Source organism: Thamnophis elegans, chromosome 4 (genome assembly GCF_009769535.1).
Source record: "Thamnophis elegans isolate rThaEle1 chromosome 4, rThaEle1.pri, whole genome shotgun sequence".
In the NCBI taxonomy this organism is placed as follows: Eukaryota; Metazoa; Chordata; class Lepidosauria; order Squamata; family Colubridae; genus Thamnophis; species Thamnophis elegans.
The window spans coordinates 18,202,029-18,450,176 of record NC_045544.1 but is presented as its reverse complement, the minus strand read 5'-3'; the positions used below and the strand labels follow the sequence as shown (position 1 = coordinate 18,450,176).

General features: G+C 39.5%; 4 protein-coding genes across 17 annotated transcripts; 1 reads left to right on the top strand and 3 right to left on the bottom strand.

Moving 5' to 3' along the window:
• Positions 1-5,677: 5,677 nt before the first annotated feature.
• Positions 5,678-8,114, bottom strand: MRAP2 (melanocortin 2 receptor accessory protein 2). The gene is made up of 3 exons (XM_032214879.1): positions 7,985-8,114; positions 7,057-7,156; positions 5,678-6,044 (listed from the first exon to the last, which is right to left on the bottom strand). Exons 1-3 carry the CDS (start codon positions 8,112-8,114, stop codon positions 5,678-5,680), a joined length of 597 nt encoding a protein of 198 aa, XP_032070770.1.
• A 21,545-nt stretch (positions 8,115-29,659) lies between these two features.
• On the bottom strand, positions 29,660-69,671 carry LOC116507994 (cytochrome b5 reductase 4). 3 transcript variants are annotated; one of them, XM_032216430.1, is made up of 16 exons: positions 69,355-69,668; positions 67,063-67,216; positions 63,345-63,445; positions 61,506-61,590; positions 56,570-56,611; positions 47,098-47,152; positions 45,307-45,364; positions 44,163-44,256; positions 43,108-43,140; positions 40,865-40,987; positions 38,797-38,937; positions 36,123-36,275; positions 35,691-35,841; positions 33,549-33,635; positions 31,012-31,176; positions 29,660-30,273 (listed from the first exon to the last, which is right to left on the bottom strand). In XM_032216430.1, the coding sequence occupies exons 1-16, from the start codon at positions 69,427-69,429 to the stop codon at positions 30,219-30,221; spliced, it is 1,572 nt and encodes a 523-aa protein (XP_032072321.1). In that variant the 5' UTR covers positions 69,430-69,668; the 3' UTR covers positions 29,660-30,218. The 3 variants fall into 3 exon arrangements, with proteins under 3 accessions (XP_032072321.1, XP_032072322.1, XP_032072323.1); XM_032216431.1 differs by lacking the exon at positions 56,570-56,611 and having other exon boundaries at positions 29,661-30,273; XM_032216432.1 differs by lacking the exon at positions 29,660-30,273 and having other exon boundaries at positions 31,016-31,150; positions 69,355-69,671.
• Positions 69,672-72,013: 2,342 nt separating this feature from the next.
• Positions 72,014-89,606, bottom strand: RIPPLY2 (ripply transcriptional repressor 2). Its single transcript, XM_032215192.1, has 4 exons — positions 89,374-89,606; positions 78,068-78,146; positions 76,930-76,994; positions 72,014-72,179 (listed from the first exon to the last, which is right to left on the bottom strand). The coding sequence occupies exons 1-4, from the start codon at positions 89,604-89,606 to the stop codon at positions 72,014-72,016; spliced, it is 543 nt and encodes a 180-aa protein (XP_032071083.1).
• A 34,050-nt stretch (positions 89,607-123,656) lies between these two features.
• SNAP91 (synaptosome associated protein 91) lies at positions 123,657-230,567 on the top strand. 12 transcript variants are annotated; one of them, XM_032215130.1, is made up of 29 exons: positions 123,921-124,423; positions 125,458-125,617; positions 152,140-152,282; positions 156,139-156,214; positions 157,883-157,985; positions 162,190-162,283; positions 162,778-162,889; positions 164,293-164,399; positions 165,386-165,427; positions 171,450-171,520; positions 173,377-173,382; positions 175,212-175,239; positions 188,016-188,125; positions 189,252-189,358; positions 200,055-200,225; positions 204,063-204,170; positions 204,993-205,256; positions 205,442-205,522; positions 205,680-205,751; positions 207,684-207,767; positions 212,752-212,835; positions 215,993-216,136; positions 219,324-219,473; positions 220,846-220,870; positions 221,185-221,296; positions 225,551-225,631; positions 226,918-227,022; positions 227,580-227,682; positions 229,160-230,567. In XM_032215130.1, the coding sequence occupies exons 2-28, from the start codon at positions 125,488-125,490 to the stop codon at positions 227,670-227,672; spliced, it is 2,703 nt and encodes a 900-aa protein (XP_032071021.1). In that variant the 5' UTR covers positions 123,921-124,423; positions 125,458-125,487; the 3' UTR covers positions 227,673-227,682; positions 229,160-230,567. The 12 variants fall into 12 exon arrangements, with proteins under 12 accessions (XP_032071010.1, XP_032071020.1, XP_032071021.1 ...); XM_032215119.1 differs by lacking the exons at positions 123,921-124,423; positions 204,993-205,256; positions 212,752-212,835 and adding exons at positions 123,657-123,875; positions 222,331-222,354; XM_032215118.1 differs by lacking the exons at positions 204,993-205,256; positions 212,752-212,835 and adding an exon at positions 222,331-222,354 and having other exon boundaries at positions 123,926-124,423.
• Positions 230,568-248,148: the final 17,581 nt, after the last annotated feature.

Genomic DNA, 248,148 nt, shown 5'->3' with positions numbered 1-248,148 from the left:
CACATTTTACAGTATGATTTAAAGAAACGGGCATAGCATTGCTATATGATTTATATATTGCCAACCCAACCGTTAGACTTATATTCCTAACAGACTAAATGTGACATATTTCATTATTGATCAGAGTTCGGGCATGTTATTTAATCAACGTAAGTACCATATTTCCAAGGCAGTGTCATTGTCTTCCACTAGTTTGTAGCCTTAGGGCAATTCTACAGTGTAGCATTTTTCTCCTTGTCTACTGGGTTGATGCCAGATGGATATGAAACCAGACTTACCACTGCCTGATTATGAAGTATGGCAGCAATGCCTGCCAGGTCTTCTGTCTACCCACAGTTGCCTTGGTCCCAATCTTGATTCTTTAGCTCAGTGTCTATGGAGATTCTCAGTCATCCAGGTCATGGTTATCCCAAAGGTGCTTTTTAAAGAGGCAACTGGACTTTCTTGTAAGAAGAAAGTCCAGTTGTCTCTTTAAAAAGGACCTTTGGGATTCTTTTAACTCCAACACTCAGAGATCAAGCACTAAAAACATTTCACAGGTGGATCTTTGAAGATTTATATCTGCATGAGTAAACAGTAACCAGCAGTTATAGAATTATACATTTGGGAGGGACCTTCAAGGTCATCTAGTCCAACTTCCTGCTCAGTTCAGGAGTTCATTGCTTACAATAAGCCATTCACTGTTCTTTAAAGTACTGTTGAAGTGAGGGGACCACCCGTATTTTACCATTATTGTCTCTTAAGCCAGAAGGGGTTTCACTCAGCCTTTCAGCTCCATTCAAAGAGATACTTTCCACCAGCATTTGGTTAGCAAGACCCACTAAGGCAGGAGTGTCAAAGTCACGGCATCACAGTGGTGTTGCATGATATATCACAACTTTTCCCCTTCGCTAAACTAGACATGGGTGTGGCCAGTGCATGACACATCCGGTCCACAGGCTGGGAGTTTGACACCCCGGCACCAAGAGAATGTCAACAAGCCAAAAATAAGATTCTAATCTGGAAGTCCAGTATCCATTTGTGGTGTTGAGAGAAGGGAGGGGATCGGGGAGGGGGGGGAGAATTATTCCTCTTATTTGTTTGTTTCTTCATTTAATATGCTATTCATTTTGGCAGCTTACAATACAATAAAAACATGAAAAATTGACAAAGAACTTCAATGTTCTTTTGTTTTCTTATTTTTTGTTTTCTGTTGTTAGGAAAAGATTTGGGGTTGGTTTGTTCCTTGCTATACTTTTTCCACAGGAGATTGTACCATGGGAGAAGGTCTAGTAGAGCCAGGGGGAGGAGTTAAAAGAGGCCTCAGTTAAAAATCATTACATAGCCACAAGCGTGCTGACCTTTGAGAAGTTTCCTGTTCATAAGATTTATTTGGCAATAAATCTGTTCATTTGAGCCTCCATGTATTGATCTGGTTTTTCACACCTGACACTAAACACCCACAGAGGACCCTGCCCTCCCATTCCCACCATCACCAATCACCCCCTGTCTTCTTTCCCTCCATTTCCTTGCTTTTAGTTCATTGTACGTCTCTACCACTTATTTTAATCAATAGAGCTCTGGAAGGAGCAGTTAATAATTCACAGGTCTGAGACTAAAAAGCTGTTTGATTATTTTCATCTAATTTCCATGCATTTTGGTTTGCTGAAAACAAATATTGAAAAAACTCTTAGACGTCATGATTTGCCACAACATGCAAAATTGTCTTCAAATTTATCAAAAAAAAATAATTTTTGGTATTTTTTATATTATGGATTTTTAACCAAATTTAAAGTCCAAATTTCTATTAATTAATTTACATAAGTGCATTTAAAATATAAAATACCAAAAAAAAACCTTTAAAGGGTTTGTCCGAGTTATGTAAAAAAAATATAGCACTGTAAGTCTGATGATCAGCAATATATACATAAGCTAAGCAAGTTTTAAGTCTGTGCTTCTAATGGTAGAAGGGATTAATCTTTCCTGAAGAATCCAGTGGGAGGGAGACACAGGGCAGATAGCAGCATCTCCGGTCAGTGCAGGGGGCATGGCCAGCACTGTGACGTCTCGCGTACAGACACAGAGCTGCTCTCTCCTGCATGCCACACTTGTGCACGAATCATCATCAGGTTCTTGGTTCTAGGCTGTTCACACTTTTTCATTGCAATTCATGTTAGCTTCATCATTCTTCAACCGTTATGTTATGGCTCCGTGAAAGTGTATTAATTCGCCAGACAGTTTCTGTTTCATCTGTGGTGAATAAACAGTATTGAAGCAACAGCAGAATATTACAGACTTTTTGAAAAAAGGATACTTTGCATACTTTGGACTAAAAATTGGAGATCAAGATAAAGTTTGGGCGCCTCATAAAGTGTGCAAACGGTGTGTTGAGGACCTCCAAAACTTGTTCAAGGGTAAGAAAAAAAATTTCTGTTATGGGATTCCTACGGTATAGCGAGCAAAAGAACCATAGTGATGACTGTTACTTTTGTTCATGCGATGCGAAAGGGTTTAATTCCAAATGGAAGCATTCCATTTCATACCCCAATCTTCACTCAGCAATTTGTCCCATTCCCCATGGCACAGATATACCAGTACCCAAGCCTCTTGCTACCTTGGAAGAGATACCTAGCTTCAATGAAGGTGAAGTCATACCTGAACCAGATGATGAATCAAGTTCTGACTTTGAAGATGATACAAGACCAAAATTGTTTTCTCAGGAGGAGATGAATGATTTGGTAAGAGACTTGAATCTTCCCAAAGATGCCACTGAATTACTCGGATCAAGGCTGAAAAGCAGGAATTTATTGTTGCCATGAGTGTCATCTTCATGGTTCAGACATCGTGAAAAGGAGTTCGTTCCTTACTTCGCCCAGGAAGACAAGTTGGTTTATTGCATCGATGTCGAAGGTCTAATAGGTCAATTTAAAATCCAATATGATTCAGAGTAATGGCGTCTTTATAGATTCTTCAAAAAGAAGTCTCAAAGCAGTTTTACTCCACAATGGTTTTTACGCTTCCATATCTGTAGGTCATTCCGTACACTTGAAGGAAACCTATGAGAACTTGGAATTGGTTCTTCATAAACTTAAATATGAAGACCATGGTTGGCAAGTGTGTGGGGACTTGGAGGTCTTGTGCATGCTGCTCAGGCAACAAGCTGGGTATACCAAATACCCTTGTTTTCAGTGTCTATGGGACAGTCGAGACCAACAAAATCACTGGACTAAGAAGAGTTGGCAGCCAAGGGTGCTAACAGTCGGTGAAAAAAATGTCCTCGGAGAAACTTTGGTACCTTCCCATAAAGTTCTTCTACCACCTCTCCACATAAAATTGGGATTGATGAAGCAATTCGTAAAATCACTTCCAAGAGATGGAGAATGCTTCAAATACTTGGTCACCAAGTTTCCATGCCTGTCGGAGGCAAAATTGAAGGAAGGTGTGTTCATCGGACCAGACATTAGAAGACTTATAGTTGATCAAGAGTTTGTCAATACCATGACGGATCCTCAAAAAGAAGGGTAGATTGTATTTAAAGAAGTCGTACAGAAATTTTTAGGCAATAACAAAGATCCTCACTACAAAAAGATCGTCGGAAGAATGCTGAAAGCATTTCAAGCTTTAGGTTGCCTGATGAGTTTGAAAGTGCATTTCCTCCAGTCCCACTTTGACTACTTTCCTGAAAATTTGGGAGCTGTGAGCGAGGAACAAGGTGAACGATTCCACCAAGACATTAAAGAGATGGAAAGGAGATACCAGGGAAAATGGAGCATTACAATGATGGCAGACTACTTTTGGATGCTTCAGAGACATTCCAGATGCTACTCACAAGCCTAAATACACCAAGAGGAGCCTCACAACGAAGAAGAATCGAGTTTAGTGTGTGTAGGTGAGCTCATTTCAGTTCAAAAAAGGAGTTTCATGAAAATATTGTAATAAAACTTTAATTTTATAAGTCTATTTCCATTTATTTTGAGGTATTGCCTTATTTAACATAGTTATCTAAATTGTCAGGAAACGTGATGTCCTATGACAAAATGGGGGTCATTTTCAGATTCAACGCACCAAAAAACATAAAGATTATGTGGAATAACCAAACAAAATTTGCAGACCTGTGTAATAGACATACCTCAAGGGCTTACTGCAGATGATTTAGGCAATTGAATGCCAGGCCACTTCAACCAACAAGCCACTCCAGCTCCAAACAGATGGGATGAACAAGTAAATATGCAGGGAAATAATCACAATTTCACTTGTCTACCAGTGAATGGTTTAAAAGACAACATATCACCACCCTGCTAGTAGAGTTAAAGAAAGAATCAGTTTTTCATAGTAGTATTTATCAATGTTGTTGAAGAAAACCATGTAATGACTGAGAACTGCCTCACAAAACACAATGGGGCTCAGGCTTATATGGAACTTTCTTTTCCAATGCAGAATCTCCAGAATAGTGGCAAGTGACAAATTGGAAGGAGTTGACTGAAAACCCCATAAAGTGACCAGTCAGAGGAGAAACATTGCCTAAAATGGAACCAGACTGTTGGGGATAAGTGTCTCTGTGTGTGGGGGAGATCTGTTTCACCCAACATAGTAGCTAAAGCATTGCCTTAATATAATTAATAGAAATGAGCAGAAGTGCCTTGGTGTTTTAGGAACTGCTAAATGCAATGCAACTCAAATCCTACTTTAAGCTAAGATACTGTTTGGCTTGAGCAGTCTTACAAGAATAAATAAGAATCAAGTATTTTTGAAGCTATCAGACTTAAGAAAGAGGTTATATATACTATAAGTTATAATTATGCATCTAAGTTTCTTATTCTTTTTTTTAATAAGGCAAAAGCTGTATTCCGGAATAAGTATACAATCATTGTTTTATTGCTCTTAGTTTCACTCTTGTTGGGAATATCTGGTACAGTATAATGCGTGATAAGCACAGTAACAGACACCCATCTATTCCTATAAAGTAGAACATGATTCTTAAGACATTGAAAACCGGATTTCATAAAGACATTTGACCGCATCACATCACAGTACTTTATAAATGCTACTTTGCTGCAACATTACCTGCATTAATGCAGAAGAGTGAATGCAAGCATTTTAACACAGGCTTAAATAGGTAATGGTGAGGTGATTTATTTTGGAATATGACTACACCCAATTTCTTTGACTTTAGATTTTTTTTTTCTACCTTCAGATTAGCCTGTTTAAATTCAGCACATATGTTATGAGAGAATTGTGGAATTTAAAGACACTATAGAAGTTGATAAAACACTTTTCTTTGTATAGAGTTTACAGGATCTCGCTGCAACTTCAAACTTGTTTTTCTAAAGCAGCGATCATCAAACTTTCCAGCTTTGAGGACCAGGGAGGAGAGGGAGAGGGGACGGTTGAGAGCAATAGAGCTGCATGCGTATGCTTGCCCACCACTTCCACAGCCCAATTCTGAACAGGTTAAGGCTCGGTAGCAGAGAACAAAATGTGTAAATGTAGAAATGTGGGACCTTAAGAAGGAAATGCATTCGAAACCAATTCCATGTCATGCACTAAACTAAAGCATGCTTCATTATCCAAAGTTCTGAAACCCATAAAGGTAAATGGGGTGGGAATGCAAGAAAAAAGGGGTATTCTCTTTTAATGGAAATCCAAAGAGAATGATGCTACCAGCTGCAAGCTTAGACATTTTGCTAAAAAAAAAAAATTAGTCAAGAATCTGGCAAGAGACTTGACTCACTGGTTTGTTCTCCAGAATGATAGATGGCTCAGAAATTAATAAATCATCTTCCCCCAGAGAATCATAATTCACAAAGTTAGGAATGTTGAATTTCGTATGGCAGTTCAGCTCCCCTTCCAGTCGTCTACCGTTCTCAATTACTTCTTGGAAGTGGATGTTAGTGTCCATAACCGGCACCTTGTGACACTGCTTGGTTCTATCCGTGTCCTCAAGTTCATTGATGTAGCAATGGAGAAACAGTTGCTGAGAAAAAATTCGCTCAGAATCCAGTGGCTGTCCAAAGTCAGCTACAAAGTTGTTTGTGCAGAGTTTTTTCTCAGAAGAATGTATACGCCTACGAAACAAGGAGAGAGAAACAATGGATAAGAAATTTAGTAAGTGTCATTTATGTACACAATGTGAAACAGGAGATGCCAAAACACATTTATTAATGTTGAATTAATTGGAATTACTGCCATTCTTCCAGGAACTCATGACGGCCATGTCACGTTCCCTTCATTTCCACCCCCAACAATCCTGTGGTAGGATCTGCTAAGATGGAAGGATTGGCCCAAAATGTCACTCACTGAACTTTCACAGTTGAGGATGAACTTAAATATGTCCTGTTTTAAACAGTAGTTCTCACTTAACATATGCTCATTCAGAGACTGTTGAAAGATTTGATGATGCTGAATGGGAAATCCTTATCACAGGTCTTCATAGTCGTGGCTGTTGCAGAGCCCCTGAAATCACACAATCATCGTTTGGGACTTTCCCGTTGGCTTCTGACAAAATCAATGGGGAAGCCAGCAGGAAATTGCAGATGGCGATCAAGTCTGTGGAATGCTGTTGATTGCTCAGGATTTGCCTAATGATGATAACTGAGACTGCTGGAACTACTATTACTCTAAGTCGGCATTGTCAACATGATGTGCCTTACAACCACACTGCTTAGTGACTGGTTTCCTGGTCCCAATTACAGTTGGTAAGTAAGGACTACCTGGACACTGAAAATGGATAATATTTCTAAAATATTATCAATTTGCAGTCCTCAGTGTTCTGAGTAAAAAGTTTCTTTCGTGCTCAGTTGTGACAACATCAGTAACGTGTTTCAATAAATCCTAATAAACGCGGGCCACATTTACATTTTCGTGTAGAACAAAGTACATGCATTTGTTGTGAAATATTTAAATTTAATTGTGAACTCACAGCATTTCTGGCATTAACAGTATACTTTTTGTAACTTTTCTTAAATAGCCGTACAAGTTGGCTGTTTAGTTCATGGCAATGTAAATCCCTGAGTCATTTGTTCAAAAACGCTCAGCTAAAAGAGATGATGATTTTTCAACGCCAGCAGCAGGACTTACTCTTGGTGTGGTACTCCAGTCTTGGTCAACAAGGTCAGCACGAAGAACATAAAAATGACAAAGACAGCAAGGCCGACCCAAAATCCGATCACAATGGAATCTATAGTGGAAAGTGGGAGGGAGGAGAAACTGAATTCAAAATAGACATCTTAAAATTTATAATTGAGAAAGAGTAAAACTTAACTTTAATAAATTTATATGCCGCCCAATCCCGTAGGACTCCGGGTGGCTTACAGAAACAAGATTAAAATAAGGAATTAAAAATAGAAAAGAGAAACAATTTAAAAATAATGCACCATACACTCAATCTGGGTGGGGCTGGACCTCATTCATGAAGTCCACAGCCCCAGGCCTGCCGGAATAGCCAGGTTTTAGTGGCTTTTCGGAAGGCCAAGAGAGTGGAAAGGATCCGGATCTCTATGGGTAGATCGTTCCACAGGGTTGGAGCAGCTACAGAGAAAGCCCTCCCCCGAGGGGTCGCCAGCCGGCATTGTCCAGTCGACGGCACCCGGAGAAGGCCCAGCCTGTGAGTTCTTATCGGCTGTTGGGAGGTATGTGACAGGAGGCGGTCTCTCAGATATCCAGATCCTAGGCCATGTAGGGCTTTAAAGGTGATGACCAGCACCTTGAAGCGTGTACGGAGACCGATCGGAAGCCAGTGCAGCTCGCGGAGGATAGGTGTAACATGGTTGTATCTAGGTACACCCGATATCGCTCGTGCGGCTGCGTTCTGGACCAACTGTAGTCTCCGAACACTTTTCAGGGGAAGCCCCATGTAAAGCGCATTACGGTAATCGAGCCTAGAGGTGACGAGGGCATGAATGACCATTCGAAGTGCCTCCCGCTCCAGGTAGGGCCGCAACTGGTGCACCAGGCGAACCTGAGCAAAAGAGGATTTGGACACAAAAAGCATCCAGGTAAGACTTACATTTGTGAGCCTTGAGGTCTTCAAAGGAAACCGGGTCATATTCATAATATTCATATTCCCAGGTATAATCAGAATGAGATAATAGGGCATGTTGAGATGTTTTGTTGGAAATATAGTGAGGCTCCGTCATCTCCAGCCTGACAATACATAAATGAGGTAAGCTTTTGCAGAATAAAGTAATCTCAATGTCGACCTGCTTTATCCTAGAGCAGTGAGGGCCAACCTTTTGGGCACTGAATGTCAAAAAGGGGGCGTGCGCATGCACGCACAGCACCAAGTGCTGGAAAGGGGGAACTTTGTGAACATGTGCATGCTTTGCGCTTCGCGCACACTCATCTGGGCCGCAACCAGGAAGAGGAGCTGCCCAGGAGACATGCACACACCAGGAAATGAACTTCCGGTTTCTGACACATGCACGAGCACTGACCAGGAAGTCTTCCGGTTACTGCCATGCATGTGCACGTGATGACTAGCTGGCCAATGCATATGCTCACGTCAGAAAATGGAAGACCAGCTCTTCCGGTTTCTGGCACTGCTGCATGCACAAAGGCCAGCTAATCGACACATGCGCATGCACATCAGAAGCCCAGAAGAGGAATGGGCAACACCACATGAAATGCTAGGCGAAATGGCTCCGTGTGCCACTTCAGGCACATGTGCCATAGGTTTGCCATCTCAGTCCTATGGTATCTCATCTTTCTACCTACAACTTTCAATGATTGATAGTAATCCTATCCTATTGCAGAATAGGATTTGCCTACTCTTTCCAGTTAATTGCTAACCTGACTAAAATTAGCAATGTCATAGCTACAGAACAGACGATTCTAAAGGTCAATTTTATATCCAATGTGAGATGCAGACCAGCACTCAACATATAAAACTAAATGCCATACTCGTTCTGAGTTGTGAAGAATTTACATCAGCCCTTCAAACTAGACCAGATCAGAAAAGAGACCATCACAAGAATTGTTGGAACTCTACAATTAGAAGGTAAATAACAGAATCTTGAAAACCTGACAAGTTCTCTCCTCTTCCCTTTTGCTGTTGTTGTTTTTTTCACTTACAGCTGAACGAAGGACTATGCAAAGTCAGATAATTGGGGGGTTTTCCTACTAGAAGATCATCAAATCTTCTAGTTACAAAGTTGAGCTTCTGAAATTGATAAGCGATTTGTCAGAGTTTGTTGCAGCAATTGCATCCAGAAAGCACACACAGGTAACTGATTCAGCAGGATTCCTTAACTTCTCATTATATATAAAATAGCACACAAAGTAAATATACAATACAAAAAGCAGGTTTTCCAATGTAGTAGTAAATACAAGCAAACACAGGCAGAGGAGAGAACAGTATCAGTTTCACTTCAGAGCAGCAGACTAGTTTAGAGCTTAGCACAGACTCAGAGCTACATAACTAAGCCATGCCTAGGCTCCTTGCTGTCTCCTTGTTGCTCACACAGCAAATACTGTTTCAGTTTCCAAAGAGGCCTCATTGGCTGACTTAGTTGCTATGCCTATTCATTGGCTGACCTTGTTACCAGGTCTCTTCCAGGCAGTCCCCATTGGCTGACCTGTTGCCATGTCTATTCCAGTCTCTGAACATACTCTGACATGATTATAATGCTTAGCAGGGCTGGGAGAAAAGAACATAGATGGAAGGAAGAGGAAAGCAGAAAAGAAGCAGATCTCACAAGATCTCAGAACATTCATGCAGCCTCATTATCTATTCCATAGTTTTCATAGACAGGTTCAAGTGGAACCCATTCCAGTGGAAGAGAAGTGCTGGAGAAAAATCTAGAATTGTTTTCCTCTCTGCAGGCATCTTTCCTCTTTAATACAGCATTGTCACTTCTTGTATCTCAGCCTTTCCTTTTCCCTGATTCCTCATCTCACTTCTCCATATACAAGATTATCTTGCCCTCTTTTGCCAACCTTGTTTTATAGCATCTGATATCAACCTGCAGTTTGGGAATAGTTACTAGTTGTCTTCTCCAGTACTATGTATCAACTCAACTACACCTGAGAAAAATACATGAAGAAGGAGAGCAGATTGGATTAAAGACAAGTGTCTTTATATTCTAACAAAATGCATTTTTGCAGAATAAAATTATACCCAAGCGAAGTAGGAATCAATTTATTTTACTTATTTTTCACATTTTTAAACCACCCATCTCACTCAATGCTTCTGATGCAACTTCTTTCATTGTATATGTTGGAAGCATATGCCCCCAAAGAAATGTCAACTAATCATATCCTGCCCTTATACAGAGACACTCATGCTATCTGATGATGGAAATCCAACTTGCTAGCCTTCCTGCTAAATATATCTGTGTCACTATGGCACAACTATTGTGGAAGACATGCTACACATAAATTATCAAAATAAAGGTGTGCCTTCATGTGGCCTTACACTGCTCCTATAGCTACTTCTATTGCCCATTAAAATGCCCATGCATTTTAATAAGATTCCCTCAAGAGCCTTTGCTTAAGGTTGTGGTCTTATTAACTCAACCTGTCCACCGCTTTTTTCTGCTACCTTTAATGGCACCCAGTATTTTTATCCTAGGCTCCTTGTACATATGTGCTTGCCTGCATATACAAAACAGAATCCTCGTTAATTAGCATATGGACCATATAGCATGAGAAGGAAGAAGTAGCTGGTAGGAATGAGCCTGAAATTTACACTCGTGAAGAATCTAATCAGGAGATGAAAAATAGCATTACCCCAAACCAAATAATTAGCAATCATGGCAATTCCTCATCAGTGGTGGGTTTCAAAAATTTTTCGAACCTACTCTGTGGGTGTGGCCTCCTTTGTGGGAGTGGCTTGTCGGCCATGTGACCTGGTGGGAGTGGCTTGCCGGCCATGTGTTCTCCCCCCCCCTCTCTCTCTCTCATTCCTTCCTTTTGTCTCTCTGTCCCTTTTTCCTTTTTTCTTTCATCTCTCTCCCACTTTTTCTTTCTTTTTTTCTTTTTCTCTTTTTTCTTTTTTTCTTTTTTTTTTCTTTCTTCCTTTCTTTCTCTTTCTCTCTCTGTGTGAGTCTGTCTCTGTGTGTGTGTGTGTTTTGTGTGTGTGTCAGTGGTGGGTTTCAAAAATGTTTGGAACCTCTTCTGTAGGTGTGGCCTGCTTTCCGGGTCCACTGGTGGAACCTCTTCTAACCGGTTCGGTAGATTTGATGAACTGGTTCTACCGAACTGGTGCGAACTTGTAGGAACCCACCTCTGTTCCTCATCCACAATCAAAGGCCGTTAGAGAGCTATATATTATCCAGACGGCAAGCAGTAAACTCTTTATTACCAGCAGCTACCATTATAAAAATCGGCACCTGAGCTTAAGCTACACTGCCGTATGGGATGGCAGCTGGGCTAAAATGTCGGGAAAAGGTTAGTCATCACTACTCTAGGCAGGAAGACCAGAAAATGTTCGGCAACAAACACCCCCTTCTACAACTCTTTTCATGAAACACTTCTTAAATCACAGAGCAATTTCCTGCTTTGAAACTTATAGCCACCCTTTCTTATGGATCACGTTTTTCTTTTTAAATTCCAATGTGTGTGTGTGTAAAAGCTGCCTCAAGACAGCAAAAACAGCGGCCTGTTAAAAACAACCTAATTAAAGTCTATTTCAGTGTTCTTAAGCAGTATAAGATTAATGAGAGTAATATTGTTGTTTTCTAATCAATCTAATTGCTGTGTCCACAGTGTACACTTTCTCTGCCTTCCACCTTCTATTGGATTCTCTAAATCAGTGTTTTTCAACCTTGGCAACTTGAAGATGTCCGGACTTCAACTCCCAGAATTCCCCAGCCAGCATTCGCTGGCTGGGGAATTCTGGGAGTTGAAGTCCGGACATCTTCAAGTTGCCAAGGTTGAAAAACACTGCTCTAAATGACCAAAGAACAGGACAACTGGCTCATAGCTTGTGGGAGGAGTGAGGAATTGATTTGGTGATATTAAAGGCTGACTCTGGTTTGCTCATATAATTTAGCCAGCTGGAAGCCGAACATAACAATACCAGGATGAAATCTTTCACAAGTATTGTCATGTTCAAAAGGTCGGATTGCTTTGAAAGGTCAACTCACACAATCAAATAGTTGAAATTTTGTTTATTCACACAATTGGCAATGCAATGCTTCCTGTTTCCACATAGGTGTTTTCATTAAATTTTACGTATAGAGATTATTAAAAGGAAGGAAAAGATTCAAATTATGCATAGACGGTACATCGCCCTCCAATGATGGTGATAACCAAAACAACTTCTCCCCATGCCATTTTATCAACAGAGTTTGTGTGTGTGTGTGTGTGTGTGTGTGTGTGTGTAGATAGAGGGAGGGAGGGAGAGAGAGGGGGAGAGAGAAGACATTGCAATAATAACATCACGGAGAATAGGATAAATAATTCTTCCTAAAATAGCTATCCAAAATGCTAGAGAGGCTTTCCTTTTCGAAAGCACTTTTTTCTTTGCAATGAATCAAAAATTACTAAAGCATTTCTGCTGAATTTGCTAAGTTTCAGTGATCAAGGTATAAAAAAAGATAAGACATATCATAAGGAAACATTTGTAGTAGCTCAGTTATGATGCAGCCCTGTGTATAAAAAAAAGCTTTTAATGAAAAAGTATCTTTCAAAGCTTCATAGCCAAATCTCCGGGCATAAAAAAGAGCCCATTTATTTGGGGAAGGAGATGCAAAAGACAGGTTAAGGCAACTATTAAAGATGCAGATTCAATGAAGCTACTTGGGGGATTCAGCACACATGCAGAGTTCGTTGAGGAAAGGAAGAAATGAAAGAGAATATTGGTGGCAATTACATGCTCCAACAGACAAAGATGGAAAACAAAATCTCATTTATTTATTTAGCTTTTTAATTAATAGCAAATAAAAAACAAGTCAGAAACGTAATAGTGATAAAGAGTCCTAGTGATAATGTCAAAGAGAATAAAAACTACACATAAAAAGTGGTATAACAAGAAATTGAAAAATAGGACCCAAAAAATCAAATGATATGCCATTATGCAAATAAACAGTTAAAAGTCTATATCCACTTATCTAATGTAAATATTTTTTTTCTTAAATATGAGACGCTTGTTGAATAATATATGCATTAGACAAGTCTTACATATTTAAGAAAAATTGAATGTTGAGTAGGTCCTTCAGTAAAGATAATTCTATTTCTGACATTACTCGCCCAGCCTTCCCATCGGAAAATTATTTAGTGCTCCCACCCGGTTTATTCCATCCTCTCTGAATTTACACATCAAGTAGGTTCTTCTATTCTATTCTTCTATTCTAGTTCCTAGAAATGCAACATTGTGAAAACATTTTTAGGTATCTATCTAGAAAGCAAGTTCAGAATAGATGTCTAGACAGTTTTCTCAGGAACAAAAATCTCAGACATCCTAAGTGATATATAATTAAGTTAAATGTATAATTCCATATGTGATTATTGCTTAAAGTTTGAAGATTTAAGGGACTGTCTAGAAATGTAGCTAATTTGCGTGACCCAACAAATGCGCGCACAACAAAAGCACGCCAACAAAACCGCGACGTCATCAATGCGACGACAACAGTGCGGCGACAGAAGCACGATTTAAGTTAAGGTAAGGGTTAGGGTTAGCTTTAGGGTTAGCTTTAGGGTTAGGTTTATGGTTAGGTTTACGGTTAGGGTTAGGTTTAGGGTTAGGGTTTAGATTTACAGCGCGCTTCTGTCGCCGCCCTGTTGTCACCGCGCTTCAGCGCTCATTCGTCGGCGTGCTTTAGAACTCGCGGTTTTGTCACTGCGGTTTAGTCGGGCGCGCTTTTGTTGTTCGCCCTTTTGTCGGTGAACCACTAATTTGGATTAACTATTCAATAATACAGCTAATTGTATAGTACTATAATTCTCTAAAGTAGAAATATAGTGTTTCCACTCATAGTGAACTTGCAGTTGATGAAATAAAATACAATAGCTTATTGAAAGAAGGCAACTGCTTCATCAATTAATGAGTGGCATGGGAGAGCATGGAATTTTATCTCATACTTCAAATTAAAAAAGTAGAAATCTGCAACTAACAGACCATGGATAAATATGTTTATTCAAATGCAGACTTTAGCCACAGATTTCCTTTCTATCATAAAATGAGTTGATCTTGAGGTATTTGTTTTGAATTTACTTTAAAATGTTGGTTTTTTCCCCCCTGGAACTGTATCTTGTTCTCAGTTTTAATATTCTGATTTGTGAGGGTGTGCTACCAGTAGTGTTATAATGGCCTCTTTAATCTGTCCACGTTTTAAAATATTTTTTTATGATTTAGCAAATCGAGCTTCACGTGGAGCTGTCCAAGGTGCTAATCTTGATTTCCCTTTCGGATTGCTTCGCTGAGATCTGAACCTTGCACTGCAGCTCCCACTTGGCAGAGGCTGCTGCCTGTTATTTTTGAAATGTGTGAGTATCAGCTCTTTTCTTTGACACTTAAGGACCTACAAGAGGTTCAGTTTCTTTGCTGGGTGACAGAAAAGCCGCTGAAGCATAGAAGAAGTTTCTTCTCCATTTGCTGATTCAGCATCTACCCACTGAAGTTACAGGGCAGCCTTCCTCAATTTGATTTACTCCAGATATATTTGACTTCAACTCTCAAAGCAATCCAGTTTGGAAATCCTGCAGGGCAACAGCTCAAGGAAGATTGCTTTGCCTGCAAACTGGGACTGTTGGCCACAAACATGTTTGATTTTCTATAGAAAGTTTCACAGACGCAACTAGGTAATAATCTCAGATTTTTAATTTGTTTCAGCCAACAACAGATGCATGAAGCAATACAGAAAGTTGGCTCCTGAACTCATGCTGACCCTTGCTGAATCAATTCAAGAACCAGTGCTTCCTCCCCCAGTGCTTTTCACCCACAGTAGGTTCTGCCAGAGAATATAAAGCTATTACATCCCATCTGATTAGAAATACATTTGTTGAGGTCTTGATGAAAACATGGACATTAATGTATGATTTATTCCCACCCACGCTTGGAACATTCTGACCCGCAACCATTCTTTCGATAAACCTACGGGGAGGGGAAAGGCACCATCCAATTATTGCTTAAGTGCGTGTTGCCTTGGAAACCTGTACAGAAGGACAGGTGGGATATAAATGTTTAAAAACAACTAAATGAAATGAATTAACGTCATGTCACTATTGTCAACACTGCTAAGCTTGCCCTTCAAAGTTCTCTGTAGCCTTGCTTCACCCAATCTTTCTGGTTTTATTTCCTAAATTTATATCTAAAACTGTTATTTTTTTTAATCTAAGGCAGTGTTTCTCAACCTTGGCAACTTTAAGTCCTGTGGACTTCAACTTCCAGAATTCCCCAGCCAGCTATGCTGGCTGGGGGATTCTGGGAGTTGAAGTCCATAGGACTTAAAATCACCAAGGTTGAGAAACACTGATCTAAGGTTTCAATGTTGCCCCTTCCAAAAAGAATCCTTTCCATGTTTGTATTTAGTATTGTTCGGTATCCATAGTGTAAGATCCAAAGCAGCAAACCTTTAAAAATAAAAAAAAACAAGCTGTACAGTAGATAGCTGAAATCTCCTAAGCACAGGTGGTATTCAGCAGGTTCCGACCAGTTCTGAAGAACCGGTAGTGGAAATTCTGAGTAGTTCAGAGAACTGGTAAATACCACCTCTGAATGGCCCTACCCCCATCTATTCTCTGCCTCCGGAGTCCCAGCTGATCAGGAGGAAATGGGGATTTTGCAGTAACCTTCCCCTGGAGTAGGGAGGGAATGGAGATTTTACCGTATCCTTCCCCTGCCATGCCCACAAAGCCACACCCACAGAACCGGTAGTAAAAAAAGTTTAAATTCCACCACTGCTCCTAAGTGAGGAGAAAGCTTCTCCAATCCATTCTGTAAAGATGATGGGATATTTTATTTAGACAGGACCTAGCGGTGGCTGAGTAACTAAAACATGGAGCTTGTTGATCAGAAGGTTGGCAGTTCGGCAGTTCGAATCCCTAACACCACGTAATGGAGTGAGCTCCCATTACTTGTCTCAGCTTCTGCCAACCTAGCAGTTCAAAAGCATGTAAAAATTCAAGTAGAAAAATAGGAACCACCTTTGGTGGGAAGGTAACAGCATTCCGTGCGCCTTTGGCGTTTAGTCATGCTGGCCACATGACCACGGAGATATCTTAGAGCAGTGCTGGCTCTTCGGCTTTGAAATGGAGAGGAGCACCGCCCCCTAGAGTCAGGAATGACTAGCACATATGTGCGAGGGGAACCTTTACCTTTACTTAATATTTTCATCTTCCCCTTTATATCCAGCTAAATTAATTTAAAACCATATTAAAAACTCCTATAGCATCCTGTTCTGTTTTTTACTCCTTTTCACATACAACTCTAAATGCACAATCAGATTCATGTCCTGTGGGATGCTGAGTTGTTGGGACTATAGGATAATGAACAGAACCTGAAGCATCTCCCATACAAAATTAATTCCAGCTTCCTGTTCTCTTATGCAACTCTACAGTTATGTTCTCCTCGTGCTTATTGTACAAGGTGTTCACATGGTACCACTTCTGTTCGCTCTGCTCAGAACCCGTATCTTAAATGAATTGTTTTGCACAAGAAATGAGGTTACCAAATCTCTCAGGGTTCAGACCATTAAAGTATTTATGGATTTGGGTTGAAGTCATGCTATGAGCCCCATCTGGAAATATCTGGAAACTTTGCCATCCACTTAAATTGTAGGTAAAGAGATGTTTCTTGGGGACTTTCGTTGAACTGTTCTTTGCCTTGTCTGTGGTATCTATCTAGCATTTTTTTTCCAATTCTACACACCCAATTCCTACTACGACACTGTCGCAACTATGTCAGAATAAAGCATAAAATAGAGATGCTCTGTATCAAAGGTCAGCATCAAACCACATTGATTTCAGGTTTTCACTTTATTCTGCAAAGAAATAATTTGCCCTCCCGGGGTTGCTAATGTAAGATTTGGCTGACATAAAACACTCAGGTTTAGCTCCTTCTAGAAGACAGGAAGGCACTTTTCAAATTCATTTCCACTATTCTCCTCTAGTTAAATTATTTATGATCCACACATTCCCAAATGATATGGCTGAATTAGGCTTTCCCAACTGTCTGAAGGAGAAATAAAACTAGGAAACCATATTGTATGGCATCATTGAGAATGGCATCACAAATACCAAGCAGGAGGAAAGAAAGTGAAACTAAACTGAAAATACAACACTGTCAAATAATTTACTAAGACTGTATTACTATTATTATTATTCTCTTCCTTCCTAGTATCTATCTCTTCCAACTTATAACCATGTTGCTTGTATCTTTCAATTTGTATTCTTTTATTTGTTTCCTAGTATGGTTTGATAGCTTATTAGTAACCTTGACTATCACTAAGTGTTGTATCTTTTTATTCGTGATGAATGTATTTTATTCTCCTTATGTACACTGAGAGCATATACACCGGAGACAAATTCCTTGTGTGTCCAATCACAGTTGGCCAATAAAGCTATTCTACTCTACTCTACTCTACTCTACTCTACTCTACTCTACTCTACTCTACTCTACTCTACTCTACTCTATATTGGTTACAGGAGCAATAAATTTATAAGTTAACGTGAAGATCTCTGTGTCATCTGAAAGACCACTGTAGGGGGGGGAAAATTCTGGCAATATAAGTTAATTAGGCCCTGAGGAAGAAACTTTCTAAACCTAAAGCATAGCAATAAAATAGTCAAGGAACAAACATTGCAGAATAAACTCATTATACGGAAGTACCCAGGAGAGGGGAAAAAAGAAAATCGAGGTTTTAAAAGCATTGTTCCTCAATTTTCTCCAAATTTAAGAGGCAGAAAAGAACAGGACATAACTTTAACACTGCTTGAGGCAATAAGAAATTTGTTTAGAGCCTAATAACAAATCACACTGCCTAAACTGCATTTTGCAGATGGCGCACTATCTTGTTCATCAGCCTTCCTCAGATTGAGTGATCTCCAGATATGATGTGTTACTCCCTAGGATCATCTGATTTGTAGTCTAGACACATCGGGTAAGCATTTTTCAGGCCTTTTGTTTTCTCCTTCTCTCCAGTTCTTTTCTTTTACATTGTTGTGTCCTCCTAGGAGTGCCTGTTTTGTGGCTTTCTAATTTTTTTTTCTCTAAGAAACCAACATAATCTGACACCAAATTAAGGTGTTATAACTTCTAGGTGGATTATACAATTTCTTGAAATTTCACTGCATCCCAGATTTTGCACTCTGTCCATAAGGATCCGAGGTGGCACAGTGGTTAAATGCAGCACTGTAGGCTACTTCAGCTGACTGCAGTTCTGCAGTTCGGCTGTTCAAATCTCACCGGCTCAGGGTTGACTCAGCCTTCCATCCTTACGAAGGTGGGTAAAATGAGAACCCGGATTGTTGTTGGGGACAATATGCTGACTCTGTAAACCGCTTAGAGAGGGCTGAAAGCCCTATGAAGCGGTATATAAGTCTAACTGCTATTGCTATTGCTATCTGAGTTCAGATAAACCAGAAAAGAGGAGGAAAACTATTTATTTATTAGTCCCATTTATACAGCTGCCCATTTCAATAAGTGACTGCACAGCATACAACTATATTGTTGTATATTTTCAAGAATCATTTTGAAGATATCTTCAATGTTTTCACTTGACCTGTTCTATCTTCTTTTGAAAGGACTAAATACAAATGGAATTATGCCAAGAAAATTGTTTGACATTAACTAGAACTGGTTGAACTTTCTGAAAATGGATCCAAATCATTTCGTCTTTCAACTTCTTTAAAAGTGCTGTGGCTTTTTGAACTCTTGCCAAGTTCCCACATCATGCTGTAACATAGTTTGTCTGGCCATTATTATTTATGCTTTAGCAAAGCCCACTAAGCAAGATATGAAAGGGAACAAGGAAAATGCTATCCAAAAAGAAAGCTGCGAAGGATGGACAAAGAGCTGTGAAACACAAAATACATTACAGCAATTACCACATCAGCTTATCTTTTACCAGATCTTGAATATTTCCCTCTACCTTTATGCATCTACTATTTCCAACTTTTTAGGAATCCATACGTTGTTTCTACTTGGAAACCACGTCTGGACTTTGTGCTTGAGGTGGAAAGAAATGAAACTTTGATTTTGGGTTTTACTGATTAAGATAGGCTTGTTGTTATAGAAATGGTTAGTTTATACTATTTTGTAAAAGTAAAAAGTTGAGGTTTGATCTTACTGCCTTATTCTACTGCACCAGAGGGAGTTGGAAATCAAGGCCTTTTTTCCCTTCTTTTCTATACTTTTCCCTTCCCTTTTCCATCCCTTATTTTTCCTACTTTTAGCTTTTCTATTTTTGCATTTTATATTATAAACCAATAAATAATAAAATAATAAAACAAGAACCCTGTCTACCAACTTGCTCCTGAATTCAATCCCCTCAACAGTTCAATCCCCTCAACAGCTTCCAATCCTTGAAAGGCTTTTTTTTTTTTTTTTTGGTTCTCCATATAACCAGCCCACCTGTTAAGCTCTTCAAAATTCTTTTCTAAGTCCACTTCACTCTAAAGGGAGGACAAGAAGTGACAGTTCCCAGAAAAGACTCCTGGTGCAAAGTTAAAGACTTTTTCTTAACTGACTGACTCTTTTAAAACTGTGGCCTGTTGCTTTTTATCTCTAACATTTCCTAAGTTTGCTTTTTGCTATTATTCCCATTTTATTTGGTTGTTTAATCGGGGGGCATTATGTACTTTTTAAATCTGCATGCCATAGTTTTAATACCCTTTTTGGGGGGTGGGGGTATGCATCTATGAGAATCTGCTTGAAGAATCAGAAGAACGGGGAAAATATTCTAAATAAATGTCGGTCATAATTCAATCTGCGGCAATGTCAGCTTATAAACCAGTGTTTCTCAATCTTAGCAACTTGAAGATGTCCAGACTTCAACTCCCAGAATTCCCCAGCCAGCGAATGCTGACTGGGGAATTCTGGGAATTGAAGTCCGGACATCTTCAAGTTGCCAAGAAGATGTCCGGACTTCAACTCCCAGAATCCCCCAGCCAGCATTCGCTGGCTGGGGAATTCTGAGAGTTGAAGTCCGGACATCTTCAAGTTGCCAAGGTTGAGAAACACTGTTATAAACCAAGTGGCGCGGAGAAGTCACCCCTTCCCTAACACCGCCCGAGTGGGTAAGATCAACCTCAGGAGAGATGGGGAGATATTTCTTCCTTCCTCGTTTACGTCTCAGAATTCCCAAACTGAGTATCTATTCTAACGCCGGAATGCTTTGCATAAAGCCAAGCCGTATTAAAGTCCACACACAAAACCTCCCCCTTCGAACCCAGGGCGGCATCTGTGCGACCTCTCGGGAGCCTTTTTGCAAAACAGAAGCCGCCTCCCCCTAATAAAGGTATAAACAAAATTATCAGCCAGCGACCAGATGAAGGGGAGGGGGTGGAAGTGTCCGAATCGCGCTGCCAGCCCTTCAAAGCTCGCATCTGGCGACGCTTAAAGCGATCCCAAGTTCGCTGAGATGACACGAGCTGAGGAGCCCTCTCGCCCTTCTTCTCATGCCTCCCACCCAACGACTATTGCAAATCTCACACCGCCTCGCTTGCGTTTTGCACGAAGGCAACCAGGCTGCGCGTTCCCCGGCTCCTTTCCGCGTAAGAGAAGATTGCACTTACCCTCCCCACGTTTTCCCTCCTTTTCCCTCCACTCGCCAGGCGCGCACCCGCGATCTTCTCCACCGTCCGCCGCCCCCTCGCCAGACGGCTTTCATTCATAAGACGCGGCGCGCTGCAGAGAAGCAATACCGGGCTCCCTCGCGGCGCCGAGCTGCTGAAGGGAGGCGGCTGCAGACCTGAGCGCCTTCCGCCGCGCAGCAACGCCGGCGCCTTTTTAGCCGGTTGGTTTCCTGTGGTGTTTCTCAGCTGCCCTCTAGTGGTAGTCCGGATATTGCAGGCGGGATTGGGTGGGCAAGCAACAGAAGGATCAGTCAAAGTTGTAACATAACAAAAGACAAGAGGTCCAGCAATCTGCCTTAGACTTGGCAATGAAGATAATGAAACGGTGGGTTAGAGAGAGTCCATCCACTTTGCTGTTGCCCGTCCTTTTCTTTTCCTTTCCACCTTTCCCAGGGTGATGGGCTTCTCAAAGCAGCCTTGTCTTCTGATAATGTGCCCCAAAGATGATACTTGGAGCCTTGTATTTTCTTTCCACCTTTCCCGGGGTGATGGACTTCTCAAAACAGTCTTGTCTTCCGATAATGTGCCCCAAAGATGATACTTTGAACCTTGTCGTCGTCGTCTTCTTCCTCTTCCTCTTCCTCCTCCTCCTCCTCCTCCTCCTCCTCCTCCTCTTCTTCTTCTTCTTCTTCTTCTTCTTCTTCTTCTTCTTCTCCTTCTCCTTCTCCTTCTCCTTCTTTTGCCTCAAGGGAGAATTCTGGATGACTTTATTTTGTCATCCATTTATTTTCTTGTCAGTTTCTGGAGACTTTTCCAACACCAGTAAGAAAGCCTCATACCCCATCATTTTTTCAAAGTCCAATTTTTGCTACCACGGTGTCACAGAAATAAACATTATCCACACATTGTCCACTGCGCCACGAGGTGGCGCAGTGGTTAAATGCAGCACTGCAGGCTACTGCTAGATCAGCAGTTCAGCGGTTCAAATCTCAGGGTTGACTCAGCCTTCCATCCTTCCGAGGTGGGTAAAATGAGGACCCAGATTGTTGGGGGCAATATGCTGACTCTCTGTAAACCGCTTAGAGAGGGCTGAAAGCCCTGTGAAGCGGTATATAAGTCTACTGCTATTGCTATTGCTATTAATCTTTGTAGGTATAGAGACAACACAACATCTGTGTGTTTTCCAAGAACTTCATTGCCATCCCGACAAGTACCAGTCTAGGATTTATTTCTTGACTGCCAATTCTAACAGGCAGAGGCTATCTGTCACTTCAGTAACCACATTCTCATTTCAAAGGCTGGCCACCATATTTATTGCCATTATTTTGGGATTGTTTATATTTAATCTTAAAACTTTTTTCCAATGCTTCTTGATTTTCATTACTAGAGCTTGGAGGTCATTTGCATTCTCAGCAGCCAAAAATGCCATCAACATAGCGGTTACTGATCTTTCTTCTGCCAATTTTAAAACTGCACCCAGCTTATTCCAACCACGTTTCCCTCAATATATATCCAGCATATAAACTGACCAAATAAGGAGAGAGTTACAGAAACATTATTAAGTGATAGTATAATATATTGTTGCCTTTGGCTAACATGGTTAGTATACAATGAGATACCCAGAACGGATCCAAATCCCATTTTCTAGTATTTTGAATCTGTCTCATGGAATTTTGCAGATTTCAGTAGCCTTCTGCAGTTGCAAGATGTCACTTCAAAATACTTCCTCAACTATTTAAGATGGAGGAAAAAGGAAATGCAATCTAGGAAATTACATGATTTTTTTAAAAAAAATATATACATACAAGCTTGTTCCCCCTTTACTGCACAACACCGTGGAGAGCTGTACATCTTTTTTTCTAAGTAATGATCTCACATTGTCTTTTCTATTTCACTGAAGGAGAAATTATATCCGTATCCTTCCTCAATTCTGGAAGAGGCAGGTAATTTTCCAGTGGTTTGCTTCTTTTGTCTATGTTACTATGACAACAGGAAACTCCAGAGCAAGTTTGTGCTTACACTCTTCAAAGGGAAAAAAAACAGTCTATGTTGGGAATAGTGATAATATAAGTTGATGTTTGGGGGGGGCGGGATGCAAGATCCCAGCTATTTGGAAATCCTAATAGCAAGGCACAAGCACAAAGCTATTGTTCTCATCTTGTTCCTAATTCTCAGCATCAGGTATCCATGATAAGGTGTTCCTGAATGTAAAGGGTTATTTTTGGTTATTATTTCAAGCAACCATAATCATGTACATGAACTTATTTAATGTCCTTTTACAGCTTCTGCGTTATCACAATACTGTGGTATGGTATGGTATGGTAGTTTTATTTATATGCCGCCCTTTTCCCTGGGGGGACTGTGCACCAGTTAAACGCCAGTTAAGTTGTATAAAACCTGTAACTTCATTAAATACCTTCTCTATTAAATTCACCTGGATTCTCTAAACTGTTTATATTACATTCAAAAATGTCCTGTTCATTGGTGCCCGTGGTACTGCTATTTTAAACTCTCAAGTAATAACACAAACTTTTTTTCCGCATTTGCTTTAATGTAAATATTACTGTGAATGAATACAATTCTACAACCATCCCTGGATGTCCTATTCTTTGTATCCGAAAACCTTTGTATCCAATTAGTGTTTTCTCAAAAATAAGCTCAAAGAAAGAATTCCCCTTTTAGATAAGCAGGGCTCCGTTTTAAGTTAATGGGGCTACACGTTTTAAAGATATGGCTAATCTTTTTTGCACTCAACCTCTCCTAACTTGAAAACACACAGCAACTTTTCCCCCCTTAATTTTCTATTGCATTTTTGTGTGGACATCCAGTTTGACTGTAATTTTTTTTCCATCTGAAGCAAACTGTTAGGTTTCTTAAAACATGTCTTTCTCTCAAGTCAGAGTATTAATGTGTTTAACTATTACCATTTTCTATAAGGCACAGATTGTGGGGGCCATTTTTGTCCACTTATCTTTCTTTTTCTCTTCCCCCTTGTATCTCACACCTCCTTTCTCCTGTTCCTTTCCCCTCCCTTAATTTCCTATTTTCTTTTCTTCTTTGAATTTTATATATTTTTTAAAAAATGATATTGGGGAAATCATTTTGTTACACTCATTGCTATTTGAGGGGAGAGATTCCTAAACTTTTTGCCATCAAACCAGTGGTGGGTTTCAAAAATTGTTCGAACCTACTCTGTGGGTGTGGCCTCCTTTGTGGGAGTGGCTTGCTGCCCATGTGACCAGAGTGGCTTGCCGCCCATGTGACCTGATATGAAGATACCGACGACACTTGTCAGAACCACCTTAAATTACCTCACACACAGCACTGGCATGCATAAGAATATGATGTAAACTTGTTTTTTAAAAGGCATCTTTGGTTTGCGTTAAAACAACTTCAACACACGCAATGTTCTGATTGCACCACAAGCGCAGTAGTCATCCTTACCTTTCACAGAGGCACTGAGTTTTATAAATATGAGCATGATAGTGTAGAATAATCATATCCAAGGACCAGTGGTGGGTTTCAAAAAATTTTGGAACCTCTTCTGTAGGTGTGTCCTGCTTTCCGGGTCCACTGGTGGAACCTCTTCTAACCGGGTCGGTAGATTTGACGAACCGGTTCTACCGAATAGGTGCGAACTGGTAGGAACCCACCTCTGCATCACACCACCCTTGAGTGCAGGAGTGGGCAATTAATTTTCCCAAGGAGACACCTGAGAAATTGGGACAGTTGTGTGGAACCGAACAAATAGCCTGAAATTAATTCTGCTTTCGGCACCCATGTACTGAGGGACGAGGGATCGTGGCCTCACTTTAACTCAGCTGCTGCTCTTCTGCCGCAGATGCAGGAAAAAAATTATCTCACCAGCTGACTGAACAGCGCACTCAGCTTCTTCTCCTGCCCCCTGCGGCATGCTTATTTACATTTTATCTTACTTCTAATTGACCTCATGCGGGCCAGACAGAGATATCCAAAAGGCCATATGTGGCCCAAGGGCCATAAAATTCCCAGGTCTGCTTTAGTGTAAACTTGATGGCCGCAACTCCTCTAGAAATCCAAAACTCCAAAATGAATACAAATGAAAAATGAAAACAATACACTGAAGCTTTGAGAAAGCTGGATTTATAATAACAATGCAGCTAAAAGGTGCTTCACACTTCCTCTGGATTCAAAGTTGGTGAAACCCCAGTGTATGACGTTATAGCTGGGGTTAACCTCACACTGAACTGCAACAACGGTTAGAAAATACAATTGGACTTTGATAACCTATGAGGCCAATTCTTTGTTTTGTAATTTGTTTAACACCCTTAATCTTGTAAGAGCCTTTTCGTATTAATAGACTTCCTCTGAAAATAGAAAAGAGACCAAATATTTTAGTATAATCTGGAAAAAAAAAAAAAACCACTTTTGAATTTTCTTCCTGTTTTCAGTCAAGGAAGAGAAAGCAACTTGAAACATATCTCAGGTTTCCCCAATAATTGAGCCTCTCACTTCTCCCCCAAAGGACAAGGGGTTACATGAATACAAGATCATGGAACATAGAAGCCAAGACCCAAAGGGGGTATTAGAGATCCCAGTAGAGATGGAGATGTTTTCATCCCTGTGTGAATATCCCATGACACCTTCAGCACCAAACCAAGAAACTGAGAGTCCACCCATGTCAGAGTCACCATCTCAAAGAATGAAAGACGACCTAATAACGCCTTGTCCTACACCCAGTGAAGAGGCATCGGAATGGTAAGCTCTGTTAGCTGGTGCTAAAACCTCTTACCCTGAACAAGTTCCTCAAGAGTCTACACATGACCTAGACGGGTCCTCCCTATTTTTAAAGAAGGCCAATTCGGTGTGCAATGACACCTCAATCCATGGTAACAACCAGACAACTTCCCTTTGCATAAATCAAGTTTCCTGATGAACTGCAAAAGTTGACCCACTTTCCCTTATAACCTGGAATATAGCAGGTTGGTCTGTTCCATCAAAAGACCAACTCTTTTTTGACTATATATCACAATTTGACATCCTCTTCTTGCAGGAAACCTGGGCCTCCACAGAGATTCAGTTAGATGGCTATTGGGTTAATTCAATCCCGGCTGTCCCAAGCAAGGTGTTCTTATAGAAGATGGAGGTAGACTCGCAACTGGAAAGCGATCATAATACAATACTCCTTACTCTCACATTGCACCAGAAATCTCTATGGGCAGGCACAGCCTACCTACCCAGGTTAGAGACTCAAAATTCCCAGGTAAAAATTAAATGGAATGAGAAAAACGCTAAGGAAGTTACCAAATTGATGTTAGCCCCTGAAACCATAGAGCTATGTACATCTCTACTAAGAAATAAGTGTGGAGGATCTTACCTAGAGGGGTTTGAATCCTTAATTTTAAATTTGAATTCGGTTCTCAGTAACAGATCACTAGCTCACTCCAAAAGGCCGGTTTCAAAGAACAAAAAATGGTTCGATAGAGATTGCGTGCAACTAAAAAGGATATATAATATGGAATACAAGAAAAGTAAAAGTGCCCCCTTTGAGGATCACACTTACTACTTAAAGCAGCTGAAAGCACAATATAAGAACCTTCTAAAAGAAAAGAAAAGTGCAGCTCTGAAGGAGTCTTGGCATAGACTAATTATGGCAGTCAGGACAAAAAATACATCTCTTTTTTGGTACATCACCAGGGGACTGGGAAAACCTCCCCTATCCCCAACAAATCAGGTTCCAATTCATGCCTGGGAAGAGTATTTTAGGGAGCTTTATACAGATCCTGACTATGTAACCAAGGAGAGCCAAGCTAGTTTGGACCAAACTCCTTACTGGCCCCCTGTTACACCAGAAGAGATATCCCGGTTGATTGGAGCCCTAAAGGCTAATAAGGCACTCGGGGCTGATAATGTCCTGCCAGAAATAATCAAAAAGAACGCCAGTTGGTGGGCTCCACTTTTAGCATCACTGTTTACATTTACAGATAAAACAGGCCATATGCCTAGAGATTGAGGAATAACAATTATCATACCAATTTATAAAAAAGGTAATAGAAATGACCCAGGCAATTATAGACCCATTAGTCTTCTAAGCGTTATTAGCAAACCGTATGCTAAATTATAAACTTCAAGATTGGCTAATTTCAGGGGGGATAATCAAAGACGAACAAGATGGTTTTAGAGAAGGAAGATCTAGTGGATCATATCTTGGTACTCCACCATTTAGTACAAAAATACTCATATAAAAAAAATCCCCTCTTTTTGTGGCCTTCCATGATTTTAAGCAGGCCTTTGATTCAATATCCAGGATCACCCTCTGGGAGAAATTAAAATGTACCACTATCGATAAATGCCTCCTCTTCCTCATACTAAAATTGTATGCCAATTCCACCTTGAAAGTGAGATGTAATCCCCAAGGGAGATTAACTGGCTCAGTAAGGGTACAAAAAGGGGTATGGCAGGGTTGCATCCTGTCCCCCTCCCTCTTTAACTTCTACATTAATCCCCCAATTGATCTCTTACAGAACCCTGATTTCCATCCTCCTAACCTAGCACAATGCAAAGTGCCAATTCTCTTATATGCTGATGATGCCGCTATCATTTCACAAACCCCTGTAGGACTGAAGAGAGCAATTAAGGCAACACTCAGCTATTGCAGGCAAAACAAGCTGGTCCTTTGATAAATCAAAAGTTTTAGTCTTTGCTAAAAGACCAAGCCAATACTCCTGGAAAATAGAAGGACATAGTTTGGAACAGGTTAGAACATTTAGATACCTTGGAGTGGTTTTCCACTCGCAAGGGACATGGAAGACACACCTGGAACACACATTGCAAGTAGCCAATAGGTCCTCAAATGCAATTAAACATTTCTTTTATACAGGTGGAGGTCAGTTAGTACCTGCTGCCTTAAAACTTTTTGAGGCCAAAACATTGGCACAAATTCTATATGGGGCACAAACAGGAATCCTTGCAAAGAGAGACTTGCTAGAAACCATACAAACCAAATTCCTGCGAGCCGTCTTAGCTGCACTCAATGGAACTCCAAATGCCCAGTTAAGAATTGAGACAGCCATGCCTCAAGTAAGAGCCTGGAAGATGATGATCATTCATTAGAATAGCTTTCTTCAGAGTCAGATTTAACATTCTTCCTTCAGCACTCCTCCAGGGCAGAACACCTATTGCAGAACGGGTTTGTATATGTGGTAAAGGAGAAGTGGAAGATAATTCACATGTTCTATTACACTGCAAGCTCTACAGAGCTTGTAGGTCTGCACATATTCTCCCTTTATTAGAGAGATTGCCAGGGAGGGGCAGACCATTTTTATCTAGGCTTTCTCCTCCAGGACACTAACCCGGTTACCACGTATGCAGTGGCAAAGTTCTGTGCTGCTGCAATGTCTGTAAGAAAAAAATTGGCTACCGAAGTATAGTGTCATCTTGTACCAATTATCTGGACATATCTCTAACAATCTTTGGACCATTGTATTTACTCCTATACTTAACAGCGTTGCACCCAGGTAAACCAGGGAGTGACCCGAACAATCTGAGAACATGCATGTTATTTTCCACTTTTAACATCAATACCTTTTAATTATATCTTAATGTCGGTACTTTTTAACATAGTGTAAAAACGAATGTGTATTGCTGGTCTTTAGCAATAGCAATAGCAGTTAGACTTATATACCGCTTCATAGGGCTTTCAGCCCTCTCTAAGTGGTTTACAGTCAGCATATCGCCTCCACAATCTGGGTCATTTCACCCACCTCGGAAGGATGGAAGGCTGAGTCAACCTTGAGCCGGTGAGATTTGAACCGCCGAACTGCAGAACTGCAGTCAGCTGAAGTAGCCTGCAGTGCTGCATTTAACCACTGCGCCACCTTGGCTCTTTGACTGTAATAAAGATTTACTTACTTACTTACCTTCCAGAGAGGAGGGGAACAATTTACATGAAGTGGGATCTCAAGGGGAAGGAAGAACCTTGATATGGAATTCAGTAAAAACTGATTCCCTGTGAGAAATACAGCTATAGATTCATTGTGGTACAGGCATACATTTGCCCATCCTACTGTTGCTAAGTTTTATTACGAGACATTTCCATTTTTAAATTATAGCAGTAAAATTGATATTTTATTGACCCTGTTATACATTTTTCCATACTTTGATACAAAACAATTTTAAATATATTTCAGAAAAGAAGGCCAATGTCATCAAGATGTTAAATTAGAAGCAAGATATTGTAGGTTTGTGTCCAATTTCAGTGGTTGTTGAAAAGTAGAAGAGGGAAACATTGTACACATTGCCTTAAACTCCTAGAGGAAAGGAGGATATAAATCTAACAAACAAACAATAATAAGAGTTTCCTGATCAAGATTTCCAGAGCGAACTATTTTAAAATAAGTTCTTCAGTTTTTCTCTAGAAAACTGTCTTTGAAGACTACTTATCTTCAGAAAGCCATCCTTCCAGAATATGTCTAGTATAGTATGTGCTATAGTATGTGCTAGATTTTAAAGCAACGTGACGGCACTTGTATACTGTTGCTCTTTAATTCCACTGTAAAAATAGGACAAGCTGAATATATTAATAGATTGTAGGAATACACCGAAGGGAGGAATAGAGGGATAGAAGAAAGAGGGGTAGAGAGAGTGGGAGAGAGGACTGGAGGGAGGGGGAGAAGGAAGGGAGGGAGTGTATCGGGAGAGAGGAGTGGTAGAGGGGGAGGGGAAGTAGGGTAGAGGGGAATGATGGAGGGAAGAAGGAAAGTTGGAGGGGGGCGAAAGAAAGGGTGTATGGAGGGTCGAAGAGGTACATTGGGTTTCTATTTTGGGGGGTATTGTCGACAAGAGGAATGGCTGTGTTTATTGTTTAATGTTATAGGCCCCGGTTATGCACAGTATATATGTGACTGTACGAAAATGAAATGGAAAATAAAAACACATTTACAACGGGGGGGAAAAAAAACACATTTACAACAGAATATGGGATGTCAAACAGTTCTTAATCTCCTAAAGTCAATACAGAAGACTGAAATAATACAAATATTTCTTTTTAATGTAACACTTCCTTGCTTTATTAGTCTTATACAAAAAGTAATTCATTATATAAAATGTATATATCGTGAGTAAGAACACAAAGCTAACATTTCTAACACTAGAGCTTCATATTAATAGGATTATATTGTAACCAATCTTTTTCCTGAGTTAACCACTTTATATGTACTCTTCTGATATATTGCCAGTAAGGTGTTTTACAGTAACAAAATTATAACTTAAGAGAAAAGGTATCTGGTGCTTATCAGTGCAAAGGAATGCTACTAAACCTTATTCAATGGAGGTTAGAATCCATTTTGCTCAATGCATATAAAATGAGCTAATTTATCTAAAATATTTCAGTTCACATTGTAGCAAAGATAAATATCATTACAAATAAGCAGAATATAAAATTATTTCTTGACCGAAAATACAGAATTCAAGTACTTATATTAAAATGAACATTATTCATGCATAATATTTTCTTGCCGAACTTCGAATGAAAGTAATAAATATGATGATGAAAATATATGTACAGGAGTTCCAATGTTCTCTTTTTGTTATTTGGTAAAACAATGTACTTCATTACCCGAGTGTCCAAGAGTTTGCAAAAACCTGAAACAAAATGTATTAAAGGAAAATTAGCCCCAATATAGTTTGTGTGGAGAAAGTAATGTAGAAGTCTGTTTTAATTTCCTCATAAGCTGTAAGTTTATTAAAAGTCTACTCTGGCAGGCATGCCAATTCTTAAGGTATGGAATGAAGAAGAGAAAGTTCATTTGTCAAATTTACTATATTAATTTTGTTTAAAGTTTTTATTTGACCTGTTTCACAATTGAAAACTAAATCAAAGTTCAATAGGAACTATAAATGTAGTTCTTTTTAAAACACAGTCATATATTCATTTAGTGGTGCAAAGGTTATTGAAAATTGCTTCCAAATAGATCCTTTGAATATTAGCCTTAATTACTGATTCATACTGATAAGTGTAAATATAGATCAATCTGGCCAAACTAAAGGCTTTATGTGGCAAAAGATGGCTTGTCCAATGAGCCATGGCTTAAGCAACAGCAATTAACAAAAATCATATGTTCATATATACTCTGTTATGGAGGTTACATACTTACATAACCTGAGTTAAAATATCCACAAAATGCAATTGAATCCACAATGATTCAAACAGCAGTAAAGCAAACTGTGATATACATTTGTCCATGTATTTAATGTACTCTTCCCTACTTATGAAAAACATTTCACATAAAGTGTGAGGGTGAATGTTTCAGTTTTTTAAAATATGCAATGTACAAAAGATTCAGTTGAACAGTATTTATCTCCTGTTCGCATTTCACTTACTGTATTCCTTGTTCCATAAATGGAAATGGACCACAAATGCATATAAGTATTTTAGACTCAGGTTTACTTCTTTTCACAAATTCATAAAGCAGAGAGAGGGAGATTTTTCCTTGTTTGCCTGGCCAGTTTTTCTTTGGCTCTGAGAGAACAAACTGAATGTCAAACCTGAGAAACAATAATTAAAGACACCAATGTTTAAAATGCACATTTCAAATGCTTAGAAATCCGCATGCATTCCATCATCCTCATGTAAATACCAATTCATGCAGACCAAAAAGGTAAGTTCTCCGCTAGCAACTGCCTTGCACAGTGACTGTCAGCAATTAAGATGGTGATGAAAAAGTAACTTTACTACCAATCTTCACATTTAGGACCTTCACAGATCCACAAAGCCAAATAAATGCTAAAGTAAGACCTTAAGTCAGTGTTTCTCAACCTTGGCAACTTGAAGATGTCTGGACTTCAACTCCCAGAATTCCCCAGCCAGCATTCGCTGGCTGGGGAATTCTGGGAATTGAAGTCCAGTCATCTTCAAGTTGCCAAGGTTGAGAAACACTGCCTTAAGTGCTTAAAGCAACTTTGTTTAATGATCAAGTTGCCAGTCCCAATTGTGGTTGCTACATGAGGACTATCTGTACTTCCAGTAAGAAAGTGAATTGGCATACATATCCTGGATAGTTCTCCTTTATACTCTACACTACTGGCACAATAATGCAACAAGCTGGATCCAGTGGGGCCTTTCCATCGGCTAAATGGGTTGAGATCACTACTAAAAGTCAAATTGTTTTTCTCCGCACACTGTTACATTGTCCTGGAGTGTCTTTAATCTGAAGTAGATTTTTAGGGACTTCAAAAAGACCACTGAACAGGAGGAAATTGCATCCTATTCTCTTCCTTGTCCCAAAGGTGCTTTTTCAAGTGGCAACCGGACTTTGTTTTTCTTTGAAGATGTTTCGCTTCTCATCTGAGGAAGCGAAATGTCTCCCCCCCCCCAAAAAAAAGTCCTGTTGCCTCTTGAAAAAGCAACATTTATTCCTTGAGCCAATCAGAGTGAATGACTGCTCACAAAAGGTCTGGACGCCCTTTGAAAAGTTGATTATTAAGATAAGGTGCTAGGACAGCCATTTATTTGACGTATGAATCATTTTCAAATATTCTGGCTGTCTATTTTTAGAACATATTACAGAGCTAATGAATTTTGCTCTCAAGTAACGGTTCCACCACAAAACCGCGGTGGACTAAAGCGCGCTCGACGAAAGCGCGTACGTGACGTCATCACAGCGCGACGAAAACAGCACGCTGTGAGCGGTAAAGTTAAAATTAACGCGTTAATCTAAACCTAACCTCCCCAAACCTAACCCTAAACCTAACCCTAAACCTAACCCTTAACCTAACCCTAAACCTAACCCTAAACCTAACCCTTAACCTAACGCTAAACCTAACGCTAACCCTTAACCTAACCCTTAATCTAACCCTAACGTTTAACGTAACCCTAAACCTAACCCTAACCCTTACCTTTACGTGAATCGGCTTGCTTTAAAAGCGCTTTTTAAAGCGCCCTTTTTTCCCGCGGTCGTATTTGTCGCGCTGCTGATGACGTCACGTACGCGCTTTCGTTGGGCGCGCTTTAGTGGACCACGGTTTTGTCATGCCACGCAAGTAACAGGTTCTACTTGAACCTGTTTTATATAGACATTCAGTTCTTAGGAGTATAAAAATAGAACCTGTTACTTTTGCATACAGGAGAGGGTATTATCTGCTCTTATTATTAGCCTTACCTTCACCCAACACTGGCAATTCATTTATTTAACTCAGTGTATATATAGACAATCCCGGAATGCCATAACTATTAGCATACATATTGTATTGTATGAATGCTTATATAGATATCAGCATATATACAATACACCTTGTGGTGAGATGGGCAGCAAACAAATTTAATAAATAAAAATATTGTATGTTAGAGATATCAAAGAGACATAGAATGCAGCCACAAAGTTCAGAAACAATTAAAATAATTATGATTATGTCTCCATTATTCTAGAGGGTAGGGCATGGAACAATGGATTTTGATAGCAGAACAAAATACTAAGAGAGGCAGAGTCCTTCCTTCACTGTCCAAGTGGCTGGTCATTTAACATGGATACTTTAATTGGATTTCTGAGTGAGACAGGGGCTCAGATTTGGCAGCCAAATAGTGCCCTTCCAACTCCACTGATTCTTCCGTAAAAGAGAGAGGGGGGTTCCCCTCGCACATATGTGCTAGTCGTTCCCGACTGTTGGTGGCAGAGCTCATCTATGTTTCAAAGCCGAAGTGCCAGCACTGTCCAAAGATGTCTCCATGGTCATATGGCCGGCATGACTAAACGTCAAAGGTGCATGAAATGCTGTTACCGTCCCCCAAAAAGTCCCCACTTAAATTTTGAGCTTTTGCATCACATTCTTATATTGTGAACAGCAGATAGAACTTCAATATATCAGGATAAAAAAAAATACAAAGTTATTGTATACATCAGTTTCTGGAAACTATTAATTACCTTGCGTCCTTAAGGGCTAACTGCTCCAGCTGACTTTTCCAAAGTATATCATCTTCTGTTTTGTTGAAGAACATCATTTTTACTGCCCTTAAGAGGATATTTCAATATTTAATGTTCAGCTTTTAAAAACAAACAGTATTCTTTGAAAATCACAACCCTGAACACCTCAGTAAGAATTCCCAGAATGCTTTTAGCTAATCCACTTATTCAATTCTAGAAGCAGATCTCCGAAACACACAAAAATAGTAAGATGTCATGGTTCCAGCTTTCTATTTGCCCTTTCTTTGCTCATATCCCTTCATTTGAACAATACAGAATCCTGTATAAATGGTATTTTGGGAGAACAACTGAGTCCCTTATGAAAGGGTGCTCCCCTTTATCCACTGGGACAATCCATCCCATCCCACTTCGTTCTCTTTCTTGAACGGAGAAAGACAAATTAATCCTTCTCAACTGTCTTATCATTTCATGGGGGTTATAAGTACATATTCTAGCCTTTTAAAAATAGAAATAGAATATCATTTTTCATTATTCCACCAATTATTAAATATGGAAAGCCCATATTTAAGAAAGTGGGGGGCAGGTTTAGTTCAGAGTTATAAGGAGTCAGTAAAGGCAATGAAATTAGGCGAAACTCATTTCGTATTTTATTTTGTATTTATTTGTATTTACCTTTATTTGTATGCCGCCCTTTTCCCTGAAGGGACTCAGGGCGGCTCACAATTCAAAAGGGAGGGGGAAAACGACAAACAGTAAACAATACAGCATATTAAAAGAGAAAAAAACGCAACAATCACACCATTCGAGTGGGGCTATAATCTTAGCCCCAGGCCAGCCGGGACAGCCAGATCTTTACAGCAGCGCGGAAGGATTGGAGGGTGTTGAGGGTCCGAATCTCCACGGGGAGTTCGTTCCAAAGGGACGGAGCAGCCACCGAGAAGGCCCTCCTCCGGGTAGTTGCCAGTTTGCACTGGCTGGAAGATGGGATTCGGAGGAGGCCTAATCGATGCGATCGAATCGGTCTGGTGGAGGTGATTGGCAGTAGGCGGTCTCTCAAGTACCCAGGCCCACTATTTCAGCAATTTGATTGCCATAGAGAACAGGAATCTCACGGCATCTCAGCCAAAGGATAACATGCATTTATGAAGTTGATCGTGTGATTTTCGGCTATGCCAGGAAAGTTTCTATTCTAGCCAAACATTAGAGATGGTGTAGATACAAAAATAATGGCTCTAGACTACAATCAATGTGTCATGAGGTAGATAGGTAGGTAGATAGGTAGGTAGGTAGGTAGGTAGGTAGGTAGGTAGGAAGGGAGGGAGGGAGGAAGGGAGGAAGGGAGGAAGGAAGGAAGGAAGGAAGGAAGGAAGGAAGGAAGGAAGGAAGGGCATTTTCCCCATATGCCCTCAAAGGATCACTGCTGGATAAAGCAGAATTGTTGTACTTATTAGATTCCCCCCAAAAGTGGTTGAAAGCCAGTGTGATCATCACAAAATTTATTAAAGGGAAATATTTACAGGCAATCTCCCTTTGACAGACAACAGGAAGGTGTGCTGAGTTCTGCCATGGCACATCCATGCCAAGGGACTGGTTTGTTGAGTTTTATAACCATAAAACAAGTTGCATGAGAAACTGATGCTTTATTAGTAAAATGCCTTGCCTATGGATTTTTCAGTGGCTCTGCGTCTGGCATTACCTCTATGTCCATTCCCAGATGCAGTCTGTGGCGTGCTGTACATCTCACTATTTATTGCATGTGGTGGTTAAACATGGTGCTAACTTGGTTCGGGCATACAAATAGGAAAATACAAACAGAATAGGTTGTAAGAGGTTGAAGTTACACTTCGTTTTCCTCATAAAGAATTTTGTCTTTAAAGGAATTTACTAGGATCTTGTTGATGGAATGGGGGAGGCAGCTAATGCTGTTGTAGTGATATTGTAACGGTATGTGGCAGTGACCTTGGGAAACAGGAGGAAGAGCTACAGATCAAACAACTGGCGTGTGAAAGTATATGCTGGCAATCATTATTATGAAGTTGGTCACTCATCAATTATCGGAATAGCATAGTTTAGTTGAAGCAATAAAAAGAAAAGGCTTTGAATGACCCAAATGAAAAGGAAACTTTTATGATAGAAAAATACCTGAGGGTAGCGCTATTACTGAAAGCATAATCGAGCAGTTTAACCATTGGTGTGAATCCGGTGCCTCCTGCCAATAAAAACAAATCTTCTACATCTTCCAGTTGTGATGTTTTAAAAATGCCTTGAGGATTACTCAAGGAAATATAGTCTCCTGTTAAAAAATGCAATCGGAGAAATATAGCACAATAAATGTTAAAGGATTACAAAATCATGATAATTCAGTTCCCTGCGATAGATACAAGTTAGCATCCTCACAGGTGTTCTAGAGAAAATAATGGAACAAATGAATGAAATTAGGCAATTTGCAGTCTACACAATAATATTCTTTTTTTTTAATGCAGAATATATTTTGAAAATATTTTTAAAATGAAAAAGAACAAAATAATAGATTTTCAAGATGCTCTGAGAAAGGAAGAAAAATGTGTGCCTTACCTATTTGTAAAGTGTCAAGCACCGGTGTAAAAAGTCCTCCAGGATAAATTTTAATCATAAAAAATATTTGTGCTTTATCATTGGAAGAGGGGACTTTGAATGGTGATACCAAGCAAGACAATACTGGTGTGTAAGGCTTGACTATCTCTGTACCTAAAGAAAGACCGTGCAAAAGAACAACCCATAATAATAAGCATTAAATATTACAAACAGCTTTGGGGCAAGGTATAAATATTAAGAACAAACATATTAATATCTGGGGAATAAAAAAAACCATATACTAAGTATGGCACTTGTGAACAATTTATTTCTAAATAAGCCAAACATCCTGCATGATCCTGCTATAAACTATCTTTTAAATGTTATATTATTTTGCTTCATTAGAATATTTCTTCTATTATTTTTACTGTCAACCTGTTTTGTATATCATTGGCCTCTACTCTTCCTATCCAATCCATGTTATTACTTTTGGCCAAGGAGTGTCAGTGTGGGACCCCATAGGAGACCCTTTTCACGGGTATAAGGATGAAAGTCTTGGCGTATTCGAGTCAATATAAATATAGGTGGGGTGTGTGTGGAATGTTGGCTTTGTTGCTTTAAACGGATTGGTTGGCTGTGTTGTCACATCTTGATTGGTTGATGGAATTGATGTTTGGTGAAGGTAATTGGTGATGGTGTCCTGTGTTGTTCTGGGTCCTGTGTTGGTTTTTGTGGCTGGGACTTGTTTATTGACTAGAGTTAGTTTCCAGATGTCTGGAACCACAGATAAAATCAGCAAAATTCTCACAAACACAATATCAAGACAGCCTTCGGCACTGACCCAAAAATAGCCAACATCTTAAGAAACCCCAAAGACAAGATCCAGATAGAAAACCAAGGAGTCTATGAAATACCATGCAAAATCTGCCCAGGCACATACATTGGACAAACTAATAGGGGAATAAATGCACACATTGCAGAACACAAGAACGCAGTCAGAAAAGAAGAAAAAAAACCTCCTCCCTTTTCCAGCACTTTAAAGCAACAGGACATGAAATTGATTTTGAAGGAACCAAATTACTCTCCAAAACTGAACACTTCAACAAGAGAATAATTATGGAAGCTATCAAAATAGAGAAACACCCCCACAATATGAATAAACGTGATGATACCTCCTGTCTACCAGACATCTGGAAACTAGCCCTAGTCAATAAACAAGTCCCAGCCACAAAAACTGACACAGGACCCAGAACAACATCACCAATCACCCTCACCAAACATCAATTCCATCAACCAATCAAGATGTGACAACACAGCTAACCAATCCGTTTAAAGCAACAAAGCCAACATTGAACACCCACCCACCTATATTTATAAAAAAACAGCAGCTCTGATCACGCTTTGCTCGCACAAGCACGAAGCCAAAGGCACCAGCCTGTTGACAAGTGTGACCTCATCGAAACATCACCAAGATACTGTCAATCTTACACAGGAAAAGACATGAATACGCCAAGACCTGCATATATACATACGGTTTACGGTTTACTAGGATTTGTATGCCGCGCACTCTCGAGAGACTCAGGGCGGCTTACAGAAAAACAGGGAGGGGGAAGATATAAAAGTTAAAAAGAACAGACATTAAAATTGCACAACATTCATATAACTTAGGATGGGGCTGGATAAATCAACAGCCCCAGGCCTGCCGGAACAGCCAGGTCTTAATCGCTTTGCGGAAGGCCAGAAGAGTAGTAAGGGTTCGAATCTCCACGGGGAGATCGTTCCATAGGGCCGGAGCAGCTACAGAGAAGGCCTTCCCCTGGGAAGTCGCCAGCCGACATTGACCGGCAGATGGAATCCGGAGGAGGCCTAATCTGTGTGATCTTATAGGTCTCTGGAAGGTAAATGGCAGGAGGCGGTCTCTCAGGTAGCCAGGTCCTAAACCATGTAGGGCTTTAAAAGTAACAACTAGTACCTTGAAACGTGTCCGGAGACCAATGGGAAGCCAGTGCAGCTCGTGGAGGATAGGTGTAATGTGGGTGTACCTAGGTACCCCCACTATCGCTCGCGCGGCTGCATTCTGCACTAACTGAAGTCTTCGAACACTCTTCAAGGGCAACACACACACACACACACACACACACACACACACAGAGTCAGGCCTGTAGTTATGTTCCTTTTAGGATCTTTGGCCTGCCACACTTTTTATTATTTCACTATGCTGTTCAATTGGTATAGTAGTTGGGAGGGGGGAATAGAAAGGAGTAGAATTGTGGAATGTGTTGTTGTCATTCTTTTCTAGAAGCCCAAGGTCATCTTTTGTCTCCGCACGTCTGCACCTGACCGGAACCAGCTGGGTGGAGATGCCAGCGTGGCCGAAGAAGATTGGACCATGTGATTTATTTATGGGTGTGGGGATAAGATCATGAATTTTCAACTGGGTGGAATCCCAGGAAGCTTTCAGAATTGGGAGATATATATATATATATATATTAATGTGTCAAAATCACTCAATTGCAGAAAATATCTTATAATACTGCATTATTATCAAATAGATGAGCAAAAAACCCTGCTGTATGATATAATGTATAAGATGTATGATTTTTCCCTTGGTAAAAGAATGAACTACTTGTGCATTCCTTGAAAATCAGAATTAGGACCAATAAATTGTAGAGGAGTGGATTTTCACCCCCATTACCTGTAATTGTTTGTTTGAGGTAAAGATGGTGTCCCACTGACACTTGGAGATGAGTTCCTGTTGGTAACTCTACACAGAACAGTCTAGTATCATGAGTCACATTTGTCTTTGACAACAGCTTACATTTCCTGTAATACAAACCTTAGAAACACAGAAACCGAGGAATTACCTGAATTCACTTTGCTCAAGTATTAACACTGTTAAATGTTTATGTTTCAAATACATTTAAAATCCTTGTTCTGTTCAGGAATTTCAGTAAGAAATTTCTCAGTCCCCTGAACTCTCTTTACAGAAACAGAACGAAAATTCTAAATCTAAGTCACTGAAATTCTCTGCCTTTTACAAAGCATATCAAACAAATATTCTGCTGACCACTATTTTTCATATATTACATTAATATTTTTATCTCAAAATATTAACATTTATATTTACTGGCATATTAATAATGCCAATGTGTTGTGGCCCGGCAGGAGCCGTTGAAGCTGCCGCCAGACTCCGACAGCGTGGGGTCTTATGAGTCCGCCCTGGAGGAGGTGGAGGACCCTGGACAGGGTGCCGACTCTGAGCAGGGCAAGAAGAGGCTGGTTGGCCACCAGGTGGCGGCGGAGCCTTGGATCAGAGGGAGTGTTCAGTAAAACACTTGTGAGTTGTTTCAGGATGCACGCCACCGAAGGAACAACTGCGTAATTGTAGGAGATGATTGCGCTTAGCTGATGCTGATTAAGATCCTCTCCTGATTATAAAAGAGACTGTTTGTGCCACGCCCTGTTTGCAGGAGTCAACGTTCATGATTCAGAGAAACCAACTTGGAGAAGTGGTTTGCTATGAGAGTTTGTTTGCATTGCCTAGGTTTGTGAGACTTACTGCCAGAGTACTTATCTCTTTCTTTATTTTGGGCTTGCAGCCAACAAGAGTCTGGCCTGATTAAAAGTATTCTTATTTACGTTTGCTTGTGGCTTTCGTTTCTGGACAGAGAAGGGGGGGGTGTCAGAACACCAATGTATTCAAATTCTTGAGATATAGAGTCAAAGAACATTTCTAGCCAACACATTCAAGTCTTACAGTGCAAAACAAATCAATTACAGACACGATGATGCAAAGGTACATCATTACAAATTGATGCTGTGCCATTATAGCAGATAAGAGCCACTTTTTCTCCAAGTGGCAAACAAAACCTCATTAAGGTTGCTTTTTCATCCAGACTCTCCTGAACATTTATTCGGAAATAAGTATATCAAGCTACTGATAAGCAATCAATGCTTCAACAAAAGGTAGACAGAAACTCAAGCACAATCAGGGGACTATCCCTATTCATCTTGTTTTAGAGGCACTTCCTTATATCCTCATAGTTTAAAGCAGGGTTGTCAAACTTGCGGCCCCCGCAGGCCAGATGCATCACGCGCTGGCCACGCCCACCCCTGGTCGAGCAAAGGGGGAAAAGTTGCGATACGTCATGTGACAACAACATGACATCACGAGTTTGGCACCCCTGGTTTAGAGCATTCATCAATGTCAAAGACACTCTCTCTTCTGTATCATTCTGCTTCCAGCCAAAGCAAGACCACAAGTTTGACAGACATCCTGCTTTATTAATGGGACCTGTAGGACTGCCTACAATTGGAGGTACTGACGTTCTGAGCTACACAGTGTACACAGTTATGTACAATTCCACCAAAGAGCATCTCCTAAAATTGGCATATCCTTGTAGATATTGGTTCAGATCCTGTAGAGAGAGGCTAAGTCAAAACCAAGTATGGAAGGAGTTCAGGGGATGATCTTAATTATAGTTAAGATGCAGTAATAGAATCTGAAAAGCCTGCCCAAGTTTTATTCTGTCCCATCTAATACTAAACACACTTAAGGTGGGGTTATCTTGAGTTTCTTTCTCATGGCCTCCTCTGTGTAAACTTTTCTGTGAGTCCCACCTCAATGGCTTGCCCCGGCTTTCCTGAAAGTCAGCTCTATATTCCTTCACAGATGTATAGAATGGGAGTAGGAATTTCTGTTATACCCTAAAATTAAGAGGTGTGCAGAAATGAACTTTGAGCAGAACAATAAAATGTATTACCTCTATCTGTACATTTGACAAAAGAATTATGGCGCTTTAGAGGCTGCCCGAGTTTTTTCCAGGACAAATTTTCTTTCTTCTTCAAGACAAATTCCACTTTTCCCACTTTTTCAGAAATCTGTACTAAAAATATACATAGTATTTGTTCTATAGCAATACACGTACAACATTTTGCACAGGTAATGTAATTTTACAAATTATTACCCATCAGATGCTGGTAGAGGGCAATTTCATTCAGTTTTTTAAAACAGAATGTGTAGTACAGGTAGTCCTTGACTTACGACCACAATTGAGTCCAACACTTTTGTTGCTAAGTGAGATATTTGTTAAGTGAGTTTCACCCCATTTTTGTTGCCACAGTTGCTAAGTAAATCACTGCCATTGTTAAGTTAGTAGCACAGTTGTTAAGTGAATCTGGATTTCCCCATTGACTTTGCTTGTCAGAAGGTCATAAAAGGTGATCGATCACAGGATCCCAGGACACTGAAAAGGTCATAAATGCGAGTCAGTTGCCAACTCTCTGATTTTTTTTCACCTGACCTCCCCATGACTGTCTGTAACAGTCATTAAGTGAGAAAAATGTCCATAAGTTTTTTTTCAGTGATGTTGTAACTTTGAACAGTCACTAAATGAATTGTTTTAAGTCGAGGACTACCTGTATTACTGAATGAAACTTTTTTTATACATACATACATACTTTTTTATACATAAATAAATTTTCTGAAAGCACAGTTTTACAGTTAAGCGGTATTTGGAATAGATATCTTTGCAACGGTAACAGAATACAAATGTATACTATATATCTAAAATATATATGTATGTGTGTGTGTGTGTGTGTGTGTGTTGTATTTGTGCTGATAAATAAATAAAGGGAGATAATAGTATAAATCTATTTCAAGCTATTTAGCTTTCATCAGCTAGCCATACCCTTATGACGAGCCGATGGACAGAGAATGGAAGCAGTGAACTTCCTCCCATATTTGGGCATACCAGGGCTTGTGACTTTAAATATATACCTTTCTCCCTGGCTCAGTTGATAAGGAGAAGAACTCTGTGGCTTAATGGTTAACATATCTGCCTAAAATGCAATACAGCACAGGTTCTAATCCCAGTAAGGATATGGCTAGCTGATGAGAGCTAAATAGCTTGAAATAGATCTATACTAGTCTCCCTTTATTTATTTATCAGCACAAATACAACACAAATGTAACAAAGGCAACAGTAAAAATATTGGGTTTCTGTCTGGATGGTCTCTTCCGACGAGCCGATGGACAGAGAATGGAAGCAGTGAACTTCCTCCCATATTTGGGCATACCAGGGGTTGTGACTTTATATATATATATATATATATATATATATATATATACACACACACACACACACACACATATATATATATATATATATATATATAAATATAAAAATATAAAGATAATATAAAAATAATAATATAAAGATAATATAAAAATAATAATATAAAGATAATATAAAATAATAATATAAAAATAATATAAAAATAATAATATAAAAATAATATAAAAATAATATAAAAATAATATAAAAATATAAAAATATAAATAAAATCAAGCAAAATTCTTGGGGCAGGGAGATGTATACACCTTTGAGTCAGTGTTGCCTCATGGCGATTACCTGGACTAATCCTTGCAAAGTTTTTCAGAAGTGGTTTGCCTTTGTCTCCTTCTTACAACCAAGAGAGAATGATTGACCGAGGGTCATCCGGTTGGTTTAGCTTAGGTTAACTTTTTTTATTGTGGGGTCCTTGGTGCTCTCTGAGCTTGACGGTTTTCTTGCAGACCTTTCATTACCAAACTAGGTAACATCATCAATGCCTAAAGATATTGCTGGCACTATTTTTTGTGATCTTTTAAACTAAAGAAGAAAGATTGAAAAACAACGCCTCTAACCTGATTCTAGAAATAATTTTGGAATGTGGAACTATTGAACAATTATATTTACTCCAATATAACTTGTAAGAATAGTGAAATTTCTTTTTGCTTTTTGCAAATTCCTTATTAGTTTTATACTTTGAAAATTTTCAATAAATTCTTTGTTCCTGCTTTCTTTCTATTGTTTTCTTCTCTTTCCACTCTCTAATTATTTTTTAAAAATTAAAAATACCAGAAAAAAATCAAAATGGGATATTCATATTACATCAGCTCCTAACTATGTTAATAAGATAAAGAAAAAAAAATCAAGTTTGAACCACAAAATAATGGACTTACCTATTATATCTTCATAAACTGCGTAACTCAGTTCTGAAACAGATCCATATAATTTGGTTAAATAAAGTCTTTTTATATAAAATTATTAGTTATAAAGTCTGTTAAGCACTAAGGTAAAAAGAAAATGTGAAACTGTTTAAACATGGATCATGGTGTAATTTTATGAAAGTATGTACAATGAAAATTTACACAACAAGCTATTTGTCACAATTGCATTACTACATGAATAAGCCTTAGATTTGTGGAATTTTCCTCTCTTTCCATGGTATCTAATAGTTCCAAAACTGTTTTTGCATGTGAAACAGGCTTGCACTAATTTGGAAAATACAAATTTGATGCAACCACTCGTGTGTAATAAAGAGCTTTGATAAAATATATGCAAACCAGAGGTGTAGCATCAAATCACTGAACCTGAGCAAGAAGTGAACATATTTGGAAATATATGCTCACTTCTTATAATTTTACTGGGAAAAGGAATGAATAACCTGGTGGTAGATCAGATATGCTGTATTCTTATTTAAATCCATGGTTTCTCAAAGATGGACCTGGAAACACTTGAACATAAAATTCAGAGAATTGTTGCTTCTTATAGAAAATGTTTCTGACCTACTTCAAACAATACATCTTAGTGTTTTGATGCTTCTTAGATTTCTTAGATTTCTATTCATTAGATGTGCCTAACGCAGAAAATACGACATGCATTTTCCATTAGCTCCCAGTTATTGAAATTCAGTATTGAGGATTTTGAAATTTTGTTATAATCTCACTTTTCACTTGGTTTAAGTGCTTTTTAAATATCTTGCTCAAGAGCAAGAACAAGTGCAAAGAAAAAAAAAAGCTCCCAGAATAAACACTTTTTCTTCTATCACACAATGTAGCACATTTTACATCATTGTATCTTAGTCTTATAATATGAATGCAGCCTTACCATATACAAAAGCTGGCAAATGCACATAATATTGGCATTAGCCGAACGTGTGTTATGCTAATGCAGTCTAATCCATTTATTGATTGATAAAGTGTGAACTAAATTAATATGCCAATCATGAGCTTACCAACATGTATAAGGTAAGAGAACTCTTTCACAATTATTTCTCCTCTTAATGTACGTTCCTGAACATCTGCTATCACCGATTCAGAATCCACATCCTTTCAGAGGGAAGGAAAATGGGGAGAGGGTACAGACAGCTGTTACAACATTATTCTACATTATTATCACTAGGCACAATCAATGGCATTTTACAAAGGAAAAAGAAGCAACAAGAAGAAAGTGAAGATGAGGGAAATAGGTGAAAAATGCACATCTGGTTCATTTAACTATTTAGATTGAGATTCAGAAGGTGTTTAAAAATCACAAAAAGATGATTTTGACAGTAGTAGAAGGGTTATACCTAAGGTGACCAGATGTCCCGCTTTTGGTGGGACAGTCACAATTTTTCAAAATTTGTCCCGTGTCCCGCGGCGTGTTCAAAAAGTCCCGATTTTCCAAAAGAAAGAAAAGACGCCAAATCATCAATTTTGAAAAGGACGTTGTTAAAAAAAAAGTCTTCATTTCTCTGAAGTGTCGTTCCCGATGTGGCCTTTAGAGGGCAGTGGTTTCCCTCCCTCCGCTTGGGTCACTCGGAGCGCCCGACGAGGGGCGAGGCTCCCTCCCCTCCTGCACACGCCGACGCACGATGTTTTTGCGACAGCCATCCGGCGGCCTCGGGCCTCCCCGCCCAAGGCTTGGCGGTGGCGGCAGCACAGCGAGGAGGCTCGGTCCCGGGCCAAGCGGCTCAGCCGTCGGAAGCTCCTCAAAAGCACGGCGGAGGAGGAGGCGGCGGCAGGGGTAACACTTCACGGTTTTTACAGCCCTCTTTTTTTTTTTACAGCTCAGGTGCTCCGAGCCCCCCCTCCCCCCATCAATGGTGTCCCGCTTTACCCATCTTAAAATCTGGTCACTTTAGTTATACCAATAGTCTAGAAGTAACTTTAAACATGTGCAACAGCAAACAAAAAGATGTCTGAGGGAGATGACAGCAAAAAAGATGTTTGAGGGAGATGGATGATTAATAAATATGAAAGAAAGAGTTCTCAAGAAATGAAGTGAGATACATTTAAATATTTTAAAATAACAGCTAGGAACGAAGGCGAAGCCTATACCGAAAAAAGACAAGATTACAATATCGGAAATCTTTTCTAGCAAATGAATTTATTTACCTTTTGTTTAGTGTATATTACCACAGTGACTGAATCTTCTGTCTGGAACCAGTCATAACTGAAATAAATTGAGAAAACTTTATTTTTTAAAAAACAAAAAGATGTACCTCCATAGGGATTTTTCTTCATGTATGAAACATTATTTAATAATGTGGCTGTCATAAGAATCATATTAGGCTTCCTTAAACTGAAGGAAAACATCACAAGAATTTTGATAAATGGGATATTGACACTGCTATTACGTTTTACTATCCATTTAGGGCACTAAATGTAAATAAAGTTCAATAGATAGAGTGGAAAATTAATTCTGTCCCAAATCAACCTTATGTGACTTTGTAATAGTGGCGAATATCTTTAGCTCGGGTGGATGAGGGTGAAGGTTCGTTCTCCGAGCTTGTGGGCTGGTTTCCGAATGTTTCATTACCAGGCTAGGTAACATCGAGCACCAGCTGGCAGTCAAATACCATGATCCCAAATCCTTAACGTCTACCCACACTGACACCAAACACCAGTTCAATTGGAGCCACACAAAAATCATTGGCCACGTTACCACCTGCCATACTCATGAGTTCATCAAAGTTTAGCATTCCCCAAGCAATTTCATCAACAAACACATTGACCTACAACCCCTTCAGAATCCAAATCAATCACACAGCCAACCAGAGACGGCATCGACCCTCAACCAACTCACACAACTCCCCCACCAGTTTACCTCCCAATGATCTTGACCTGATGTAATCTCCTTATCACCAGACCCATCACAAGTTTCGCTGATGACTCACAGCTGATCCATCACAAGACCCCCACTTGACACCTACACCTGAAGTTCTTATAAAAAGAAGAACACTGGTACCCCCTAAACTCCGCTGAAGATGTTAATTAGCCTGGTAATGAAAATTCAGAAGCCAACCCACAAGCTCAGAGAATGAATCTTCACCCTTATTATGTGACTTATCCTGACTGGTAGACCTATCTTGATAACTCTGAGCCAGTAGAACTCATTGACACTTTGAACCAAACTCAAAAATGTTACTTGCATCAGAGCCAATCTATAAATTGTGAGACTTAACCCCAGACCTGGACAATGGCTTGAAACTATCAATATTGGACAATGGCTTGAAACTATCCATATTCAGTTTGATTGTCTGAAACAGCTACGTGCTAAAAGCAATACTTTTCATTAAAACTGTATGATCAGCAAACCCTGAACATGCTATCATAATTATTCAGCAGCATCTGAAACAATGGCCTACCATTGCTCAGTACTAATCCTTAGACTGATTTATCTGACAAATTGGCTTTGACAAGAACTCTTCCAAACAGCCCTAGTCAGAAGGACCAAATATTTATCTATTCATTTTTCTGAGGCATAACCACAAGGCAGTAGAATGCTTGTGTTCTAGAAAATAATAATAGATGTTTTGATTCCTGAGCTACCTACAACAACATGAACATTCACAACTATATATATATTTCCAGTTGAAATCAACTCCAAGAGACTTCATGGAAATACTCATGCAGCTTTCTTGACAAAATGCAAAATGGTTTATTGATGCCTTGTTTTCTTCTGATCTCTTAATCTATTCTATAGCTCTGGGCAATCTCCCACGCAAGCACTAGCAAACCAGATATTCAGAACAAAATTATGTTAATATGGGGAAAAATTAGTCTCTACAGTATGGCTGATTTATTCCAATTATTCCATAAATTATATAACATACTGTACTTCTAATATATTTTCATTCAGTCCTTCCTTAAATAGAATCCCACAATGCTGAAATATGACAATACCTGGGAATTATTTCTTTGGAACAGGGATCCAAAACTTTTTTCCCCGGAAGTGTACCTACAAAATATAAGAAGTTCATTAATGCACAATGGTTAACATTATTCTAGCACAGTGTTTCTCAATCTTGGCAACTTGAAGATGTCTGGACTTCAACTCCCAGAATTCCCCAGCCAGCCAGACATCTTCAAGTTACCAAGGTTGAGAAACACTGTTCTAGCATTAAGGATTTATCAGCCTAATCTACTCCCCAGGACAGCAGGAAAAATAATGGGGGGAATATGTCCTGATTTTCATGAACAAAGGGTTAGGTGAAAAATACTATTAATTTTTGTTACTTATCATTTCATTCAAATAATCACAAAAGCTGATGGAGATGGCTATTAGAAGGAATTCAGAACCTCCAGTCTCAAATTTGTCTGCTTAAGATAAATATTTGGTTATACGATCCTAGCATAAGTAGCAGGAGGGACATCACAGACCATTTTACACTCAACTATTATTATTTAAATTTATTATGACCCTCCATTCAAATGTCTTGTCCTTTTCAGATACAGAAATATCCAGAACTATAGAAATGAGGAAAATGTTGGCTTGGAGGACACTTTTATTTTTAAAAAAAGCCACATGAAATGGAAAAACCTTGGCATGTAATTTATTTTTGTATCAGATGAATCATGAGTATTTGCATATCAATTATGTTTACAGATGTTTACAGATTTACAGAGTTGAAAGGGACCTTGTAGGTCATCTAGTCCAAACCTCCCCCCCCACTAGCCAAAGCAGGAGTCCCTACACCATTTCTGACAAATGGCAGTCCAATCTCTTCTTGAACACCTCCAGTCATAAAGCTCCCACAACTTCTGAAGGCAACTTCTGTTCCATTGGTTGATTGTTGTCACTGTCAGAAAATTTCTCCTTATTTCTAGGTTGAATCTCTCCTTAATCAATTTCCATCCATTATTCCTTGTCTCCCTTTGGGTGCTTTGGAAAATAGCTGGACCCCTTCCTCTCTGGGCAGCCCCTCAGATATTGGAACATTGCTATCATGTCTCCACTGGTCCTTCTCTTCACTTGACTAGCCATGTCAATTCTTGTAACGGTTCTTCATGTTTTAGCCTCCAATCCTCTAATCATCATAGTTGCTCTTCTTTGCACTTTTTCTAGAATCTCAACATCTTTTTTATAGTGTGGTGACCAAAACTGGATGCATATTCTAGGTGTGGTTTTACTAAGGCTTTATAGAGCGGTATTAGTACCTTACTTGATCTTGATTATATCCCTTTGTTAATGCAATGTAGGATTGCATTGGCTTTTTTGACTGCCACTGCTGGCTCATATTTAGCTGGTTGTCCACTGAGACATCATGATCCCTTTCACAGTTACTGCTATTAAGCCTGGCTTCACGCAGTCTATGTCGTATGCTATCAATAAAACTTTTCAATAAGAACAGCAGGTGCATATTCAGAAACATCAGAAGAAATCACTTACAAGGTTGCCAAGTAATTCACACTAACCCATAAAAGAACCTTCACATCCTTAAAAAGCAGTGTCTATATAACAGCACTTTTTTGTGCTTGCACAAACTCTCCTGAGTGTATGGGTAAAAAGAGCACTAGCTCCAATACACACAAAGGGACATAGTATAAACCTCAATACTTGGTAATGAATCTATGATAATTTTCAAAATTTATTTCAACATCTTGGATTTCCTTACATAAACCTATTTAGTCTGGCTTGACTTTAATACAGGTGAGGGGGGGAAGCCGACATTATTATGGTCTATTGGGGTTGTGTGTGTGTGTGTCAAATAAAGATTCACTCTTAGGCTTCTCTGAATCTTAAAAATTATGTTTGCATATTTTTCTTTGAATAAGACTTATCAGATCTAGATTATAAAAATCCAAACCACCATAAATTGGCAGCAAAGAGAATTTATCAAGCTCTAATAAACAAAAATAGGCTGTTGAAACTGCTGGTTTAAAGCAACAACCCTGGATAAGAAATAACAAAGCAGAAAAACTATTACAAAAAAATAAAACGATTATCAATCGGATTGGTAACAGGTTCCTCATTGACACATAGGAATCTGTCAGGGGAGCACTGGAAATAACAACCATGTGACTGTGGCTGACCTCAGCAGCACAGCTCATTGAAAGAGCCACAACCTTTCCAAATTTCAATCTAAAAAATAGGAGAATGGGATTTTGAATATATTCTGTAAGACCATTTGAGGTACTTTTGTTCAAAAACCAATCCCTATGACGCACCATTTTATCTAATAGAAGATTACCAACAGAGAAACAAATCTAAGTTTTAATTATTATGCAGATGAAAGATAATAAAGGTAATCCTTTACCTTGGGTTTGACATGTTATTAATATTAGTATTGTTATTATTAATGAATTTTAATAAATTATTTTTACTGTAATCAAATATCGTACATCATAAAAATGAAACAACTTCTTTATAACACCTCTGATACTAACAAAAGCCATTTCTCCACTTCTTACAATGTCTTCAAAGCATCACACAGCTGTTGTTCTTGTCCTTGTTATTTTGGCATAATGAAGTCTAAATGGATCAGGAACAGGGGTGGGTTTCAACCGGTTCGCGGCGGTCCCTGCAAACCGGTTGGTCGGCGAACCTGGAAGTAAGTAACTTCCGGGAACGGCGAAGGGCCCACCTGCGCTCCTTACCCGGTTTTGACGAGTTCTGCGCTTCCACGCATGCGCAGGACGCATACAGCGCCTGCGCGATCCTCCAGGAGCAGCTGGAGCATCGCACAGACGCTAGTACGCATGCGTGCACCGCACGCGTGCACAAGGACGCTGCCGGCCCTCGCGTGCACGAGGACGCTGCCGGTTGGAACGGGGTGAGAAACCCACCCCTAATCAGGAAGATAGTATGAATTGTTAGTAGAAAATAACTGTAGAACACCTAGTTTTGGGTATTGATCCTTGACACCATTTCTTCTCCTTTTGTTTCTAGAAGGAAGCTAAAAGGGAAACTTTTTCCTTCATCTTCCTCTCCAGAAAATGTGCAGTTCATAATCGAAGTCTGTGATTTAGCCCAAAATAAATCCGAACATAAGTACAAATCCAAATAAATGCATTTAGGAAACAGCCAAGCAGACCACATAAAGGAATACAATTGCCATGCTAGTTGCAGAAAAAAGTACCAGCAACATAAAAATTATTGTTCCTTCTTAGTGAAGAAAAGAAAACAAAGTCTCCACCAAAGTAAAATAACAAAATATACCACAATACTGTACATCTTCATTCCCGGTAAAAGATACTCCTATTTATGAACTAGTGTATTTTTTTCCATATAGCAAGACCTGCTATAAACCCGTGGGCTTGTCTCAAGGCCACCTGGTAAGCTTACCAAGTCCTCAAGGGACCTGAGGCCTGAAGCCTCTGCAAGATGCAGGAGAGCCCCCCTAGCAGTTATCGAAACACCGATTAATTTAGAATAAAGACCAATTATCCAAATTAGAAGTCAATTTTGGTAGGAAAAATAGCCAATTTATCAAAATTGAAGGTAGGAGAGATCAAAAGGCAGTTAGTCCAAGAATAGACTGAGTCTAAAGCTGGGAGGAGCTACCACAGAGGGTGTGTCCTCACAACTTGTAGACTCAGTCCTATTGGATACTGGACAGAGTAAACCCATGTCTGGATGATGTCTCCACCTACTAGGAGAAACCCCTTTTCCCTACTTCTAATGGAACTCTAGTCCAGCAGAATCTTGTCAAACCATGTCCCTTCAGAAAGTATGATGCTAAGCTTACTGAAAAGATTAATTTCCTACTGCAATGTAGACAAAATATTAAATTATTAGAACTTTGGAAAAATCTGTATCATATTTTATCTCTTGCAGTATTATTTTAGATGATCATCTTTGATACCTTAATAATCTTAGCTCAGCTGAATATAAATAATACTTTCACACCAGTGACGTGCGGTGAGGTTTATGGTTGGTGAGGCAGTCCTCTCCCCCGACACCCCACTGACTAAAGCACTTTCTTTTGCCCGCCTGTGCTCGCGGCAGCCCACTGGGCTGCCGCGAGCTCAGGAGGACAAAAGAAAGTGCTTTAGTCAGTGGGGAGTCGCGGGAGAGAAGAGAATGCCTGAGCATTGCATTTATTAAAGAAAAAAGAAAAAAAGGAAATTTGAAGGAAAAGAGAGAGCATGGGCTGGGGGTGGAGGGCATCAGAAACGAAGAAAGAGAGGAGGAAGAGTGAGCGCAACGCTGCAACTTGAAACAGAATGACAGAGTTGAAGCCTCTAAAAAATGCGCCCTCTACTATGAGGCAGGAGAACTGCATGCCTCAACTACTTCGGGATTTTTTAGGCTTTTAACCCTCACTTAACTCTGCTCGAGTGCCTAAAAAGTCAGACTAGATGAGGCATGTAGTTCTCCTGCCTCATAGTAGAGGGCGCTTTTTAGAGGCTTTTTTTAAACAGGCAGTCATTCACCGTGTGGCAGCAGCTAGCTAGCCTAACCTCAGCACTCGACTTTTCCTGTTTATATTTTTTTCCTTTTCATGATTGACAGTGGTGAGACTGTGCCTGCGTCCCCTGACTGCACATCACTGTTTCACACCATGATAGTTCTCACTTGTGGGTCAAAATGTAATTATACATCTCTAACTACTATCTAATTTCACCAAAATCAAGTTCACAAACTTTGGGATACATCAGAATTCTAAAATAAATCTGAAGTTGATTTCTGTAGCTATTAAATAATTTCTACTATCCAGTTCAGCTGAAAACAGAAACCTATACTCAGGGGTGGGTTTCAACCGGTTCGCGGCGGTCCCCGCGAACCGGTTGGTTGGCGAACCCGGAAGTAAGTAACTTCCGGGAACGGCGAAGGGCCCACCCGCCCGCCCGCGCTCCTTACCGGTCTTTGAAGGCTTCTGCGCTTCCACACAGGCGCATAGCACATACAGTGCCTGCGCGATTCTCCGCGAGCAGCTGGATGGCACATACAGCGCGTGCGCGAGTCTCCGCGAGCAGCTGGAGCATCGCGCAGGCGCTAAGACGCATGCGTGAACTGCACGCGTGCACGAGGACGCCGCCGGCCCCGTTCCAACTGAACCGGTTGGAACGGGATTAGCAACCCACCCCTGTCTATACTGCTGCATTGTATTGCATTGTACTTTTGTACTTTTTGTACTGTATTGTAAAAAAGGAGAAAAAGCTCTATTAGGAACAAACGTTTCTACAAAATTCTGTATCAGATTTGATTAATTCTGGGATTCTACTTTATTGTGTTTTTTGAGGTTTTGCAAAAGAATAGGAAAATGGTCGTAGAAAAATAGAAGCGACCAAAAGGTCAATTGGTGATTTTGGCCACACTAAAATAGGTTTAGAAATAAATTCAGTTACCTGGATATCTCTGGAAAGTAATTGGATATTTACAATATTATTGTATCAGATTAAAAATTAGTATTTCTGCCTTTCTCTGTATGAACTACTGTAATACTAAAAATATAGGATACTTCAAGCTGGCAGTTATGCTGAATTATCAATTCACTGCTACACTAAACAAACCAATGTATCAGCCCCTTTGTCTATTCATGGCCTTCCTTTTCATTACACATAATCCTTGACTTACAACCAGGCGCTTAACTAACCATTCAAAATTATGACAAACACGGGAAAAGTTACTTCCAATCAATCTTCAAAGGTAAGACTGCAGCACTACCCCTCATCTGATGGCATTTTGGACCACTGGCACCTGTTCATACTTACAACCAGTTGCCAAGTATCCTTGTGATCACCATTTTCAATTTCTCTGCTGGCTTCCCCAGAAAGTCAATGGGGAAGCTGGCAGGGAAGTTTTCAAACTGTTGTTGCCTCTCTACTCTGTGCATAGGGGGAGGGGATTCTTGCAATGGATTCGAGAAACAAAGCCTGGATCATGAAGATCCAAGAATTTTTTTCACCAGTCCAGCATGGGAGTTTCTACCTACCCTCCATACACAGAAGAAAACGATAGCCCTAGGCTAAGAAAAAGCCACCTGGATTGTCAGGATGCAAGCTTTTTGCTTTAGCCCAACACTGGTGTTTCTCCCCTCCATGCACAAAAGAGAACTCCAACATTGGTCTGGAAAAAAGAAGCTTGCATCCCATAGATCCAAGTTTCTTTCCAGCCTTCCTTCAGTTCAGAAACATCGTGTTTTCTAGGCTTCTAGCCAGAAATGTTTCTGAATGGTAGAAAGACTAGCACACAAAGGGAAGGGAACTCCTGGCGGAGGGGTGGGGGGGAGATCCAAAATTTCCTTTCTCTGGTTCAGTGCTGTTCTCATCTGCACATGAAAGAAAGATCAGTAGACCAGAGAAACGAAACTTGGGATCTGAGCTTCGTTTCTCTGATTCAGTGCAGTTCTTTTCTGCGCACAGAATTATCAAATTAAACATTGATATGCATGTCTGCAGTTCTTTCCATGCTCAGGAATATAATTTAGCTAGAACAGAGGTATGGTTTGGCAAAGGATCTAAGACATGCTTTGAATTTCCAGCCACTAATAAACTAATCCCCTAGTTAATGTAAAATATATTTAAAATACTTCTGTAAAACAATTGGATGGTCTATGATAGACAATATAAACAAATGAAGTCATAACCTACTTAATAAACATTTTTTTAAATCACTTATTCCTTGTATCTTTAGAAATGCTTATGCCTTAACCAAATTTTGAATTTCTATCAATATGAATATATATCTTAGATAAAAGATTTTTCTCTTGGGAAAAAATGAGTTTCTGGTAAAAAAAGAATTAATGTTAGGTATTAAATTGCCTAATTTAGAAAACATCTGTTTCCTCTTAGAAGGACATCTAAGACCTTTTACATTCCAGAAAATGATTTAAATATGTCAAAAATGCACATTAAGCAGTTATTATAATCATAGGTCCAGGGCAAAAACAATTACTGATTACTTGTGATAAATGTTTAAAATAACTGAAAATGAAGCATAAACAATCACAAAGGGAAAAAACAAAAAAGCCTAGAAACTAAAAGAAGATTTTTTAAAACCAAAGGAAAATACAATGAAAAAAGGAAACTGAAAAAAGCAAAAAATAAAAAATAAAAAAATCCAAAAATTGTACTGCAGGGATTTCTTTACTCCTCACCTACCCCAAGCCAAGGTGGTCCATCTCCCTCTAGAAAAATACTAAATATTTCAACACTGCCACTTATTTTCTTCAGATGATTTTAAAACAATAAGCTTCTGTCCAAAATTAATAAGCCACAGGAATCACTGGAAAAAGAAAATAAATTACTCCATTGTTTTGTTGCTAAATGAATTTTACTGAATAACTTCTGCTTCTAAACCATCTGTGTAGGCAGCTATGAAAAAAAAAATCATCTTTTTAAAATATTTCTTACCAAATTTCCACTTGCTAAGACCCCACTTAGATAAATATATATAAACCCATAATTATAGATCTCAAAAATCTCACAAAATAGGATTGGGAGTTTATACTGAATAGAAGCAAATGTCTATACCAGTGTTTCTCAACCTTGGCATCTTGAAGATGTCTGGACTTCAACTCCCAGAATTCCCCAGCCAGCATTCGCTGGCTGGGGAATTCTGGGAGTTGAAGTCCAGACATCTTCAAGTTGCCAAGGTTGAGAAACACTGGTCTATACAACAACTTTTTATTTTATTGATTTAGTTATCAAATTTAGATACTGCCCATCTCACTCTCTCTTTCAATTTCTGGCTTATATTTATTTATTCCTGCTTCAGTTTTAAAAAAAACGACTTCTATTTCTACATAAGTGCATTTACAAACTAATTTGCTCAGCTTTATAAGGCATGTTTAAAAATCATAAATTTCCATAAACTGGGCCCTGTAACATCCTCCTGAATGTCTATCTTTTGAAAAACTGTTTCTCGTTCCGTTACATATTTCAAGCTCAGTCATCCTTGTTTTGTGTGAATCAATAATTAAGGGATTTGGTGCTGCCATTTTCTGACCTAAAATACCTACTTTATCTCTGAAAAGCACTTTTTCACATAATGCAGTGAATTTTTTACAAATTCAGTTTTTTTCTAGCAGGCTGTAATTGATGGGAAAGTGCTTCGGGAGTGAAGCAGTCCCATCAAGTTTTCTCAGGTGCTTTTTCTAGTCAGGAATACTTTCAAAGCTAAAGCTTTTTGCTGTTCTTCAGTTTGCTCAAGAAATGGTTTTTCCCTCAGGAGGGAAGTGAAGTGATCCTTGTTTTATCTTCTCAACTTCAGAGCCACAATTTATCACCACAAAGCAGCATTATAAATAGAGAGAAAAAAAGGTTTCTGCTTACCAGATAAACTCTTGCCCGGGAAAGATCTAGTACCAATTTATCACGAAGCCAAACAGAATTCCAAAGAAAGCTCAAGCTAGAAGGTTTTTCTACAGGTAGTCCTCAACTTAAAACAGTTCATTTAGTGACTGTTCAAAGTTACAACAGCACTGACAAATGTGACTTATGACTGCTTTTCAGTTATGACCTTTGCAGCATCCCTGTGATCATGTGATCAAAATTCCGATGCTTGGTAACTGGCCCATATTTATGACTATTGCTGTGTCCCGGGGTTATATGATCCCCTTTTGCGACTTTCTGACAAGCCACATTCACTTAACAACTGGGTTACTAATTTATCAATTGCAGTGATTCACTTAACAACTGTGGCAAGAACAGCCATAAAATGGACCAAAACTCACTTAAGAAATGTCTCACTTAACAACTGCAGTTGTAAGTCAAAAACTACCTGTACAATGATGCAAAACAGAATGAACCACACTGTCACATTCATACATAAGCATGTTTCTATGTATTAGTTTCCCTCCATTTTTAAGAGAGGTGGAGAAGAAAGCTGAGCTTTAAATAAACTCTGCTATATGATATTGAAGCAAGGTAATATAAGAATTGGAAGTAAATACAAGGGAGAAAATCAAGAGCAGAGCCTTCGTGTAAAAAGGCCAAAAAAGAATTCAGAACAGTACGTTCTCATTCTCTCTCTTTTTAATAATGCTATTATTTTTAGACATGGTATAAACAAGAAACAGGGGGTAAAACATAATAAAAACCTGACTACCAATCCAAAGCATTTGCTTCCTATGTAGCATGAAGTTTTTCTTTCTTTCTTTCTTTCTTTCTTTCTTTCTTTTTTCTTTCTTTCTTTTTCTTTCTTTTTCTTCCTTCCTTCCTTCCTCCTTCCTTCCTTCCTTCCTTTCTTTCTTTCAAGTTGTCTGATGCTTTTAAATGTAGTTCGAGTCCCTTTTTGTTATTCATTGCCACATGTATGGAACATTGCGGCCCAGTTGGTAAAAAGGATTACAATAGTGAATTGGGGACAGAGGGTATGATATTTCAGTAGAAAATCCAGTACAATACAAGATTTTGCTGCTCCATGGATGAATACGTATTTTCCTTTTCTATATTGTATAAAAGAAATGGTGGATGTTATCATACTTACCATTCAAAGTTCTGTTTTCTTCAGTTACAGGGAGACAAATTTCTGTAAAGTATGCAAAAAATACTATAGTGATCACAATAGAGAAAACCGCTCCCATTATGATACTAGGTGCAAACATTTTGGGCAAAAAAAAAAGTGTCTAAAGCTTTATTCAAGAAGAAAATAACCAAGCGTTGAATATTAACCAAGCAAAATATCAGCTCTGGAAATGTGAGCGCTAAACTGAAAAGAAAGCTACTTCCAACTACATGGAGATACTTCCTTAACAACTGCAATCATTTTAAAGGCATGAAATGTGAGCAGTGTTTGTGTCCGTAAAAAGTATACTAGCATTATGCTCTAATGTGTAGGGTGTCATTTAGCGAACGACAAGCACACTTGACATCTACTGGAGGTTACAAAATCATGATAGTCAAACTGCATGAACATTTTATGTTTCACTAATGGAAAATGATTTACTCTATGCCCTTAGATGGCACCCATGAAGGTGCAGAGACAATGTCTAGTGTCTTAAGATAATAGCACACAGTTTGTTGCACGGTGGCAATATCACAAGAAGCATCAATAGGAGAGAGGTACAAAAATGAGCCATGGAAAGGGGCTCACCCCTTTCAAAGGAGATGAAGTCAAAATACATGGGCTTTTCAACAAATGGGGGATGGGTGGCTCTGAGGAGGAGTGCAGCCTTACAAACCCTTGTGCTACTTGAATTATCCTGAAACAAATCAAAACTCCCCAAGGCTAATGACACCAATGTAACTCTTTAATATCTCCTAAATATGCAAAACTAAACTCAAAATATTCAACCATATCTACTCTGATGATGTCATGTTTCAGAGTTTCCCCATCTCTTGAATAAAATGGAATGCAGTCTTTTATATCAAGAGAGGGTGCTGTAACATGAAAAAAGTGTCTTGTGTCACCAGAACACTCTAATTATTGTTTTTAAACGGCAGCTTTTTATACTTTCTATTAGCACGTTTCCCCAAAAATAAGACAGGGTCTTATTTTCTTTTGACCCCCTCCCAAAAAAGTACTTGACCTTATTTTCGGGGAGGTCTTATTACTTTTGAGGTGCAGGAGGCAGTAAGCGTGGTCACCTCATGGCTGCTGCTGTGTTGCAATATTTTTGAGGAGGGCTTATTTTCAGGGGAGAGCTTATTTTAGCTCATGCGCTCAAAAGCCTGATTGGGTTTATTATCAGGGGAGGTCTTATTTTGCAGGAAACGGGGTACAAATAGGAAAATAAAGAAAAATATTATTAAAATACTAAGAAAAACTAAAAAGCAGCCTGTTAAATTGGGTTGAATACATACTCTACAAACCCCAGTAAAACCAGTGAGTGTCAGAAGCTATGAACCCTCAACATAAAACACACTTTTTTTAAAACACTGGTAAATTTTGACAACACTAGTGTGCAGCTGACTAGTGCGGAATGCACTATAATTCCTCCTATTGATATTACCAGCATCCAAAGACACAGATTATGTAATTTATTTATTTATTCTTAAAGCTACTGCACCATTCCAAACACAGCAAGAAGGCACAAGGGCAGAGCTGCACAGAACTGCTTTGGAAAAAGGACCAGATGCAGAGCAAAAAGGGAAAAGCAGCCAACAGCTGGGGGGAAAACAAACTATAATCACTCACAACTCTAGGAGTTGTCTAGCAAACCTAGTCCCCAAATCTTATTTTAATCATGTAAAGGTTGGGCAAAATTGGCTTCTTTTATAAGCTGTTTGTGCTGTTGTTAATGTTTACCAACACAGTGTCATGATTCTAATGCAATTAAGTCATTATTCTGCTAAGCCAAATATTGATTCAACATTGTCCAGAGAGCGTAAGCTACACAGCAACAGCAAAATTCAGTGTTCGAGAGATTTCTCTAAATCGATTAGATAATTAGTTTTAAAGAAGAGGACAAAGATGTCAACAGTATGATCACAGTATCTATTTGAAACACATGTTTTTCTGATTACTGAGTCAGAGGCGGGGGAACGTTCATAATTTCACATCATGAAAGTTTAAGATGCTATGTAATTATGAGACATTAAATAGCTCTAAGCCAGCAAAACCCTGTTTCGTGATGTTCAAATGCTGCAGGTTGAACAGGCGTTCATACACATCTGCAGGAAGGAGTATTTCAGAACCATCCTCTTTTGAACAAAATCAGGGGTTAAGGAATTAATTTGAAGTCAACTGTTAGTAAAAACATGGAAGTGGTCGCAACACACATGAATCTAGGCTTCAGCTCTACGGAACTATATGGGGTTGCTCGGAGAGTTGATTTTGATGCACAAAGCACCTTGGAAGCAACTGCCCATATGTGTGTGCATTGCTAACCTATAGCAACCGAGGTAATGTAGCCATAATTCAACTCTTTATCAGCATAATGTATATCATAATGTAGTAGTAGGATGTACTTCTGCAAAGGTCATTTCACAGCTACTGTACACAAAAATCAGAGACATGGAGATTTGTTGGCTTTCCTTATTCTCCCCAGGAATAATCAAGTCATAGCTTCCTATGTATATAATGAACCCATGTATAATACATTGTATAAAAATAAATTATGGCTGAAGAAACAGATACTTTTCTAAAAGTTATGGTCATACGGCAGTATTTTATCCCTAACAATATCCACCACCCTTCTCCATTCTAAACAGAAAAAAAAAGCTTTTAAAATCTCTTGACATGTTTAATTGCACTTTTATTATTGTTTTTCTGTTTGAAAATACACGTTAGATTGTTATTTAGTGTTTTCTCATTAAAAAAGTAAATCTCCTAGTGGAATGCAAAATTAGCGTACACTAATTGATTATCAGAAACAAATCAGTTTACCAACATGAAATTTTCTGAAAAGCTTTCTTAGGAATATTAAAATACAAAATATAGCAAAAAGGTAATACATTGTGGAAATGGAGGTTGATGTACACATAGTTATTTAGTAGCAGTATTTTTCGCAATGAAGCACTGGCAAATTTCTGCCAATTACTTGATTACCGTATTTTTTGGAATATAAGATGCTCTGACGCACCTAGCTTTTGGGGAGGAAAATAAGGGAGGGGGGGAATCTGCCTCTGCCTCCCAGCAATTTGCCTCCTTGCAGCAAACAGCAAACAGCACAGACGATATACACTGTTTGTGGTGTTACATTTCAGACTATACTTGTACAGATGCTGTTAAAGTTGATGTGACTTTCTGGCAGTACACGTTATTCTCTGCTATTTAAAAGAAGATACAATAGCACTGGGCCTCTTCAGATCAACATTTATTTTAAAAAGCTTCTTCATTTTGTTAAGTTGTCTAGAACATGATAAAGCACTCTTTTAAAAATAAGTCTAATAATTTGAACATTCTATAGGTATTTATAGTTATTGACTTACCTCCTTGCAGCAAACAGCAAACAGCCTGTTTCACTTTCAATGTCACTATAGGCCTCCTGATGATCAGCTGTTTCAGGCTGTAGGGATTGCCATAGCCCAGCGATGGAGAACGTTTTTTGGCTCACATGCCATAAACGGAGGTTGTGCGCAGGCGTGCCACACCCACAATGCAAGGCGCACCCCCTCAGTACGCATGCATGCATGATAGGTGCGAACCCCCCCCCCCATTTTGTGCATGCTTTTTTCACCCTCCCCAGGCTCCAGAAGCTTTATAGGAACCCGGGGGAGGGTGAAAACAGCTTCCCTGAAGCCTCCGGAGCGCAAAAAATTGGCCCTACAGGCAAACCAGTTCATTTTCAGTCCTCCGGAGCCTTCAGTGACCTTTGGGCTTATCTGAAGGCTCCGGAGAACTAAAAACAGCCCTACGAACAAACCAGAAGTTACTTCCGGTTTGTCCGTTGGGTCATTTTTCATCCTCCGGAGCCTTCAGGGAAGCTTCTGGAAGGCCCCTGAAGGCTCTGGAGGGCTTAAACCGGTCCTATGAGCAAACTGGAAGTCCGTTCCTGAACTTCCATGTTTTTGCACTCCAGAGCCTTCAGCAAAGCTCCTGAAGCCTCCGGAGGGGCTCCAGGGGAGGCAGGGGGGGCTGTTTTCACCCTCCCCAGGCTCCTATAAAGCTCTGGAGCCTGAGGAGAGCAAAAAAATGGCTTTAAAAAAGGCTGAACTCAGCTGGCCAGCGCGCGCATGCACGCTGGCCAACTGACAGGGCAACACCTTGCGGGTCCTGACAAATGGCTCCGCATGCTACCTGTGGCACGCATGCCATAGGTTCGCCATTCCAGCCATAGCCTATTGCCGCCTCCGCAAGCCCCATTTTCCCATTTGCTGCAAGGAGGTAAATTGCTGGGAGGCAGAGGCCAATGGGTAGGGGCTGGTGGGTGGACAGGGCTAAATTCAGTGTATAAGACGCACCCAAAATTTCACCCTGTTTTAGGGGGGGAAAGGTGCATCTTATACTCCAAAAATTTTGGTACCTTGTGGGTAATAGCAGTAATACCTTGAACACAAATCGCCATATATTCCTAGCCAGCAGTTTTTTTTAAAAAAATCCACTGTAAAGCAGTAAACCACATGCTTTCTAAATAACGTATTGGAGAGTTTATTGACAATGAGTCTTGTAGTTCAAGTTAACATGTTTAATCTTTGTCATAGAGATAGGCATCCCGATATCCTCCCGATATCCTATATATTTTTATCTAAGGATAAAAACACACTCAAGTTCACCTCCTAATAACTACATAAACAAATCTATACTATTTTCCTGGCAGCAGCACAGAAGAAGGCTTACCATTGTCTATTTTCTGAATATTGTTTCCACTTATCATCTATTCTATATATCTGAAACTCCCTAATAGCAAACTTAGTTTCTAAGCCCAGGTAAAGTCAGCCAGCTGCTACTGCTGTTGAGACATGTTATACAAGACCCCTCCAATAATTCTTGACTCAGGTCACGGAAATTGAGCACATTTTATGGAATAAGGAGAATATACCTTTTAGAGAAGTTGCAGGTTTCAGGGATATTCTTCCAACCAAGCATTCTTTCAGCATCGATTCGTAATTGACCCAGCGATGAACCTGCAAGGAAAAATGTAAGTTTATATTTGACATCTGTTCATCTAACATACTTAATCACATACTTCTAAATAACCATGAAAATGTTCTAAATCACATAAATTAAACAACGCTAATAACCAAGTTGCTAAGTGAACAAAAACAAACATATAGACAGTCTTCAACTTACCGTATATACTCAAGTATAAGCCGAGTTTTTCAGCCCACTTTTTGAGCTGAAAAAAGCCGCCTCGGCTTATACTCGAGTCAGTGAAAAATTTGCCCGAAATGGAGGAGAAAAAGGGGCGGGGCCATGCCGCTGGGTGACGCTTGTGAATGGCCCGGCGCCCCTGTGAGTTTCCCCTCCCTCTGTGTCAGTTTGCCGCGCAGCGCGCACCGCACCATCCCCCCTCCTCACGTTCTAATGTAATGCAGGGCTGTCTTACGATTCCCCTTCCTCCCCCTCCTGCTGCTCTGCAACGATGTCCCACCTCCTCCTTGTTATGGCAAGCAGCCACATAGCGATGTACCACCTCCTCTGGTACAGTGATCCAATGATAGGAATCACTGTGCCGTGTGTCATAGGAGGCGGGACATCGCTCCCGCGGCTGCACGGGACATCATCATCACAGCGGGACATCAGCATCATGAGGTGAGTGAAGTATTTCATTGAATACACCGCTAGTTTACTGTTTTTCTTTGAAATAAATATTCAAAAACATTATTGGTATCTATTTTTATTTTTGAAATTTACCGGTAGCTGCTGCATTTCCCACCCTAGGCTTATACTCGAGTCAATAACTTTTCCAGTTTTTTTGTGGTAAAATTGGGTGCCTCGGCTTATATTCGGGTCGGCCTATACTCGAGTATATACGGTAAATTGTAATTGAGCCCAGAATCATGGCCGTAATTCATTGTAGTCATTAAGCAGGTCACCATATGACCAGACCTCAGTTTACAACTTTTTTTTGCAGAGTTGTTAAATGACACCATGGTTGTTAAGCAAATCCATTCTACCTATTTGTTCTGTTTTGCCAGAAACTGGCAAAAAAAACCCATTAAAAATTGCAGATACGTGAATGCAGGATGCTACAAATGGATGTAAAAGTGAGCTAACTGCCAAGTACCCAAAATGTGATCAGGAGACTGATGTGAATGGGCAGGCTGTGAATGGGCAGGATGGCTTATGGCTGTCATAACTTTGAAATTGGATCATAGCTTCTGAAGGGTCCGCTGTAATTTTGAACAATGGCTAAGCAATCAATCCTAAATTGAGAACTACCTGTAATTACTGAGCTATATGTAATATTTCCTCTTGTACACATTAATCCATAGCAAGAATAGATGAGGAAAGGAATTATGCCTTTCCTCCACAGGTGAACTCTAAATATATAATCCATTTTTTTTCACAACTAATTGTAACTATGTTCTGCATTTTATTTTATTTTTTAAAGAGAACTTCAGTTCACAACATTCACTTTAATCTGAGATGAATTTCTAGGTAAGGCAAGTTTATTTATGTATCTGTATATCTGGAAAAAGAGGGCTGGGAGGAAGGAAGGAAGGGAGAGAGAGAGAGAAAAAGAAAGAAAGAAAGAAAGAAAGTTCATTAGTTCATCTCCTTTGTAATGCTTTGAGTTTATATAATAAACTAACTATTATCCCTTAAAATGTAATGTTTTAATGAGATACTTTACAAAGCAGCAGCTTTTTCTTCTGGGAAAATGTGCAGCACAATATTTTTTATAAATAGGACACCAACTACACTCTGTTGCTACCTGATCAAATAAATCTGTGCCATCAGTTCCTGCAGCTTTCATTAACTCATCTTCTCCCCCAGGGTGATATTCCATATACGGTGTTACGTTATATACAAGCCCTAGAAAGCAAAGAACAATGATTAAAAATACCAGTTAAAGGAGGAGGTTTAAAGTAAAGGTGGTATAAAATGTCATGTTGGACTGAAACAATGAATCTGGTTATGCTTTGCTGGTTGTGTTAGCTGAATTGAATGGCATAAAAAACATTTATTCTAAAAATAATTGTCAAAACATTTCATCCATGACAATGGACCTCAAGTTAAGTACAGAACAATAATCTTGTATAAATTAGCTATTTTTTTAAAAAAAACCTGTTAAGACATGCTTCATTTCCAAGTGATCTCTGGGTTCTGGGTAAAGCACACAGTAAAATGGAACGATGTAATACAACACAGGAAAGAAAACCAAATTAGAATGACCTCCTAATGAACTGAGTCAGAAACTAACAGTGAAAGATAAATTGGAAAATATTCCCGCTTCCAAGGCTGACATAAATATTATAGATTATATAGTATTTGCATTTTTTGTTATTTGTACTAGGAATGCCATCTAGTGCAAAATATTTATATTACATATAAAACGGCTTACATTAACATTATATATTATCTCTAAGGTCAGCTTCATTTACTTTTCTGTGCTGACAAATGAATTTTATCACCTCCTTCATCATAAAGCATCAAAATGTATTAATGTGCCTCATGTACCTGCCTGTTCAAGGAAATAAAAAACCATAAATGAGCATAGGCAAAGCATCTTCACTTGATAACCCTATGGAGACATTCCTCTATCAAAGAGGAATAAAACAATAATTCCTAACAGAGAGGACTGCCTGTTTTATGATAAATACACTTGATACAGGTTTAATTTGAACTTCATAATTTTAATCTTGTGAAGCTTTATATTTTTATAGTGAAATCTATACTGAAATGTTCAATAGTAATTTCATAATGACAGAGAATATAAAAACTATTTCACAACCTCATAGCTGGTGTGTGTGTGTATACACATACACACACATATGTACATGTATATATGTATGTGTGTATGTAGATGTGTGTGTGTGTGTGTGTGTGTGTATGTATGTATGTGTATGTATGTATGTATGTATGTACATACATACATACGTATGTGTGTGTGTATATATATATATATTCAGCTGATAAGGAGGAGACCTGTGGCTTGATGGCTAAGACGTTTGCCTAAGATGCAATACAGCACAGGTTTGAATCCCAGTAAGGGTATGGCTAGCTGATGAGAGCTAAACAGCTTGAAATAGATCTATACTAGTCTCCCTTTATTTATTTATCAGCACAAATAAAAATAAAAAACACAAATATAACAAAGGCAACAGTAAAAATATTGGGTTTCTGTTGTGATGGACTCTTGTGACGAGCCGATTGACAGATGTTGGAAGCAGTTAGCTTCCTCCCATAATTGGGGCTTACCAGGGGTTGTGACACTAATATATACCTTCTTCCCTGGCTTCAGCTGATAAGGAGGAGACCTGTGGCTTGATAGCAATAGCAATAGCAGTAGACTTATATACCGCTTCATAGGCCTTTCAGGCCTCTCTAAGCGGTTTACAGAGAGTCAGCATATTGCCCCCAACAATCTGGGTCCTTGATGGCTAAGACATTTGCCTAAGATGCAATACAGCACAGGTTCGAATCCCAGTAAGGGTATGGCTAGCTGATGAGAGCTAAACAGCTTGAAATAGATCTATACTAGTCTCCCTTTATTTATTTATCAGCACAAATAAAAATAAAAAATACACACACATATATATATATATACACACACACACACACACACGCACACACAAATAGAGATCATTTTTAAATTATAGTCATTAATATTATAGCTAATACTGTAGATTCGCTTTTGGAGAGATGGGCAGGTACAAAATGGATGGATGGATGGATGGACGGACGGACGGGTGGGTGGGTGGGTGGGTGGATGGATGATGGATGGATGGATGAGTGGAGAGAGAGAGGGAGATACCGATAGATAGATAGATAGATATAGAAAGAAAGAAAGAAAGAAAGAAAGAAAGAAAGAAAGAAAACAATAGTTTTAATACATTTTTATTTTATGTTGGTTAAAGATCAAAAACTAGTTTACTGATAGATAGTAAAAGAAACTAATGGTGAATAGTATTGGCTGCATATTTGTGCCAATAATATCCTAAGTCCTTTCTTCTTTGGTTTGGCTTCTTTTCTGGCAAACAGAAGTCAAGGAATTTCCATACTTAAAAGTTGAAACTTCAGCTGACCTCATCCAAGCAAGCCTTTTCATGTTTTTACCTGAAGGCTGCAAACTGTATATACAATATAATGTAATGTAATTGGAGGGCTGAAAAGATTTTGTGACAACTTGATCACCAACACAATTCTTCACACGATCCATAAGCAGTAAAGGCAGCTGACAACTATGTTCAGTCCTGTTCTCTTCCTATTTTGAACACTCCACACATTCTGGCATATGTCACTAGCAGTGATGATGTTACCTATTCAGGAAATGAAATGCCTGCCCACCAAGCAACCAAACTCAGAAATCACCAAGGATTTCATAGGGAATATTCTAACTATCATACTTAAATAAATGGTTGAAGAATTCAAGAAAAGCCAATAAATGTACAATGCATGTTAATATTTATGTATGATACAGTATTTCATCATCATAGTTTCATCAACAGCTTTTTCATCATGGCAATATACTACGTGTAGCCTTGTCTGTGTATCCTAATTATAACTGTTATCAGTGCTGTAACTGATCCTGTAATACAGAGATCATTTTGATTGTATATTCTGCACAGAAGCTCCCTGAGTGACTCTGAACCCATCCTATCTCACAGTTATTATGCGGAAAATACAAAAAGGAAACATCATGTATATCATCTATTGTTTCCAAATGAAAGATAGGGTCTCAAACCAATAATAAAAAAAAGATCTGCTCTTCCTTCATTCAAAAAAAAATCTAAATTACATGACCATCTCTCCCATTACACTTATGATTTATATTTTATAGGGCATTAAATGATATATGATTCAAGCCAGTCAGCCAAACGTGTAAGAACTGAAGCACCAAAACCAACAATACATATACTAAATTCAGTTTCTCAGACAGGGAATTCCAAAGGAACAGAAAAAAAAACTATGCTTAGTTAAAAAAAAGGATGTCCGTGAATTGAGCAGACCACATCTCCTTTTTCATTAAAGCGGTTCCCTTTTTTCAAGCTTCTGCAAGAGCTTGGGAAAAAAAGTTTCTTCAAAGAGTCAATTTACTAAAAATACAGTTCTTAAAGCAACATTATCTGTGTTGACACGCTAGTGCAGATCTGTCCCAAATTGAGGCTGTTTGGGGCTCCACATTCACAAAGGTCTGAATCATTTCGGAAATCATTTGAAAAGTATGCACAATCCTACAAAGTAGATATTGTGAATACTTCTAAACACAGAAATAAGTCTTACAAAGAATATCTAAGAGGATTGGCAGCAAATGCTAGGATATTTTATTAGCTATGCATAAAACATAAGATATTGTACCGGCTTAAAAAGCTTCTATTCCTTGTATTTTTTTTTTCAAGTTACCTGGCCCTAAGATTTATTATCCTATATCAGTTACCAAGATACGGTGAAAAACAAACTGTATAAGAATTAGCAACAGAACAACCCACCTCTAATACATATCCAACAGTCATCCCTTTTATTATGTTTCATAAGCTCTTCTTCAGTAACTTCTAATAATCTTCCTTTTAGACCAGTTAGATCTTGTCCACTTTTGGTTAACCGTATCCAGTCCATAAGACTTCGACCTGATTTCAAAGGTACCTAAAAAGAGAAAAGATGAAAATGAAGAACATTAACAGAATAAATGAAATAGACATAGCATACTTGGAGAGCATATGGCAGATCAGGCAGCCTTGAACAGCTTGCTTTAAAAAAAAATCTACTGCCACTAAATGTCACTTCTGCTGCCAGATTTTCACAGCTACTTCCATCCTAAATAACATGTTGCCATGCCCTTTATTGCCTCACCAATGTCGCCACTCCACCACTGATTTGCACATCAGGTATTCTTTTGTGTTTCAATATTATTTTTTAAATATCAATACAACCCTTTCCACTCTACATTTATACAGTAAATACAATTTCTCCTTACTTCTAATTTATCTCAAGTTGTACATAATGAATCCAAAGCTATACACAACAGCACAGAGTAGACTTCAGAAGAACATCTAGTTTATTATGGTGAAAAGATGAAGTAGTTATTTATAAAGTATATATTCCGTATCATTTATTTACATATGATAATCTAGGTTTTTTTCTAACAAAATTGGAAATGATTGAATCTAAGCAGGAGAGGCACTACAATCACTGCCTCTAGTTCCTTTAGAAAGGCTGCAATAAAATTCTAATCCATCAACACATCAATAAACACACTTTTCATAAAGTTGAACGACAGCATCCAACACAACTAACCATGATAGAGCTACTGCTCTGCTACATATGGAAACTCAATAGCTCTCCAACACTGGGAAAGACAGTGAAATAAGTGAGGTAAAATTTAGGTAAACTGAGGGATCGTCAAAAAGTGCTGTTTCAGAATATACAAGGGTCATTACGTAATTGTCTTAAAAGATAATTTTGCTTTGCTTTTTCTTAGCATATAAACTCCAGTTCTTATATGAAGCAACTGTGAATTTACTGCAGTGTTCCAAAGCTCATATTACAGATATTCATTTAGTAACTGATTCAGATTAACAGAGTTGGAAGGGATCTTGTAGGTCATCTAGTCCAACCCCCAACACACACACCCATCCAAGCTGGAGACCCTACACCATTTCTGACAGATGGCAGTCCAGTCTCTGACACGCAAAGCAAATTGCTACATCAATTCAATTTTTCAAAGTAAGTATATTACGCAACGAGCAGAACTTGAGTAAGAAAGAGTAGGCACCATATTAAAGGCACAATGTTAAAAAAAGGAAATGGTTATTTGATTCTATTTTCCCTGAAGAGGCTTCAAACATTTCATAATCTTTCTGCAATGTGGGCTACTCTATCACAACGGCATCCTGACCAGGTGTGCCATGAGCTCCTCCATTGGTTTCTGGGGAACAGAAGCAGCTGACAAATTGGTACAGTTATTAAACTGTATATAAAGAAACTTTATGTTCTCTACTATTCCACTTGCCAGACTTTTATAGGCAAATCAGATCAACGACTTGGCTTCCACTTGCCAGACTTTTATAGGCAAATCAGATCAACGACTTGGCTTCCCAGTTTCACAATCACAAAATCCACAGTCCATATTAATAAAGAGCATCTTTAAAGCTCGTCTTCTCACATACCCCCAAAAAATGATGGCACATAATCATATTGTTTCTCCACCACTTCCAAAATCTGCTTTTCCTCTTCCCCCATCTCCCTTTTAATTTGATCCACGAAGATCAAATCTAGACATGTTTGGGGGGGAGGGGAGGATTAATTACAAGCATCTAAGAAAGAGAACAGATATTGTTCTTGTAAATCAGGACTGGCAGAACAGTAAACTGTGTTGCAAAACAAGCGTAAATACGGGAACTTCCTTCTGTTCTGCAAATGACTGATTAGGCAAGGAGTAAATATTTTAGATCTCTGTGACCCACAAAAAGGACGCACCATTAAGCAGCCAATACGACTATATAAAACTTTTCTGTTTATAACTGGCCAAGGCGATTTTTCCATTGGACCATTTCTCCACGACAGGCAGAAATTAAACAGGTGCGACGTCTCCCGCTACAAATCGCACCACCTGGTGATTTTACAACGCAAACAGCCCTCCTGCCCCCAAGTCACTTCTAACAAGCGCTGCTCCGCAAATCCACCCGACACCCACCAACCCACCCTCGAGTCTCCCGTGGGACGTGAGACAGAGCAGGCCCACCAGGTAGGGGGACCCCCAAAGCCGCTACCCAGCCCCGCACCTTGCTGCGCCCCGCGAGGGCCACCCGCTGCTGTGAGTCGGGGGCAGGGAAAGATTGAGAAGGCACGTTCAGCATCTTCTTCTCCCGCGGCAATCAGACGGGAGGCCGGCACAATCCTCCGCTTCCCTGAATAAGGGGAAGGGGGGAGAAAAACCAGATTGCCGGAGAGAGTTTAAACCGCTTCCGGGTTCGGCCTGCTGTGAAAGCAGCCCCGGGTGGAGAGGGAGAGTGCGCAGGCGCGTGCCGGGAGAGCAGCACCCGCGAGCTGATTCTAGTAACTGCCGCTCGCGCTTTGAGTTTCGTCGATTTGATTGACGCGGGGAAGAAGTGTCGGCGGCGTTCGCTGTTACGCCCCCCGCCCCCCGCTCCTCCGTTTAGTTCACCTCCCCCCACCCTGTTGCGTGTTGCGCCTGCGCGCCCTACGCGCCCTACGCGCTTCTGCTCCCCCCCCCGCCCCCGTTAACCCCACTTTGTGAAATCCTTCATATCTTGACATAAATTGTTTCAACTTCTGCCCTGAAAACGACGCTATAGGGCACTGCACACTAGAACAACTAGACACAAGGACAGTTTTTCCCGAATGCCATCACTCTGCTTAACAACTAATTGTTAAACAACTAACAACACACTCAAATAATTTACTAAGACTGTATTACTATTATTCTTCTCTTCCTTCCTAGTATCTATCTCTCCCCACTTAGGACTATAACCATGTTGCTTGTATCTTTCAATTTATATTGTTTTTGTTTGATAGTGTGGGAAGTTATCATCCAGCCCTCTCCCAGAAAAATGAAATATCCTAGGAAATATTGAAAAGGCAGAATATTTCTCTGGATGTGAAAAGAAACATGTTTTAAAAGACAGAATAGTTGCCTATAGCTTTCTGCCCATCCCCAGCTAATGGGCCATTAAGATGGCCAGGCTAGCCCACATTCTCTATAGCATTTGCCTGCAAGTCTATAAACCGAATCCAGTATATCTCTTTTAGGGTCATATTTCACCTGTGGAGGGCAGCCACATGATCGTGGGAAAAGCTGCATCTGCTCTAAGGGACTGCAGGCAGGTGCTAAGTTCATGACCTCACACGCTCCACAAACACTATTTTCTCTTCCTATCAGAAACACTGCCCAGCTTTTATACTGGATAAGTTTAAAAACGGGCCCATTTTTTTGCAAAAAACAGGGCATGCCTAGGTCTTTGGGAGGCTTCTAGAGTGCTTCTAGAGGCTTGCCCTCCCCAAAAAAACGAGCAAAAACTGGCCCATTTTTCGCTTCTTTTTGCCCTTCCTAATCCCTAGAAGCACTTTGCAGGCCTCCCAAACCCTCTGCACCTTCATTTTTGCAAAGGCGGCGGGGTTTCAGGAGGCAAAAAATGCTGTATTCAGTGTATAAGATGCACCCAGCTCTTCACCCTCTTTTTGGGGGGGAAAAGGTGCGTCTTACACTCCAAAAATATGGTAGGCATCATTTAATTTAAAAGTTACTAATTTGGTCTAAAGTCCTATGCTCATGTTTGAGTTGAAGTGGATTTAGGAGCTTTCAGGATTCCAACATTAAATTTAATAGATTAAAAAACAGACTACTTAAAGAGCAGTTTGTAGAGTGAGTATACAGGTAGTCCTCAACTTACAACCATTCATTTGGTGACTATTCAGTTACAACGGCAGTGAAAAATAGTGATTTATGATAGCTTTTCAAACTTAAAAGACTGTGGTAGCATCCCTATGGCCATGTGATCAAAATCCGGATACTTGGCAACTGGCATGTACTTTTGATGGTTCCCAGGGTCACGATTCCCTTTTGCAACTTTCTGACAAGCAAAGTCAACCGGGAAGCCAGATTCACTGAACAGCCATGTTAATAATTTAACAACTGCAGTGATTCACTTAACAACTATGGCAAGAAATCTTGCAAAATGGGACAAAACTCATTTCACAATGAGTTAACCTTCTAACTCAAAATCTGTTATAAATCTTTCATAAAATATACCGTGATATGATAGAAGAAATGTATTTTCTAAATGTATCTTTAAATGCATATCTGCTATTCTTTTTTACAAATTACTTTTCTAATGCTAAGATTTTACATCTATTGCTAAGTATTTTCTTGCTTAGCAACAAAAATTTTGGGCTCAATTATGATCGTAAAGTTGAGAACTACCAGTATTTGTATTGGTGTAAAACATGGAAAGTTGTATTTCTTCTTTTCTCATGCTACTATTATAACTCCAAAAACCACAAGGCTGAGGGTTCTGAGACGATTTGCATAATAATAAAGTAATAAATAAAAAATAAATTTAAAAAAAATCACTGTTCTGTCTAAAATAAAAACCCTATTGAATCCCAATATAGAACCTTCCAACCCATGTTTTCTACCATCTCACTCATTTAATCTGGTCACTCCTATAGTTTTATATCTTTTCATTTTATGAATTAATATATTAGTATGGTTTAATTCTTGGCATAACTAAATTATTGATTTCAGAAGGACAAGGGAAGAAAGATTATGCAGAAGACATAAAACCCATACATGCCAGTATTATAAAAATAATTTTAATTTCACAATAACTTACATATAAATTAGCTTAAAATATTATGATTGCATTTTGATATTAATATTAAATAAAGGAATATAAACAGGGTCATTTGGAAACAGTGCACTTAATTATCCATTTCTGCTCCAGACTCATGGTCTGTGCCATCGCTATCTTCCTCGTTCTCTGATTCATCATAAAAGAAAATTGTTGCTTGGACAGGAAAGTTCCTCAGAAGTGCTTCAGCTTCATGATACATGTAGTCAAAACACTTGGATTTGGGCCAGAATAGCCTAAAACAAATAGACAAATTTGTAATTTAATATGTAAGGAATAATTAAAATCACTTTGTCTCATTCTACTTAACCTACCATTAGCTTAAAACAGCTTAGTAGCTTAAAATAAATAATCACTTTAATATTAGCAGTATTTGACAACAAAATGGAATTATACATAATTAGAGATATTCGTTTCTTTTTAGGCCAAGTACGTGCTACTGAATTAATTAATGCATAAAGATTGCCTTTATGCTCTCAGGGGATCTAAATGTTGTTTAATTTGTAAAAGCATGGAAGTCAAATTTGCATTAGCATTCCACCTCAAAATCTGTCATAAATCTTTCATAAAATATATTGTGATAAGATAGAAGTTTATTTTCTAGATTTATCTTTAAACATGTATCTGCTATTCTTCTGTGCAGATGAATTTGCTAATGCTGAGATGTTTACATCTATACCTTTCCAACAAATGATAAAGTCATTATCTAGGCAGAATAATTAACACTGAATACTCAAAAGCACCTTCTGAGATTTAAACTATTCATTTTTGACTGCCACTTTATTGAGCATATTCAAGAACATTCAACAGGGCTATTCTAACATTTCTCAAGAGGAGCTTAAGAACAGAAAGTGCTTTTTAAACTAGAAGGATTTAAAATAACCATAAGAAGTGCACATAGGGAAAAAGACATGGTAAGTTCATTTAAGGTCACACTACATTTAATTACAACAAGTATGATCTCTTCAACACAAATCTGCAGAAGTGATACAAATAACCAGGAATACTTATGGGAAAAATCAAAGACTGAAAGGGAATCTTTAATTTTCCCAATCAATATCCCAGTTTCTATTCTTACATTAAAAGGCAATAATTTTAAGACTTTGAAATTTTGCTTGATCACACCAATAATATTAAAGCACACAATAAATGTTTAATGAGAACTTCAGATTTTATTCAACACATAAGTCATTTCACATTTATAATCACCCTGCATAATCAAATAAGCAAATATTGAAAAAAATGGTAGAAGTTATTAGTTATATCCAGTGAAGAAAGTTTAGCACTGCACACAAAAAAAACAAAGCATCTTTGTTGCTTATTACAAGTGGCATACAGGTGAATGTTCCATTATCTGTGAGGAAAAAAACACATTTTTAAAGTAAATGTACCATGGCAGCTTTCTAATTCATCCTATGCTGTTCTCACAGAGCATGACTAAGTCTGCAAAGGAGGAGAGAAACCATACAGAAATTGTATAAGTGGCCATGGATCCTGAGGCCCTCAGCTTATATCTGATAGTGATCCAGTGTAACCAATATGCAGCTGTAGCTATCATAAAAATATTGACTGCTTTTGGACACATCTGCTGCAGGGATTCATGCCATGACTTCCTTATCAACTGCTTTGAAAATCATGTCCCATGATTTGGAAAGTACAGTAGTCAGTTCCAAAGAAAACTTTGTTGAAATATGTGGCCTTGGATCATTCAGCAAAATTCAACCAAATAACAGCTCTAGGGATTTTACTCTTGACTGTGGTACATAAACATGAGAAGATCAGAATATAGATCTCATATAAATAAATAAATAAATAAATAAATAAATTGATATAGATGCTACAACATGGCCAGAGGAAGAGCAGGAAAACAATAAAGTTGTAAGCCTTCCAGAGTCATGATGAATGGCATGTAAATTTAATAATTAAATAAGATAGTACAGTATGGGTGACTACGTTAGAGTCAGTCTTAAGGTCTTTCCCCATTATTGAGTTGAAATGCTTAAGATTCAACAATTTTGAGTTCACAAAAACGGCTTGCAAATTCTACATGATCAGTTGCTTGCCAGTCACTCACGTCCCTTCATTTTCCTCCAAGGTCATAGTGATAAAACCACTTAGGGCAGAAGCCTTTGTAGGAGCCAACATTTCTACTGAAATAGTGAAAGCTGTATGACCTTGTCACATCGCCAGCTCTCCCCTATCGGATGTGCACAAAAAGAGGCAGAGTCTATGGCATGATGGAGTGGCATTGAAAATGAAACTAAATGTTATCTTAATACAAGCCAAGCTAGCTATGGAAGAGGTTGGGCTGTCTCACTTAAGAGTGAAGATGAAGGAATATGGCAAGGAACATCCAAGGAACATGGCAGAAAAAGATATTACCAACCAGACCAGTTTTGGTAGAACAATGACCTAAGACATTTAGGTGTGCAGAAAACAACAACAACTCTCCCAATCAATATTCAAAATCCCAATAGCAGGTTAAAATTTTCATTTGGAACTTGACACAAATCCTTAACGTCTGTTCTGAAATAAGAAAAGTGTTTGGGATAGCAAGATGGGAGGCACATAATTTTAATAATTAATTAATACTAAAGTAAAAACATTTCTTCAAAAATAAATATATTTGAATTGGCTCTTTTCACAGGAAATAAACATATAAAAATAACAAGAAAATAGTATTTTGCTATCTTCTAATTAGTTCAAAAGATACTCTGCTAATTGACATGGTCAGCTCCAGATCATATAAAAAGTCATCTATGGTAACTACTATTGCACATGCTAAAAAGAATAAAGACATAAGAGAACATCACTAAAACCACAAAATTAAAACAACATATACTGTAAACGTTGAAGACACTGGGAGAAAATCTTCTTAAGGCTTCGGAATACAGATAGTCCTTGACTAATGACTACAACTGAACCCAATATTTATTTGTAAACAAGATAATTTTTAAGTGAGTTTTGCTCTCTTTTATGACTTTTCTTGCCACAATTGCTAAGTGAATCATTATAATTGTTAAATTAGTAAAGGCTATTAAGCAAGTCTGACTTCCACATTGACTTTGCTTGTCAGAAGGTCACAAAAGAGAATCCATGACCCAGGGACCCTGGAACCGTCATAAGTACATGTCAATTGCCAAGCATCCATATTCTGATCACGACCATAGGGATGCTGCAATGGTGTGAAAGTGGTCATAAATCATTTTTTTGTTTTCAAAAGTTTTATTTCTTTTAAGGCAAACATTTCATCATTCCTCAATCAGTAAGACATCGAAGTACAATTTCTTGTATATCAAAATAATTCTAGTTTGCCACCAAATTCTTGCCTAGCCTAATATATACCCCTCCCTCCCTCCCCCCTCTCCCCCAACCCCCCTCCACCTCCCCCCCGACTTCCCAGAACCCGTACAATCATTTTTTTCAGTACAGTTGTAACTTCAAATGGTCACTAAACAAATGATTGTAAGTCAATTGTAGTTTTTAAAAAAAGTTAAAATTTTCTCGGACCAATTGTGTCCAACTTTAGGGGCGGTACTTCTAGCTGAGGGAGCCAGCATTGTCCAAAGACATTTTTGTGGTTATGTGGCCAGCACAATTGTAGTTTGAGGCAAGTATCTATTTATCAGAGGTGGGTTCCTACCAGTTCACACCTATTTGGTAGAACTGGTTTGTCAAATCTACCTAACTGGTTAGAAGAGGTTCCACCAGTGGACCCGGAAAGCAGGCCACACCTACAGAAGAGGTTCCAAAAAATTTTGAAACCCACCACTGCTATTTATGTACTTGCATTTGCATGCTTTTGACCTGCTAAGTTGACAGGACAAGAATGGGGGCTCACTCTGTGGTGCGGTGCTTAGGTCTTGACCTGCCAACCTTCTGATGAACAAGCCCAGTGTCTTAACCGCTAGCCAGTGGTAGTCAACCTGGTCCCTACCGCCCACTAGTGGGTGTTCCATCTTTCATGGTGGGCGGTAGGGGTTTTGTCCAATACTGAAGTACTTTCCTTTTTTAAAATTCAATTGACTTTTTTAAAAAAAATTCATAGCATTATTTAAAAACATTTTCATTAGGTTTTCATAAAATCACCATTACTATGAAACCGGTGGGTGGTTAGAAAATTTTACTACTAAGAGATACAAAAGTGGGCGGTAGGTATAAAAGGTTGACTACCCCTGCGCTAGGGTAATAATTGGAGAAGCCAGAAATATTGAGAAATCATATTGAAAAAGCTACATTAATTATTTACTGGTGTTATGTTTTGTTCTATTTATATTCTGCCTTCCATACAGAAGAAGCACTCCTATTTTTTCGCAAGCAATGCTGTAAAATAAATTGGACTGAGAGAGAGAGAGAGAATGAGAGAGAAAGGGAACAAAAGATAGAGAGATAACAAGAGAAAAATAAGAAAAAGAGAATGAGAGGAAATGAGAGCAAAGCAAGGAACAAGAAAGAATGACAGAAAATGAAAGAGAGAATGCGAAAGAGAAAAAAGAGAGAGAATGAAAGAAAATGAAAGGGAGAATGAGAGAAAGAAAACAAACGAGAATGAGAAAATTAGAGAGAAAACAAGAGAGAAAGAAGAAAGAGAAAAAAAGATAAAGCAAGAGAGAGAACAGGAGAGAAAGAGGGAGAGAACTAGAGAGAGAGCAAGAGGGGGGGAGAGAGAGGGAACAAGGGAGAGGCAACTTCTACAGGTAGCTACTAGTTTAAGTCCTGATATGTTTTGTGTGATTTCAGATGCTATTCGAAATAAATCTCTTACATACAATCCTATCACTTTCCTTGACACCTTTCTGTATGATTAACTACTACCTGAAAATATATCCAATTGAGGGCTTTACCTATTGGATCCCCCACTCCCCCCCCCCCCCAGTAGGTAGCTTTTCAGGGCTCAGGAGCCCTGCTGGGAAAAATGGAAAAGATTAATCCTGAGAGTCTAAGTAATACTATGTTTTAGGAAAAAATGAAATTGTTTTATCTTACCTCACTGGATGGGTATATTGTGCGAGTTTTACAGAGTCTTCTGTAGCCTCAGAAGGGCTGTGCAACTGGAGCAGGAAATAAAGGTCGACAGAATGGTTGAAATTTATAATACTTTCAGAAAGAAAAAACCTGAAATTGATTATTTGATATTCATATATACATACATACATACATACATACATACATACATACATATATATACATATATATATCTACATATATATATATATATATGTATATATATATATGTATACATATATATATATACACACATATATACATATATATACACACACACACACATATATATATATATATATACATATACATATACATATACATATATATATATATATATATATATATATATATATACACACATACATACATACATACATACATACATACATATATATACATATATACACATATACACACACACACACACGCATATATATAAATCAAAGCCATCCATTTCAGGAAAATAACTGGGTGGCATATAATAAAATAATATATAATGTTATTATTAAATATTATATTTGTGTCCTGCCTTTTGTTCAGGAAGTATATTAGGCACTCCCTTTTCAATTTTTTTTTCAACAGCAACCCTGTGAGGTCGGCTGGGCTGAAAGAGAATGACTGACCAAAAGCCATCCAGTGATTATCAAAGTATATATTGGATTTTACTTTAGTTAGTGCACCCGAACGCAAATACTGTATAATATTGCAAAAAAAAAATGCAAATATTTTCCCCTCTCCTGATTGTGCAATCATCATAAATCTTAAAATTCGACTTAATAAATTTCTGCCTTTCATAGTGCCTAGCACAAACTGATATATTACATTGCAAAAGGCATAACCAATTTAGGAATTACATTTCAGTCACATGAGCCCCACATGCAAACTTAATTTAGTAATGAAAACCATCCTTTTACTGTTGTTGTTTTTTTAAAGGCCCTTCGTGGAATGCTCCGTATTATTGTCAATGCGCCAATAACTCTAGTCGAAAAGTAGCAGCAATCGTTAACACCAATACATTTCCTTCCTTTCACCGAAGTGAAGGAACACTGAATTTAGTCAGTGTTCCTGCAGTACAATCCCACGTGGAAGGGCTGTCGTAATTGTGACTACTGGAGACACTCACCTCTACGTTTTGCCCAAGCTGTCTTTCGGCATCTTTTGGGGTGGGGATCCAAGGTCTCCAGAATCCTTCCGACCTGCAAATATATTAGACAACGCTGCGTTAGCCGCGATGTGGCAATAAGACACAGTAAAGGGTGGGAGGGGATATCAGTTTCTGGAAGCTCCCGGGACCACGGACCAGGCTGGCTCCATTTTTCCCGCGCGATCGAGCAGCAGCTGGAAAAGATGGGGACCTCCCTCCGCCCCGAGGCTTGTTCAAGGTTGCCCATTACGGGCTCTCGTGGTGATTGAGCTCGGCTACCCTGAAGAGTCTTTGGAGCAGATCCGGGAGTTTGCGGTTCCAAGCGGCGGAGAATTGCGGAGACAGAGCGGCGAAGTCTCCATGCTCTGACTGCTGGCCGCTCTTTCAACCCAGCCAACCCACCGGTAAAAAAGTGGGCAGCCCTCTCGTTTCCTCTCCTCCCCCGCGCTGGGCTGTGTGGATCGGCTGCCGCCCGAGGGGTTTTTATAAGGACCGCTTAGCAGCCTCCCAGCCACCTTATCTCATTTGCCGGAGAGGTAAACAAAAAGGCTGCGCGTGAAAGCCGCAGCGGGGTAAACAAGGAGCGTGGACGCGTGCAAGCTCCAAATGGCCCAGGGAGAGATTTGGCAAGTGAGTGTGAATCACACTTGAGCAGACACATGGCTGTTGTGCTGAAGAGGGGATGCTCACGCTTGGGCTCTCGTCCGCAGGGTCCTGGGTGAGAAAGCCATGAGAATACCCAGAGTTTGCGATGGGAAAAAAAAATGGCACTAGCACCCTTTCTGTTCCACGATATTTGCTATCCGTCGTTCATTTATGGATATATTTTGCTCTTCCAGATGTGGAAATCCAAATAGTCCGAGCAATCACATAATAGAATTAAGCAACAGAAATGGAACTTAATAATTTAAGTTGTGCCAGTCGGAAGAGAAAGGAGGCAAGGCAGAACAGCTAAAAATAAAAGCTATGCCGGCATCCAAAAACAGCAATAAGTAACATGAATTACTTATATAGCTTATATTATGATATCATTATGTAATATATTATTATGCATTATAAATACATAGTCCCTGCCAGATATTTGGCGAAGTAGCTAAGGCGCTGGCCTAGAAACCAGAAGACTTATGAGTTTTCGTTCTGCCTTGGCATAAAAACCAAATTGGGTGACTGAGCCAGTCATTTTTTCTCTGCCCAACCTACCATACAGGGTTGTGGCTGAGAAAAACAGGATGAGGGGAAAAAATTATGTTTGTTCTCGGCCTGGAGTTACCTATAAAGTAATAAAGGTGAGATAAAAATTAATAAATAAAATATTTTGGACAACTACTTCTATAATCCCAACCAATGCCAGTTGGGGTCAAAGTTTTTAAAGATCTATTGGGCATTCACTTGTCTGGCATTTGGGATAGTCCAACAAAAAAAAAGGATTGTCTTAGACCTTTGTAAGAATAAGTAATATTTGATGATAGGAATCTGATTTTTGAAACTTCCTGGGCCCAAGATGCTTACTTTTTTAAAAGATTGATGTCATCATGAATAACATTTCAGAATACTGTGTATCTGTACCAATAAAAATACAGAAATATAGAATCTTTTACTTTGGAGTTGGCTTGATCAACAAATTTGTAACTTCTTTGAAAGGATGGGAATTTTCAGAATGTCTTCAAGCAGAGGCCATTCCATTCCATATATCAGACTTCCATTTTGTAATTCTTTTGATAAGCGCTCAGTAAAAAAATAATACCTTACTTATTAGATTCTGAAATGTTTCTAATGAACAAACATGACTTTTTCTCTGTTGTAGTAATTTAATTTTTGTGTAACTAGAACTTGTGCATTCCGTAAGGTCATTCCTATTGAAGAAAAATTGCAGTCCACTTATCAAATTTGATAAAAAGTACATTAAGTCATAGAATCCACATGGAGCTGGTTTTAAAATTACTTTTGAAACTTCAAAACCTGTCTTTTCAGAGAACACTATAATAAAATTATTCATGTCAAACTTAAGGCTGTGGAGATCCCTGAAAAAAGAGTTCTGACTTTACAGAAATAATCCTGCAAAAGGAAGAGAATCTTGAAACAGAGTGAAATACCACTTCTGTTTGATGTAGATTAATTAAGATAAAGATGTAGATAATTAAGTTTCATTAATTACTAGGCAATAACCCGGCGTTGCCTGGGTATTTATTTATAGGGGGAAAATGTCCTGACCAAACTTAATTTCTAATTTTGGATTTTCCCCTTTACCAGAGGGAGCCCCCTTGTGGAGTACTGTGAAACCATTACTATGGCAACTCCACTGCGCTGTACAGTAGAATCAATTTTACGGAAGTACAGTAGAATCCATTTTAAGGCACAACAGGCTGTATCTTAACAGAACACACCCCCCCAGGAGTTTTATACCCAACGGTATTTGTTTCCAGAGAGTAAGTCTTCTGTGTACCAAGTTTGGTTGAAATTGCTTGAGGCGTTCCAGAGTGATGCTGGAATACACACACACACACACACACACACACACACACACAGAGCCGTTTTTATATATATAGATTATTGAGGAGGGGTCCCCAACCTCCAGTCCATGGACCCGTACTGTTCCATTGCCTGTTGGAAAGTAGGCTGTGCAAGCAGTAGAGTGCACAAATTTTCATTTGCACATGTGCAGGATTAGATTATGTACGCAAAACCATCACCTCTCTCCCCACCGCCGCCACCAGTCCATGCAGCTAGAAAGATTGGGGACCACTGTACTAGAATATTGCAGATCCTAGACACTGATTCAGCATGTACTATCTGGCTAATATAGCAAGCAGGAATAACCGATACTGAATGGGACACTTGCCATGGCCAACTTGCTGCAGCCAACTCACCTTGGGACAACTTGCTGTGGAACAATTGCAGGACAACTCGCCTTGGGACAACTTGCTGTGGAACAATTTAACAACTCTACTTAATTATTTAAAATAAATGAAAAAATATTTTAATTTTGGCCATTCACATTTCGTTCTGTTCCTCCCTTTTCATCCTTTCTTTTAATTATTCTATTCCACGATTTCATTGATATTAGTATAACTCTTGTCCTGAAGTGAGTTGGCCATGGCAAATTGTGGCAACCCACTCTGATAATATTTAAACCCATTTCCCTGAATTACTTTAATTAGTGGTTTCCTGTAGATTTGAAAAAATGATGCATAAATGCCAAGGATGAAAGCTAAATATTACTCTACAATGTTTGTTTCTTTGTTTGTTTAAATTCATATGCTACCCATCTCACTCTGTGAAGTGACTTTGAGCTTATGAATCACCAAAGCTTTGTCCTGCCAACCCAGAAAAGTGTCCCACATAGATACCATTTGGGATTGAAAGTAGGAATGGGAAAAACAGTCCATGCACAAACAAGTTCCATGCATGGAACAGCTGGTTTCAGATGGTCTGTTTCCAAACACAAACACACCTGTTTTGGGTACTTTGGTTCATGCATGAAACAAAACAGATCTATTTTGATCTGGAATTAAAAGAATTGTTTAGTTATGGGGAAAGTCGTTGGCAGGAGCTAAGGAAAAGCTAATGACGCTGGTGGCTGAGGAGAGGGAAGAAGGAAAGCAAGGGGGAAAACGTCCTAGGAAGATATGAGTATGGAGAAGCTGGATCATCAGCATTGGTGGCAACAAGGGGGGAAAGGGGGAAAATGCTAGGAATATCAGGGCAGGCAATAGAATAAAGAAAGGTGTGTTAGAAAGTATCAGGAAGATTGGAGGACAGGCATACCAGCTAGCTGTGCTATTCTAGAAGCCAGGAGAGCTATAGGGCATAGCACACACCAATATTACACTATTTGCCCAGTAAGATTTTGTTTTGTATGAGCAGCCAAAGCTTTTCAATTACTGGTTCTACTGAAACAGAGTTGACCCCCCCGCCCCCCCCCCCACACCCAAAATCAGTAGAACTTCCATAATATGATGGGTCATTATGGGATTCACACCAACATTTCCCCTTTTGTGCAAACCCCTAACTAACAGGGTCTCCTGCCCCTGTTCCATGCAGACTATTGTTCAGTCTCACCAAGGCTGTTTCTGTATCGGATTTATCATGCATGGCTTCTGGAACATATTTGTTGGATTAAAACACACGGCTTCAGTCAAAAGCTGACATACCTGCAGAGGAATAAGCACAAGGGAATAAATAATTGCAGAGGAATCCCTAAAAATATGCTATGCTTCAGGAAGGTTGTTCCTGCTGGTTTTTGATGTGAAATGCGGATTTACTTTGAAGATCTTACGATTTAAGGACACCTTAAGACAACAATACTCTACGCAAGGAGGAGGGTCCACATCAGAGGTGGGTTCCTACCAGTTCGCACCTATTCGGTAGAACCAGTTCGTCAAATCTACCGAACTGGTTAGAAGAGGTTCCACCAGTGGACCCGGAAGGCAGGCCACACCTACAGAAGAGGTTCCAAAAATTTTTGAAACCTACCACTGGCAAGGATCTTGTAACTTGACAGCTTTAAGACTTGCATGCTTCAATGCCAGAGTTTCTGAATAGCTACTTGGACCGACCTAAGTACTAATTCATAATTTCACATACGGTCACATGGACGGCAAGCAACTCCCATCTGGTCACATGGGTGGTAAGCCACTCCCACAAAGGAGGCCACACCCTCAGAGTAGGTTCCAACAATTTTTGAAACCCACCACTGGTCCACATGAATAAAGTACTAAGGATTTTTAAACCTATTTACCTATTTACAACTAAGTAAATATTTTGTAGAAATAATGTACAAAAACCACAATTTTAATAGGAATACTCCATTAAAAAGTAATGATATTGGAATGATAGTCATCAAAGTAGTTGGAATCGAGGAGTGACCAAGTAAAAGAATTTCATGAGAAAGTAAGAGTCCTTCACTTAAGTAAGTAAGAAAGTAAGGACAAGGAGTCCTTCACTTAACACCGCAAATGAGTCCAAAATTTATGTTGTTAAGTGTTAATATGTCCATGATATCTAGTTCAATTATGCCAAGTTGAAATAAAGTTGCATTATTAAAAAGGTTTTTTTCCCAATAATCCATTGGAATTTACTTTCACTCAAATGTATCCATGCTATTACTTCTCATTAATTAAAAACAGTAGCTATAAGAGCAAAATGAATAATATTGGTAAATTTAAAATAATAGAACAATGTAATCCTTACTAGACATTTTAACATGGTAATTTCTGTATGACAGTGCTGGGAGGATACTGATAGTACTATTATAAAACTACAATATTTTTTTTAAAAAAATAACAGATTTGTCACATAGTACATGTTGTCTTCCACTTATGACCACAATTAAGCCTAAAATTTCTGTTTTTAAGTGAGACATTTGTTAAGTAGCTTTACCCCATTTTACAACCTTTCTTGTCACTGTTGTTAATTCAACTGAATCACTGAAGTTGTTAAGTTAGTAACATGGTGCTTAAGTGAATCTGACTTCCCCATTGACTTTGCATATCAGAAGGTGAGAGAAGGCAATCACGTAACCCCAGGATACTGCAACGGTATGAGTCAGTTGCCAAGCATCCGAATTTTGATCATGTGACCATGAGGATGCCGTAATGGTCATAGGTGAAAAACTGTCATTCCCTTTTCTCAATCCCGTTATAACTTCGAATGGTCATTAAATGAATTGCTGTAAGTGTAGGACTGCCTGTATGCAATGAAAAGTTGTGTATCTTAGCATTACCATAATCTAAGTAAAGAGCACCTTCCCCATTTTTTACATAGGAGTCATCATTGGAGCAATGAATCTTGTTAGTATGTCCACCAGCTAAGCTTTCACCAGCAGAAGCTTCATGGTAATAAATATCAGTGACATTCTGTAAACAGTTAAGCCTGGAAGACTTGGTTGTTCTCCCAGGCCTTGGGCTGAGATGGATGGGACCCCTTACTGAGTGGGTGTTTGTTGTTTTTGTCTGTATGTAATGACCAGATCCCATCTTGGTTTGGTTTGTATTAGTTTTATTTTTAATGGCATTACATTGTGTGTTAGTCAGAACTGGGCAATGCCTAAATTGATTTAAATAAATAAAAGTACTGTAAATGAAAGGCAAAATATCCTTATTAACACTCATGCAGCACTAGGAAGGTGATTTGTCATATGTATGTATGTATGTATGTATGTATGTATGTATGTATGTATGTATGTATGTATATATATATATATATATATATATATATATATATATATATATATATATATATATATATATATAAGATTTTTACAACCCCTGGTAAGCCCCAATCATGGGAGGAAGCTAACTGCTTCCATCATCTGTCAATCGGCTCGTCACAAGAGTCCATCACGACAGAAACCCAAAATTTTACTGTTGCCTTTTTTATATTTGTGGGTTTTTTTTAATTTGTGCTGATAAATAAATAAAGGGAGACTAGTATAGATCTATTTCAAGCTATTTAGCTCTCATCAGCTAGCCATACCCTTACTGGGATTTGAACCTGGGCTATATTACATACTAGGCAGAAATCTTAGCCATTAGGCCACAGGCTCTTATCTGTTATCAGCGATTATGTTGTTTAAAAAAAAACCACACACACACACACACACACATATATTTATATTTATATTTGAGGGGGGATGTTTATCCCAATTGAGCCTACAGCCCTGGTAATTTCCCGTTCAAAGTAGTAATCAGTTCCAGCTTTTCTTAACATCTTGGCCCACACTGATGCCAAAACTTTACAAATAGACAAGTGTACAAATGTCCATAACGTGTAAGGACACTACCCTAATGAGATGCTTATTGATGAAACCTAGGCTGGTGATTTTTCGGGCATAGTAAATGAGAGGGTCTGTGTAAATGCAATTTCTTGAAAGACATGATTTCTTGATTTCTTCCTTTTATATAATAGACTATTTCTTTGGTGTGATGCAAGAAGTCTTTTCAAGGGATTCCTGATCCCAACTGGTGTTAGGCAGATCTGTGTAATCTCTTCCCTGCTGTTCAGTGTCATAGCTGATGTTATAAGAAGGAAGGAAAGGAAAAGGGGCACATGATGAGACCTTACTTAACTGATTTCATATTTACCAGTGGCAGCGCCATAATTGCAGGCAGTGACCCAGGAGCCACAGATATCTTGAATATTGCCCACGCATATCAGTGGTGGGATTATTATTTTTTACTACTGGTTCTATGGGTGTGACTTGGTGGGCGTAGCAGGGGAAGGATACTGTAAAATCTCCATTCCCACCCCACTCCAGGGGAAGGTTACTGCAAAATCCCCATTCCCTCCTGATCAGCTGGGACTTGGGAGGCAGAGAATAGATGGGAGCGGGACCAGTCAGAGGTGGTATTTACCCGTTCTCAGAACTACTCAAAATTTCCGCTACCGGTTCTCCAGAATTGGTCAGCACCTGCTGAATACCACCTCTGACGCATATATCCTATGACACAATAAAAGTGAATGTCAACCCAATAACAGTTTTACAGTCTGCTGTCGTCCACAAGATAATCTAGTCAAGATAGAGCAGGTTAACTAGTTTAAATATCTCAAATTACTGGTAGAAGAAAACATGATCAAAAGCAGAAATATAATCCAGAATTTGCCAGCCCTGCTATCTTGGATAGTTAAACTGGTGCACAGGGAGAAAAAATGTTTCAGTGAAAAGAAAGATTTAAATCTTCTGCTCTGCCACTCTTGCTATATGAGTCTGAGATGTGGAAACTGTTAAAAGCAAACCTAATTAAACTTTTGATGCTTTTTAAAAATATAGGACCTATCTGGAGAATATCCCTGCATGTCCATTTCAATGATACTATCAGATTGAAAGGCAGCGTCCACCTATAGTTCAGGATTAAATACAAAAGTGCAAACTAAGAAGGTTTGGATATGGATGCAGAAGAGAGGTGGGTTCCTACCAGTTCGCACCTATTTGGTAGAACCGGTTCGTCAAATCTACCGAACCAGTTAGAAGAGGTTCCACCAGTGGACCCGGAAAGCAGGCCACACCTACAGAAGAGGTTCCAAGTTTTTTGAAACCCACCACTGGTCCTTGGATATGATTATTCTACACTATCATGCTCATATTTATAAAACTCAGTGCCTCTGTGAAAAGTAAGGATGACTACTGCAAACCAAAGATGCCTTTTAAAAAACAAGTTTACATCATATTCTTATGCATGCCAGTGCTGTGTATGAGGTAATTTAAGGTGGTTCTGACAAGTGTCGTCGGCATCTTCATATCCAGTCACATGGGCAGCAAGCCCACAAAGGAGGCCACACCCACTGAGTAGGTTTGAACAATTTTTGAAACCCACCACTGATGCAGAACTAATAGAACATCGACTTTTCTTATGAACTGCTGTGGAGAACATGACCTGCAGAATGGAAATTGAATTATAAATCCGTAGCCCAGCAACAAAAAAGCTAATACAATCCTTGGTTGCATAAACAGGCATAGAATCAAAATCATGTGAAGTATAAGTACCACTTTAAAAAACCTTAGTAAGACTACACCTATAATATTGCATCCACTTTTGGTCACCGCATCACAAAAAAGATGTTGAGGTTTGGAAAAAGTACAGAGAAGACCAACTAAGATAATTAAAAGCCTGGAGACAAAAACATAGGAAGAACGGTTGCAGGATTTGGGTTTGGCTAGTCTAGAGAAAAGAAGGATTAGGGGGGGTCACATGATAGCTGTATTCCAGTATTTGAGGGGCTGCCACAAAGAATAGTTAGACAACTTATTTTCCAAAGGCACCAGAGGGCAGGACAAGAAGCAATGGATGGAAATTAATCAAGGACAGAAGCAACCTGGAATTAAGGAGAAACTTCCTAATGATGAAGTTGAACTTGCCTTCCGAAGTTGTGGGTGCTTCCTGACTGGAGGCTTTTAAGAAGAGACTTGTCTGAAATGGTCTCCTGCTTGAGCAGGGGGATGGACTAGAAGCGTGACCCGTCAAAACCACGCTCGACTAAACCGTGTCGCTGACGTCATCAACAGGGCGACAACAGCCAGCGCGGAGAAAGAAGGGCGCTTTAAATAGCGCTTTGAAAGCAAGCCGATTCAACTTAAGGTAAGGGTTAGGTTTAGGGTTAGGTTTAGGGTTAGGTTTAGGGTTAGGTTTAGGGTTAGGTTAAGGGTTAGGTTTAGGGTTAGGTTAAGGGTTAGGGTTAGGGTTAGGGTTAGGGTTAGGTTAAGGGTTAGGTTTAGGGTTAGGTTTAGGGTTAGGTTTAGGGTTAGGTTTAGGGTTAGGTTAAGGGTTAGGTTTAGGGTTAGGTTAAGGGTTAGGGTTAGGGTTAGGTTAAGGGTTAGGTTTAGGGTTAGGTTTAGGGTTAGGTTTAGGAAGGTTAGGTTTAGGGGTTAATTTTAGGTTTAGGGTTTACAGCGTGCTTCTGTCTCCGCGCTGTTGTCGCCCTGTTGATGACGTCAGCGACGCGGTTTAGTCGGGTGCGGTTTAGTTGAGCACGGTTTTGTGGGTGAACCGACTAGAAGACCTTTAAGGTCCCTTCCAGCTCTATTCTATTCTTATTCTCAACACCCACAGCAACTTTCTTGTTCCCGAGGTCAGCCCCCTCCAGATGATAATAGACTGCAATCTGGATCTAATTACTTTGCTGCTAGAGGGGACCAAGAAGAGGAGGGGTTAGATTATCACATAATAGCACCCCTGTGTGCTTGCTTTGCCAAAAGCAAAGCAGCTATCCACGTTATAATTTCCAAGCCAAAGGTACCTTTACTTCCATTTCTGCTAATTTCCCACCTCCCAATAAATGTCTTTGGTTATCATCATCAGTATTTGCAAGACCAAACTGGGAAATAAGAGACAAATTATATGGATGGAAAAACCATCAGAGAAGAAAAAAAATGTATTTTTTCCAATGATATTCACTGGTTGAAGCTTGCTTTATGGTTTTTTTTTAAAAGATGCAGTTGAGTCAAAATATGAATAGCCATAGTTATCTAGGTACTATCCATTAGCCTGTAGAAGTTATCACCCAGCCCTCTCCCAGAAAAATGAAATATCCTAGAAAATATTGAAAAGGCAGAATATTTCTCTGGATGTGAAAAGAAAAAACATGTTTTAAAAGACAGAATAGCTGCCTGCAGCTTCCTGCCCATCCCTGCTTTGTCAATGGGCCATTAAGAAGGCCAAGCTAGTCCCTTTACATAATAAAGAGTTCTCCACTTCAGCTCCAGGGGGGATGGGATTAAGGCATGATAATATTGGCACTTTACCCAACTCACTACATGGCATCTGAGAGCTCAACCAAACCTGGATTCAAAGCACAGCCTAGAGAGTTGCCCCTGCATGGCCCCACGGGAGTCTGACAACCAATCAGAATACAAGATCAAGATCAAAGGCCAGAGAGGGCATAAAACCAGGGACTCAGCATCTCAGCCCTTCCTTCTCTTTTCTCCACCAACATTGAAGCATGTGATCACCTTTTCTGTTCAGGACTCAAGCCATGTGGTCCTGTTCACCAATAAACCATCTTTCCAAGCAGCCTCCATGTCTCCAGTGTCTTTTTCCCCATATGGAGACGAACCCAGAAGGACATTTCTTTCAACAAGCCAAAGGGCCAAAATGATAGCTATAAGGCAGCCCTATGAGCCTTGTCCGCATACAGCATGCGAAATGTGTGTGAGCATCTCATATTAGACTGGTTAGAAGTTCTAAGCTCCCTGTTGTAGCATTCTCTAATATAAAGTTTTCCCTCCCAACACCATTTCACCAAAGCGGAGACACAACAGGATAACTTATTTATAGGTAGTAGGTGATAACCAGTGGTGGGTTTCAAAAATTGTTCCAACCTACTCTGTGGGTGTGGCCTCCTTTGTGGGAGTGGCTTGCCGCGCATGTGACTGGATGGGAGTGGCTTGCCACCTATGTGACTGGATATGAAGATGCCGACGACACTTGTCAGAACCACCTTAAATTACCTCACACACAGCACTGGCATGCATAAGAATATGATGTAAACTTGTTTTTTAAATCTTTGGTTTGCGTTAAAACAACTTCAACACACGCAATGTTCTGATTGCACCAGAAACGCAATAGTCATCCTTACCTTTCACACAGGCACTGAGGTTTATAAATATGAGCATGATAGTGTAGAATAATCATATCCAAGGACCAGTGTTGGGTTTCAAAAATTTTTGGAACCTCTTCTGTAGGTGTGGCCTGCTTTCCGGGTCCACTGGTGGAACCTCTTCTAACCAGTTCGGTAGATTTGACGAACAGGTTCTACCGAATAGGTGCGAACTGGTAGGAACTCACCTCTGGTGATAACTATGGGTTTTTGACCCTCCTGGATCCAAAGGTGTGTTATATTTGGCTCTCCCCAGAGTAGCACTCCACCAGAAAGAAATGATGAGCAGTTTGATGGGCCTGCTGGAGTCACAGGTGCTGCTTGAGGAGCAGGTGGCAGCTGTGGCTAAAGGGGAACTTTGCACAAATTCATCTTGTGAGCTAATCTGACACGTAGCTGGATCCAGAGGAGAATCACTCATGCCTTGGTCATTTTCTCGGTTTAAAACAGTGATGGCTAACCTTTTTGCCATCGCATGCCAAAAGCATGGGGAGCGTCGGGGGGGGGGGTCATGCGCGCATGTGCCCACACCCATAATTCTATGCGCCCTCCCCGGTGCATGCACCTGTGACCCCACTGCTCTCCACGTGCTTTTGGCACGCGATAGCACGATGGACCTGTTTTTCGCCCTCCCCAGACCCTTTGTAGGAGCCTGGGGAGGGTGAAAAAGGCCTGCCCCCCACTCAGAGGCCCTCAGGAGGCTGGAAATGGCCCACTTGCTGATTTCATATATGTATCATCTAACCTATATGCCTCCCATCTCATCTAAATGTTATCTTTAAAGACTTGTATCATACAAAGCTAAGCTTTTGTGGAGTTGACTCTCTCTCAGAGTACCTGCCCAATTTACCAGGTCAGATAGGATGGGCCAAATTCCAGGTTCCTTCCCTGAAATGTTGCCATCTAGCAGGACAATAGGAAACATACTTTGGTAATAGTGGATTCTGTTCTGTGGAATACCCTCCCCCTGATATTCAGCAACCTCTCAGTCTGACATGGGTAGCAATACAAATTGATTAAATAGCAATAGGATTTAGATTTATATACCACTTTACAGCGCTTTAGAGCCCTCTCTAAGAGATTTACAGAGTCAGCCTATTGCCCCCAACAATCAGGGTCCTCATTTTACCCACCTCGGAAGGATGGAAGGCTGAGTCAACCTTGAGCCTGATGAAATTCGAATTGCCAAATTGCAGTCAGCCGGCAGTCGGCAAAAGTAGCTTGCAGTACTGCATTCTAACCGCTGCACCACCGCGGCTCATCAAATAAATAAATATCGGATTATTGCTATGCGGTGCTGGGAGTTGGAATGTTAGTTTTTATTGTTCCTTTTATCTACTTATTGTTGGTGTGAACTGCCCAGAGTTATGCCACATATGGTAAGTGGATAGCTAAGTCTCTTAAATAAATAAATTACATAAATCGAATGGGGGGTGGGGGAATCAGCTAATGGAGAAAAGTTTCTTTTTGCTTTGCTAACCCTAGCTTTATCTGTCTAATTCTGAATCTTAGTGGTATCACAGGTAGTCCTCAATTTACAGCAGTTCGTTTAATGACCATTCAAAGTTACAACAGAACTGAAAAAATGTGACTTATGACCGTTTTTCATAGTTACAACCTTTGCAGCATCCCCACAATCATGTGATCAAAATTCAGATGCTTGACAACTGATTCATATTTATGACCGTTGCTGGTCATGCGATCCCATTTTGCGATTTTCTGACAAACAAAGTCAATGGGGAAGCCGGATTTACTTACCAGCTGGGTTACTAACTTATCAGCTGAAGTGATTCACTTAACAACTGTAGCAACAAAGGTTGTAAATTGGGACAAAACTCGCTTAAAAATGTCTCATTTAAAAACAGAAATTTTTAACAGAGAAATAGATATAGACTGGTGGCTGTTGTGACTCAGCAGAAGTTTGCTGTGAGTTGAGTCGGGATGCAGGAATAACAATGCAACTGGGGCTCATTAGTGTGGTCTTCTGAAGATAAAAGGATTGATGGTGCCACGCCCTGGTTGCAGAAGTCAACGTTCGTCGTTCGTTCATGGTTCATTTGTTCATCAGTTGTGGTTTGTTTGTGAGAGACACTTGGATAAGTGATTTGCTTTCTGTAACCCTGATTCAAAGAGACACTTGGAGAAGTGCTTTGCTTTGTAAGAGATCTTTGTTTTTGCATTCTGTTATCTTCTTGCCAGAGACTTTATTTATGTTAATTTTGGGCTCGCAGCCAGCAGGAGCCGAGGCTGATAAAGTTATTTCCTTTTAAGTCTGTCTGCCTGTCGTCTTTGAACGAGCGGAGAACGGGGGTCAGAACAGGTGGCCATACATACAAATATAGGTAAGGTACAAAAAAGATAAAGAAAGAGATGGATTTTATAAGGAGCCACAAGAATTGAATACAGTTCTACAGGGAACCAAAGAGAAATTGATAAAAAAAAATATCATTACCTATTAAGATTCAAAATGGAAGAAGTAGTCATGAAAGAAACTGATAACATGGGCAACAAATTTCAGATATACTATAGAATTGGCAGATTGGGAAAAAAAATTGGGAAACAAATTATAAATTAACGATGGCAACGGCATACATAGAGATCACATATAAGATATTTTACAGATGGCATCTCCTACTGGCGAGAATTGCGAGAATGTTCCCAGAATGCTCTTCTACATGTTGGAAGTGCAAGCAACAACACAGAACTTACTATCATATGTAGTGGACGTGCGCATCTGCAAAAAAATATTGGATAAAAATAAAGCTGGAAAAGATCACTACACACCAAATAGAACTAAAATCGGAATTATTTTTACTAGGAATTATAACGGGAAATTACAAGAAAAGTATCAAATATTTAATTCTACACATAATCACGGCAGCGGGAATTTCATTTGTACAGAATTGGAAAAATAAATACACACCAACGGAAGAAAATGTCATTAAAAGGGGAAAGAGGAAAAAAAGTAGGAAAGCAATAAAGAAAAGAAGACTAAGAAATTAAAAACAATTACAAAACCGGAAAATGAAATAAAAGGTGGAAATACAAAATAGACTGTAGACAATAAATAGTAGGAAATAAAATGATTTAAGATGATTTAAATGTATATAAAGATTGTTAAATATAGAAACTGATAGAAAAGATATATGTAATACAATATGTATATACATACATAGTATAGTTACATAAGATTTACATGTACAGATAAAAGAAACACAATGAATATGTAAAAGAAGTATGATGTATTGCAAAGATGTTGTGTTTGTATAAACAAAATAAAAACAGCAATTTTAGACTCAATTATGGTTGTTAGTAGAGGACTACTGTACTATGTGACAAATCTGTTTTTTATTTAAACATTGTAGTTTTATAATAGTACAATCAATATTCTCCCAGCATTGTCATACAGAAATTACCATACTAAAATGTTTAGTAACATTAATTTGTTATATTATTTTAAATTTAAAATAATATTATTCATTTTGAATTGAATTGAATTGAATTGAATTGAATTTATTTCATTTATATGCCGCCCTTTTCCCCGAAGGGGACTCAGGGCGGCTCACAATCCAAGTCAAGGGAAGGGGTACAAATAAAGAATAAAAAGACGAACAAAACAATACACAATTTAAAAAGCACACAACAACCATACCATTCGAGGGAGGGGGCAAAGGCTCTTTAGCCCCAGGCCTGTCGGAATAGCCAGGTTTTAAGGGCTTTGCGGAAGGCCTGGAGGGTGGTGAGGGTTCGAATCTCCACGGGGAATTCGTTCCAGAGGGTCGGAGCAGCCACAGAGAAGGCTCTCCTCCGGGTGGTCGCCAGTCGGCATTGGCCGGCGGATGGAATTTGGAGGAGGCCTAATCTGTGTGATCTAATCGGTCTATTTTGCTTTAATAACTACTGTTTTTAATTAGTTAGAAGTAATAGCATGGATACATTTGAGTGAAACTAAATTGTGTAGTAAATGGATTATTGTGAAAGTAAATGGATTATTGTGGGGAAAAAAACTTTTTAATACCGTAATACATTTTTATTTCAACTTTGTATAATTTAACTAGATATGATGGAGAACTGGTTATTTTTATGGAGAGAGACAAGGAGCAGCATTTTTAGTTATGGATGGTTTTCCGCTGAAATAACTGGTAACTTGCCAGTCTAATAGAGACATCGGTATTCTATGTCTATATTGTACAGATGGAAAGATAAAACCCAGATAGAAAAAGAGATTTTGGGAAGACCTCCCAAGAATACCATGAGGTTCTAATTAACAACTTAAACTCTTAATTAGATTCAGAATCAGATTCAGACTGCCGTCGACTATCATCTGGGAATAAGTCCAATGAACAGTGAAGGATTTATCTCTCCAGTAAGCATGCAGGAGATTGCAATGCACAAACCAATTTCTTACCAATAAAACATATGTTCTTTTTTTTTCTGATTCAGGCATTACAGTGGAAGAATTATGTAAAACGTAGCATATGATTCCTGCAGAAGCACTACCTTCCCATATTAGTATCACACATGCTGATTGTCAAGCAGTTTTTAAACAGATTAGAAGACTAAATATAATATTTTATATGCCACAACAGTGGTGGGATTCAGCCGGTTCGCACCTATTCGGGAGAACCGGTTATTAGCTTTCTAAGCAGATAGGAGAACCAGTTGTTGCAAGAAATCTCCTGTTGTGTTTTTCCCACTTTACAGAGCTAATCCTGAAGGAAGGCAGGAAGAAAACATCCTGGCATTGTTTCTAGCCTCTGCTTACAGAAACTGCCTCTCCAGTTAACCCTTATCACATTGTCACAGCTAAGGTGAAGCGCCCATCAACGTGAGTGACGTTGAGTTGGCCACACCCACATGGTCACATGACCACTCTGCCCCACCTACCCAGCTGGTCATTAGGGCAGAGAACCGCTTGTTAAATTATTTGAATCCCACCACTGTGCCACAAGATAACCTGTGCCCCATTATCATTCCAGAAACATTCTTTATCTAACAGAGAAACAGAATGACCCCAAAAATAATAGGAGTAAGAGACACTTCAGACTTCCTGCTGGCTTCCTGATTGAGTTTTCTCTTGTGGGAATTGGGCAGAGAGCATCAGAAATCTCCCTCACTCCCTTACTTCTTTCAACAGCCTAGCTTCCTGCTGTGCCAGGCAGGGATGGCGTGTTGGGATGGTGGTGGCATGGTTTGGGAAGGGTGCCTGGGGGTGCTTAAAAATGTGCAAAAGGTGTTGTGCAAGGAGTTCCTTACTTCCTCCTTGTTCGTCTCTTCCTCCCACCCTTCCCCCTTCCCTTTCCTTCCCATCTGACTGGTAAATGGCGACTGCTGGAGGGAGGAAGTGAGGGATTGGGAGACTGATTGGGAAACTGTCATGGAACTTCAAAATGAAGATCATATGCCCACAGCAGCAGATAAGTAGTCCAACAGTAGCCAGTAGCGCTGAAGCAGGCACTAATTCCCCAAATTTTATTCCCTTGGGAGTCATCGGTCCAAGATTTTGGATATATTCTATAAGTTAGTCCATTTTCATGCAGTTAAAGGTCATGATGAGAGTTTTAATAAATAAGAGACTACAGATAAATAAGAGAACTATTGAGGCACGCATTGTAAAAAATGAAAAATTTGATCAGTAGTGGGAAAGCTAATATTTTCATATTTTATGTATATGCGTGCCCAAACTTCAGTGAGTTCCGAAGTTCTATTATATCAATGCTATTAATTTGAAATACATTGTGTAAATATCAAGATATATCCTAATTCTCAAATATAAATTAATTATGTTTGCTTTGTTATTGTTGTTGTTATTGTTTATTGGATTTACATCCGCCTTTCCTTCAAAAACGTACTTTTATCTACTAAATAACCAGTTCTCTGAGTAGATGACCAAGTTATTTAAAAACATAAAAATAATACAATCAATATGAATAGTTTTTAAAAGTGTTTTAATAAATGCCAAAAGAAAAAAGTAAATTATAATAAAATAATTGTTTACTTTAATATGAACTGGCTTTAAAAACAACAACTCAGAAATTATAAAAATTGCTAGAAGGCAGAGGATGAAAGAAATAACCAGCACGTCTTGACTTTTTGAATGTTTGCTTTTAGGGCTCATTAGTATAGCTGTAATATTTCAAACATTCAGAAGCGGGATTTATCTTCTTGGAGTTATGTACTCTAGGAAATGGAGAAGGCGTAAACATTATAATTCAAGCCATTATGAATTGCAACCGAGTTTGTTTAGATAAATGTTTTACCTGTCAACATTTAATATGCCATGCTATTTAATAAAAACACACGAGAGTATACAGTGAGATCCTGGTAGATTGGAGTGTGTTATTCTAAACAAGTAGTGTGCTCACAGATGGCTCAGGGTGAGATTTAACATGATGGTGCTAATGGCACTTTTACATGGGAATATCTAGATGGAAAACATTCCATACTCTTCATATCTACTTCTGTGTGAAGGTGATTTAAACATTATTCTTGCTGGAAAGCATTGTATGCTTTCAGTTGTGTATAACAAATAGAATTCTCTACCCGTTATATATATATATAATGTAAGGTTGGATGTGTGAACACTTCTCCTTGTTCAGCCAGACCTCTGCTTTGCTTCACCAGGGATGGGAGAAAAACATTCAAAGTAATTAGTTTGCCTCTTTATCACTGCTGACACTGCGCGGTTGAGAACCTTTTATTACCAAAGATTCCACGGTCTGAATGGCTGGTGATTTTTAACTCAGAACGGTCTTCTCTCACTCTTCTCTGTTCAGATAGAAATCAGTTTGACTCTACACTATATGCATTGATAGTGTATTGATGAGTTAAGATCAGGATATTTATTCAGACTACTTACAAGGGTGGCAAAAAAAAAACTAGTATAAAAACCTTTTCTCTGTTAAAAAAATAACATCAGTGTGTGACTTTAACATGTAAGTGTGATTGTATAAAGCAAATTCATTGGAAGCAAAAATGCTGCTAAAATTATGGGGATTGCTGCAGGAGTAACTATGATCAGAGATCCATTTTGCCACAGCATTAGGAAATTATAGGTCTCTAATTATATGCTGATCATTTAAAACCAGTTGCATCTGTAAAATGACTTATCACAAGTGGCCTGGAAAACACAGATGCAGTTACTGTCTGCCTGTTCTCTACATATGGAATTCTGGCCCTGTCATTGAGATCTTGCTGCAAATAATAAAACTAATAACATTACAGCTTATATGTTCCTTACCTCTAAGATATTTTTTTTAAAAAAGTTCAGAAATCCTCAATTTAGTAATGATCTCAAAATAATTTAATGCAATTATTTTCCATGCACCATTCAACTGCTAATATATCAGGTCTACACTTCAATTATCGTGCATCCAATTTCTAGAAGGAAATGCTAAATTGAAAATGAGTTTCATTGCATTTTTGGTCCACTGAAAATAGCCTTAAAATTTAGATAGTGAATTTCATGCAACTGAATTAAACTTGGTGGAATACAGGGCAAACATTTCCTATGTTAATGCCCAGATTTTGGAACCTACTAATTGTGGAGTAACCTTTGCCATGTCTTTCATTCTTTCTTGGACAGCACTTAGTCCCTAAATATTTATATATCTCAGCAGACATTTGATCTTCATTATAATCTTGTTTGAAGTGTTTTATATGCTACTTTTTCTCTAATATTATTTCATCATTAAAAAAAAATACTTGGTAAGATGTTAAGCTATCTTGGGCTGTATTTTAATGAATAAGTGCAGTATATTTATAATGATTGGCTGGCTGGCTAGATTAACCAATGAGTTCAGTGGGCACAATTCTGGTAAATGCACTTGCTTAGAACTGCAGACTCAGTATGAGGTGGTGTGAGCAAAAAGGATTATGCCTGAGGAAGCAGTACTACCCAATTCACCAAACATAAACATTTCTCCTTTAATGCTGAATAAATACAGTTTTAACTTCATTCCAGATAAAAGCTTAATAATGTTAATAAAAACAACCTTACCATTGCAAAAGTAAAATTTCTTTCCTCACTCACATACAAATGGCCAGAAAAGCTGCAAATATCACAGTAAAAGAAATTGTTTGGGTATTAAATGAGTTAGGCCCAAGAATATTACTTGTCAACCTGAACAGCTCAGGTTCCAGGTTAGTTTTGACTCCTGGCAATTGCCCTGGGTACTTGGCAATCCTTTTTTGGAAGTGGTTTTCTCTTACCTGCTTCCTAGGACGGAGATAGACTGAATGGTCCAAAGTCACCCCAATGGCTCAGTTTCCTAGTTTCTGGCCTGGTGCTTTACTAAATGTTAAATGAACTTCTAACTTGGAAAAAAATGATGCAATTTATTAATACAGTATGATTAAAAGTCATGTACTTTTTAATTGAGTACAGGAATTTTAGATTTTCAGTTTTCCTATTCTAGGCTAACTTTAATTTTTTTTAAAAAAAAAAATTGTGGCAATAATACTTAATTACAGGTAGCCCTCCCTTAACGACCAGAAATGAGCTCAGAATTTTGGTCAAAGTCATTGCTGTTGTTAAATGTATATGCGATCCTGTTTGATTTTACAACTGTTTTTACAATGGTCATTAGAGCCGAGGTGGCGCAGTGGTTAGGGTGCAGTACTGCAGGCCACTTCAGCTGACTGTTATCTGCAGTTCAGTGGTTCTAATCTCACCGGCTCAAGTTGACTCAGCCTTCCATCCTTCCGAGGTGGGTGAAATGAGGACCCAGACTGTGGGGGCGATATGCTGACTCTGTAAACCGCTTAGAGAGGGTTGAAAGCCCTATGAAGCTGTATATAAGTCTAACTGCTATTGCTATTGCTATTAAGAAAGTTATGTGAATCATGAGGTCATTGAGTAAATTCATTCTTCTGAATGGGCAACCAGTAAAATATGCCAGAAACTAGCAAAAAATAAGCAGAAATCATGATTATGTGAACTTTGGACGTTACAAGCTGTTGTAAATGCAGGTTGGTTGCCAAGCATACAAAATGCAAACACATGACGGGGGGGGGGGGGAAATACAGCAGTCGTAATTTCAAGGACAGGTCATAAGTAACTTTTTTGGGGTAGATCATAATTGTCAACATTTGTTCAGTGACCTCCATTAAGTACGGACTATCTGTATGCTAGTATTTCATTTGAATGCCAAGATGACTGTTCAAGATGACTTAATACAATATAAATGTAACATTTTTAAAGTCCAATATATAATATACCCATTCTATACCGGTAATCATAATGAGGAAAAAGAGGAGAAAGGAATGCAAACATGAAAACCAGCTTCATGATATTCTGCCACTACGACTCAGAGGTGGGTTGCTCCCGGTTCAGCCCAGATTGGGCGAACTGGTAGCAGTGGCGGCGGGAGGCCCCGCCCACCTGCCCGGATGCTTCTGCACATGCACAGAAGAGTCGCACGTGTGGGACTGTGCCCAAACCGGTAGTAAAGAAATTGGCAACCCACCACTCTTCCGACTCTCAGAGCTTTGTCTGGCAATGTGATTACATGCTCTCTGCCAAATGACAATCTGAGATACTCGAAGAAGGTTGATTGGTTGATTAGTTTGGTTTAGATTAGATGGTTGGATGGTTAATTTATAATTGTCCATACCTATGTGACATTCTATCACTCAGTAAATTCTCAGTTACTGTGGTACAAGACTCCATAAAATGTTTATAAATTTCTAAAATTTAAAGTATAGGTAATCTTTGATTTATAAACACAATTGAACCCTAAATTTACATTGCTAGATGTTGTGACTCAGCAGGTGTCTGCTGTGAGTCTTTTCGGGATACAAGATTCATTATGCAGCTGGGGCTTGTTAGAGACAGGTTTGGAGATAAAAGGACGGATGCTGCCACGCCCTAGTCGCAGGAGTCAACGTTCCTTCGTGTGTTCCTTGTTTGGTACAACATTACTTGATCATCAATCGTGATTTATGGAAGTTACACTTGGATAAGTGCTTTGGTGTTTCCTGTAACCCTGATTCAAGGCTACACTTGGAGAAGTGCATTGCTTGTAAGAGTTGTTTTGTTTTTCATTCCGTTATCTAGTCAGAGACTGTTTTTATATTATTTTTGGGCTCGAAGCCAGTCTGAGCCGAGAACTGATAAAAAGACTTCCTTTTAAGTTTATTCGTCTTGCCGTTTGTTAAGAGCCATGAAGGGGGGACAGAACAGCTAGGTAAGACAATGATTGTGAGTTTTGCGTCATTTTATGACCTTTCTTGCCACAGTTATTAAGTGAATCACCACAGTTGTTAAGTTAGTAACTCCCTTGTTAAGTGAATCTGGCTTCTCCAATGGCTTTGCTTGTCAGAAAAATCACAAAAGATGATCACATGATCCCAGGACATTGCAACTGCCCCAAATACAGGCCAGTTGTCAAAGAGTCTGAGTTTTGAACATGTAATCATGGGGATGCTACAACATTCCTAAGTGTGAAAAATACAATAGCAATAGCATTTATACTTACACACCCCTTCACAGTGCTTTACAGCGCTCTCTAAGCAATCAGCCTATTGTGCCCACCAATCGAGGTCCTCATTTTACCAAACTCAGAAGGATGGAAGGCTGAGTCAACCTTGAGCCTGGTGAGATTCGAGCTGCCAAATTGCAGACTGCACTCTAACCACTGTGCCACGGTACGGTCATAAGTCACTTTTTTCAGCATTGTTGTAATTCTGAACAGTCACTAAAATAATGGTTCTAAATTGAGAAGAACCTGCCTATATTGCCTGTTTCTAGTTTATCGCAATCCAAACAGTAACAAATCTTATGGTGCCATAAAACTAGCACTTTTATTATAGATAACTCCATGGCATTGTAACATGTTATCTTGGGAATTCTGGAAGCCATAGTACCAACACATCTAGAGCAGCGGTGGGTTCTGGCAGGCACTACTGCCAGTTCATTCGTGTGCACGCTCTAGGTACATGCTCTATGTGCATGCGCTATTTATTTATTTATTTATTTATTAGACTTATATACCGCTTCATAGGGCTTTCAGCCCCCTCTAAGTGGTTTACAGATTTTTTAGCAAATTGAGTCAGCAACTTGCCCCCACAGTCTGGGTCCTCATTTCACCCACCTCGGAAGGATGGAAGGCTGAGTCGACCTTGAGCTGGTGAGATTTGAACCGCTGAACTGCAGATCACAGTCAGCTGAAGTGGCCTGCAGTACTGCACCCTAACCACTGCGCCACCTCAGCTCTTTTTATGCAATTTAATGCGATTTAAATTGTTCTGCATGTGAAGAACTGAAAAACAAGATAGCGGTGCCTATGGCACCGCCCGGAGAACCAGTTTGGGGGCGTGGCAGGCCTGGGTTGCTGCCGATTCCAGCGACCCAGGCCGCCAAACCACTACCAGTTCGGCTGAACCAGTAGGAACCCACCACTGATCTAAAGGGTGCTAAATTGTGGAAAGCTGTGTAATCTACATGGAAACATCAAACATCAAAATAATATGTGATGTACAAAAACATATTTATACAGGTAGTCCTTGACTTACAACCACAAATGAGCTCAAAATTTCTGTTGCTAAGTGAAACATGCTTTAAGCGAGTTTGCCCCATTTTACGACTTTTGCCACAGTTTTTAAGTGAATCACTGTGTTTTTTTTAATTTAGTCAAACTGTTGTTAAATGAATCTGGCTTCCCCACTGATTTTCTTGTCAGAAGGTCACAAAAGGGGATCATGTGACACTGCAACTGTCATAAATATGAGTCAGGTTGCCAAGCATCTGAATTTTGATCACAGGACCATGGAGATGCTACAACGGTCGGTCGTAAGTGTGAAAAACTGGTCATAAATCACCTCTCCCAGTGTTGCTGTAATTTTGAACAGTCACTAAATGAACTGTTCTAAGTCAAGGACTACCTGTATATTAATGCAAACTTAGTAATAGTAGTTATGATTGCCATTGTGTAATTATATTCTAACTAAATTAACTGCAGGCATAGGAACCAATTATTATTTTCTGTTTAGTCACACTGCTTATCAGATAGTTGCAGGTAATCTTTCAAAATTCTGAGGGTTTTATCAATATTTTTTACTGTTAATTTTGCATTCATCAGATTTTACCAATCTAAATGCATACAACGTTACAAAGTCTTGAAAAGGAATACCACTGCTACTAATTTCTGGAGAAATATATTTAGGATCCAAGCATTTAACCAGTCTTATTTTTTACTTTTTACTTTCAAAAGGTTTCACCCCACTCCCTGCCATATGATGTAATCGTATTGCTGTAATTTTTTCTTCTTTTCTTCTTAATCTGGCTATAGATGCAGTACACTATTCTAATCTGATTCTAATCTGATTTTTCTACACATCGAAGTTCCTTATTTAATGGTCTCTATATTGAGCCCAGAAAATCATGACCAACTTCTGTGTCACAAGGGAGCTAGTTGCAATGATATTTTAATGGTTAGTGCTTAAAGACAGAGTCCGGCAACTCTAATTTCCAGTTGTAACTGAGAACAATGTTTAATGTGCAGTGTGATGAAAAATATGATCATATGGAAAGTGATCGCTATTTCCTCTAATTGTTCTCCTACCATGCCCCAGGAAGTTAAACTGAAAGCCAAACAATGCTACAGAATCAATCAGCTATGATTCTAATCTGATTTTTCTACACATCGAAGTTCCTTATTTAATGCTCTATCCATCTATCTATCTATCTATCTATCTATCTATCTATCTATCTATCTATCTATCTATCTATCTACCTACCTACCTACCTACCTACCTACCTACCTACCTACCTACCTACCTATCTATCGGTTATTGAGCCCAGAAATTCACAATATTTTGCAACGATAATATAGATATTTTCAGCATATTTGTCTACATTGGGTATATTTTTAAAAAAAACTAAGGCTTGATACATCTAGTTTCAGTCAGAAACAATGATAATTCATATTCCTTCACACTTACAACACCTACCTTACAAATCTTGCTTGATTTCTTATCAATGAAATATAAATGAAATAAACATTCAACATTCAAACATGTGATGGCTTAACTTTTGATGACTCACAACTACAAAGCAAGACATTATTACTAAGTGCTAGTCACCTAAATGGAGAATCTGATCTACATTCTCTAAAGTTGGATTATGTGGATTCAGTTTGATCCACAAGTGTCAACACATTAGATTATTACAAAGCTTAGTTTCAGATGAGTTTAGTAATCACAGCCTTAATTCTGTGTTAAGACTGAGTTTTGTGTTACTTTCAGATAAAATATCCGGGCTTTACCAGTTCGTTAATTAGTCTGGCATTGATTTGTCTCTCGCTGCATATATTGACCTTAAATACTTGTTCTTGGTCAGGAAACCTGCTAGCTAGAATAAGCCGAGGGAGATATTTCTTAGGATGCCTGAATTTTAAAATAACTGCAAAATTATCTTTTTTGAGCAAAACTTAACAGTAACTAGTGACATTGGCAAAATATCCTAGAGATGTTAGTTTGATAATTCTTGTAGTCAAAATAAGTCTGACATTAGTAGATTTTTTAATATATAATTGGTACAAATTAAGTATTATTTTTAAGATCAGTTGACAGGTGAGGTTAATTTCAAGAATGACAATGCTTTTGCTAAATGATATTATTCATAAGTAAAATGATAGATAAATAAGTAGAATCAAAATATGATGAGCTATTTTATTTCGTGACCCGACAAATGCGCGCCCGACAAATGTGCGCCGACAAAACCGCCGTGGCAAAATGGCGCCGACAAAACCACGCCCACTAAAGCGCGCCAACAAAAGCACGCCAACAAAAGCGTGATTAGGGTTTTTAGGTTAGGGTTAGGGTTAGGGTTGTTAATGTTGTTACCATTGTTTTCGCGTTGTTTTCGATGGTGCCGTTTTGTCGGCGCCGTTTTGTCGCGGCGGTTTTGTCGGCGCGCATTTGTCAGGCACGCATTTGTGGGTGAACCATTTTATTTATCAAATATATATACCTAAATGACACTACCTATTAACATTCATATTAAACAGTGCTCTCTTCTGTTTAAATCCTTGGATACCTGGTTAAACAGATGGCATTGGCATTACTTTAGAAAGCATAATTGCAGGAAAATGGGCAAAGGGGTTCTATGCAGCAACATCTAACTGTCCATAACTGATGTAGTTAACAAAGGATAAGCCTACTTTATATTTAGATGGGCTTATATAAGACTATAGATAGATTCGGAAGTCAGCAAGACATATTGAAGGAAGGCTGTGATTGCCAACCAGTTCTGTTTCATGCTAAGTAATGCAGATTAATAAAGTGTTAATCTGGGGGGGAAAAACAAGCATATTCCTGATGCTCAGCAACAAGACATAAATATAGCTACAGTACCTTACCATTGCTGCATAATTAGCAAAGTGGCAACTGGATTTTGTGAATTAGACACCTCTGAATAACCAAACGAGAATGAACATCTCCACAAAATAAAACCTTTTCACACCCACTTCTCCAAATGAACAAGGAACAGAAATTTCTGTCTCACTTGAAATTTCTCGCCTGCAAAAAAAAAAAAGGGGGGGGGGGAGAGAAAGTATTTGCAAGCACTACCCATGTTCTTATTTTACATTGTGTGCATTTGTTTGGTTTTGTGTAAACTAGAGGAAGAAGGGGTGGAATTTAACTGAACCTGGGACTGGGGTACCAAAATGCATCTGGCCACTTTTCTTTTTGACAACCTAAAACCTAGGAGATTGACATTGTGAGGAGGTATGAATTTCTGCAAATGGACAGGATCAATGCTTCTGGAACTACATAGTCGTATGTAATCTCAATGTCCTTAGTCCCCCACTAATCTTGACCCTTGTATCATGATATAGAAGAAATATCCGAATTGGTTCAATAAATCTGGTGAATTCTGTGCTATTTATGACATTCATAAATAGAGAAAATTGGCTAAACTTTAATTGCTTGTTGGAAGGATATATTATGACACAAACTGGCAAATATGCAGAATCAATCACTATGATCCCTTCTTCCAAAAACTTGCTTTCTTGGGTTAATATTTCTTTTTTCTATTTTGGGTATTGTTCTCAGCTACTTTTTATAAATGCAGGCATTAAACTCTTTAAATATCTACTTCCTGCATATGGCAGGAAATGCTTCCCTAACTTTTAATTTTTGCAGCCACATTTGATGTCTATACCACTGTATGCAGCTTTCTCCCCCATATGCAATGCTAACCCCACACAAAATTTTCTGGCGCATGTCTCCAATCCTTTTAGACTATAAATGGAAACGTTAAGTACAGTATTTAAGCATCTCACATGTGGGATTAATAGAAGTTCTAAAAAACATACACAACCAAGTAAATAACATATGCTGTTTCTGTTTCTTGTCATTCTTTTCAATAATTAGAGAATCTGAGCTTTAAAATTCTCTCTTTGGAAAGCACAGTATAGTTTTGTCAAACATGAAGGATTTTCAGAATGTCCCTCATCTTCCGTTTAGCCTTCAAGGGTTAAAGAGGAAGCTGTGCCTTTGTGTGTGGGAAAACAAATGGGGAAAAGGTAGAAAATGCTGGAAGACAGAGAATCAAATTAGCTCTTATGACTAATATGTAGATATAAGCATTCAAGGAGCTATTCCTTCCAGAAAAATAAATTAGTGACATTGCCTGATGGTAGTTGACTATGCCATTTAGATCTTCAGAGAGTTAAACAGTCCACCCCAATAAATCTAGTTTAGGACTTGTAAATAAAAAGGGAGAAAGGCTGGTAATTAATGGCTACTGTCTATTGTCTACGGAACTTCCATGGCCAATAGCAATAATGATGAGATAAATGCTTCTCTTTTCATCTCCAGGGGGAGAAAATGACTTGTATTTTGTAACTGTGCTAAGTGATAGCTAAGCTTCTACAGAGAAATTAGCATACAAAGTAGTTCTGTGTTGCTTAATTATTACGTGACCATAATCCAGGAAAGATAAGGTCGGAGATTCCTCTTCCTAAATGTTCTCCACTGTAAGTTCATGCCACATGAAGGAAGATTGGTGCTGCAGAGAAGAAGAAAGATAATTTTGCATAATGGGATACTAAAGGATGTGTCTGTGTTTGCAGTATATAAGTGGTGTGGATGTATCTAATTGCATGCATACATATTTTTGACCAACTTCTGAATTTGAACCATGGTGAAAAGCTGTGCAATCTGTACTATAATTATGTTGATGAATGTGGCTTAATTGAGGTATATTAATGCAACAGTGTGTGTGTGTGTGTGTGTGTGTGTGTGTGTGACAAAGATAGAAAAGCAGCTGTCTGCTACTGAGATCTTTGACTTCAAAACAGACCGAAGAAAAGCTCAGAAAAACGAGGGCAAGTCCAGGGAGAAGAAATGAAGGTGGAGAAAAAGAATCCCAAAGAGGAAAGGTATGAATTACTCACTGGTGGAGGATGAGAAAGTGAAGATGAAGCATCTCGGGTTCTGATGGGATTATTTTGAGCACATCTTGACAAGGTTATGTTGCAAATTCCACATGGACCACATTTCACACTTCTGAAAATGCATCAAAAATACAACGATAAAACGTGCAGCCACCATGGTTGCATCTGGATTCCAATATTTTTCCGTCTTCATTGATTTGTGAAATAAATTGGTTGGGCTTTAAGGTTCACGAGATTCTAGTGTGTTTGCTACAAAAAAATTAACACAATTACCTGTATTTGGGACTGTGTAACTCAATATTGACCCATAGATTATTGGGAAAACATGAATACGCTTATCTCCCTTCCCCCTCCTTCAAAAAATAATCTCTTTATAAAATGATTAGAGCAATTACAACCAGCTAGCTTTTTAATAATCTAAGAAGGCCATCAAGTTGAGCATTGGGCATTAAACAATTTCATTTTAAAAAAAATCTGATAAAGAATTTAAACAAAGACTGTTGTGTCCCTTTAAAAAATAAGCAAAAATATTCTCCCATAAGCTATTTTTTCCATACATACAGAGTGTGATTCAAAGAATTGGTCTTTTTTTTTTTCTGTACAAGCCTCACAATTGTTGGGGAGAAAGAGAAGGAAGGAAAGAGGAAAAAGATAAGGGCAAGGATACCGAATTATTTTTTGATACTATAATAATCACATATTATGAGCCGAGGTGGCGCAGTGGTTAGGGTGCAGTACTGCAGGTCACTTCAGCTGACTGTTATCTGCAGTTCAGCGGTTTCACCGGCTCAAGGTTGACTCAGCCTTCCATCCTTCCGAGGTGGGTGAAATGAGGACCCAGACTGTGGGGGCGATATGCTGACTCTGTAAACCGCTTAGAGAGGGCTGAAAGCCCTATGAAGCGGTATATAAGTCTAACTGCTATTGCTATTGCTATATTAGGTGAGAATAAGAATTTCCAGGAGGAGAGTTCAGCAACTGGCAGGACCTCACTGTTATCAAAAATCACATCCTCAGAACTGGCTAATAAAATGGATAAAAGATTATTAGGGAAATGGGAAAGACGGGGGGGGGGGTAAACAAAATCCTCCCAGAAGAATAGAGTGGCAATTCACTTCCATCACTGTTTTTTAATGAAGCCTACAGGAGTTGACCTTGAGCTGAAGTCACCTTTACATTGATCCTTATCATGTCGCTGAACAAAAAGTTACAGATAACCCCCCCCCCCCTTGTTGTCTCGAAGGGAAATAAATCCATCAAAGTTTGCATTTTATTGTCCTGAGAAAGGCTAGGTTTAGGCAAACAGTTGTTTTAGACACGGAAGGTGTTATAAAATAGGATTGTTTGAAACCCCTCCTTCCAAAAGCTTCCCAGGCTTCAGCCTTTCTGCCAGAACTTCATCCCTTCAGCCCAACTCTAGGAGAATTAGAACGGAAGGTGCTTTGAATCGATCTGCCCAAAGAACTCCAAACATAAGCATTAACAAACCTTGTTTAATCTTGAAATATAAAAGATAGTATTGTACTCGTGCAGGAAAAGGGTTTTTTTTTCCTGTTACAATTTGTTTTATTTTAATTTTAATACATAATTTTTATTAAGCTTTTTACAAAACAAAACATAAAAAAATCAAACTCAACATCCATTCTTCCCATTCCTAAGACATCAGCATATCCCCTTTTGTTTAGCATCTTACATACTTTCCATTCATTTTTCATTTGCAATTTCCTCTTTACATTTATAATTCCTATAACCTAATATTTACATATATTCTACTTTCATTTGTTATTCCTATTCTCTAACCTCTGATACCATTTGTCCCATAGTGTATAGTATTCTTTTTCTTCTTTATCTTGCAGTTTGAGAGTTAATTTAACCATTTCTGCGCAGTCCATTATTTTTTTAATTATCATGCTTTTGGAAGGTTTTAATAAGAAACTTCCTTCTAAAACCAGTGAAGCCAAATCTCTAGATTAAAAATGGACTATTTCGGGAAAGGGAAGTAACAATTAAACACTCAAGTTTCCAAATAAAATTAGTACAGTCACCTAGCTACACATGTTACTTATTACTACTCACTCTTGAAATCTTTGCATCTTTCTTCATCACCATTTCCCTTCTTTTTACAGAACGTGCAAGTGATATGATATGATAGTTTTATTGAATAGCCTATAGGCCATATCAAAGCACAAGGTTCAAACACTTATTGCCAATAAAATCTTATGCAAACAATTTAAAACAATAATTTAAAAATGTAAAACGTGCAAAGGAAAACCAGCCTTTTTCAGAATACTGACTGCTGCTTTGCTGAATCAAGGATAATGTTCCATTTCTGGATTTTGGGGTCCAGCCAGCAAATCAGATATTATCTCAGAGTCAGCCCACTTTTCCTTGGAATAATTAAGGCATAGTCTGGTTTCTCATGTTTTGCCTTTTATAAATGGGATTATACCAGGGGGCACATAAAAACTTCAGATTCATTAGTTATTGCTCCTTACTAAAACTAGGAATTTGTAACACACGGAAGTGGTAAAGAAGAGATAGAATTAGGTTTCATTTGAAAGTGTCTAAATATGAAACAGCCATTACATAAACATTATTGCCCTAGCAATAGCAATAGCAGTTAGACTTATATACCGCTTCATAGGGCTTTCAGCCCTCTCTAAGTGGTTTACAGAGTCAGCACATTGCCCCCAACAACAATCCGGATCCTCATTTTACCCACCTCGTAAGGATGGAAGGCTGAGTCAACCCTGAGCCGGTGAGATTTGAACAGCCGAACTGCAGAACTGCAGTCAGCTGAAGTAGCCTGCAGTGCTGCATTTAACCACTGCGCCACCTCGGCTCTAATAATGCAGTGTGAAAAAGTAGCCCTGCTCTATAATTAATCCATGGGATAAAGTGTAAAATCTTCTCATTAATGGGCCTTGTAGTGGAGAAAATGAATTTAGGAAACAAAATGGAAACTGTACCCCCTCCCTTCCTTCTCACCACCTGCGTTCTTTTGCATTTGGCCAAGGCCAAACTAATTCTTCTCTTCGCCTAATCCCATCAGACTCAAATTGAACTATCCTGCTCCACACAATGCACCCTGGAATCCCATCAAACGAAAAAAGGTCTCCTCACCCTGTCACACTACAGCCCAAGGGCAACTCAACCCTTACAATAGAATTGCAACATAGAGATACTCCAAATTTGCATTCTCCCTTTATCCACTGATGACCTCAACATTCCATCTCCTTTAATCATGAACTTCCTCAACTCTGCTGTCCTTCTGGAAGGCCCATCTTGCCTAGCAAGAAGCCCACCTCAGGTAAGTTGACAAAGACCTTGCCAGTTTCCCCGAACTAGCTCTAGCTCGTAAATTAGATTCCCTAGGACTTCTGACCGTATAGCCTTCAGATTTCTATAAAACTATTTACATGTCCATTGTTCAAGGTCCTTTCTTGTAAAGCAAGCACCCAATAATGCAATAAACATGGTGTTTTTTTTTTGTCCTCAGTGTTGTGTTCCTTACTTGGCAAATGCCAGGACAAGCTTTTTGTGGAAGGGTTAAAACAATGAATGACCTGATATTTTGCAATATATTTTGATGCGTTGAACAGAAATAGTCCCAATGACATATACCTGATACATGTTTGATATATCCCAGTTTGTAGAGTAATCAAAATACCAAACTTTGCATTATTAGAGAAATAGTGTAAGAAATAGAGTTTTCTGCTATAACTACAAAAATAAGATTGTATGTGTAGAGAGAAACATCTTGGATGTCTCTTACTACAACATAACATCATTGATTTTTTTTCAGAATTTCAAATATCTCTCAATGAAGAAGTTTCAAAGTGAAATTAAAAATAAAAACAGGAGCATACTTTATATGTATCATAACACATAATTTAAACGGTTAACAAAACATTAGTAATCATAATTGAAGCCCATATAAAAGTTCAAATTTCCATAATGTCTCTTACTGGTCTCCATGCATTATACTGAAAAGGACACTTAATAGTTAGAAACTACAAATGCATAATATAGTCTAATCAATATGAAGACACTAAAATAAGAACATAAAATAAATAACTTATTCCAGACTGGAATATTCCAACTCTATCAGGAGAATGCTATTGTGCTATATTTCTAAATGATGGTAACATTTGATCAAAAACACATATTTCTATTTTAAACTATTCAGTTCTACTGAGGAGGATATGGTTTCCTATATGGATATTTAGCGCCATCTATTGACTAAATAAAACTATCTTCTATATCTACAAGATTAGAGTTTTTCAAGTACAGAGAGGAGGAGGAGGATCAAGGGGGAAATGAGTTACAGAAAAAGGTAGGAGTGAAATTTACGAAGGAAGGGCACCTTGATGTTAAATATATTTGGAACTGGTCAGTGTCTCCATAATAGACCACTTAAAAATCCCATAAACACTATATAAATGGAAGCAAGGTACAATACTAGTAAATCAGTGAATAGTTATTTTAGGGCAGAGTATCCGTATAGGCTAAGGAACACAGTGGTTCAGTGGCTAAGACTCTGAGCTTGTAGATCAGAAATGTTGGCAGTTTGGTGGTTCGAATCACTAGTGCCGCGTAACAGAGTGAGCTCCCGTTACTTGTCCCAGCTTCTGCCAACATAGAAGTTTGAAAGCATGTAAAAATGCAAGTAGAAAAATAGGAACCACCTTTGGTAACAGCATTCCCTGCACCTTTGGTATTTAGTCCTGCCGGCCACATGACCACAGGGACTTCTTCAGAGGGTGCTAGCTCTTCGACTTTGAAATGGAGATGAGCACCACCCCCTAGAGTCAGGAATGACTAGCACGTATGTGTGAGAGGAACCCTTTAACTTTACCTTATCCATATATGAATTTCTGCAATTCTCCAGTGAATAAAAATTATGAATAAAACTGATGGAAACACTGAAAAAACTCACTCACATTTTGCCTACAAAAGTTGATTATCTTAAAAAATACTGTGACTTCCTTTCTAAATTGCTTGAGTCCATCCAGATGGTCACAACCACTTAAAATCACTTTAAAGGCAACATTGGCAGAAGGAAACTGACTTCTCAGTGGGAACATTTAATAAAATCAAATTGCAAGAGGTTCACAAAATGTACTCTCGGATGAACTGGGCAGCCAAATGGGAATTGGTATGGTGAGAAAGGAGGTAGCTAAGCCAATGAGTGAAGTCAGTTATTGATCTGCAAACTATAATCAATATCCATTGAAGACATCTAGGCTGCTGTGTATGTGGCTACAGTAATAATAGCAATAGATGCAGAATAATAAAAGGATACTTTTATTAGGACTAATCGTGTTAGCATAAAATTATGAGCACTCCTCTGATTGAAAAATAATTATGGTATGAAGAAATTGAAATCTTGGGAACACTTTGGTATTCTAAACTTAATAAGACACCCAGAATTTGTGGGATCAAACAGGATATAAACTATGTAATAAATAAATATCTTTTCAATAACTGCTTTGTATGGATTGTGATCCAGTGTGTGTACATTTTATAAGTATGTGTTGTGACTTTCATTGACAAAATGCTCAAGCCTCTAGAAGTTACTTTAAAAGCTTTTGTGAAATCTAAATTTTTTAGTCTCCCCCCCCCCCAACTCCAGACATATATTTACAATTCTATACTATAGTATTTGAACTTGAAACTCTTCCACAGCAGCAACTTCTCTGTTGGGAAAGCATCCAAATGCAGCTGCATAAGTATGCCAATATTTGAATTTAAAGCGATAGGCAACTTTGCTGAAACAGGAGAATCTGCCCTTTCCCCTGGCAAAGATGCATCACCCTCAAATTACTTAGCATATTAGTCTTCTTTGCCTTCACTGTTAATGATATTCTCCTTTAGCATTGCGACACTGGCTGTCAAGCATGTTCTAAATCAAATAATAAACGTTGCAATTCTTTATGTTAGTTTCCCCTCTTTTTCTGTAACGTAAGGGTACAGTGTTAGATTTATTTTTCATCAGCAGATTTATACAGGTGGCAGTGACTGGCAGTATATTGGATGCAAAGTTACTTATTACAAATGCATTATCATCAGAAAGGCTACAAAAATGTGTTCCAATATGGTGGAATGGCAGAATGATTCTGACTTCAGAAATAATAATCATGATAAATATCTTCTTTTGCATGATAATTATGTAACTATGCTACATTAATGGATAAGCCCCAGACACAGCACTAGAAGCTAAAATCATGTTTGGATTACTTTGCTAAAATTATGTCTGATTTACTTTGGCCATGTCATGCAGGCAAATTCATTGGAGAAGGCAATGATGCCAGGAATGGTTAATGGAACAAGAAGAAGGAGCAAGCAAAGAACACACTGGCTTGTTAACTTCAAATCTGGTATAAAGTTGAACATCCAACAATTGAAAGACGCCGTGCTTGACAGGGTGGCATGGAGAACATAAAGTTGCCAAGAGTTGGACGTACAACTAAATGGTTCAAACAACAACAACATTAATGGATATTATTGAGAAACAATATGTTTCCCTTGGCATTTTCTCACACCATCACTGTATTTTTCACAACCAGAAAGAGAAATGTGAATCTAATTGTATTTGTAGTAGGCTTACACATTAGGCAAATATTCAGTTCTGGGGCGAAGCTGCTGGATTTGAATTCCATGGAGTCTCACAATGTTTAGAAGTCTGAGCAATGGCAATAACCTGAATTCATCCAATGGCCATCAATAATAGCAATAGCAACAGCACTTAGACTTATACACTGCTTTACAGTGCTTTACAGCCCTCTCTAAGCGGTTTACAGTCAGCATATTGCCCTCCAACAATCTGGATCCTCATTTTACCCACCTCGGAAGGATGGAAGGTTGAGTCAACCTTGAGCTTGGTGAGATTTGAACTGCCAAATTGCAGACAGTCGGCAGAAGTAGCCTGCAGTACTGCACTCTAACCACTGCACCACCGTGGCTCACAATAGCAGTTTCAATAGAGAAGCCACTCCCTGAGAGTGATTAGCACAACCTGCTCCTATAATTGGATTTATTGTTTTTTTTAATAAAACAAATGAAGGAAGAATATGGATGTGGGCGGGGAAACTATGTCTTTCTTTTCTGAATGGAGTGAACAAAGAGGTTTGGGTTTGGAGCCAGTACGGCTGACAGGGAGGCAGGCTTAGCAAGAACAGAGCTGAGGTGGCGCAGTGGTTAAATGCAGCACTGCAGGCTACTTCAGCTGACTGCAGTTCTGCAGTTCGGCTGTTCAAATCTCACCGGCTCAGGGTTGACTCAGCCTTCCATCCTTCGAAGGTGGGTAAAATGAGAACCCGGATTGTTGTTGGGGGCAATATGCTGACTCTGTAAACCTGTTAGAGAGGGCTGAAAGCCCTATGAAGCGGTATATAAGTCTAACTGCTATTGCTATTGCTAACAGAATGGGAGGGCTGGCAAGGCAGCAGGATGAGAGTAGTGCAGGGCAACCAAAAGGGCAAAGAGGACGGGGAAGATAGGTTTGTGGCAGGAGTTGATTTGATGCCCCTGTGGTCAAAGTTGACCACAGGAGTGTTGCAACAACCATAATTTCTGGGACTATAAATTCAAATGGTTACTAAATGGTCGGAACAACAATGCAAACGTTGTAAATATATTCATTAGAAAGACCTGCTTTCTCATGAATATAGCACAGGGGCAATGGTGGGTTTCAAAAATTTTTGGAACCTCTTCTGTAGGTGTGGCCTGCTTTCCAGGTCCACTGGTGGAACCTCTTCTAACCGGTTCGGTAGATTTGACGAACCGGTTCTACCAAATAGGTGCGAACTGGTAGGAACCCACCTCTGCACAGGGGTGTCAACTCATGGCATCATATTGTTGTCATGTGATGTATCACTACTTTTCCCCCTTTGCTAAACTGGGGGTAGGTGTGGCTAGTGCGTGACGCATCCAGCCCGCAGGTCGCAGGTTTGACACCTCTGCTGTAGCAAAAGGTTGAACCAGTGTTACTCAGGAAAAGCATAGAAAATGCAAAACGTAATTTTCATTTCAAAAGTAGTTGTTCATTTGATTTTTGCTTATTTGTTTTTATTTATTTATTTAATTGATTGATCAGCATGGACTGTGAAAGCTGCACAAAACCAACAGAATGCCTTAAAAAAGACACAATAGCATGACATAAAGCTAAATATAATAGAGGAAACTATAGACCGCAAACAAAAACACACCACACACCAAATGGTTAAGTCCTCAGACTATCTGAGAGCTTCTGGATGCCAGGCTTTATGCTTTGAAGGGATTTATAGGTGGCAGCCAGCACCATGAATTGTACCCGGAAGCTCACTAGTAACCACTGTAGCTTGCATAGCACAAGTGCTAAGTGTAGGCATAATGAGTTCAAATCTGAATTGCTCATGCCATTAAGACCAGCTATCGCTTCTGAAATCAGGCCCATGTAGAGTGCATTGTGGTAATCCACATGTAAGGCTATATACATACATACAGATATACATGTACTTTATATGTATGTATATGTATACATCCTTGGCAGAGGTGGGTTCCTACCAGTTCGCACCTATTCGGTAGAACCGGTTCATCAAATCTACCGAACTGGTTAGAAGAGGTTTCACCAGTGGGCCCGGAAAGCAGGCCACACCTACAGAAGAGGTTCCAACCACGACTGGTCCTTGGATATGATTATTCTACACTATCATGCTCATATTTATAAAACTCAGTGCCTCTGTGAAAGGTAAGGATGACTACTGCGTTTGTGGTGCAATCAGAACATTGCGTGTGTTGAAGTTGTTTTAACGCAAACCAAAGATTTAAAAAACAAGTTTACATCATATTCTTATACATGCCAGTGTTGTGTGTGAGGTAATTTAAGGTGGTTCTGACAAGTGTCGTCGGCATCTTCATATCCGGTCACATGGGTGGCAAGCCACTCCCATCCGGTCACATGGGCAGCAAGCCACTCCCACAAAGCAGGCCACACCCACAGAGTAGGTTTGAACAATTTTTGAAACCCACCACTGATCCTTGGGCACAAAACCAGCAGCTGGATAGGCTTGGACCAGTCACTTTCTCTCAGCCCTAGGAAGAATAAAGTGGCAAACCACTTCTGAAAAACATTGCCAAGCAAACTTGAGTTGTCCAGGCAGCCTCTGGGAACTGAATACGACTGAAAAAAGAAACACACAACAATATAAGTCTACCCATCGAAAGCAATTGATAGGGAGACTACAACAGCAGGGGAATTGAGCAATGTGAGGATGTAGTAGCCTACAGTCCTAAATGAATACTTTTCAAGCTGTGGTCAGAGTATCTGACTCCAGACGGGCCCTCTTAAAGTTTGCTTGAGGTCCAGCTGGCATGAGCACAGGACAAGCAGAGCTGAGAGGGATAGTGCAGATAATCCCTTAGACTCCCTTCCCCAGACTTACATTTTTCCCTGACAAAACCAAATCCTCAGCTGAGCAATTTAACAATTTTTACAAGCTTTAGCAAAAATGGTTCCCACTTACATTGGAAATTGGGCAATATTTCTTCCCTTACATATAAGCTACATCCCAATTTGAGAAACCATGAAAACTCGATTATTTTAAGAAAATATGAGCTTTGAACTACTACTTAAGCAATGTTTGATTTGTAGCAATGTGCAAGTTAATTATTATACCACATTTATTAAAGGTCTGGTGTACAGGAAACACACCAGAACTTTTCCTCCCCCCCCCGCTTTTTTTTTTAAGGAACATGCTGCTCTGTTCTCAGTCTGCAACTTCATTCATTTTCAAAATCCAATCTCTACGTAAGCTTTTTTTTGCGTACATGTTTAGGTTTACATTTCTAATTCTAATATCTAATCTCAGATGGGATATAATCAACATCAACATAAACTTAAATAAACATAACATCTTTCCACAAACAAGCATTATAAAGTCTGCAAGGAATATATTTCACTTAGAAGAGAAAAGGCCCTTCCCACAACTAAAGTATAAAATAGCATTTGTCATTCAATATGTATAACAAGACTGAAATGTATTGTCTTGCTGTTTAGTGGCTTAATAATTGTATGTTCTAGCATGAAAGCTGGTAGTTTAAAGAAATGACAGATGAGTGAGACAGCATTTTGAGCTGACAGGTGGGTCTCTTACTAGAACATTGCAGTGATGTTACTGCTTGTCTTTCCACTCAACTGGGAAAGTAAATAATTCAAGCTGTCTTTGCATCACTTGTAACTCAAAATGGTTGAATACACTGAACTTTAACATATTTATCTGTAATTTAACATTGAAGCATGAGCCAAATTTTATCAAAGAGACGTTGCAGTTGAAATCAGGATTTTAATATACCTTCCATTCCTTCTCTATGCAATACACACACAGAGATACACACAAACACACACACACACCCTGGATACACATAGATAAAATATACACGATTAATGTTAATTACTACTTATATTAATAATGAACTATATCTATTTAACATTATTCCACCAAAAGAATGATGGCCTGGACCTGTAAGTTCCTTTTATATGGCAGAAAATGTCTATCCATTCTGGGTTAAAAAAAAATTCAGTTAATTTTTTTTCCAGATAATATCTTCACTATCAATTACAAGTACACTAAGCATGCAGATTGACAGTATCTTTGTGTTTCTAATATTTAACATTAACCCAGTGTCATGAGGCCCTCACTGGTTCATGGAATCCATCCAACCGACAGTACACAATATGTTCCTGTAATTTTTTCCCCCTTTTCTTTTTAGCAAAAATAAAGGAAGTTGTTGGTTTCTCTTCTCACTTGCTTGTTTCATTTTTCAAAAAATAAAGCAGCATTTCCTTACAACAGCTAAAGAAGCCATACTGTATTCCTTTCTTGTACTCTTTCATCTTCCTCTAATGTAATAAGTATTAGTGAAGGGGCAAGACAATTATAAAACAAAAGCTTTATTTATATGCATCCCTCCAAGCTTTCTAAACGTATGTATCACTCTTTAGGATTTACACAGATCCCTAATGTTAATGAAATATGTGGACTGCTATTCCGTTATATTTAGGGCTAAGTGAATATGTTTGGCTGGTAGTTTCTCACAAGCTTGTTGGTCTTTAACGTCCCATGAAACCCATCTGCATTAGAAAGAAATATTTGTGGAAGGAATCTTGAGACCCTTCTAAACCACTTCAGTAGTCTTTTTCTGGACCCAGCCCCAGATCATACAAATCTGTAGCACTGAAAAACTGCCTCCCCATCTCAAGACTTCCACCCTTATTTTTGCCTTCCTCTCATGTAAGTCCTTTAAGTGTCAGCAGCTTTTCTTCTTCCTTGCCTACACTGTAGCAGCTCCTCTTTCTTATGAGAAAAGTAATGGCTGTGAAAAAAAATGTTTTAGCTCTACATTTACTAACTAAAACAACAGCACGAATTTCTGGGCGAGTATGTAATAGGATGACAGACAGCCCTGACATTTGTCACATACGTTTCATTTTACTTTCATTAATGACTTCAATTTCATAATGGACTTTTCTAAGTATTCTTCACATTTAGCAAACAAAGTATTATTGTCTGCACATCTAATTTTTTTTTTTTAATATTTTGATCTCTAGTATGGATTCCAGCTGTCACCCTTTCAAGATTGTCTTTTTAAATATTTATTTTATAAATTAGAAATGATATGTGTCCTTATCTTACTCCCATTTATATTCTGAACCACTCCATTTCTTCAAATTAAATTCTTACGATGTTGTTTTGTTTATAATAACAGCAGTAGCAATAGCAAGACTTATATATCGCTCATAGTGCTTTTCATAGCCCTCTCTAAGCAGTTTACAGAGTTAGCATATTGCCCCCAACAATCTGGGTCCTGGAAGGCTGAGTTAACCTTGAATTGGTCAGGATCAAATTCCAGATTATGGGCAGAGTCAACCAGCAATACTACACTGCGGCACCATGGCTCCCTTCCTAATAAAGATTTCTTGTTAGAATAATCAGACATGTACCCATTAATCCTAATGTGGAACACATTTAGGCATGATCTACACAAGCAAAGGTCTCAATAAAGTTAACTAAATGTCCTTTCAATTTTCTTGCTTTTTTATTAGTCTGTTTTTGTTGTCATAACTGTCTGATCTCAAGCTCTATCTTTTATGAAATCTGCCTGGCATTTGGCATTTCTTTTTCCATATGGCTCTATTCTTATTTGTAAGAGTTTAAAACTGTTTGCATGTGGAAAAAATACTAAGCTAATTTACATGTTTTGTTTGCACTTCTCATCATACTGATCTTTTCCAATTTCTAGGACACTCTTGTTCTCTATTTGTTGACATAGAACTGTTAAAACTTTCTCTCTTGCAGCTATCAACAATTCACTGACCATCTGAATCTGGTACTTTCTAATTCGCAGATCTATTGTCTAACATACACAACTTTATTTGTCATATATTCTCTCTTTGCAAATGTTGTCATTTTATAAATCTGTTTAGGGTTTTGATATAGTTTTACAATCTTCTTTCCCCTCACTGGTTTCCATTACTTTAGGGTTATAGTTGTGTAATCTTTCACCTTAGTGATATTTTTTTTTGTAACTTCTCTAGTCTTTTCCACTATTTGTTAACATACTTGAGATCCTTTTCTTGTTTGGCATTTAAAATCTTCATTGTGCAGTCTTTTTATTGTCTAAAGCATTCCCTAGCTGGCAATAGCAGTTTGTTTTAAAAGCCATAGGAGATTTTCTTCTTTGAAGTTGTAAGATTTTTCTTGACGTTTTCACACTCTGACCTATTCTTCTCCTTACATTTTTCTCATACAAATTATGTACATTAAATCTATTCCATAGATTGAATTCTATGTCTTCCTAGTCAAATCTTGCGGCTATACTTATCTATGCTCTTTAATTTTCTAACCTTAAAATGCTTATTTGATACAAATAATTCATATTTTGTTCACTAATCTGCAGTTTGAAGAGACCTGGAGGATCAAATAATATTTTTGATATTGTGCATGTTATGTTTCTCATTCTGCAATGTATTTACTTCCAATAATATCCAGTTGTACAGTTATTGTATTTGTTATATAAATATATTTATTACTTTTGTATGCTTCCAAAAGATTCATGAGGGCTTACTACAACATAATTCACAGTTAAAATATCCATGGTAAAAGAACAAGATACAGTTTATTTACAGTAAGTAAGTAAGATCTTTATTACGGTCAAAGACCAGCAATATACATTTGTCTTTACACTATATTAAAAATACTAACATTAAAATATAATTAAAAGTATTTACATTAAAAGTGGGTAATGACATTATGGTCCAAAGATTGTTAAAGGTATGTCCAGATAATTGGTACAAGATGGTACTATACTGTAGCCAATTTTTTTTCTTATGGACATTGCAGCAGCACAGAACTTTGCCACTGCATACGTGGTATGTATTTACATAAATCAATTCAAAGCCACAAAGTTATATCCAATCCCAAAAAGTACTTACAATCCTGTTTGATGGTGCATGGTCACTTGCCAAAGGCCCTCATGAAAATCAAAGTCCACATTAATGTTTAGAAGCTTAGCTTCTAGAACAGTGCTTCTCAGCCTCAGCCCCTTTAAGATGGGTGGATTTTAACTCCGAAGGGAATTCTGGGAAATGAAGTCCATGCATCTTTCTTTGACTTAATCTCGTCTCCATCTCATGCTCCCCCACTCTGCCCCCACCTCCCGAACGAACATGAGCATCACAAATAGCTTCTCGGACCAGTTGGTTCTGGTTTATCCAGACAAATCCTGAAATGCTAGGTCTCCCAATTTCTTTGTCTGATTTCCCTTCTAGCAATCTATGGCAGATATTTCTCAAGGTCTGATTAATAATATTAGTAATAAGTTTGCACTTTTCTTTGTGGCAACCCCTTAGATATTGGAATACTGCTCTCATGTCATACCTAGTCCTTCTTTTCATTAAACTAGACATAATTCTTCTTTATAAAAGAAATCTACTTTGTTCTCAGCTTTAATTATATTCAAAATTATTTGTACAGAACTTCAAAACATTCCTAGAAAGCATAAAATAAATCACTATTATTTTTATTTGTATTACAGACCTGATGGAGGATTGGGGAGAATAGCTTGTCTAAAATCACTGTAGGTATACATGACAAAGATGAAATAATATATATATATATATATATATATATATATATATATATATATATATATATATATATATATATATATAGCCCAATCTCAACTACATTATACAAATGCTTACATACCATAACGTTTAATTCTGCCGAAATAATTTCTACCAATTTTTGTCAATCTATTAGCTACACTTTAATAGGTATTGCATATTTGAAACAGAGGTCAAGCAATGCCTCTAATGATATAGTTCAACTTGGGCCTGCTGTAGATGATGTCCTTATCGTTCCCATACCTCAAAAGCCCACTGAACAATATTTGTTAGGTTTTTATCTATTTCAGTAATTAATGCTATTAACTCAGTAATTAATAACTTCAGTAATTAATGCTGTGGTGAGAATCCTATATAAATGCAACAGTCAAGCATAGAGCAGAGGATCAGGCTATTGCCGGTAGCAACAATTACATGAATGGATACTTTCTTAGCAGAAATAGAACAGGAATCTAATTAATACTAAACCCATTAATTATAAATCCATATACTACCATAAATGTCAAGGAAAAAGGGAATAACTATCTTGTCCTTTATAGTGCAAATAACTGCTTGTCTAATGTTCTGGTCACATACATTTGTAAACCCAAAATAAAACAAATACAACTTCAGTTTCTAGCCAAGTAGAGTGGAACATTGTGTCAGCATTCTTTTTAGGTTGAATACTTGTGCCTTTCAAGGCAATGAACCCTTTGAAGATTGAAATGTCAGAATGAAATCTAGTAATAGATTCAGGATACAAATCTACATTTTGGAATCAATGAGTTTGACCTCTCCAAATCCATTCCATTTTCATAGTAGGAAAAAACAGCTTGAAAGACATTTGACGTGAGATCTGTTGAACTTTCATGTATAGTTGCTAATAAAATTACGTTGTTCAATGTGTGCTCTCATAACATTTCTCCAGTAAGAAAGAAATCTTTTCTTTACTATCTTCCCAAAAGTCAGGGTATATATTCAAGCTATACCCAAGGCCTTGTTTCCCCTGTCCAGTCGTATCCAACACTAGAGAGGTTGATGCTCATGTTCATTTCTTACCTTAGGGAGCCAGCAAAGACATTTCTGTGATCATGTGGCCAACATATGAGATATACCCAGGAGCACAGAACACAGTTACCTTCCCACCTGTGGTATCTATTTATCTACTTGCATTTGCACACTTTCAAACTGCTAGGTGGGCAAGAGCTGAGGCACATAATGGGAGCTAATCCCACTGCATGCCATTTGAGCCTTGAACCCAGGGCTGTCGGCTTTCAGCTGACAAACTCAGAGACTTTAATCGCAATACATATTATAAAAGCAGTGGTCAGTTTAAAATATTTAAGTTACCCAGGCAGAAATGATTACAGTGGCAAATATAGCTATATTTACAGGGGGAAATCAATCATAGAAAATAGATTTTACATGCCAAAGTGTTCCTAAAGATCTGATTTCCTGATTGTGTAAATGCATATTCTCTTCAGCTTTTGGGCAGGATTATATATTTATAGTTGTAGTTGTAGGTTCATACATTTATCTGGCTATACATGCATGGTTCTCACAATGCAGTTTCAGTGACAGAAATTTATGATTGGGAGAGCCATTGGTTCATGCAGTTGACATAAACAGCTAAGGGCTTGATTGGGAGGAAAAGAAAACCCATAAGACAGAGGGCAGTGTAAATATTGGGGAGGTTGTCAAGTACATGAGATCCAGAAAACAAAGTATAATGTATAGTATATCTCACAGGCGTGTAATGTTAGATATTTCTGTATTTCTTTACTGCTATCTTGTGGATGTCTGTATTTTTGTAGCCCAAATATGGTAGCTATAGCTAAAAGGATAAGGTAGAAAGCCATTGGAAAAAGTGTATTTGGTGAGCTTTTCTTCTGAAGATTACATTGCAAGTTTGTTCATAAATAATGTATATATAACATATATTTGAGTTTATTTCTAAAACATTACAATCAAAAATAAAAATAAAAATTGGAAGTAGGAATCCAACTAAAAGGCAAATGGACTACTGGATCCATAAAAAAAAATGCTAAAGGAGAGAGATGCTATGTTAGTTACTTTCACCAGTCCTCACTGTGGAACATTTGAGACACTGCAGAACCTTTAGAATAGTGATGCTCACTTGAACAGACTTTTCAAATAACAATGGCAAGAAATTAAGCTTTAAGCTTTATTAATGAATTAAAAATTGACAGATTGCCAACTTTGAGATACCTACCTCATAGTTTTGAAGAAATTCAAATGTGAAATAAAGATTGACATTTTTATTAGATCAGTGGTTCCCAAACTTGGCAACTTTAAGACTTGTGGACTTCAACTCCCAGAATTCTCCAGCCAGCTCTCTGGGAGTTGAAGTCCACAAGTCTTAAAGTTGCTAAATTTGGGAACCACTGTATTAGATGATTGGGATATGGTCAAGTTAACATTCATTTTTTAAATCCCAGAATATTGCCTAAGTGCCAGTTGACTCAACACTTGCATATTATGTTGAACTGTAACACTGATTTACAAACCACAACAGCTTTTTCACACAATACAATTATCTTTGAGGCTTCATGTGTCATGTGAGCCCAGCTACCTGTTTTGCACTCATCAATAATCTATCACAATGATCCACATTGTGAGCCTCAAAATATAATGCAACTATAAAGTACAGTAGAACCTCTGGTCATGAATGCGTCTGACCATGACCAAATTGGGTTCCGACCCAAAAATGCACAATCCACTCCCCCCCTTGCCTCCACGTGGCCAATTTTCCCATTCGTGCCCTTTTTTTTTTGTTAATTTCCCAAATTAGGTTTGTGTCATGACTAAATCGGGTTGCAATGAATGAATTATGGTTGTGACCAGAGGTTCTACTGTATATGGAAATATATGAAATATGTATATGGAGGCTACACACCCCAAAACTTTAAAATAAGATACAGTATCTGGAGGATTTTATGTTAGGGTTAAATAGGAAGTGTTTATTGCATTTATTTATTATCGAGCATTATTCTACATAAATTATCCTTATGAACCTATCCAATATAAAATGATTTGAAGTTGGCTGTTGTAAACAGTGGCCAAGATAATAAACTCATGGAAGTAGCATCATACTGATTTTAGTCTAAATAACAATATGATTAATAAGAAAAATCAACATTTCCTACATACCACATTCACAGAAAAAAAAATTTAAACTCTAAAAACAAATGGGGTTTTTTTGGTAATTTGCATCCCTTTTAATAAACGAAATAAGGCTTTACAGAAGTTATATATAATTGGCTGGGTTTCCAGAATACACTGGAGCATAAACTCTTTTAGCCATATTTTACTCTTGAGGGCTTATGGAAACCTAGAGTCCTGTGAATTCATTTACAGTTTCAGTGTGACTACAAGTGAAGAAAGGTGAAGGAAAAAAGAGGATGCAAAACAATGATCCAGTTTGATTAACGACTTCAATAGCTGGAATTACAGTGGCACTGAAGAACGGAGATACTTAACATTAGAGACCTGCCTTGAACTACACACCCTAAACTTGGTATTATCTCTCAATTTTCGAGCAATCGCATTCAGAGGTGAGGCTTTATTGGTTATCTACTAAACCGCACCAGTAAATAATATGCAACTGTTATATTAACGATGAGGTCGAAAGAACTTGAAGACAGGACGCATAACAGAAACAGAAACACGGATGAACAAGGTCGGCTTTCACAGTTTGCAACCAAGTAAAAAGGATTATTTTACACGCATCCCCATCTGACGCGTGAAATAGGATCTAAGGTACGCACACTCCCGGTGCAATAAAACAAGCCAAGGGCAGAACTAAGTTAACGGGGAAGGAAGGACCGTCTCTGCTGAGAAACCCAGCCAGACCTGGGTTAAAAAACGTTGTCCCTCACGTGGTTAAGCGCCTCGTTCCTTCCCCGACGAGCAACGGGGGGAAATCCCGGCGGTGACGGGCGTCCCCTTTGGGCATACGAGGGACTTTCTCCGGTTTTACGGCCCCTGGAGGGCTATTCGGTTCGTCCGCTCCGGATCACCTGATTCTGGGGAGGGGGGAGAAAAAAAAAGCGCCCCAAACCCGCGAGGTTGCGCGAAAGAACCAGCCGAAAAGAGTGAAACCGGGGAGGAAAGACAAGAGGTGTGTTATTGGGGTTTGGCGTATCGTACGCCTGCCAGGCATTCGCCCTGTTCTCGCTCTAGGGCCACCCCAGGGAACGCATGCAGCCGCGCGCGCGCCAGAGATTAGGCTGCCAGGCGAGAGCAAGCGGAGATTAAGCTAGAAATAGCGGCGGCTCCTCCTGGGCGTGGAAAAAAGAAGCTGCGCTCCGCCGGAGCTTCCGCAGCAGCCTTAGCGCATCTTCCTCTCGGCCAATCCTCCTCTCCCTCCACCCGCCCTCACCCTCGCCAGCCTCCTTGCACCTGAGGGAGAGGCCAAGTGCGCTCTAGGCGCGCCTTCCCGCGCGCTGGAGCAAAGCGCCCGGTGCGAACTGGGGGGAAGAGGAGGAGGAGGAGGAGGAGGGCTTCTCGTCGCAGCTGCTGCCAGCCGGGCGGGGGCAAAAAAGGTTGCGGCGGTAGGATCGGCGGCGGCGGCAGCGGCGGGGGCCTTCTCGCGACCCGAGAGCTAAGCAAAGGGAGAGGAAGAGAGACACGGCGGCGCGCGCCGGGAGGACGGGAGCGTGTTGACAGGTTCGCCGCGTTGGGTTCTTCTGCGTTCCCGGGAGTGGGGAGGGGGGAAGGTGTTGGAGGGTGGGGGGCGCAAGGAAGGCCTGGCAGGCATTTAACAATCTTCAGCATTGGGTGAGGATTGGGGTGATGGGTGCCGCTGTGTCCGGATAACCAGACGCGGCTGCTAGCTGATATCGTCGTTCCCTGCGCATTGGAAGTGGTGGTGCTGCTGCGGGAGGGGGGGGGGCATTGCATTGCAGAGCAGGAAAAACCAGGGTTTGGGGTAAGGCAAGGGAGTCGAAGGAATAGGGTTTTTTTGGGGGGGTGCGATGTCGGGGTGGGGCTGGCCGAGCTATGGAAGAATGGAGCGGCCTGCGGGTTGTCTCGTCTCCGAGGAGGAAGCCGCTGCTGCTGCTGCTGCCTGTGCACCGAGGGTGGGAAAAGGCTCCGAGAGGGCATAATATGGCGCAATGATATAATCTCTCCTCAGACAGCGGAGTGGAAACGCAGGGAGAGCGGGAGTGGGGCGGAGGGGGGGGGGACGACCCGATGCTGCAGTGGAAATAGGCTGCAAGAGGAAGCCGGGGTGGATAAGTGGCCGAATGGGAGACGAGCTATTAAATTCATCCTGGGAGCCCTCTTGAGGCTCAGTCGGGAAGGCCTGCGCTTTGGAGACACGGGGTGGGGGGGGGAGCCTTTGCTTGTGCCCTCCCTCCAACATAAATAGTGTAGAGGGAGGTGGTAGCTTTCAGTACCAGCCCGTCATATTGGTCAAGGGATGCAGTTCACTGAAGGGAAAGAAATCCCCCCCACACACACACACCTTAACGTCTTTAATCTCCTGAGTCATATTTCCTCTTTATTCCCCCATCTCTAAAACATCATTTCAGTGCAAACAGTTACACAACAGAAAAGATGGGGGGGGGGGTTGGGGGAAGGAGTGAACTGAGAGCCGGGCTTTAGAGGGAATCTACTTTTAATGGACAAATCGTCTTATCTTTTCTTTTTCTCCTCCCCTCAATTGTTTTCCTCCCCCCCCCTTCTTTTTTTTATAGAAGTGGCAGCAGTCCTAGAATTAGTTGAAGATGTCAGGTCAGACGCTGACAGATCGCATCGCAGCTGCTCAGTACAGCGTTACAGGATCAGCTGTAGCCAGAGCAGTCTGCAAAGCAACCACACATGAAGTGATGGGCCCCAAGAAGAAACACCTGGATTGTAAGCATCTTTTTATATATAGCGTGGTCTTGTGCATGCATATTTAAGCATACAGTTCAGTACTTCTCGGACACTAATCTGCTGTCTTGACGAAGCCCTGTGTGAGGCCTCTTGGGAAAATGCATTTGTTGTTGCATAAGTTCTGAAGTTCTGTTTGACCATTTGACCATTTTTGAATAGCAGGAGATGGATTTGAATCTGGAAAACAGTGAAATATTCTTGCTTGCTTTGGTTACCTGAATTCAGTCCAGAATTAGTGTTTGGCTTAACTAGCAATACAAAAACAATTTACAAGTAGAATTCTGAACTTAGTGGTATTGAATAGTTCAGTTCAGTTCAGTTCACTTTATTTGTATGCCGCCCTTTTCCCTGGGGGGACTCAGGGCGGCTCACAGTTCAAAAGGGGTGGGGGAAGGATAAACAATTTACAACATAAAAGCATTACATCATTTAAGAACTCAACAGTCATACAATTCGAGTAGGGGTCGGAATCTTTAACCCCAGGCCAGCCGGGATAGCCAGGTTTTAAGTGCGGCGCGGAAGGTCTGGAGGGTAGTGAGGATCCGGATCTCCACGGGGAGTTCGTTCCAGAGGGTCGGAGCAGCCACCGAGAAGGCTCTTCTCCGAGTAGTTGCCAGTCTACACTGGCTGGCTGATGGAATTCGGAGGAGGCCTAATCTATGCGATCTTATCGGTCTAGTGGAGGTGATTGGCAGTAGGCGGTCTCTCAAGTACATAGTTCTTCATCATTGTAACCTCTGTAATGATTCATTGTGTATTTGGAGTGTTGAACTAGAAAAGGCATAATTCAAGTGGATAACTTCATTATTCAGAATCGAAAACTCAGTCCTTCAACAAGCAAACTGTTGCTTGTATTATATGTTGGTCATGGTTATATTGGCAGTACAGGTAGGCCTTGTTTAGTGACTGTATGTTGTTGGAACGATGAAAAATAACTTTAGGACCAATCCTTGCACCCATGACCTTAGCGGCTTTGTAAAGCAAAGAAAGCTGAAGTAAGATTGTAAGTGCAGTTGTGATTTCACTAAGCAACCACCTCACCTAATGACCAGGTTCCTGGTCCCAATTGTAATCCTTAAATGAGGACTACTGAATGTATGTACCAAATTTTGTAGTGAGTTTTAATTCCTTTTGACATTTTACCTCGGTCTTCTAGGATATATCAAAGTGAATTCTCACTTCATGTTAAGTCTGGAGCATCAATCTATTCTATAGCATTCCAGATACTATTGAGTTACAGCTGTTACCATCTGTGCCCATGAGTCATAGGTTTTATAATAATCTAGTGGGTCACCAGTTCTTTTCTCCTTGATGGGCAGTCAATGCTATATATGATTTTGTGTTTGCAAGTTGTGGAGCTGAACCAGTACTAGTAGGAATGAGAAGATACAGCCACGTGCATAGTTTTTGTAACATTTTTGTCCATTTATGATCAATCTTTCCATAATCTCAAGGTGATCAAGTCTACAGAAATACATGGCAATGGCAGATTTGTTATGAAAATATAGAATCTTTCCTTTTCCTACAAATCTTTGCAAAATAGGGTATCATGTGGAAAGTCACAGCAAACAATATCTACCGCCCAGTATTCTGGGGCTCCTTTTAATTGAAAAAAATTTTTTTTCTGGTCGCACCAAACAAATTAGTGTTAAGAAATGAAATCATGGTGGAGTAAAATAATTTTTCACATCACATTGTCCCTTTGAAGAAGAAACAAAATGGCCACCCTCCACATAGCACTATTCAAGAAGGAGTAGATTTTTGTGTTGAATATGAGTGTTCCAGTTTGCCAATTATACGAAAATGTGATGGCGTTTCTTTTTGGCTTAATGTGATGTGTGAACTCATTCTAAAATTAAAAAAAAATTACATGGTTTGTTGAGTTAGTCAAGCCTGAAATCTGCTTACACTTCCTTGAAATCCTTCTGGCCTTATAGGAGAGAATGTGCTTGAATATTAGGCCAGAGTTACACTCCAGCATGTGTATGTTATCTCAATCGGATTTAACTTCAAATCTTAAATGGATTGGAAATGGAATTGTTATTATAATTATTTCTTTTATATTTTATACTCTTTATTTCGCATGACACATTACAATTGCACAACTGCGTGGTATATTGGGATTTTGCAGGTCATACTCAAGGCAGGAGGTTCTAAAACAGCAAGTTGTGCTGTTTTTTCATATCTTGTTGCAGCTTTTTTTAGGGTCACAGAATTATAAGGTAGTGAACTCACAGCAACCCCTGAAGTTGTTGTTTCTTACTATGTTTCCATAGCAAGGTAATTAATATGTTGTAACTTAATATATTAAGTTAATAATCTATATAATCCTAAGCAGTCATGCAGAGAGGCTCTGATTCTCCACATGTTTCATTTAGTAATCAAAATAATCATTTCATAGAAGGATAATTCAGTAAAGTTTGTTATCAGTCCATTGTTATTTCTACTTTGTGTATTTTATTCAAAAATATACTGAATTAGATTGCTAACGTTTTAGTAATGCACTAATGTCATTGTGAAGCATGTTAAGTTTTTGGAAGTGAGCAAAATACTGCAATAGATACAGTTAGTTTTTGATTTACAACCACTTGAGTCTAAAATTCCTGTTGCTAAGTGAGACATTTGTTAAGTGAGCTTTGCCCCATTTTATGACCTTGGAGAGCTTAATGGAAAAGCTTATTTGCATTATATTTGTCACTAGTGAAGTGTAGGGTGGATTAGAAAAAGGCTTAAGGTGCCCTGAATTCATTTCTCTTTATAACTGAAGTTCAAGGGAAATTAGTTTGGGGGGGGGGGGGTAACATTAATGTCTTCTACTTGTGCAGCCAGAATCACTTGGTGCTCTGCTATTAATGACCAGTTTTACATTTTAGCATCTGAATATCCCATTCTTTCTGATCTTTCTCTAAAAATGATTGAATATGGTATACCCATAAAGCACAGAAGCAAGAGTAAAATGACAGAAATGTATATTGTATACATATAGCGATGGTAAAAAATTGAGGTTGTATCTTTAAAAATAAATAAACAAAAGCAAAGCTCACTTGTATGGTAGTTTGTGGCACTGTATTTCCATTTATGGGTGTCCCTGTTTCTTGATTTTAGAAAACAATACTAAAAAATTTAATTGTAGTGCTCAACTTGCAACCACAATTGAGCCAAAAATTTCTGTTGTTAAGTGAGACATTTGTTAACTGACTTTTGCCCCATTTTACAACAGTTTCTTGCCACAGTTGTTAAGTAAATCATTGCAGTTGTTAAGTTAGTAACACAGCTGTTAAATGAATCTGGCTTCCCCGTTGGCTTTGCTTGTCAGAAGGTTGCAAAAGGTGATCAAATGATGCCGGGATACTGCAACGGTCATTGCCAACATCTTAATTTTGATCACATGATCAGGGGCATTCTTCAAAGTTCGTAACTGAAAAGTTGTCATAAGTAACATTCCAATTGTCGTAAGTCACATCTTTCAGTGCTGTTGTAACTTTGAAAGACACTAAATGAAGTATGGTAAGTCGAGGACCACCTGTAGTAATAAAATGCTGGTACTTGGGAAGGCATAAGTGCAAAATAAATGAACATGTGGTAAAAGCGTCTGGGACTTTTGCAGAAATTTTCCAGGGTGTACTAGTTCCCTTTTCTGAAGTTAAGACTTGCAGACAAAATAATTAAGCCATTGAGGTTAGTGTTTTATGAATGGCTTATTTGGTGCCATAAAATAGGTAACAATACCTAGCTAAAGGGGAAAGTTTGGCTCTAATGTAAAACAAGTCAAAACATCTGCCATTATTATATTTATAGATGTAAATAATGTACATACAGTGACTATACGATTTCAAAAGAACTGGTTGTTTAGACTTATTTGCAAGTGAACTTAATTTGGTTGTCCTCTGCTTTCGATTATTGGTAGAATGATTGCTAGCACTCAAAATGCTAACATTTGTAATTAAATCTGTCACTAGCCAGTAAGGTCAGAATACAGTATGGCAATTATTAAACATAATTAATTATGATAATCATGTTTCTTTGTTTTCTGGAAAGGAGTAGAGCCATTTTGATCATCTGAGATATGAACTGTTAACGTATCGGGAGATGTAATGAAAAGCAGGTTTGATTCAGTATTGAATGAAATTTCAGAAATAGATTCTAATAATATGTTTCTAATAGAATATATTCAGCATAGCAACCCATTCCTCAGTGTGGCTATACATCACACCTGGGACAATATGCATATGCAGTGGGATTTTTCTACAGCATTTGAGCAAATGCCATAAATACTTTCCAAATATTAGCCACAGGTAGTTTTGAACAGCCTACAGAAATGAAGCTGATTTCATGTAATTGAAATAAAATATGGTTAATATGGTGACTCTTCAGCCTTCCATTGAACAACATTGAATCCCTTATGTCGTATTAAAAATATTACTCTGATAACATATTTTAGACATCATTCCAAGATATCAGGTCTGTCTGTGGCACTGAAGCCTCAGATTTTGAACCTCTGCATCTGCTTCATTGAAAGTAATCAACTCTAGTGGTTTTAAATACACTGCTAGAGCCCTGTGGGATTCTCCAGTTGGTATGATTAGTATTTCAATATGACATTTACTCAGGTAATTGAACAGGCATCTTTTTTCCTTGACAGATTAAGGTAGGTTCTTGGCAATAAAGTCAACAGGCATGCAGCTACTGAACCTGAGTGAACATGGGTTAAAGCAATTGGTTTCAAACATTTTCAGGCTGCAGAATCTTTTAGTCAAAAAAAAAAAAAGAATATTTTCCCCAAATCCCTGATCGAACAGCAAAGGAATGAGTTGTCATGAATGCAAATGCCCATCCATACTACCCCAGGACTTACAAACTCTAGGGTTCAATTGATGACACATAAAAGAAAAACACTGAATTAGAGCTCTTTGTGAAGTCTGTTCCGTTATAATGAGCGTGATTCAGTTCCACAGCATTTTGCAGTGTCATCTGGTGAAGCTCTTTTATATACTGAAATATTTATTATGATTTATTCCGGAAAGGGACTTGGCCATATTCTCAATGGTTAACTGTAATAATTTGCAAAATCTTTCAAGCTAAAAATTGCTCCTATTTAACACGCCATTGTTGATGGAATTCCATTAGAACGGAGATATTCATTGTCTGCTCTGCTTGAGTTCGGTTGAGGTTTAAAGTTTTGGAAAATACCCTTGGATATGTTTACCTTACCTCTTGCATGTATGATGCCATCCTTTAGCTTGCTAGAATTTAGTAAGGATGAAATGGCTACAGAGGTGGGTTCCCTACCGGTGTGGCCCAGTTCGGCTGAACCAGTAATGGTATGGTGGCCTGGGTTGCTGGAACTGGCAGCGACCCAGGCCTGCCATGCCCCAAAACCGTTTCCCCAGTCACCGCCGTCGCCGCCACCATCTTGGTTTTTTTTTAGTTTTGTGCATGTGCAGAACAATTTTAATTGAACTGTGCATTCAGTGCGAAGCGCATGCACAGGCAAACCAGTAGTAAAGCCAGCAAGAACCCACCCCTGAATGGCTAATAGGAACCAAGAGAATCTATTCCTTGTTTTGAAATGAGATTGTATTGCCATCCTGAAAAGAGGCAGCATTGGAACATCCTTGAAGAAATCTTTGGATTCAGAAGTGGAGGAGAACATCAGAGTAATTAGTATCATCCTTTTCTTAAGGACGGATTGTTAGATGACTGGTTAGTGACAAATTCTAAATACTCTTGGAAAAAATGATTTAGTCAGACTAGGTGACATTGCTGAAAGAGTAGATACAACCATTAGGTTTCACTTGGGCCTCCCATAAATTTTCAGTAACCTTGAGCATGGTATATGTCTTGATGAACTGTCTGGAATGAGAATAGAGAGTTTTATTTATAGTAATGCAATTTCTACTTCAACATCCATTACCAAAAAGTTTACTGTTTTATATTTCTTAGCAATTTATACTGAGCCCTGATAAGCCCCGTGGTTCACTTTCTCCCGCAGTTGTAGGTAAACTTTATTTGGAAATAGAAGTGAAAATGTTAAATGAGGATGGCCACCCAATTTCATTTCTCCTTCTCATCTAACCCAGGTGGATATCGATATCTGAGCAGAATAATGGACTGGATGCGAATTGATAAATTGAAGGTCAGTCCAGAGAAGGAATTACAAGTGGTGGGTGGTTCATTCTCTAGTTGAGCCTTTTCTGGAAGGAATCTCGTTCTATTTTATGGAAGTGCTCCTGGATCCATTATTACAATGAGAAGAGCAGATAGATTCTGTTGTTTTGAGTTCTGAATGACATGTATGAAATGTTTTCAAACTTTAGTTTGTCCAAAATAACTGCCGTGGTTAGATGTTTCTAGTGCTTCATTAGCTGCTTGGTTCCAAACCCTTTTCTGTATCCAACTCAAAATATTAATGTATGCATTTAAAATCTGAGATAGTTTGAGGCCAGAATCTAATGGAAGATCTTCTCCTCTGTATATCTGACCAGATCCTTAGGCTACCTGCCAAGATTCCTTTGCAAATATCTTCATCAAATTGCACTGCAAATTCAGGTAGAAGAGGAAACACCTCTTCGTTGTAGTGCACCATCTTTGGAAGTACTTCCTAATTTTTTGTTTGTTGGTTTATTTTGCTCAAAGGAAAGACATTTTGCATTTTTAAACAGATGGGAAAGATTCTGTTATATTTTTTTACATTGTATCCTTAGGTTGATCATTGATGTTGCTTTTATTGCTTTTATTATTTTAGTCTAATGCATATCTCTCTCAAAAAAAAAACCTTTGGTTAACTGATCTGACTAATTACATCCAAATAAACATTTGATTATTTTGTCATTTGGTTCATTGAAGCCAACTTCCTAATAAGTATATTCAGGATAGCTGTCTGTTTCCAATGTTTTGATTTTATTAGACAATGATGGCTTGGTTATATACTCTGTTGTCGATAAAAATGTGAATTGGTAAATTTGTATTTGCAACACTTTCCAGCAATAAATTATCTGACAAGATCGCATTTGCAGACCATGGTCATTTAAGTATTCTATAAGATCAGGCTTGCACCACTTGGCAAGGGCAAAGGGCCATTTTAATAAATCAGAATCAGTTGTTCTGTGGCTAGTAAAGCCATTGGACTGCAGGAGAGGGTAGCAAGGGTTGGAAGTGCTCAGCAGCTTGTTTTTTAGGGGTGAGGATGTAAATTTACTACTTAAAAAAATAGACAACACTTTCTTGCTTTGTAGGCTTGCCTAAGAGGTTTACTTTGACATGCCTCAAAGTGTGAATGATGAAACTGCAAGCCAACTCTTAATCCATATAAAATTTGCTTCCAACGTTCTAGGCTCAACCTCTCCCAGAATGGAGACAGTCTAAAACTATGATTTTGCCCATAGCTTATGTTATCTTAAATGTTAATCGTAAGGAAGTTAGTAACTCCATGGTCAATATCCATGGTAACTTTGAAGTAGTTAGCCAGTCATAACTTCCTGTATCTCATTTCTATAAGAGCTGAGGTGGCACAGTGGTTAAAATGCAGCACTGCAGGCTACTTCAGCTGACTGCAGTTCTGCAGTTTGGCTGTTCACATCTCACCAGCTCAGGGTTGACTCAGCCTTCCATCCTTCTGAGGTGGGTAAAATGAGGACCAGGATTGTTGGGGGCAATATGCTGATTCTGTAAACCGCTTAGAGAGGGCTGAAAGTCCTATGAAGCGGTATATAAGTCTAACTGCTATTGCTATTGCTATTTGTGAAAAATACAAATCCATATCTTCACTGGCTAGTCCCAGAGACTCTATTTGGTGGAAGAAAAAGTAGGCTTATTTTTGGGTAACTCTCATTAGATTCATCCCCAGACAGAAATAATACTCAGAACCAAAGCTAAGATAAGGAGAAGGTAGAAGTATTCAGTTTCATGGCCCATAGTTAAATGACATACTAAGGTTAAGCACAGAATAAAGTAGTATTGTCATCCGGGCCAGATTGTTGAGTTCTAAGTGGAACTATACAGTTTTGCTTAATTACCAATAATATCTGTTGTATTGGTTCAGACATCTATGGAGATTATCAGTCATCCAGGTTATGGTTGCCCCAAAGGTGCTTTTTCAAGAGGCAACTGGACTTTCTGGTTTTTCTTTGAAGACAGTTCACTTCTGATCCAAGAAGCTTCTTCAGCTCTGACTGGATGGTGGGAATGGAAGAATTTATACTCCTTGCAGACAGCTGGACATTTGCATTCTTTTAGAGAGTGGTTGAGGCCACCTGGAGATTTATCTGTGTCCTCAGGGTCACCTGTGTAGTGCAAATGGATGTGGGGCCTTCTTGGAATGTTCAGATGTTTATATAATTGTGTTCAGTAAGCAGTGAACTGTATAGCTTTGTGCTTTTGAATTCTGTTCTTATATTGTCCCTTCCATGAGGCTTTAATTTACTATAATTTATCATTACCTAATGTACATGCAATACTCTTATCATGTCATTTATTTGGTTTCCTGTGATGTGCAGTTCTTCCCAATTATTGTAAAAATGGAATAATAGTCCAGGCAGTTGTTAGGACTTCAAGACACAAAGACACCCCCCCCCCAAAAAAAACTAGTTCTTAGATTGCATTCAAATGACATTTAAAGCCATTGCTTAACAGGTAAGCCACAAAATAAGCCTTAGTTACAAATTTGTGCTTTAAATTTTTACATTAACTGCACTACATCCAATACACCTGTGTTTGGACAGGTTGCTAAATATAACTGCAATTATATGGCTTAATGAATTATCAGGCATTCTATATGGTTGCATATAAAGCATGGTTAAAAAAACTTGGTGAGGCATATGAAGCCAGACAAATTGGAAATAATGGACATGAAAATTAGGTCGAGGCAGCATATTGAATCACTGCAGGCCATTGCTTAATATCATGGCTTGTTCTCTTCTTTCTAAGCCCAGTTTATTGGTTTAGCTGTACCAATTTTTTTAATTGTAGAAAACAATGATATAAAGCTATATGTTTCTGTACGTAATGGTTTATAAGACTGAAGTGTGTATTGCTATTGAAATTTAAAAGAAAGTAAAGAGACTGCAGTTGAAATACAGTTTAATATTTAACAGGAGTTTTAACTACTCTGGTCAAAGGAATTGCCTGTAAAAGGAATTATCCAAAGAAGAAATAGGTAATGTTTTTATGATCAAGGAAATACATTTGAAAATTAATTAGGGTCCTTTGAAAGCAAAGTATCAGAGATGTTAGGTAGCATATTAGATATATTATGATTGCTTCCTGATTCTTGTAGACATTTCTCATACCATTAGTATTGTTTCTCAAGGTATCTCTAATATAAGCTCAAAGCAGCATGTAAGTAATAAATTTGTACAAGTTCTGACTAAGTGTATTAGGTTTTCATGTCAGAAGAAACAATAGCATTTAGCAATAGCATTTAGGCTTCTGTACCATCACCACCCATAGCACTTTATAGCATTCACTGGGTGGTTTACAATGAAGAAGTATTATTTGCTTATTGTTGACTTTGCGGGGAGGGGCTATTTAAGTTTATTTGTTGGATATATATTATATAGGACAGAGGTGTCATTGGGGGACGCATCAGGGTTGTGTTTGACCTCGGGGGTGGGGAGTGGACATGGCCAGCTCGAAGTCACTCATTTTGGAAGCGCCTCTGGTGGCCCGGGCGGGGCTGGGGGGGGGGATCCATTGTCTCCAGCAGAGGAAGGCGAGACCAGGGAGATGGCCAAACCCTTGTCCTCCAGAGGAGCCTTGCTGTCCCTCTCAGGCCATGCAGACAGTGGTGCAGGCTGTCCAGAGCCGTAAGCCATAGCAGAGGGCAAGTGCCAGCCAGGCCCTTGAGCTCCCAGGGCACAGGGACTCCACAGCCCAACCCAACCCCACTTCCTTGAGGAGGGGTGCTCTGCTGCACTTATCTGCTCGAGGCTGCTGCTGCTGCTGCTGTTCTCACTCTCCTTGGCCAGGTTGCTCATGATGTGTGTGGGAGAGCAAAATGTATGGGTCAAAGGGAGACCCACTCCTTCTCCATGCAAGTAGATCCAGCTTTGTAACCAAAGCATCCTCGGCAGTAGGATGGGAGACCACCAGGAGAGGTTGGAAGGAGGAGACAAGGGGATGGTGAAAGGGAAGCAGGGCTGTTGGTGGCCAAGTGCCAAGGCAGGAGCCTTCCTTCCTTCCTTCCTTCCTTCCTTCCTTCCTTCCTTCCTTCCTTCCTTCCTTCCTTTTCTTCTTTTTCCTTCCCTCTTCATTCTCCTTTCTTCTTCCCCTCTTTCCTTATTTTCCTTCCTTGCTCTCGTCCCATCTTTCTTTATTTTTCTTTGTCTTTCCTCTTTCCCTTTCTCCTTTCCTGTCCCTTCTTGAATGCTCAAATGCAAAAGGGGAAACATTTCCCCTTTTGTTTTATTTTGCTTTTAGTTTGTTTTGCTAATGAGGACCCGGATTGTTGTTGGGGGCAATATGCTGACTCTGTAAACCGCTTAGAGAGGGCTGAAAGCCCTATGAAGCGGTATATAAGTCTAACTGCTATTGCTATTGCTATTGCTAACTCTCTGCCAGCAAAAATGGAGCTTGGGGGGGTTGTGCACAGTCCCCCTGGGCCCCATTTTTTGCCCAGGATGACCCCCTGCAGCCTTCTGCCAGCAAAATCGAGCATGCGGAGTTCTGTTTTCACTGGCAGAGGGTTGCAGGAGGCCATCCCAGCTGAAAACAGAGCCCAAGAGCTCCGTTTTTGCTGGCAGAGCATGGGTGGGTTTCAGCCAATCCTCCGTTAACCATTCCCATTTGCATGTTGAGCCGTTTTTCTTCATCTGAAGGCTTCAGAAAAGTCTCCTGAAGCCTCTGGAGAGTGACAAACGGCCCTAAGGGCAACCTGGAAGTCTGTCCTCGAACTTCCATGTTGCCCATAGGGCTGTTTTTCGTCCTCCAGAGGCTTCAGGGAAGTCGCCTGACGCCTCTGGGGGAGTGGGGGAGGCCGTTTTCACCCTCCCCAGGCTACTTAAAACCTCTGGAGCCTGGGGAGGGTGAAAAACAGATCCACTATGCCATTGTGTGCCAAAAACAGGGGGTGGTGGCGGGGGTCGCGTGCATATTATGGGGGGCATGTGCACATACGCAGGGGCCAGCACACATGGAATTATAGGAGTGGGCACGCCTGGGCATGACCCCCCCCCCCTTGGCACACAATGGCAAAAAGGTCAGCCATCGCTGATCTAGGACTTAACACTTCCCCAGCTCTCTTTTTCAGCCAATTTGATTGCAGTGAATAATAATACTTAAATGTGGGCTAATATTTTAATATTGATAGGACAAGACTATTAGGAATAGAATGCAGGGGAAAAAAACAGGATAAATACAAAGTTCTATAAAACAAGACAGTAAAAATAATAGTAGCATAAGGGTTTAAAACAGAGCTCAATGGAAAAACAGTCTGATCTTGGGACAATAGCTATTCTGAAAATGCCAGGATATACAAATGCCTTTAACTGTTTTTTAAAACAGTTGGACTAACAATGTTTCTTACTCAGTAAAATAGAATTTGGGATATCAGAAGGACATTCTGAGCCACATCTTAACAGTTGGGGCCACAGGTTGTGGTCTCCCCTGATTTTAGCTCATTACTTGGTTAATACTGGGAGAGGCAGTATTTTGTATTTTTGGATCCTAAGCTTCTTAAGCCTTTATCTAGCCTTGGTAGCTCACAGGTAGCCAGCCCATCAGTTCAGCAACCAGTATTATGTATCCTTTTCAGCCCTCCTCTAAGTAACAAGCTAGTTCTATAAAGCCTGCAAATTTGGGCTTTCAAGTCAATGTTCGTGAGTCTTTTTTCCCAGTAGTGCAGAATGTATTATAGCATCAATTATTGAAGCTAAGCTATCCCTATTCAGATAGGGCTGGAAATGGTTCGTCAGCCATAGGCGTTTCTTCTTATTGAGGCCTGCTGTGCCTCTGCTGACAGTTTGAAATCAAGGAGAACCCCCAAGCTAGTTATTTGTCTGTGCATTTGCTAAAAATGCTTGGTTTTTTCCCCCCATGAACAATTGAAGTTCAGTATTGCAAGCATTCATGTGAAGAGCTAGATGCAGCCGTAGCTCCCCGATTAGTGAAATCCACAAAAGAAAACCATATGTATGATACCGCAAGAGTTTTTAGTAGTGTGTGATTCATTTAAATTGCTAAGGGTGGAGGCAGACCTGATAGGCTGACAGAAGTATAATAGAATCTTAGAAATAATATTACGAAAGTGATTGGGTCTTTAAAAAAAACCATTATAGATCATAATACTTGTAAGATTCTATTATAGCTGGGGCAGCCTATCAAGTCTGCCTCCACTCTTAGCTTTTTAAATGAATCTTGCACTACTAAAAACTCTTGCAGTCACCTTTTCCCTTGCTTATTATTAGAGATCATTTCTACTTGTCACCAATGAGAAGGTAAGTGAACTTGGCTGTTTCTCTTATATAATACCATGCATTTGTGTTCACTTTTCATGTGTGACTGCAGACCTGAACAGAGAAAAATGGGGAAGAGCACATTTAAGATTACTTTGTGATTCAGAGTTCGGATGAAATCATAGCTACGGTACTGACACAAATTTTTAAAATAATTTAAACAGAACAGTATTTCTTTTAATAGGAGAAATAGAACAAAAACCTTTGGTGCAATTCAGATTTGAATAAAGTACCTGCATACCATGAATGATGCGTCTTGTGCTCTATTTCTCATACTTTTTGCAATTGCAGATCAATAAATAAATGTTCAAAAAATATGGGGACCACCTAGATCCGTGATGGCGAACCTATGGCACGCGTGCCATAGGTGGCACGCAAAGCCCTCTCTGTGGGCACGCAAGCCATCCCCCCAGCTCAGCTCCACCTCACATGCGCACATGTCTCCCGCCAGCCAGCTGATTTTTGGGTCTCTGCCGCACATGCACGGGGCGGGGGGCGTGCACGAGATGTGCATGCATGCATGGGGGTTGGGGTTGCATGTGTATGCATAGGGGGCAGCGGGAGGACGTTTTTGGTTCCAGGAGACAGCAGGGCTACTCGGCCCAAAATGGGGCGCAGGGGGGATTGTGTGTGCATGTGTGGGGGTGGGGGGAGCACAGGGGATCGTACATGCATGCACAGGGGTGTGGGGGTGCAGAGGGTGTCAAGCACACATTGCCTTATGAGTGAGGGTGCACATGCACTTTTGGCACTCGACGACAAAAAAGGTTAGCCATCACTAACCTAGATAAACAAAGAGACCAGTGTATGTTTTCTTTAAGAATATGTGAATTCCCATTTAACAGAATAACAGAGTTGGAAGGGACCTTGAAGGTCTTCTAGTCCAACCCCTTGCTCAAGCAGGAAACCCTATACCACTTCAGACAAATGATTGTCCAATCTCTGCTTTAAAACTTTCAATGTTGGAGCATCCACAAGTTCTCGAGGGAAGTCTAGCTGTCAGGAAATTTCTCCTTAGTTCTAGTTTGCTTCTCTCCTTGATTGGTTTCCATCCATTGCTTCTTGTCCTGTTTTTAAGTGCTTTGGAGAATACATAGGTTGACTCCCTTTTCTTTCTGACAGCCCCTTAGATACTGAAACTGCTATCATGTCACCTCTGGTACTTGTTTTCAGTAACTAGACATACCCAATTCCAGCAACCGTTCTTTATATGTTTTAGCCTCCAGTCCCCTATCATCTTTATTGCTCTTCTCTCTCTGTACTCTTTCTGGAGTCTCAACCTCTTTTTAACATCATGGTGACCAAAACTGGATGCAGTATTCCAAGTGTGGTCTTACCAAGGCATTATAAAGTGGTATTAACACTTCATGTGATCTTTATTCTCTCTCTCTCTCAGTGTAGCCTGTGTTGGCTTTTTTAGCAGCTACAGCACACTGCTAGCTCATATTGACGTGATTGTCCACTGAATTTCATTTTGTTGGATAGGGCCCAATGCTGAAGTCGGTCAAGATCCTTCTGGATCTTAAGCATATGTTCTGGAGTTACTCCTGCTAGTTTGGTATCATCTGCAAATTTGTTGAATTCCCCATCTATCCCATCATCTAAATCAGTGATGAAGATATTTAAGAGTACTGGTCCTAAGACAAAGCCTTGGGATACCCCACTGCATAGTTCCCTCCATGTAGATGCAGTTCCATTGAGCACTACACATTGAATGCGGTTGGAAAATAAGATACCGTAGTACTACAATGATTATTGTTGCAATTACGCATGCCTTCCCATTCTTTCCATTTAAAGGCCTTTTAAAACAAAAATGTGAAAGAAAATTTGATTCAAAGTTAAATATAATAATGTTTAGTATAAACTTGCTAGTCAAGGATATTCTTCAATATAAATTTCATTAGTAGTATGGTTCTGGGGAAGATTGGTTCTCCAGTTCAATGATGATTTTTGAAATATTCATAATTGTACTTCATATTCATATTTTTTCTTTTGGGTTGCATGTGTTAGATCACAGTCAGAGGTGGGTTTCAAAAATTGTTCGAACCTACTCTGTGGGTGTGGCCTCCTTTGTGGGAGTGGTTTGCCACCCATGTGACCGGATATGAAGATGCCGACGACACTTGTCAGAACCACATTAAATTACCTCACACACAGCACTGGCATGCATAAGAATATGATGTAAACTTGTTTTTTAAAAGGCATCTTTGGTTTGCGTTAAAACAACTTCAACACACGCAATGTTCTGATTGCATCACAAACGCAGTAATCACCCTTACCTTTCACAGAGGCACTGAGTTTTATAAATATGAGCATGTTAGTCTAGAATAATCATATCCAAGGACCAGTGGTGGGTTTCAAAAAAATTTGGAACCTCTTCTGTAGGTGTGGCCTGCTTTCTGGGTCCCCTGGTGGAACCTCTTCTAACCGGTTCAGTGGATTTGACGAACTGGTTCTACCGAATAGGTGCAAACTGGTAGGAACCCACCTCTGATCACAGTTCACCAAAGCACAGCATAGGGTAGATTTGACAGCTGGTACAGTAACTGCATTTCAGGTCAATGTTCTGAATTTTAGTATTGGTTCTACCGAATAGGTGCAAACTGGTAGGAACCCACCTCTGATCACAGTTCACCAAAGCACAGCATAGGGTAGATTTGACAGCTGGTACAGTAACTGCATTCAGGTCAATGTTCTGAATTTAGTATTGCATTATAATTTCTAGTTTTCAACCATTAATCCATTTTCATGATCTTGCTGATCGGTGGTGAATGTGGGGTGGCTGTATTACATCACATGGTAGCAGACAACATTGTTCTGCAGTGTGATTTTACACTTCAATGCTATACTATGGAAAAATAGAAGCAGTCCATTGGCTTCTGCAATTGTACTACTTGTGTGTGTACAGCCTGTGATTGATATGAGACTCAAACCTTGGTCAAAACTGCTGAGAACAGCTGTAGACCTGCAATGAAATAGGACCAAGACATCAAGGTTATTTAAGGATATTATCAAACAAGCTTTCTACCATAGTAGGAAGAATACCAAACTGGTTGAAATTTCAGAAGAATTCTGCTGTTCATTGAAGTGTGTGCTTTAAAGGTCAGGGAGAAACAAATTGTGCCAGTAGCTGAAGACTCCAGGGGATTCCCTGCTCAAAAAAGTCATAATAGAGGAGCAAGAAATCCAGATTCAGTTTTCTTGCTCCAGATCTACCTCCGAAACTAGGGTACGATGGCAAAATGTTCAGTGAAAGCCCAGAGATATATACTTGATGCTTTGACTCCTACTCATGAGAAGGAATCAGTGTTCAGATTAGGATCTGAATGGAAATGCTAAGGAAAAAGGCTAACCTAGAAGCTTTCTCAGTTGGAACTTAGTCACTACTGCTGAGATCATTTCTTACAGTCTTCCATGCTAATTTTAAACCCTTATTTTTGATCCTACATCCTTTTAATGAGTTTGATCCTCGTACGACTTGCAAGTGAAAGGAAAATTAAGGCATCTGATTATTCCCGTTCCTTCTCTACTTGGCTAATAATCCAAATATTATCTTTTACTATTTTTTTTACGTCTAATGAGAAATCATAAACAAATTCAGGCTTTATATCTATACATGTACAGGATATGAATAAAGGGGTTGGGGTTTACTAATCCAGACAATTTACATTTCCCTGTTGAGACAGAGGTGGGCAGTAGACTTCTGTTTAAGTTTTCTTGAATATAAGTACTGCATTTGCAGGGGTATAAGACCACCTTTTTCCCTAAAAAAAGAGGCTGAAAATCTGGGTGCGCCTTATACACTGAATACAGCCTTTTTTGCCTCCCGAAACTTCGCCCCCTTCACCAAAATGGCATTGCATAGCTTTTAGGAGGCTTTCAGAGTGCTCCTGGAGGCTGGGGAGAACAGAAATGAGCAAAAAACAGGCTGATTTTTGCTCAGTGTTGTCCTCCCAGCCCCCAGGAGCGCTCTATAAGCCTCCTAAAGGCTATCCATGCCCTTTTTTTGACACAAAATGGGCCTGTTTCCCCCCCTCCCCGGAGCACTCTACAAGCCTCCTAAAGGCTATTCATGCCCCTTTTTTGGAAAAAAAACAGGTCGATTTTCATGAAAAATGGGCCATTTTGGGCCGCTTGAGTTAACATGAATTATGTTTGTTGACTGTGGAAGAGATGCACAAAAATCTATTTGTAACCAACTGATACACTTTCTATAGCATGTAAGGAAAGATGTTGTATTTGTTTTAAATTAAAAATTAATTTTTTTTATTAAAAAATGAAAAATGGGCCATTTTTGGGAGGTCTGCAGTGTGTGAAAACTTTTTTAAAAATTTGCCTCTTCAAAACCTTGGTGCATCTTATACTCCGAAAAATACAGTAGCACTTATAAGTTTACATATAAGCTGTGGCGATGCAGGAGTTAGAGTGCAGTGTTGTAGGCTAACTTGCTGCTCAATGCCAGCAGTTTGATTCTGACCGGCTCAAGGTTGACTCAGCCTTTCATCTTTCTGAAATTGCTAAAGTGAGGTCCCAGATTGTTGGGGGCAATATGCTGACTCTATGCTTAGAGAGGGCTGTAAAGCACTATGAAGCTGTATATAAGTCTAAATGCTATTGCTATTGCTACATGAAGTGTAGAACTGCTTTGTCAGATTTCCTGCTTATATGAAGTTCAGTAAATGGCTTTCTATTGAACATAGGGAAATAAGCTTTGAAAATTGGGGTGATATAGAGTGAGCCTAGTGTGTGATCTATATGCTTCTAACATCTGTTTCCATGCCTCCTCTTCAGAAAAATACCTGAGTGGGACTTGGTTCCTCTTTACTCAGTGGTAATCTAGCAATATAAAATTTTCTGGGGGAAAATATTCTCAAAATACTAGGGGTACTTTTTTGTCTGTTTCCTCCTTTTTGTTTCAATATAGAACATAAGGTATTTTTTAACATAGAACCATTAGGGAAACTCTTCCACTTGTTAAATTATTCTAGGGTAGTTTGAGAGAACTAATCCATGTGTTCGATAGACACTTATTTAAACTGCAATAGGCAATCCACCTATTTGAATTACATTTCCCACTGTATCTTGATATTGACTACACTGGCCAAGGATGCTGAGCATCAGATCATCTATCCTTTAGCTGAGCTTCATTAGTATGATGAGCGAGGTTGACTATCATCATTGAGTGATGCTTTTGTTGAGAACTCTGAATTAAGTTACAGAGTCTTATAACACCTTCAAATATTAACAAATAATAATCAAGAGTTACTTTGTGGCAAATAAATTTAATAAAGCAATAGCAATAGCAGTTACACATATACCACTTTACATTGCTTTACAGCCCTCTCTAAGCAGTTTATAGAGTCAGCATATTGCTGGGTCTATAAACTGGGTCCTCATTTTACCCACCTCAGAAGGATGAAAGGCTGAGTCAAACTTGAGCCTGAACTGCCAAAGTGCAGGCAGCAGAAGTAGCCTGCAGTACTGCGCCACCATAGCTCATAAATAAATAAAATCACAATTTTCAATTATAAAAATGCAGTTTCCATAGCTAATTATTTAATTAAAAACGGTGTGGTTCAGTTAACATTCTTTTTAAATTTATTTTTATTTAGTACATTTTGGAGCCACTTATCTCCCTACTATGAAGTACAATATTCTTCCTCTGCAAGTAGACTCACATACTGACGTATGATCGATTTTTACATAGTCTGAACTTGTAGGAAATAAGGCTATCATCACTAAATCAGTAGCAAAATTTAATTCAAAGCGGGTGTCCATTATTGACTGTTCTATTAACGGTTCTACTCTAAAAAAAAGTCTGAAAAGTGTGTATCCAAACAGCTTTTAAAAATAATACACCCTCTGATTTTCCCTAGAATATAACTCTCCTCATTAAAAGATACTTTGATTTTCAAATGGAAGGTAAATCACTGCTTAATAGCTAGTGCTTAATTATTTTGCCAGAAGTTGTTATATCTCTATTTTGATTAAAAATAGAATGATTACAAATACTTCCACTGTAAATGGAAGCACCGTTTATCAAGAAACATTATGTAAATATACCACTTCTGGAGTGTAACCTCAACATGGTTTGAAAGAAATGTTTGTGCAGCATAAATGCCTAAAGCATATATATTCCTAAAGTAGAAAGCTATTAATAGAATATTTATTCCTTCAACATTCAGTTATCCCTTGTTTGCTCGGCAACACTGATTCATAGTATTGCAGTGGATTTCTGTGATCCGTCTGATCTGAACCCCCCCCCCCCAATTGTTGCTGGTTAGTATTTAAATTAGTGCAAATGTAATTGCAAATTGAATTTTAATTAAAAGTGCTATGATATACAAGACCGTGCTTTCTCAAACTCCTCATTTCCCACTAATTTTCTACATGCTAATAGTTCTTGACTTACGGCCACAATTGAGCCCAAAATGTTTGTTGCTAAATGAGACATTTGTTAAGTGAATTTTGCTTCATTTATGACCTTTCTTGTCACCGTTGCTAAGTAAATCTTAAATTAGTAACATGATTGTTAAGTGAATCTGGTTTTCCCATTGACTTTGCTTGTCAGAAGATCGCAAAAAATGATCACATCTCGCTGGGACACTACAACAGTCATAAATGTGAGTCAGTTCCCAAAGCATCTGCTTTTTGGTCACGTGGGAATGCTGCAATGGTCGTGAGTGAGAAAAATGGTCGTAAGTCACTTTTTCAGTGCCGTTGTAAATTCAGACGGTCACTGAAGGAATTTTTGTAAGTCGAGGAGTATCTGTATCTTTATTTAATTTAATTTACATACATTTATTTCTATAACTTCCATCGCTTTTTCCCCCCCCTGCACTTTCTGTTTATTTTTTAATAGCATCAGTAGGTATTCCATTAAAAATATATATATAAATAAATAATGAGTAAAAAAGAAGCAACACAAACAGTAAGCAACAAGAGATAGCAAAATAAATTCCTTTCAAACATTTGCCAGGATGTATGGAGAGTTTAAAATTGAGAAGAAAAGTGTGCACAGCTGTCAGAATTATCCAGAAGCTGCATTTACTGGTTCTGGATCATGTGGAGAATTGTACTGATGGTCAATTCTGTTACAAAAGCTTTTACGCCTCCCATTCATGATTATATTCTATATGTAATTTGCAACCTTCTGGTAAATATATGAAAAGGCTTGTAGTGGATCAGGGGTGGGATTCAGCCAGTTCGCACCTATTCGGGAGAACTGGTTGGTAACTTTCTAAGCAGTTCGGAGAACCGGTTATTGGAAGAAATCTCTTGTTTTTCCCCACTTTACAGGGCTAATCCTGTAAGGAAGGCAGGAAGGAAACATTCTGGTGTTATATCTAGCCTAATCTTTATTGCCCTGCTTACAGAAACTGCCTCTCCAGTTAACCCTTATTACCATTGTAACAACTAAGGTGAAATGCCCATCATCCTGAGGGACATTGATTGGCCACACCCACAGGATCACATGACCACCGAGCCCCACTTATCCAGCTGGACATTAGGGTAGAGAACTGGTTGGTAAATTATTTGAATCCCACCACTGTAGTGGATATACTGTAGCTCTGATGGGGTCAGATGAAGTGAGTTTCAGCATTTAAAGACAGCCGCCGCGGTGGCGCAGTGGTTGGAGTGCAGTACTGCAGGCTACTTCTGCGGACTGCTGGTTGCCTGCAATTTGGCAGTTCACATCTCATCAGGCTTAAGGTTGACTCAGCCTTCCATCTTTACAAGGTAGGTAAAATGAGGACCCAGATTGTTGGGGGCAATATGCCTACTCTAAACCGCTTAGAGAGGGCTGTAAAAGCACTGTGGAATTGTATATAAGTCTAATAGTTATTGCTATTGTTAAAACATTTAGAGTCTGGAAATTTCTGTTTGCTCTGCCAGAAAAGAAGCCAAACTGAAGAAGAAAGGAAATTAGGATATTATCTGTTCAAATATGCAGTCAACAATATCCACCATTATTTTCTTTATTATCTATTAGTAAACTACATTTTGATCTTTAACCAACCAAAAATAAAAACATATTATGACATTTGCTATAGGGTTAACGGCCATAAGAATAACCCATATTTGTAAATTTTATGGACGTCAACTATAAAGTTGTGAAATAGCTTTTTGTTCTCTGTCAGTATGGAGTTACTATGGAACTCAAAACAATAAAATATTGAACTTTATAAGACATAAATTATGAAATACAAATTAAATCTGTACCTGTGAGTTATATTTATCATAATACAGGCAGTCCTCATTTAGTGGCTGTTTGTGGTAAAGATGGTGATGAAAAAAGTAACCAATTCTTGTATTTATAATCTTCTATAAAGCAAAGGAAAGCTGAAATCTATCTATAAGCAAACTTGTGGCTTCACTTAAAGACCGCTTCGTTTAACAACCAAATTGCCAGTTCCAATTGTGGTTGTGGAATGAGGATTTCTTGTAATCATATGTTATTATAAAATTAAAAAGTATAATTAGAGTATAAAAGAATATATGTCATTCATGGGACTGTGGAGTTCTTGATACTCTCTTCACCTTGGTTTGTTTCCTTGCAGATATTTCATTATTCAACTAGGTAATATCAGTGTGACAATCTGACTGAGTAGAGACTGGACTGCCATCTGTCAGAAATGGTGTAGGGTCTCCTGCTTGGATGTAGGGTTGGACTAGATGACCTACAAGATCCCTTCCAACTCTGATATTTTGTTATTTCTGTTAAAAGTATTAAATATTTTATTCTGTTGTTTCTGTTATGTGGAATTGCTTCCTCTTTATGTACAGTAGGTTGCCCTGCCAGTGTTGGTGGGGGAGGGGGGTATGGTTTTCTCATATTCATTAGGATATTGTTTTCTGCTTGATGGTTTGCTTGGTATTAATCCCTGCTTATCTGGGCATTGGTTGTTGGAGAGCATGTGATCTAGTCTTTTTGTTTCTTTCTTACTATTTTGATTGCCATAAAAGTATTAAAGGTGCTAGGTCAATTGATAGAAGGAATTCTATCATCTAGATTTAATCAAAGGTTGACTATGGATAGCTGTATTCTATATTCCACCCAGTATTTGAGACAGAATGGGAAACTGCTCTTAAAAACGCAAAACTGGTTGCGCTCCTGTGGAGTGAATTTACAGAAAGGCTCCATAGAAAATCTTGCCAAAAAATTTGCAAGCACTTGTCCCAGCAAATCTTCCAAAAATCAAACACGATTGAATGGAAGAAAAAAAAAATCAAATGCAGACATTAAATCTGTGAAGCCTGACTCTGAGATACTCGTCAATTAAAGTTACTCTGTTCCTCTGCTAGGAGATTTTCTTGTTCCAGCCAGTCCCTTGGTTTCCAATATAAATGTTAAACTAGTATTAATCTTGCTAATGGTGCTTAATAAGGTGATGGATATGTAATTTGCAGGCTTGTTCCTCCTTTGAAAAATGGAAACAGTGAATATATATCCCTGTGGATATACCCATACTTGCTTTCATACATGAAAAAGAAGGCCAGAATCGGACCCTACCAGGTTGTATTATTTTTAACTAACTCAAGGCAATTTAATCATTCCCACGAACCTTCCTTGTTTTAACTGAAAACCTAAATGATTGACCTCCATGATTTTGATCAGTTACCAAAGTGTTGCAAGTCATATTGAACTCTCTTTAGACCAGTGGTGCCCAACTCCCGGGTTGCAACACAGAGTCAGGCTTTAGTCTGTTTGGAACTGGGCCACGAAAGTGGTGGGCGAGTGCACATGTGTTCATGCACATCCGTGAAGCTATATTTGTGAAAGCAGCGCACACATACATGAAACCATCCCCTCCCCCCACCACCACCACTCCCGGTTCCCTGAGTCAGAAAGGTTGGAGTAAACATGTAGGAAATATACTGCTTGTAAAACAGTATATGTTGGTGTTGGAGTTGGCTGCTTTAAATTTTCAAATTGAGTGGTTCTCAGGGAAAATGAAAAAAACATTGCATTATTCTTATACCATTATTTAATTTGTGATACAACTTTGGAGTTAAGAAAAGATGTCAATTCAAACTGATTACTAATAATTGGAGAAAAAAACAGTGGATTCACTCTAAATCTATTCATAAATGCTATGAAAAAATAAGCTAAAACAAAAAAAAAGCCTTTGTGATGCTCTATCTTGGTTTCCATCAGTTGTATGAAGTTTTAAATAGGCATATAGTTGTTGTTGGGTGAGGGAAGGTTAAGGGTTGATGGGAGAAAGTTATGAGAGATGATCATTAACAAAAGAGTAGTTGGGTATGACGTAGGCATTCTTATATTGAGAAAGCAATATAACCACTGATGTGGTGTTATAACAAAAATTAGGCATCTATTCTATTTGTGAGAATACTATTAAAACTATCTAATGTATTCTATATTAATTGCGTCCTGACAAAATTGTACTGGGTTTGCAACTTTGTTTCCCAAACATAGCCACCTTGAGACAAGTGACAGCTCGACAGGAGCCAAGGTGGCGCAGTGGTTAGGGTGCAGTACTGCAGGCCACTTCAGCTGACTGTTATCTGCAGTTCAGCGGTTCTAATCTCACCGGCTCAAGGTTGACTCAGCCTTCCATCCTTCCGAGGTGGGTGAAATGAGGACCCAGACTGTGGGGGCAATATGCTGACTCTGTAAACCGCTTAGAGAGGGCTGAAAGCCCTATGAAGTGGTATATAAGTCTAACTGCTATTGCTATTGCTATTGCTATTGTGTCTTTCATGGTCCATCTTCAGGAGTGAGATCAAAATGCCAGGGTATAGAGCACAGAGCCAGATGCTATAGTTCCTCCTAGCAACTGAGAAGTTGCAGCATCATTGCTTAAATCCCCTCCCAGCTGAACAAGCCAGATACAGCTTTTTGTTCACAGTTGGAGATTGTGATAAGCCAGCCAGCCAGCCAGCCAGCCAGCCAGCCAGCCAGCCAGGAAGAGGCTGAAGTAAAAATGCCTCATCACATTTGCTTGATCTCTTTGGAGGGGTCTGGCAGTACCATATCTTGGGAGATAGAAGGATTCTTATCACTAACATGCCCCCAATCCAGTGTCTCAGTCTTCTTATTGAATCCCCCCATGATTTTTGGCCATCATTATTTCTTGACATCACATTCATTTTTATTTGTTTAACGTAACGATTGGCTTGTTTGTTTGTCTGACTAAAGTGACGAGAAGCACGATTGAGTTATGTATTTGAGATAGGCAACTATATAAATCACAAATCGCCCGTTAAGTCAAACTAAAATGTCCCTTAAGATTTTGTATTCCTCAGATAAAAGTGATATAAATACATTTACCAAATCAGGAGGTGTTTGTGTTTGCAGATTACTAGTCTGCATGTATTTTTTTCCCCAATCACAGTATACGTGGTTTCCTCAGGAAGTTGAATGGCTGTATTCATGCGGGTACCAGAAGTTGATTGTGCTTAGCAATTGGCACGTACTAAAGACTGTTGGGGTCATGTGGTCACCATTTGTGACCTTCCCAAATAGCTTCTGACAAGGAAAGTCAGTGGTGGAAATTAATTCATTTAATGATTGCAGTGATTCACTTAACAACTAAAGAGAATTGCTTAACAATTCTGGCAGAAAAGGTTGTAAAATTGGGGGTGACCCACTTAACAACAATTTCCTTAGCAACAGAAATTCTGGTATCAGTTGTGGTCCAAAGTTGACAGCTACCTGTATGAAGTAAGAGCATATTTTTCAAGTAGGTTCACCCCCCCCCAAAATATATAAATTGATGTAGAATTCTATGACGTGATAATTACAATTCTCTTGAAGTCATCCTTATGATCGGAATGAAAGTGCCACCTTAGATGACAAATGTTGGGAAATGAAAGCAATTCTCTCTGTTTTTCATTCCTTCTGATTCAACATATCCAGGAATCATTGATCATGTACTATAGTGGTAACTTTACTACTGCTGCCTTACATTTAGAGTTGTGAGTGTGCCCTGATGAAGCATTTAACAGTATATCACATAACCTTCTCTATGTCATGATTATTTGTGTATTTTATATTTAGCAATAACAATGATTATTTAGCAATGATTTTATTGCTGCCTGCTCTCTTACAGTATTATTGAAACAATTTTAACTCCCTGCCTCATGAACCTCTTTGTATAGAGAGATGCGCCATCTTATGTACACAGTACACATACATCTCTTTCTCATTTGATTTTAAACACAGAATTTATTAATAGGTTTTCAAAGAATTAAAAATTACTGCTGGGTATTAGTGCAGTGCATTCTTTGAAAATGATTTAGAAGAAGTATTTTCGACTTTATATTATCTCTTTACTATTTATTAAAATAACTCCTATTTTTTTCAGGTATCCATGCTAGTCTAAAGGTGACTATGATTGTTGGAAGGATGGTTTACATTAAAAAGTTAATATAACCCTTAAAGCAGCCACATCTTTTTTCAGGCTCAAAAACAATCAGGCTGTTTTATTTACTGTAATAGCAGAGGAGTGCTATGCTCACCAAAGAACTTCTCTAGAATAATTTTCCAAGCATATACAGCACTACTGTGGAAGGTCTATGACAACTAACCTTGGCCAACTCGCCAAGGGACAAGAGTTACAGTAATGTTGAAGAAATAGTGAGATAGAATCATTAAAGAAAGGATGCCAAAGGAGAGACAAAATGAAATGTGAATGACAAAAATTAAAATATTTTTAAACTATTGTAAATAATTGTTGTTTGTTTGTTTATTGGATTTATTGGATTTGTTTATTGGAATCCAATAAACAAACAGTAAACAAACAAACAAACAATAAAATAAAATAATTAAATTGAATTGTTGAATTGTCCCGTGGGGAGTGAGCCATGGTGAGTTGGCAGCGTTGACTTTTCCCATTCCTAAGATTAAAAACTATAAATAATAGCAATTCTTACTGAAATGTAACAGGAAGAAATATGATCATCATAGGAATCGATATGAGCATAGTGATAAGAATAAATCTGCAATAATATAAATTGCTTCACATTAATCTGCTCTATTATAGCATGTCATGATTAGGTCACTGAGCTTCTAGACAGGCTTATAAGAAAGAAAAAACGTTTGTCATTAAATCAATAAAATATACCATGACTAGGCAGACATATTTAAATCGAGATAATACCTGCCGTTTTCTGTGTGCTTGTTTTGTGTTTGTAATGTGACATCTGTGTATCTATTACATGTTGCCTAAAAGGACAGTTGATTTGGGCAACGATAATTATTCAGTTCTAAACTTGATTGATAGTATAATATCCAGTCATGTATAAAAACATAGGTTCTCTCTCTCTCTTTCCCTCCCTCCCTCCCTCTCCCCCGTTTCTCTCTCTCGTTCTAAAAGTTTTGCTTTACTAAACTTGAGATACTGAAAAGATAAATGTCTGAGCTGATTCTAAACCAACTCTTCATATATTGGCTGAAAAGTCTCAATTAATGAATTTACTTCTGCTACAGCTATTGTCGCATGAACTGTTGTAGGAGAAATGGATATGAGAGAATAACGTAAAAAAGATGTCCCTTGTACAGGTTACTCATTTAATATTTTCAAAGGCAAGGCTATAAAGTAGCAAAAGAAAAAAAAATGTGGTTTCATTAATTGGTTACAGTTTTCTTCTGATATGGGAATGGTGTGAGTTTGAAAAGATTAAAACAGCAAAACATTTATACATATACACAAATATGGCTATAATTTTAATTGAGCCAAATCCAAAATGGACTTGGGCCACATATTTATCATTTGCTTATTTACTATTTCTTCTCCTGTTGTTATTCATTCACTGCAAAAACAAACTCTCACAAAATAAACTTTGGTAATAGCAATAATGTTTGACCATCCAGTAAGAAACTGTTTTCCATTTTACCTTCTATTGGCTTTTCTAAGCATTATGCACCGAATAATAATTTAACCTTCACCTTTTTTAAAAAGTGAAATTACTACTGTATAGTGTAATGATTTTGGTCAATAATTTGTAACTATACTCTCTTTAACCAGTACATCATCTTCTCTCTATATTTACAGTTACTATTCTCTCCTTCTCCAAATATTGTAGATCTAATCCAGGCCACAAATGAGACAAATGTCAACATTCCACAAATGGCTGATACCCTCTTTGAGAGAGCGACAAACACTAGTTGGGTTGTTGTCTTCAAAGCCTTAGTTACAACACATCATCTAATGGTTCATGGCAATGAGGTAAGCATTTTAGTCCTCAAAGCTAAAGCAAAGGATTGTTAAGAAAGCCTGTGTTTGTCTCATAGACACTAAAAAAGAAAAAGTTGTAGCAAGTAGTCAACTTGTCTGATACACAGTTAAGGCAGTATAAAATATTTAGGTTATGTGGGGTTTTCTGTATGAAAGTTTCAGAGAGTAAATGATCCACTCTGCTTACTGAAGGAGATAATTCTACCTCAGCATTTCATGCATCTAATAGATATGCCTGGAGATTGGGAATCATTTGAAATAGATATTAGAGGGTATAGAAATTCAGGATTTAGGTATGTAACTGTTAGGCCTTTGGTTATGCAATGTTTGAAACCTCTGAAAGAGTTTAGTGTTGTTATGTAAAAATAAGATTATACTTCTCTGATATACAAAGAAAAGTGCTTTGATCAACACATATTTTCATAATTTTTAAAAAGAGGCAACCTTTTAAATTTTCTTACACTACATGTGTGTATTTACGAACTGAGATTTCATTTCATTTTATTTTTTTATTTTGAATGTGTGGCAAAGTATTTGCTTCAAATCTTATTTTTAAAGTTTTTTTTAATTTACGGAGCCTCCCTTATCAGTTTTAATAAATATCTGCTGATATCACATACACCAGTGGTTCCCAAACTTGCCAACTTTAAGACTTGTGGACTTCAACTCCCAGAATTCTCCAGCCAGCAAAGCTGGAGAACCACTGCCATACACAATCAGTGTTTGCCTAGTAAAGAAAACAGTTCGTTTATCTAAAACTGGAGGAGAGTGAGAACTTAGTTTTATGTGAACTGGCATTTCTCTACATTGGTCACGTTACTTGCTCTTTTAGAAACCTAGCATATAGAGTGAGGTCTCTACCCTTTTATTCAGACTATACAGTATTATTTTATTGTTTATCCAGAATAATTTCATGCACTGTAAGAGTAAAACGTGATCTTAAGTTTTCCTGAATTGAAATTCAAATGGAAAACAATACTTTCCTTAATATAATCTATATACCACTAAAACTCTCATAACACAAAGATATTGAAGAGTTCGGGGGCTAAAACGGCAACTTGAGGTACCCCACTGCTTGCTTCCCTCCATAAAGATGTAGTTCCATTAGGGACTAGACGCTGAGTGTGATTCGTCAACCAGTTATGACTCCATCTGGTGGGGAGGCTGTCTATCCCACATTTTTTTTTATTTTACCAAGAAGTATTTATTTATTTATTTAATTTTGGTTTGTCAAGCATGTATGAGAAAACAAGTGTAAGTATGAATATAACATATAAACATATAAGTATAATCAGGTATACATATATACATAAGAAATGAGTACAAATAAATGGGAACAGTAGGATAGGGACGGTAGGGCACGCTGGTGTACTTATGCACCCCCCCTTACAGACCTCTTAGGAATAGAATGAGGTCAGTAGTGGGTTGCTTATCCCGTTCCAATCGGTTCGGTTGGAACGGGGCCGGCGGCGTCCTCGTGCACGCGCGCAGTTCACGCATGCGTCTTAGCACCTGCGTGCTGCTCCAGCTGCTCGTGGAGAATCGCGCAGGCGCTGTATGTACCATGCGCCTGCGTGGAAGCGCAGAAGCCTTCAAAGACCCGCAAGGAGCACGGGCGGATGGGTGGGCCCTCCGCCGTTTACTTCCGGGTTCGCCGACCAACCGGTTTGTGGGGACCGCCGCGAACCGGTTGAAACCCACCCCTGAGTGAGGTCCACGGTAGACAGTTTAAGGTTAAAGTTTTGGGGGTTTGAGGATGTAACAACAGAGTCGGGTAGTGCATTCCAGGCATTAACAACTCTGCTGCTGAAGTCATATTTTCTGCAATCGCGTTTGGAGTGGTTTACTGTGAGTTTGTATCTATTGTTTGCCCATGTATTATTGCGGTTAAAGCTGAAGTAGTCTTTGACAGGTAGGATGTTGTAGCAGACAATTTTGTGTACTAAGCTTAGGTCAGACCGTAGGCGGCGTAGTTCTAGGTTGTCCAGGTCCAAAATTTTAAGCCTAGTGGCATAAGCTATTTTATTGCAAGCAGAGGAGTGGAGTACTCTTCTCATGAAATGCCTGTGGTCTCGCTCAATTGAATTAATGTCCGTTATACAGTGTGGATTCCAGGCAGATGAGTAGGTTGTGCTCTGCTTTGCCAAATGTTGTTGTGAACTTTAACCTGTCATGAACTTTAACTGGGAGAAATGGTGCACATAGGGAAACCATTTTTGAATCAATGCACCTCTGATGAGCTAATTTATAGAATCTGTCCAAAATTTGGGCTCAATGACTCCCAAGGTAATGAAAGTTGGAAAGTTGTGGCTGTTGGCTGCTGCTGCATCCTTCAACCTGATCTTCATTTTCAGTGTTGCTTGACAGTTTCTTAACTAGTCTCACAATCCCTCCTTCCCTGTCCCACCCAGCCTGCTTCCTTTACTGCCTGCTGGAAAGGGAAGGGAAGGAGATTTCTGGTGCTCCCTGCCAAATTTCCACAAGGAAAGTCAATGGGAAAGCCAACAGGAAGTGAGAAATTGCTCTTGCTTCCACTACTTTTTTACCTGCTGTTCACAATTCTGTTTTTCTATTTAGGTAAAGAAATAACTTTGAAACGATGACCCAAGGAGACATGGCTTCTTTAGTATAAGTTAGCAGTAATCTTGTGTCAGTTTTGTTAAAGAAGCAATATGTTAACTGCATTTTACATATGATCAGAGCAGTGGTGGGTTTCAAATTTTTTTAGAACCTCTTCTGTAGGTGTGGCCTGCTTTATGGGAGTGGCTTGCTGGCTATGTGACCAAGTGGGAGTGGCTTGCCAGCCATGTGACCGGGTGGGAGTGGCTTGCCGGCCATGTGACTAGGTGGGTGTGGCCAACTTGTAAAATATGGTGAAACTCACTTAACAACACTCTTGCTTAGCAACTAAAATGTTGGCTCAGAAACTCTGGCATTTGAAGCACACAAGTCTTAAAGCTGTCAAGTTACAAGACCCTTGCATCCCCAACTCTTTAGAAAAAAAACTCCAGGGGTGTTCAAACTTGATAGCTTTAAGACCTGTGGACTTCAACTCCCAGAATTCCTCCTCTCGCTCTTCATCTTGATGATGTGCGGACTGGTGGGGGGAGGGAGCTGGAACTGGCTCTAAACAACACTGTAGATTTGTGGAACCAATTCTATAGAAGAAATTAGAACTGGCAGGAACCCACCCCTGGATCAGAGGTACTTACTGGTTGTATGTAAAATGCAGTTGTCTGTTAATTTTTAGATTAAAGCTTGTCTTATGTGCAAATAATTGATTTCTAACGTTGGTATGTCTAAATACAACATGAATGGTTTAATTTTTTTTTAATATGGAAGGATTCAGTGCATATTCAGATTTGTGAACAGCCATCTGTGTCTAAAGGTAAAGGTGGTGCTACAGAACAGAGTGAGCTCCTGTTACTTGTCCCAGCTTCTGCCAACCTAGCAGTTCGAAAGCATGTAAAAATGCAAGTAGAAAAATAGGGGCCACATTTGGTGGGAAGATAACAGTGTTCCGTGCGTCATTGGCGTTAGTCATGCCGGCCACATGACCACAGAGATGTCTTTGGACAGCGCTGGTTCTTTGAAATGGAGATGAACACCGCCCCCTCGAGTCGGGAACAACAAGCACATATGTGCGAGGGGAACCTTTACCTTTACCTTCTCTGTGTCTAGGTACTTGTATAAAAGCTGACACACATAACTGGAGATATGTACAAATTAGATATAAATTATGTAATGAAATATTGCATTTTTTTTAGCAGAAATGAAACATGTTTTGGGATCTGTTATAAAAAAGGAAGAGTAATATAATTAATTTTATTGTTTTTTTCCCTCTTAGAGATTTATTCAGTATTTGGCATCTAGAAACACACTATTCAATCTCAGCAATTTTTTGGACAAAAGTGGATCACATGGTAAGAAAAATTATTCTCTTTATCAAGTTTAGTATGTTAGCTTACTTACAGAAAATAACATTGGCAGAAATATAACATTTTTTTCATCGTTGTTTAGTCTTACATATTTAGATGAAAGCAAATATCACAAACTTAAACAGTAAAGGTTACATTTATCTTTGCTCTTAATCTACATTTCTGTGTACTTTTCTAAACACACCAAAATAATCTTTCCAAGCACTTTGAGATACTGCCTCATTGTTACTTTAAGTCACAGTTAAAGTGAAACAATGCCACTTTATTTTTTTTTAAATAGCATTTTTCTTAAGAAAATCAACAAGCAGAAAACTAGTCCTTAGTGTGAAGTGTGTGTGAATAAAAACTTACATTCTGGGAAACAGGTTTTAATTTAATAAAGATTATGCAGTTAATATAAGTAAATTTATTTGTATGTGTTTATGTTCCAGATATGGTTCTCTGATATCGAATGAGGGTAAAAATAAAATATAAAGTTGGATGCTTGATAATGAATGGCCATTTTTGTTTAATAAGCAGCAAGAAACTTATACCAGGCTCAATATTCTGCAAAGGATTGTTATACTGATTCTTTGCTATGATGTCAGACCTAGGCAGTTTTAGTGTAAGTTTCCAATTCCTGGTAAACATGTTTTGTTAAAAAAATAACTGTAGGCAGCCTTACATCTGTTAATTCCTCTGAAATATGGTTTGGCAGGCTGTCACTTGACGTTTGTTGATGTGAGTATCTTAGAAGGAATGTAGGTGCCTTGTTCTCTTAATACAGAAAAGTTTAAATATCTCACAGCCAGGTTAATTAGAAAAGAGAGAATGTAAAGAAAAAATGAAAAAGGGGAAACCTTCTAAGACAGAGTGAAACACTCACCCTTGTTTTAGCAAAGGGGGGAAAGTTGGGATATGTCACGTGACAACAATGTGATGATGCAAGTTTGACACCCCTGTTCTAAGATGAAAGTAGTTGTTGATTCCTGAAATTTTAGTAGTGTACTCTTTCCCCAAGGCTATCAACAAAATAACTCCATATAGGATTCTATGAATTAAATCCTGGAATGCAAAGATTGCATAATTCTGCTATACTGTATGTAGCACAATTTCATGAGCACATTGCAGAGCTAAGTAAAATCTTACAGGGATATTGATAGAGGATTTGTCCTCTCACTCTTTCATCATAGCCCTATCAAACATATACTGCAGCTTGTCTTTATTTTATCAGCAACCAATACACAATGGTCCAGCCATGGTTTTCTAGTTTAACAGTTCTTTAGATCAGAATGTGTACCAGTGATTACTGTAACAAGTATTGCCTGTAATTCAAAACTAGTTGTACCTTGAAATTTACAAGAGACTCTCTGATCTCCCTTTGGGGTTTATTAATGTGACCTGTATTTAAAGAAGAGATTTGGATTCATTGATTGAGAAAGAATAAAAAAGCTATATATATTATACTAATACATTAGTAATAACTAATTTTGGTTTGGTGTTAGTAGCTAGGCAATTACTGTAAAAGTGGACCTTCTTTTACTTAGACTTTTAGAGTGGTTGGAATAATGACAGAAATATCCAATAGGTTTGCATCATTAACTATCAGCTTTTCTCACTCACTGTAATAAATTAATAAATCAAAATTTTCCATATTATGGTTTCTTTTTCTAGGATACGATATGTCAACTTTTATCAGGCGCTACAGTAGATATCTGAATGAAAAAGCATTTTCATACAGACAAATGGCATTTGATTTTGCAAGAGTAAAAAAGGGGTAAGCTGTCTTTATTTAGTATCAATATTGATGTTGCGGTGTAATTAATTGAATGTTGCTGTTATTGTTTCTGGTGGTATCCTATCCTATCCTAACCTAACCTAACCTAACTTGAATGTTGATGTAAATACTTCTGACAATGTCCTGTACTATATTATACTACTATTCAACACAACAAATTGATGTATTGTTGATGTAATTATTTCTAATAATCACCTGTTATTACATTTGTGTGAATCATTAAAAAGGAATAAAACTGAAAAAATATTAAAAAGCATTCTGGCATGCAAGTATTGCCATTTGTTAAGTATAACACAGGTTGTTTTGTGTGTTTATCCAATAGAATGTCTAAAGAGTTCAATATTTTGTTAAGATTTTTGCCTTCTCTCACATCATGTTCTGTTTAAAAATTGAATTCCTTCTCTTTCCATCAGTTTTCTTCTGATAGTTTCAGTAGTAACATCTTTTTTTTAATATATAATACATTTATTTATCTTCTCTTTACATACAATATGTGCTTAGTGGACATCATACTGTCTGAGTCAATTTGTTTACGTAATAATACTTTTTAACATCCTAATTTCTACCTCTATTTTCCAACCATTGATAAAAGAAGCCCCAAATTTGAAAGTACTTTGCGTCTTATTTTTCTTTATGTTCAGTGTTAAACTATCCATTAGACTGCACAGTCTAATATTTGTTTAATTATGTCTTCTTCTGTTGGTGTTTCCTAGTTTTTTCCAAAATTGTGCAAATGCAATTCTGACTGCTGTCAAAACCTGTAATATCAAATATACATTCCCTTTGTCATATTTTTCTGGTATTATGCCTAACAGAAATACTTCTGCTTATAATCCATGTGTTGCCTTAACATTTTTTCTAATCACATGTGCACTTTCGTCCAGATGTTTGGTTTTTTTTTTTTGCTTTTGGACATGTCCACCACCTATGGTAGTATGTGCCCGGTACTTGGTGGACATATTTTTAAACATTTTTGCTAGCCCCGCTGGTGGAAAGTGCCCCCTATAAAACATTTTATACAAGTTTTCTTTATACGTAGTTGCCATCGTCAATTTATAGTTTCTTTCCTACAATTATTTAATTCTATATTATGTCCAAAAAATTTTTGCCCAAACTATCATTGGGCACTTTTCACCTGTTCATCTTTCATTTTTAGGCTTAAGAAAAAATAATATAATTTTTTAATTAATTTCTCATTTACTGTTAACAGTATTTGAACAAAGGTTGTTTGCTCTTTATAAAAACCATAAGTCTTGACATCTTATTCATACCTCAATTGCATTTGCATTTGCATTTGTGGCCACTCAGTAGTAACATCTTTGATTTCTTCCTCCTCTAGTACTTGGACTTATTCCTCTCAAGTTTTAGCCTTTTGAACTAAGTTACTGCTTGGGTTTTATGGCCATCGGAACACCCATCAGGAAGTAATAGAACTGTGGCAATAAACATCCATTGTGCCTTTTTTTGCCTTGTGAGGGAGTCATGCATGCATTATCAGATCTTTATGAAATAGGACTGCGTTCTCACTTAAGGGCATGTCTTTGGGGGAAGAGTATCAGTGAAACAGTGTCTGTAGCTAAATTGGCTTTGAAGGAACTTGACTATCAGCCTAGTTTAAGAGATGACCTTTGTCAGGGACTCCTGCAGGCCAGATTTGCACTCAGTTTTTGTAGAGAACATTGCACTATAGTTCCTGATGCAATCAGAAAGTATCTAAGTGTGTATGAAATAGATCACTGAAGAGTTCGTTCCAGTGGTGGGATTCAAATTTTTTTTACTACTGGTTCTGTGGGCGTGGCTTGGGGAAGGATACTGTAAAGTCTCCATTCCCTCCTGATCAGCTGAGACTCGGGAGGCAGAGAATAGATGGGCAGTCAGAGGTGGTATTTATGGTTCTCTGAATTACTCAAAATGTCTGCTCCGGGTAAGCCAGAACTGATCAGAACCTGCTGAATACCACCTCTGGTTCATTCCCTTATGATTTGTGGCTATATTTCATACAGGACTTCTTTTTAACTAAGATTCTACAACCACATTTGCGCATTTCCCAGTGCTAATGGCCTATTAAAAATGGCTAACGGCTTTTGTTTAAAACCATTGTTTATGCCAATATCAAAATCTCAAGAGTTTGTATTAGGTATAATATTACTTCTTCTTTTTTAACCACCTATTCAAATTCAATTATCATTGCAGCTTCCCAGCTTTTAATTTGGTTTGCTGTAGCAAATGCTTAAACTTTTACTTATAAGATAGATTCTCTCTTTCTAACTTCCAGGCTTATGTGGCTACGTACAAGTACTTTCATAGGGGGGAAAAATAGTATTTTCCATCTGACTGCCAGGCAAAACAGAGGGACTCATTAAAGTCTTTCATGTTGGAGAAATTTCTGTTGCCAAGCAGCAGATTATACCTCTAGACACTCCAGAGGTTGCGTATATGTTTTTTTAAAGTATTACTTTAACATATAAAAAAAATAAAGAAATCTTGATGCAAAGAAGAAAGAAAAGGACTAAAATATGGAAGAACCAACTCAGTTTTTTAATAACAAATTAAATCCTGATCAGATAGAATATGTTAGTCAGCCTTTCCCTACAAATAATACAAAGTTAATTCATAAATGGAAAATAAGTCAATATCGGTCCATGATTTTAAATTGGTTTAATGTTGTCTCCATTAAAATAAAACAATATATTGGCTATCCACGGTGCACAATAAATCCAGAAATTTTAGGAAACAAATTCTAGTTTTTCAGCATATAGTTCAAATAGCATTCACATATTAAACTTTATTACTGTTCCCAACATCAAATACGTCAAATGGGACAATCATGAAACAAATTTAAAACATGCATTCTGTCTTATATTACTTCCAATCTATTGAAGTTGGACAGCCATCCCTTGGTAACTATCCCATCTGGTATACAGGATACTCATTCTTTTTATTCAAATTTTCTTGAAAATTACTAATATTAATTGTAGAATAAAATAACCTAGGATAATGGATAATGATATACTTCAATTTTCTATAAAATTGAACTGCAGATTGAGGATTATTTGAAACTAAATTATGCTAAGTTAAAGTATTAAAATTTGATAGACATTTCATAAAATGCTAATGGTCTAAATGGTCTAAATCGGGAGGTTAAAATATATATTTAGATGATTAAGTAGTCATTTTGCTATTTTAAACAATCCAAATTCTTGTTCCAAAACAGCTAATGTTTTGGTAGTAAGAGGACAAACAAAATTAATATGTTTTTTGCCCATGAAAATTTAAAAAGATCTCTACCCTACGTTTCTCAAGCTAGGATTATCCAGAATTCAGTTTCTCATGGGAATAAGGAACAAATTTAAGCTTCATACCCAGATTCTAGTTTTTAATGCTTGAAAAATACATGACTTTTACCTAAAACAAGAGGTGATCCATTACAAAGACATTAAGAGAGGTCAAATATAAGTTGGGGCTAACAATTGAGCTGAAATTGGGAAAGCTAAAAGTCCCATCTTTATAAGTAATAATTTAGATAATGAAAATTGGATTGCCTGCTATTGCACAAACATTTTTTTATCTTATCCATCTGTTTTAAAATGAATTAACACGGGAATCCTTTTGAAGGTACATATTGCCCTGAAGTAATATTTATTATAATGTTTATTCTTGCTATAGACTTATGGGGATATTTAGCCACCAGCTAATGTCGGTAATGATGTTTTCAGTTTTTGGCAGATGCCAAGAGCTTGGCCACAGATTTTGAAGATTTATTAATCAGGTTAATCAGGAGTCCTTCGGGATTGGGCGGCATACAAATCCATTCAAATTCAAATTCACTCCTCTTGTGGCATTTGAGTTGCCATTAATATATTTGACTAATCGTTCCCTTTTTTCCCTTATGTTTTTACAAACCTTAATATGTTATATTGTTTCAGTACAATGATATTTACACAGCATTGATTGAAAATTAACAATTACTAGTTGATGATAATAATAAATATTTAGATACAATATTTTTTTCTTTATTTCCAGGAGTCTATCAATATTAATGATAATTTCAGATGACAGTAGCAGATGATTTGACTACTTCATCCAGAATTGAATATAACATTTTAAAAAAGTGTTGCAGATTGCCTCAAAGTATTTGTTATACAATAAGATGTATAAGTTGGTTTTGCTTTTGTTTCCTCAGGGCTGATGGTGTAATGAGGACGATGCCCCCGGAAAAACTATTGAAGAGCATGCCAATATTACAAGGACAAATAGATGCACTTCTTGAATTTGATGTATGAGCTTATATTTTCCTTAAACTTTTATGGTTACAGAAAAACACTTCTTACTTGGAATATTAAAACAACCATGAAACATTTAATTTGTAAAAGGAAAGTGATTGTATTTTGTCAAGCTGCAGAAAAAAAATAAATGGCTGAAGGCTGAAGATTGAATTACCTTTTTGCGCTTCATTGAAAGTCACAACCAAGTGTCATCATTTCACCATTAGTGTTACACAAACTTCAAAAGGATGTGCATTAATATTCAATTTCTTATTGGGTTTATCTAAATTTCATTAGTTCTAGCAGCCTAACCTGAGCTGTTCATTCTTGTAGTTTAACATAGCTGAATTTACTGCATCTTCAGAAGCATACTTTCTGTTTAGACTTCTGTTTAGACTCCTTAATCTGAACAATAAATATATCTGCTAATGTTTTACATTGTGCAGAAAGAAAAGCTAGTCTGAATGTTGTATGTCTGTAATAAATCATGGGCTTTTCTTATACAGGTTCATCCAAATGAACTGACAAATGGGGTCATAAATGCTGCATTTATGCTTCTGTTCAAAGATCTCATCAAGCTTTTTGCTTGTTACAATGATGGAGTCATTAATTTATTAGGTATGTGATTCTTTTCTGGGCCTATGATTGTAGCCAGATTATTTTTGGTCAGATTCTTTCAAAAGGAGGCTAAACCATTTTTTCCCTTCAGAAATACTGTAATCTGACTAACTGACTAACTAACTAACTAATCACAGGTGTGGAACAAGGGTGAAATGCTACTGGTTCAGACTGATTCACCTGAACCGGTAGTAAAAAAATGCTACCGGTTCAGGCGAACCAGTATTTCCGATGATCAGCTGGGCAACAATCAGCTGTGATGCGTGATTTATATTAACTAGAATTGTCAGATTTCCTGATTTCTAGCTAATCTAAATTGTGTGGCACAGCGGATTTCCCCTCCCCCTCACTGTTCTACTTACCTTTGCAGACTTGGAAGGCTTCAAAATGTTCCTTTTTTAGTGCTGCCCGGGCGCACATCAGGTGCGCATGCGCACACAAAGTGCACATTCGATAGCAGACTCAGCGAAACGGTAGAAGAGGTCAGAGGATTACACCACTGATGTGAAACATTTCTGTGCTCAAGCACTTTAGTTATGCAATTTAAATTAATAAGAACCAGCACCAGTTGCCAGCGTCATTATAACAATAGTACTTATATACTGCTTCATCGTGCTTTACAGCCCTCTCTAAGCGGTTTATAGAGTCAGCATATTGTACCCAACAATTTGGATCGTCATTTTATCCAGCCCGGAAGGACGGCAGGCTGAGTCAACCTTGAGCCTTGTGAGACTTGAACTGCCATATTGCAGGCAGCTGGCAGGCAGCAGAAGTAACCTGCAGTACTGCACTCTAACCACTGCGCCACCACAGCTCTTCTTATTATGGAAGATTAAGCCTCAACAATTCAGGTAGCAAATTCAAGGCCAGAGTCTTGTTTTGCTATTTTAAGGATTGAAGGCTTGCTTTTTATTACAAACATCTGGTTTTGTCCAAATACTGTATTTAGTGATGCTTAGATAAGCACTTCAGCATACGCTTTTGGCAATGTATTAATGAAGCAAACTTCCTATTTGGCACAGATATCTTGTCATGTTTTTGATAGCTCCTATCAGGGGGAGGGGGGGAGTTGTACCAGGCAAATGGTTACAAACACACTCAGTTAGCTAAGGTTTTTTTTTAATTCATTATTCATTTTGTCTTAGAAACAGATTTTCCTGGGATTTCAGTTTAAAGAAATAAAAAGAATTAAGGTTGGGGAATACTATAAAATAAAACTTGAAATTGGGATCGTTTGCAGGGTGGAATACGACAAAAAGACAAATCTGGCCATAATTGCTTTCTGCCATCTTTTTAATAATATCACTTATGAAGATTTTTCTTCATAGTGAAATGTCAAGTCTTCAGATGTTCTGCTTATGAAGAATACTAGAGATTGAGATTGTCAAATATATCTCTTCCAGAGAAGTTTTTTGAAATGAAGAAAGGACAGTGCAAAGATGCCCTTGAAATTTATAAGCGGTTTCTTACTAGGATGACGAGAGTATCGGAATTTCTTAAAGTTGCAGAGGTAAGTGAAACATCCATAGAAAGAACAGTAGGCTGTAAAGATTGCAAATATTCTGCAATGTACTGAATTTTGTGAAAAAGACCGGAAGATGGAAGAGATAACGATTATATTTAATGTCAGTTACACATTTAAAATGATAGTACATTGATTCGTGATTTAACTAGCAGTGAACATTCCTAAAACGGAAATAAATGACAGTCAATTAATGGAAGTAATCACCAGGTGGTTGGTTTTCAACATCCAATGTTTGAATGTTTTTCGGTGGAATGCTCCATGGTATGTACAAAGAAGTCCCAGAGACCTATGCCTCAAATTGTAAAAAGATAAAATAAATAGAGATATACTTGGAGAATGTGTAAAAGAATTAACAATATTACACAATCCATAGATTAAAGCAAGAAAAAAAAATCATCTTGATTTTGTTGTATGTGTTAAAGCTGCCAAACTCCAGGATGATTCTGAGTGACGTAAAATAAGTCTAATAGATGTATTTTAAAAAATAACTAAAAACCTTGCGATTGTTTACTATAAGATGGGACAGAGATAAACTTGAAAATACACTTGTTTATTTGCTTGATTGATTAATTAACATCACTTAAATAAAATTTGATTACTACAGTCTACAATAGGGGTGTCAAACCTGTGGGCCAGATGCGTCACACGCTGGCCATGCCCACCCCTGTTTTAAGGAAGGGGGGAAAGTGTCATGAATTTGACACTCCTAGTGTACAACAATAGAGTTGCATTTGTTAAAGCCCCATCGTGTCTGTTTTTTGCCCTGGCTTATCTCAAAAGGCTGTGTTCAGTCCTGAAAACTTCTAGAAGTTTCTCTCTGTCAGGTGATAATTAACTATGTTACACTTAATAGTTCAGTTCACCTGAACTATTGAACTGTTGTTGCTTGATGATTTATATTGCTCTTTGGTTTGTGATCGCAAATGTGAAACTTGAAACAATTTTATTTTCATTTCTTTCTTGATTTACAGCAAGTTGGAATTGACAAAGGCGATATTCCCGATCTCACGCAAGTAAGTTGCATTCAGCTTGAAAGTAGTTAAAGGTTACAAAAAAAATTCTGTTCATTTAGCAAGCAACCTAAAAGTGTTAACTATTTTAAAGATATGCTTCCTGAAAATGGCAACCATTTTGACCATAGCTTTGTTTCTAGATTAGGATTTCCAATTTTAGGCCATTTATTTAGGAAATTTCCATTTTTAGGGTATTTAGAGATATTGTACGTAATGAAGAAAGCTTCCATTCCCCCCCCCCTTTTTCTAGAGGTACAGTTTGTTCCCAAACTCTGAGAATGCAATGTCCATGGAGATTCTCAGTCATTCATGTCATAGTTGTCCCAAAGATGCTTTCTTTCAAAAGGCAACTGGGTTTTCTTGTTTTACTTGAAGACGTTTTGCTTCTCATTCAAGAAGCTTCTTCAGTTATGAAACCTGTTCTGACCCCCTTCATCCTACACCAAAGCACGCCGAGACAAAGATACTTCAAAGGATTTATTAACACACAGACAGGACCTTGGCAGCAATCCAGCACAGTCTAGACTTTGGCAGCAATCCAGCACAGACAAGACGTTGGCAGCAATCCAGCCTGCCAAGCTAGCCACGAGAGTTATCCAGCTCAAGTGAATATGTTGACTCCTGCAAAGGGCGTGTGCACAATCATTCCTTTTATAGTCTTGAGAGGAGCCTAATTACCACCAGCTGAGTGCAATTATCTCCTGTAACTGCGTAACTGTTCCTTATGCCTATTAGCTCTCCATTGCCGAGCATCCAGGAACAACTCCCTTGTCTCCTCCCCACTGCTCCAATGCATGATGTCTGGATCACACTCCCATGTCTCCTCCCCATTGGTCCAAGGCTCATGCGCGTCCTGGTGGCCAACCAGCCTCTCTGCGCCCTGCTCAGAGTCGGAACCCTGTCCAGGATCCTCCAGAGCCGACTCATAGGGCTCCTCGCTGTCGGAGTCTGGTGGCAGCTCCAATGGCGCCTGCTGGGCCACAACAGAAACCAGAACTGAAGAAGCTTTCAGAACTGAGGAAGGTTCTTGGACGAGATGTGAAACCGTTTCAAGCAAAAGAAGAAATTCCAGTAGCTTTTTGAAAGAAAGCACCTTTGGAAGGTCTGAGAGTGCAAATAGTACACTTGACAGAGGAAGTTCTTAGGATTTGTACCAGTGCTTTGACTTGGTCCATAACATCGCTTAATTTTTTTCTTTCCAAGGAAGAGACAGCTTTAGGGCAGGAATATCAAACTCAAGGCCCGGGGGCCAGATCCGGCCATGGGGTACTTAGATCTGGCCCACTGGGCCACCCTGGAAACAGCAAAGGACTGGCCATGGTGCTTCTGCCAGTGAAAGTGGGCTCCCGGGCTCTGTTTCAGGAGGCCATGACAGCAGAAAATGGAGCTGTGGAGCCTGTTTTTGCTGGCACAGCGCTACAGCAACCACGGATACCCCCGACAGGAGTGACATCAAGCTGGCCACATTCATCCTGGCCATGCCCACCTCGGGCCTCCAAGGTCAAACACAACCCTGATGCGGCCCTCAATCAAATTGAGTTTGACACCCCTGGTTTAGGGCTCCCATAATAAAACCAATTGCTTATAAATTATTAGATGTAAAATACTTTGATACAAATAAATGAAAACTTTTATTCATATTTCTACTTTGTACATGAGTGCAGTCATTATTTATTATTGCATTGGTAATGTTATTTATTGCAAATATATTTCAGCAACATTTAAAAAACTTGTGTTGCTGAACAAAAATAAAAGTAATTTCTGCATAAGGATGATATACTTGCAAGCATTATGATGGCATCCTATCTATAACAATTTAATATTTTTCATATAAATGAAACATTTTTTTCTAATTACACATTACAGGTAGATAGAAATAAAATTACACTGACCTAATATTGCACAGCTATCAAAATAATCATTAGCTTTTTCACAGTAAGGTACTGGAAATTGCTTGAAGTACAATAAATAAATCCAGCTACCATTCTCCTTTTTGCTTACGTTTTTTTTTTTGGCAGAATATATGATTACTGTAGCTTCAAATGAACGTGAAGTGTCTTGTTTTGTCTTGCTTTGGTTATAATTTTTCTTTTGTGCTTTTTCATGATAATGCCCAATCATAGTTAGAAAGTGAGTGTTGGAATTGTAATCTTGTTTAAATTGAAACCAAGAGATTTTGTAAATTCCTTAAATCATGAATAAGGATATTTGTATTTTACAGTTTTATATATTTTATATATCTTCCAGTCTTTTAGTCGACAACGGAATTGTTCAGGAGTTTAAGTCAACACAATGGTCTTTTTAAGACTGCTATTGGTATTATATTCAGTAATGGAGAATTTGCAGACTTTCCCATCATCATCCATTGAGGACACGGTAGAATGTTCCTCACTCATAAAAGCCAATGCCATAACTTAATGCTTGCCTGTTGGCAGGCAGCTAAAGCAGTAGTTTAAAACAACTTGGAGTTTGAAAGCATTTGGTTTTAATTTAAATTACTTTTGTCACGCTTTCTTTTGGATATCTTAACATCCATGCTGTTAAGTAGTGTATGATCCAGAGATGGTATCCTGCCAGTTCGCACCGGTTCGAGTGAACCGGTAGTGGCGGCGGCGTGAGGTCCCGCCCACCCACCCAGATGTGTGCTCCTGCTACCAACCTGGTAGTGAAGAAAATAGGATACTATTAGTGGTATGAGCAATTTTGAAAGTCTTTGTACATGATTTAGAACAGGGGTCTCAAACTCGTGTTGTCACGGTGTCATTACGTGACATATCACAACTTTTTCCCCCTTCGCTAAAGCAAGGGTGGGAGTGGCCAGTGCATGACACATCTGGCCCGCGTGCCATGAGTTTGACAGCCCTGATTTAGAATATAAACCATCCGTGTTTGAAGTTTCTTAAAAGTTTTTCTGAGCTTTCATAACCACAGATATTGAAACATTCAGAGTTAAAAATGGTTTCTGTATAAATGAATGAAACATGAACTGAACGTGACTTTTGAATACAAGTATAATCATATTGCAGAGTTGATGATCTATTGTTATAAATAAATAAATAAATAAATAATAGCGTAATCATTCATTTTCCCTAAAAGTCTGCTCCACCTAGTTAACTGCGCATCTTTCAATTGGAACTGAATAAATTAGTAGCCTTGATGTTCTCTTTTGTTTTTAAGGTAATTTATTAAATTTCAGTAACGTGAGTAAAAAGTAAACAAGCAGGGAGAAAGTAAATTGAAAAGGTGGAAAAAGGCAAAAAGCAAAATAAAAATGCAGAAAGATCCCTTATCTGTTTGCAAGTAATGTTTTGACTTATTGAATACAGAAAGGCGTAGTGTAATCATTTAATTACAAAAGTATTTTCCAAAATGGCCAGCTAGATGGCAGCACTTAGCTGACCTTGGTTGATCTCAAAAATCAAGCTTGGATGGGACAACACCATGGAATCCCAGAGTAACAGATTAAGATGAGATTGGAAAATTAAAAAAAAAAGAAAGCCAGATAAACAGAGGCAGTGGCAAACCAGTTCTATATTGTTGCCAAGAGAAAACATGAATGTATCCATGACATCCTCAAGCATCAATATCCACTTGAGGAAAACTTGGCTTCATCAATTCATATAAATTCCAGACACCAAGCTTCCTATGGATTCACACATGGAGATTTTGATTATGCTTTGAAGTAGTATAAAGGCTACTTTTATTTTTATATTTTATTTATATTCATTTATATATTTATTTTATTGTTAAATAGATATCTTCTAACTATTTATATAAACTAATAAACGTCCGTGTCAAAAAATTGGTGGTTTATCAACACATTATGAATCAAAGTCTTCATTATCTGTTTTGGTAAGATTAGAGGCATATTTCCTAATTCTGATACATTTCATGATTTTGTATTCAGTATCCTTAGATTTTCAGAAATGGTAGTAGACTATAATACTTGACTGCTTTTCTGTCTTATGATGAAGAACAGGATTCTTCAGTGATCCATTATGACAATATATTAAAGAAAGAAAATATGTAATGCATATCATTATAGAGGAGAATGTGAAATATATTTCTTTAACATTTGGAAAAAAGGGATGTGTTGGCCGTTAAACCTTTTGCCAATTCTGAATTTAAAAGCCATTTATATAGCACATGGCAACCATCTCAGATAATGGATAAAAAGTTGACAGAAAAGTTGAACATTTGTTGATTTAATTGGACAATTTTATTTTAATGATGTCTTTATAAGTAATGGTTCTAGAAAGGTCCTGGCACAGTCCTTAAAAACTAGTATTACAGATCATGTGATTTCCACTAGTGACTTACAGCTTGTAAGTCCAGTTCATTCCATATCCCTGGAAAAAATGATTAAAAAAAGTTTTCATAGGGAAAATAGGTCATTACCGGTAAGTATAATCAGTTTGAATCCATTGGTATCTGCAAGGCACTTTACACTTAAATTAAGAAACTTTTCTTGAGACAGGACAACACATCTCTACATATATTTTAGAAGAATTTTATCTATACTCCAGGATTTTGTTGTGAATAGATGATACCCTGGTCTTCTTCCAAGGTATATTTTGCAAGTTGAAGTTTAGATAAGGTTAGAAAAGTTTGCATTAAATCTGTGATGTATGTCCAGCTGTGTTGCAACTTGAAGGTAATTTGTTATAATTAAACAGGTTCAGAAGCAATGTTGCTAATTTAATCCTAGCTGTAATCTTTCTGACAAAACGTGATCCCCTGGAAAAGGAAATAATAATCCACTCCAATATCTTTGCCATGAAAACCCCATGGATAACGTTGTCCTTGGGGTCATGATGGGTCGGACATAACTTCGCAATCAACAACAACATTTCTATATTGTAATGCCCAATTAAGTTTTCAATGGTTTAAATTTAATCTTCTATTTAAAAACTCATAGTATTGTTAACCTAAGTGATGAAAATGAAGAGTCATTTAAGGCCTGTACAATTGATGTACTTGTTGCCTTGATGAAACATAATGTGTAATTTACCTTATACCTAGAAAAAAAAAATCTGATCACTGGAAATCTGTTTATATAAGTATTACTTCATCTGGAAATGCCAAACATACTCTTTGTTCTTACTGCACTGAGTCTTTTCTCATTTTAATAACAGCAGGGGCATGAATAGATTAAAACAGTACTATGAATATTAAGGGAGAGATTACTTAAATTGAATGTAATCATAATTGTAATATTAATGTATGGATTTTTTAAAAATACATTTTTACATTGGCTGACTAGAGGACTTTATGATTCTTTAAAAAAATTAAAACATGCCCTGAGCAGGTCTGAAGAAATAATTCTGAAGAAAGTTATGAGTTGATTTTAAGAAATATTCAGGCTAGTAACATAAACTTTGAAGGACAAACTAGGTTTTATGAGAAACCGAATTCTGACCACTAACCTTCAGCATTCAGAACCTCTAATATGTAATGTGTTTTGTGTCTTATGCCTCTCCTTTATATTATTAGGCATGAGAAAGTGGAAGTGTGGTAGGCATTGGTTAACATTACAGGGAGGAAGGGTCTAGTATGAAGACCTCAAGTTTTGTGTCCTTTTTAGTGTATAGGTCCCTGCTGTGTTACCGATCTAATTCTACAGAGAACAAATTGCCAGATTTTTTTTTATTGAATATGTATTTAAGTATGCAAATAACTTTTGTAGAGATTAACATTTGTGCTATTAATAATGTTTAATATATACCCATTCTGGTTTCAATTTGTTTTCAAACTAATAACGTCTTCTTTCAAAAAATGTACTTTGGCATAATATACAACCTATAGTAGCGTGGAAGTTGTCTTTTGCACAGTTCTTTTATGCATTAAGTGGGATAGATGACAAATAAGTTTAACGAACTAACAAATAAATAAATAGCATATCCATGCAAATAATTGATTCAAAGGAGAAGAAGAAAACTCTGGAAATACCCCTTGAGCTCTTTATCAGTTGCTTTTTCTAATGCTGCTTGGTTTTAAATGTATCTTTTCATTATATTTTTAGGCTCCCAGTAGTCTTATGGAGACTCTTGAACAGCATCTAAATACTTTGGAAGGAAAGAAACCTGGGAACAAGTATGAAGAGATTTTATAGATTGATCTAAAGAGGTAGTGGGGAGAGAATCCGTGTATAAGTTTGAGCATTGCTTGGTGAAGTTTTTGGCTCCTTATTAGAAAAAGCATTGAGCGTTCATTTTGTAAACACAAAACAGCATCTCAACTGGTTGTTGTAATAAGTCACATGTATCTCTCTGTTCCTGAACTTCTCATTGCCTAGTGATAACTTTATTGCTTGCCACTTATTGAAGGAATATTAGCAACATAGGGCTTCTCTATTGTCTATACCCATGATGGCGAATGTATGGCATGCGTGCCACAGATGGCACGCAGCACCGTCTCTGTGGGCACACGAGCTGTCACCCCAGTTCAGCTCCACTGCACATGCGCGCACACCTCCTGTTGGCCAGCTGGGCATCGGGTCTCTGCCGTGTGGCGGGTGGGGCACGTGTGGAGGACCATGTATGCATGTGCAGGGAAGCATGGAGAGTGTTGGGCACATGCATAGGGGGTGGGGGGCATGTGCAGGGGACGTGTGTGCATTGCATTTTGGGGGTTTGGGAGCACCTGCATGCACTTGCGCACACGCACTTTGGGCACTCAGTCCAGAAAAGGTTAGCCATCACTGATCTATACACATACTTCTTCATACGAACACATTGTCCCCAGTCTTCCTTTCAGAATGGGTGGTACATATATGTATTGTGAGACTGTTGCTTACCTATTGGTATGAAATACCGTATATTAATTGGTTTTTCCTGGACAGCAAAAATGGCATAACAGTCATGTTTCCAGGTGATGAAAGAAGCTGTAATGGAGAGAAACAGAGTAGATGTGTGCTAATACATGTAATATATTTGACCATGTAGGATTACTGTTCTGACCCCCCTCTTTGCTTGTTCAGAAACGACAGCCACACACAGCTTGCAAAGGAATGTCTTTATCAGTCCCGGCTGGAGCTGGCTGCAAGCCCAAAATAAACATAGATAAACGGCTCTTACAAAAAGTCTTCACTCAAACTAAATACCAAACAGAGTTACGTGAATCCAGACACTTAGCTAAAGGCTTCTCTCAATGGTTACACACGAACGGAGAACGGTGACGTCTGCAACTAAGGCGTGGCACCATCAGTCTTTTATCCACAGGAGGAGATCCTTAACAAGTCACAGCTGCTTGTTATCTTCTCCTGTGAGCATCCTGAAACCACTCACAGGAGATTTCTGTGTCAATCTGATAGCAGCACCAAAGGCTCCTACCGAGCCACAACAGATTACAACTGTAAATATTTACAATTATTATAAATGAGAGTAAAACAGATAGAAATTTGTAGCTTGTATCACTAGGTTCCTTCAATCACACAGTGCACTATGAACTTTGCTCTCTCACTTGGTACAGTAAAGAAACTAGATGCGTTTATGAGATTATACAAAAATTAATACAGAATGTTGCTTCCTTTTCATCTCTGCATTTTTTGCAAATTCCAAAATCAGTTACATAATGTTAATTCAAAATGGGATATCCAAGATCTGGCCTTTGTGTTGCACAGAAATTGTTGTAAAGTAGAATATGTGTGAATATTATAGGTAGCCTAATACAGCCCAGTTCAGTTTAACCAAGATTGTAATCCTAATTAAGTAAGGCCAAGAGAACTCAACAGAATTTCCTCCTGAATATACATAGTACAAATAACCACTTTTTAAACTAACATATAACATTTCTTGTGTTCTACTCTAAGCAGACTTTTTTTTAATGGTCTACATTTTATCATCCAACGTTAGTAGTGATTGGAAGAAATTAAAATAGACTGGCATTAACTGATCTTGTTTTTCTGTATCCCTCTTTTTTATTTGCATAATGGATCTTTTGCCATTTAGTGATGGGTAAGTAAACTTAACACAGTAATGTGTATGCCTGTGTGTATTTTGGATCAGTCTCTTTAATGAAAGCTTATATTTTATGAATATTAGTTTCTTACCAGTAATTGGCATGCTGTTTTGGATCTCTGGAAAATGAAATGCCTGTGAAGCACAATGGTAATTTTCATGTTTATAGTATTTATGAAAATATAATTTCTGTTCTAAATAGATAATTAACTGTAAACTCATACTGTTAGGTAAATCGTTACATGACTTACCGCCTCACTGATTCTATTTAGCTCCTTGCAGTAAATCATAAAAAGATTAATCTCCTATAATGCTTTCAGGATGTGATAAGAACCCACATTTAATCTTTTTAACCAAACTATTCAAAATCAAAGGGAAGTTAAATATATATAGGAAATATATATATTTTAAAGATTTGGGTAACAAGTATTGATTGATTTTTGTTTGGATGTGATAAGAATCTAATTCATGGGTTGGATTTAGGGTTTGGTTTAGATATACATATAGAAGGGATGGACAGTTTAGAAATATAAGATTAAATTATATAGATATGAATATATATAGTACTACATGTATAATATTATATAAAACTACACAATTCACAGGATTGAAAAATATATATTTTATACAGCTTATAGCTACAAAATTATTAATTTACTTTAAAATATAGCCATATCAAAATAGATAGTGTTAGCTAAGCTAAATTAATATTTGGATGATAGACTAAAGCAGGGGTAGTCAACATTTTTAGACCTACCACCCACTTTTGTATCTCTGTTAGTAGTAAAATTTTCTAACCACCCACTGGTTCCATAGTAATAGTGATTTATAAAGTAGGGAAGTCAATTAAATTAAAAAAAGGAAAGTGCTTCAGTATCAGACAAAACCCCTACCGCCCACCATGAAAGCTGGAACGCCCACAAGTGGGCGGTAGGGACCAGGTTGACTACCACTGGGCTAAAACAACAGGAAGGTAAGAGTAAAAACTAAAAAAGCTGGGGGGGGGGAAACAGCGGCAGCAAACTCATTCTGTACTGTTGCCAAAAATGCTTCTTGTTGATGAAGTTACTAGGAATGAATCTGTACATATAAGGGACTTTAAAAAAAACAAAAAACGTAGCTCTACTTGTAACAAAACGTATAACTAAAAATGAAAACCTCGCTAATAAATTCTGAGAATACGGTATATCTTACCATCACCATTTGCAGTTAAACAAAATAACTTAAACGTGTTGTGATGACCTTGCCTCACTGTTTCAGTTAGGGCAATATTTTTTAACAAAAGAGCAGGGATGAGATTAAGGTTCAAAATACATATTTAACTCACCTTTTTCTGATTTGACGTGCAATAATTATCAACAATTTCTATTTGTCCTATTCCTTTTATCTTTTTATCATTTTCATGGGCACTTTAACTTATACCGTGATTTGCCATGAAATCCAAACAGATCAATTAATTTCACATTTTAACCATGTTATATTTGATTTAAAGTGAAATTATTACAGAATATTTTAAATCTTTTCTTCCATTTAAAAAAAAGAGCAATGAAAAAAGGTTTAGGAAGAAACAAGTTGTCCCTATTGTTAATATGCTTTCACATCTGTTTTTAAAATGAAACATTTGTTTTACAATTGATTTTGATTGATTTTTGATTTTATTATATTTATATGCTGCCCTTTTCCCCCGAAGGGGACTCAGGCAATTGCACAGGCAATTACAATTGTTTAAAATCATATTTATGCAGTCTGCCAGATTTTTCTGTAAGTTTACAACTACCAAATAAAATCCGTTCCTGAATCATATTTTCTTAATTTAATTCTTCTAGATCTGGTGCTGGTTCTCCCTTGGGCAAGGTAATCTAAAAATTGATATTAGTAGTTGAGTCTTCAATTAAGTATGTGAACTGGAAACGTCTTGTGTTTCATAAGAATGTATAAAATTGATATTTGATCTCTTCTATTTTACATCCTACACACCTACATTACTTTTCTATGTGAAAAATGTTACGCAAGTTGACCTCTTTCCACCGTGATTTCTTTCCAGAGGATTACACTACAGAATCAAACATGTATCCATAGGAAATCAGTTGTCCTTTAGCCCCAGTGATATAGATGTGATTTCAGTGGCACCAAAGGGAGAATAGCTTCCCTGAATTCAAACGTTAAGTAATATAGGTAGTCTTTGAGTCATGATCTTTTGGTCAGCATGAGTTCCAGGTTACAACAGCACTGAATGAATGGTGATTACAATTAGTCGGCAAGGTTCTGGGCATCTTGGCCTACCCATAGTCATGAAATTACAAGATGGAACTTACATCAGATTGCTAAGCACCTGAAATCATGGGACCATCATATGCAACCTTCCATGCCAGCTTCTCCAGAAAGTCAATGGGGAAGCCAGTTGGGAAGATTGCAAGTTGCTGGTGTATAGCAATAGCAATAGCAGTTAGATTTATATACCGCTTCATAGGGCTTTCAGCCCTCTCTAAGCGGTTTACAGAGTCAGCATATCGCCCCCAACAACAATCTGGGTCCTCATTTTACCCAGCTCGGAAGGATGGAAGGCTGAGTCAACCCTGAGCCGGTGAGATTTGAACAGCCGAACCTGCAGAACTGCAGTCAGCTGAAGTAGCCTGCAGTGCTGCATTTAACCACTGCGCCACCTCGGCTCTTAGATCTGTAGATCTCACTCCAGCAGTGCTTCATCTACATCCCCTCTGCATTCACACTGTGTTAGGCATGTGTAGAGCAATGTACCCTCCTGATCATATGCAGCACCCTTGCACACCTTCTCCGACACTCTCAAAAGTAAGTTATAAGGACTGCATGACGAGTGAATTTACAACCAGCAATCATGTTTTAAAGGGGAAAATGTATAATGATGGATTTAATCACACTATGCTGTCTTGTCTTTCAACAGCATAACCTAAGAATTTAGCCTGCTGTTTCAGTTTTGAGTTTTATTAGAATTTGTAGGCCGCCCTTTTCCCTGAGGGGACTCAGGGCGGCTCACATAAAACTGGGAAGGGGGGGAACACAAACATCAAGATAGAAGACATATAATAAAATGGTAGGCAACATACATTCATCATTCGGGAGGGGTAACTATCCTTATCCCCAGGCCTGACGGGCGAGCCAGTTCTTCAAGGCTATGCGGAAGGCTTGGACGGTGGAGAGGGTACGAATCTCCACGGGGAGCTCGTTCCAAAGGGCCGGGGCTACTGCTGAGAAGGCCCTCCTCCTTGTGGTTGCCAGCCGACACTGGCTGGCCGATGGAATACGGAGGAGGCCTAGTCTATGGGATCTTATTGGTCGCAGGGAGGTAATTGGCAGAAGGCGGTCTCTCAAGTATCCAGATCCACTGCCATGTAGGGCTTTATGGGTGATTAATAGCACCTTGAAGCGCATCCGGAGATCGACAGGCAGCCAGCGCAGCTCGCGGAGGATGGGTGTTATGCGGGTGAATCGAGGTGCACCCGCAATCACTCGCGCGGCTGCGTTCTGAACTAGCTGAAGCCGCCGGATGCTCTTCAAGGGCAGCCCCATGTAGAGCACATTGCAGTATTCCAGCCTAGAGATCACAAGGGCCCGAGTGACTGTTGTGAGAGCCTCCCGATTCAGGTAGGGTCGCAACTGGCGCACCAGGCGAACCTGGGCGAATGCCCCCCTGGTCACAGCCGTTAGGTGGTGGTCAAATGACAGCTGTGGATCCAGGAGGACTCCCAAGTTGCGAACCCTCTCTGAGGGGTGCAAAATTTCACCCCCCAGCCTGAGTGTTGGAATATTAGTCAAATCTTTGGGAGGAAAACACAACAGCCACTCGGTCTTTTCTGGGTTGAGCACAAGCTTGTTAACCCTCATCCAGTCCATAACGGCCTCAAGACCCCGGCTCATCACATCTGCCGCTTCATTGAGTTGGCACGGGGCGGACAGATACAATTGAGTATCGTCCGCATATTGATGGTATCTAATCCCGTGCCTGCGGATGATCTCTCCCAGCGGTTTCATGTAGATGTTGAATAGCAGGGGGGATAAGACCGAACCCTGAGGCACCCCATAATTTAGGGGCCTAGGGGACGATCTCTGCCCCCCCACTAACACCGACTGCGACCTGTCCGAGAGGTAGGAGGAGAACCACCGTAGCACGGTGCCTCCCACTCCCACCCCCCGCAGTCGTCGCAGAAGGATACCATGGTCGATGGTATCGAAAGCCGCTGAGAGGTCAAGGAGGACCAGGATGGAGGAATGTCCTTCATCTCTGGCTCTCCAGAGATCATCAATCAATGCGACCAAAGCGGTTTCTGTGCTGTAACCGGGTCTGAAGCCTGACTGGAAGGGGTCTAGGTAGTTTGCTTCCTCCAAGGACCGTTGGAGCTGAAAGGCCACCACCTTCTCAACAACCTTCCCCAAAAAGGGAAGGTTGGAGACAGGACGATAGCTATTAAGAACAGCTGGATCCAAAGATGGTTTCTTCAGGAGGGGTCTCACCACCGCCGCTTTCAGTGCGGCGGGGAAGTTCCCCTCCCGAAGGGAGGCGGTCACAACCGCCTGGATCCAGCCTCGTGTCACCTCACTGCAGTTCGTAACCAGCCATGAGGGACACGGATCCAGAACGCAGGTGGAGGTACTTACAGCTCTCATGGCCTTGTCCACATCCCCGGGGGTAACGTCCTGAAACTCAACCCAGAGCTGTTCTACTTGGTCCCCCTGTGCCTCGGCTGGAACTGCGGGGGTGGAGTCCAAGTCCGACCGAAACCGAGCAATTTTGTCCGCTAAGAATTGAGCATACTCTTCAGCCCTGCCCTGCAAGGGTTCCCCCGCCTCCCTTTTGTTCAATAGGGAGCGGGTTATCCTAAACAGGGCGGCTGGACGGGACTCAGCGGATGCAACCAGGGTGGCTATGTGCGATCTTTTTGCTGCCCTAAGTGCTCTGGTGTATTCCCTGGTGCAGGTGGTTACCATTGCTCGGTTCGATTCGGACTTATCGGACCTCCAACGGTGCTCTAGGCATCTCCTCCGGCGCTTCATCTCCCGGAGTTCCTCGGTAAACCAAGGGGGTCTCCGGGATCCGCTGCCTCGGAGGAGCCGCAGTGGCGCAATCCGGTCGAGGGCCTCCGACGCTGCCGAGTGCCACGCAGCAGCCAGAGTCTCCACCGGACTGTGGGCGAGAGTGTCAGGAATAACCCCAAGCTCTGTCTGGAACCTTGACGGCTCCATAAGGCGCCTGGGGCGGAACCACCTGGTCGGTTCCTCCTCCCTACAGTGGGGGTTTGGCCTCCGGAAGTCGAGCCTCAGTAGGCAGTGGTCTGACCACGACAGGGGTATGATGTCGCTCCCCCTCAGACCAAGATCACAAATCCACTGCTCCGAGAGAAATACAAGGTCAAGCATGTGTCCCGCTGAGTGGGTTGGGCCTCGAATTACTTGGGTCAAGCCCATGGCTGTCATGGAGGCCATGAACTCCTGCGCCCCATCAGAGTTTTCACCGAGCGACGGCAAATTGAAGTCCCCCAGGACCATCAACCTAGGGAACTCAATTGCCAGCTCGGCTACCGACTCGAGGAGCGAGGGGAGGGCTGCTGCAACGCTGTTGGGAGGCAGGTACGTTAGCAGCAGACCCACTTGACCCTTGAGGTCCAACTTTAACAGCAAAGACTCACACCCGACAATCTCCGGAGCAGGGACCCTACGAGGAACTAACGACTCCCGGATAACGGCGGCCACACCCCCACCCCTTCCCTGGGCTCTCGGCTGATGCAGCACCTGAAATCCTTCTGGGCACAGCTCTACAAGGGGGACTCCTCCCTCTGGGCCCAGCCAGGTTTCAGTAATACATGCCAGGTCGGCTGTGTTTTAGGAAATTGAAAATAAGTAGCTGGTGAAATGAGTATTACTAACTGCATCAGAAGTGCACATGATACAGCTAAGAAATCTGCCTTGGATGTGTACATATTATTGTGTAGTGAACACATTCTCACAACATGCCAATCCATATTGGGATTTGGTTTAGTGTGAAGCAGGACTTGGACTACAGTGGTCATAGAGTTGTGTTCTGTAGTCAGCACAGAACAGAGTTGTTTCTTTGTCAGGTGAAGGGCGGAAATTAGCTTTTCTTTGCCTTATGCGTGACAATTTCGAACCCAATCCAAAGAAAATCACTGGGCTAGAATAGGTGGATGAAGAGCCAGCAGACTACTACTTTGAGCAATGGATATATTTGTCTGTGGTTTTTGTAATTGTTCTTCCTGACAGCTATTTTGTAATAACGCTCGTGATCTATTTTTTTACATTACAAATGTACTCTTTTTTAAGTAACTTCCATGCTCATAAGTTCTTCTGACATCCTATTGGACACGTTGAAGGTTATATTTTTAAAGGGTTTTTAAAAATTCATTCTACATGAGGTTTCATGCATGATTTAACTTTGAAAATAATTGAATGGAAAATGTTCCTGCTGTGAAGCAAAAATGTGAAACCTAGTGGTTTCTTGGACATTGCCTAGTTACTATAGATTTCGAATTTGACAGCTTTGAGGTTGCTGGCGGAGGCTGCTTTGGCAATAGAATTTTTAAATAAGGTTGGAAATACTTCTCAGGATTAAATCTAAGACTGCCTTCCCACTAATAGATTTTATGATGATTTCATAGCAGAGTCTTTGTATAAAAAACCTGTGCTGTCTTTTATCAACACTGTGCAATTTTCCTAACAGACAAATGTAGATGCAGAAGTATATTTAGTATTGAAATCCCTAGAGTGGTCTCAGTAACAGACAAAACAAAAGCTGAATAATTTTAAAGAGTTGAAATCCAGTATAAAAAAAAATTCAACAAGAATAATCAGCATTTCAAAGGTTTAAATGAAAGTATTTTAATTTCTTTCCTAAAGGCAAAGCAAAAGTTAGTGTTTTATAGCTCTGATATGATGGTTGAAGGTTACTACCATATCCTGAAAAAAGAGACTTCTGAAATTAGATGAAAGATCTATGATACTCACCATAGTTAATATAGGGCACAAAAGCCTGTCTTACTATGTTTTATTCAACATTCCAGAATCAAAGATCCTATTGCTGTCCATCAGCTGCCTGACAAACTATCATAGTAAACAGTCTACATTTCAGAGTTGTCAAGGCCTTCATAATTAACTGCATGCAAATTTCTGTCCAAAATACTTTATATTAATATCACTTTTATAAAATCCATGGGATTATCCAACTTTTAATGTATACACTGAATACATTTTTTTCCAGAAAAGATCTCAGCCGGACTTGAATTTTATAATATCTACTATGATAAAGCCAACTTTTAAAATGGACTTAGTTTTGAAGCCTTTAAATAAGGCATTTATTGTACAGAGATTTATACTCTATGCAAACTCACCCTCCGTCAGGAATGTACTGTTTTTCTTTTAATGGGTAAAATGTATGTGAACTCTTACAGCAAAGGAGCATTCTTGATAGAAAGATATACTGCTAGTATCTTTTCCTACGTGGATCTTGACAAGATGCCAATTTTTGTGCTGGCCAGTAAATTTGAGATCTTACTTTATCATTGCTCCCCAGATAATGCTGAGTTGTGAGCAAAAATTCAAGGATGTGTTCAGAGCAGCCTTTTTGAAATGCTTTTCATGCTGTAATTCCTGTTTTGGCTCTTGATTCTTTAATATTATCCTATGTCCTCTGTTCCTTAAGGGCTATCCAAAATAATGAAATAATTTTAAAATAGGATGGGTTTTTATAAAGCTAATTTACAATACAATAGCAGAGTTGGAAGGGACCTTGGACGTCTTCTAGTCCAATCCCCTGCTTAGGCAGGAAATCCTATACCATTTCAGACAAATGGCTATCCAACATCTTCTTAAAGACTTCCAGTGTTGGGGCATTCACAACTTCTGGAGGCAAGGTGTTCCACTGATTAATTGTTCTAACTGTCAGGAAATTTCTCCTCAGTTCTAAGTTGCTTCTCTCCTTGATTAGTTTCCACCCATTGCTTCTTGTTCTACCCTCAGGTTTAGAAGTTTATGAAGTTTTGAAGTTTAGACATACTGATTAAATAGTATTCATTTAAGTCAAACTTCATTTTGTGATATTACTGGAATTTTTGAGAGAGCCTGTGCAAGCTTGGAACCTTCCTATAAAAATAGGGATACATTAGCTTTTTTGTTCACTGTTAAAATCTGCGTATATATGCAGGCTTTCCTTCCATCTGAGGAAGGAAAGCTAAGTATTAGCTTGCTGGGAAGTAGATCTAAAGAATGTGCCTTCCTTGTATCCTACAGACTTTTAACTCATCTCTTTTACTGGTCTTCATCCTGCTTTCAACCTGCTTCACAAGAAATTACTAAAGATATAATATTAGAAGGAGTATTTAGTGAACTTGTCAGCTTCTGCCTTGCTGTTGCTTCAGCTGCCATGAAACGGGAAGGGGGGGCTTGTATTTGGGAGGGGTTAATTGATGTGCTGGAGGAATGTTCTAGGATGTACCAGTCGTTGGGATTGCGCATGCGTATGTGTTTCCCGCCTGCATCAACGGCCTCGACATTCCATCGTCCGGCCTGTCTTTTTGAAGTTATCTCACACCTGACATTTGAAGGACTTATGATTGGACTGGAGCTTTGATCCTAAGGGGGGGGAACGGGCTATTCTATATATCAATTGCTTTCGCGCCATATTAATCAGACTTTGCTGTGCTACTGCTCACTTACCATTTATAATTAGTAAAAGTACTTTTGATTTCCAACCCATGGAGTCTCTTAGTCTTCTTTCCTAATTATGTAATGGAGTGGGGCTTGACAAGAAGCAAAGTCTGATTAATAAAACCCCTTTCCAGGAGATTTACGTCTACCGAGAAGGGAAAGAATGTCTTCTCCGAGCAGAGAGGAGGAGGGGGCCGTTGGAGGGGCGGATTCCAGTGAACTAGGACCTCCCGACCTTTCTTTACACGAGCCCAGCCCGCCTGACCGATCCTTGCACGAAGATTTATTTCAACTGCAAATTTCCAGCCAGCCTGAACCTTCCCCCCCACCCCGATGGTCAACTTCGGTGGGACAAAGAGAGACAGAGACAAGCTGGAATGCTGGACTCACCCAAAGACCACCCCGACAAACTTCGCTGGAGCCGGGTGCCGTGAGAAAACCCCAGACGAGTGAGTTCCCTGACTATTGGAGCCAAAGGTACTTTGAGGAAAGAAGGGGGGGCGATGAAGGAGAATGGAGAAGCTACCAGCACCAGGGGCCCATGAGAAAACCCCAGCGGAGTGAATTACCTGATTATTGGGGTCAAACATATTTGGGGGAGAGAAGGGGGGAGGAGGAAAGAGACTGGAGAAATTGGCAACGTTACCCACGCCCGACATCTCCCCCTCCCCCTCGGCCTGCTTCGCCCCCTGCGGCTAGAGGTGTTGCTGATCAAGGAGGCCCTCCCCCCCGAAGACATCGGATGGCTAAAATCCCTCCCTTGCCTGTACGTTATAATGGTGGTTCTGCTAGCCTGCCTTCGTTTCTTATGCAGGTGTTTAACTACATGGAGATTTATGGCCGGGACTTTGAAACTGACACCATGAGAGTCAGGATGATTCTTTTGTCCTTAGATGGTGAGGCGGCTACATGGTCAACTGCGTTGCATATGTCTGGCTCTCCCCTCTTGGGGAATTTCAACCGCTTTATGGAGGCTTTCCGCCAACGTTTTGATGACCCGTTAACTGAGAAGCGGAACAAATTGAAGTTTTTAACCTTTGAACAAGACGATAAACCTGTCGCCCAATATATCCAGGAATTTCAGTGTCTTTCCCAGTACATGAGAGGCTGGGGGGAGGACGCCCTTCTGGACAGATTTGCTGAAGGATTAAATGAAGACATTTATCAGCAATGTGTCAATCGTAACCTGCCGAGACGTTTAATCACTTGGTTTGAGCATGCAGCGGACGCTGAACTCGACTTAACCCGTCTCCGTTATGCTAAAGAGGAAAGAAGGAAGCGGAAAGAGAGGGCGGCCAAATCCCTCCCCCCTCCAACCACTCAATCGCTCTTCAAACGACGAGGTGAAGCAAGGGGGCCCCCTTCTGGCTCCTCCAGGCCTGTAACATGCTTTCGCTGTGGCAAACTCGGGCACATCGCCCCCGAATGTCGTGCTAAATTACCCCTCTCTGCCCAGCCCCCTCCCAAACGTGAGGAAAAGTCTGCCAGAGGCCCTGAAAAGAAGAAGAAGGAAACAGCTTTCGCTGGGGAATCCAACCCCCCTCCTGTTGCCCAGCCATTAGAGGGAGACGCGGACGCTAACTCCTCTTCTTCGGAGGACTCCGATGACGACACATCGCCTCACTGGGTGAGTTCAAACAAGGGGCCCCTGCTAATCCCTATTGAATTAAAAGTTCCTCCTGAGGGGATACCTGCCACCCTCTTGGCTTTACTTGATTCAGGCTGTTCCCGGTCCATGATCAATCCAGCCATGGCGGAGAAATTAGGCCTCAAATTGCGCACTTTGAAAACCCCAATTGTATTTTGCCAAATAGACGGCTCCATTGCGGGGGGGGGCGCCCATTTTTTTACGGAGCCTTTGGAAATGAGGATGGGTACCCATACTGAATTAATCTCTTTTGTGGTCGCGCCGGGCATGGACAGGCCACTCATTTTGGGCATCCCATGGCTTCGAAAGTGGAACCCTCACATAAATTGGCGGACAGGCCGCTTACGCGTTCGCTCGAAGGTGCCTCCAGTGGGGGAGGGCTCTCCGGACCAACCTGCCGTCACTGACGTTCCTGAAGTAGCCGCTAGAGGGCAGGAGAGGATTGCAGGAGAGGAGAAAATTCCGAAAGAATATCTGGATCTTAAGGAAGTCTTCAGCGAACAATCTTCGGACATTCTGCCCCCCCACAGGCCTACTGATTGCTCCATAGACATTTTACCCGGGGTTAAGCTCCCTAAACCCCGGATTTACTCCATGTCGCCCAGGGAAATGGAGGAGATGCGTTCTTTCATTGACAAAAATTTGAAACGTGGTTTCATTGAACCAGCCCGACCCAAAGTGGCTGCTCCTGTACTGTTTCGTGAAAAGAAAGATGGTTCTCTTCGCTTATGCTGTGACTTTAGAAACCTTAACGCGGTCTCTACTCAGAACCTCTACCCACTCCCATTGATGAAAGACTTGTTGGCGCAACTAGGAAAGGGCCGCATCTTCACTAAATTGGACCTGCGAGAAGCTTACTATAGGGTACGCATTAAGGAAGGGGACGAATGGAAGACTGCTTTCAACTGCCCTCTTGGTTGTTTCCAGTTTCGGGTTATGCCTTTTGGCCTCCAGGGGGCTCCTGCTGTGTTCATGCAATTTATTAATGAGGTCTTGCACGATCATCTGTACAAGGGCGTTATCGTATACCTGGACGATATCCTCATTTATACCCGCAGTTATGACCACCACGTCAATCTGGTACGCACTGTTTTGAAGAAACTCCGTGCCGCTGACCTTTATGCCAAATTGTCTAAGTGTGAGTTTCACCAAACTAAAATTGACTATCTGGGCTACCGCATCTCCCCTGATGGCATTGAAATGGACCCTGAAAAGGTGAAGGCGGTCACTGAATGGGACGCGCCCAGAACTCGTAAGCAATTGCAAAAATTTTTGGGGTTCGCCAATTTCTACCGTCAATTCATTCCCTCTTTTGCTAACATTGCTCTCCCTATTACTAATTTGCTCAAGACGAAAGGCGACCCCAAGCCTAAACCCAATAAGCCTTTGGACTGGAACATGGAATGTCAGGCGGCATTCGAGAAGCTTAAACGCCTTTTTGCCGCTGAACCAGTTCTTAAGCACCCTGATCTCGACCAGCCTTTCGTCGTCCAGGCTGATGCCAGTGATGTCGCCGTAGGGGCCGTTCTGCTGCAAGCTAACGACCAAGGTAACTTGCAGCCTTGCGCATACACTTCCCGTAAACTCACTGACACAGAGCGGCGTTGGGCAGTTTGGGAGAAGGAGGCTTTTGCGGTCCGTTGGGCCCTCGCTACTTGGCGCCATTTCCTGGAAGGCGCTAAACACCCATTTGAGGTTTGGACTGACCACAAGAACTTGGAAGCGTTGCGAACGCCTCGTCATCTCTCCCCCAAACAAATGCGATGGGCCCAATATTTCAACCGTTTCAATTTCACTCTAAAGTATATCCCGGGCGGAAAGAACTTCATGGCAGATGCTTTGTCCCGATTACCTCAATATAATTGCTCTAAACTGAGTATCGTCCAACCGCTCCTGGCAGCTCCGGTACTCACACGTCAACAGACCCACGCTCAGAAGGAAGTGCCTCAAGATCTACTTTCTGACCTTAAAAAAGCTCTTCCTCAGGACGACTGGTTTCTGAACCATCGGGACGAGTGCACCATGAGGGACGATCTACCGTGGATTGGTGCTAAATTATACATCCCCGCTTCCCTACGACTTGTCGTCCTTCGTCGCGCTCATGACTCCAGATTGGCGGGTCATTTTGGTTTCGTAAAAACTTTGCACCTCGTGAAGAGACAGTTCTGGTGGCCCTCTTTAAAAAAGGACATTGAACTTTATGTGGCCAGTTGCCCTGTTTGCGCTACCGCCAAAAAACCGCCGGGGAAACCGCAGGGGCTTCTCCAGTCCGTCGCTCGCCCGGTTGCCCCTTGGAAGGAGATTTCTATGGACTTTATTGTTGAGCTTCCCGAGAGCCAGGGGCATACCGTAATCTGGGTGGTCACTGATTTGTTTTCCAAGCAAGTTCATTTCGTGCCTTGTCACAAAATTCCTTCCGCCAAGGCATTGGCTAAACTGTTCCTTTCACACATCTACCGTTTGCATGGGGTTCCCGACCGTATTATCTCCGATCGTGGGGTCCAATTCACATCTACTTTTTGGAAGGAGTTTCTCAAACGCATTGGCTCCGCCCAGGGCCTTAGCTCCGCCTACCATCCTCAGACTAATGGCGGCTGTGAACGTACTAATTCCGTCCTTGAACAATATTTACGTTGTTTCATCAATTATCAACAGGACGATTGGGTTGACTTGTTACCACATGCTGAGGTGGCCTATAACAACTCGGTCCACTCCAGCACGGGGTTCACCCCTTTTCGGGTCGTTTACGGCCAGGATTTTGTTCCTATTCCCGAATTGCCTACGGCCCAACCTCAGGTTCCTTCAGTTGCGGACTGGAGTGAGCGTCTCAGTCGCATTTGGCCTCTGACTCTTTCCACTTTGGACGCTGCCCATAAAGCCCATAAAAAGCAAGCCGATAGGAAACGCTCTCAGCCCTATGAATACCACATTGGGGATTTGGTGTATTTGTCCACAAAATTCTTGCACACTACACAGAAATCAAAGAAATTGGGACCCAAGTATGTTGGCCCTTTCCCTATTGTGAAGGTTATCAATCCTGTTTCTGTTCGTTTACAATTGCCCAAACATCTCAACCGAATCCACCCGGTGTTCCACATCAACCTCATCAAGCCGGTTCGGGTGTCCCACTTACGGCCACCGGATGACCCTCCGCCTGCTCCGTTGCTGATTGATGGGGAACATCATTTTGAAGTTCGTGAAATTCTGGATTCCCGCAGGCACCGTAATCGCATCCAATACCTGGTGGCTTGGAAACACTTCCCCCCATCCCACACGGAATGGGTTGATAAATCCCACGTTCGTGCTCCCCGCCTGCTACAGAAATTTTATGCTTCTTATCCCGACAAGCCTTGACTTTTCTCCCCTCCCTCTTCTTTTTGTGTTTTGTCGTTTGTCTGTTTTGTTTGTTTTTCTTCCAGGCCTGACAGCCTTTTTCCGGGGGACGGCCGGATGTCAGCTTCTGCCTTGCTGTTGCTTCAGCTGCCATGAAACGGGAAGGGGGGGGCTTGTATTTGGGAGGGGTTAATTGATGTGCTGGAGGAATGTTCTAGGATGTACCAGTCGTTGGGATTGCGCATGCGTATGTGTTTCCCGCCTGCATCAACGGCCTCGACATTCCATCGTCCGGCCTGTCTTTTTGAAGTTATCTCACACCTGACATTTGAAGGACTTATGATTGGACTGGAGCTTTGATCCTAAGGGGGGGGAACGGGCTATTCTATATATCAATTGCTTTCGCGCCATATTAATCAGACTTTGCTGTGCTACTGCTCACTTACCATTTATAATTAGTAAAAGTACTTTTGATTTCCAACCCATGGAGTCTCTTAGTCTTCTTTCCTAATTATGTAATGGAGTGGGGCTTGACAGAACTACTCCCCCCTCCCAATTCACATTTATTCTTTAAATAAATTTAAAAGGCAGATGTAACTAAGTCAGCTTAATGATATGTAAGTACAGTGTGACATATAAAATTGCATATTTTTTGTTAAACAAGGCTAAACAGATGCAGTATTCCTGGTATCAACCTGGAAAAGGGGAGTAGGGAGTACCAAATACCAGTAATTAACAGAAATGGTTACTATTTTAGAAAGACTTATTTTATGATGATTGCATGATTAATGTTTCTTTAGCTTTCCATTTAACAGGAAATAAAATAGATCTAGTTTATGTTATTTTTTTATTTTTTTGTAAACTTCCCAGAGTCACTGAGAGTGGGTGGATGGCCATATAGATTTTATTAAATGAATAAAATAAATGTGGTATGTCCTAACCAGCTGTTCTTTCCCAGTCTTCTCCAGCCACAACGGTTACATCTCCCAATTCTACCCCAGCAAAAAGTATTGATACATCTCCACCAGTTGATCTTTTTGCAACATCTTCAACGACGGCTCCAATCAGGTTAGTTTGGTTGCAAATGCAATACTTACTTTTAAAATAATTGGTACAGGTATTCCTCGATTTAAAACAGTTTAGTAACCATTCAAAATTACAAGGGCATTGATAAAAGTGACTTATAACCATTTTTCACAGTGATGACCTTTTACATCATCCCCATGATCACGTAATCTAAATTCAGACACTTGGCAACTGGCTCATATTTATGACCATTGCAGTGTCCCGAGGTCATGTGTTACCACTTGTGACTTTCTGACAAACAAAGTCAATGGGGAAAGCAGATTCACATAACAAGTGTTGCTATGTTAACAACTGATTCACTTAGCAACTGTGGCAAGAAAGGTCACAAAATGGGACAAAACTCACTTAACAAATATCTCACTTAACAAATGAAATTTTGGACTCCATTGTGGTCACTACTTACAAGATGTTCTAAAGTGTGTTTATTCTTGTGTTTCTGTTAAATTTCTTCGATGATAGAAGACAAAGTTTTTATAAAGACATCAAAGTATAGCCAGCCGAACAAACAGGTTTAAAGATAGTTTCTATTCTTGGGCAGTGAGACTTTTAAATACAACCACAATCACTCCATGCACACGCTAGTTTTTTTCTTCTTTTTCTTTCTTTTTTTGTTTCTGTTATAATTTTGCACCAGTGAGATTAAAACCAATTTCGTTGTATTTAAGTACAATGACAATAAAGATTATACTTATAAATGCATTGCAGACAAAAGCCAAAACATGTATGTGCAACTTCAATGTACAAATCATAATCATCCTCAAAACTTAAGGTTTCTTTTTCAGAGGGGGGAAAAAAGATCCCAACAGTACCTTATTCCTACAAAATGTCCTACAAATTCTTTTTGCCTGAAAATTTTGTGGCATGTGGATTAATAATGAGTAAATGAGCGTTATCGATCTAGAAATTGTGATTTTTGAAGCCTAACTTATCTGGAAAACACTTGGTTGGGGAATGTTGATATAAGATCACAACAATTTGTACAGTTCTAATTATGTTCTTGAATATGCCATTATTTTTGTTTTAATTCTTGCACATGAATTCATTGGATTTCAAAATTAGTTTTATGACATTTATTCAAATCCTTTTTGATATTTCTCTCTTTCAACAGTGCTTCCAAGCCCTCCAGTGATCTTCTAGATCTTCAACCAGACTTCACATCTGGCACTGCACAAGCAGCTTCAGCAGCCCCCACTGGTGGAACAACTTCATGGGGAGGTAAAACCTTTATGATTTTAGTTCTCTAAAACTTAATTTCAGAATAAAGCTGGAATGTGGACCATGCTTTCTTAATCCATCTTCATATGTCTAAGACTGTGCTGATTAGAGCAATTTTGTAAATTGGACTTTCTTGGTCATTCAGACCTCCAGATGTGTCAGGCTACATTCCTACCTACCACCAGTGGTGAAATCTTTTTTTTTTTTTTTGCCCATTGGTTCTGAGGGCGTGGCTTGGCAGGGTGTATCTCATGTGACTGGGTGGGTGTGGCCAACTTTTTTTCACTTTTTAAAGCATTTTTTTCCTGCCAATTCGGGTGAAAAAAATGCTTTAAAAAGTGTGGGGGGGGCTTCTGACGATCGTGCAGCTCACAGCTGATCCGTGCGATCGTCGGAAGCTCTTTTGTTTCACTTTTTAAAGCATTTTTTTAGAGGTTTTAGAGGTTTATTGGGATTTATATGCCGCCCTTTTCCCTGAGGGGACTCAGGGCGGCTTACAACCACAGGGGAGGGGAAGTGCAAGGTCAAAACAAACAATTAGTGAACAAAAGAAAAATGATAAAACACAACTTTCATTCAGCAATCAAACACTCGGGCGGGTGATTGGAAACCTATTCCCAGGCCTGCTGGGAGAGCCAGATCTTGAGGGCTGCGCGGAAGGTCTGGATCGTGGTGAGGGTGCGGATCTCCATGGGGAGCTCGTTCCATAGGGTCGGGGCAGCAGCAGAGAAGGCTCTCCTCCGTGTGGTCGCCAGTCGGCATTGACCGGCTGATGGAATTCGGAGGAGGCCTAGTCTGTGCGATCTAATTGGTCGGTTTAGGGAGGTAATCGGCAGAAGGCGGTCTCTCAAGTACCCAGATCCACTACCATGGAGTGCTTTAAAGGTGGTCATTAGTATCCTGAAGCGCACCCGGAGACCAACAGGTAGCCAGTGCAGCTCGCGGAGGACAGGTGTAACGTGGGCGAACCGAGGTGCACCCACTATCACTCGCGCGGCTGCATTTTGGACTAGCTGTAGTCGCCGGATGCACTTCAGGGGCAGCCCCATGTAGAGCCCATTGCAGTATTCCAGTCTGGAGATCACAAGGGCTCGAGTGACTGTTGTGAGGGCCCCCCGATCTAGGTAGGGCCGCAACTGGCGGACCAGGCGAACCTGGGCAAATGCCCCCCTGGTCACAGCTGACAGCTGGTGGTCAAAAGTCAGCTGTGGATCCAGGAGGACTCCTAAGTTGCGGACCCTATCTGAGGGGTATAAAATTTGACCCCCCAGCCTAAGCGTTGGTGTATTAGCCAAATTATTGGGGGGGAAACACAACAGCCACTCGGTTTTATCCGGGTTGAGCACCAGTTTGTTAGCACTCATCCAGTCCTTAACGGCCTCCAGACCCTGGTTCATCACGTCCACCGCTTCATTGAGTTGGCACGGGGCGGACAGATACAATTGCGTATCGTCCGCATATTGATGGTATTTTATCCCGTGCCTCCGAATGATCTCGCCCAGCGGTTTCATGTATATGTTAAATAGTAGGGGGGATAAGACCGAACCCTGGGGTACCCCACATGTTAGGGGCCTCAGGGACGATCTCTGCCCCCCGACTAACACCGACTGCGACCTGTCCGAGAGGTAGGAGGAGAACCACCGCAGAACAGTGCCTCCCACTCCCACCTCCCGCAGTCGTCGCAGAAGGATACCATGGTCGATGGTATCGAAAGCCGCTGAGAGGTCAAGGAGAACCAGGATGGACGCATAGCCTCCATCTCTGGCCCTCCAGAGATCATCGGTCAATGCGACCAAAGCGGTTTCTGTGCTGTAACCAGGTCTGAAGCCGGACTGGAAGGGGTCAAGATAGCTAGCTTCCTCCAAGGCCCGTCGAAGCTGAAAGGCCACCACCTTCTCAACCACCTTCCCGATAAAGGGAAGGTTGGAGACAGGACGAAAGTTGTTTAAGATGGCTGGATCTAACGACGGTTTCTTTAGGAGGGGTCTCACCACCGCCGTTTTGAGTACGGCGGGGAAGTGCCCCTCCCGAAGGGAGGCGGTGACAACCGCCTGGATCCAGCCATGTGTCACCTCCCTGCTGTTAGCCACCAGCCAGGAGGGACACGGGTCCAGAATACAAGTGGAGGCACTTACAGCTCGGATGGCCTTGTCCACATCCCCAGAGGCAACTTCCTGGAACTCAACCCAGAGTTGATGTGGCAGATGATCCTCCTGTGTCTCAGCTGGATCTACTGCGGTGGAGTCCAAGTCCGATCGAAACCGAGCTACTTTGTCCGCCAAGAATTGAGCATAATCCTCAGCCCTACCCTGCAAGGGGTCTCCCGCATCCCTCCTATTAAGGAGGGAGCGGGTTATCCTGAACAGGGCGGCTGGGCGTGACTCGGCGGACGCAACCAAGGAAGAAATATATGATCTTTTTGCAGTTCTTAATGCTCGAACATAGTCCTTGGTGCAGGTGGTTAAGAGTGCTCGGTTTGCCTCGGACTTATCCGACCTCCACTGGTGCTCTAGGCATCTCCTCCGGCGTTTCTTCTCCCGGAGTTCCTCGGTGAACCAGGGAACTCTCCGGGATCCACTGACCCGGAGGGGCCGTAGTGGCGCAATCCGGTCGAGAGACTCCGACGCCGCCGAGTACCAGGCGGCAGCCAGAGTCTCCGCCGAACTGTGGGCGAGGGTATCAGGAATAACCCCAAGCTCCGTCTGGAACCTCTGAGGGTCCATAAGTCGCCTGGGGCGGAACCACCTGGTCGGTTCCTCCTCCCTACGGTGGGGGTTTGGCCTCCGGAAGTCGAGCCTCAGTAGGCAATGGTCTGACCACGACAGGGGTATGATCTCATTACCCCTCAGACCAAGATCACACAACCACTGCTCCGAGAGGAATACGAGGTCGAGCATGTGACCCGCTGCATGGGTTGGGCCCCGAATTACCTGGGTTTTTCCTGCCTATTTGCCTGAACCGGAATGCCATTATAAAGAATTTTAAAGTTTCACCTTTACAACATATTTTAATTTCAGAATAATATTTTTGAATACAATTTGTACTGACGTTAATCCATTGTATGTTTCAAACAAATGTATCCTGGAGGTTTTGTTTCATGAATCAGCCTATGGTTGAATCTAAAGAAATTCTGAAATGTGATTCTCATTTTACATTTCATTGGCCTATAATCAAAGCCCTATTATCTTAATTCTGTTGGGTTTAATTTTCTCCTTCTACAGAAGGAATTTGACATTTAAAATTTGAATGTTTTAAATTGCCATTTAAAATACAGGAGATTGGAAACTACAGTGGGTACTGTTGGAAGTCAGAGCATTTTTTAATATCTATTGAGAGTATAAAACCAACAGGACACACAGATTTTAGTAATTTAAAAATAGCAATTTAAGTTATATAATGTTTTTCTTGACGAGTGGCATTAAAACTTTCTAACAATTTGCAAAAGTGCAACCTTGTCTGTTGTAGCAAACTATCACAGGTATTATGGGTTAACTTTTCTAATGCTGTCTTTCACTATACCCAAGAGTGGCACTCCAGGTTATGTGGCACACACTTGCCATTATTCTCTAACAGAAAAAGAGACTTGGACAACTCAACAAGGATTGCTTTTTGGCCTTTAGGTTATAAGGTCACATGTAATCAGGGTGGGCTGCTATGGGTTCACCCGGGTTTGGGAGAACCCGTAGCTAACGTTATGGCTGGTTTGAAGAACCACCAAATCCCATCCCTGACTTGCCCCGCCCTGCCCCTCCCACCCTCACAAGAGTCTCCACACAACCCATTTTGGATGTGGGGTAAGTGCAGAGGCTCAGGAAGTGGGAAAAAATGGGCCTCCTGAAAGTTTCGGAAGGCAAGAAACATCCTCCGGGCACAGGGGAGACAGTTTTCGCCTTCCCAGAGGCTTGAGGAAAGCCTCTGGAGCCTGAGGAAGACAAAAACGTCCCAGCTCTCCCCCCCCTCCACTGTGGTGCCGGAGATCGACTAGGACATGCTCACTATGGCCACATCCACCCAGCAACCAGGCAGAGAACCCATTGCTGAATTTTTTTAAAAAAAGTTTTTTTTAATTTTTTGTTCTCTATATATACATTCACATAATTATTCTTCTTTTTTTACATTCATAATTCTAATACATTTGTCATTCCATTTATAGAATTGTAATATTCCATTTGGGTTGTTTGTTTACCATCCCTTGCCTATTTTGACACCACCTTCTTCTCCTTTCCTTTTCTCCCTTCCTCCCTTCTCTACTTCCTTCCTCTTTTCCCTTCCTTCTTCCCTTACCTCTCCCCTCCTCCTCTCTTCCTCTTCCCCTTCCTACCCTCTCTCCTTCTCTCCTTCTCCCTTCCATTGTCCTGTCCTCATTATCTTCCTTCCCTCTTCCTCTCCTCTCATTTCTTCCATTCTCTCCCTCTCTCCCTTCTCTACTTTCTTCTTTCCTCCTCTCCTTTCCCTTCCTTCTTCCCTTATCTCTCCCCTACTTCTCTCTACCTCTTCCCCTTCTTCCCCTTTCTTCTTCTCTTCTTCCCCTTCCATCTTCCTCTCCTCACCTTCTCTCTTCCTTCCCTCCTTTTCCTCTCTTCCTCTCTTCCTTTCTTTTTCTATTGCTGCAGGTGTCTCTTCCAGCTTTTAATTTCTATTTTCTTGGGGTAGTATTTCTGCAAACCCAAAAATCTTTGTATATCATTTCTTTTTTTTAAAGAATATTTTTCTTTTTTGGTCAGACAAAAACAGACAACAAATAACATATAGAACTTTCTTCAATCACGTACAGCATGTCGTTTGGTTGTAAAGTTTTTGTGCATCACTTCCATGTAAAACCACAAATTATCAACTCATTTCAAACAAATTCTCATATCATCAATCCAGTTTATTATATAAAAATTATTATAATTATTAAACATTCATTTGACTATAAATTGATTTTACATCCTTTTGTATGAAATATCCTAAATTTGAGGTAAAACTATATAATAGCATTCCATTCAATAACATTTCATCTTTCTAACATATTCTAAATAAAAAATTGATTATATTTAATAACAAATACTTTTAAGTCTCGTCTCGTAGTCCTCATTTGCAGTTTGTATAAAATTTCATATCCTCAAACTAGTACCAATATATGTATTATTATCAATATTACTCATTTATATGACTATATATAATACTCTAAATTTAACTAAGTTGGACTTAATTTTTATTATAAACTTTCACTACATCAACCTGTATCTTTCCAGTAGTAGTGCAATTTTATATCTCGTGTCATTTGTGGAATTAATATTCTGGTTGTTTTCTTAGTGAGTCTTTTATAGACTTCTTTTCACAGCTTGTTGCTCATTCTATATCTTATGACCACTCGAAACCCTCCATCTGTTCCTTTCATCAACTTATCTTTGGTTATCACCAATGTTTCAGTCACGATTTTTCTCCTTCCTTCAAATTTTCTCTTTTTTCTTCTTCTGTACTTTGAGGTCTGAGGTAGAGTTCCAGTCCACCTATTTCCCCTTTCCATAATCCACTCTTACTATTTCCAACCACACTCAGTATGCTGTCAGTATCCACAATTTTCCTATCTCTTTTTTCCTTCAATATTTGGAACTCTGTCCTCAACTTTCTTTTTTTGATAAATATTCTCAATTTTTCCATCTCTTTTTGTTGTTCTTTGTTCTGCGTCATCCATTCTCATCTCAATTTTCTCTGTTATTATTAATATATTTTGAATTTTAAACATAATCATTTGCAATATTAATGTTTCTTTTTCACATTGAGCCATCCTTCCAACTTATAAACACTGCCACTATAGCATTTGAGGCTTTTATTGTATTCCAAACAAGTTCATTATAATCTTTCAAGTCAAAACTTTGCCTTCACTGCAAAAAACTCCAAAACAGCAGCTGAATAAACAAACTGTGCTCTTTCCACTATCACTCTCAATAAACAAGCTGAAAGGAACTCCATTGATCAAAGAGCAGAAAGAAAATACAATGATTCAGCCTCCAGTCTTAAAGTGGAAGTGTTACTTTTTTCTCTGCTATTACAACCCTTTTTAAATAGACTTATGGAGAAAAATTCTTAATAAAAAAACAATCCAATCAAACGTTGTAGAAAAGTATATATAGAAAAAGTAAAAAATAAAAAGTAGAAGAAGAAAAACTGAGCCTTCCAATTTAAAAAATAGGAAACATTTGCAGAACTTCCATTCGTAAAAAGAGAATTTTTTTAAAAAAGATAACACATTAAGTTTAATGTAGCTTAATTTCGCCGCTTGTTTTCTTTTGTCTTCAATTTTAATTGTTTTAATTTTCTTTGGGTAGTCTCTTTTCTAATAATAAAATTTCCTCACCAATCTGACACACTATTCTCTTCCATTTTCTTTCCGTTCCGGAGCTGTCCCAACTTCAGCAGCTTCAGGGCTGGGTTTCTGTCATCAGGAAAAAGAGCTTCTCCTAGATCAATCAGAGACTTTGCGGTGTCCCTAAGATCAGCAGGACGTACTCTTCTCTATAACCGTCTCTTCGGGACGGTTTAGGTCCAAAAGGACCGCCCAGCGGTAGAAATAGAGACTGTGATCTTGGAGCTCCAAGATCGCACGTCGTATTGTTGTGATGTCAGCTCTCTCCTTTCCCCATTGCTGAAATTTTTGAAGCCCACCCCTGCATGTAATGTATACATATAAACAATTAGGTTGTTCTCTCTTTTGCTACTTCAATTGGTTCCCAAATCTTCATAGTGGTAAAGCTAGTTCTATCCTAGAGGTAGTCTTAATGTCATTGCATTTGTTTAATATGTGTGTTAGCAGTGCTAGAAAAAGGGAAAGAAAATAAATGTATTGTCAGCTGCATGCTTTCTTCTATGCATCTGCTCTCTCAGGAGGTCAAATATAAAGAGAAATCCCATCTATGTCCCATCCTAGGGAACAAGGCAGATAGATCTTTCCTTTCTGGGACTTAATGAAGTATTGTTTTCGCTATCTTTTTCCTTCCCCAGTTTGCCGTATCAAAGCAAGAATTGTTTAGTACATCCGCATATATCTGAATTGTCTCAAGAGTCTTTCCAGGAAAGATGAGGGGAAATTTATTTTTAATCCTATACCTACATCAACACTGCTCCAACAGTGAAGGAAGGGATTGTATTCCTGCAGAATCTATTTTTTTTATTATTTTGGCAATGATAGAAAATGCAGTATTTTCACTAGAAACAAGTACTGCTCAAACTGGGATAGTTTAACAGAACAATTAACTTTCTGTATTTGTTCTGTAAAGCTATTTTTAGAGAGAACCAGGGCTTTTTGTCAGGATTGATAAAAAATGTGGCTTTTCCATAGTTTCTAAAGGACAGCACTGCATTTAATGTTTAAAAACTGTAATTTAGGGAAATTGCTATTGATGATAGTGATACGTGATGAATTAGCTAATTACTGCCAAAAGATTTTCATGATCATAATGCACAAAATCCATCAACTGATAATAACAAATGGGGGTAATATTGAGGTAAGCAGTAGCACAGAAGCAATAATCTACTCACCCTCACTTAGCAAGATTTTTTTTTCCTTAAAGTGCCTGAGAGGCAGAACTGCAGCAATCAAGCCAACCAACAAGTTCAAATGCAGCTTGGCAGCAAAATGCATTAAAGAACTGTGTATCTTTAGTACGTAAGAGCATGAATGGAGGACATGTGCATGCAATCACACATAGACATCAGAGCCATTAAATCAACCAGCCAACCAAAACCTATGCCGATTTGCTGAGCTTGGGCCTATGTTTGTCCTGTCGATTACAACACGGAATTTTTGGAGGGCCACTAAAGATGAAAATTCACTTACCTTTTAAAGGCATCGTGAATTCAACCTTGAGCCAGACAGAAGAACATGATTATGCAACCAGTTGGCAGGACTAAACTTGTACAACAGATGGATAGAAGGACATTTTTTTCAGAATACACACACAAACAAAATCTGTTTTGTTTCAAAAAATATTTTTGAGAAATAGCCGTAGCTTTCTTCTAGGCCAGTGGGTCTCAACCTTCCTAATGCCGCGACCCTTTAATACAGTTCCTCATGTTGTAGTGACCCCCAACCATAAAATTATTTTATGTTTTCTGTATTTTTTTGAAAACATGTGTTTTCCGATGGTCTTAGGCGACCCCTGTGAAAGGGTCGTTCGACCCCCCAAAGGGGTCCCGGCCCACAGGTTGAGAACCACTGTTCTAGGCCATTAGAATGTGACCTGCAAGAGAGAGTATCCAATGTTTGTCCATGTGAGTTGCTGGCCACAACATTGCTTTTACACAGCCGCATGTGTATATACCATTAGCTTCCCCTTTTGACCCAACTGCATATACAGGTAATCCTCGATTTACAACAGTTCATTTAATGACCGTTTAAAGTTACCACGGCGCTGACAAAAATGACTCATGACCATTTTTCACACTTACAACCATTGCAGCATTCCCCATTGTCACATGATCAAAATTCAGATGCTTGGCAACTGACTCATATTTATGACAGTTTCAGTGTCCCCAGGTCACATGATCTCCTTTTGCGACCTTGTGGCAAGCAAAGTCAATGGGAAATCCAGATTCACTTAACAACCATGTTACTAATTTAATGGCAGTGATTCACTTAACAACTGTGGAGAGAAAGGTTGCAAAAGGAGGCAAATTTCACTTAACAACTGTCTCACTTAGCAACATAAATGTTGGGCTCAATTGCGGTCATAACTCGAGGACTACCTGTATGACTGGGTGTAGAAGGAGCAGCATTGGCTTAGGTTACAGGTGAAGGTATGTGGGCTATGAGAGAGGAGGGCAGGGTTTGAAGAGGATTGCAAATGAATCGTATAGCAATTTCAGGAAATCTCATACACTATGGATATCAGGTGTTCTTCAGATGAAAGTCATATGCTTTCTAGGTGAGTCAATGACTAGCTCCAGGTGAGTTGGCATAAAAAAGACAGGACTTGTTTCCTATTGTCCATATCTGGACAGGCAAAACAAGGGGACTAATCCTCAATTTCTTTCCCATTTTAGCTCAGGAAAATTCCAAAGTAAAAAAGTCAGGTTCTAGGTGCCACTAACAGGGGTGAATCATATCACCTGCAGAGGTGGGTTTCACATAGGCTTATCACCAGTTTGCTGTGAGCATGCACGCCTTCCGTGCATGTGCTTTGCTTGCGCACACGGCTTGGAAATATGGCTAAATAGGATGGCATAGAGCCGGGGTGGAAGGGTGGACCCTTCGCCTGAACCGGTTCGAACCGGCTGAATACCACCTCTGGTTTCCTGCCCAGACAGAACTCTTTTCCTCAAGACTCTGCTTGTGAGTGTGAAGTGTGTATTGCTGAGAAACATGGCCAAGTCTGATCAGAACCTGACATTGTCTACCCAAGAACTGGACTCTATCTTCTTCTTTCCCCTGCTTGCTCAGTTAGCATGATATGGAATATTCTGGGCTGCCTATCAAACCATCAAATAATATCTTTCTCTGGAGATGGGCCATACATATTACCCAGAACAAGATTGGCATATTTGGGCAATGTCATCACAAATCCTATACCAGAATTAAGGCTCTGGCTGCTCTTGCTACAGGTAAGTATCTTCTTCCTAGGCACAGTCTTAGTTAACCTCAATTGGATAATTTCTGGAACAAGGAGAGTTGTCCAGACAACAATTGTTGGAAGCATAGAATGGGCAGTGAGAGGGTTTCTGTAAATCCCAAAGCAGCTGCCTCCCTTGCTTTACTATATTTGCTTGATTGCATTTTGGGTCTCCCTTCCAAATTGACAAATAAGCTTACCATTTTTTCACTCTTGACCTGGAAGGGTTAAGAGTCATAGAACAGCTATTAAGGCAATTTTTGCTCACCTCTGCAGCTTCAAAGGTGGGGAAAGTATTTTTCTATTTATCGGTGGATGGATGACGCGCTTTTATAAAATGCAGGAAACCTGTGTAATAAAAACATACTTTGGTGTCATTGCTCATTACAAGCAAATTATAAATCCACTATTAGAATTGTTAATTTGCATTCATTCAGAGATGTTTAATTCTAAACTTTTTATAACTGCCTTGCTTCTGTGATTTCTAAAATCAATATTTAAAAGCACATATCTCTGCGGATTTTGTTACCAGTTAGATTGTGAAGTGTTGTGCTATTTCTTCAAGCAGTTTCAGGTTCAGGGTGTTCAAAAAACTAATAACTACAGTATTTGCCAAACATATCAAGTTAACTCTTGCCGTCAACAATAGTTTGTAGTTGAATAAGGCTGTGCCAGAGCTGGGTTGAGATAAGCCTTAGTCACTTAAGTCTTTGTTTCTAGGTGCTTTGGAAAAGGAAAAGTGACAGCATCATGTAAAAGGTATTGCATGCCAATACCTGTGACATATCTGGACTTAAGAGGAGAGTCCTGCTGATTCGAAATAGCCCAAAATTGGCAGAGAGTGTCTGCTAGGTAGCATGCATGTTGACTTTCTTAACCCTCTTTATTTCTTTATAATGCTGTCTTTTAATGGACATGTTACAGACCTCCTGGGAGAGGGTGAGTAATGCTTGATTTCTAAGCAGTTTTTCCAGCTGAAATGTTTAAATATTCAATTAGACTAGGCCTGTCTCTCTTCAATTTATTTTACTGTGCAATCTAGTGTTATTTTGGCCTTTTCTGCTTACTGTTCCTGTTTGATCTTCCTGTATGGACGCATGTAGACAGTTTGGCTGGATTTTCCAGTGTTACCTCTGAACCACAGATTTCAGATCCATTTGCACCAGAACCCATCCTAGCTCCTCCTGTTGCAACTGCTGACACAGCCACTACTTCTGCAACTACCACCGGTGCTGCTCCTGCGGCCGCGGCTGCTGAGGTGGATCTCTTTGGAGGTTAGTTAGCTTACTTATTCGCTACCACTTTCTTGACTGAAACACGGGGAGGATGGAGGAAACACTTATCGATTTGGGTAACTTTCTTCACTTCACCTACAGAATTAATAAAAATTCTTGAAAAGAGACCCGTCGTGCATGTTACCTCCTGCAAAACTGATTCTGGGAAGTAATCTTCATAGGAACGTGGGTGGAATGAATTTATCTATCATAAATGTGTTATATTAAGTAGCATAAATCTCTTTCCTTGCACATAGTAATGGGTTTGAGACCTGTAGAAGAGTTTAATCTTTTTTCTGCTCTCTGCTTATGGGTGGTCCCTTGTTCTGAAGCTGTATTCAACCTGACTTGGAAGCGCCAATTAGTACTCCAAATGTAATACCTCGGGGGTGTCAAACTCATGGCATCACAGCAGCATCACATGGCATATTGGGACTTTTCCTCCCTTCGATAAACCGGGCAGAGGCGTACCCAGCACGTGACGCATCTGGGCCACGTGTTTGATACCTCTGTATTAATTATTCCTCTGAAGCAAATTGAACTTTGGATAATTAAGCTAGCTATAAATATTGTATGGTAGGGGTGTCAAACTCACAGCGTCACGTTGTCATGTGACATATGACTATTCCCCCTTCACTAAACGGGGGGTAGGCGTGGCCAGCATGTGACGCGTCTGGCCCGCAGTCTGCAAGTTTGACACCCTTGTTGTACAGGTTTCTTTCTCTGAATGGGGGAAATAGATCTATTGGTATTGTTGCACTTATCATTATTAATCATGTTATGCCAAACTGGGGAGGGGAAGTTGGCCCTTGTCTTGCCTTATTTGATAAATTATAGAATAATATAATTTGACGAGATAAAAGTTTTTCAGGAGTAAAAGTACGTACTGTAAAACAAACATAACAATTGATTTAGCGATTCTTCAGGTAGGCAAAATGTTTCCAATATAACAGCTGTGAAATTTTATCCCATTTTCAGTATCTGCTTTCAGCATTTCAGTGTGACTTTAGGGTAAAGCTTCCTGTTTACCTTAGCTAAGTAGAGTTCTTGAAATTGAAATGTTCTCCGTTATTGGACAACTGCCATACAGTTTTCTGTAACGTGTTAAGCAAAACAAAATTGCTTAAAAGCTTCATTTATTAGAATTCAAGTTCAGCACGAGAATTTGGCAGACTCCATTTCCTGTTGCTTTTTTTTTTCTTATTACTTTGCTCTTTAATAGATTTTAGGCAGCTTTAACTTATTCTGTTGCAGATCAGATGCATGTTTATGTGAGCTTTTTAGAATAGGGCAGGAGGATTTTTATTTTCGAGGGTGAATATTTTTAGCATTAAATTGTCTGTGTCTTAATAAGCATGTGAGTCTTCCTGTTTCTAGAGAAATTGTAAGTTTGATCTTTCTAGTGGGAAATTGCATGGCAGCGAAACCAACAGCGTCCTGTTTTAATTCTGAATTGTCTTTTCAAACTCCCCACCATCGTGGCTACTTCGGTCTTTCCCCGTTTCTTCTGATCATTTTGCTCAATCTTATTTAAAGCTGCTGGAGTCGGCAGGGTTCGTGGTACTCTACACAATTAATAGAGAGCGGGGAAATTGGTATAGCGTAGCTTCTACTTTTTTTAATAGCTTTAACGTTACTTGGAGGCAGGAGATTTTTCTAGATTTGGATTTAGAAAACCAGACCTAGTCTTTTTCTGTTTCCCACGACTCAATGGACATTTCTAGATGTCTCTAATTGCAGCAAGTGCAAATGCATTATTTTCTCAGCCATGTAGCCCAAGTGAATTGCAGTCTATATTTTTCTCTGCTAGTTGATAAAAAAAGGGGCTTGTTGCGATTAACTCTAAAGGATAGTTTAGCACCGCATAAACAGGCTAGTGAATTTTTATCCCTGAGGATATCAGAGAGAAAAAAATCAGAATCAATACCCTTATTCAAAGTGACTAGAACTGGTCATTGATAATGGTCTCATGATGTAGTAAAGCTAAGCTTATCCTTAAAATTGCCTTGATGTGTGAGAACTGTGAGATACCTGAGGAAACAGCAATCAGGTGCCGTGACTTTTTCCTTCTGTGGTTTAAGCTACTTGAACTGCCCTGCTATGCCCACTGTGAGAATTTTGCTCTGATGACAAGAAATACCCTTGAAGGAGGTGAAAAGAAAGCACTAGTGGCAAGAAGGTAGTCCTACCAAAAGAATCAGTTGTATTAACAACACTGGAAAAGTAGTTCCACCCTAATATATTGTAGAAGAGCCGAGGTGGCGCAGTGGTTAAATGCAGCACTGCAGGGTACTTCAGCTGACTGCAGTTCTGCAGTTCGGCTGTTCAAATCTCACCGGCTCAGGGTTGACTCAGCCTTCCATCCTTCCGAGGTGGGTAAAATGAGGACCCGGATTGTTGTTGGGGGCAATATGCTGACTCTGCAAACTGCTTAGAGAGGGCTGAAAGCCCTATGAAGCGGTATATAAGTCTAACTGCTATTGCTATTGCTACTTTCTAACATCCCTGACCCAAAATTAGCCATTATCAAGCCATAAATTCCTGTTTGCTAAGTGGTGAACCAATCATAATTTGCCTCAGTATCTTAACTGGGAATTAGTTTGAACTAGGGTTTATTGACACAAGCAAGAATTAGAAAACATGCCCCGATTTTGGCTATTTTCAGTTATATTGTATCAAGCAAGTTTAAATCCAGAAGCAGAAGGTTTCCATCCCCAACCCACCCTTCCTAGGGTGTTCCTGAAAAGGAGACTGGGTCTTGATCCAGAGTCTTAATCACACTCTCTTGTGAAATGCTAAAAAGGAGATAAAATTATACCTTTGTTGTGTGCAAGAAAAAGTAGGCAATTGGATGACTTCCTACAACCAATACAGTGACATCTTAGGGAGACAAGTTCTTTTTGCACACACCCAAAGCTTGACCAATACCTTGCAAGGGTGTGAATTGCTTTGTGTATCACTTATGCAATTAAATAAGGCCAATAATGTTACCTGAATTATTAGAATGCTATGGATGTAATTACAGTTAGTCCGAGTTAAGAGGAGTTGTAGTGCAAATAACATTTTTTAGTCTACTTCACTTCCCCTGAGGGCAGCACAGTGGCCCTGTGGTTAAGACACTGGGCTTGTTGGCTGGAAAGTTCAAGACCCAAGTGCAATGTGACAGGGTAAGCTCCAATCCTCACCCAAGCTCTTGTCAGTTTAGCAGTCCGAAAGCATGCAAATGCAAGTAGATAAATAGGTACCACTTTGATGGAAAGGTAGCAGCACGCCATGATAGGTCATTCGTGCTAGCTACATGACCACAGAAATGTCTTCAGAAAGTTTTGGCCTTGAAACAGATATGAGCCCCACTCCCTAAAGTGGGCAACCACTAGTGGAGTAAAATCCGTAGGAACTTCTTTTTAACTTACTTCCCCCATCTTAGAGAATATATAAAGCAATTCGACAGGACAGGGAAAGTTACTCTGTTAAGTGTATTGGTTATTGAATGATTTTGATGTTATTCATTAGGGGTCCTCCCCCCCCCCTTGGAGGTTACATATGCATACTGCTCAAGACCCTTATACAAGGAGCATTTCCTGCCATTAGCTTTTCTGCTTACCTTGTGTGTACTTGCAGACTGTCGCAATCATCGTGACCTAATAATAATTACGTGGGTTGAGTTTAGTTTGAAAACTGTTGGTCGTTGCGCAAAACAAACGCAACCTTTACCCTACGAACCCGCATTTTGTTTAAGGGATGTTTTTTTTTTGTGCTATTTAACTTGGTTCTTTTACTATATTTTCTTCTTTTTTTATATTCTTCTTAATTTCTGTTTCTAAACCTGCACTCAAGATGCCTTTGCAGCTTCTCCTGGTGACGCCCCTGCAGCACCTGAAGGGGCAGCAGCACCAGCTACCCCAACCCCCGTAGCAGCAGCTCTTGATGCATGCTCAGGAAATGGTGGGTTCCATCTCATTAGCTCGTCTGTCATCGTTGTGTGTGTCATACTAATTAAAATAAACTTCATGGCAGTATGTTTGTCACTTAAGGATGGGGGAGGAAGGGATTTTTTCCTAAAAAAAACATTAAAAAAAAAACATTTCCCCCAGGTATTTGGACAAAAGTTCTAATTGAACAAAATTGTGTCAAGAAAGCATTCCTACATGATTTCGCCAAAGCCTTTTTTAATTGAAAAATGTTAGCAATGCCGAATCTTGCATGTAGCTGATAGAATGGTTCTCCAGTTAGGAACAGATCTTTTCAAAGCACCTTAGTTTAAGTGAGAGGGAAAATGCATGTGGGCACGTGAGCACCTATTAGTACAGATGTTAGAGAATCAACAGTTAACAATTAACAAAGCTGTGCCTTTGGTCCAGGGGTTGGTTCCAGCAGTCACTACTGCCGGTTTGCTCGTGGCCTTGCGGCCCGTGTGCTTGATGTGTGCTGCATGCGCAGTACAATAAAAATTGTTCTGCACATGTGCAGATGCAAAAAACAAGATGGCCGCGCCTATGGCGCCGCCTGGAAAACCGGTTTGAGGGCGTGGCAGGCCTGGGTCACTGCTGGTTCCAGCGACCCAGGCCGCCAAACCACTACTGGTTTGGCTGAACCAGCCCAAACCAGTGGGAACCCACTACTGCTTTGATCTCTGTTTTGCATGTATGTATAAATGATGATAAGTGTGTGTGTGTGTGATTTAATCCACACAGGGTGTGGCTTTTCCTATCTCCTTCCCGGCTGATCCTTTATATATGTGTGTATTCTACCGTTTCCTTTTACAAGACCCCTTTGCCCCATCAGAAGGCAATGCAGAGGCTGCTCCTGAGCTGGATCTCTTTGCTATGAAGCCAGCTGAGACCGGCGTTCCTGTAGTTACCCCTACAACTAGTGCAGCTACTTCCGCAACCAGTCCTACTCCAGTTGCTGCTGTGGCCCCTCCAGTCCCTGCTACAACTGCCGCTACTACTGCTACTGTCACTACTGCTACTACATCTGCTCCTACCACCACTACCACCACCTCTGCTCCTGCTCTAGATATCTTTGGTGGTAACTTACTTAATTCTTTCTTTCTTGCTGATACATTTTTGGGATGAACTAGGTTTTCAGTCTATGGAAACAGTCATTTAAAAAAAATTTTTTAAACTATGTTATTTTCAATTTTTTTGAAAAGAAACAAAAATTAACAGCATGAGGATACAAAATTAGTAAGACACAATGTATTCTTCGTCTAGATTTGTTTGACTCCACACCTGCTGAGGTTCCTGCGCCACCTAAGTCAGATGCAGCTCCTGGCATAGACCTATTTGGGACAGGTAAATATATATAAAAGTACAGCCCTATAATAATGCAAGCTTGTGTTTTAAAATTTCCATTTTATTTGATTGCTGAGCATTTCTTTTCTCAATCATACACATAGCTATCTCCAATCTTCATGTAATTTATAATTCATTTTTCTTTGGCTTCTGCAAGATACTTTTTCTTCTGCAACTACTGGAGCTTCTCCTGGGCCCGAGAATTCTCTCACTGGTGATCTCTTATCAGGTAGGCGCTTTCTCCTTAGACCTAAGTTTTTCTCGTGCGGCTTGTCACTTGCCTTCCAAAATACCTGTGAAACATGATCAGTTTTAAACTGCTGAAAAGTTAATAAAGACAAAACTGAGCTGATCTCTTGAATATTCCCTGAGTCATTTTAGATTACCTTTGGGCAGGGATAGCCAACCCCTGATTCGCAGACCAACATTGGTCCGCGGCCCACTAGGAACCAGTCTGTACAAGTGAGTGAAGTCCCCATGCATACAGGAGTGGGATTCAGGCAGTGTGCAGAACCACACCTTCCCGGTCCACGGGAAAACCGCCCTGTCCCCCAAAAGGTTGGGGGCCTCTGCCTTTGAAAACATTTACGCCATTAATAGCAGTTAGACTTATATACCGCTTCATAGGGCTTTCAGCCCTCTCTAAGCGGTTTACAGAGTCAGCATATTGCCCCCACAATCTGGGTCCTCATTTTACCCACCTCGGAAGGATGGAAGGCTGAGTCAACCCTGAGCCGGTGAGATTTGAACCGCTGAACTGCTGAACTAGCAGTCAGCTGAAGTGGCCTGCAGTACTGCACTCTACCCACTGCGCCACCTCGGCTCTTGCCATTATATTTAAAGAGAGACAACTCCCACTCCCAAATTTTAGATTGTATAAGCCTTGCCCCAAATTCCCACACCAGCATTTGACTTAGATTCTTAGAACATGAGACTGTTAATCATACTCATACGATCTTGATAATAAAACATGAAAACATAATTATTTTAATTTAGGAAGGCAATGTGTGCAACTTTCTGCTAAATTTGTAGTGCCAATCCTGTTTACAGACTTCTGTGTGCAGTTCACATTCCAACTTCCTGTTCAAATTATTACTGAAAAATGGACAGAGTCAAAAGCCACCTGGAGAGTTTGTTTATAATCATAACCCAGGAAAAGAGCTTTATGAGATACATAGTCTTATAGCACCTTCCCTATTGATAGATTTACCTGGCAATTGAGATGTAGTTCTAAGCGACAATTACCTGCTATAATAATAAGCTTTTTCAGGCTCCAGGGTCTAGGGACATAATACTGTCCTCCACAGCTTATCTATTTAAAGAAGGATCATGAAGCTTCCATGATCAGGATGTTTTTCATGCTGTCCAGAATCCAGGAAATCTAAATAGTTAAACATATCTGGCTATAAAATTTGATCATATTTCGAGTTAACCAGAATTCCTATAGCATGAATGAAATGAGAAAACAGAAAAAAAACAGCTCTTGAGTTTATACATGCAATAATATAAAACTAAGGCTAATATATATTTATATAATAAAATACATACGTATCACCGTGTGCAGCCTCTGCTTGTATCAAAGATAAATAAAAAATGGCCAAAGAACAGTTTTTCTTTTCAATCTAATTTTTAAACATGCTGCTTTTATAGTGGATACTCTGTGAAAAAATGTAAAGGGGATTTAGTTTTTCCAAATATTTCATTCATATATATATATATATTATTTATCAGCACAAATGCAACACAAATGTAACAAAGGCAACAGTAAAAACAATGGCTTTCTGTCGTGATGGTCTCTTGTGATGAGCCGATAGGCAGAGAAAGAAAGCAGTGTGCTTCTTCCCATATTTGGGCATACCATGGGTTGTGACACAACACATACCTATTTCCCTGGCCTAGCTGATAAAGGAAGAAAGCCTGTGGCTTAGTGGCTAATATAACTGCCTGATATGTAATACAGCCCAGGTTCGATTCCCAGTAAGGGTATGGCTAGCTGATGAGAGCTAAATAGCTTGAAATAGATCTATACTAGTCTCCCTTTATTTATTTATCATCACAATTGCAACACACACACACACACACACTGTGTTGTCATGGAATCAAGGTAATGGCCTCATCATTCCTAATTTGCTGATACTAAATATTATCATGCTTACTCCAGTGGATGCATTTGCAGCACCATCGTCCCTGCCCACTGCTTCCCCGGCTAAAGTGGACTCTTCAGGTGTGATTGACCTGTTTTGTGGTGGGTATTGTTGTTCCTCAGCATTCAAATACTTCCCATTTCATTTCAGGGTTCATTTCATTTTTCTTTGCCAGCAATTCAACATTTCACAACAGTTACTTTTATTGCAGTGTGGTGTGCTTCGTTTGCTTTTTAACTGAGTGTTATAAAATGCAGTTGAGGTGTTTTTTTATTGTCGTCTGTCGTTATTTCCACGCATGGAATTCCTTTCTTGTTCAAGTAACTATTGCATTCTTCCTCCTACAGTATACAATTTTCAGTTTTACAATTATGCTTCTCTATAGCATGTATATTTCTCTTGACAGCTACCTGTTATCTATTTGTAGATTGGGGATGGAGTAAAGGGTCTGTCTGTCTGTCTGTCTGTCTCTATCTATCTGTCTATCTATCTATTTATCTTTCTATCTATCTATCTATTTATTATCTATCGGTATCTATCTGTTCAGATAAGTCTGATAAAATTGAGGCTACTCTTGTGATGCTTAGCAATTATTTCTCTATGTCAGGGGTGGGAAATTAATTTTCCCAAGTGGCCATATGAGAAACAGGGGTTCTTATGCGAGGGGAAGGACAAATAGGACTACATGCATGAATTGACACATATATGTAAATGGAAAAAATAGGCACTTTCAAAATAAAAGTAATGCAGTTGTATTGTGTGTGTGGTTTACACTTATTTAGTTTTGATTTCTAATTTCCAATTGACCTCACGTAGGCTTGATAGGGACACCCCAAAAAATGCCAGATGTGACCTGAAAGTTGTAAAATGCTACCTTTGCTTCTGGGATGTACACTGAAATTATTTTAATACATAGTATCTGCTGTCTTTTAATTACAAACCATGAAGGGGACTATATAACTCTGGTCAAGCATAAAACACAAACTGTTACTGCTGTTTATCAAAAGGCAAAAAGTTTTTATCGAAAGGCAAAAGGTTCTTCACAATTTGCAATATTACTCAAGAAAACATTCGATGCTTAAAGGGGAAAAAGCACAGATGACGACAACTTTCATTAGCAGCAGTGATGATATACAACCAGGCAGAATGTTTACCTTACAGAAGATACATTTTTTTAATGATTGGAAACAGTATAAATTGGTTCCACCACAAAACCACGGACGACAAAATCACGGTCGACGAAAGCGCGCATTTGACGTCATCACAGCGCGACGAAAACATCGCGCTGTGATCAAAAAATGTAAAAATAAAGCGAAAACCTTACCCTAACCCCCCCAAACCTAACCCTAACCCTTAACCTAACCCTAAATCTAACCCTAAACCTAACCCTTAACCTAACGCTAAACCTAACGCTAACCCTTAACCTAACGCTAAACGTAACCCTAACGCTCTAAACCTAACCCTAACCCTTAACCTAACCCTAACCCTAAACCTAACCCTTACCTTTATGTGAATCGGCTTGCTTTAATTTTATTTTTATTTCAATTTTTAATTTTTTTCATCGCGCTGTGATGACGTCAAATGCACGCTTTCGTCGATCGCGCTTTTGTGGACCGCGGTTTTGACGGGTCACGATATAAATTAGGAAAGCCCCCAGATTTACAGAATAGCAATAGATATGAAACGTGTTATTAGATAGCACACTCATTAAATTTCACAGATAAATTTGATTCATTTCAGATACCAAAAATAAAAATACTGTGAATTTTTTCTCCTGAAAATACTGTTGATATATTGCCTTTTTTTTTTGATACAGCCTCCATCTCAATCAAATGAATCCGTATCCCATATGCTTCATAGCAGTTAGTCTCTCTTTCTCTCTCTCCTGGCTCTGATGCCTCTTATATGTCTGCCAAAGGCAGATGGGAAGGCAGGCAAACAGGCAGCTAAGTAGGTGATGGAACAATCTGTCTGCAGGTTCTCCTGAAATGTGATCAAGAGAAGGAAAGCTGCAGAATGCAAAAGGAAAGAGAGGCATTAAAGAGTATTCTTGTGGGACTGCATGTTTGTGGGAACAAGCAGAGGTTGTCTTGCTCATGTGTGCACAGAAAACCTTCGATGATGGATGGATAGGTAAGACGTAGAAGAGGAAAAGAAGAAAACAGTGCATTAGAAAAGAGAAAATAAAGGGTGTCTGTTGAATTCCGGAGTCACATCTTTTGTGCCTGCTTCAAAAATCTATTTTATAGCAATAGCAATAGCAGTAGACTTATATACCGCTTCATAGGGCTTTCAGCCCTCTCTAAGCGGTTTACAGAGTCAGCATATTGCCCACAACAATCTGGGTCCTCATTTTACCCACCTCGGAAGGATGGAAGGCTGAGTCAACCCTGAGCCGGTGAGATTTGAACCGCTGAACTGCTGATCTAGCAGTAGCCTGCAGTGCTGCATTTAACCACTGCGCCACCTTGGCTCTTATTTGCAGATGTCTTCACAAACAGAAACTTCCATTGATTTTCTTCCCTGTGAAGTGTGTGCTGTGAACACTTTATTCAAATGCTTTATACAGGGCGGGGCATAACCTTTTCCTAGGGGGTCACAGCAACACTTGTAATAACAACACAAATAATTCATACACCATTCGAAAGCCCATCAAAAACTGAGTTTATTGACACGATTTAATAGTCAGTATGACCACCATTAGCCCTTCGAACAGCATTCAAACGAGGTGGATAAGAACACAACAAATCTTCAAACAGTTCCGTTCGATTTTCCAGATTTTTCAACACAGTTTCCAAATTCATTCTCAAAGTTTCAACCGAATATCGATTTTGACCTTGCTCCTGAATCATCAGAGCTTCCACTTCATCCTTAATTATGGCCCCAATGTTCTCTGCCGGATTGAGATCTGGCGAATTTCCCGGCCAGACGTCATTGCCCCAAAATTCGACATTGTTTTCCTTTAACAATTGCTGAGTCGCATTTGCACGCATGCAAGGAGCTTTGTCATGAAGAAAGACAGCCTCACCAACCACCAAGACATTGTCTGGATCACTGAGAAATGGAATGACATTCTCTAATAAAATTTTCTCACGGAAATAACTGCCATCCCAGGATTCCCCTTTATCCTTCAAAACCCAATGCAGTTTCTTGGCTGTGAAAATGACGAAAATCCCGATGCGAACGATTTGTCGATATCGTTCATGTTTGGCGATGTCGTCGACGTCTTTAGCCCAAATTCGATCGTTCTGGAAATTCGGTTTTCGAATGGCATAAACGAAGAATTCGTCAGATGGCGCCAAATGAAGAAAATCTTCCTCGGTCCATTCAGACAACCAATCGCACAACCAAAGCCGATCTTGAACGTGTGTTTGAGTTTTCAATGGTTTGCAAATGACGTGGAATGGCTTCAAACCTTCTCGTTCTCGATATCGGCCGATTGTCCTTTGATCAACTCGTTTTCCACGAATTTGAAGGATTTCTTGGGCCACTTTTCGGTTTCCTTTTCGTTGTTTGCGACTGCCAGTTGCAATGATGGCTTTGCTTTCTTGGGACAGTTGCAGAGGACGCCCTTCTCCAAATTTTGTGAAACATTCTTGGGCTGTTTTGTTCCAATTATCAGTAACCCAATCCGGATGACGTTTCAATTTGTTTGCAATCCATTTTCGATTGATAAACGTCGCTCCAGCATCACGAGCCTCTCGAAAGGCAATGCATTTTATTCTGTCAATGATCCTTTGTTCTTCCGAATCGAATTTTCCAGCCATTCTTAAAGCAAATTTAACATTTAATAGCTCATTCAATTCAGTTTTTTATGGGCTTTAAAATGAGGTGTCGCGGAAGTTGTAAACTGCTGTCGATCTTGCTGTGACCCCCTAGGAAAAGGTTATGCCCCGCCCTGTACATCCCCACTGTCTGCATTCATTTATTTATTTTTTGGCAATGGCAAAGCACCAGATTGTTCACAGTACTTTTTGTTTTTGATTTCTTAAGTGGCCGCTTTACAAATGACAAGATACCAATATTTTTCCATCCTTTCTTATTTCATTAAGAGTATCTGCTTCCAGCCTACTTCCCATCAACCTTTAGTGTCCTATTTGTGATGCCTCTGTGTAGGACTTGTTTAGACTACAATATATCTTTCCTTCTCACTGCACAACCACACCCTCGTGTAACTATGGTTACAGCTACTGAGAAAATCACCTCTTTGCAAAAGTGCCGGCATGCTATTCCTTTCATCATCAGAGCTAGCAATACACTTTAAAATGCAATAGAAGAAAGTTGGCTTGGAATTTTGCAGCTACCCCTTTTCTGCTCAGACATATTTTACAGATGGCCAGATGAGTGCATACAAGATCTTAAGAAAATGTGAACTGATACTAGGGAAGTGACAACACAATTTATTTATTTTCTGCATGGTTTATGTGGGAAGAAAGATCCAAGGCCTATATTTTGCAGCAACACGGGAATTGAATGATATACTTCTACAAAATTCTATTGGACATTGGTCAAGGGATACTTACAGGCTCATGTATCCCTTGAAGTTTCCATGCATAGATCTACATAGGATTACAAAACTAGTGTTAAAAACGGTTTGGAGAAATGAGGAAGAGAACATGCTCTCAGAAAGCTAGCCGTTTTCTTGGGGTCATCTTCCTGTGGAAAATCTTAACACTACCATCATTTCTCATCAACTGTCATACTTCTAAAATAGTCTGTTTGGGTCCCTTTTTGGTTTCTTCTGGTTTTAGAACAACTTGCAGAGCAATGAGTGGCAGAAACTGGGGACGGAGTCAAAAGAAGAATCAGCCTGGAATCTCTATGTAGCCACAACAGACTTAGTCAAGATAGAAACTCCAGGGTGATTCTTGTTTTGACTCCGCTCCCAGGTTCTGCCACTCCTCCTACTCAGATACAACTATTCCTCAGATTGTTTCATATGTTTTACCAATCATTCCTCTATGGTCTTGGAAATTATGTCATATTCATAGTTGCATTCTCACTCTAAGTATTACATGGTTATATATTTACAATATCTTTAAATCCTATTATCTTTTATTGCTGCCTTATGGAAAAAATCAATAGATCCTTTTGGAAGTGGCCCTTCAGAGCCCCAACCTGCAGTTTCAACTGCTTCTAGTGCTTCTGCTTCTGCTGACCTATTAGCTGGTAATGAAATATAATTGTGGCATTTTTTGATAAAGGGCGTGCATGTTTTTACTGCATCTTTTCTGTACTGTGACAAAAAGAATAGCCAATGAACTATAACTAAGGCTACTATTCTTCCAAACTATAAATATTCTGTAAAACCCATCACTCCAGGAAGCTATATTAATTTGACTTTACATGATCATTTTAAATACTAGTCACTGCTGCTTGCAGAAAATATCCTTAGTCATAATTAAGATATTGAAACGCTCATGTGTTTCCCCTGTTTACCTATGAATTTATATGGTACCATTCAATGTAGACACACATTGGTCTATACTATAATCACTACTAAGTAATGTTATGTAATTCGTAGCAATCTAATTCTTATGGTATACAACTGTGTTCTAGATTTGAAAGAAGGCAAGCCAGGAAAGAAGGCACAAATTGCTGCTAAATGAGACCCTTTCAATCCAGGGTGCATGAACCAATTAAATTATATGACACGATATTTCATATGTTAGTTCAGAGTAGCTTTCTGTTTGTTTTCCTGAATGTCTGGAGCTAGGGCCCTCAACAAGACAAGGAATGGAAATTCACTCAGACTTCAAAAGAAATTCCATTTCTAGCTCCATAAATTTGTCATTGTTGTTACTGCTTTGAATATCCAACAAACACCCAGAAGAGAAGATATAAAAGAGATACAAGTTTATTAGAAAGCATATGTTCTGATAAGCAGCTACAAATTAATTAACCTTTTATTTTATTTGAGATACACAGTTCAGAAAATATGCTTGGTAATTTTTTCCCCTTCAATATGGTCAAAACTTGATACTGCATGCTAATGTGTATAATGTTTTCTGTTCTGTCAGCCCTAGGTACACCAAATTATAAAACTAAAGTCATGCATGCTAATGTTGTTTTCATTACAAGAGTGCAGAGTCTTATAAGTCTGAATTTGCTTCCCTTTTCCCTTTATCTTTCTGAGAAGTAGGAAGAGTCTTGCCTGGAATGTTTACTCAGATTACATTTCTAGCCTGACTCAGATTTCTTTTATCTCTGTGTTGTCTTGGTTGCAGCTCTTCCTCCTGTTCCTTGGGGTTATTCCTTCTGCAATTTATAGCAGGAAGGAAAAGTAGTTCATACAAATTGAAATAGCAGTTGTCAAAATGGGTTGTTGGTCTAATCTATGCCAAATCCGCCAACTGTTTACAACACGTAGGGGAAAAGAATGACATTAATTGCTGATCTATTGTGTCTTCCTGAGATTAATTTTTAAAGAATAAATGTAAACATGCAACCTTTCTCCTACACAGATACAAATCTTACTTTAAAAAAAAGCTAATCTGCTTTTTAAAATGTTGTTAAGGCAACATTTTGTAAACTTCAGAGAAGGGGTAGAGGATGAGTAAAATGTAATAAATTCTTCCATTTATTTTTCTGAAATTCTTATTAACTCCATCACAATATTCTCTGTTTTCCCCTTTTCAATAATCACTGTTCCTATATGTTTTTAATTTGATACTCATTCAATGTCTGTGTATCACCAAGTTTTTAAGTACTCCTTTCAAACCTTTCATTTGTGTTCAATCTATATTTTTTCAGCATCCATTCTTGGCCCTATCTCTTCTTGTTTTAGCACATTTACTTCTAAGTAAACAATTTCCAATTAGTGTTTTCATTTCTTTTGACATTCCCAACTCTTAAAACATTTGCAGAAGTGCACTTTTATGAATAGCCTTTTCACTTTTTTTGCTTCCATTCATTTGTAAAATACGTGCTACCCACTACTTTTCTATTGCTAAAAATGTTTCCCATTTTCTCATGGTTAGAAAATATTTACTAAGATACACAATTCATATGTCTGCTTTATGTTTTGCCACTTATATATCAGTTGCAATTATTCATTCCATTTTGTCTATCAAACACTGATGCCTTCACATTAGTACATTAATTTTCAGGTCCACGCTCCTTATTGCAGGGTTCCCAACTCCTGGGACGTGGCCCGTTTAGAACCAGGCTGAGCGAGCCGCGAGCCCATGACTTGCACAAGTGGCAGGCTGGTGCACACCTGCACAGCTGAATTTGTGTGAGCAGTGGGCTGGTGTGCACCAAAGGTAGGTTGCTGTCAGTTTGACCCGGTTTGGCTGAACTGGTAGTAGTAGTCAGGCCTGGGTCGCAGAATCGGCATCGACCCAGTCCTGACATGCCCCCGAACTGGTTCTCCGGTGTCTTCTGCCATTACTGGCATGACGTATGCACAGAGCAATTTTTAGTCAAATGCGCATGTGCAAGCAACGCTCCTGCATGCAGCAAACCGGTACTAACCGATTCAGGAACCCACCCCTAGTGTTCACCCATGCAGCTCAACTTGCATTAGCGGTGGGCAGATACATATCTGCGCAGTTCGATTTGCGTCAGCAGCAGGCCAGTGCTCATTCGTGTGCAGCTCAACTAGCGCAAGTTGTGGGCCAGTTGCCTTTCCCGCCACTTGGCCGCCAAGCTGTAAAGGTTGGGGACCACAGCCTTATTGTATTATACAAGTATCTAATGTTTGCTGTTAATCATTTAGGTTTGCAACATATTTGCTTACCAAACTACTGTACATGACCCTGACAACACTAGACCAATCACAGGCATTCCTTAGATTCTTATATACATATACAATACATTATGTAACAAGGGGAACATCACACATCCATGGCTTTACTCTCTATTGAACAGTTCACTAACCTTTTCATTCATTTCTATGCATGCTATACTTCTGTTGTACGTTGTTTATTTTAGAATCGACACTTTCACACAGAACATGTTTTCTTTAAATAAAACTTTCTCATTGATTTGTTTTTCAGTGATCTGTAGAAGAGCAGAATTCTGCAGGGCAAACTCCTTACCTGGCGTGAATCCACATTTAACCTCCCAACTGCTGCTCATTGCCAAACTTTATATCTTTACAGGCAGAATTTTGCTTAAAAAAAAACAACCCTCTATACTTTTCTGCATTCATACTTGGTGCCTTTTAGTTTCACTGTGGGAACAACAATATTAATGTCATCAAGAAGAGGAAAGGAACTTTGTGTTTGTCAAAGCCAATTATAATGTTTTTTCAGGCCTGTGGATTAGTCCTTAGTTATTAGGCTAATAATGAATTTCTTTCTCTTTAATTTTTTTAAAAAAGGCTTTGGAGGTTCTTTTATTGCTCCGTCTCCATCACCTTCCCCCATCACACCAGCTCAGGCTAATATATTGCAGCCCAATTTTGAAGCAGCCTTTGGAGCAGCCCCTTCTCCTTCCCCTGCTAGCAGTTCCTTTGATCCCTCAGGTGAGTGAAAGGATTCTTCTGCGCAGCTTTCGTCTCCAAGATATGTTACTGCAATTCTCCCAGATGTCCAAAGTATTTGTTGTTGTTGTTTTTAAATGAAAGCATTCAGAAACAGTTGAATATGTAGTATACTACTTTTAATATACAATTTTCAGAATAGTTCCTTCTGCTCAGTTCTTTTCCGTAGGATTTCAGAACACATCAAACCGAAGCGCATATATTCTGTATTTTTGCATGTGCTTTAATATGCATGCCCATTTAAAAGAAACTCCTGAAATTGCAGATACCTTATTCCTGAACACTCAGCATATGGCTGTGTGGCGCTGCCATTCTCCAGAGCCTTTCCCCAAGCATGCATGGTACCAGATATTAAAAAATAAAGGAGGTTCCAGGATATTTTGTCCTTTGACACAAAGCTTCTTGACTTTTCATTACTGCTCTGTCGTTTCTGTTTGTGTCTCTTTCATTGTCTACTTCCATGCTGGGGCCTTGCTACAAATTTGCCTTTTGGGTGAGTTCTGCAACAGAAAGAAAGTAAAGAAACCGAATAGTAGTTAGTAGTACTTTGCTTTATAGTTTATGCTTGCCGGGAGCATAGTGCAACTCTGCTTACTAACATTAGCATGTATCTGTTATGAATTGGCGTTACTGACTATGTAATGTTGGCCTGGACTAGGTAGTTCTGTTTCATTAGATACAGAGGGACGGCATGGGTTGTTTTTTTTGGTATTTTTTGCTATTATGACCATTTGGTGGTTCCACCACAAAACCGCGGTAGACTAAAGCGCGTGTGACTAAAGCGCGGTGACAAAACCGCACCGTCAAAACCGCGCGACAACAGCGCGCCGACAACAGCGCGCTGTAACATAACCCTAAAAATAACCCTAAACCTAACCCTAAACCTAACACTAAACCTACTCTAAACCTAACCCTAACCCTAAACCTAAACCTAACCCTAAACCTTACCGTAAGTTAAATCGCGCTTCTGTCGGCGCGCTGTTGTCGGCGCGCTGTTGTGGGCGCGCTTTTGACATCGCGGTTTTAGCGCCGCGATGTTGTCGGCGCGCTTTTGACGTTCGCGGTTATGTCGTGCCACGCCATTTGGTCAGCAACTGTTCCAGCATCCTTCCTTGCAATCGTGTGATCACAATCTGGGTGCTTTGCAAACCATTTGCACTTAAAGCCACAAGTGCCCCATGATTACATGGTTGTCATTTGAACCTTCAATGCCAATGTCTTCCTGACTCGGGAATTCTGGGAGTTGATGTCCACCCCGTATCTTATCCATATTTGTCCATATAACTTGATGGTAAATTAGAAGACATGAATGTGTTTTGTGTAGAGCATTGTTGAGTTTTTTGTGAAATCCATCTCAAAGCCAGACAAGCCTGATATGAATTGCATGGTAAATAACACATGACTACTGTGGTGCTTCTATTAGCAGCAATAGCAATAGCAGTTAGACTTATATACCGCTTCATAGGGCTTTCAGCCCTCTCTAAGCGGTTTACAGAGTCAGCATATTGCCCCCAACAACAATCCGGGTCCTCATTTTACCCACCTCGGAAGGATGGAAGGCTGAGTCAACCCTGAGCCGGTGAGATTTGAACAGCCGAACTGCAGTCAGCTGAAGTAGCCTGCAGTGCTGCATTTAACCACTGCGCCACCTTGGCTCGGCAGAGTAGTAATGACTTTACCCACAGTAAGTAAGAAGAAAGGCCCTCACCTTGTCCCATGGCAATATTAATACAGCCAAGAAGAATATTTCTCACTGGCAATAGATACTGTAAACATGCCCCCATTTAGTAATATCTTCCCCTCCTAATGACAGTTGGAGGAGATGATGGTTTATTTCTGCCCATATAGGTATGTTCACAGGATGCCATGGCCTCCCTCCCCCTATTTTACAAGCATTTCCTATCATCTGTGCCTTTTCCAAAACCCAAAGGACCAGTCTGGGGCAGATCATCCTAGAGAAAAATCTGTGGTTGCTAACAGTGACACAAACTTGAAAGTACATAGTCAGTACTCTTTCTACTGAAAAAGAATTCCCACCCACTGGATTTTTTTTGAATTTCTCGGCAAAAACAATGCTTGCCCCAAACCTTTGTCTTTTACTTTACTTTCTCTCTACCTGCTCAATTTTTCTCTCTCCCTGAACTTCTTCCTAGAAAGCATTCATTAGTAAGTTGTAGAGAGAGAGATTTGAGATTTGTTTTATTTATATGCCGCCCTTTTCCAGGAGGGACTCAGGGCGGCGAACAACTCAAAGGGGGAAAGGGAACACAGAGTACAATACAAGTAGTTAAAATAGCCAAGAATCACATAGCCACACAGGTCGAGAGGGGAGGGGAACTCATCAACCCCAGGCCTGCCGGCACAGCCAGGTTTTGACGGCTTTTCGGAAGGCCTGGAGAGAGGTGAGGGTCCGAATCTCTGCGGGGAGTTCGTTACAAAGGGTAGTATTGTAGTATTTTGCTTTCTAGCTTCCTTTGTTATGTCAATAGTTTAATAGAAATAATCCTTACATAAGAGACAATTCTTTATTATGATTCCCTTCCAAATCTGTAAATCAGTAAATAATAATTAGCTACAATACTCCCACTTCAGACAAACCTGATGTAAGTCTTAAATAGCTAATTGGCTAATAAATTATTATTCCTTTCGAATCAGATATTAAAAACTCTGGTTCAAGTGTTGTGGGGAAAACCCAGAAATGGAATATGAAAACCTGAATTGATTTTAGGGGCCATACTGGATGAAAGTAATGTCAAACTGCCTTTTTTTTTTTACTGTTCCAGAAAATGGTAACATTCTCATTAGATTTGTGGACACAATAATATGTAAATCAATTATTCCATATATTGGTGTTAAAAACATAAAAGTGTGCGGTACAGCAACATGGACTGTTTTCATAGTTTAAAAAATTAGTGTTGTCTAATGCTTTGTATTATTGTAGTATGTTTTGAATTCATTTATTTCAGTGTGTTGGTCAAAAAGCATGCATGCCTTACATTGGCATTACATTGGCATTAAATTTGTGTGACGGTTCAAAGATCAGTAGTGGTTTTTGTATGTTTTTAAAAGGTTGTGAATTCTCCATTTAAGCTTCTGCTTATTATTACGTGAAAGCTTAATTGTCTGAACAAGTATTTTTCCTAATCTATTGATTTTCTTAAATCTTCAGTGTTTGATGGCTTAGGTGATCTTCTTATGCCCACTACAATGCAAACTGGTCAGCCTTTATCCAGTGGAGGCACAGCTACTGGTTCTGCTTCAGCTGCAACCAAACCAATTGGAAGTGATCTTGACTCCTCTCTTGCAAACTTAGTAGGAAGTAAGTCAGAGAAACTATTAGGTTTTGACAGTGATTTTCTTTTTTAGATTTTTTATGCATCAGTTTTTTATGCGCTCTACATGGGGCAGCCCTTGAAGAGCATTCGGAGACTCGTCCAGAATGCAGCCGCGTGAGCGATTGTGGGTGCACCTCAGTACACCCACGTTACACCTATCCTCCGCGAGCTGCACTGGTTACCGATTGGTCTCCAGATACTCTTCAAGGTGCTAGTCGTCACTTATAAAGCCCTTCATGGTATTGGACCTGGGTACTTGAGAGACCGCCTGCTGCCAATTACCTCCCAAAGACCCATTAGATCACACAGATTAGGCCTCCTCCGGGTTCCGTCTACTAGCCAATGTCATCTGGCTACTACCCGGGGGAGGGCCTTCTCTGTGGTGGCTCCGGCCCTTTGGAACGAGCTCCCCACAGAGATTCGGACCCTCACCTCTCTCCAGGCCTTCCGAAAGCCGTTAAAACCTGGCTGTGTCTGCAGGCCTGGGGTCAAGTTCCCTTCCCCTCTCGAATCGTGTGGCTGTTGGTTGTTTTAAATTTCCTGTACTTTTTGTTGTAGTTCTTGTGTTTCCCTTCCCCTCCTTGGGTTTGTGCACCGCCCTGAGTCCCGCCAGGAATAGGGCGGCATATGAATAAAATGAACCTTGAACCTTGAACCAGTTCCTGAGTTCAGTTACTATATTTTGAAAGGTGTATTTCTTCTCTTATGTGGGAGGACAGTGCAGTTGTGTTACAATTTAGGTTGTTACAGAAAGTTCCTTTTCTCCTTTTCTGAACTTTTGAGGCCAGGGTGCATCATGTTTTCATGTTGCTCAGTCCAGTTAATGGACATTCTTTAACAAAACATATTTTTATAGTTAGGAAAGTTATCAAGACAATTGTAACCAAGTAAAGTAATCAAAAAAAGTAATCATGCACGTTGAGGCACTGGTGAAATTCACTTTTTTACTACCAGTTCTGTGGGCGTGGCTTGAGGGGATGTGGCAGGGGAAGGATACTGCAAAATCTCCATTCCCTCCCCACTCTGGCGCCAGCCAGAGGTGGTATTTACCGGTTCTCCGAACTACTCAAAATTTCTGCTACTGGTTCTCCAGAACCTGCTGAATTTCATCCTTCAGTTGAGGTCTAGATCAGGTAGAGTTGTGACATCAGTGACTGAATAAGAAAAGTTTCAGAGATATAATGTAATTATATATTAAATTAAGTATAACATTATATAGTTTATTATAATTTTAGATAACTGATTGAATGCTGCCTAAGTCAGCTAAACATGAGCTGCCTAGCGATTTGGTAGACAAACATGTTATTTCTTACAGTCTATTATCATACGAAACAAAATTTTTGGTTTCTTTTGCAGATCTTGGAATTACCACAACAAAGAAGTAAGTAGCTGGTTAATTCAAAGTCCCAGATAGTTGTTTATTTCCCTCCTGTACTTTCTAGCATAATACTGTAGTCGGTATTTTTATATAGTCGCTATATAGCCTTTTGATGGTGGCGCTGGTGATTAATCGTTATTATACATTTAAAATTGCAAAAGGTAAAATGATTTTGCAAAACAGTTAAAAAAATTTTTTTGCAATCCAAAATATCAGATTTTACAACATAATGTAATACCGCCACAATTTCTTCACTTTCCTAAAAACTAGTGTAAATTACAGATATACTCAACTTACGACCACAATCTAAATCTTAGGGGAGACCTTCAGTGGAATGCAGGAGAGAAGAGGTTAACAGGAGGAGCCAACTGGCAACCAAAAGTAGCACCTGCAACATGGTCATCTGGAGTTCCTCCAAGTGGCTCCTTGGTACGTGGAGATAACTGCATATTTCATAGATGTACACAATTCCATGTGAACATGATTGCTAAACTGTTCTGACCCCCCTCCTCCGTCCAGGAATGAAAGCCAAAAGCCACATAACTAAAAAGGTTTCTTTTAATCAATCCAGACTCTCGTTGGCTGCAAGCCCAAAATAAACAAAGAGATAAGCACTCTGGCAGCAATTACTACAAACCTAGGCAATGCAAACAAGCTCTCACAGCAAACCACTTCTCCAAGTTGGTTTCTCTGAATCGTGAATGTTGACTTCTGCAAAAGGGGGTGGCACAAACAGTCTCTTTTATAATCAGGAGAGGTTCTTAATCAGCATCAGCTAAGCGCAATCATCTCCTATCATTACACAGTTGTTCTTGCCGCCGAGTAGCCCTTTGACGGCGTGCATCCCGAAACAACTCACAAGTGTTTTCCTGAACACTCCCTCTGAGCCAAGGCTCCGCCGCCACCTGGTGGCCAACCAGTCTCTCCTCGCCCTGCTCAAAGTCGGCACCCTGTCCAGGGTCCTCCACCTCCTCCAGGGCCGACTCATAAGACCGCTGTTGGAGTCTGGCAGCAGCTCCAACGGCTCCTGCCCGGCCACAATACTAAACTATTGGGACACAGTTAGTATGTCAAAATACAGCCAGATACTAAAGTTTTGACATCCAAAATTATCAGCATCATTTGTCTATTCCAAAACTGTAGTTCTGATACGTTTTTAAGGAAATGGGAGTCCCATCCTATTATTGTTATATGTTGCACTGTTATCTTACAGCAGTGGAACACTTCCTCGTTTCTCAAATGATATGTTTTGAGTTTGTTTTGCAGTTTTCGTATAGTTTTGGTTAAGCATTTATTTTCAGAGTTACATTCTTCTTACAAGCTAATAATAATAATGCAATAGTGACATTCCAATAGGAAACATTTTAACAAAAGACTATAGAATATTAAAGATTGTACAGTGTAATGATCTTTCCGGGCAAGGAAAACAATACACTAAATGCAAGTTTTTTTTTTCCTACCAGAAAGGTTGGGCGATTGTTTTTTATGTAAGTAGCCTTTTGTTATGAAGTTGTACTAACTGAGAGAGACCTGGCTACTACCAAACTAATGCAAAATTTCTTTATTTTTACAGTCAACCTAAACTTGTGTTACTAATTTGCAAATAACCATTGCATCTGTAGATCAAGTTATTTTCTGCTTGATAGGTATTTCCAGGTATTTTTTTCTTTCGGTGCAGTGAAACAGAGGGGCAAGAATATTTATTTTAGATATTTTATTATATTCATTCATAAGGAAAAGGTACAGTCATTTTACCCTCTGCTGAATAGCTGCCTTTTTGCCACATTTTTCAACCTCAGGTACATTTTCAGGACATTGTTCAAATGTAGCTCCACATAAAAGGCATTGGAATAATCAAAAACAGTTTGATTCCATTAAAAAACCAACCTCCTGTGTTTGCCGTTTTCAACATTTTTGTATGTCTAATAAGTCTAGCTTTTTGCATCACATAACACAGATCTGCGACGAAAAAGCTGTTTGATTATTTTCATCTAATTTCCATGTATTTTGGTGTGCTGAAAACAAAGAAAATATTGAAAAAACTCCTAGATGTCATGATTTGCCACAACATGCAAAATTGTCTTCAAATTTATCATTTTTTTAAAAAAATTGGTATTTTTTTATATTATAAAAATTTGGTTTTTAACCAAATTTAAAGGCCAAATTACTATTAATTAATTCACATAAGTGCATTTAAGATATAAAATGCCAAAAAAAACCTTAAAGGTTTTGTCCGAGTTATGTAAAAAAAATATAGCACTGTAAATCTGATGGTCAGCAATATATACATAAGCTAAGTGAGTTTTAAGTCTGTGCTTCTAATGGTAGAAGGGGTTAATCTTTCCTGACGAATCCAGTGGGAGGGAGACACAGGGCAGATAGCAGCATCTCCGGTCAGGGCAGGGGGCATGGCCAGCACTGTGACGTCTCATGTACAGACAGAGAGCTGCTCTCTCCTGCATGCCACACTTGTGCACGAATCATCATCAGGTTCTTGGTTCTAGGCTGTTCACACTTTTTCATCGCAATTCATGTTAGCTGTCATTCTTCAACCGTTACGTTATGGCTCTGCGAAAGTGTATTAATTCGCCAGACAGTTTCTGTTTCATCTGTGGTGAATATACAGTGTTGAAGCAACAGCAAAATATTACAAACTTTGTGAAAAATGTATACTTTGCATACTTTGGATTAAAAATTGGAGATCAAGATAAAGTTTGGGCGCTTCAATAAAGTGTGCAAACAGTGTGTTGAGGACCTCTGAAACTGGTTCAAGGGTAAGAAAAAATCTTTCCGTTATGGGATTCCTATGGTATGGTGAGAGCAAAAGAACCATAGTGATGACTATTACTTTTGTTCCTGTGATGTGAAAGGGTTTAATTCCAAATGGAAGCATTCCATTTCATACCCCAATCTTCATTCAGCAATTCGTCCCATCCTCCATGGCACAGATATACCAGTACCCAAGCCCCCTGCTATCTTGGAAGAGATACCTAGCTCCAATGAAGGTGAAGTCATATCTGAACCAGATGTTGAATCAAGTTCTGACTTTGAAGATGATACAAGACCAAAATTGCTTTCTTAGGAGGAGATGACTGATTTGATAAGAGACTTGAATCTTCCCAAAGATGCCACTGAGTTACTCGGATCAAGGCTGAAAAGCAGGAATTTATTGTTGCCATGAGTGTCATCTTCATGGTTCAGACGTCGTGAAAAGTTCGTTCCTTACTTCGCCCAGGAAGACAAGTTGGTTTATTGCATCGATGTCGAAGGTCTGATGGGTCAATTTAAAATCCAATATGATTCAGAGCAATGGCGTCTTTTTATAGATTCTTCAAAAAGAAGTCTCAAAGCAGTTTTACTCCACAATGGTTTTTACGCTTCCATACCTGTAGGTCATTCTGTACACTTGAAGGAAACCTACGAGAACTTGGAATTGGTTCTTTGCAAACTTAAATATGAAGACCATGGTTGGCAAGTGTGTGGGGACTTGAAGGTCTTGTGCATGCTGCTCGGGCAACAAGCTGGGTATACCAAATACCCTTGTTTTCTGTGTCTATGGGACAGTCGAGACCAACAAAATTACTGGACCAAGAAGAGTTGGCAGCCGAGGGTGCTAACAGTCGGTGAAAAAAATGTCCTCGGAGAAACTTTGCTACCTTCCCATAAAGTTCTTCTACCATCTCTCCACATAAAATTGGGTTTGATGAAGCAATTCGTAAAATCACTTCCAAGAGATGGAGAATGCTTCAAATACTTGGTCACCAAGTTTCCATGCCTGTCGGAGGCAAAATTGAAGGAAGGTGTGTTCGTCGGTCCAGACATTAGAAGGCTTATCGTTGATCAGAGTTTGTCAGTGCCATGACAGATCCTCAAAAAGAAGGGTGGATTGCATTTAAAGAAGTCGTACAGAAATTTTTAGGCAATAACAAAGATCCTCATTACAAAAAGCTCTTCGGAAGAATGCCTAAAGCATTTCAAGCTTTAGGTTGCCTGATGAGTCTGAAAGTGCATTTCCTCCAGTCCCACCTCTACTACTTTCCTGAAAATTTAGGAGCTGTGAGTGAGGAACAAGGTGAACGATTCCACCAAGACATTAAAGAGATGGAAAGGAGATACCAGGGGAAATGAAGCATTACAATGATGGCAGACTACTGTTGGATGCTTCAGAGAGACATTCCAGATGCCTTCTCACAAGCGTAAATGCACCAAGAGGAGCCTCACAAGGAAGAAGAATCGAGTTTAGTGTGTGTAGGTGAGCTCATTTCACTTCAAAAAAGGATTTTCATGAAAATATTGTAATAAAACTTTAATTTTACAAGTCTATTTCCATTTATTTTGAGGTATTGCCTTATTTAACATAGTTACCTAAATTGTCAGGAAACATGATGTCCAATAACAAGTGCACCAAAAAACATAAAGATTACGTGGAATAACCAAAACAGCTCTCAAAAAAAAATTTTTTTTTGCAGACCTGTGTAATTTATTAAATGAAGTATTTGCAATAGGATACAATGACTGCAGTTAACTGATTTGATACCGCCTTAATGGTGGCAGTCTAGAGTTCCCTAATAAATGCTGAAAATTGTGCCATTCAACAATTAAATATATGAGGGCTTTTAAACTGTTTTTATATGTATAAAATTTAACCAGTTAGTGATTTATCTCAAATGTTCCAATCTCTAGACAGGATCTGTGCCTCCAGCAGGTGCTGGCCCTCCTACATCAGGTGCCGCTTCTCCACAAACGGGACCAGGATTTGGGATGGTAAGGATTGACTCAAAGAATGATGGGAGGGGGAAAGTACTACTTTCCACTTCTCCAAGTGACTTCTTCCTCCTTTATACTGGCCTTTAAAAAATCTCAGTAATCTTATCTGAAAAAATGCAATTTGAATAACTACTGAAGATACCACTGTAGTTCTTCCTGGAAAATAGTATTCTTTTTCCCAACTACATTTTAAGGATTTATCTCCAGAAGCTTATTTTGCCCAGGTTCGCCTGGTGCACCAGTTGCGTCCCTACCTGAACCGGGAGGCCCTCACAATAGTCACTCGCGCCCTTGTGACCTCTAGACTGGACTACTGCAACGTGCTCTACATGGGGCAGCCCTTGAAGAGCATTCGGCGACTTCAGCTTGTCCAGAATGCAGCCGCGCGAGCGATCGTGGGTGCACCTCGGTTCACCCACGTAACATCTATCCTCCGCGAGCTGCACTGGCTGCCTATTGGTCTCCGGATACGCTTCAAGGCGCTAGTCGTCACTTATAAAGCCCTTCATGGTATTGGACCTGGGTACTTGAGAGACTGCCTGCTGCCAATTACCTCCACTAGACCGATTAGATCCCACAGATTAGGCCTCCTCTGAATTCCATCCGCCGGCCAGTGTCGACTGGCGACTATCCGGAGGAGAGCCTTCTCTGTGGCTGCTCCGACCCTCTGGAACGAACTTCCCGTGGAGATTCAAACCCTCACCACCCTCCAGGCCTTCCGCAAAGCCCTTAAAACCTGGCTGTTCAGACAGGCCTGGGGCTGAAGAACTACTGCCCCCGTCTCGAATTGGTATGACTGTTGTGTATTTTAAATTATGTATTGTTTTTGTGTTGTTTTAATTTTCTGTTTCTATCCCCCTTCCCTGGTTGAGTTGTGAGCCGCCCTGAGTCCCCTTCGGGGGGAAAAGGGCGGCATATAAATAAAATCAACATTCAACATTTTCTGAACATTGTGCCCAAAATATATGCTTTTTTCCCCAGGAAAAATGTGCATTATATGTTATCTCTTTCTGGAGAAAAAATGTATGCAATGTATTGTGTACTGAATGATGTATTCTTCTGATGCAATCTTCACAGCCCAGTTGCTGGAATTTCCAGCTGACATCTTAAGTTAATGTACTCTACTCTGAGAATGCATATAGGTGGAAATGGGTTGATAATCTGAAAAGACACCTAAAATATGTGCGCGCGCACACCAACGAAACATGCCTATTTTATCAAGAGGGTTTTTGTTAAAAAAAATGGCATCTCTTAGACATTATTTCTTCTCAAATCATTTCCAGCAGCCTCCTGGAGCTGGTGTTGGGATGATGCCACAGCAGCCTCTTATGTATGGACAACCAATGATGAGGCCACCATTTGGAGCAGCTGCAGGACCTGGTGCACAAGTGAGAACTTGCCTGGTTTTGGAGAAAACAGAAATTTTGTTTTTGTTAAGTCATATAGGACAATGTTCTAATTTATTTCCTTTTTATTTCTGGAAGGCATTCTAGTGTGACATGTTATTGTTTTCAGTTTATGCTATCAAGACTTTTTCAAAGTTGCAATATGGATTTTGTGTAATTGTTTAGTTTTTAATTTTTAATACTTTTTTTTTTAAAAAAAACCCTACTTCTTAAGCTGCTTTAACTATTAAAAGTATGCCACTGGTCCAGAAATGATTCCTGCTCCCAGTGAAAGTTCAAATGTATTTGTTTATATTTCATACTTCTAAACCTCTCACCTTCCTCAAAGAGATAGGATAACATGATCAAGCGATTTTATTTCAGTTTTTATTTATTAATTTATATATTGAACATCACAATAGTTCTCGTACTCATTCAATGGGACATAGCAGAAGGCCATATTTGTGAAGTGCATGTTAAATTTGGTTAGAGAGGGATTGTAATACTTGTATTTTTTTTTTCTTTTGTGCTCTTATCCCTTAATAATGAAAACTATTAAGGTTTCTCCAAGTCCAACACCCGCCACCCAGAGTCCCAAGAAGCCTCCATCAAAGGACCCACTAGCAGATCTTAACATCAAAGATTTCTTATGAGCTATTTAAGGTATGGTTTTCTTCTTCAATCCTCCCCTCGAATATATTCAGGCTTGCATTCTCCTTTATATTTCACTGGGGATGCTAAGAATTTTATTTTGATTTGAATTATGTTAATTCAGTGCAGAGCTTGCTGAACAAACAGCTCACATGATGTAGTGGTTGAAGGGTTGAACTAGGACAGAAACCACCCAGGTTCATGTTCACACTCCGTCAAGGAAGCTCACTTGGAGGATCTGGTCGCCACGATGTAGAAAAGATATGGACACTCTAGAAAGAATGCAGAGAAGAGCAACAAAGATGATTAGGGGACTGGAGGCTAAAACGTATACAGAACGGTTGCAGGAACTGGGTATGTCTAGTTTAATGAAAAGAAGGACTAGGGGAGACATGATAGCAGTGTTCCAATATCTCAGGGGTTGCCACAAAGAAGAGAGAGTCAAACTATTCTCCAAGGCACCTGAGTGTAGAGCAATGGGTGGAAACTAATCAAGGAGAGAAGCAACTTAGAACTAAGGAAAAAATTCCTGACAGTTAGAACAATTAATCAGTGGAACAGCTTGCCTCCAGAAGTTGTGAATGCCCCAAACTGCAAGTCTTTAAGAAGATGTTGGATAGCCATTTGTCTGGAACGGTATAGGGTTTCCTGCCTAGGCAGAGGGTTGGACTAGAAGACCTCCGAGGTCCCTTCCAACTCTGCTATTGTATTGTATTGCATCTCTTTTGTCAGCCCATTCTGCCTCACAGAATGCTTATGCTGGAGAGAAGAAGACTTCCTATAAATCCTGAGCAAGTGACAAAGTTTGCACTAGGCAGTGAAAACTATGAACCTTAAAAGCAGCAGTATCTTTCCCTTCCCTGGCTCTTACACACAAAACGCAGACATTCATGTACACTATGCATACTTCAGGGGTAGTATTCACTTAACCTTCCCTACCGGTTTGCAAATGTGAGTGAGCGTGTGCACATCTGCCCATGTGCTCCGCCATCCGCGCATGCCCTTTGCTCCAAAAAAGGGCCTAAATGGGATGCCGTAGAGCCGGGGTAGGTGGGCGGAGCCAACCGTGATTTCCAGTTCGGGCGAATCGGTCAGAACCGGCAGAATACATATCTGGCGTACTTGTTATCAAACATCCCTATTTCTCCTAACCATGTCTCCATTTCAAGAGTTGAATTTAAGCACTAGATTAGTATCTTGAATCAAATGTTACAGGTCTGTTGCTCTCTGTGTGTATGTATATGTGCCAAAGGCAGAGAATGAAATATGTATTAAACGCCTTTCTATAGAATAGATGTGGAAGAAAATGTGTTTCCAATTATTTTGCATCTTGGGGAGAAAAAAAAACAGAGCATTACATAGCTGAGGGAAAGGAAGGTTGTATCATCTGTCGTCTGGCATATAAATCAGATTATGAAACTCAATTTTGAATGCCTGTCCCTTAAACTTTGCAACACTTCTCCCCCCGCCCCTCTTTTCATGATTGTAGTTTTGTGAAAGGATAAGTGAAGATGCAAATTTGAAATCTGCAAACAAGAATTTTGTTGCTCAGAATTTCCAAGTGAGCCACCAGTACCAAACCCAGTGCTTACTCAAGACTTCTCTCCTACTTCCAAAACGTGTAGCACAGCTGTGAAAGTGATCATAGGAATGTGTACTATTTTAGTTGTTATCCCTTCTCTCTCTCTCTCTCTCTCTCTGTTTGTGTACTTGGGTTATAATTTATGTGTTTCTCAACTTAAACATTGGATGTATGTTTCTGATGCCTTCTTAGTGCTTTTCTGAACCAATCCATTAGGAACAGATTATGCAGCTGTTGTGTGGTGAGCCATTTGGAGCGATGTGTCTGTGTTTCTGGAGGTCTTAATGTAAATAACCTGGCGACCCTCTAAATTTTCTCTTCAAATCCAGTTTCCTTTGCATATCTGTTATACAAAACAATATTGTGGTTATATCAGGTAGCAAGAAGAACACTGTCGATCCTTTTTTTTTTTAAAGTGTGTGCAATGTAATATTTTTTTTCCAAAGCAAGAATTATTATCAAATTTGTTGTGGGGTACATTTTAATTTCCTGGCATTCTATCTCCTAATATGAATGAAATTCATATTAATAATCTTCTATCAAGTTACTTGACAAAGGTTGTTAAAAAAAAATCCCCCACATAAAAATACTTTATCAGATTTCTTTAAAAAAACATTTGTCTTTTATTTTCATTTAAAAAGCATCATATTTATCATTGATATTTAAAATGCACTGAAAACAAGTAAAGGGTAAGTTTCTTGGCATACAATTCAGAAAAATCAAACATAACAAAAGCAAACTCTCTTAGATTTGTCAGGCTACTTCAGTTGCCCATTGTTTCTAGGGGCAAATCATGATTTTTTCCCCCTTTTGCTTTTATGTACACCTGTCAGTTTTGTTCTTCTCTGTACATATCTTAGATTAGTGTTTTTCATCCTCCTACAGCACTATGTATTTTCTGTACTGTTTGTGATTAGAGGTCACACTGAACCTGAATTATGCCCTTTACCGTAAACAAAAGTGTTCTTTTATCGTTTTAGTTTGTTCTCTCATACCGTGTGTGCTGATGGCTTAGCTTAAGATTTTTGACTTCTTAATAAGGTCACTGTTGATCAGTGTTACAAGTGGCTTGGCAGTTCTTTGTTAAAGCATATTAGGTTGGAAAGATGTTCATCTAAGTCTTTCAAATTAATATTTAATCAACATGTGGTACCATTTTTAAAAAGTGGTTGTATATTGTGGGGATAACATAACCTGTAACAACAGAGAGTTAGAGAGAGAATTTCAAATGGATTTGCTTTGTATTTTGGTTTGAGGAAAAACCCAATGCATGTATACCCTCTGAGATGCAATAAAACACCTTGATCAAAGTAAATTCAAAATAAAGTGGTCTCTATTTTTTTTAAATTATCCAGTTTATGATGATAGTAGAGTAAAACTGCACTAGGATTGGTTTACAGAGTTTAACGATTGTGATCTAGAGAACGGGTTTCTTGATGTTTTGCCGGCAATTGTGGTATCTTCAGAGGCAAAGACATCTAAGCAGGGACCCCAACCTGCACCAATCAGAAACTAGCTCAGCTAAAAGCCAATCAGAGGTCAGTACACCTGGCTATTAAAAACAAGGGCCCAGTCAAACCCTGTTGATTTTCTTACATTCTTCGTTCTGATGATGCCAGACACAATTGCTGGTGAAATGTCAAGAAATCTTGTTTTCTAGATCTTGGTCATTAAAAAATGAAGCTCATCACTATCCAGCCAATGCCAGTGGTGGAAACCTAAACCAGTATACAACAGTGATAATTTACAATTCTTTTTAACTTTTCTACAAAACGAAATGATCTTGTTATTTTGTTTTAAAATTAAGTTGTGTCAAACACACCCTCTGTGGAATTCATTAGCATTTTAAAATTCATCTACATAAATTCCCTGAAATGTGCATGCAAATTCACTTCAACAATATGAAATATAAGTACTCTGTATTGTTATTCAATAGCAATTTCTTCAATCCGTGAACTTGGTTCTAAAAAAGTATGCACAGCAACATCAATCAATACAAAAAGTATACTGAGAAGATATTTAGTATTGATGTCGATTAACTGGCATTGCAATATGTGTTTTTTTAACTGTTGAAACACGTTTAACAGCGATTTCATCTCAAAAGACATATTGCAGATTTGGAAAAGGTTCTAAATGGCAAAACTAAAATTGTCAGAAAGCTAGGAACCCTTTTCTCAACTAGAGTGAGGTTTTGGAACTGCCATTTCCTGAAATTTCCTGTCTTTGGTCATGTTGGCCATATTCTGGGAATTGTAGTATCAGTGTACCTGGTTGAGTCATATAACAAAAATCAGAAGGATTATGAATAAGATAATAGATCAGTGTTTCTCAACCTTGGTAACTTGAAGATGTCTGGACTTCAACTCCCAGAATTCCCCAGCCAGCGAATGCTGGCTGGGGAATTCTGGGAGTTGAAGTCTGGACATCTTCAAGTTGCCAAGGTTGAGAAACACTGTAATAGATGAATGTAAAATTATAGTTTAATAAAGCAGATACAGAGTTTTTTAATGACACTCAGACTGCACTTTATTTTTCTTACTGTGAGAGATACGAGATAACCCACTAAAGTTGATAATGGAAATTTATAACAGGCACAGTGCTTAGTTAAGTCACAGAGTCCCTTACTATAGTACTGCCACCAAGTTTGACAACTTAAAAATATAAGACAAATTCATGAAAGGATAATGCTTATGAATGTTAGATGCAATGTTGATTATGCTACTGTTGGAAGAGATGTCCATCTGTCTTCAGTTCCAAGTGGGGAGAAAGACACTGAAAACAGGGAGGCTATTTGAAAAGATGGTTTAATGGTGGACACGACCGCGTGGTTTGAGATCCTGGGCAATTGAGCACATGGAAGACAGAGAGGTTGATTTATATCCTCTTTTGGGCTTTGAACTTGCTTCCTGTTCCTGTGAAAGAAATGTATTCTGATTGGTTGTCAGGCTCCCATGGGGCCATGCAGGCATAACTTTGTAGGTTGTCTTGAGTCCCAGGCTTCGTTGAATCTTGCTGGGTGATGTAATGAAGGGTTGGGGTTAGGCAATTCATATTATGGCTTAATGGCTTTGTCCTGGTTTGGATCTTGAGTGTGGGGTTAACCCTATCACCCTGGAGCTGAATGTCTTTTGTAGATAAGATGGCCCAGCCTTTTCTCTTGTCTTGTCTTGTAGATAAGCTGGCATCAAAATATCTGCTGGGAGTTTCTGTGTCCCTTAAGATTTCTATTTCTCTTTTAAGGGAAATATTCTTCCTTTTTAATATTTTCTAGAATATTTCATTCTTCTCGGAGAGGGGTGGGTGCTAACTTTCTACACTACATACACTGTTTTGGGATGTCTTTGATGTAGAAAATGCGAGTATAATAAAAGTGAGAAGCAGGATGCTTCTGAACTGAGAGCAGAAGTGGGTTCCTACCAGTTCACACCAATTCGGTAGAACCGGTTCATCAAATCTACCAAACCAGTTAGAAGAGGTTCCACCAGGGGACCCGGAAAGCAGGCCACACCTACAGAAGAGGTTCCAAAAAATTTTGAAACCCACCACTGGTCCTTGGATACGATTATTCTACACTATCATGCTCATATTTATAAAACTCAATGCCTCTGTGAAAGGTAAGGATGACTACTGCGTTTGTGGTGCAATCAGAACATTGCGTGTGTTGAAGTTGTTTTAATGCAAACCAAAGATGCCTTTAAAAAAAACAAGTTTACATCATATTCTTATGCATGCCAGTGCTGTGTGTGAGGTAATTTAAGGTGATTCTGACAAGTGTCGTCAGCATCTTCATATCTGGTCACATGGGTGGCAAGCCACTCCCATCTGGTCACATGGGTGGCAAGCCACTCCCACAAAGGAGGCCACACCCACAGAGTAGGTTCAAACAATTTTTGAAACCCACCACTGACTGAGAAACAGCAATGGTCATAAGTATGAACCAGTTGCCAAGAATCTGAATTTTCATCACATAATCCTGGGGAGTCTACAAAGGTTGTAACTCTGAAAAATGGTCATTAGTAATTTTTTCAGTCCTGTTGTAACTTTGAAGGTTCGCTAAATGAACTGTTGTAAGTCGAGGACTGCCTGTATACTTCTTCAGTCCATATAACCAAAATCTCCCAGAATAGTGCTTATGATACATTCAAGAGCCAGATTTCTCTTTAGGAAGGAGGTTAGATTTTAATTAACTGGGAGGATTATACCAGTGGTCCCCAACCCCCGGTCCGCGGACCGGTGCCGGGCCGCGGAGTACCTGGCACCGGGCCGCGCAGCGGCCGGGGGCCATGATCCCTGCAGCTGGGCGCCGTGGCTCTCCTGCTGCGCCAGCCGCTCCTCTTCCAGCCGCTCGCCCAGCGCGCAAAGCTCCCGGCAGCGGCGCCACAGCTCCTCGAGGCGCCGGCGGCTCTCCTGGTTCTGCGCACGCAGCTTGCGCAGGTCCTCTTGGCCCAGGCGGCCCCCTTCCAGCTCCTGCATCGCCCGCAACTCGGCCTCGTATCGCTCCAGGCTCTGCGCGCAGCTCCAGCTCACCACCAGCGCGTAGTCGGAGGCCAGCTGCCGCTTCTCGGAGCGCCCGGCCCGGAGGACGCGCGGGGCAGACAGCAGCGCGGCTGGCCGCTGCTTGCGCGCTTCCTGCAGCCCTTCGTGCTCGGCCAGGAGCTGCTCCAGCAGCGCCTCCAGAGCGGCGCAGTCGGCCCACAGCCCCTCCAGCTGCTGCCGCCGCCGGGCCAGCTCGGGCTCCAGGCGGCGGAGACGCAGCTCTCCAAGTTGCGCGCTCAGCCTCTCCAAGCTCTCCAACTCGTGGCGCAGCGCGTCCCGCTCCAGCTCGCCTTGAGGTGATCTCAAAAAATAAGCTAGGTTGGATATGACTGGGATAAGATTTCCAGATGTTGACTTGGCTCAAGTCACCGGTTCCTTTTTCTTGCTGAATGAAAACTCCTGCATCATGGTTGTATGTAGGATGTATTTAGAAAAATTCAAGATGGGAACCATCTTGGTTTTTATGTGATGCAAATAAAAGAATAAATAGGCTTTTAATTTCATAGTCATGGCTATTACCTTGACATTTTCGATGTCACTCTGACACCCCTGTCCCAGATAATTTGGTGAATGGACAGAGAGGCTACCAGCTAGTAGTAGGCTGGCTTGAATGCACTTACTAAGAAAGGATTCACAGTGAATTCAATGAATAACATTTTTGGGTGATCATCAATCTGATGGGAGCTATATATCTATTGCAGCACTTACCTGCAAATTTAAAGGAAGTCCAGAAAGCGATTGCAATCTATTTGGCATATATTTACAAATACATATTGAAAATAATGCAACATCTAACATTTTCTGATCATGGTGCTGTCATTGGTGTACTATCCTGGTAATTAAAAATGGTGTCTGTAGAAGAATAAAAATGTGGTTGTGTGTTAACAAAAGAATAGAAACTATAAGCATATAATCTTCCATTCAAATAGTTAGAAATTAACTAGAAATAGTTAGTCCAGTTTACAAGCAACAGCCTGACGGTAGATCAGTTTACTGAAATATAGATTACTTAAAGGGGTACTCCGGGCTGGGAGTTTTTTTACACCCCCACCCCCACCCCTGCGCGCGCTCAGCGGGCCACGGTAAAATTATCACAGGCTGACTGGTCCGCGGCGATAAAAAGGTTGGGGACCACTGGATTATACTATCTTAACTTAGATACTTAAGAACTTCAACATTGTACAGAAAGTTATATTCAAAAGAAAGATGCTTTAATTCCAGATTGCTTCGTTGCCATGTATTCATGAATACAATTTACTCTTGATTTTGAGATTTTTAATAGCCCTGTATTTATAGCCGTCTCCATCTCCACAAACGAAAGGGAAGAGTAATAATTTTGGAACTTTAATTTTAAATCCTGTTGATCAAGTCTGGGCATGTTCAGGTTCATTATTTGAATTAACTGCAAAGGCTTAAGAAGGAAGCTTCTTAGCATACCAATATTTTAATTTTGAGAAAAGTGTTAAGTGGAGATCTTTTTTCATGTACTATTTCAAAAAAAAAAAAAAAAGGTTATGAAAGTGCTTTTTTTTTAAACAGTGCAGCACCGATTTTTAGAAACAGCCTCTTTCCATTGCATTATAACTTCTATTCAAAGAATTAGTATTAAAACTGGAAATAAAATGAATATTTGATGAGTTTTCACGTGTGATATTCCTGTTTAAAGGTTAAAAAACCCTAATGCTTACAAAGTTGAGTTGGTAACTGGTTTTGTTATAGGTTCAAAATGTTTAAGATAATGTTAAACTGAAACATAAGCTTTTATATCCTAGGCTGCCCCCTGCTGGATAACAGTATGGTATGGTAAATGTAAAGAAATACACCACGCGCCTCCATGTCCTGCTTTTGTTTACCATATCACATCACTGGTACGATAATTATATAGCTAATTGGTGACAGTCGGGAACATGCTGTGAAATGGAGCTGCATAGACTCAAGATACTTTCAGACAGAATTTATGGGGTTGTAAGTAAGAATCAATTATGCAGAGAGATACCTATTCTCTAGCATATGGAAAATCAGATAAAATAGAATACAATGTTTGGATCACCCGTTCTGTTGTATGGAAGGCTCTCTTTCTCTCTCTCTCTCTCTCAATCAATCAATCAAACCCACTTCACTGGGTTGTTGTGGGGAATATAAGAGGAGGAAGAAGTATAAGGTATGTTTGCCGACTTGAATTTTTTATAAAAATAAAGAGTACCGAAAGGAAATGCAACCTATGCATAATTATTCTAAGCTCTGTTGAATTCAATGACATTTCTCATTTGTAAATTTGAAGTTAACAATCTACTCTTTTGTCTCAGGCCTTATTAATTATGACAATTGAATATGGTGTTGAGCATCTGATTGTGTTGTCACTTTTTTTTTTTTTTTTACCATATTTCACTATTCTGAAATGTTTCTGAATGTCCTGTTGCCAAACTAACTAAAAAAAGTTAAGGGATTTTAATTTGTTACAATCCAGAGAAATACTGTACACGCAAGTTAACTTTGTGCGTCTTTTTTTTAAAAAAAAAAAAAACTTTGAAAACAGCATGCAACTTGGAACTTACAATAAAGCAAGCACAAAAACACTCATCCTTTCTATAAGATGTAATCAAAGTTTATTGATTAATCAAAAGCAATAAGCAAAATCAAAACTGCACAGTCAATAAAGAGGTAAAAGCAGTTTTTCCTTTCTAAATTCAGTTCTTACAACACATCAAATTGTTTCAGCAAACAAGGATTTTTAAGTGCTTTGAGGGAAGACTTCATATAGTATTGCAGCTTCTATTTACTGGGGATATTTTTTATTTTATTTTGGATCTTGAGAACATTTTTGTCCATAGGTTAACATTATGGTTTAGTTTTTAGTTGCTCTGTAATTTTTGAGTGGTTTTCATATATATTTTTTGTTTTTAGTTAGCCACCAACTAAAAATATTAACTTTTGTTTTGTGATATTTTTAAAATTTGTCAAATAAAACATGAAATTTGCCAACATGGTACTTTACAAGCTTAACATTTGCTGGGTTTTTTTTGGGGAAAAGACATGGTGGCTATCATCTGTTACCTGAAATAAAATTCTCCATAACTTGTGTTCAGAGAAATTTCAAAGGCACAGCTGAACTGCACATTTGTTCCAGCTTTTTATTATTGTTATTCAGGGAAAAAAATACACAAATTTGTCTTATCACAGTTTTAATTAGGGTTACTTTGTACAGAATTGTGTTTGAATGTGGTGTGTTCCCTATATTCCAATTTTACACATACTTCTGTTTTTAAAACAGTCTTGAGTGCTGCTTGAGTATTTTCGACAAGATCAACTTTCGACAAGATCAACTTTCCATGTGATGAAGTACAAACTATTCTAAATTAATATGTCAATTTAGACGTTCAACTATTTTAACACCAGTTCAATAATAAATCATTCATATATATATATATATATATATATATATATACACACACACACATACATACATACATACATACATACATACATATATATACACACACACACACACACACACATACCCTAGGATCCTTCCAGGCCGAAACCATTTTTGTATTACATTTTTTTGCTGATAAATAAATGAAGGGAGACTAGTATAGATCTATTTCAAGCTATTTAGCTCTCATCATCTAGCCATACCCTTACTGGGATTTGAACTTGGGCTATGCTCCCTCCCATATTTGGGCATACCAGGTGCTTTGACAAAGAAACCCTAATCATTCCCTTGGCTTAGCCGATAAGGAAGGAGAGCTTGTGGCCTAGAGGTTAATATAACTGCCTAACATGTAAAATAGCCCAAATTCAAATCCCAGTAAGGCTATGGCACTCCTGGCACACAAAGACAATGATCTGCATTTATGAAGAACAGATTCTCAGGTGCTACTATGATCTTTGGCCTATCATTCCGAAGAAGAACTGCCAGCCTTTGCCAAATACCAAGCCCATAAAACTGAAAATCATTGATGATGACAACCAGCTGACAAATAATTTCAAATATTTGGGAAGCATCACCTCAAACAATGCATTTTTGGACAAAGAAATGACTTCAGTATCAGCAAGGCCAGCCAAGCATGCTCAATCAATATAACATCTACTGTACATCTCCACCAAGCAGAAAGTCTACAGAGATGTGATTCTCCCTGTTCTCTTATATGGATGTTGAGTCCTGGACTCTGAACCAAAGGCACAACAACTAGAGAAGTTTCACATGTCCTCCCCTGCCCTCAATGTTTCTTGGCAAGACCATATCTGCATCCTGGAGATAATTGGGTCGCAGTGAGTCCACCAGCATTGAGTCTGTGATTATCAGAGCCCAGATGAGGTGGGTGGGGAACGTTATCAGAATGGATGATAACTCTGTGCCTTAACAATTTTTCTATAGTGTATTGTAGTTTGGGAAGGGACCTTAAGCTGCATCAAAGATGCTGTGAAAGAAACCGCACCATTGTGACACCCAGCCAAGGGAACTAGAAGCTGTGGCTGCTGGCAAATAGCACTTAGGAATAGCACTTAGATTTATATACTGCTTTATGGTGCTTGACAGCCCTCTAAGCAGTTTATAGAGTGAGCATATTGCCCGCAACAATTTGTGTCCTCATTTTACCCACCTCTGAAGGATGGAAGGCTGAGTTAACTTTGAGCCTGGTGAGATTTGAACTGCCAAATTGTAGGCAGCCAGCAGTCAGCAGAAGTGTGCTATGAAATCTCTGTTGGCTTTAAAGGCAGGTACTGCCGAAAACTAATAGAAAACTATGGGCAATGTTACCGAAAAACATTTAATTACTATGAAAATGTACTTCCATTGCCCCCATTATTTTAGACTGGAACTGGAACTGTGTCCATAAATGAGGTGTACACAGGGGTGGGTTTCAACCGGTTCGCGGCGGTCCCTGCGAACCGGTTGGTCGCCGAACCCGGAAGTAAGTAACTTCTGGGAACGGCGAAGGGCGCGCCCGCCCGGCCGCGGTCCTTACCTGGTTTTGACGAGTTCTGCGCTTCCACGCATGCGCAGGACGCATACAGCCCCTGCGCGATCGTCCAGGAGCAGCTGGAGCATCGCGCAGATGCTAGTACGCATGCGTGCACTGCGTGCGTGCACGAGGACGCCGCCGGCCCTGTTCCAACCGAATCGGTTGGAATGGGGCGAGAAACCCACCCCTGGGTGTACAACAACATATCCTCCTTGAACCCAAAAGGACTGTCATAAATTGCTAAATAATTTCAATAAGAAATGGTAACTATCCTGAGAAAGAAGCATTTTAACAAGTATACAATTACGACTCCAACAATATTCTTGAGAAAGTATATTTAAATGCTCAAAAAACAAAACTTGCTGAAATGGGTTATTTTATATGACATCAATTAGTATCTAAATATGTGCAATATGACATCTTAAAATAGGCATGTGATGTTTTAGAAATAGATGTGAAGAACTCTTTTGCTTCAGTCACACAGTTTGGGTCAGACTACAGTTGCAGATACACTTCAAAATTGTCCTTTATTAGTTCTTATGAGCGCTATGCTGGTAGTTCCTGTATTTGGCTACTCTGAAAGAGGATATGTTGTTGGTTAAAATAAAATTATTCAGCATACTTTTAATACTTTTAATGAATAAAATTAAACTGTTTGGAGCACTGTTTAGTAATAATGGATGGATTTAAATAGATGGAGAAAATCTATGTGGTCACTAGGAGTTAAAAACAACTTGATGGCATATAATATACATACACGCAGTACAACATACATACCGGTACATACATATAATGTACGTATGTATAAGGCCTGTCAAGTACTCTTTTGTTCCTGGTTTCATCTTCAGCTGTAAAGTTAGTATCCAAATTTAGCTGGACAAATAGACTCCAGAATGAACTGAAGGTACCATTTCTGCAGATGTCATTCTAAACCAGCTACCAGCTGCAGAAACTACTCAATGTGGTCATGATACAGATAAAGTACATGGCTGCACCCAGCTGTTAAACACTGTATAATTTCAGCCCAAAACAGCAGTCAGCAACTGATGTGGTTAGAGGAGCAGACACAAGGTCCATTTGGTAAACTGTCATGTGCTTGCAATGATATCTCCGCTGTAACTTGTTGAAATTAAAGGCTGTCTTTTCCACTTTAGGTTGAGCAGTGCTGACATCTGAGTCACTTTCACTAGATGCGTACAGATTAATTATCTCTGATGTCAGTCACAATTTAGTGATGGGGAGCTTTGCGAGGCATTATGTGCTATTTTTGTACCTTTTGTGCAAAATACAGCTCTCTTATTAGACAGAACTTTATTTTATTGACACAAGCCCTTTGATGGAATACTATAGAAGCTAAAACAGAGGAGTATGTGAAATCGCACCCCAGTGGCAACCATTTAAACTCCATGCTACCTGGATTTGCCATCCTGGCCCTATGTTAAAGATAATAAATGTAGCATTATATCACTAGACCCACTTATCATAATCCAGCATTCCCCAAAGATGCAAAAATCAACACACAAAATTTCCATCAACAGGAATGACGACGATCATCATCTTATCTACAGCTCCAGGTTGAAAGAAACTACGTTAGAACATACTGGTGGTAATAATGATTAATACTGTAGTTCGATCCATTTTGACTCTTAAAAATTACATTAAGAAACAAGCTTTCTATCCATCATGTAAACTGCTGCAGTCTTCCCAACATACCTAGCCACAGAGGTCTGATTTATTGTATATCCTCTTTTATATATTACCTGCATAAGTAAATGGCAGCTATAAATCGTTGTGATTACATTACCCATGTCAATCCTAAGGGAAATCAACCCTGACTGTTCTTTGGAAGAATAGATACAGAAGCTAAAACTCAAAATACTTTGGCCACCAAATGAGAAGAGAGGACTCATTGGAATAGACCCTGGTGCTGGGAATGATTGAAGGATGAAAGGAGAAGGGGGGACAGCAGAGGATGAGATGGTTAGATGAAGCCCTTCATGGTATTGGACCTGGGTACTTGAGAGACCGCCTGCTGCCAATTACCTCCCAAAGACCCATTAGATCACACAGGTTGGGCCTCCTCCGGGTTCCGTCTACTAGCCAATGTCATCTGGCCACTACCCGGGGGAGGGCCTTCTCTGTGGCGGCTCCGGCCCTTTGGAACGAGCTCCCCACAGAGATTCGGACCCTCACACCTCTCTCCAGGCCTTCCAAAAAGCCGTTAAAACCTGGCTGTGTCGGCAGGCCTGGGGTCGATGAGTTCCTTTCTCCCCTTGAATCGTGTGGCTGTTGGTTGTTTTTACATGCCTTGTACTTTTTGTGTAGTTTTTGTGTTTCCCTTCCCCTCTTGGGTTTGTGCGCCGCCCTGAGTCCCGCTGGGAATAGGGCAGCATATAAATAAAATGAAACTCGAAACTTGAAACTAGATAGTGTCATCAATGCAGTGGGCATGAGCTGCAGCAGACTCAGATAGTGGAGGACAGGAGGACCTGGAGTACTTTGGTCCATGGGGTCCCACAGAGTTAGGCATGACTTAGTGACTGAACAACAAAAATGTGTAGCATGCTGACATACATTGCTAGATTCTATGCATCTGATTTTTGTTTTATTCCCGGACTATGACTGCCAAATCCAAAATGATGTAATTTGTGTTCTGAACTACAACCATTGCTCATACTAAAGGTTTGCTTCTTTTTTTTTACTACTTACTTTCAATAACAGAACTAGAACACAATTACATTCTATTGAGCTTGATACAGTCTTCATTTGAATTTAGGCAACACATAAATATTTATGTGAGGCTTGCTTGTGCCGGTTTTCAGATAGCAATAGTAGTTAGACTTATATACCGCTTCATAGGGCTTTCAGCCCACTCTAAGCGGTTTTACAGAGTCAGCATATCGCCCCCACAGTCTGGGTCCTCATTTCACCCACCTCGGAAGGATGGAAGGCTGAGTCAACCTTGAGCCGGTGAGATTAGAACCACTGAACTGCAGATAACAGTCAGCTTAAGTGGCCTGCAGTACTGCACCCTAACCACTGCGCCACCTCGGCTCTAGATGAACCCTAGAAGTGTACTTCATTAGAATAAACAGACCGCAGTGCTTTGAATGTGTGCTGATTTTTTCCCCCAGTATTTTCCTTTAAAGTTATACATCCTAAAATAATTTTTCAGATTGTTTGAAGACTGCAACGCTCCCCTCTGTAGTTTTTCAGGCATCTCCAGGCAATTCCTTATCTTCCATTTTGTAGATGGCAATTGGTTGTTGGGAAGGATGCTGCTACTTTAGTGGATTGAGGAAAGAGAAGAGACGAGAGCCAGGACTGCAAAGAACATTTGCAAACATAAAACCTCTCAACAAAAGTAAGGATTAAAGCAGTCCCAGAATATCCCCTGGCTGGCCTGACAATTGGAGTGAGCCAGCTGCAGGAAACCAGTTTTGGAGAATGGCCATGGGCGGCTGAAGAGAGATCGGTATAGATCGCATAGTCTGCCCTAATGCCATTCTGGTCAACCTCTGTGTAATTTCAGTTGGCCACACCTGAAATAAATATAATGCACCCTTTCCCTTTCCCTCTTTTTTCCCCATCTTCTTTCATTCCTCTGCTGTTTAATCTTTCAACATTACCGAGGCCTGTGTTATCCTCCTGTCCTCTCGGAGGCCTTCAGGCCATCTTCAATTAGTCATTGTAGCTATGTGATTCTGGCTGGCACTCCTCGTCATGACTGCCATGAAAATAGTGTTTTGTCCTCATTGAGATGGCCTGGAGGAAAGTGAGAAAAAAGGAGGCAAAGAAATGTATTCCTGTTGCCAAGGCAACCTGTGCTTCCTTGCAGGGCTACTATTAGGATGTGTCGGCATTGTTGTCATAGCAATAACAATAAGGATGCTATTTAGCAATCATGAACTGCCGTGTGATGCAATATAAAGAAGAGTTTCCTTAACTGCAGAGGCAAAATCCTACATTTTTGGCACAGTATTTTCACAACATGTGCATATCTTTGATGCATGTAGGAATAAGTGTGACTACTAAAGAAAAGAAGATAATGTTTATGAAAACCACCCTTCCTCCTGTCCTATTTGGAGCTCACTCTAATTTGTGATTTCAAAATACAAAATTAGGCTCGCACCTTCATTTATCTTATCTAGAGCAGCAGTGTTACATAGCCATTAATCAAAAGCAATTACTGTAAATTTATAACAGTGAAAAAAAAGACTCCTATTTGATGTCCATTATGGCCAGTTAGATGGATAAAATTTATCCAGTCTTATTTCCAAAGTGAGATTTATCATCTTTTTTTTTATCTGCCACTGGGCATAGAATATGACCACTAGGCCTGAGAGACCGCCTCCTGCCGATTACCTCTCTCAGACCAATTAGATCGCACAGGTTGGGTCTCCTCCGGATTCCATCTGCCAGCCAATGTCGGCTGGTGACTCCCCGGGGGAGAGCCTTCTCTGTTGCAGCTCCGGCCCTCTGGAACGAGCTTCCTGTTGAGATCCGGATCCTTACTACCCTCCCGGCCTTCCGCAAAGCCACCAAGTCCTGGCTGTTCCAGCAGGCTGGGGGGAGCTGAGAAGCATCTACCTCCACAGAAATTGTGAATGTTGGTTTTGTTTTTAATATGTTGTCTTTGTCTTGTTCCCACCTTTCCCTTGTCTGGAGTCCTCCGGGAGTGGGTGGCATACAAGACAAACAAACAAACAAACAAACAATAAATAAATAAATAAATAGGCATCTCTCTACTGAAATTTCATCCTGCCATTCTATTTTCCTGCTTAATGTTGATTTTCCATCATATCCAGTATATTGAGATGTTTAAGGGCATACTTAATAGCAGTTGCAAAATCTCATTTATGAAATGAGATCTCAAGTGTGGGGTTGTGAATACCAGATTTATCTGGAAACAGAATTATATTCCCTTTGCTTCTGAGAAAGCTTTGCTTGCTATGTGACAAAAACCCTCTGTAAATGTCACCATACCATTTTTTCAATTGTTATTTGCAAAGTTGTGTCCTGTTAAGTATTTGTAGGTCTTCAACTTACGACCTAGCGGCTAGCAACAGCCAAGACGCGTCCTGATTGGTTAAGACGCGGCTTGGCTAAGCGCGGGCTGCTAGGGGCGCTTCTATTGGTTTCCCTGCTTGACAGCTCCATATAAATAGCTGTCAAGCAGGGAAGGTGGAACTGCCTATGTACATAGTTATCTGTGTTGTTACCTAGAATAAAGAGCTGTTGGTTACCTCAGACTGCCTCCTGCCTCGTCCTTTGTCCGGACTTCTAAAATGGCGACGAGGATGGGATCTCGGCGGTCTTGCTGAACAGCCATCTAGGTCGAAGCGAGAGATTGCATAGCCAAGAAGATTGCAGAAAAAATTTTTTTCCCCTTCTTGCTGCCTCTTGCACCTCACAAAACAGCACTATGGCATCCGTGCCTCCCTTTGCTCCGTTTGGAACCTCCAGCGAATCGTTGGCCGGGTTCCTGGAACGGTTCAAATGTTTCTTTATTGCCTCCAAGAACCATAACTCGCCACCTGACGAGAAATGCAGTTTCTTCTTGAGCTGTTGTGGCCCGGCGATGTTCACCTCAGCCAGAGCCCTGGCCTCTCCATTGCCGGTGTACCAGCTTAGTTGGGAGACTCTGATGACCAAGCTCTGGAACCACTATGCTCTGACACCCTCAAGGATCGCCCGCCCCTATGCATTCAGACAATGTGTTCAAAAAGAGTCCGAGACTGTGAGTCAATTTCTCCAGTCTCTTTGGAGGATGGCGATCCAGTGTGAGTTCGTTGATCTCGACGACTCACTCATTGAACAATTTGTCTGCGGCGTCAAAGACCCCCGCCTGAAGCGCTGTTTGTTAGCACAGGCTGAAATAACCTTGCAGCAGGCCCTGGATGAGGCCAGAGTCACGGACCTTTCCAAACAGTCCATGGCTGGCATGCAATGGCTCCAGATGCCTTCTTCTCCCACCCACGCCTGCCTCATTGACGAACTTGTCTCCCTGGATAAGCCGGAGGATGACCATGTCAACCAGTTGAGGGCCCAACCCAGGCACCTGTCGCCTCAGCCAGCCAGCTTTGCCACTTCAGTCTGCCTAGGTTGTGGGGGCAAACATGCCCGATCCGTTTGCCCATTCAAGGCCACAGTCTGCCGCAGATACAGGAAAAAGGGCCACCTGGAGCAGGTCTGCCGCACATCCTTGCCAGCACCCCTCCAGCAGCCACCCATCCATCAAGCACCGGTGGGCCCCCCGGCACAGTCACACCACCAATAGGACCGCTGGCAGCAGCGGCGGGGAGAAGATTGCTTCACGGTGTCCTGTTCCCTTCCAGAAGGCCCCTCGGAGTCAGTCAGCAAAGCAACGGCTGACTCCAGGAAGATTTCCGTGTCCCTGCTCCTTGAAGGGAAGCCCTGCCTGATGGAGGTCGACTACGGATTGTCCCGCTCCCTCCTGTCTTGGGCCACATTACATTCCTCCAGGCCTTCCTGTCCTCTACCATCCTCTGGAATCCATTTAAACTCACACTAGCTGCTTCAATGACTCCATCCAGCCACCTCATTCTCTGTCGTCCCCTTCTTCTTTTGCCCTCAATCTTTCCCAGCATTAGGCTCTTCACCAGTGAGTCCTCCCTTCTCATTAGGTGGCCAAGTATTTGAGTTTCATCTTCAGGATCTGGCCTTCTAAAGAGTAGTCGGGGGAATCTCCTCAAGGACGACCAGTTTGATTGCCTTGCAGTCCAAGGGACTCGCAGGAGTCTTCTCCAGCACCATAGTTCAAAAGCCTCAATTCTTTGGCCTTTCTTATGGTCCAGCTTTCACAGCCATACGTTGCAACTTTTTTCTCAATACCTTTCTGCAAATGGAGAGGTTCGTAGTGCTACAAAAGTGTGCTCTCAGGTTCAGCTTAGAGTCACTCACTCACTCGCACTCGCATTCACAGTCCTGGAAAATTGCCACACACTCAAATCACTTTCATCTGAACACAGAGACACAAACGGTTCTTTAAAATACACAGAGAGCCCAGTGAATTTAAAATAACAGCAAATTTTTACCGATTATAAAGTAGATCTATTTGCTAACTCATATACATACTCTGATCAATTAAACCAGCGGATCATTTCAACTCCATCTTCTTTGTCAGGAACAATTGACAGACTAATCGTTCATCTATGCCTCAGATTGTACTTATGCATTCAACTCTTGAAATTGTTGACTTTTCATTAACCTTTCTAAAATTTCATTGCTATTATTTGCCCATTTTGGACATATCAAAATAATTCCAAAACCAAGACAGTTTGGAATTTCGCTTGTCACTGATATATCAAGTAAGAACTCATTTTTCCAAACAAAAACAATTCTTGCTGAGAAAATACTAAGTATAGAAAATAAAAATTAAAGAGAGACAGATTTGTGTTTTTGTTATTTTTTTAATTGAATTTATCTTTAATATAATTTTGTTAAGCTCAGCACAGATCAGATTTATAGCTACTAACCTTAGAATAAATGTCTCACAAGCTTCAGAATATACCTTGCTACAGTCACACTGTATTTATATAACCTCTTTACTTTCCCATCCCAGTGACTTATTTATTTGCTGAAAAAAAACTCAAGATTGAGATTATGTCTGGGAAATAATCCCATACTTTTAGCATGCAATTCATCCAACTTTCTTACATTTATGTAAAACTAGGGAGAAAAACTATCCTGTTGAATATCTATGTATTCCATACTGTACTGAGTTTCATATTTGTTAACAAACCAAAATGAAAAATATAGTTCTGTAAAATTTTTCATTGTCTAAATGTACGCAACTAGCCATTCTTTTTTGAGTTCTTAGGAATGGCACAAGAAGCAGAAAGTTAACTGATTGTCCTTCAAGTGGCTTTAAAAAAAAACAACCCCTGTAGTATATGCTTACCGGTATGTATATTGTACATAACATGGATTGAAAGACTCTACCTTTTCATGTGGATTTTAAATTGCACTGCGATAATATATTGTATACCAAGAGAAATTGGCAATAATGATCATTTTAATTGTAGAATTTTGTAATTTTATAACACTAACATTATGACATCCAGCCAAGCACTGACAGTGCTTCATTGATGAAGAGGCTTTATAGTGTATAATAAGTTGTGGAGATGATCATTGTCTGAATATGTCTCTTGTTCTTTGTTTGTGGGTTAAAACGTGTATCCACAAGGAACAGGAAGTTTAATTGCAACCACCACAGCCACATAATAACTATTGTAAAGATAAGGAAAGGCACACTCGAGACTACTCACAAACTCATTTTTGAACCTCAAATGAATTAGATGGAGAACTTTTCACCTAACCTTGCCCTTGTTCTAATTATAGGATTTGATAAAATGGGAAGATGGATTACTTTGAAGTGGCAACAATGATCTACACTTTACTAACCTTGTTGGAATGAATGCCTTGATGTCTGAAAAATGTACAAAGTTTTTGTATATGGTATTTTTTCTTTTATGTTATTTTATCCCTGTCATTAGTATGTTACTCTTGATGTAGGAAAGGTCTTGTAATGTCATCTTCTCAACCTATATTTGTGGAATATTTATGGAACTTGCCATTTCCATTTGGAGGCAGTTCTTCAATTGAAAGTGCAGTGGTTTTTTTTTTTTTAGTTGTCTTTTGTCACTTGTAAACATCCAATTTTAACATTGGTCTAAGATATTCCTGTATCCTGGTGGCTTTCACTGGCAGCAGGAGATACAATTCCTTGCTCAGCAAATTTGCAGAAGTGATACATATTCTCTGCTGAACAGATTATCTGAAGCAGAGATCTTGAAAATTTTTCATGCTATGGAACTTTTTTAAATTATTGGAAAACCTGATCAAGAGGAGTGGCATTTGAATATACGTTGGCATCCCATCCTTTCCCTGTACATTAAAACAATATTCTGCTCTGAGTGTGTGATTTCTTTTTAAAAGTTCTTTTTAGATCAGATGGAAAAATAATGCCAAAGACACTCTGGATTGCCTATGCTTTTAAAAACCCTTTTTCTCTTAGCTCCTCTCTGAGATTTTGCCCCCTCCCCCCCTTAGTCTCTTGTGTAAAGGACTAAGGGAAGTTCTCTCTGTGAGGGATTAAAATTACAGTTTATTTATATGTCTGTAAGATTTATATAACTGTGTAACTTTGGGTTACTCATAAGGATTAACAGAAACAAAAACCCAATAAATAACTGTAGATGCCCAATGATAAACAGAAAAGATATACTACTAATAGGGGAGGTCATCTATCTACGTGACCCAGGGGCCTGGCGTCTTTATCGGGTAGACAAAACAAGAGACACAACCAGATATTTTGAGAGTCTGAATGTACAATATCATCTTTATAGTCCAAGAACCTAGGGAAGTTGC

Excerpts from the sequence above, each read along its gene's own strand:
- RIPPLY2 (XM_032215192.1), bottom strand. The coding sequence starts at position 89,606 with ATGAGTGATTCTCCTCTGGATCCAGCTACGTGTCAGATTAGCTCACAA. Across the intron at positions 78,147-89,373 it reads ACCCATAGTTATCACCAGAG|GTCGGAAGGATTCTGGAGAC; the intron begins GTGAGTTCCTAC and ends ATATATTTGCAG. Across the intron at positions 76,995-78,067 it reads GGCAAAACGTAGAGGTGAGT|TTGCACAGCCCTTCTGAGGC; the intron begins GTCTCCAGTAGT and ends TTCCTGCTCCAG.
- MRAP2 (XM_032214879.1), bottom strand. The coding sequence starts at position 8,114 with ATGACGGAGCCTCACTATATTTCCAACAAAACATCTCAACATGCCCTA. Across the intron at positions 7,157-7,984 it reads AGACCTCAAGGCTCACAAAT|ATTCCATTGTGATCGGATTT; the intron begins GTAAGTCTTACC and ends TTTCCACTATAG. Across the intron at positions 6,045-7,056 it reads ACTGGAGTACCACACCAAGA|GCGTATACATTCTTCTGAGA; the intron begins GTAAGTCCTGCT and ends CTTGTTTCGTAG.
- SNAP91 (XM_032215130.1), top strand. The coding sequence starts at position 125,488 with ATGTCAGGTCAGACGCTGACAGATCGCATCGCAGCTGCTCAGTACAGC. Across the intron at positions 157,986-162,189 it reads TTTGCAAGAGTAAAAAAGGG|GGCTGATGGTGTAATGAGGA; the intron begins GTAAGCTGTCTT and ends TTGTTTCCTCAG. Across the intron at positions 165,428-171,449 it reads ATATTCCCGATCTCACGCAA|GCTCCCAGTAGTCTTATGGA; the intron begins GTAAGTTGCATT and ends TTATATTTTTAG.
- LOC116507994 (XM_032216430.1), bottom strand. The coding sequence starts at position 69,429 with ATGCTGAACGTGCCTTCTCAATCTTTCCCTGCCCCCGACTCACAGCAG. Across the intron at positions 61,591-63,344 it reads GCACAGATTTATTTGATCAG|GTTCATCGCTGGGTCAATTA; the intron begins GTAGCAACAGAG and ends TTTTCCTTGCAG. Across the intron at positions 47,153-56,569 it reads AGAAAACAGAACTTTGAATG|GTACACTTCCGGGGAAAAAA; the intron begins GTAAGTATGATA and ends TATATTTTGTAG.